Raw genomic sequence first — 285,725 nt, 5'->3', positions numbered from 1 at the left:
GTAGTATTTAGACTGCTAATTAGCAGAAATGATGCAGAATTCATAAATATGTTGTCAATAGTGTCTGTAACTGTGGCCCCGATCCTGTCAGATCTCGGAAGCTAAGTATGGCTGGGCCTGGTTAGTACTTGAATGGTAGACCACCTGGGAAGACCAAGGGACATTAAGCTTAGACACTGAGGTTGCACAAGCCAGTGCGGTTTTAGTGTCATTCCCAAGCCTGGTTAAATGAGGGCTGTATCAGGAAAACTTGCGCCAAATCACTCATGTGGACAAAATTAATCTACTGTGGTGACCCCATGGTGATGGGAGCAGCCGAAAGAAAAGAGGTTTTCAATTGTGTGTAATCACAGAAAATACCAAGTTGCATTTTCCAAATCTTAGACTTAGCCTTTTAAATCTGCATAGGGAGCGGGTCCCCTTTCATGAAGGCAGCCATGTTAGGCTGCTATGTTGTTACAAGCTGTAGACAGCAAATAACATTTTGTTTTGTAAGTGACAACCACTGCACCCTCCCTTATGCCCGCAAATGCACATTTCACCCATTGCACCTTTAAAATGTAGAATGACCTCTTCAAATCGCACTCTTACTTTGCCTAATATCCATACAGAGACGATTCATTCATATATTCATTTGGGTGAAAGGCAGGGGTACACCCTGGACAGGTGACCAGTCCATCGCAAGGCCACATACAATACAAACAACAGAAAAGGCCCCTGCTGGGTTTTGAACCAGGAACCTTCTTGCTGTGAGGCGACAATGCTAATCACCAGCTTTTCTAATGTTGTCTAACGCAGATTATCCTTTATTTTCTTGATCTGGTATTAAACATCAAGGTTATCCAAGCAGGAATTAGAGTACACACAGAAAGGACCTGGACCCAGGGCCTTCTTGCTGTGAGGCAACAGTGTATTTACCTCTATGTGATTAAATCACCATTTAGTACTTATACAAATTATATTTATATATATATATATAATGTTCTGCTATTCTTCTATTGAGCTTTTTATTTGTACGTTTTTTTTCACATGGGCTGCTAACGCATAAATTACCAACCTGAGTTGCATTTATGAACTGGATGCCATGTTCCACTTCAACACAATCATCCCTTCCTGTTTAGACAAATTGGTGCTTGCTGTCTTAACAGCATTAATCATGCATTCATGTCATTTGCTTTTAGCACTACTATCAGGTGCCTCAGGACTAAACCCACTTCTATGTAAAAACGCATCTATAATCAAGGACTCATGAATACGCATAGGGCCTTCTTATTATACCTCTGGAGATGTAAACAAGTATAATTTACGCTGTGATTATCAACTTTAGAGGAATTAATTACTTTTTGATGTGTGAACGTCTCAAGGAGCTCCCCTCAGTTTAAGAGCTTGTTAAGAAACTTGACGAAGCTGCTTCCTGTGTGTGGCGACTGAGCAGCACAGAGCTGTGTGGAGGGTGGATAACGTGTCGAATGGTCGCTCTGCTGGCATGAAACCAAAACGGCAGATGCAGGTAACAAGTCATTAATTATTGAACTGATGCTTTGTCAATAATGGTTTTCATTAAAAATCATAGCGGTCCCTCGCTATCACTGATCGATACTTAAGCGGGTGTCCACAGGGAGGTCATGCAATACAACATAATCAGTTTTAACACAACTATGAATGAATACATATTATTTTGTAGTTTATTTTTTCTATCCTGCACTGATTATTCTTTTCATACATAATAATCTATAGAAAATATAATAATATATAAAATATATAAAATATATGACTCACCTTACAGCACTGCAGGACGAAAAGCCACAGGAGATCCTTTATCCCCATTGCCATCAAGGCTATACAACACCTTAGCCAATGGCAAATGACTATTTAACATGAACTGGACTGTTACAGGACTACTGGACTACTTTTATTACTTATTTACTTACTACATACTACTTTCACAGCAAGACTACCTGAATTTCCCGTCGGAGATTAATGATTATAAAATAAATCATTAATCTCCGACGGGAAATTCAGGTATTCATATATAATCTTTTCTACTCTTATAATATTTTATCTCATCTTTTCTATCCTTATCTTATTTTATCTTATCTAATTTTATTTTATCTTATCTAATCTTTTTTATTCTTGTCTTATCTTCCATCCATTATCTATACCCGCTTATTCCTACTTAGGGTCACAGAGATCTGCTGGAGCCTATCCCAGCTCTGTTTGGGTGAAAGGCAGGGGTACACCCTGGACAGGGCGTTATCTTATCTTATTTTATCTAATCCATTCTACTCTTATCTTATTATATCTTATCTTACCTTATATTATGAATTTCTCAATTCAGTTCCAATCATCACATTTAAAAGATAGCACTCCCATATCCAATTTTCTCTCAGCTCTTTCTTTATGTTTTCAAACTCGTGAAATCATGGAGCTTTTAGATACTGTAAGCAAGAAGAAACTAAAATAAAATAGTGTTTTAACATGCATAAGATAGAAATCATTGTAACAGTCACTGAGATATTTCAATCTGGACAGACTGCATGATATTGCAATACCAGGTGGCCAAGAAATGAAAGTCTTGGAAAAAAATTATAACACCCAACCAATAACTATATAATGTTTTTGTGGTAAAAACACTGTTCATCTATTTTGAACTTTTATCTGACTAATGTAAGATAAAAAACAATCAAGACCTCCATAAGGCAGAGTAGTCTAATTAACGGTCCGCATGTGAGGCTCTCTAAAGTTCTAAGGTTGCAACAAGGTGAAATCCAAGAAGTCAGAACATCACCGATTCAGAATTCAGCAAAAATATTGGCATAAAATATTCTTACACCTTCAAAAACACACTTAGAAGAGTACATGCAGTTTTGTCTGAAGAAAACAATCACTCAAGGAAACCAGTCCCTGGTGAAAAAGATCTACTTTTTGGGGAACAACTCTCTCACTTAATGACAAACTTAAGTGAAAACTCTTGAGGCGTACACATCCAAGGATAAACTTAGTTCTTAGCTGTTTTTGAGCCGTTCAATCACTCCAACGTGAGGGTTTGTTGCAGGAAAACAAAGCTGATTTCATGGTAAAACCTCGAGCGGCTCCTTGAAGGTTACTGCTAATTGGGACTATTTATCAACACACTCCAGCCAATAGTGACAAGTACATGCTCTTTTCCCTGTTTCTCATTACCACTATCTGTAATGAGGAGAGAATGTATCTTTGGATTTACATCCAAGGGCAGCCTGGGAAAGAGGAAACGGGAGAGTTTAAGGAGTCGGCATGTAATGCAATGAATAATTCGGCATTCTTCGCAGAATTTTTCCACGTGGGACTAAGGTGGATTGAGGTGATAGTGAGTCCTGCCAAACAAATCGCTGCTGTCAGGGGGCCGGTCTCTCTAACCCATTAAACCGTGAATCAGGGTGCCCCCTTTAGGTAAAGAAAAAAGAAAATTGTGCCCATTTCAGGGGAGTTTAAACATTTTGGTTAAATAAATACATTAGACATTTTTAAACACATATACATATACAAATATATATTCCATCTCCTACTTATGAGAGAATACTCTTTAAGTTGAATGGTATAGTAAGTGTGTCTCATAAATGTGTGTCTCATAATGTGTATTCTTCTCAATATGGAGCTCTGTTCTTCTTCCTGGAATCTGTTGGAGCCAGTCTCCCATTAGGGTTAGGGTTAGGGGGTTACTGAGCCTCCAAGTGCTCCTACCACCACTGAGACCACTATGGCTTCGGCTTTCCACATTCTTACCCAGTTCCTCTTTCAGGCTTTTGATACTTTTCTGGTTTCTTGGACTTGTTTTTCTTCATGTTGCTGTCACGTAGGAGTGCAACATCAGTGCTGTTTTCTTTTCCTTGTCTACTACCACAATGTCCAGTTGGTTAGCCAGTACCTACCTGTACATCTAGATATGGAAGTCCCACAGAAGACCATGTCACTCTCTTCATCTGAAAGAGGATTCCCATATCTGGACTAGGTAAGGTCCTGTAGACACTTGGTTGTGCCATTCATGTATGCAGTTTCTGCCTGCACACTGCTGGTATTGGAATGCCTCAGGCCTCTCTGCACATGCTGTAGCCGAAGTCCTTTCTGGTGATTAGTAGCTGTTCTTGCAGTGCTATAATAAATGTCTCAGTACTGTTTTTTGTTCCAGCCTCTTTCCCACCTCTGCTATCTGTCGGTGGCACGTCCTGTGCAGGGTCTTGTCTTACCATGGCCATTCCTCTGCCTTATCTTCAGCAGACATTCTCTAAGCATATTGTCTCTGGGTGCCACCTTATTGATGTACTCCTTGATGTTCTGGGTTTCAGTCAGAATACTGGCCTAAAACACTCATCAGACCCGACCCTCTTTCCTGCTGGTATGTAGTCTCTGGATGTTGGACTATTGGCAGCATTGTGAGGAGTTTCTGGTTCTTTACATCAACAGCCGCCATTTCCTCCTCACTATATCGGCAGTGAACTGCCAGGGGATGCATTTTGATGGCTTAGATATTGTTCTATGTGTTGAAGCTCCTCGAGACTTCCTCATTATGGGTCCTATGTGACTGTGGGATAGTTGTAGCTGGTCTGTATATCTATTTTGTGGCCCACTGGAAGTTCTAAAATGGTGAAGCACTGCCCTTTGACCGTTTCTAAAAGCACAGCTTTGATACCATTCAAATGGAACCAATTTAGGTTTATATAAGGCCTGAAAGCTGTGGTGACCCTGCATTACTGTACAATAACAGTCCTGAACAGAGACAGATTGTGAAGCTCTGTACAGAAAACCAATATTCTTATCTGGTAATTATAAGTACAATAGACAGATTTCATTCCATTTCATACTTGCTATCTGAGCTAAAACAAATAAAGGCTACATTTCATCTTGAATCCAAATGTGACATACGGTGTTCACTCCGGGGGAGACACAGAAACAGTCAAACGACGAGCGGGGGGGAATATCTCGGCACAGGATTTACTCCAGCTCTTTTATTCGCTTAGAGATTACCAGTGCCAGGTTGATTTAATCATCCCCATTAATGGAGCTAATTAAAATTTCTGCACCCGTGTTGGTGAGTAGGCTTCGAGAATAGAATTTACCTTGAGATGCCGTTTGTCCTCCAGTCCATTGGTATGCGGAGTCTGCGCCGCCTCTCAGCACGCTTGACAGGTCTTATCTCCAGCAGTCGTCCACAGGTGTTCCCTGTCACAGGCGTGTGATCAAAATGCTGTGCAGCGGCTGGGCTGCAGCCAAATGCCATGTGCCCACTAGATTACAGGCAGGTCACTTGGTCCCTGGAAGGAAAGCATCGCCTTGTATATCTTCACTCTTAATAACAGTAATAGGTACCAGCAGCTACAAGCAACAAACAAGTCAACATTTCAATTTTAAGAGTTCTAAGAGGCTGCGGTGAAATAAAGATCTACTTTGACAAAAACACCTGTAACTTGAATATTAAATGTGTGTTGATGCTTGTTTATGTGTGCAGTACATTACATCTTTTACATTACACAGAGTAGATACAGGCTGTGTGCTAATCAAGGTTAAAATTCTAACGCACTCTCCACAACATACAGCATCTGCCACTATAACAGACCCATCCATCCTTCCATCCATCCATTATCTTATACCCTCTTATTCCTAACCAGGGTCACAGGGATCTGCTGGAGTCTATCCCAGCTCTCTTTGGGTGAAAAGAAAGGGGTTCACCTTGGACAGGTTACCAGTCCATCACAGGACCACTATAACAGACCCATTTGTTACAAAATTTCACAAACAGCAGATTTAACAGAATAAAACTACAAAATAAGACCCATATTGTAGTAAAACAAAATTAGCAATTTTGTAATTTTAATGAATTTTCATCTAAAAGACATCATAATGGCTTCTGAAGAATAAAAGAAGAATATTCTGTATTCTAGCTGAATAGGATATTTGGTCACTCAAGAAGTCAAACAGTAAAATATACTCTATTGACTATCTTCATAATATTGGTTGAAAGACTGGTATTTTCTAAATGGGTTAAACTGCTTCATGTATTATTATAATAACAATATATCAAAAACTGTACAACGCAAATCTTAAGTTTTGGTCAAACCTTTTTTTACGTTGTTCTATATTGTTCAGATATTGATTGGGAATGATCCTTTTAGCCTTAGCTTCACAACATTAAAAGTGGAACACAATCAGATTTTGGTAAACCAGGGCTCCAGACTAGTTTAGACTATGGTGCACAAATTTTTTTTCATTTAGGTGCACTAGCACATAATCAAGTGCACCAAAAACTTTAACATTAATACGTTGTAAGTGGTATCTCTTTGTCATTTCTCATGCACATTGATAGTTCAGTAAGAGGTGAGAGCCCGCCCTTTTTTTCCTTTGATTGGTTCTGACAAGTGTACGTTTCGGGGAAAACACGTGCACATGCAGACAGACAAGCAAAAGAAGTGCAACTAAGAAAAACATTTTGTCACACTCTGGCGCACTGTGAACCATTTGGGTTTAGTGTAGCAGCTTCAGAATGGCCAGTAATAGTCTAACACAGACTCACTGTATTTCGGACACTTGACCTTTTGACATCATTATTTTAAATAATTACTTCCTTTTCACAAATCAAATGCATATGTCTCTTATCCCTTTTCCTCCCTTTTCTCCCCTGATCATATCAGGGATATCAGAGTGATTTTCCAGCATGCACAGGCAGTGACACGAACGTGAAGGGGAAGATTTTGTGACAGGAAGATACAAAATACTCTTTTAAATATGCATTTGATAACAATCAACTTAAACAAATACATGAAACTTACAGTGGATACGGAAAGTATTCAGACCCCTTTAAATTTTTCACTCTTTGTGTCATTGCAGCCATTTGCCAAAATCAAAAAAGTTCATTTTATTTCTCATTAATGTACACTCAGCACCCCATCTTGACAGAAAAAACCAGAAATGTAGAAATTTTTGCAAATTTATTAAAAAAGAAAAACTGAAATATCACATGGTCATAAGTATTCACACCCTGTGCTCAGTATTGAGTAGAAGCACCTTTTGAGCTAGTACAGCCATTAGTCTTCTTGGGAATGATGCAACAAGTGTTTCACACCTGGATTTGGGGATCCTCTGCCATTCTTCCTTGCAGATCCTCCCCAGTTCTGTCAGGTTGGATGGTGAACGTTGGTGGACAGCCATTTTCAGGTCTCTCCAGAGATGCTCAATTGGGTTTAGGTCAGGGCTCTGGCTGGGCCAGTCAAGAACGGTCACAGAGTTGTTCCGAAGCCACTCCGTTGTTATTTTAGCTGTGTGCTCAGGGTCATTGTCCTGTTGAAAGGTGAACCTTCGGCCCAGTCTGAGGTCCTGAACACTCTGGAAGAGGTTTTCTTCCAGGAAATCTCTGTACTTGGCCGCATTCATCTTTCCTTCAATTGCAACCAGTCGTCCTGTCCCTGCAGCTGAAAAACACCCCCACAACATGATGCTCCCACCACCATGTTTCACTGTAGGGATTGGATTGGGCAGGTGATGAGCAGTGCCTGGTTTTCTCCACACATACCGCTTAGAATTAACGCCAGAAAGTTCAATCTTGGTCTCATCAGACCAGAGAATCTTATTTCTCATAGTCTGGGAGTCCTTCATGTGTTTTTTGGCAAACTCTATGCGGGCTTTCATGTGTCTTGCACTGAGGAGAGGCTTCCGTCGGGCCACTCAGCCATAAAGCCCCGACTGGTGGAGGTCTGCAGTGATAGTTGACTTTGTGGAACTTTCTCCCATCTCCCTACTGCATCTCTGGAGCTCAGCCACAGTGATCTTTGGGTTCTTCTTTACCTCTCTCACCAAGGCTCTTCTACCACGATTGCTCAGTTTGGCTGGACGGCCAGGTCTAGGAAGAGTTCTGGTCGTTCCAAACTTTTTCCATTTGAGGATTATGGAGGCCACTGTGCTCTTAGGAACCTTGAGTGCTGCAGAAATTCTTTTGTAACCTTGGCCAGATCTGTGCCTTGCCACAATTCTGTCTCTGAGCTCCTTGGGCAGTTCCTTCGACCTCATGATTCTCATTTGCTCTGACATGCACTGTGAGCTGTAAGGTCTTATATAGACAGGTGTGTGCCTTTCCTAATCAAGTCCAATCAGTTTAATTAAACACAGCTGGACTCCAATGAAGGAGCAGAACCATCTCAAGGAGGATCAGAAGAAATGGACAGCATGTGAGTTAAATATGAGTGTCACTGCAAAGGGTCTGAATACTTATGACCATGTGATATTTCAGTTTTTCTTTCTTAATAAATTTGCAAAAATTTCTACATTTCTGTTTTTTTCTGTCAAGATGGGGTGCTGAGTGTACATTAATGAGAAATAAAATGAACTTTTTTGATTTTGGCAAATGGCTGCAATGACACAAAGAGTGAAAAATTTAAAGGGGTCTGAATACTTTCCGTACCCACTGTATGACTAATTTGTTAAAAAGTGTTTAAGGTTAAAAAAGTGTTTTTAATAAAGTTAAATAACTTAACATACACTTTTCAGGTAGAATAACTATACATATGTGTCTTAAAATAATAACTGCACTATATTCAGTGAGAATTAAAGGAAATTTTTAACTTTTTAAGTGTTAAAAAAAGCCTTGACCGTACCTGTCAGAAACACCATGAGCTGAAAATTATTGTCTGGGAAGTGTTTTCATGTGGTTGGTCCAAAACATGTCAATCAAGCTTGTTTCAGCTAGTAAGACCCTCCCCCAGATGAGGCAAGCAATCATGCTAGTGTGTGCATTTATCAACACAGTATACTGAATTTACTGCTGAGTGTCTGAAATGAGGCTACATTAAAGAATACCAGGCATGCCAAAGACCAAGGCTGTGTACCAATGTCCACCCTAGTCCCTAACCCCACAGTCACTATATAGTGGACCATATAGATCTTGAAACTACATTTATAACTTTCGGGTGTTTCCCCCATTTTTTCATCCATGCAATACATGACAGTCTATTCTGCCCGTCTAATGACCATCACTGCTCGCTATTTTTAACAATGCACTGTGGGAAATTTTGATGGAACTACTTTTCAGTCATAGTACTATATATTACTCACTATATAGGGCTCTATATACTGATTAGGGGGGACATTTGGACACAGCCCAGGACCCTAGCAACACACAGAACACGCTAAGGAAGCAAAATAAAAAATAATGACAAAACGCATAACATCACATTTTTTTAAGGCTTGAATCAAAATACAAATTTTTTACCATTTGCTAGCTTATACGAGAGTGACAAAGCATGAAAACGCTGCACTGCTTTTTGCCCGGAATCTGCTTCCTGTGCTTATTGTGCATTTCATTAATTATCTTCCCACTACAACAAACGAACACGGAATTATAACACACAGAAAAGTTTGTTATCGAATTGACAGCACAAAATAAATATTCACAAATTAAGGATTACTCAAATGCTTTTGAGAATATTCACACAAACAAAAATGTATTAGTAGTAGTAGTAGTGACGATGAAAAGGTATACATGATGGATTATTATTTTTTTCATATTTTTACTTATTTATTCATTTTTACAGTAAACTGACTCAGCTACATTACATTACTGTACATACATTTTTTTTAATTGCGTTGGGTCTAGCAGGGGCAGCACGGTGGTTTGGTGGTTAGCACTGTCACCTCACAGGAAGAAGGTTCCTGATTCAAAAATCCAGCAGGGGACCTTTCTGTGCAGAGTTTGCATGTTCTCCCTGTACTTGCGTGGGTTTTCTCCAGGTACTCCAATTTCCTATCACAGTCCAAAAACATGTATGTCAGGATGATTGGTGATTCTAAATTGCCCATCGGAGTGAGTGTGAGTGTGTGAGGTTGTTTGTCCCTATGTGGCCCTGTGATGGACTGGTGACCTGTCCAGGGTGTACCCCTGCCTTCCAGCTGAAAGAGAGCTGGGATAGGCTCCAGCAGATTCCCATGACCCTGAATATGAATAAACAGGAATAGATGATGGATGGATGGATGGATGGATGGATGGATGGATGGATGGATGGGCCTAGCAGAGTCGCAGCCGTTCCAGCTCTCAAAAAAGACTATAAATGTCAACATGACCATTAGAATTGGTCACTCAAACCACACAACACACTAACAAAAGAGCCAGATAGTGAGAAATAATAATCCCTTTAATGTAGACTTCCCTCAGTGTTTTAAACATCACACCATGGGACGCTTTTCTCAGAATTGTGCTCTGATTCACGCTTTCTCAGACAATAGCGACAATACCAATCAAACCTTGGAACTGCTTTTGGGCATTTTCACTTAAATGTTTTTGGCTCTGTCTTGAGATGAGTTCATAGTGTTAGAAGAACGAGCGTTATTTTCTATAACACCCTTCGGTTATTCCATTTGTCAGGTTTTCAGCTGCGTGCTGGAAATGCTGTCGAGCCCCTGTTTGATCCAGCAGCCAGCTAGCAGTCACTGACAAAGGACTCTTGGAGCTGATTATCTTCAAACTGGCATGTCAAAGCCAGACTCTTCAAGTCAGGGAAAATATATTTCATACTGGAGTACATAAGAATTAGCTGCATGTGTTATAAGGCAGAATAAAACACCTTCAGCTCAGTTGTGTATCTTTAAAGTTGACAGATTAGGGTTTTTGGTTTTTTTTTTTTTTTTTTCTCTTCAATCAAAGGCATATGGCTCCTGGAGGTCCTTTGAGTTTTTATCTCTGATAACAGTATAATAGCCTTCTGGATGACTGTGTGCCAGTGATAGAAAATAAAAGAGAAAACACTTTAATAGACCATTTTTCTTTGCTTTCCTGATGTGTCCTTGTAAAGAGACTATTAAGTTGTCTTCAGAGACAAATTACAATACTGATAAACCGAGCATGTTTGTTGATCTGACTGATCTCACTGAGCCATAAAGGAAGCCATAAGGCGTAAGGTTTCTCTGTAATAGCCAAACAAGAGTCAGATAATATCACATGCTGTCATTAAGGTGAGAAGGATCCATCACAGACTGCGTTCTGGTCCACATTAACACATTGTGTTCCCATGTCAGCGACGCCCTCTAGTGACGATACTTGTAAAACTGGTAAAATGATAAATGGGCCACACTTATTTAGCGCTTTTCTACCTTAATGGATGAAGCGCGCACACAGCAATGTTGGCAGTGCTGCCATGCATCCAATCGCCCCATAAAAAAAAAAAAAAAAAGAAGATCAAGCTGAATATTTCCCACAACCGATTAAAAAGGGCAGAAACAAAATTCAGACGCCCGGAAAACGTGACAGTACTTTAAAAAAGAAATGACAGAAAGAGTCAGCAAGGTCATTAGAAAGTTAAGCCTGACCATTCTTTGACCTGCTTCATTTTCCTGAGAAGCTCTCTTCATTTTCTCCAGGATCATTAATTAGAGCTGATGTTTCATCATCCCTAATTAATACAAAGTGCTCTAGGTCCTTTTTTTCTTATGACTATAACCTGTCCGTAGTGACAGAACTTTTAGCATTACACTGAATTTATGTAACATACAGCCACGGATGGATTAGGACACAACAGGGCTCTGGGTACAGATATGCAAGGGTATTCAGTGTTAATTTTTGCACTAATTGTACATTTTTGTGTCTCTCTTAGACATTATGCATTTTTTTGTAGTCGTTTTGCTTTCTTTGGACTTATTTTCTCTTGTCTCTTTTTAGTTATTTGTTATTTATAGTTGTGTTTTTTTTTTTTTTGTGGTCTTTTAATGTCTTTCCAATAGAAAGATTAACAGTCCCTCCATGGGTCTCTGGTTTCAGGGTCCCTTGACCCCTTTGGGCCTGACAGGCCAATACCTATGGCACACAGCAAATAATTTTGTATAACTCTGGGAGTAAAACAAAAATATGAAGAAGAACCTTTGAGTCCAAGTCAGGACTCAGTAAGGCATCATGTTGGTTTAATTTTGATCTCTACTGCCTCAGAAAACACATTTTAATATCTTTAAATAAGACTTCAAAACAAGATTATATGCAACACAGTAACGTGGGAACACTGGGTTCACATTACTGAGAAAAAACAAATGTGTAAGAAACATAAAGCGTAATTAAGCGTAATTAACGCTTAATTACTTAATTGCAGCGTAATTAACATTAGGATATACAGTATGCTTTTAGGTCTGTCTATGTCCATCTGTAGGCTAATTTGAATTCCAGCACGCCAGTGTTTAACGTTGGAAACCGTCAGTGGTGACAGAGCCCATAGGCAGCCATGCATAAGGGGGCATCTGACTGCTGGATTACTTGTGACATTTTGGGGCTATTGTTTTTACAGCTCATAAGGTACCTAAATCAAGTTACGGCATTTCACACCTGTAGCTGTGGTGAAATGCGTGCTCCTCGCTACGCTGGGTTTGTGAGTACAAGTCACAGAGGATTGCGGTGTGTACTGGAGCAAATAAAAGAGAGATTAAATAACAAATATCAACAACTCTTGTGAACTTTTCTTAAAATGCTGGATCAAAGACTAATGATAATGTGCTTATATTAAAAGTACACACTGTGAAACGTAGCTGGACAACATGCAAGTCAGCTGAAATGGGTAAACAGACTCATCATCATACTATTAATTTCTCGATATTTCAGCCACAAATGTACACTACCATGATCTCCTAAATGCAATATTGATATTTTTTATATCGAATGCTAATTTTTGTTAAAAGCTAAATCTGTCACCTGTCACACCATCTTTTTCCATTTGTAGCAATTGAAGCGGGTACTTCAGTGGTTTGAGACCTACGTTCATACAAGACGTGAAAATTCATAGTGCCACATCTGTGTGTTAAGTATTGATCTAGAGCCAAGACATGATTTGCTTAGCTTAGCTTAGCTTAGCTTAGCTTAGCATAAAGATGGGAAGCTAGGGAGAACATCTAGCATGGCTCTGTCCAAAGAACTAGCAGCGACGCTTTTGTCCAGACCAAAAACTTGGCACCCAAACACACTGCAAAAACTATCAATCCACTCTCGCTCACCACAGATTTCTAACTACTTTGTAATCAACAATATGTCTGAGGAAAAAGCTGTCAAAGTAGGGCAATGGATGCTCACAGATGGCCCATAGCCCACATCACTGAGGTTCACAGAATAACATGTTGTATTTTCTTTGTTTATACTCCACATGAACAGAATTGTGGAAAACTGGATGTTTGTGGATCTAAGCTTTTGGGGATCTTTTTAGGAAATGCCAACAGAGATCCTAAGGTCTTGAATGCTTTGTGCTAGTGATTCCTTGTGACTTGCTAGTTGTTAGCAAGTCCAGCCCACTGGGATGTTTTCGATGGTCACTGTTTAGTTGTTTAGTGGGATTCTCTAAAAAAAGCTAGTGATTAAATCGGGGACCCACTAATTCCAAAGTCCATAATAAGCGTCCATGCTTAACCAGAGACTGTTTATTGTTTTTCTTAATGTTGCAGAACAGTCTTTGCGAATTATGAACATGTCTTTAAAAAAATGGTTCTGTCATGGTAAATGACCTGTCTCAGGTTCCAATCTTGTCCTGATGAAAACCGAGGCTTACTTCTGAGAATTTAATCATCAGCGTAAAAGGGATGATTAAATGCCACACCGACAGGCGCTAACTGAAACCAGCGGTAATGAACCGGATCCCATTTCTAATGAAAGTCTAATATATCAATCTAAACCTTATTTTACATCTTATTCGATTTATGCCAGAGGCAGCAAAATTGGGAGATAAACTTGATAAAGTTGTAAACAAGCACCAGTCCAAGTACTCTTTTGGCACCTGGCTAAATGGGATTGCACTCTGCCACTTAAGGATGGAAATCAGAGTTGAGTCAAGGGGCAAAGAAAAAGCTTTCTGAAAAGACAAAAGCCTGTCATTCTTCACTGCACCAAAATCAACTGAAAGCATCGCTCAATACACGGATGACAGAATGCAAGAAAACACAAGATTGTGCTCAGAGAATAAAAAGGAGGCTGAGGAAATTTGTAACCTCTATAATTTTCTTGCAAAAATGACACACGTCCTGCAGCCTCCATATGGCGGTTCGACATTATTTACGTCTTGTTTTTGGCACGACGTGACCGCCTCATGAGGTTTCACTTTTTGAACTATAGAAAATATTCACAGACTAGTCATATTGCTTGCATGTAATTACCCATGAGAAGATCTGATTTAAACTCAGAAGCTTAGTTGTTATGGGATTTTTACAGCTGCGCAAAAGCAAGGGATTAGATCACATTTAAGTCCTCTCAGCGTAATGATTTGCAAGACCAATCAAAGTGAAAAGCATGCTAGTGAGACCTGTCCATTAAATGTTCAGTGTATAATATTTACAGTAATCTATTAGTAGAAATGGAACATAGTGTTCGTAAATATTTGCTATTTGTGTGTAATCAACAGAAAGTACCAACCACTGAGTTTTCTAAATCTTAGAATGAGCCTTTTAAATCTACATTGGGAGCAGGTCCCCTTTCACGGAGGAAGCCATGTTGGACCACAGTGTTTCTACACAGTGTTTCTACAGTATCATGGATGGAAAAGCAACGAAACACTGGCTCTATGCAGGAAATTGTCTAGAGCCAACTTCACATTCTTGCTTTGAAAGTTGTCAGGCATGCAAAAAGACTTAGGAGTCTCTGAAACTTTAAATTTAAACAAGGTGAAATATTAGCACTGGTGGTTGGCACTGTTGCCTCACAGCAAGAAGGATCTTGGTTTGAAACCCAGCAGGGGCCTTGTGGTAGAAATTTCTTTAAGTTTGAGAGTTGCTAATTCTTGGAAAACAACCACAAGTGTGATGAATCATCTCAGGTTTAATCACGGGCCCGGAGAGGACGTCCTTGCAGAAATCCTCTGACTCTGTGTTACACCACCAGGTTTATATACAGTACTGTGGACTAATCCTGAACAGACCCCCACATTGTTTGTTCAGGTATCTATCTTCAGTCTTTTTACCATCAAAGAAACAAATTGTTGGCAGTTATTTACAACCTTCTACCCTAAAACACTAAACCAATAAACAGACAGAACCACATGCCATCAAAGGGTCAAGCAAACATTCAACCACCACAATCAGTGACCATTTGCTCTATTGTAAAATCCCACATTCCCCCCTTTTGACACAAAGTGTCAACACATTCAAGACAAGACATTAGCAATCAAGGGAGCAAAATGTTACATCATTAGTCAGGGTCTTTCTATATCTAGATCACTGTCATCATATGGGTTTCCTGAGGTCCAATCATTCAACTGTATTTCATCAGTCTTTTTTGATTCAGTTATGAGCTATGTATCCATGTTCTTTAAAGTGTGAAACTGTCCTCTTTGAAGCTGATTCTGCAGAAATTCTTGATTCCTCCTTGTGTTGTTCTGTCAAGATCGCAGGCTCCTTCTGTGAGGTGGTGTAGTTTCCTGCTGGTGAGCAGAGAATTTTATTTTTTTACCTGGTCCATGTCTGACTCCTCTCAGTTCCTTTTTGCTCTGTTGTAAAATCCCACAGCCTTTCTGTGTGGAGTCTGCATGTTCTCCCCATGCTTGCGTGGGTTTTCTCCAGGTACTCTGGTTTCCTCTCACAGTCCAAAAACATGTATGTCAGGTTGATTGATGACTCTAAATTGCCCATAGGAGTGAGTTTTAGTGTGTGAGGTTGTTTGTCTCTATGTGGCCCTGTGATGGACTGGTGACCTGTCCAGGGTATACCCCTGCCTTTCACCCAGAGAGAGCTGGGATAGGCTCCAGCAGATCCCCATGACCTGAATAGGGTTAAGCTGGTATAGATAGTAGGTAGATGGATGGATGTTTAAAGCTGCAACTCATTGATATTTTTAAATTAACTATAACTGTGTGATGAGAATTGTTGTAGTAAGGGATCCACAGAGAAATCATTACAAACTCTGTTCTCCCCCTCTGCTCTAGTGAGCTACATAGCAACTTTGAGACAGCTATAATATATATTTTTATATGTAATATCAATAAATCAAATGACAAGCTAGGAACCACGTGAAACAGTAAAAGGAGTCCTTTTACAGCAGCAGTTATGGACCTACAGGGAATGATCAGCTGTATCTGCAGCTCCCCTCGGTTTTATGGAGGTTAACGGTGAGCTGCAGTTCATTGCTTGGTGTCTGGGCCAAGACTTCACTGTTTTTTGGTTCACTCTCAAAGGCATTTTTGACTTGATTTGAGTATTCGACTCGAATTTCAGAACTGATGACGCTGAAAGCTTGGAAGTTATAAATAATAAATAACCTGCCACAGAAATTCACTTACGACTGTGCTCGAACTATCCAAGCCAGATGTTTTCCTGCCAAATATTAAGTGCGACAGAAAGACAAGGACGGTGGCTGCTCTGTAAACGCAGCACTGTGAGATTCAGGCAAACGGTGCCAAAGGGAGCAGCACATAAATGCAGTTGCCAAATGATAACAACTGGAGAGATGTTCCTGACATGAAAGCAGAGGCTCTGGCATCAGCCAAATTCTGTTATTAAAGGAAGGTCCAGAGCCCCAGCAGTCATTATCAGTCTGTCTCAGTCTTCGGCTACACACAGGTCTTGTCTTTGGTGAGTGTCAGCAGAAATATCTGGTTGAAAACACAGTGTCAACATCACATACTGCAGCTTTGGCAAGGAAAAGTTGGCCGGTAATTACTGCTGTTCTTTGGGAATGGTATGCATCTATTATCGGCAAGTTTTTTTTTTTTTTTTGGTTGGGGGATCCCACATGCTGATATCATCCTGCAGAGAAGGACATAAACAAGTCTAAAGTTCAGCAAATTTCCCGACGCTGTTGGTTTGTCTTTTAACTTCCTGTCAGTGTAGGAAGTGGGGGATGTGCCACATTGATTACACTGCTGCTCATGACTGTAGTTTCTGAAAACTTTTTTAGAATCTGACAGAGCTGGGAGGAAAATCAGTAAAAAGTTTTAATTCGCGCTGATTCCAGACCAACAAAGTACAGGTTGTCTTTGTGGATTATGGCAATGAGGTATCCAGGTTTTTTATTTACGCGTCACATGACCTGTAATATCAGAGGCACTGTTGGTGCACTATGACCGATGATGATGGTGCATGTAGACACGTCCCAACACGACAGCACAGAACATCTCGTTTCACCAAAACAATGAACTGTATCTGCAACAAGGCCCCCCCCCCCCCGAGGCATTGTCATAATGATGCAGCTAAAGAAAATGAAAAATGAAAACCGCCTTTCTTCTCAACGTCGCACACGATTGACTCGCCTGGTCGAATGATTCAGCTCAGACGCCGAAACGCCATGCATATTGCATTTGCATTGCACTGCTACACACTACTGGAAAGGAGTTATTTATTTATTTATTTTTTTTCTTTTCCTCCCCAGAATAGAAGAGATGAGCACCGGCGGCATTTGCCTGTCCTGGAAATGCATCATCCCCTTTGGAAATCCCAAACATGAGACAAACAAACATCCTCCCCACAATACATTAGCTATTCATTCACATTTGCACGGTTATGTCAGATGCTGCCAAGACTTGCTCTCCGTGCAATGCTAATCAATTCCTGCAGCAGCTGGATAAGACCGGTGCACCCTCCCTTTGAGCGAGAGCCAACACTAATATGAATGACTCATTTGCAATGTAAAACAAGATCAATTAGTAATCCAGCATGGAAGGGTGCATGCAAACCACCTCTTAACCTGAAATATAAAAACCTATTTCTTGAAATGACGGGCTCTTGTGGTGTTTTATGTCTAACAGGATTACACAGTTCTGCATGGGCTGCAAAGGAATCTGTTTCCCTGTATGGAAAATAAAAGAAAGCCATTGCACAATTCACTCCAACAATCTTTCAAAGACACCGCAAGCATTTCCTTTTAATGCTTTACTGAGGTCTCTGGAAATGTCTTTAATTCAAATGGGTCTTGCACCCGTCATGACCCTAGCACCCCCAAACAAAGTGAGCCATAATACTGAAGACCTTGTCTGTCATCATTTATCTCTTTCACTCTGCATTTGCACCATTTACCTCTCTTCTATGAGCACCGCCATCGAGTAAGAAGAAAAAAAAAGAATCTAATTGAAAATATCAAACTGGTCCACAATTTTGGGCCAACAGTGGAAAATGCTCAGTGACCTTTTCCTTTTAACTGAAAAATCCATGTAGGTGATGTGTTTTATTTTGTACAGCAACAACAACCAAACAACATGGGTTGTGAGACGACAGGTAGTGGATTTGACAGGTGCATTTCTTGGGGATGCATGTCTGTTTTAAATCACTGCATGTGTGTGTGCTGCTGTTTTATGGGAGAAGCCTGATAAAGAAGCCCGGCGGAGTGGAGTCGAGGCGTGGAGCATCCTAATATGCTCCAACGAGCGTGGGATAGAGCCGTAACAGTCCCCGGACTGCTCAGCTGAACATTAAATGGAAATGCAGTAACCGTGAGGCCAAAGTCCATTTCAAGGGATGGCTGTGCAATCTTTGCATCAGCACTGCAGCACATATGGATTATTAAGTACACACTTTCCTCCAAGCACTGCACACTGACTGTGGAACTATATTCATATGATTTTATCTTCGCTACAGTTAAAAATAGCTCATTTTTCATTGTTATGTCTGCATTCTGGGAGATTATATGTTCACTTAAAGGTGCAACATGTAAAGTGTGAAAGATTTAGTGCTGAGACTGCAGAATGGGGGGACAAGTGAGGATACAGTGGTCATCAGCTTTAAAAAAAAAAAAAAAGATTCCTTGTCTAGAGCCAGTGTTTGGCTCTGTAGAAACATGGCACCCAACATGGCTGCCTCCATGAAAGGGGACCCACTCCCTGTGCAGATTTAAAAGGCTCATTCTAAGATTAAAAAAATGTAACGGTTGGTGTAATGTACTGATTACACACTAATGACAACATATTTATACTAATAGATCCCTCTAAATATTACATATTGTACCATTAAGTCTAACAGGGTGGTGCTCTCACACCCAGTTCTCATTCCCTGTGTGTCAAATATTGATGATTCGTCTAGTACCTTTTGCATCCCATGCAGATTTGGGTACATTTGACTTACTGTCTCTCAGCTATCTTAACCACAGACATGACATAAGAAGGTCACAGTGGACCAAAACATAGCTCGCTAGACCCAAGAGGGCACATTCGGAGACAAAGAAAGAGCCATTTTGCTTTTTTTTATGAATGGAAAAACAGGAAAAGGACTCAGATTTGAGCTCCAGCTGTAACATATTTCAGTATTACAGATTCAAACTGAATATTTCAAACTACTCCGTCTATAACATGTTCAATTATTATCCCAGATTGCTGTTTGATCCTGTTCACTTGGCACATTTCCTTTCACAGAATGCACTAGACCTTCAAGCGAGCAGAGAATCATAGATAAAGAGGAAAAAGGGAATCAGTCCATCCACAGCTTCCCTCACTCCCCCTTTGAGGAGCAGCTTCTGAGCTCTTCTCCCCTGATGAAATATGAGCAGAGGACTCCTGCAGCGAAGCCATCACACAAGTGTCATGCATGGTTGGATGTGAGGTGTCACTGGCAAGTTCAAAAGCTTATATCCGCTCACATCCGGGCCAACTCCGAGGCCACTGTACCCATCTATCCCCATTTAAATACAGTCAAACGTGATAAGCACTGCTTTCATGGCCCCTTTTGATATTTACACTTCAAAAGCCAGAGCAACATGTGTGGCAGGAAGTGGATTTTGTATTACAATCGGCGGTATTAATATATGGAAATGTCCTCGCCACCCAGAGGAGCATTTTGTTTGCATAAACGCTGGTAACTTATCAAAATTCAAAAAGTAGAACCGATTTTCCTCTGTTGTTTCTGCGTAGACCACAATAAGGAAATTAAACCAATTTGGAAACACACTGAATAAATGGCTGCTTATCAGTAGGAAGTGATGAGGCTTAGCTGGGGGCAACATGGAAGCCTTAGCAATAAGAAAGACTAGAAAAACTGGGCAAGGTTTTCACTGTGGACATAGGAGCTTTCTTTTATTTTTCTTTCATATGAACCCGTTTTATCTAATGGCTGAAACCCTGCAATTATCCAGTCACTGTGTTTGAAGTGTATGATCTAGTGTTGATATAGCAAATATGACATCGGCATTAAGTGTGTAGACATTGATTAGGTAGAACAAGGTTGATATTTAACATTCATTTGCCCGAGTTAGCATTAACTCCGCAGCTTTAAGTGAAATATTTAATAATATTTACTGTTTTATAGAGACATATTTTTATTATAATCATTTAATCATCAATAATCATTGGATGTTGTTTTTCTAGAGATCCAAGCACCAACTTCATTGAAATCTGATTTTTTTTTTTTTTTGTTGACCTTGTTTTAGGTCTCATGTATGTCACTTACAGTATATGTGTACAAATATTACTTTATTTATTTTATTTTTAAGACCCAAGCATAGAAACACTCAAGCCAGTGAAGAAATCCTCTCAAGAATGCGATAACTAAGTTATCATGTTTACGAGAATGGGGTTGATGTTAGATTACAATGACCTTGACCTTTGACCACCCTAAATCACGGATGGGCAATTCCGCTTTGGTTCTGTTTGTTTTCCAACCATCGTTGCCCCACCCACTGTCAGTTGTCTGGATCAGTTGTGTTTAGTCAACCAGAAGCTAGAAGATATCACCTTGGATGAGGGTGGAGTGGGGGAACACAGAGTAAAATTGGTATCTTCCAGCTTCTGATTGGCTGAACGTACATGATCCAGGAGTGGAGAGGACAGGTGTAGTTGGTAAACAAATCCACCCCTTAACTAAATTCGTAAAAATGGGATGAATGAACAGACGTGCAAAGGTCATGGTAATGCTTCCGGCGCACGGCTGTGGCCTTGGTGAGGCATAGCAACCGTCCACTCCCTTGGCGGACAGTAGGGTCCACTACCTCCACCAACATTAGTTCACTATAACCACATAGTCTAGTTACTTCACAGACATTAAGACTAAGAATAAAGAAAATGCAAACTTCTGGTAAGTGTGGAAATTGAATTTAAGGCTTCCTGAATCAATACCCTCGAAGAAGTGTTTCAAAGGACTACTAAATCACCAAATGTTTTAATTAATTTCTTTGTCTTTCTTTGTAAGAAGACCAAGCCTAACCAGTTCAGAGAGGCCTGTACTGTGGCGGGACCGGCAGTGTTTGTGCCTGCGTTAATTGTACTACAGTACTGTATCTCCCATTACTCTGTTAGCTCCGCCACCCCTCTCAGCTCTCATCTATAATTCAGTGCGAGTTGCACTCCTTGACACAGTGCAATTAATTAGTCTTTTTGTTCATTAAAGGCATGGCTTTTAGAAGACCATCATGTTTTATTTTTTGTTTTAATTACTTTGCGCTCTGACAGGCTTCTATTTCCAAAGACGTATGGGGAGGCAGGCCCTGACTGCTATCCAATTAGAAGGCGATCTCCTATTTATCCATTCTGATGAGCAGAACTGAAGATCAAGTGTGGCTTTCGAAGTCTGGCAGAAATGTGAGATTAGTTTCACGTGTGATGGAATGAGACTTTAATACCTTTGAAATGATCTTTCTTTATTCCAGGTCAGTTTACCAGATCTTATTTTAAAATATATATACATATATTATAGCAACATGCCAGTTGTCGGACTATCAAAGTCCTACAGCTCCTAGCAGGTCCCTCAAGCCGTGAGTGAGCTGCAGTAGCAGATGTTACAGAATCCCATTTAAAATCAAACCTACCATTTCCTACCTATCCCATCAGGTCCTTTGCTCGCCGTGTTGCTTTATCTTTCCCTGAGCAGCACTTCATGTCAAATGCAGTGTAAACTCAAAGCTTTGCCGGTTCGCCGACACCTCCTGTCCTCATTTTCTGCATCTTTAAGTGATATGAGCTGAGAAACAGCTCAGTTTTCTCTATAAGCGGGTAGGACAGGTGTAGGAGGACTTCGTCATTGATAAACATCTTCTGCTATGTGGCGACCCAGTAGTTGTCTTTGAATGTCCCTGTGGAGCTGGACGAGGTTTGGAGGCACCTGACAATCAATTAAACTCTGTTGGAAACATCTGGATTAATCCCAGTACATCTTCCATGCTTTTATTATATTGAGTTTCTATTACCAAACTTATCACATATCATCCTTTTCTGTATGCATGGAGCACACTCCATGCATACATGGATGGAGTCTAAAGGGACCTCAGATAACCTCAAAAATATCTTTGTTTGCAATCATGTAAAATGTGTGACACTTTTATGGAAAGCAGTTTACACTGGCCACAATGTAGATTATGTTTAAGTTCTGTTAAGCAATTTGAACCGTACCACAGGTTGTTGTGATGTGTTCTGTCACGATCGCAATGCTCACTCAAAATTCTGCCTCCTCCAAACTGCGTGAAACCAGCTAAAGTCTGTGCAAGGCAATTCTGTGACATTCTGCACTATATGTTCTCCACCTCAGTATTGACAAATCTTTTCTGAAAGTCTCCAATGACCAACTCCTGTCCTTTGACTTGGTAACTATGTGTGTAATTCTCTCTGATGATTCCATTCTTTAAGAACATTTAAGGGATCAAGAGCTTCTCCTCGTCCACTGCCCCAATCACCTGTGAAGTACCACAAGGTTCAATTTCAGGCCTTTATTTGCTTTGTATGTGCTCCCCCTGGGGTTCATTTTTCCTAAATATAACGTTTCTTTTCACTGCTACATTGATGATATTCAAATATACCTCCCTATAAACTCTGGAAAAGCTACAGGTAGTGTTTCAATTATTTATTGTCTCAAGGGAATAAAGGGCTGGATGGTGCCAAATTATTTCCGATTGAAGGATAACAAAACTGAAGTGATTTTCTTAGTCCCCTAAAGCCCCACAGTTGATATAACATGTCATTTAGTGCCCTTAGCACCCAATATTCAGACTTGGATAATGGAAATAACTAATCTGAACACATTAAGCTCCAAAACATGACAATGTTGAGTTATTTTAGCCCTGTTTCCCCCATCGGCTGTTTAATATAATTTTGACAAGGTTCTGTCGCCTGAGGATTACACTGAATTTCTCTTGGCCCTGCTCCTTATTACTTTTTTTTCATGGCGTTTGTCTTTGTCCATTTCCAGTTTCCATGTATGCTTTAAAAAGAAACTACTAGTATATTACAAAATACAAAATTTCATACATTTTTAGAATTTTTCAATATATTAAATTCAATGGCTCACCCAGACACTAGTCAGAGCTCTCATCTCATCTGTATGCATAAAGACTGCCTGGTTGTTTGTTTCCCCATCATTGTCTACAGGAAGAAACATTAATTTACCCCCTGCTGTTTTACAAGGTAACATACAGGAAAAAAAGAAACCTCACAGGACATACAGTATACTTTTAATGTCTGTTCAACCTGATATCCTGTGCCTCCACCCATGTGAATCTCTGGATTTGTGCATTTAAAAACCATCCTGTCTCCACATGTGAAACACTGAGTAATTGTCTGATTTCTATGCGTCCCTGCTAATAACTCACGCCTCTCCATTCTCGCCCTCCCTCTACCGACCCCAGAGCTGTCTGCTGATGTATGTTCAGCATTTAAGCTCGGCTCTCTCATCCTGTTTCTGTGCACTGAAGCATCACAGAAAGACTCACCTCTCTGCTTCCCAGGTTTAATTCCTCTAAATCTTGAATAACAGCGTCTAACAGTAAACATATGAGTAATAACTCTCTAATATCTATCATCTATTCGTGATTGATGTTAAACAATCTAATAATGTGCACATATAGTCGGATGTTTGTCTGTTTTGGTTTTCATTCGTTGCCAAGCTCAGAAGTCAGTCCTCCAGAGAATTAAGATATTGATTCTGTGTTTCTGCAGCCAGAGTCCTGACAGGAACTAGCAAGAGAGATCATATTTCTCCTATATTAGCTTCTCTTCATTGGCTCCTTGTAAAATCAGAATAGAATTTAAAATCCTTCTTCTCACATACAAATCCTTTCATGATCAAGCTCCTTCATACCTTAAAGACCTCATAGTACCTTATCATCCCAATAGAGCACTTCACTCTCAGAGTGCAGGCCTACCCGAGGTTCCCAGAGGTTCCAGAAGTAGAATGGCAGGCAGAGCCTTTAGTTATTAGGCTCCTCTCCTGTGGAACCAGCTTTCAGTCTCCAGGTTTCTCTCTCTCTGTAGCTTCTGCAGGTATGTATATGTATATTGCTGCTGCTGATTGCAGATGTACAACCGGGACATTGTTTATTTGTTGTTTATTGTTGTTGTTCTTTTCTCTCTCCTCTATCCACTCATCCCAACCGGTTGAGGCAGACAGTTGCCCAAACTGAGCCCAGTTCTGCTGGTGGTTTCTTCCGTTAAAGGGAGTTTTTCTTCTCCACTGATGTCAAGTGCTTGCCCAAAAGGAATTTGTTAAGTTTTGTTTTTTGTAAAGTGCCTTGAGATGATTGTATTATGATTTGGCACTATACAAATAAAATAAGTTGAACTGAAATTGAATTTCTCCACTATATGTCACATCAAGCCATTAATTTAAAACAGTCCGTATTACTCAAATATTTTCTAATGTACCCTAGTGTAAGGTCTCTGGGTTTTTTTTTTTTGGTTGCTGGGTCATTTTCCGTCTTTTATTTCAAGGCAAATCTTTCTCAAGGCAAGATAAAAGCATACAGGACAACAGGCATGCACAACATGAAAGGAAAGCTTTATGAAAAGGCTCATTATAAAAACGCAAGGGTAAAAGAAGAGGGAAAACCTTGGGTGTTACCAGAAATTAGAGGCAGACTTAGTGATTTGGAAGCCCCAGGGAAAGCCAGTTATACAGCTGGCAATGTGACTAGTTTAAAGAAAGGAACTTTTTTAATTTTCCTTCTTCTTTCCATAAACTGTTAACTCTACCATCTGGTTGCAACACCAAGGGCAGACTCACATGTAGCTGCAGGTAGATCTAGTGTTTTGGTATCTGATCACCCCAAACCCATTTTAGGGACGTACAACAAATCCATTGCCATGGCGATTTCTCACTTGCCTCCTATTTCTCATTGACTAGACATATGTAGGTTCAAACAATGTACAAACATGGGGCAAAAAGAAAAATATGCAACGTTTTTCGAAACTAACAAGACGATGATGACGAATGTGTGCGATGATCTGATGAAAAAAAATCCAAGACGACAAAATACAACGACGCGTATCTTAGTCTTGGATTCACAGCGAATGTGGTAGGAGATGAAGAAAGATCACTCTGTCAAAACTCTGGCAGCGGTGTTGGTTTTTGAAAATATCTAACTTTATTGTTATATGATAATTTGAAGAAGAAATTATTCACAGAAAAGTGAAAAGAACGGTTATAATATTGACGTTTTTTTCAATAAAAGGGAGATTTGACCTATTGTTCTAAAGGGGGGCCCTTTGAGTTTGAGAACCAACTGCTGTAGAGCGTTGTTGGCATAGTCAGTTGCACGCACTTAGTTACAAACAGATAAAGAAAAAGTTGATGGTTGTCCCGTATTACATGGCTGCATCACTTACAACAAGGTTAACTGTGACTTCCTGGTTCTGAGCTCCAGAACTCCTGGAAATGTGGCTTTCTCTTTTCCCCTGGAAGGTACTTCCTTAGCAAGTATGTGCAACAATTAAAACTTATCACCTACTTTCTGGGGGGAACAAAAAAGCGATAAAATCTGTCATATATACACCAATACTGCAGAAAAGACCAACTCGAATAAACTTGGTGGGACAACACATGCCATGTTCGAGACATATTTTTGCATACATAAAGAAACCTCGGTATTGTTTTGTGAAAAATCCCGAACTCTTCCTTTAAGAAAAGAAAACAAAATGGTCATGAGTAGAAACCACTTCCCCTCCCCTCCCCTACTTTTGGTGTCATAATAAACCGAACCAACCATAGACTTCTTCTGAAGTCTATGGTTGAACTATGGTTGAACACTTCTGAACTGCTCTGCTGTCCAGCACTGTGATTTCATCTCTACATCAAAGCAGCTCCACCCAATCAGGGCTAACACTTTTGAAGTTTGGCTTTTCATGCTGTCTGTCTTCTTTCTTCCGTGCCATACCAGGTAATACGTGGCATTAGTCCACTAAAATAGAGTGATGAAAGCGAGACACATCTGGCCAACTGTGAAGTTACCCCTCCCTGAGGACCTCCAGCGAGCGACTCCTCCGGCTGACACTGCTCCTTTTGCCTTTAATTAGACAGGTAGCAGAAATAGTTTGATCCTCAGTGCCTTGCAACATCAAGCTATAGCAATTTAGCATCAATACAAGTCAAACTATGAAGACCACCCTATTAATTTTGACTCTGTGACGCATGGGTGGTGTGGGATTTTTAAATTTATTCCTAAATATTAATCAGACTGGCTCCCTTTCTTGTGCAGGTTTAACTCTTTAACTGAATTATATCATTTCAGGCTTTAAAAAAAAAAAAAAAAAAAAGATTTTCAGATAAAAGCGTCCCATCAGAGAGCTCCGTCTGCTCTCGTTAGTATGCAGTGTGCAAGGGAGACCCAGCCAGCCCGTCCGCCTCGACACAAGGCTGCGGTCGTGCTGAATGATAATCACACTCTCCTGCAGCATGGGGCTTCAATGCAAAGGAGGCACAACAAAGTAAGTGTTAATGCAAACACACATTAGGTTTCACTGGATGTTAAATGCAGGATATAGAAGAGTACAATATGTGCAGGGAAGCTAGAATATTTTAAAAAAGCGATGTAAAAATCTGTCTCGCTAGAAAAGGGCATGCTTTTGCCTAACATTGGCAAAATAAAGTCACTTTATTTGATAAATGTTTGTGATTTTGGCATTTTATTAGCTAGAACTCAATGTTTACAACTTGAACTTACTTGGGAAGGATACTGAGATAACCAATTAGCACCACCGGACCCTTGAAACAAGAGGTTTCCGTACCTGGATCCCGGCAGAACTCGAAGGCCCGTGGCGACGGGGGCACACAAACGTCAGTCTCTTCTCATTAAGTCAGCCTGTGCCGCATTCTGCTGAAGAAGTCCAGAGATACCACAGGGAAGAACTGGAAAACAGCAAATGAGCTGGATTTCTTCCTGGAGACGTGCACCCCAGCTCAATCAATCAGCGTTGTCTGCAACTTTAAGCTCCCACTACTGCAGTTATATCACTAATCCGGAGCTACAAGAGCCACTGCATTAAGATTAATCTGGAGAAAATTGGATATTTGCTGGAGGAGAGAGGGGGAGGGGGGAGGGACAATGCTATCCCTGCTCTGAGGTTAGACCGCTTCTCAACTGCTCCTCATTAGAGGGCTTCACTACCGGACAGACAGGTAATACAATTCTGTTAAGACTCCAGGATCCACGGGGCAGACATTAGGCCGTTCACTGAGCAACAGTCTGAAAACACATTAGCAGCAGGCAGACGTGGAAACCTGGAAGATCTGCTGAGGAACTAAAAGCAGACAAGACATTTTAAAGTAGGAGCAAGGTGCTTGACACCATGTGCAGTTTCCTTTTAAATGCTTTAATAGAGACCAAAATCTACAAAGTAACTTTAAATTCAGTGTAAAACTAGTTCAATCCAAAGTTCTGGCAAGGAATGAAAGACTAAGAAAAAAAAGAACACCATCCAGAATGTTGATTTTTTTCTCCAAATTACATTTTGATATACCACAAAGTGACAATTAAAAGTTACAGCAAACATATAATCACTTTGTAGGTGGGGGGAAATGGATCTCCACCCAACTCACCACCTATTACCACCGAAGTTCACCGAAATCCTCCAGCTTCAAGTTGTTTTATTTTACGTCACCATATCCTTTGTGGAAGTGTGTTACACATTGACACGCCCCTTTATCGTAAATCAGTTTGTGATTGGGCGCTTCAAATTACGCATGAAAGGAAGTTTCATGTGAGTTAAATAATGTACTAGTGAAGGAAAAGTGGAATCCAGTTAGCGGATTTGGTGATTCACCATCAGTTGATGTGAGTGCTACTTCACTGTTTGGCTAGGTGTCGGCCTCCATAAGGGTCATGCCAAAGACCTGGTCATGACTATGGGGTGGCTTGATGCACAAAAACTAGAACAAAAACTACGTGTTCTGATTTAGGGAAAGATTTTTAAAAGACGGATTAAAAATGGAACTGAACACCTGTTGAAGTCCGACACTGTACCACCAAGAGTAGGTTTGGGTCGAACTCAACAGAGCTAACTTTTAGCACATCACAAAACATCAGTACTTGGCACCAGCTGGTCAGGTCCATGTAGATGTTGATGTATGAGTAGATTAGGGTTAGGGTTAGGGGTAAACATAAAATCTACATGACTTTATATTTACAGCCTTTGGACCGGAGCTAAAATGCATCAAACCATATTTTTTCCTTTGTCTTCAACTGTGAACATACCCTATGATCAACCTCCTGAAATTACATGACTGTTATTACAACCATGTGACTTTAATACACTCAATGACGTCTACTTCCAAACGTGTGCTCATGTTTGAGCATCATGTGCTCTTGCCAAGCGTAAACTTGCTGCACTTTTTTTTCCTCTATAATCTCCCCACTCCCCAGAGTGAACGGAATCCCACCGAACACAGCTGGGATTTCACACTGTGTATTAGTGGTGAGTCTTAGCGTGGAAGATTATTTGAATGCTCCACAGAGAGGACAGCGATGTGAAAAGTAGGAAGCGGAAGAGAAAGGGATGACATTGGCTAAAAATCATGAATCGGGTCCCAATCTCTAACAGGATTATATGGTCTGCACTTGAGCTTTCAGATCCGCCAGAGCAGCTAACCGTAGGCTCAAATAACACTGAGGCTTATTGAGTGCCCTTATGAACTTATACTGGATCAGTGATGCTGCTATTAGCCAATTAGCTTTAGCTTTGTTATTGTTGTTGACATTGTTTTAATTGCAGCTGTTATTATTCTTTTCTTAATTCATTAAGATTCCCAGCTGACTTCATTGAGGTAGGCCCTCAGGGAGCATTACATTAGTCATCTTGGGTGAGACCAATAAAAATTGTCCTCTGGCAAAAAAAATACATGTCCATATGTCACATGTCTAAGACAACAATCAGCTGAAATATACTTCCTATGTAGGATGGTTGGGCTCAGCCTTAGAGAGAGGCTGCAGAGCTCTGATGTCCAAAGGGAATCCAGAGCAGAACCACTGCTGCTTTCCATCGCAAAAAAACAGCTGAGCTGGTTCAAGTGTTTGATTAGGATGCCTCCTGGAGGACTTCCTTTGGAGGTTTTCCAAACCGGTGCAACTGTTAGGAGGCCCCAGGGCCACACCCTTAAGATGTTGGAGAGGCTATATATCTCATATGGTCTCGGAATGACTGAGGATCCTCCAGGAAGAGCTGGATATTGTTGCTTTATTTCCTAATTAGGGTCACAGGGATCTGCTGGAGCCTATTCCAGTTCTCTTTGGGTGAAAGGCAGGGGTACACCCTGGACAGGTCACCAGTCCATCACAGGGCCACATAGAGACAAACAACCTCACACACTCACACTCACTCTTGTGGGCAATTTAGAGTCATCAATCAACCTGAGAACATGCAAACTTCACACAGAAAGGCCCCTGACAGGTTGCAAACCCGGGCCCTTCTTGCTGTGAGGCAACAGTGTTAACCATTCAGCCACTGTGGTGTAATAGGCTAACATGCTAACCTAAAATGGAAATGAATAACACTATTTTCTTAAGACCAGTCTTAGGAAACATTAATACATAAACAAAAAACTTCTCTCATGACTTGACAGACATAAACAGTGTATGGTGCATATGGAGGTGGGAGGTTTTGCTAGTTCTGTATTCCTTGTCACACAAAAGCATCAAGGTTTGTAATGTGGTTTCAGACTCGGTTTCAGAATCATTACACCCCTCGACATTGGTACATTAGCACTGTCAAAATGTTAGCATGTTTTCATTAGCATTTAGCTCAAAGCACTATTGTGCCTTGGTACAACATTACAAAACTGCTAATAGTCATGTTTTATTTTTTTCTGTGTATTTTTATTTGCACAATATTTTACTTAGCTTCACAAAGTTCATAGAAACATTTGTTGTATTAACAAAGTTAACACAACCAATTTTATACATACAGTCGATGATCAACCCAAATGGCTTTCCAACGTTAAATGGGCCATGTCTTAACCATTAGTTTATTATTGTAAACATGATGACCTTGGTTGTTTTAACCCAAGCCTAAAGTCTAGAGGAGCCAGCTGAAAACGTCTGGGGAGAGGTAAGTCTGGGCATCTCTGGTTGGGCCACTGACCCCGTGACCTGGGCCTGCTTAAAGTGGAAGAAAAACTAGTTTTTGTACATACACTTCACCAAGTTGTTTCTGAGCCACACCTAATTAGACTATCATGGTTCCATAATCGTAGCTGTTTGCTTGTGGTTATGTGGATGTGAATAAATCCAGTAAAGCAATACATAAGTAGACATTGCCACCACAGCTATTATTTTGGAGTATTTAGTTTTTGCAAAATTATAAAATAAAAAAACAACTTTGTATATTCCTGTACCACAGAATGAATGTGGATTAGAATTAAACAGCGGGTTGAATTTTCAAAATGTTCCATTTGGTATTACACATGATGATATCACACAGGATACAGGAGTAGAGGGAGGGAGCTGTGACAACAGCCTTTCAATGACTAAGGAGGCATTCGAAGTTTTTCTGACTGTTGGGGGCGGGGGTGAAGAAGTCTTTGCACAGCCTTATCTGACGCTCACTATGTAGTGGAATGCTCCAGGAAGTTTTTGGAAGAAAGTAGAGCAGGTAGACTTACAAAGACCCATCACTTTCTTTATATAGTACACAGCCTGGCCAGAATATAGATCAGGTTGCGGCACAGTATCTGCTCCTCGCTGTTCTGTCCTTGAGAGACGGAGGGGAAGGATAGACAGACGGGGAGTATCTCTTCCATGGTGGACTTCTGTAAAAGTTTGTGTCCATATACACAGCGAATACAACTGACAAGATGGTATTGATTGGACGCAGATGGGGTGGGGGGTGGGGGAAACTGAATAGCACTTGGCGAGTAGCTCCTCAGGCAGCAAAAGAATGTCCTTCAAATATTATTTTCTTCCCAACTGTCATTCGATGGGTGCCACTGCACAGATGGACAGACACTTAAGACACGTTTCACATATTCCTTCAGCTGAGATGTGTTTTCTGCCACCCAGTACCAACTGTGTCTAAGCTTTTCTCTAACTAATCCACATATTTTTCTTAGTTGACATTATCACAAAAGCCCACACTCCCACGTTCACCCATTGCATACATCCAAATCACGTTTCGGTTTACTATGCTAACTACAATATGCTCTGCAGAATTTACTATCACATTTTGGCAAATTTGTGATTCATGATGTTGGGCTATATAAATCAAATTTAATTTGACATAGACATAGGTTACATCAAACTGAAGTTGTCACAATGTGGAACTTGATTAGCAGTTAATTAAGAGTCAGAGAGAGTTGATAAGAAATTGACTTTCTCAAATGACCTCAGTGGGGATGTGATTTGATCATTTATGGCCACTTTTTAATCTACCACCACTGGATTTCCCTTTAAAAAAGCGCCTTGAATCCAACTGTGGTTGTACTGCACGGTGTGAACAAGACATTACTGACATAAGGCAGAATCTGAATGCAAGTCTAAACCACTTGGGCGAAGATGTTAAGGGCGTGTCAGACGAGCTTTTTGTAAATTTAGTGAATAACGCTGTTGGTGTAAACAAGGCACAACCAGGTGTACACTGAAGGAGAGGTGGGATGCAGTATTACTGGATGGATGAGGTTAGAGGCTGGCATCAGTAATTTTCAGTCAATTATATTCCTCTGATTGCCTTTGAAAGCACTTGAGGGAAAAGCCTAAAGTCAAACAGATGCCGGTCTGGCCCGTCCTGTGGCGATGAATTCCAGAGCTGCTGACACTTTTACGGACAGTGGGAGAGGGCAGGGACCAACAATAAGTGGACACTATGTTGTACAGAAGGCTAATTTATCACACAAGTACAATAATTATACACAATTATACACTAATTTTAGGTTCAATTGTTCTGCTCACCTACTTCTCATTCCCTCACTGCCCAGGACATTTACCTCATCAGTTCTCCAGTATACAGTATATGCGTTCCTTTGTTTGATTACTCATGTTTGTACACACATTTTGCCTTCTGGACTCTGGTTTTGTTTGGGCCTGCCTGATTATGCCTGTCTTTGCCAAACCCGGTAACTTACCTTAACCAAATCTCCTAGCTTGCTCTCAGTTTGTCGTTTCGGAGTAGCATGACCCACAGTGCGTGCTGCCAGCATGATCATAGTTTTTTTTAAACATCATGTAAAATTGCTTTAATTCATGTGGTCATACAAAAAAAAAACACCCTACCCTTGCCCTATAAATCTTTCAATTATTAAGTTTTTCACTTTGAAAGGTAAAGACTTTCTTTTAGCTGCTCTCTCTGTGTTATGAGGCTAGTTTTCTCTTGGACGGAGATAAAGGAGCATTCCCCATCAGTGATAGCAGAGGTCTCTGAGAGTGCCTGATAACGCCACACCCGTGTTATCTTCCATGTTAAAACCCCTCGTCTTGTTAGTATGTTAAATAATGGATTGTCCTCTTGGAGCATAAGGTGCCTCTGTACCCCTACGGCGCGGAAACCCCTCTGGCGCTCCCCGAAGCCTGATGATATATTACCCGGCCTTTATCTCAGCCAACTGATTATTCTTCCTCTATCATGAAAGCTAAATCTGAGCAAAGGGTGCGCTCACCTTATAATGTGGCCTGAAATAGCTTGATTACGCTCAGGTCCGTTTTTACCTTGTTATCGGCTTGGATTACACCCTTCACATTTCGGCAGCAGTCTGTTTGTCATTACATAGCAGGCCTTGCTGTTTGAAAGATGTATGGCAAAGGCAGGAGATGCACATTCATTACGCTGCATAACCCTAATAGCCGTCACATAGCTGTCCTATTTGAGGTGGATGTTCTGCATAATATATAATCAACTGTGAACATGACAAGAATTAAAACATCTCAAGAGAATAACCAATTCAGATTTGAAGGTACAAATTCACTCAGACTTTATTTATACAGCACCTTTCATACAGGTTAATGCAAATCAAAGACCCAAAATCAGATAAGACAATAAGTAAGAAAAGGGAAATTAGTATTAATTAATGATGTTAGAATAATAAATAGTGTTTTACTGCATAAAATCCTAATTCATCTTGGTGGCTGACCTTCAGCTGTGAATGACAGCCTGACGACATACTCGCCTTCCTGTTGTTCACCACTAAGGTCATTTTTAAAAGCGCTTGGGAATTTAGTCAGTCACAAACAGTCTTCAAAATGTTAAGGGATATTCCAGGAAAGATCTTTTTTTTTTTAATTTATGTTTCCAAAACTGGATCAGGTGACATGTTGCGTATAATTACATAAACACAAAATGTAATTTTGCTAATATTGTGGCATGATGAACAGTGATTACATCAATATAAGTTAAGAGAAGAGAAGATAAAATAAAACAAGATAACCCTTTATTGGTCTCGGGGAAACTTAGAATGTTACAGCAGCAAAGATTACACAAATAAAAAAGAAAAGCAGCAATAAAAACAGAACTAACAAAGTATTTACAAATAAATATAATTAAAATATAATAGATTAGACAGTAAGTGCTACACTCTGGAATTATTTAATATTTACAGTTTTTTAGGTGTGTGAGGTGGGCCTGTGATGGACTGGTGACCTGTTTAGGCTGTACCACTGCCTTTCACCCAGACAGAGCTGCGATAGGCCCCTGCAGACCCCACTGACCCTGGTTAGGAATAAGTGGGTGTCAGGGGCAGTTCTAGGATTTCATCCTTAGGAGGACTTAGCCCTCACTATTGTTGCTGAAAACACTACCTACCTTCTGTAACCACTAACATGTCGCAAGACCTTTCATCGTCTCCCCTCGTCTAAATAAATAATAAAAACTTGGATCTTTTTTTTTTAATCAACATGCCCTGCATTTCTTATTATTTCTTATCTTATTTTCATTTTTATTTTAAAAAGTAAAAATTATACTTTCAATAAATTTTGATAGTTTGATAGTTGATTGTTGTAGGGGGGCTGAAATGACAGATAGGGGAGCTAAAGCCTCCCTAAAAAGGGTCTAAAACCACCCCTGGTATAAACAATGGATAATGGATGGAGGTGTGTGAGATCAGCATTAAAAGTTATAACCACACCCCTACTGAGTAGTACTCTCTAAGTCCTTTTGGACTGGAGGGACTCTTTAGTAGTTCTTAGAACTTTTGGAGGAGCTTCCCCTTTTCTTGCGTGTTCACATGTAAAATTGTTGGAGTGCCACTTTAAGTAGCTGGAAAACTACATTGCTCCACTATTTACTTCAGTAAACAAATCGGACATTCAAATAACATTTTGACAGTAAAAGACATGAAAATACTCAAATACTTTTATCAGAATGTGAAATGATTTGATGCATTAACTTGAAAACAGCATGGACTGCATTTGTCTTATTCTCTTATTCATGAAGTTGTCTTACTTCTGATCAAAATGCATGGTCATAAAAACAAGGGCATGATTCAGAGTTCCTGGAAATCTGTATTTTAAGATTTTTCCTTGACAGAAGTGATATATGAGTCTAATATAGTTGTCAGATATATCGAATGTAGTGGGGTAAAATGTAAAATACTTCCCTCTAAAATGTTGAGGATGAAAAATAGAAATAATCTTTCAAATAAGTGGAGGTACTTGCTCAATCTGGAGCCTGGCCATCAACCCATGTCAAACCATTCTTCCAGGTTGGAGGAAACAGGTTAGAGGAAAAACAAAATGGGCCTTTTGCTGTGTTTTCCATCCATACGCCCACATATCCACGCATGCAACACAGTAAGAAAACAATAATGTGCATGCACTCAGGCTGAGGTATACACAGGTACCAGTGGGAGAATGACTCTGGTTACTGGGGCTTGAGTGAAACTGGAGGCCTGTAGTCTGAGGTGAGTGTACGGCGTGGCACCTCAGCCGCATCATAAGCAGTGTGAAACATAAAGCCATGGCTCTGAATCGCTTAAAACCAAAGTGTGTGTGCGGGGGGGGGGGGGGGCTGGGGATCTATAGAATTATTCATTACTACTGTTTTTGTTTTTTTACCACAGGAAGATGGGCAGCGGCGACAGACACGGGGGCGCCATGGTACATTTTTGAGATGAGAAAATAAACTGAATCCCCACTGTTGATGCCGTGTGGTGGAGATTGATGCTCCGTTGGTGCATATGAAATATGCATGTCTTTCAAAATCCCCCAATTTTTTCTTCCTTTTTTTTTTTTTCAAATGTGTTAGGCCGCGACAAACTTTTAGCTACGCACGCCTCCATCCTCAGTTGTACAGCTAACACCCTGATACCCAGGATAATGTCATTCAAAGATTATCTCACAGTACCTCCCTGAATATCCTGAAAAATGTGAAATGAGTGGATTTCTCCCCATGTTTGTCATGTTTTCCCCACAATTAAGTCTGAGACAAAGAAATGTCATGTCCACTGGTTCCCTTAAAAGTTTAAGAGAGTTTTTAAGGGTTAATTGATTACTTTTAAAGCTATTAATAAACAATTTCTAGAGAAACGTAACAAATAAAAGGGGATTTTTTTTCCCAGATGGTGAAATGACAAGTTTGTACAGTCCAGACTAAGCAGCAACTTTAATTATAACTTAAGTATTTTAAGGAATTTTTTTTTTCAAGTATCAATTTGTGCTTTTTTCCTGTTTACATTTAATTTTTTTTTTTAATTTATTTAAAAAAAATAATTAAAAAACTGGTTCCCTTAAAGTTTTTAAACCATTTTTACCATTACTTTTAAAGGAAATAAGGAAATACCTCTGAGTCTAATCTAAAATGGTAAAAAGGTTTTTTCTCTAGGTAGTGACAAGTTTGAACAAAGAGAAATCTTAAGTATTTTAAGGGTTTTTTAAAACTTGATTCAATTCCTTTGGTTTGTTATGCCTTTGTGGTTTTTACTCGCTGATGCACCCAAGCCACAACCACAACCACAGATCAGTTTGTACTTTTTGAACATTTTCCCTGTTCTACATTTAAAGGTAGAGTAGGCACTTAAAAAATAACCAAAATACTAAGCATTATCATCATTATGATAAAATACTCTGACTTACCACTCAAAACCTTTTGAATTGTTTATGCATAATTTCCACAGGTTCCCTTAAAGATTTAAGAGCATTTTTAAGGGTTGATTAATTACTTTTAAAGCTAATAATGAACTTCCTCTTATTTGATTCAGTTTTTTATTTGTTATGCCTCTGTGGTTTCAAACAATTTTCTGTGGCTTTCTAACAAATCAATTTATGCTTTTTTAATATTTTCCCTGTTCTAGATTTCAAGGCAGGCATTTTCAAGCACTTAAAAAATAATATCAACCAATTTTGTCATCAGGGGAGATTAATTATAAACCTCTCCAGCAAATGGTCTGACGTAACAAACCTTTTAATCGAAAAAAAAAAGCAATTCTGGCAAAACAGTAAGCAGATAAAATTTAACTCAATTGGGCTCAGTTACCTGGGGCTTCATTAGTGAGTGTAGCGCACAGCAACGGTGAAAAAAACATATTTCTGTCCCAGTCAAAAACAGGCCTGCACGCTTCAGTTTGATTGAACAAAACACTGGAGGACAATCTCAGGGTAATTTGAGTGCGATTGTTGAGCGGGGCGATGATAACAACATATATCTGACATTTAAGGGCCCGGGGTCAGTTTAGTTTAATTACCACTCATTGGATGATTGTTGCCAAGCGACGCAAGATTGATCTGAGGCGGAATGACCTTCAACCAACAGGATGGCACTAGGAGGGGGTTTGGGGGACACGAGCAACATTATTATCATCACTCTACTGTCTAGGGATAACAGTGTCCACTTGTACCGCGGTGCCATGGGTGAGCCTGGGTGTCAGTTGAGATTCTCATTTCCTTGTTGTTTGTTTTGGTGCCAGTAATTTTCTGGCTTGTAATAAATAAGGAAAGTTATACAAGTACAATTTTACCAGTGTTACTTTAGCTACTGTCACTAGATGGAAGATGCCTGCCTTATTTTTTGTAAGCCCACTAGTGGTCCATAGGTGGGAAAGAAACCGAGGAAGACGCCTGGGGGGGTGAGAACAGCTTTGGAAATTCCTCGTGACATTTTTGCACCTTTGCCATCGATGCCACGCTGAGAAGTCCACATGATTGTTCGCTTTCTTTAGCAGTGTCAAAAAAAGCTGGCAAAAAACCAGCCATCAACCAGTAAGCAGCCGAGAATACTGCGAACTCAAAGGCTTTATTTAAGCTATGATAGTATACAGAAAACACAAGTATACAGAAAGACTGACATATATTTGGCCTGTACTTGAATTTAAACATAAGTAGAGTTGATTTAAATTGACAAGTATGCAAGTGTATTTTGTAACTGTTGTTGTGATACGTGCCCTGCCTTTTTGTGGTGTACTGAAGTTGTCTTTCTGATTATACTCAGCTTTTTATTGACGAAATAAAACAGGTTTTAAAAGTGTGAAGTTGTCTTAGTTTTCCTGTCCAGGCCAGTCCTTGCTATAGTACAATTGCACTGAAAAATACAGCTTAGAAGTTTTACTAGACTTAAAGTTTAAGTATACTTTTAGAAATTAAAAATGTTATGTCACTAGAAAACCAACAGTATGAGTCTTAAATCTACATAGGGAGCGGGTCCCCTTTCAGAGGGGAAGCCATGTTGGGCCTCCGTGTTTCTTCAGTAGCCCAGAATGGACAAAACCAAACAATGGTTCACTGTGGACAGGTTGCCCGTCCACAGTGTCCTCCCACATAAGATGCAAGAAAAAGATGCTCAAAATATGTGATGGGGGGGGGGTGTTATCAAAGGATCAAAGGAGACTATGCACTAGTGACTATGGAAGTGCCTCATTTATCAGGTGCAGAAATGCAGTCTGGTCAAAACCAGCTAGCGTTAGCGCCAGCAAAGAGGCACACCTTAAAAAAAATTAAAAACTAAGGGGAGATCCTACCCACCCAGATGCAAACACATTTCCTGGACGGCATTCCTTATGTTCCTTATGCTTATGGAGTGTGGAATGCTACTTAAGGGAATCGTGATGCACTCAGTTCATTAAGCATTTATCCTGTTATTCCTTAAGCTGATTAGAGAATTTCTGGGTCTCACCTACTTCTGGTGTTTAGAAAAAGAACGGGGTACTGGCTGTATGGCATAAACTTAGAGTAATAGCCTGCTACACCTACGCATCATATAAACACAGACACAGCACAGAAATGCCTGGATGAGCGGGGAGGCTGCTGAACTGTTAGGGAGTATCGCTTCTGTGTTTATTTGTGTTCCCTGGTCAGGGGTGAGGGGATCGGAGACACTCTGGGGTGGGGTGGGATGGGAAAAGGAGGGGTTAGTAGAGTGGTGGCACTGCTGTGTGAGTTACACATGCAGCAAATTAAGAGCAAGCTGCCAGATGTCCAAGTCCGAGCAGACAGAGGAGTGGGGGGGCAATGGATCAGAGAAATTACTCCATGCTCCGTTTGGGAAGGAAAGACACAGTGAACCACATAAGGCTTTTTAAAGCACCTTCATTAGTGGGTGGCTGCTTCACTGCTACTGCCCAGGAAAGCATTACTGAGCAGGCCCCAGGTCCATCTTGTGGCAAAAAAAAAAAAAAAAAAAAAAATCCAATAACACAGGGTTTTCACTTCTGCTCACTTTACTGGAAACACTTTTGCTGCTCTCAGGCTCCTTGGAGCAAATACCCATGAAAAAACATTACATCCCTCCCCCCCAACTTTGCTCTTAGCCCTGTACACCTCTGAATTCCAGGACAAAACAGAGGTCAGATTTACCACAAGTCGACATCAGCCACAAAGGCCGACTGTTGTATGGCCGAGCTTCACCTTCATCTGGACTAAAAAGTGGCACTTAAACACACAGCACACAAAGACTACAGCTAATGTCCAGATAGCACCTATGTTCTGCACCAGGATTAAGTCCAACACCACTTCCGTTCTTAAAGATGAAGAGAGCGTTCAAAGTGGTCCTTGGAGTCCACCTTGACAACTGACTGGATGCATCTGAGATAGATGATGTTTCTAAGGCAGATGAAGATGTTGAGGATCTAGACCAGGGGTATTCAACTAAAATTTAAAGAGGTCCCAGTTAGAGAAAATTTCTTGAAGCAAAGGTCCGGAAGATCATAATGTCTAACTATCCATCCATCCATCCATCTTCTACCGCTTATCCGGGGCTGGGTTGCGGGGGCAGTAGCCGAATCAGGGATACCCAGACTTCCTTCTCCCTGGACACTTCCTCCAGCTCTTCCGGGGGGACACCGAGGCGTTCCCAGGCCAGCCGGGAGACATAGTCCCTCCAGCGTGTCCTGGGTCTTCCCCGGGGCCTCCTCCCGGTGGGACATGCCCGGAACACCTCCCCAGGAAGGCGCCCAGGAGGCATCCGAAACAGATGCCCAAGCCACCTCAACTGACTCCTCTCGAAGTGGAGGAGCAGCGGCTCTACTCCGAGCTCCTCCCAGGTGACCGAGCTCCTCACCCTATCTCTAAGGGAGCGCCCGGCCACCCTGCGGCGGAAGCTCATTTCAGCCGCTTGTATCCACGATCTCGTTCTTTCGGTCATGACCCAGAGCTCATGACCATAGGTAAGAGTAGGAACGTAGATTGACCGGTAAATCGAGAGCTTCGCCTTCTGGCTCAACTCCTTCTTCACCACAACGGACCGGTACACCGACCACATTAAGGTCTAACTAGTTAGTGTGATATATATTTAAGTAGCCTAGTAGTTTTATCAACATCTGCATGTAATCAATACCTGACTGTCAAATCAAATGAATTCATAATCTTTATGTTGTGTCTCATAATGGCGTTTCACATTGCACTTTTAATAAGTGCCACGGTTTCTGAACATTTGAGACACACTGGTTTAGTGTTCCCAGTGGGAAGTATGAACAGAAATGAGTCTGTCCGGATTAAATGCACTATTTTCGCAGTCCATTTTTTTTTTTTGGAGGGTGCCATTTATTCCTTATTTTTCTCTCTCTTTCTCCATCTCACTCGCCTGTGTCTCTCCCTTTGTTTTCTACATGTATCGCCTTTTTTCTTTTTCTTTGCACCATCTTTTCATGTGTAACTTGCCTCTAGCTCTGTTTACACTGTAGAGTCGTAATGTTTACCGCCTGGAATGCACAGACTTGATTGGCTGAGTGGTATCACGTGGGATGGCTCAACTCACATGCAATTGGTCTGTGTGTTTCCACTATCGTAAATTCTACAAAAGCGGTTCCGGTGAAAATGAAAGCTCCCTGTTATGTTTTGAATCATAACCTTCTGTTTTGGCTGTAGGTCCGGGTCCGTATGAGGCAGCTTTTGGGTCCGCACCCGGACCGCGGTCTGCCTGTTAGTGACCTATGATCTAGACTATATAGGATCCTCTTCTGATCAGTATTGCTGTGGGAGAACAGACCCCCTAGGCCCCGTCATCAACACAACCACGGTGCTCACCAGCTTAAAGTCAAAAAACTGGAATGTTGCTGTTTCTCTTACCAGAGGTAGACTTAACACCTCAAATACCATAACAGTGGTTCCAGGTCTCAATAGGTGTGGCATAAGTTGTACCACGGACATAAGGTGCTTTTGGACTAAACGGTTCTAGGGAATCAGTTCTAGGAACAGTCCCACCCGAGAACTACGGGCCCCAACTTCCTCCAAAGGTTCTAAGAACTTTGAAACAGTTCCTCCAGTCTGAAAGCGCTTATAAAATCTGCCTTTGAGCTTGTGTGAATACTAATCCTTTTTCAGCTAATGAGTGCAGCATATTATTAGATGTGTTTAGGTGTAACCTACAAAAGCTTTAACGGATATTTCCTCCACTGCTAATTGCTGGTCACTGGCTCCCTGGGAGGTGTGTGACTGAGCTGAAGGGACTCTGCTACCTTTCAAGCCCAAGATATCAATCATTTAGCAATGTGTGAACAGCAGAGAGAAAAGAGAGAGTGAGAGGGGGCCTGGGGCTGCAGACACTCTGAGGATTCAGCCTTTTCTTCTGTCAGGACACTGGGTCATTACTGACAGAGATGTCTGAGGAGAATGTAAGAGGGGAAACGCTGCACTCGCTTCAGAAGAAAAAGAAAAAGCAACAGGCTGAAGAGAGGGACTGCATTGTGTAAAGATTTGACAATAGCCCTAAAATACCACCATCACCCGGTGGACTTTGCATGAATAGAAGATAACCCATCCAGCCAACAATATTTTATGGCTTATCCTCGTGCATCCGGGGTCAGGGAAAGGGGCTGGAGCCTGATCCCAGCTGATGTTGAGTGAGAGGCGAGGTACACTCTGGACAGAGGACTGAGACATAGAGAAAGACACAGTCACATTCTCCCCTTCTGAGAAACCTTTACTTAACCTGAAACTGTATGCCTTTGGAATGTGGGAGGAAGCTGGTGCACCTGGAGAGAAGCCACTCAGGAGTACCCAGAGGGAAACCACTCAAGGGTACCCGGAGGGAAACCCACACAGGCACAGGGAGATCATCCAAACAGCACACAGAGAAAGGCCTTAGGTTTAACAGGAATCAAACCCAGAACCTTCTTGCTGTGGGACGACGGTACTAACCCCCCTAGTGAGGACTAGCTGCTTCCCTCCTCTCCCATCCAGAAAAATGGCACCCCCGCCTGCTGGCTGACGATCCACTAATTGACGCCTCTGTGGGCACAAATGAATCTGATGGTTAAAAAATCCAAACATTAGTATGTTAGGAGTAGTGGACTGTAAATGATGCTGTTTAAAAAATAAAAAAAAAGACCCTGTGCGGACTTGAGTGACATTCCCTCATGCGTGGTCCTGCTGAGAAATGATTTTCCAGCTCTATCAGTAGTCGTGCAGAAAAAAACATCATAATCACAAGCCTGCGCTCGGCTGAATGCTAATATGAAGGAAATGCATCCCACTGACTCACAGTTACATTAAAAGTCAAGTGTAAAATCTCAAACCACTTTGCCCTTCTAAAGCAATAGGAGGGATATTCCTGTGTGCATATAACATTCTCTGCATTTTCTGGATGATCAGCACTTTAATTTGTGTTGTAGTGCAATAATTTAAAATCGATACTGTTCTTATTGTCACTATTCCTGCCCCTGGTCCTGTTATCCCATTATTATGGTCCCAGTTAAGCCTTCCCCAACCCTTCGTCAGCCATATTTTCACCTCATCCGGCCTCTGCATACATAAGGAGCTCCTCCCTAAACCCTTCTGCCGTTTTTCAACCAGCCACCAGATGCCCTCAAAGTTTCCCCTCCCCTTCCCATGATGCCGTCATCATCCATCCATCCATCCATCAATCATCTATACCCGCTTATGCCTCATTAGGTTCACAAGGCTCTGCTGTAGCCTATCCCAGCTCTCTTTGGGTGATAGGCAGGGGTACACCCTGGACAGGTCACCAGTCCATCACAGGGCCACATAGAGACAAACAACCACACACACTCACACTCATTCCTATGAGTCATCAATCAGCCTGACATACAAGTCTGCCACAGCACTGATTGCAGCTCAGAATAACAATATTAAATATTTTGAATTATTATAAAATCGTCATGCCAGCCAAGAGTGAACGGTATCACAAAGTGTTTATTTGAAACACAGTGTTGTTTAAAGGTGCTAATCCCTCAGCAGACAGGTGCTGGGTGCACCCAGGGATTCTGTCTTGCTTAGCTGGAAAACTGGGAAAACAACGGCAGCCACTTTTCAGAGCCCTTCTGGTTGATTCGGGAAATGTTGTCTCTCTGTCAGGGTGAAAGTCCCAGCTTGGTTTCTTCAATTTGACTGAGCAGAAGAGATCTGTTTTGCTGCCACAATGTTTCCGCCCATCCGTCCATCCATCCATCCATCATCTACACCCATTTATTCCTCTTTATGGTCTGCTGGAGCCTATCCCTGCTCTCTTTTGAGTGAAAGGCAGGGGTACACCCTGGATAGGTCACCAGTCCATCTCAGGGCATATTTCAGCACCCTGTGGGAATATTCAATCGCCTAATGTTCCCTCCAAATGTGGACCAGATGTGAACCAAAAGAATATATTTATTCCAAGAAGAGACAAATGATCAGATTATTTCATGGTTAATATTTTACTATTGGACTGATTGTTAAATCTTCACACCACGCCACTGAGTCCAAAATTCCTTCCAATCATGGTCCCAAGATATTTACAAGACTGTACCCGCTCAACAGTCTGACCTTCAATCGGCTATTAAACACCTTACTCAAGAACTACTTTTAAACTCGCATGCTAGTAAATGCGTCTTCCTCTGGATCAAAGGAGAACTCCCTCCATCCATCCATCCATCCATCCATCCATCCATCCATCCTTCCATCCATCCATCCATTATCTATACCAGCTTATTCCTAACCAGGGTCAGGGGGATCTGCTGGACAGGTCAAAGAAGAAATATTTGCATATAATATTTCTGGCGAGTTCCGAGCTGTCCCGACTGTGGAGGCTGCTTTTAAACGCACCAAAGAGAGAACAGGGCTAGAAGACGAGCATGTAACTGCGTAATTAAAATGAGGTTATCAAAGTCGGGAGGGATAGCACTTTTGTTATACATTTGCCTTTAAAAAAGCTATAGGCTCCTTCTGCGCTCTGTGCTCCGGGGCCCTTACAGATCTTAATTGGACAACAGTGTCAAGTACTTAGGCGCTATCTAATGTGATTTAATTTATTCGCTTTCTTCTAGACACAAAAAAGAAAAACCCAACCCCTGGCAACACAATGAGAAAATCACTTTTTTTGTGTGTGTGTGTAAGTCCTCCGATTGTCCCAGACAGATTTCTGTATTCAGACGGAAAGTTCCAGCCAAGGTTGATTGGGTTGGTTGAAGGCAATTGTGTTGTGAGGTGCACATGGAAAAACAGTCTGTCCACACTACCTGCCTACCTGCCACGTGGCATCTCCATGGGGTGGGATTTTTGGAATTCCAGCCATTCTGTTTTATCGTATCTGTTGTCATCTTCCAAGATTAACCCTAACCTTTAATAAAAACCTAAACATACTGTACATTCACCCCTAACCTTAGACACTCACAAAACCCTTGATACACCGCAAACTCTAAAAACCCTGACCCTGACTTAATTCAACCCTTAAAAATGTGCTAATCCCAACCTTTCCTGACATACCTAATCCTAGTCTAACCGTAACCCCTTCCTCCTGAGACCTGTGTTGATTGGTTAAACATGATAGGTGTGTTGGTTAAAGGGGTCGCAAGTAAAACGTCTCAAAGGTGCCAAAATAGCCCATGCTTTGCAGAAAACACACTGTCCCTCATGAACTATGAAAGATGCAGCCGCTGTGTTATGTCAAATTTTGAAAAGAAAGAAAAACAGACGTTTCATGAATAGAAGCTCTCGCGCTCGCTCCCCTCCCTCTGCTTCTTGTGTCATCCTCCTGTTTCTCTCCTCTCATTTTCCTCAGTGTTTAATGTTTAATTTAAACCTCCAGTGCAGAGTTGAAAGAGAGAGAGGGAGAGAGTGTGGTATAAAGCAATGGGCATGTGTCACACCTGCAGGCAGGCGAAGTTCCACAGTGCCCCCACATGGATATGAAGGGACTGTCCAGACACCCACCCACCCATTCACCCAACCCACAGTGGCCAGATATGGAAAAGAGACAAGCCTAAGAAGGCGTAAGGTGCGGCAGGCAGGCGGTTCAGCTTTAGCCAGAGGGGCTTTGCTATGTTTAGTCAAGGAAGCCATTATGTAAGTTGTCATTACATATTCCCCCCACCCACCACTGCCAGCTGTCCTATAACAAAGTGCGCGTGTGAGACAGTGTGTGTGTGTGCAAGAAATAACAATAAAAAAAATAATAATCATGAATAATTATAAGGTGATATCTACAGTTGCCTTGGATTTCTCCATGGGTGGGAGTCAGTCAGCACCTGCAGAGTGCTGACTGGTCCCCAAACCCCCTATTCGCTCATCCTACTCGTTTGTTTTTGTTTGACACTAATCAGCCACAGTATGTGTGCCACGAAACAGTTCTAATCCTCTGAAGGTGTTCTCTGGTATCTGACACCAAGACGTTAGTGCCAGATCCTCTAAGTTCTGTTCCAAGGTGGGGCCTCCATGGATCGGACTAGTTTTTCCAGTACATCCCATCTCCTCCCCCACTAAACCATGCACAAGCACCCCACCGTTCAACTTGATGTAGTAAAAGAAGGGATTCTTGAGGCCGCTTTTTTCCCCATTGGTCTAGGGTCCAGTTCTAATGACCTCTGAAGGTGTCCTCTCCCCCGTTGCAGGTGTTCCTGGTGGTGGACAGGTATCAGCATGGGCTGATACACTGTGTATTCAGACACCAGTCTTCTGTGGTATCAGACCAGACACGGGGTAGCATTAACCCCCCTTGGGTTCCTTAGATGCCCATCACCCCGTCACCTGTGGTTATTTCCTTACCTCTGTGGGGGGCACAGCAGAGAGCGAAAGATTAAGTCTGGTGGAGTCACTGTTACTGTACCAGTGGGACTCCATGCTGAGTCCATGGATGGTAGATCGGAGAAACTGATAAGTGGAGAGATGTAGGTAAGCAAGTCCATATGGAGGACCTGTGAAACCAGTGAGAATTTTTGGACTCAAACATGCGACTTTGAATTGAATTAGTTGCTTGCCCCTTATTTTCCTGCAATTTCCTGATGTCAACTAATGCTGTATTTAGAATTTTGTCTTCTTATAACATTATTATTGAACTTAAAATGCTTCTCAGGTACTAACAACGTTGCCGTAATGTGTTTTTTACTAAGGTGTTCCGCAGACAAGCTCCTGATAAGCGGATTTAGAATTAAACATGATCCTCGGCTGTTCTATTGAACAGGCTGAACAGGAGACAGACTCATTCAGCGTGTGTTTTTGGCTGCCTTTGACCTTTGTGCTTCACTCTCATTTTTATCTTCACACACCACAATATGTCTTTCACACCAGTCTGAGTTCTCCTCACCTTATCAGTTAGAGCACAGAATAATGGTTCAAAAAAAAAAAAAAAGCTTTCTGTTTGAGATTGATAAAGGAATGGAGACGGATTTTTTTTCCCCATCAGCCACTTGGGGCTTATCTCAAACGCTCGTCTCGAGAGGTGGTCGGATAGCGGGTTTTGCTCTCAAGAGAAACCACCCCTACCCCTCGCCCAGAATCATCCCAGCTGTTTCAACTCTTGAGCTCTGTCTGGACAAGGTGGATTTAAGTGTAATTGTTAAGTATAACTGTGACAGGGGTGTGACATCTGACATGGGGTAGCAAACAGATGTGCAAATATGCATATAGTGTTATTGCACAGGGGTTATTTCTGCCCCGTTAATTGACCCAGAACCAGTTGCAGGTCCTGGATGGAGGGAAGCTTGGCCTCGATGATCCTCACTGCAGTCCGTTCCTATCTAGTTTTGTGTTCGATCCAATTGGAGTGCAGAGGACAGACTGTATGATGATGGTGTAGAAGATGACTAGCAGCTCCTGCGGCAGGTTAAACTTCCTGAGCTGCCACAGGAAGTACAGTCTCTGAAGGGCCTTCTTCCGAATGTGGTCTATGTGGGATGTCCACTTCGGGTTCCGCGAAATTGTGGGTCCCAGAAACCTGAAGGTATCCACAGTAGACACAGTAGACAGTGCTGAGGATAGAGTGAGAGGAAGGGGTTTGGGAGTTTCTTCTGAAATACTTCTTCACAGTCTTGAGCGGGTTCATCTCCAGATGGTTCTAACTGCACCAGTTGACCAGCTGTTCCACTTCCTGTCTGTATGAGGACTCATCATTGCCCTGGATCAGACCAAATGACTGTGGTGTCATTCACATACTTTAGGGGCTTCACAGAAGGGTGACACCAATGCTGATGGTTCAGGTCCTGGATGTGATGATCCCTAGCCTTACCTGCTGCCTCCTGTAAGTCTATTACAGTGTTTTTTTCCCCTCTGTCACTACCCCTGTCAGTAGTGCAAAGGAACTACAGTAAGTGTATTTACTTAAGTACTGTATAGTACAATTTTGAGATATTTCTGCTGATGGGTCAAATGTTTAAGTGGATACTTGAGTATTTTTATTGCCTGCTACTTCATTCTCTGACTTCACTATATTGGAGTTGCTTCTTACTAGTGTTGTTACTGATACTAGAAAGGTATTGCAATACCCTGCTATTAAAAAACAGTACTATACCACTTTTTATAAATATCAGAGTTAGATTATGAAATTAGGAGCAAATAATTTAACCCTGTCATCAAAATATTTTTGATTTACTTTCTGTTTTATTAAGCTCTGTATTCTGTCATCTATAATCAATTTCTGGTTCTTAACGTTTTGTTATTTACAGTGGTATTGATTCCATATCAGTATCACAATATTAAGTCAGCTATTTGTATCAAAATCATAATTTTGGTATCACCCACAGTATTGCATTTTCGGGTAAACCAGTGGTTCCCAAAGTGGGTGGCACGACCCTTGGGGTGGCATGCTGGTTACTGATAGCATAATACGAGGCACTTCCAGGCCAGAGGAACTTTTTCATAGTTCTTAGAACCTTTGGAGGAAGTTCCCCTTTTTTGTGTAGGAACTATAGTAACTGAGGACCATAAAACACCTTAGAACGCTGTTTTAGGTGACTTTTTTAGTCAACACAACACCGACAACCACCATTTTTAAAAGACCCTAAACCCACCAAACCTTGGTGTAGTACTGTTGCTGTAATTCTGGAAGCACTTTTAAAACTTATTAAGCATTAAGTGATTTTTTCCCATATCAACTGCCTTTTCCTTTTTCAAATAGTAATTTTTTTTCAGTGTAAGGCCCTATGACAGTTTTTTTTTTTAAAATGTAGACTGAAAAACTATGCTTTTTAGTCCTCAGTCCTTGAAAGACTCGAGGCAGAAATAAGAGCTTTGAGACTTCCTTCATCATGGCAGATCGAAATGACTTTCAGGTCAAACGAGGACCGAGGAACAATCAGGTAAGGGAATGGCCCCCTCAATGGAAGATGAGAGCGAGGGAAGCTGAAAACCAAAATAAGGGCGAGACAGGAAGTGTACCAAAATAAGAGCCCAAAACAGAAAACTATATAAAACTGCATCAGTAATATATCTTGAAATACTGATGAATTAAAATGAAAAATGATCTTAAACTACATCTATAATTCAGTTTCTAATGGTATATTTCGTTATCCAAAAGTTATAAACCTGAGGCAAATGAATTCCCTCTGTGTTTGGAGATGTAATAGATTCCTTTTTAATCCTATGTTTTTTTCCCCCTGTAATAATAAAGCTACTGAGTCGGTCTACCCAATGTTATTATTACTAATATGAATTATGACCCAAACTAATTAAAAAATAGAACCAGAGTTAGTAATTCTTTTCGATTCAATCACGTCCCCTATGTCTCGTCTGCTTGTAAAATGGGAGGAAGAGCTACATAAATGTTGTTTATGGACAAACTGAGGCAGATGGATAATGGGACTGGCTGGCTGGGATCCGGCGCTGTCCGTCTGGATCCCTCAGTTTACCAGGACTATTGGATTTTTTCAATTTTGATGATTTTCTCCTACAGTCGGTGAATGGGGTGAATAGTTAAACACAGCGAATAGGACTTTTCGGCCAAATCTTCACCTTTTAAAACCGAAGCACCACCCAGGCCTCATTCCTTGACATTTAACGCTCTAAAGTCAATGTCTGGTTCTCAAGCAAGCATGAAGTCTACCCTGTTTTAAATAACCTCAGTGAGAGCCCTAATGTGAATATTTACCTTACTGCGTTAATTTCTTTTTTAATTTTTTTTTTTTTTTTTTACAGTAGTGGCAGCTAAGTGGGAACTTAAAGAAATCAGTGACCTTGTTCTATAGTCCTGCTTTTTATATTATATATTGTATTTAAAACAAAAGTCATCCTGGAATCCAAACTGAAAACTCATCTGTTGCTCTGCTCCACTTTAGCTTTTCCTTTTGCGGCATCTGAATTGATCTCATCTGGTTTTAATGCGTATTATTTCTATCGCTAATGATTTTCTTTGCCGCTGTAAAGCTCCTTGAATTGCATCTGTGCTTTGCAAATAATGTAAATGGAATTCTGTCATACAGTAGGAATGTCTGAGAAGCCATTAGTGAGCAATAATTAAGCACTCCACTACTTGATGCTGAACTGCTAGCTGTGTGATGCCTCAGTATAGTCCAAAATAAGTGGGTGATTAGCTCATAAGAGCATACATAGAAACTATTTCACCACTGCATTGTAATTATGATCAAAGTGCGGTAATAATGAAATAATCAAACTGCAAATGCAAAAAAGCTGTTATTAATCTAATCCACTCTAACCTCAGGGCACATTTCAACTCAGACTTGAGCACTGTCACATGTAGAACAAGAAATCGACACGAACATATGAACTTTTGTTTGTGTTTAAATTAATAATTTCACCTATGGTCATGAGCTCTGGGTCATGACCAAAAGAACGAGATTGCGGATACAAGCAGCTGAAATGAGCTTCCTCCGCAGGGTGGCCGGGCGCTCCCTTAGAGATAGGGTGAGGAGCTCGGTCACCCGGGAGGAGCTCGGAGTAGAGCCGCTGCTCCTCCACATCGAGAGGAGTCAGTTGAGGTGGCTTGGGCATCTGTTTCGGATGCCTCCTGGGCGCCTTCCTGGGGAGGTGTTCTGGGCATGTCCCACCGGGAGGAGGCCCCGGGGAAGACCCAGGACACGCTGGAGGGACTATGTCTCCCGGCTGGCCTGGGAACGCCTCGGTGTCCCCCCGGAGGAGCTGGAGGAAGTGTCCAGGGAGAAGGAAGTCTGGGTATCCCTGATTCGGCTACTGCCCCTGCGACCCGGCCCCGGATAAGCGGAAGAAGATGGATGGATGGATGGACCTAAAAGATACTTAGAAGTGCAATGTCTAGAGCCAGTGTTTGGTTTTGTCCATTCTGGACAAGGCAACATGGCTACCTCCTAGATAGGAGACCTGCTCCCTTTGTAGATTTAAAGGCTCATTGGTATTTTCTGGTGCTTACACACTAACATATTTATGAACAAAATATTCAATTTCTTCTAATAGATCATTCTAAATATTAGAATATAAATACCTTTAAATTAAGGCAGTACTCAGGGTATGGAATACCCGCATGATAGTAATAAATGTTGGGTACACAGACCTAATCATTGTGTTAGGCAAAACAGGCCAATTTCCCATTGAAAGAAGTTGAAAAGAATAAATGAGCATCTGCTCTTTGAGTTATGTTTTTGTTCGTCATTCAGAAATTCTCCAAAGTCTTCCATCCATAAATGCTCAGAGCCCTGGGGTACATATTTGTTAATTTGAATTAGAAATGAAAACTCTCAATTTAATTATTCTTCTGCCCCCAAAGGCTGTGTGCGCAATCTGGTACTGACACCTTTTTTTTAATTTCAATTCAAACACCAATACCAAACAGGCTGCAGGCCCTAGAGCTGAATGTTGGATTCGAACCCTGAAATGTAGGATTCTTGATTCTAGTGAATGACAAATACTATGGTGAGCAGTGATTTATATAATTTATTCTAATGGTTAATGATTTTATGTCTTATGTATGGATAAAGTCAATTCTGTTTATGAAAGTCACTGAAAAATATGTCACTGTCTGAATTTAAATCATTTAAGTCTTGAATGTGTTGTTGAGGATTTGTGCATTTGCATTTTCTGGTATTTTAGATTCAAAGTCTGAAATCTGCACAGAGCCAGTATCCGAAATTAGCATGCCTAATGCAGTAACATTCTCTTTTTTTACCTAAATGATGAAAATCAAATCAAGAGCAAGTCATCTTATGCAATTTCTTGTATATTTTACATTCCAAGCATGTGGAGCAGTTTCCCCGTAAATTAAGTGCTGAAATTCCTTCTTTTCTTCCGATCGCTGAAGGAATTTTTAATAAACTCGGCCTGTGATAGCAGATCATTAGCTGATATCCCTGAACGCGTTCTTTGTTAATATAATTACTTAAAGTCTCACTCATCGAGATAACTCCTTCAATCACATCAGGTGAATCAGGAGCACTCCACAAAACCTTATCTTTCAGACTAAAATCCCCCTAAAACCCTCTCTGTTTTTTGTGCTTTGTGTGTGACTCACAGTTGCAGAGGAGCTCCAGCGGTCTCAAAGTGGAGCGCCGAATAGGTTCACACTTTGAGGACAGACGGGCGCGAGGGCAAATGTTAGGCTGCTTCTGTCTAAATCAAACGCATCTTTATTCCATTCATGCTGCAGACAGTCTGAAAAAAAAAAGACAAGTTGCAGCATGAATACTAGTGGCTCGATTCTGCATTGGTAATGTGGTCAGAAAACTATGAAACAACTGAACCTGCAAATCAGGAGATTCATTACGTTATCATAAATTTGTGTTCTCATGTTACACATGCTACACTTCTTAAATAGCTCTGATATGACTGCTAAGTTGAAGCCCTAGGGAATATCTAGCTCCGTCTCAAGCAACTTTTAAATTTCTGCTTATACATTCATGTATGAGTAATAATATAACAATTTAACAGTCACAGATAGCTTTTTTCTGAACTGAGTACTTTTACTTTTGAGCCCTTAAGCATATTTTTATGCTTTATTTTTTCACATTTTAAATGCAGGATTTCTAACAGAGTGTTACTGTGGTTTTCCAGTAGCACTACTCGACTCGACTCATTTTTTTTGGGTTTAGTACCTGGTAGCCAGTAGATTTTTAGGACCTCCTCAGCCGAGGTTCCAAGCAAGCTGAGCTGATGCTAAAATGTGACGTCAACAGACTGCGGGCCACTGATTGGCCAGGGTGTGATGTTACTAGAGAAACGGGACATCTATCTGCGTCCAGCACAAGTATTTAACCCACCAATTTTAAAATCCAGCAACAGCGACCATTTGTTTTTCCATTCTCATAGCCTTTAGTGAGGCAAATGGCTAACGCTTCTCACAAAACAATACTGTGGTCCTACAAAGAGGTGCAGACGTTTCTGTGCTTGGTGGCATCACAGCAGTTTCGCGCCACCGTGCTATGATGGCCCCGTGCACGGTGAAGTGGTACTAAATTGTAATAGAAAATGATCAAAACCGAGTCGAATAGTGCTAAAACTGTGAAATAGAAAATATTACTCTCACTTAAAGTTACAATATGTAAAATTACGTAAAACATTTAGTATCTAGTGTTGAGGTTGCAGAGTGCAACTCTCTGAACACTTGCTCACACACCACATGGGGGGAGCCACCTTTAAAACAAAAACGTGATTGGTTTGTCTGTTTTGGGCTACTGAAGGAACATGGCGGGACAACATGGTTGCCTCCATGAAAAGGGACTTAATCTTATAATGAGCCTTTTAAGGAAAAACAAGTTTCTTTTCAGTAATTACACACTAATGACAACATATTTATATATTTATGAATCCTAATTTCCCTTTCTGCTAATAGTGCTCTAAATATCACACATTGCACCTTTAATTTACCTGAATAATTCTCCCCCCAGTGTCATTTTCTATCAATTTTGCATATACCAAAATTCTCGCATTTTGTCCAAAATGTTTAAGGTTCCATAATGCACATATCACTCTAAGATGACTAGAAAATGTCTGAAATATGTTTTTTAGGAGTAACTTTTAATCCATGCTTTAGATAAAATGCCCCTTGCTGATTTTGTAGATTACCATTTAAAATTATTTAACTTATTTAGCCTATTGTTATTACTTTTTCAGCTGTATTCCACACTTGGATTGTTGACATCACCATGCCTGTCCTTATCGTCACACCCTTCCTCACACGTGATTGTTTAATGTTCCGGGAGCGCTTTGCACACTCCCTGTCTTACCAATGTGTCAAGGTAGAAAAAATCAGGGGGAAAAAACATAGGAAGTTGGTGAGTTTAGCCTGAAGCGTTTTTGTAGTTTTTTAAAAATTTTTAATCGACAGCCTTTTTCATTGCAAAGTGAGTACAGATGAAGATCATAGGACCTAAGGGTCGACTCTTGTGACCCCTCTGATCCACTAACTGGGTGTAGAGTGTGTCCTTGCTGAAGGATAAGTGAAGAGTTCATTAACTTCCCAGGAATAGATCAGGGGTGTCCAAACCATGTTGCTCAAGGGCCACTGTCCTGCTTGTTTTCCGACTTGCCAATTCATTTTGTCCTACCCCGCTTCCACCACTCAGCTGCCGACTGGCTGAACACACCGGATCCAGTTGATCAGCAGTGGGCAGGTCAGTGGCCCTCAAGGACCGGAGTTGGACACCCCTAGAACAGATAAAAGGACAGCCTGGTAGATTGAAGACAGGTAGACTGACGACTCAACTTCTAGATCAGTTCCTCTGGTCAACACTTTTTTTTGTTTTATTTTGAAAGTCCGTAACGGAAATGATTTAGACTGATATTGTACCGCTTCCTGGTTGATGTGGCTAGAAGGAAGAACCGTTTTGGTGTGGTGTGTTGTTGTTGTCTTAGCGGAAGGAAATGATGGCTGTGGAACTGTGAGAGAAAACCGGGCGGGACTCGTGGAGCCAGTGAGGTTTTGAAAGTGGCTTTTATTTTGGACTAACAGCCAGTTTTTGTGCGCCTTTTCCCGCTTCTCCTATTAACCGACTATGGGTTGCTAACGTTAGCCGCTAACGCTACACACCAGAGTCCCGGTTTCTAGCCTCCTTTCGCTCCACACATGCCGGTGTCTTCGGGTCTTCCTGTCGTTTAGTTCTCCCGTGCTTGTTACGATAAAAGTCCGCTTCTTTACTTCCGTTCTAAAGGCTGACGTTGACGTTAGATGAAGACAGCGGACTGATGTCTCCATCCAGAGATGTCTAGATGTGAACTCCGCGGAGTTTCACGAACCCAAAACAGTCCCGGCGTGTCCCCGCGAGAAGACATGGCGACGTCCAAAGCAAAGGTCGGAGTCAACAGTGAGGCCAGAGAGAGTAAAAGCAACGGCGGTTGCGGTTCAGCTGGGGAGGCGTCGCCAAACAAGCGGATATACAACCTGGATGACCTGGAGATCATCGCCACAGTCGGTGGGTTACAAGAACGTGTGAAAAACACATGGCGAGGCTGGGTATCTCTACCGATTCCACGAACCGATTCGATTCTGACTCTGGTTTCCTCCCCAAAGTCCAAAAACATGTATGTCAGGTTGATCGGTGACTCTAAATTGCCCATAGCAGTGAGTGTGAGTGTGTGTGGTTGTTTGTCTCCATGTGGCCCCTATGATGGACTGGTGACCTGTCCAAGGTGTACCCCTGCCTTTCACCCAAAGAGAGCTGGGATAGGCTCCAGCAGATCCCTGTGACCCTGATTTGGAATAAGCCCTTTTTGTTTTATTCAGGTATCCTTCATCAGACCAAAAATAGTTACATGCTGCTGCATGATCCACAAACGAGCATCGTTAGCCTTCTGTAGCTCCTGGCTTGTTTTGGTTCTCCCTTGCAGGTGGACTCATCGTGTGCTCATTCTCACTGTGGTCTCATGGACTCGATAAGTCCACAGAGCATGCGAGAAATGGCATATATTTAAAAATCAATCCGAGGATTTTATGAATCGATATCAGATTTTTCAAGTGAAGATTGATTTAAATGGAAAAATCCAGTTCTTTTAAACCAAGCCCTATGCATGACTGAGCTCAGTACTGGACTCTAAAGGGGTCGAGTACTGAGCTCAGTACTGGACTCTAAAGGGGTCCCCTAGCTCCACGACAGGCAGGGGTAGATTATACTTTTCGGAATACAGCACAGAAAGAAGTCCCTTAAAGGGTACTCAATAAAAAACTTTTAAGTGTACAAAATAGGTACAAACCATATTTAACTACAGTCCGACTGATACAGGATTTTTAAGGCTGATACTGATTCTGATATTTGATGATTTTAAAATGTTAAACAATATATTTTTTCCCCAGAAAGTTATACCAGAAACAAAGATTTTGATTTTAGTAACTGAAATTTCCCAGTGGCCTACTGTTGTCGAGACCTTTGACCTTGTGGAAAATATGTACCTTAATGACTAATTATTAGGTGTTACTGTTGTGTGTTTTGTCTGCTATAAATATACCATAGGATGAGGTGAGGTATACATGACATCAGTTCATGTATACAATAATTACATTTTTGCCATGGCCTAAGGAGGTTTTCATTGTGCCAAAGTCCAGATGTTGTGTTTTCAGCCACTTAAAACCCATGCACATATGATTGTATGTATTTGTCATGCTCATTACGTATGGAAAGGTAATTTAAGAGTGAATAAGCCACGTTGTGACTCAGGGTTCTACCAAGCGGTGATTAATTGTTGATGCACTTGAAAGGGTTCAAAGCTCAAAACCGGGAGTTTTAAGTCCAACAACCCATCGAGAACAGTTTTTCACGGGCTATCAAATGGCAGCAACATCTCGAGCCGGCGGCAGTGAACCGGTTCCAACTTTTTCAGACTCTGTGCTTGTAAGATCAGTTTTTAGCCAAATTAGGTTAGTCCCCGTTCAGGCTGTGGCCTGCCCATGGTGGATTTAGACGTTGTTTGATATGTCCACATGGTTAAAGGTTTCAGTCACACCTACATCACTGGGTTTACACAAGCTCTTTCTCAGGAAAGAGCTTTCATGACTCTTTATTAGCGACCAAAGAATCATTTTATCCAAGTTAAAAAACAAACAAACAAGAGTACAACCTTATAAACATTTTAGGATTTCATGAGAGCTCAGTGAAATACATTAAGCTACATGTGAGCAGTAAAACCTGTCAGGGATGTGTGCAGCAGGGAATGGTGTTCGTCCTGTGCTGTCGGTTGCATTAAAAATCCAATTTGCCAAGCCATTTTGTCTGATGAGAGGGATTTGCTGCCTAAAACAAATCAGCTAAAGCTCTTTATCTATCTACCACTGTTGTTTAATTGTCATTGAAATCAGGAGGCGCCGCTAGATTTAGTCACTAGCAGCACCGTCGCAGGAAATATTCCAAACACCATGGTTGTTTTCTTCCATCCCAGAAACAAAAACAGGTGGAAGAGGAGTCGGGGTGACCCACTTTTGCCACAGGGGTAAATATCAGTTACAGTACTTTACTCTCTGAAATCAACTGGCGATTCCTCAGTTCAGTCTCACTCTTTTGGTTTCTGATAACAACCCAAGCTCTGGAAATACCACAGAAGAAGCCCTGTGATGAGAGTGTAGAGAGAGCAGCTTATCTTGTTTTTCTCCTCTCCTTCACATATATATTGGAACGCTCACACAATGCTGGCCTTGTGCAACGTGGGTTGTTGAGCAAGGTGAAATGCTACACCGTTTTCGCACATTGTTATGCAGAGAGGCAGCGGGGTTAGATACCTGTCAGCTCCTTGTATCTCCTCATTAAAAGCGTTGGCTGCCTCTGCTTGCATTCTCTTCCTGGGGTTTGAAAACCCTGTTATCTCTCACATGCCGATACTCTTTTGGGTGGAAATCCTGTCATAGTGTTGACACCCCCATCTACACCCATCTACACATCAACACCCCCCCACCCCCACCCTCCAGGTGAAAGACGTGCGAAAATTTAAGAACATAGACATCCTGATCTGCCGGCAAAGAAGTAGTGAAGGCTGACAGCATTTGCCAGACGGCGCTTTTGTCTGGGCCAGAAAGCAGCACTTGAATGCACCTCACAGACTACAACCGACAGCCAACTAGCATTTTGAGAAGAAATAACTCCATGGCAGCAGGTGGCGGTAGTCTATACTTGTCATTCAAAACTACCTTTGCTCTGGCGCCCATCCAACATTTTGATAAGCTGCCGACTGCGGTCAGACTTTAGACAGTGTGAGAAAACCGTAAAATCTATGGCGACAGACAGCCAACCTTCAGCTTTTGTCAAGGCCTAAGGTGTGGATTAGCACCTCGCTGATTAAAGGATCCTGATTGATTTCCATCTATAGAGGAAGGGAAGGCTGTCTTAGAAAGGTTCAGGTTTGGTGGGGGTGGGATGGGGGTGTTCCACAGCCTTTTGTACAGTTCCTGGTCCTGTAGGACCATCCCTTTTCAGGGTTTTTAAAAAATTGTCATTATTTCTGGACAGTATATGTAATGAAGACCCTGGTTGAAATCTACATCAAACATCTACATCGTGTTTATTTCTGCACTGCAGTTTATTACTGGCAGTGATGGATGTGCAGAAGCAGTGATCTCACAAATGTTTTTTTTAATTTTGCTTGAAAACTTTGACATTACAGAGAGGTGTTCATCCGACAACGATGTACTGCTGGATTTTTTTTGTGTGTGTTGCCATGGCAATGCCAGCAGCCCTGAGAGAAAAATTCATTGTAGGTAAAGCGAAGAAAGTGCTGCAGTTGCATGTGTGACTCAGAACGGTTGTGAGGTCACACATTATCATCAGGGATTTATTGTCTCCCTCGCTGCTCATCAGCACAGGAATAAAAATAAAAAAAAACCTTCAGGAGGAAAACAACACACCTAAGGGTGATATGGGGACCACAGAAAGTGTCCACAATCATTGTGTTTCAGGAGGACTGGTTTTCTTTCTTCAACCTGTCATCCTCTTCCATATTTACTTTTATTTAAAGGCACACTGCCTAATTTCTAGGAATTAGGCAGCACCTCTTACTGCTCTTTGGTCCTAGCTACTAGGCGCTTTCGGACCACAGGAACTTTTTCATATTTCTTTTTTTTACCTTTTGAGTAAATGGGGGGACCATGTGAGGAGTAGGTACTTTTTTTAAAGTTAATTTTAGTAGTGTCAACAACAGTTTTCCAGCTGGAACAAAAACTCACAAATGAACTAAGGTTTGTGGTTCTCTTCCTTGGTGGGGTAGTTCCTAGATCTGGTTCCCTAGAACTGTTTCGTCCAAAAGTGCATAGTGTGAACTACAGAGGTCTGTTTGTACAAAAAGCAGGCTCCAGTCTAAAGCTAGCACTAGTTGACTAACTTTGGTGATGGAGGAGAATGCTCCAGTCCTGCTAATATGTCACAGAGCACTGACTTGGATTAATGTCCAAATTAAAATCATATTAACTCAAACCATGGCTTAGCTTTAGATGCTGATGAATCTAGAAGGAAGAAGGCCACATCTGAATCAAATATGACTTTTTTGGCTTGCTTTTAGCTCTCCAGTTAAAAAAGCCAAACTGATTTCAAGCCTGGGTTTTTGTTCCTTTTTGTGCAAAATGAACACCGCCTCTTTACTGGGGCAGCAACTGTTTTAAACTTTCAGCTGCCAAGAGCTTTTCCATGGCTGGCTGTTTTAAATGACTACTCGTGGTTTGAGTAGCGCTTCTTAGAACTTGGCTAGGTTGCAGGCGGGGCTAATTTATGTACTTTGACAACATGGGATTGAAAAACTGGAATAACTACAGAAGGGCTGTTAGAAACATATCAGAGAGGGGCGTAGTCCAACTTAGAGACACCTTTTAAAAGTAAAGTGAAAGCAAAATGAAATGAAAAAGAAATGGAATGGGGAACTAAAGCTCAAAAAACCCGTTACGAATCATATTCTCGTTTTTATCATAGTTAATGTTGTTTGTCATAGCAGCAGATACAAACCAGATGTGTCAGACATCAGTGTAATGGCTAAGTGTCGTTCAATGTCACACGTAGACGAAAGGCGTTGAAGTGACTACAGGACTCATCCTAAAAGGCAGAGACTAAACTGAAACTAAAGTTTCGTGTGTTGACCTGAAGGCACAGTTTACGGGAAGGCAGCGTTCTTGCGTAAATGGTTCGATAATAACTGCCTGTCATCATTTCATCTCAGCCTGGTTGATGCTGACTGAGAGAATGTGATGACTTGCTCTCTATCTTTCTTTATATCATTGCGGGATCAGAGTAAAACGAACATCACCGGGCTGTGGATTGTCGATTTGAAGATGCCACTTTGGAAAATTGTGCTGATCATTTTTTGTCATGGCACTTAATTGTCATCCCCTCTTCCACTTCCCTCCCTCCCCGCTTTAGGCACGGGAACCTTTGGCCGAGTCTTCCTGGTCCAGGAGAGGCAGAGCAGGGCCTTCTACGCCCTGAAGCAGATGAAGATCCCCGACGTGATCCGACTGAAGCAGGAGCAGCACGTCCACAACGAGAAGGAGGTGCTGACAGAGATCAACCACCCGTTCCTCATCCGACTGTGAGTTCGCCCCACGGTCTTACCCAGTCAGACGTATATGGTGGGGAGAGATATGGTCCATGGTCCACTGAGTGAATATTTCTAATGAACAAGGTCAAAGTTCAGTGTTTGCAGTGAATCCTGACATTCTTATATTTTTGTGGAATTCTGGTGGTTTGATCAGGGCTCAAAAATCAGTACCATTTTCATTAAATTATGCAACGAGCCAGTATTTTAAAGGGTAACTACACCTTAAATTGTTTTCACATAGGATCTTTTTGGACTGTGTGGTCCATCCAGGTGATTCTGCATACTTCAAATTATCTGTTAAAAGTTTAGGCTTTCCTAAAGTCAAAGTCAAACTCACCCCCCCAGTCGCAAACCAATAAGCGAAACTCGGCTCCACAGAGATTAGCATGAGTATGCCACATTCAGTGTTGCTTTTATGGATGTATAGGATTTGTAGAAAATAACCAAAAAAATAGAAAATCCGCAGTCAGTGACAAAACGGTGAGCTGCCCAGGTTAAATCCCAACCTTCACTATCATGTCAGGTGACTTGGGTAATAAAATGAATTCAAGACCTGATCTGGTTTTACAGTAAGTTTCCAGGCTGATCACAATCTAGTATAACTTGAAAAGTTAAGGGGCAGACTTTATGACTGTAAGAGTCACACTGAGCTTAATTTGTTGTCATAAACTACTGCATCCGTATCTCCAAAGCATATTTTCTTTTTTTTTTTTACTCCAGTGGGAAGCAGTTTTGTGTCCGTGAGGTAAAATTTCCCTCTTACTATTACGAATCATTTCCAAACGTCTGTCCCATTTACACTTTGTTTTAATTTCACTGTCAGATTTTAATATATTTTCAATAAAGCAGGTGTAATGGTCTGAGAAACTAGCTTGGATTTCTAAACCCTTTCTAGTTGTAATTTCAACAAATGTTTTTTAAAAAAAGGAAGTTTTAAATATCTGGTTCACTTAAAGTTTGTACTGAACATGATGTTTTCCTCCCAGTTACTCTTGATTTGGTGAGGGTGATGTACTAGTCCGGGTTTAAAACACTATTTTTATGTATTTCTGTTGGGTTTTTTACCCTTTCCCAGAAAAAAAAAATTTTGTGTTCTATCATGCATGCTTTCTACCTCTATGTACTGTGAATTTGGAAATAAACTATAGCTTTAAAAGACAGAAAAAGTCAAAGGAAGTGTGCAGGGAGTCAGTAATTGTTTTTGTGGCCAGCAGCCAGCACTTATGGAAAACACTGGAGCCTCTTCGATCTTCATCTGTGACAGTGCTCTCTTGTTTTTATTCCTCTGAAGTGCCCTTCCAGCTGAAATAGCTGTCGCACACTGCTCCAAACCACACTGGAGTATAAAAGAGTCTGAGACTGATACAGCCTCTGATTTTATCTGATGTCCTCGACTTGTCAGACAGTGGTTTTAACACTTCCACCCTCCAAATGGATCCGTAGGACAGCAGCGGTGGACTGAAGAACTGAACTCTGTTTTTCAGCATTTGCTTTAAAAAAAAAAAAAAAGGGGGCTTGTTTGTAATCCTAACCCGCATGTCTTGTCTGTCGGTTCTCAGGTTCTGGACTCACCACGACGAGCGGTTCCTCTACATGCTGATGGACTACGTGCCGGGCGGCGAGCTGTTCAGCTACCTGCGCAGCCGCGGGCGCTTCAGCAACACCACGGGTCTTTTCTATACCTCGGAGATCGTTTGCGCCATTGAGTACCTCCACTCCAAAGAAATCGTCTACCGTGACCTGAAGCCCGAGAACATCCTTCTGGACAGTGAAGGGCACATCCGCCTGACGGACTTCGGCTTTGCAAAGAAGCTCACTGACAGGTGATAGAAATATCATTTATCAACCAATGTGGAATCAATTGACAGAATTAAATTAGCTAAGTACATTATTTGGTATGGTAAAAAAAGATTTAATAGTTTCAACACAAAATAATTTTAAGGCAACTTGTCAGTTTTTGTTCCCTCAAAAGTAATTCTGGTGAAAGTCCTTGTTTTCATTTTTTTTTTTTTTTTTTACTCTGTAGTGACATGAAACATTCAGGGTCAGGATGGAGAATAGAAGTACTGAATAATGTTTGGACACAGCTTGAAAAATTACAAACTGTCCCTTTAAGGAAAAAAAAATTGAGGTAGAAATGTGCATAACCAGTTCGTGGTGGGTTTGTCAGTCTACAGCAGTCAATCCGATACTTTTTAAATATTTCATAAAGTGTTTTCTTTTTTGGGGGGGGGGGGGTAACTATGCGGCTGCTACAGACTGACAGTTGGGGATAATCTACACTCGGCTCGTGGTGTTTGATGCTTGATTGATTGTCAGCAGAAAGTGAATGTCAAAGCAGATGTCACTCCACAGTCTACATCTAAGCTCATACCGTACATTCCCCCACAGACTGTGCTTTGCGAGCGCCACATAGGTTTGGCGAGGAAACTCTTGATTAAAAACTTGGAATCGAAAAACGTGGAGGTCATCCTGTCCGACAGGAATCATTTCTCCCTCCTTTAAAAGCCCCATGGTGTCCACTTAAGCCTGAGTGGTCGAAGGGAAATATATCTTTTTTTTTTTAACATTTTTATTTTGTGGGGAGCAAATGGGGTTGGTCTAAGTGGTTCACAATCTGGACGTCAGGTAAATCAGAGGGGGCTTATTGTGCTTTGGGGTTATAGCCAATTAGAATATAGCTGCTATAGTTTTTGACAGTAAGGTAATGAAGAACAACTTATGTCCTTTATGTCTACAACGACGTATTGTCCTCTAGGATTTAGAGGGAATCCTCCCAAGTCCTGCTGAAGGACAAACATTCCCCCACCTACCTCGACTGATAGTCTGAATTAGATACACAGTGAGTGAAGCCTCCTGGCCGACCTCGACAGAATTGAAAAGATGCACCGTAGAGGGGAAGAGGCGGCTTTGTATCCGCACTGCAGCCCCACCACTGTAGCATCTCACCCAGCGACTTGAGTCGACCCCCGCCGACATGTAAACATAATAGAGGAAGATTACATTTTCCTCCAGACGGGAAAGGGGGGGGGGGCAAAGCACGTGGGGAGCAGCTACCTCTCTGATGTACAAGTGACCCACTTATATATAAACGGATGGGAGTAGAATTGCCTGGAAACAGAAGACAACTGCCTCATTGCCACTAGCTCCCTTATACTTTCACTGTTCACCATGGTGCCCGTCCTCCCCACAGTGCTGCCACAGTGCCCCCTGCTGGCAGACGCGCTCATCAACACATCTCAACACGACACCCTGAAGAGCAACAACACGTGTCTTATTTCCCTCTGTGGCCCCTGCCATCCAGTACCCCTGGCTGCCCCCCGAAATCATCACTACCCCCCTCCCCAAGTCCTCCGCCAGGACCAACATCATTTCCATACAAATTACCGTCACCATGGCAACTGGCCAAAAGAGGTCATTACCCAGGTGATATCGGTGACAGGCGACGAAGGGCTGGCACCAGGCCAAGTGCTCTTCATCAGAGGACAAGTGGCTTTCAGGGAGAACACCACGCGTGTTTGTTACACATGCACAAGTGTCAATCATCCCGCTCCGTTGGACACGAAGACGGAGAGAGCCGGGAGAAAACAATCAGTCTTAGACTTGGTCTTATTTTTTCACATGCGCGTGTCATCCAACGCTCACATCTGGACTCCTGCCCTCATTACTGGCTTTCATCCTGCGGCTGCCAGGTCTATTTACTGCTGTATGCACACAGAGCTCCCATAGAGACGTTCTCGTAGTACTATAAAAGATGACACAGCTGGGTCAGATGGCACGGCTCACTTTACCTACGGGTGTTGTCTTCGCCCTTACACGCAGTATAGAACATGCAGATTTATAGGGAGCGAGCAGAGGCGATCGCTTATCACTTGTCGCGCAGTAGTGGGCACTCAGCACTCTAAAAATAACCCGACAACGTGGAGGGTGTTTGTGTTTTTGCCTCGGCCAAGCACTCTGGGAAAACGCCTGTCATACCCAGTCATTTTAAAATAATTTCCCATGTTCCTGGTGGTGATTTTCTTTTTGAGGTACGTTCTGAATTTGAGTGTCATCTTAAAATCAAGAAAGAATTACACATTTTACAGCTCAAATTATTAGGTACTTAAGGGGAAATGAATTACCCACATTTTAGCTAGTTCGTTTTTCATGGGAATAGGGCTGAAAAGATGCTCTCAAGATAAATGTGAAGAGTAAAAACTTTTAACCTTTGGTTTTGTTTTTTTTTGTTTGTTTTTTTGTTTTTTCAACCCCAGGACCTGGACTCTGTGTGGAACTCCCGAATATCTGGCCCCCGAAGTCATCCAGAGCAAAGGTCACGGCCGAGCGGTGGACTGGTGGGCCCTGGGCATCCTTATCTTTGAAATGCTGGCAGGGTAGGTTGCAGAAACACACACACATACACACGCCACCACTCCTGCGCATTTTGAACACCGGGGGGCAGCAGTCTCCTCCATCCAGAGCAGAGCAATACGCAAACACTGTTAAAGACACAAACGGTGTCGGGGGAGAGCGACAAGGCTCTGAAAAGTTAACCCCTGTCTGAGAGATCTGAGGGAAGCATCTGCAGCAAGAATTTCTCATGTCTACACACACATAGGTGCAAAAAAAAAAAAATCCCTTCGTGAAGCTCAGACGGCTTTGAACTTCCCTCCACATGACTGGAATAAAGTTGATGATAATCTCTGAAAACAATCGAGTAGAGAAGCCAGGAAGCTAGGGGGGGGGGTGGGGGGGGTGGTGGTGGTGGGATGGACGTCGAACACAAAAACACCTGCACTTTACTGATGCAATCCAACAAAACAGTCCTGCAAGACGAAGAGTGAATGAGAGAAAACAGAGCAGTAGAGGAGCCTGTGTACATGGAACAGAGGAATTATTCTATTAATCATACTGCTGTTATTGTCTCAGTGGTGGGGAAATCTATTCATTTTGTACTTCTTGGATATTGCGGAGCTGCAACAAATTAACCGCAGAATGAGAATCGTTGTTGATGAAGAACAATGATGCTGATCCTCTTTAGAACGGATTCTGGTTTATTCAAGTGACTCCCATCCTCTGCAGTGAATAGAAACGTGTGCGTCTCGTTGGCAAGGTTGAGTCTGATTGAGATTTCAGGGACACACCAGGCTACTCGCATTTTTACATTTGTCTTTTTACATATATGAAATAATAATAAAACTATTCTCTTATTCTCACAACAAAAAAACATTTCTCCCTCAATAAAACTTAAATATATGAAAATTTCAGTTATAGTGTGCTCTATGGATATATGAAGGTTTCTGGGATGAAATGTTACTGTATTTTCCAGACTATAAGTCAGTGTAAGCAACTTTTTTTTATTATTCTGGCTTGTTGTGAGACATATATAGAGAAGCAACATATATATGTTTTTTTTTTCTGTTCAACATGACTGTTTTTGCTAAAAGTGAGTTAACATTCCGCTGCCACTTTTAGTCCAGAAATTACAGTATGTTTTTAGCTATGCCAGGGATGTGGGTCTAGGGATGGCACTGTCCATTTATTGGTCCATCACTATGGTCTGAAGTCACTTGGATTCATCCTGTGGGGGACATAAACATCAGTGCAAAAGGTCACTTTGTGTGAGACCCTCACCTTTGCACATTCTTCTTTTCCATGCCCTGGTAGGAAAGAGGATGCGTGACTTTAAATTTGCGGAAAGAATGTGACCTTTTCCTAGCGTTCGGGCTTTGAAGGGTGGCTGTCCCAGGAGCGAGCAGATGCTGGGCTGCCCCATCAACACATGACCCCAGGGATGGACCTGCCCAGGGAAGGCATGGCTCCTTTAAGTCCCCCCGGCCCTCAGGAAAAAAGGGTTTCTCTCTCATGGAGTACTGAGTTGCTGCTAATCAAAAGTGCTAGCAGTGGTGGATCCTTTCAGAGGTGAAGCACAAGTCGAGAAAACACTGAGTGAACGCTCGGGGATGAAGCCGGGATAGAGAGCAGAAGAAAAAGAATGGGCGTTCTCAAAGTTATCCTTCCTTCAGGGCCAGATTTCTGCTGTTAATGGAAACCAGTGATCCTGTATGTCTATATGTGGTTGTGTATATTATGTCTGACTTCTCTCACACTGAAAATTTGCCTCCTGTATTTATCCTTACCCCACAGACAAAGACAAGCTCCAGTTTGTAGGAAAGCCAGGGAAACATAGTATTTTGGTCAGTCCTGGCACCCTCAGTCACTTTCATGTTATTTGTTGTAATACGTTGCATTAAAAAGCATTTTATTACAAAGACAAACTCCCACTTTGGAATTTTAGTATGAAAGGGTCTTTTTCTGGCTTTCCCGCCACCAATCCTTCCCAGTATCTTTACCTCTCCTTGCTCATCCGCCTGGTACTGGTCCACCTCAGTTCAGTGGAGCGTCAGGTCTGATGATAAGTGGTAGAGATCCTGGAGGAGAAATGTCCTGTTACAGCAGCCTGTCACCCATAAAGTGTCATGGACTAGTTAGGACACACAGTTTACTCCTGGGATTTATTTCCTCTTACATCTGTGGAACCATTAGAAAAAGAAAAAAAACGGAAAGTCTGGTGGCCCTTGGAGACCTCTGTGGTCATTCCACTCCTGACGCAAAAGTGGTTTAATATCTGATACTTTCTTCTTGTTCTTAGGACAAATTGGTACTACTTTAGATCCATTTCTGTTTTTACTAAAAGTGACTTGCTGAAATGGTCTGTTTAAAATATTCCACATTATCTACCACACCCTGACAGCCAGTGTTTTTGGAACGGTCGCACACCTACCGCATACTACATCTAAAACCGGAGAGCTCGGTGGAACGAAAAAAACATGTCACAAGTAGCTTAATTTAGTGTTGGATATCTTGACGTCTTAGACCCCGTTTTGACTGATTGACCCAGATTCCCACAGCAATCACAGGATCAGTTTTGGGTCTGGGGGACATTTCTCACTGGGAAGGCGAGGGGCAGGTGACAAACTGCTCCAATTATGCTGCTCCATGTGTAATGTGCTTTGGAGGCTGGTCTCGTTATGTAATTCGTGGGTAATGACTTGTCCGGGCCAGAGCAGGGGGAAGAAGTGGCCACGAGAGCTGGGAAAAGCATTCAGTAAGGATTGTGGGTGGTAGAAACACACACAAAGACCAAGTCTGCTCTTTTTATCATACTCCCCTATCCTCAGTGTGGCCCTCTCCACATTATACATGTACTATTGTATTTATACAGGTGTGTGCATGTAAGCTGTTACCTGCCTTACCTGATCTTTGCATCATGCCGCATTTTGCAGAGCACAAATTGCGTTTGCACACTGTGACTCTGTGTGTGTACGTACGTCTTTCTATGGTTGTGTGGACAGGTTTTATTCTAATACCATTCTTGTGTGGACATTTTGGTCTTATGAGGTCAAATGGTTTTTTGAGGGTTAAAACTTGGTTTTAGGGTTTGGGTTAGACTTAAGTCTAACCACGCGCACACACAGCTTCAGAGGGACGGGGCTGGAACTGAAAATTACGTCTCTCCACAGGTACCCGCCATTCTTTGATGACAATCCATTTGGAATCTACCAGAAGATCCTGGCAGGAAAACTGGAATTCCCACGGCATTTGGATTTCTATGTCAAGTAAGCTGCAGACACCAGGTCAGGTCAGATTGCAGCTAATGTGTAACGCCCTCCGGCCCAGTAAGGTCAGGTCTCCTTATGGTAAACTGTGATAGTTTTAGGTAATAGTTTTACCACTCACCTTTATTTTCACTACTAAATAATTTTGACAAAGCTGCGGGTTTATTTCAAACCCTCTTCACACTGCCAGTAATTGATATTCTGCTGGAGGTGCATTGAATTATTTATTCTAGATATCCCGAGTCTAAAAATACTAAAAATTCCAACAAACAAACATCAAAGTCTTCACTACAGCCACAGCTCTGGTACAGGGATTCCTGCCTTTAGCCACACGGGTGTTAATTTAAATGCCAGACCTGTTGTGCAGGTTCCTGAGCTGTGACCAGTGACCCCAACCCACCCCCGACCCAAATTACTATTTGTGTAATATTTAAAATGACTGTAGGAGCCGTATTGGCTGTGGATGGGGTCAGTGAGTGCTTTGACACAGTGGGGGTCAATGAGCTCCCTGGTCTTTAAAGAGGCGCTCTCAGGTGGACTTGGTCACTAAATGACACACCCATGTGATTTGGTAGTCTCGCAACAAAACCAACCATCCAACCCACCCACCAGCCCGCCCACTCACACCACCCATTAGACCAGCTGGAGGGCGCAGCAATGTGCAAGATTAGAGGCTGAGCACGCTTTGCACGAGGGTTTGTATGCACCCACTCAATCAGTCCTGACACAGCGACCCGGGAGAGGCCAGACACACACAATCACACACACACTGCTTCCCCTGATAATAGAGTGAACCCACAGCTTCCCACTGTTAAAGCTATCTATCTCGCGGCCAGCAGACAGGAATTTTTAATATTTCCACCGTTTATATCACTCTTCCAGAGTTTCACGCCTCGCACTGCCATCCATCAAGAAGTGAAAGGCCCTTGCAGACACTGCTGTCTCTTCAGCAGCAGCTGCTGCTGAGCATAGACAATAAGACAGGCTGGAGCAGGGTCACACAAGGCTGTACAAGTCATAAAATTAGCTACTACTTAAGTAGTAGTTATGGACATGCTGACACTATGGTGACCTGACCTTAAGTGCTCTGCACAACCCCCGCGTCTTGGCCCGGGAAGCTACGTGCGGTTCTTTAGGGTCACTGATCATCAAAACCCGTGTTATCACTTTAACCTGTGAAATTTTGCTCAACGTTCTGCAGGAACGTTTGGCTTGAAACACAAAAGGACGATCTTGGCCAACAAGTTGGTGATGCAGGTTTAATGGAGGGGATTTATCACGGTGTCCTCAGAAAGGCACCAAACCCTGAGCAGGTGTGAAGTGAATTTTTTCTAAAGAAAAACAAATGCAAATATTTTCCCCCCTGGAGCTGATTAAAATATTTCTTCATGACATATCTGTTCGAAGGCTTGTTTTTAAGCATAGAAAGGATTAAGACAAAAAAAACTGAGAAATAGCTGACATGTCAACATCCAGCTGCTGTATTTATGAGCGTGTCAGGAGCTTACCGTGTGTGAGATACGGCATCTTTATCGAAGGCTCTCCGTTCGTCAGGAGATATAACGTTTTAAGACCTCCGTGAATCATCACACACACAGTCTCAGAAAGTTCCGCCAGAATGTGCTCACTTTCTTCAATTAAAAGAGTGTCAAAGGGACACAACTTCCTTAGCCAGCCCTTTTTCACCTTTTACAGTCTGTCAGGCTACCTCGGATGAGAATGCATTTGTCATTTTGACAGTGCTGGACCTTCTGACAGTTGTCCCCCCACCCTCTGTCAGAGATATACGGTACAGCTGTGGATTCACTGTTACTGTTTTTCCCCCATCCCCAGAGACCTCATCAAGAAGTTCCTGGTCATCGACCGAGCCAGACGGCTAGGCAACATGAAGGTGAGCGGGTTGGACTTTGCTTCTCTCCAAGTCACATGGCAGCTCACCATATTTCATATTTGAGCTCTCTGAATTCAATTGAAACCAAAAAAAAAAAAAACCCAAACAAAAACATACATATTGCAGTAGCTGCTTGTGTTCACTGAATAACTGCTTAAAAATTGGAGAGCAGTCCAGGCAGCTCTCCAAAAAGGACATCGGAAGTCTTCAAATAAACACATAGTAACAAAATGACATTATTAGTCAGTAAAACGCAATACAAACCATGAAATATATGTTGTCAGCGCACACCAACTTACCAAAGCTACAAGTCACAAAATGCCACAAATGCCTAGGGTTGACTCAAACAGATGCTAACGAGCTAGTCTGCTAATAACAAGCATTGTTGTGCAAGTAAGCTGAACTCCGACGCAGCGTTTAAGAACACAGAGCCACCCAAGCGCATGAAAATCGGAAATTCGGCCCATGTATTTGTAGAGGCATATCAGGACAAAGAGTTTGATAGTGGAATGCTCACCTGTTTCTGCTTCAGCTAGAACCCAGCTAGCATCTCAAAATAAGATCAGTTTTGCAGTTGTGTGGTGTCTCAAGCCTCGGTTCAAACTGGTTAAAATGATTTTAAGGGGTGTTTAGATATACTTAAAATACATTAACTTTCATGTTATTTCTGTAATCAGTGGACTTCACATTTTTCAGAAATATCCAATGTCCATGTTTATTAAAGGCTAGTTAAAGTTCCAAATTTAGGAGTGTAGACAAAAGTTTGGGATCAAGCTAGAGTTAAGGAAGTACTTCAGGCTTGAGTAGTGCCTGCTCTCGGTCCACATACACCTCCTCCAATAAAGCAGGACAAACAGCATATAGCCTGAGAGGTAAAACCCAGGGTAAAAAAAAAAGTCCACACATTACACACTGCTGCTCATTGCTGCGAGACACATTTCCTCTTGGTCATCAGAACATCGATTGTGAAAAGATTCATACATTTTAGAAATCTGACCCTGACTTCTCTCAGCTACTGCAAGATCAATAGCCATGACAGGCCAATTAAAAAAAAAAAAAAAACGAAACACATAAATCTACCCCAATCGGCTTGGCTTCAACCACGTCCCCAACAATTTCACTGCAGAACATAAACACACGCAAAACTCAGAAACTTGAGAGGCATTCTTCTATCGATCTTTCAGAAGAATCACAGGGTTGGAAAACAGCATGTACGTTTTAACCGGGAGCCTGACACTTCATCACGTATCAATGGGTGCCGCGTAGATTCCCGTCTCAAACTGGAGGCCTGCAGTGTGTCAATTACCAGTATTGAAGGGAGACTGAGAGTTCCTCTCAGTAAAACAAATACTTCTCTAAACCCAGTGATTAACTCCACCTAATCCCAGACAAGATGATATTGATTTGAGGCTGCCAACATGCCTCTGCAGAGCAGTCACAACGCTCATTAACCCGACACTGATGCTGCTGTGTACTCACGGGCTGTCCTCGTCTTTCCCCACGCATGGAGGCAGAACAGGAAGTGAATCTAAAGAGCTTTTCCCCAAAAGTATTCATTTAAAAACAATAAATAAAAAAATCAACCTGAAAATATGTCTGGGCATTATAGCCAGAAAGCTTTTTAAGCTTGAGTACAAATCATAGTTTTAATGGATTTTCCTTTTTATGTGTTTTAGCTTTCTTGTAGCTTTTAACTTTTAACATTATATATATTAAAAATTCTTATGAGCCTATCACCAGAATAAAAAATAAAAGTATAGAACCATGCTGGCAAAGCTGGCTACACACTAGATGATTTTCGAAAACGTAGAAGACATAAGGACAGTTTCAACCGATTTTTAACGTTATAATCCTCACGCACACTCTAAGTCAATTCGGGCAGACTGGGAGACCGCACACCCGATTCCACAGACACGAGATTTTGCTATTGCTGGTATTCCATCAGAGGCAACCTGATCAGGATTTGTAAATGATAAGCATGTATTTTCATATTTACAATTCTAGAGCATGGAGGAAACACAAGTATCATGTATTTCGACTTTTTTTTTTTTTTAACAGAACGGAGCAGATGATGTGAAAAAGCACCGCTGGTTTAAGACTATTGACTGGGAGGCAGTTCCTCTGAGGAAACTGAAGGTGAGAGCTGTGTTTATGTCCACAGGGTTTCTTTGGGTCCTTAAAAAGTTTATAATCCAGAAATGAATTTCAGACCTTCAAAAATCCAAAAAATGTTAATGCTGTTTTAGGCTAAGTTGATTATTTTTAGGTTATTTTTATAATGTCACTTTGACTTCAGTCGTGCTTTTATGTGTTTTTTGGGGGGGAAATTCTGTCGTGCTTTTATGTGTTTTTTGGGGGGGAAATTCTGTCGTGACAAAGTTTGACAGTCTGTGATATGTTGGGTTCCATGTTGTAGTTTTCTCTCATCAGTTCGTCCTCATCCCGCTATAGTGAAACTACAAAGCTAAGACTAAATGCCTTTACACACCAGAAACAAGGAAAGGAAAGGAAAGGTGCCCGGTGCATGATGAGAAGTCCCACACCAGTGTCACTTCATTGGCACGTGAGCCAGCCTTGTCAAATAAGCTTTGTCAAAAGGGAAAGTTTCAATTCAATTCAATTCAATTTTATTTGTATAGCGCCAAATCACAATACAAATCATCTCAAGGCACTTTACGAAAACTAAAACTAAAAACCCAACAATTCCCTTATGAGCAAGCACTTGGCGACAGTGGAGAGGAAAAAACTCCCTTTAACGGAAGAAAAAACCTCCAGCAGAACTGGGCTCAGTTTGGGCGGCCATCTGCCTCGACCGGTTGGGGTGAGTGGATAGAGCAGAGAGAAAAGAACAGCAACAATAAACAACAAATAGACACTGCAAGTTGGTGGGGCCAGTAACTGCACATCAGCGATAAACAGCTCCAGGACCAGGGACACCTGCAGAAGGTACAGAGAGAGAGAGAGAGAGAGAGAGAGGGAGGGAGAGAGCACAAACTAGGGGAGAGAGAGAGCACAAGGTTAGTAACATTCAATGGTGGAATATACATGAGGTGGGAGAGAAGGGGGGGGGGATTAGGGTAGGGGAGCTCAGTGCACCGATGGTCCTCGGGCAGTCTAGGCCTATAGCAGCATAACTAACTAAGGGATGGTTCAGGGTTGCCTGAAGCCAGCCCTAACTATATGCTTTGTCAAAGAGGAAGGTTTTAAGTCTAGCCTTAAAAGTACAGAGAGTGTCTGCCTCCTGAACCCAGGCTGAGAGCTGGTTCCACAGGAGAGGAGCTTGATAGCTAAAGGCTCTGCCTCCCATTCTGCTTTTGAGAACTCTGGGAACCACAAGTAGGCCTGCACTCTGAGAGCGAAGTGGTCTATTGGGATAATATGGTACTATGAGGTCTTTAAGGTATGAAGGAGCTTGATTATGAAGGGATGAGAGAAGATATGTGAGAAGAAGGATTTTAAATTCTATTCTGTAATTTACAGGGAGCCAATGAAGAGAAGCCAATATAGGAGAAATATGATCTCTCTTGCTAGTTCCTGTCAGGACTCTGGCTGCGGCATTCTGGATTAATTGGAGGCTTTTTATTAAGATATTAGGACATCCAGATAGTAATGAGTTACAGTAATCTAGCCTTGAGGAAACAAATGCATGGACTAGTTTTTCTGCATCATTTTGAGACAGGATGTTCCTAATTTTGGAAATGTTGCGCAGGTGAAAGAATGCAGTTCTAGAAATTTGTTTTATGTGTGAGTTAAAGGACATGTCCTGGTCAAAAATAACTCCAAGGTTTTTTACAGTAGTGCTGGAGGCCAGGGCTATGCCATCTAGAGTAGCTATAATTTTAGAAAAGTTATTTCTGAGATTTTTAGGCCCAAATATAATGACTTCTGAAGTCTAGCCTCAAAAGTAGAGATGGCCTCTACCTCCTGAACCCAGAATATGAGCTGCTTCCACAGAACAGGAGCTTGATAGCTAAAGGCTCTGCCTCCCATTCTATTTTTGGAAACTCTGGGAACCACAAGTAGACCTGCACTCTGAAAGTGAAGTGCTCTATTGGGATGATATGGTACTATGAGGTCTTTAAGGTATGAAGGAGCTTGATCATGAAGGGATTTGTATGTGAGGAGAAGGATTTAAAATTCAATTCTGATTTTACAGGGATCCAATGAAGAGAAGCTAATATAGGAGAAATATGATCACTCTTGCTAGTTCCTGTCAGGAATCCGGCTGCAACAGAAAAAGAATAATCTGAGAACATTTGTAAACTTGGGCATAAACGGTTCTGGATAACAATTAATTAACTGCAACTATTAATCCGGATTAGTATGATTTTTTTTTTATGTTTTTTTTTTTTGTTTTGTTTTGTTTTGTTTTTTAAATCTGAATGATCAGCTTGCTCTACAGCTCCAACTGATCGTACGTGTTCATTCCACTGTCTTCACAGCCTCCTGTTGTTCCAAAAGTTTCCCACGAGGGCGACACCTCCAATTTCGATGTTTACCCGGAGGACGACTGGAAGAAAGACCCCCCTGTGCCTCAGAAGGATTTAGACATCTTCAAGAACTTCTGATCACTCAGTCTGGTTTTATTTATTGTTGGAATATCTGGAGAATAGACGTAACATATTGTAAAGTCACTGTTACAGGTACTATTCATGGAGAAAACACTTATTTATCAAAGCAGGGGCTTCGTTAAGGGGGCTCCCTTAAGACGACCTCCGAATGATTGATGCTGGGTATGTATCATACCACAGATATAATTGGCTTTTTATATTTTGGATTTATCTGACTAAAGTCAGATTTTTTCTTTTTTAAGTTGTTTTTATCAGTTTTTTTTTTTTCCACTGAGCCTACTCGTATGCAAAAAAGAAAGTAGTTCTTTAAAAACCAAAAGACTGTTACTTTCTAGAAAAAGATAATAACCAGATCTTTTTTTTTTTTTAATATGTGTATCATCATATTTTATATTTTTGTTCATATTTAATGTGACTCCACACTGGTGCTGTAACCGTCAGCTGGCCAGAGGTCTTGTTAATACTGTATGTGGTCTTGGAGTCAGACGCATTAATTGGAGAACACGTGACCAGTGACACTTTAAGAAAAAGAAACGGTGCCTTACATCGCAGTTTAATGGGCATGATGTATTACGATTTCGTCCCAGCTGTGTCGCACCCTTACATAAGCTTTATTCAAAGCCAAAAGACCTTGTTGTTACAGTCTAGTCCACATATCAACTACAGACTTTCCCCATCACGTTCTACGCACATTCCTCTCACTCGACACCGCGACCATCGTTATCTTCATCCTTTTAAAGCTAAGTCATGCGAGGTGAAAGGTGCTGGGACGTGAGGTCCTTAATATTTAACCTCCCACTCTGTATAGATACGTCACAGTCAGTTAGTCTTCATTCATCAGAATACCAGTTTCTCATGTAATATATCATTGTGTTGATATCACAACACTAGAGGTGTTAGTTTGTATCCATGCAAACGAAATATCGGGAAAAAAAAACGTAATCATCTTAAAAATGTTTTCCCTATCTGAAGTGTTTGGGTGCTGGTGGGTTTATTTGGTGCGTAACCAACTCGACAATAAATAAAAATAACAGAAAACACTGGAAAGCGTTACCTCAGCTGCACTGCTCTCAGATGCCAATTTGTAAATACAGCTGATTTGTAGCCGTTAACGTCAATCTATCGTCTGTCTGCTGTATTTCGCTAAATATGTCCCTCCTATTCTGGCGGGTGTTGAACATTTTACTTCACGAGACCAGGCGCCTTGTCTGCCAGCCAGTCACTGCGAACACTGTGAGTACAACTTCATATCTCTCCTGAGTACCTTAGTAAATTTTTTTTTTTGAACAGAACCAGATATACTGCCTTCTTTTAGTCCACACATTCTTCTTCCTTGTCAAAATCCAGCGCCTATGTTTCCAACAATGCAATGCAACGTGTTATGCCAACTGATCGGGATTCTATGACACCATTCGGTGACTGTTATCATGTCTATAGTTACGTTTCGGCCTGGGAAAGCTAATACCTACCAGTAGGGACTTTTTGGCACTTTAGGCAACTACTGGCCATAAGCAGTGGAGAAAATTGGGAGATGTAGTATATCGAGTGACAAAGTCCACATTTAGGAGGAGGTTGGATGTATGTCAAGGACATGACATTAAAGAAGTACTAGCCCTAACCAAGTAGTATTAGTGCGTAAACCTGGTGCTCTGTGTTTTTTTATTGTATCTAATTAATTATTGTTTGCCCTATTGACCCATAACTATAGGTGCTTTCGGACTGGAGGAACTTTTTGAGTTCTTAGAACCTTTAGAGGAAGTTCCCCCTTTTATGGTGTGTCCGCAACCTCGGAACTGAGAACTATAATAGTTCTTAGAATGATATTTTGGGGGACTTATTTAGCTCCTACATTGGAGTTGGTAGTTTTCAGTGCAATAGGAACCATGAGTGAAATGTTTACATGATTTGTCAAACACTAACTTAAGTACCATCAACCACAATTTTTAAAAGTTAATTGTAGTAGCGTTAACAACTGCTTTTGACATGGGGCGAAAAAATGCACACAAATAGAGCGATTCCATTGTTAAATGTAGTGCTGATGTGGCCATAGCAACCATCAGCCCGCCCCCTTGATGTTCCTATTAGCGGTGGGGCTACCAACAGGGTAAAAAAAAGGCCCTTAACGTGTGTAGTTCTCAAGTCCATTCCACAGAGGGGTAGTTCCTAGAACCGTTGCGTCTGAAAGCAACTTATAGTCCTGATATGTGATAACAGGCCTGACGAACGTCTATTACTATAGCATTGGTTTAAACAGTACTCACCAATTGATCCTCTGTGTTGATAGGGCATTAAGAAGACAACCATGTAGTCACTTTATTTCAGTAGTATCTTTCACGTCAGTACTTCCTCCCATTTGCAGTGAACATATACAGTATACTACATTTGCATGCGCAGGACATCAGGATGTATTCCCATCAAATTCAGCTGGGTCTCCTGTTTATATGTAGCTTTTATAATGTAAAAAATTCTGAACCATCACTCCACAATGTCTATGATATCACACTCCATATTGTATTTAAAGTTTTTTTTTTTTTTTTTGGTTGCGTAGAGGAGCTGCTCTGCCTTTAGTACGGTGCTCACCCATTTAGAACACTTCTTGTATAATGCATGTGTTGTCTGTACCTACAGCCTAAACTCATGTCTTACCCAGCAGTATGGTTTAAACCTCTGACCATGAAAATGTTTTTGTCAGTGCAATCACACATCATCATTTTCTACCCCAGTACATAAAAAATGCCTTTGATTGTACAGTGGCCGAAGACGAAGAAGAGTCGTCTTTGGAAAAAGTTTCATCTCTGAAAGTGATTAAAAAAAAAAAAAAAGAAACATCCTTTTTTTCTTGGCTTGTCCTTGCCTGGTCATTTCCGGTCCTCCCACCCATTTGGGGAATGTCGTTTTCACCTAAAAGATTCTGAGGTTACGCCGACCTACAGATCCCCGTGAGGCTGCACCTACAGGAAGTGACATCAGAGTCATAAGTATTAAATTCTTGTCTGTTTCATTTGATACCAAGTTGAATGGTCTAGTTTGAAATGACTTTATTTCAACCTATCCAGATGCAAAAAAGCTGCCTTATTTGATGTTTTGCTTTTTTTTTCTTCTGTAAATTAATGTCCTGTTTTTGTAGCTGATCTGACAGACTAAAACTCATTGGAATTAAGATCAGATAGATTTTATTAATCCTGAAGGGAAATTTGGGATCAGTTTCTACACAAAATATAATATGGGAATTTGTGTCCTTTACTGGATGATTGGTTCCAAAGCATGAGAGGTATGGTGGCACCACAGTGCAACACACTGAGGGGGAGAAAAAATAAACAAAACAATCAAATACACAAACACACTGCAAAAAGCATGTTCTATAATTTTTTTAAAATCTTTTTTTCTGTATTTGTGTTTCCATATTTAATTGCATTTTCTGTTTTTGCATCGTTTCCGCATTCACGTTTTATCTTTTTGCACCATGTTTCCGTATTTAGTTGCATTTTCTTTTTTTGCAGCATTTTTTTTTCTAAGCACTGCACCTTTGTTGTCAAATCAGTGAAGCTGTTTTCATAATTTGCTTGTGTTTTATCTATTTGCAAGTATTTTCTTTAGTTGCAGTGTGTTGAGCTCTCAGGGCCACCACAGGGAGGCGAAAGATATATTTACATTAGCGGAGACTAGGCCACCATCAGCTGGCGCCGAAAGAGGTGGGTGAAATATTTTGTAATCTCTCATGATTCATAGTGCAAACTTCATAATTAAGCAAAGTATGCCAGTTTTTCACCTGTGCCCATGATCCCTAAAGAGACTGTTTGACGTTGCCCTCTGCTGCTTGGTTATTTCGGTCCTGTTTGCAGATGGTTGATATTAGGAATGTTTGGAGATAATTAAAGGCGTCAATGGTTTTTCTTTACTTAATAGCCTTATGAGTAAACTAATGTGGCATTTCCATGTTTCCCAGCAAAAGGTGCGACTCTTTTCCCAGTAGATCTTCTCATCTGTATCTTATTAAAGCTTTGAACACACACGCAGGGCTATTATGTTTACAGTGGAAAAGTGAGTCATGCTTTTGGTCTGGAGTCCCTGCTAGTCTCGCCGTAAGTGATGACAGTCAGGAGTTGTAGAGCCACACGGCGCTAACAGTCAGCTAATGAACGCCTCATGAAGTGCTTTGAAGGTGAATTTGGAGGAGCAATGCCAGACCCTGTGGGAGTGGTTCCAAAGGGTCTCTATGACAGGAAATGCTCAAAATCAGGACTAAATGAAAGTCATCTAGCATCAGTTTCATTATGAGTGCATGTATTAAATCTGCAGCACTTACACCAAATTACCATTTTACTGCTTTATTATGCGATTAAGTGAATGCAAAACAAATCTGCAGGCTTCAGTGTTTTTTGTCCAAAACCCAACTCATCTGGTATTTATATTGCTTAGAAAAATGAAAGGAGATAATCCATCATAATGAATGTCATGCCTACTTTTATTGTTCGCAAAGCTATGTGGTAATGCAGCGCGTCTTCACATAATCAATCCCGACTTTCAAATGTGACGAGGAGTAAGTGCAAAAATAAGTTTCAGTTTCTCCAAAAATTAATAGAAGACAGGAGCTGCTCGGAGATAAACCCATCCAATCCTGGAGAGGCAAAACAGAGTGCACACCAAAATAAAGATTATACTCAGTACATCTTGACTTCAGCATCCTCACACAGACCCAGTGAGAAAGGTGGGTCCCAAAGGGCCCGTACACCCCCTCCCCCTAAAACAACAGATTGTAATATTATATATATATATATATATATATATATATATGTGTGTATAAATGTTCTACCTACTGGGCAAATTCCCACATTGTCAAAATAGTGTGGAGAGAGACCAACCGGAGGGCAGAGAAAGGGGGGGAGGGAGAGTAGAGGAGGAAAAGTGAAACTGATGACACAAATGTACCAACCATGCTACAAGGGATATCCTGAGAACTTAAAACCAGAGCTACTTCGACTTAGCAAAGGAGGAATGGCAGCCGGGCACGCTTTTAGGCCGGTTCAAGGGGGGAGATAGAGGTACCTGGGAACGACAACTTGATACCCAGTATCTCTGCAGTTCCCGCCATTGTTGGTGCTGGCTGCATTTTTTGCAATTTGTGTGACATGCACGGGGTCGTCCTACGAGAAGAATGTTTGTCAGAGTAAAGATGGGTCCTTGGTGGTTGGACTGCGGCTGTTGCGTGGTTCAGTTTAAACGGTCCCTGCCAAAAAAATGACACTTTTTCATGATTTCTTGTATCGTCACAGGACAAGACCACGCTGACTGGATGACAGTCTGACATTTAAAGAAATATCTGCACCCTCGATCACCTGACTCTTTCTGCTGAAGAGTCTTTAATGTCATAGCCCCCACCCCCACCTAAGTGAAGCCCCACCTGGCCAAACCACCATGTCTGCTTACATGCCCTGTGATGATGGCTCTAATAACAGGTCACCGCTCAGGGTCACGTCACTGATGCTCATCCCAGATTCCTGTCATCAGCACAGGTTGTGAATGCACCGCGCCCACGCTGGGAAAAGACGGGGTGCCTCAACATATCAGGAAAAACCCTCAACCTGTGCCTGGATGTTTCTATCTGTACTGGAACTCTACAGGCAGACATGTGCTTTCTTCTGTGAAAATATATTTAAGAGGAAGAAAAAACTAACCTTTAAATTCCGAGAAACTAATTTAGAAGCAATAAATTCAGGGCAGAATTCCTATAAATCCAGAGTTTGACAGAGTAATTTCACCTTAATTCCTTAATAAAACTAGCTTTTTCCAGAGCATAAATCCCACTAGAGGCAAGTTTAAAAAAAAACAAACAAAAAAAAACATGCCACTCATTTTGGTGAATCAGCCCTTTAATGAAAAAAAAAAGTGCCTGAAGGGGATGTAGAAAAAATCTTTGTGACCCATAGAACTTTGAAAAGACTCAGAACAACTAGGTGGATTTGGCGTAACACCTGAACCGAGAAAATTGTTCTTTTGGATTGAGCGCTCACAGAAACCTTCTTGAGGACTGGAATTTTCCATTTCCAAATCGGTGTTTCTGACATAACAGGTTGCAGGTTTTGTCCTGTATCGGTAGACGGACATCGACACAGACGCCTGCCTGGTGCGTCCCATCCACGGGCGCAACAGCTCAACAGCTGGATGTGATTGAGGTTCTCCTCTCCCTCCCTTAAGTCCTGCAGTCTAGTCTTGCTGACTGTCTCTTTCCAACTTCCTCTCACATTGAAACCAAATCTCTGGACAAAGCCCATGTTCGAGGACCCCAAATAACCCAGGCTTCTCTCAGATACTTCTAAAGTGTTTTGAATACAATTCACCTTTAACCTTGTTAGCTTACCCCTCCTTCTTCTAGACCCAGCTTAGCTCTTCTACCATGCCTGCTTGCACAGACCCCCACAGGTCCCATGCCAAAATACAGAGGAAAGTGGGCATTTGCCATCGTGCATGGTGTGGGATTGAACGCTACAGCCAAAAGGAAACACTAAACACAGGCTGACGACGAAAGAGGGAGACATGCGGAGATTCATAGTCCTGCTGGCCAGGAACACATCCAGACCCTGTTGCCGAGCTCACTTGGCTCACTGCAAGTCCATGAATCATTCCGGTTCCTGATGATTAATGTGTCTTCTTTACCAAATGTTGAATTCCAGTATTTTTTTTTTTTGCACATTGAAAGCACACACTGGGATATCTAAGAAACTCACTGCCACTCTCATATTGAGCCACTAAATATGAAGCTACAGCTAGCAGCTGGTTAGCTTAGCATAAAGAGCGGAATCATGGGTTACAGCTAGCCTGGCTCTGTCTGACACTCAACAATTGCCCGTTTTGCTTAATACGAACATTGACAACATGAAAACAACTACTACTCACTGCAACTACAACTACAGATATGTTAGCAACAGGTTACAAGCTAATGCTAGTCTGAGGTTGCAAAGTGCATAAAGTCTTTGTCAGAGTTTGGGTCTGATGATAAATTTTGGCGCCCACATAATCCAAACCAGATACCCCAGTATATTATATTATGCATCCATCCATTTTCTATACCCGCTTATTCCTAATTAGGGTCACAGGGATCTACTGGAGCCTATCCCAGCTCTCTTTGGGTGAAAGGCAGGTGTACACCCTGGACAGGTCACCAGTCCATCACAGGGCCACATAGAGACAAACAACCTCACACACTCACACTCACTCCTATGGGCAATTTAGAGTCACCAATCAACCTGACATACATGTTTTTGGACTGTGGGAGGAAACCGGAGTACTGGAGAAAACTCACACATAACAATATAATATATAAACATATATTATATTATATAACATATATATATAGTTTCACAGCAGACTATTTTTATATGCTTTAAATCATTTCTAGACAGAACTCTGTGGTCTCAGTATCATACAGAAGTATGGCATCTACTGCATTATGGATTTTACCTACCTGAGTCGCTGGAGCATTCATTTAACTCCAAGCTCTGAGTCCTTGCTGTTCCATCTGTGTACTCACAAGCATCCCATACTTTTTTAGGATTCACTACCTGTTTCCAGTTATACAAGTCCTGACAGGTGAAAGAGTGTGTGGAACCATCCTTTTCCAAATATGTCTTGGGTTCTGGTCTGTTTCTCTCAGCGAAAGTATCATAAAGTAAGGAATCATCATGTTTAAACAGTGAACTTTATTTTGGCTAGGATCAACTAGTGAGTGCCAGGGCAATAGCAGAAGGCCAAGCTTGGATCTATCAAGCCAAACACGTTTTCTCAGTATGGTCGAATATAAGAGATAGGGTAAAGTCTTAGGGTTAGGGTTTAGGGGTAACGATTAAGGATTAGATTTAGGTTAACTGCAAACTTGCACCTGCAAAGATCAGCATGGGAACTCATCCATTACCTTTAACTCTCACCATCAAATCCAGACTCAACCTGACCTGTTGATACAAGTCCTGAGATTATATTTCTGCAGGGTTTGCACGACAGCTGGTCGTCATTTATGATTGCCCACAAATACTTTGTCCTACATCCTCAGGGCTCCCAAATGTGCAAAACCGGTTTATGGAAAAACGGGGGCCTTAAAATCTGGACCTCTCAGTAATTCAACCACAGGGTTAGATAAGGTAAAGAACTGGGGTGAGGGTCCAGTCATATCAGATTTTATTAGTCAGATATCAAAACCTCCAGTGTGAATGCAGTTCTCATTACATCTGTCCTACAGTAGATGGGTCTTGCTACATTTTACAGCAGCTGTAGTCAGTAAACTATGATTTCATCCTCTCTTCTCTTTCCCTGGAAACTCTCTGCACTGGCAGTCCTCCTGTTTTCTCCAGAAAGCCGATCTTTGTTTTGTTTGACCCAAGATGGCCTCCATCTTTTACTAATGAGGTCCTGCCTTTCATGCCTTTTGTGGAACTGGGAACGGAATTATGCATCAAAATGTGTGTGGTACTTTTGATGTTCAGGTGTGAGTCCCTCACCTCAGCCCTTTGTTGATCCGTGATCATAAAAAAGTTGATCCTCATGACAGAGACAGCTACAGTACGCATAGTTGATGTCATTGTCTCCACTGTGCTTGCAATACATTTAACATTGTTTTCTTGAGATCAGAAATTAGTTACTTCGAGATAATGTTCTCAGATTTCGAAAGGTGAATCTGAGACAGGTATGACACAGGAATTGTATCAAAATAAGAGTCCAAAACAAGAAATCATATGAAATGGTGATAGAAAATGACACAGAACTTAGGAGTTCCAAGAGCAAAATTCATTTACACATTTGTGCGATGGAATGAAGATTTTCTTAACACTTCACTGGAAAAAAAATTGAAATGACTCAATCTCAGTCCTCAAATTTAGTTTAGCTTATATATCAGCTGCTAGTATAATTCTGTTCACTAAAAACAGTACACCTGAAAGTACCATGTTACAAGCTGATATCCATTTTTTTGTTGAAAGGCCAGTATTGGCAAAACGACATGTCAAAGTAACAGCGTTGCTTCCTGCCCACAGCAAGTGCTGCCTTTCAGCAAATCCTCAATCCTTCACTCCAGCTGTAATTGAACTAAAAGCTGGCTGTCAGCGCGTTCCTCAGCAGCTTTTAAAAAACAGCCAGCAGCTCCGCAAAAACCTGTGTTATTTTGCAAACCCGGAGCCGTATGAGGCGTTCTGGATGGCTGAGCATTGCTCTCTGGAGACGGATCCCTCTGCTGAGGGAGACAAATGGGCCTGGCGGAATTCCACTTTCCCCCTGCTCTCCAAAAAAACTGAGCAGCTGCTGGCTCATGCCCAGGGGAGCTGCCGAAGAGGGAGACACTCCAGAGAGAGGAGATTTGCTGAATGAGTGGACATGCCTTAGGTTTGAAATTATCCTCCCTGATACCGATAGCTCCCTGAGGACCATCAGGAGCAGGGATATTGTTATCTCTATCTGCTTGATCTGATTCTGTCTGACTGATGCGTTCAGGTCCACAAGGTCGACTTCTCTATGACACAACAAAATCCATATGTGAACATTTAGCTGTCAAGTCGTCAAGAGCAACTGGGATGAGGTCTGTCAGCGCTGAAAAAAACCAAACATTACAGAATGCACCCCAGTATCCCATTCTAAAACAGGTGGCGGCCAAACAGCTCCATTCTCCCATAAAAATTCTAGCTCACACATCATCATTACTCCCCCTCCCTCCTACATAGCTTTCTCATGATTTGGCCACTTTTACTCATCTTTGAGCGCTGGCAACGCCAGACAAGCGATCATTTACAGCTGATCTGTCACTCCCTGGAGCATAAAGACCTCCCTCTTTGGAACCAGCCACAGTACATGTGTTAGACTTCAACTGATACCAATATATTTGGGTAGAAACGGTTGATGGCTAGGGGTTTTTTGCAATGCTGAGATTAGCATTTTGTAGCTAAAAGCTGGAAGACAAATTAGCTTTTGAAGCACGAAGAGCAACAATAAAGCAGAAGTTCTAACATCAGTAAAGATTTATATAAAAAATTAAAAGCACGCAGAGTGACAGATACAAATGGAAGCACGGATGCTAAACAAGCTAGTATCGTGTTGTGTTATCAGGTACTGAACGTGCACACAGCAACACGTAACTGTGACTGTTCCAAAATAGTTTCATAATCTGGCCTGTTTTAATGCACATGCTCAAGCCCCAGGGCCCAACTGCAGAGGAGGCCCGGGGGCCAGGGCTCGTGCCCACCGGGAAAAAAAAAAAAAATCTACATACGGACACATCTGTCACTCATTTCTGTCATTCTGTGACTGTGCGTGATTGCGTGTTACTTGCTGGGGGTCCTGAGAAGGAGGGGGAGGGAGCATTAATGTCACACGCCATTGTGATTTGCAGCAAAACGTCAGTCTGGCATGATAGACACCAGGTCTGACATCTAGGCTTGCCAATCAGGTGTGTCACATGTCTGCGTTTAACGTCCAATGAATAAATTGTTTTTATTAATTTCCTGGATTCGCCTAAAGTTGAGAGTCAAAATGTTTCAGAAGAAAAGTGGAGCTCAAAAATGAAAACTTACTCTTGAGTCACAGTTGATCAGAAAAATACCCAAGCTAACAGGCACAGGGAGCAGTAGCAGAAGTGTCCCGAGGCCGAAGGAGCAGTGGCAGAAAAGCCAGCAAAGGAAACGACGGGTTAGAACCTGGCTCTGTCACGGCTAATGGAGCTGGACCAGGATACACATAACTAAATAATGACAGGCAGGCTCAAACAAATTGTCAGTGCTGATTAATATTTTGTGTATGTATGTGTATAGTTGTGATGTGGGGTGGGGGAGGGTTCAATGCAAGCCTGTTCATTGTTCATAATCATGTATTTATGACTGTTTCCAATACGACGAGGACCTAGAACCACTGGAGGGGTTCGATTGGATCCTATTCTTAGGAGGGGTGGCATATATTGTTTTTTGGCTTGGAGGACTTTTTTGTCTGTGGTGCAGGGGTTTTTTTTTTTCCGTCCACCGGCCAGTGGACGTGAGGCGTTCTGTAGGGTGTGAGAACAGCTGCAGCGCAGAATTCTGTAAAATGAGGATGCAGGGTCACCAGAATACCAAAACTGTTAGGAAAAATAAATAAAATACTGGCCTTAAACCGAGGAACTGACCTAGAAATCTGCGACTGATAACACCCGACTGCAGAAACATGAGGAGGGAAAATAGCTGCCAGCATTCTCCTCCTCCCGCCGGAGGTTATTGATTGCGTGCGGTCATATTAAAGGATCATTCCACTTTTTTACGACTCTGATGGGAATGTCTGAGCACACTAGAAACCAGTCAGGGGGTGCACGGTTATCTTTGCTAGTATCGCTTTCGGTGACTAGTGTTCAAACTTTAAACTGATGATGGTGTAATCGTATTAATACAGTGGATATCCACTTATATTCTGATGCCTCCTAGGTGCCTCTGAAAACCAGGACAGATACTCTGTTATTCCTACTCCCTCTTTGTGAATGTGTGTTTCTTTTTTTTTCTTTTTTTTTTTCTGGTGGGGGCAGGCGGTTTGGCCAGCTACATCACACAGCATGGAAACCTCTGTGATTTTCAGCTATGGCGAGATCAAGAGCATACTGAGAGCAAGAGGCAAGAGTTTTTTGGGGAGTTTTTTGCCGTTACCTCAACTTTTAAGATTCTAAGTAAATAACATCATCTCATGACTGACCCATCAGGTCAGAGGTTGACGGGGTCATGGAGGATTGGCTGTCTGGCAGTGACTTTCTTTTCCCTGTCCTTTCCTTGAACCGTAAAGCTGTCTTTACTCTCGTAATGACTTCGAGTTCAGTTGAGCGCCTTCCTCCCAATTTCTGCCTTGGCTGTCGGAGGCTGAAATAGAGGGGCTGTACGGCTAAATCTCGAGGGATTCCGCTTCACCTTGCTCTGCCCCTCTTGCCAAAAACGGTAGGGAGAGGGGGGAGGTGGATGAGGCATTAATCCCTTCACCTTCTGCTACCTTCGTCGGCCCTCAGAACGCCGCGGCCCCGACGGGGCGCATCTGCAGATTTTGAGGGTTTCATCTTCTAACTTTCCAGGCTTCCCTTGGTGTTTACGTCATGTCAGAATTACATCCAAGTGCTCTCTGGTCTGGGTTTTGTGGGCTTTTATTTAATTTTTTTTTTTCCCCCCAACATATCGTTACTGCATCGTGGAAATTTATCCTGGTACATACAAAAGCCATATGTCTGACTGAGAGAAATTTACGGTGTGTATAAAAGCAGAACCACTCGTCTCTTCCTGATTTACTGCCTTTTTCTCTAACACACAGCACCCCATTCAGACATTTGTATACCCACATCATAAAAAAGTAGTGCTCCAGCTCCCTCACCTGGCATGCGCCCGACACCACCTTGCTGGTACAGTCCAGGAGCGGTATCCACAGTGGTTCCCCTGCCACAGCCAAGGCCTCGCCATCCAGGAGTGGGATTCATGAGTGCCCCCCTGTCCTCATGGACGGCTGTAAAGTCTGCGGTAAGCCGTGTTGCTCACTCGATTGGTGCAGCTTTAATTTATTAGAAGTACGGTGGCCCCCTAGGGACAAAGCACATGCAAAAGTAAGAAAACAAGCTGCAAATCTAGAATTAGTCGAATTAAAATGCTGCAAATGTGGATTTGCTACACTGGAAGTGCTCGAGGGACACTAGGAGGGAGTGTAGAGCTACATTTGGACTGGCAGTAACAACACAAATACTTCATACATATGAGTTTATGGCTCACTAGTCCATCAGAATATTTAGTGGCCCCCTTCCCACCAGTATGTTTTTTGGATTTGCAGCAGCAAATTCTGTAGTAATTTATCTAAAATTATTCTTCCCACTGTGGGGTTTGATGCACCCATCTGCTCTGTGGGATCTGCTGAATGACTGACAGTTGGACAGCACCCCCACCCTATCCCGTTTCCATATGTGATGGAGTGTATGGTACGTTAAAAAAATACGATTTTCCGGTTCAGAGCCAGTCTCTGCTGTTTTGTTTTGGTTTTTTTGGTTCTGGACTACTGTTGAAAAATAGTAGCACAAGATGGCTGCCTCCATGAAAGGGGACCCACCCCCTATGTAAATTTAAAAGGTTTAAGATTAAGAAATGGCAATGATTGGCATTTTCAGGTGCTTAAACTCATACGTTAGATCCAACACCACTCAACACCCAGCTCCCACTACCAGACAATCTGAGTAATTTACATCAAATACCTCACTAACACGGTTTAAAATCCCCTTTAAATCTGTGATGTCAGTCTTTCACTACTAATGCTCTGGCAAGAATGAGACAGAATGAGTCCCCTGGCTGCTTTTAACATCATATTACTTTCCATCGCTCTGTGGAAGCTGCTCGTTCTGAAATATCCGTGAAGCAGACTGCCTCATCAATCCATCAAACTGCTGCCGCCTTCTGCTTTTCATGAAATTACTCGGAGTGACTAGGAGTTACAGGAACAGGACGCCTGGAAATGGAGAATCATATTGTTTGTGCAGGAACTGGTGGCTTTACTGTAAACGACTTTGCTGTTAGATTATTGGATCCTAATGAGGGGAAGTGGCCAATCAGCAAATGAACAGCTCAGAATTCACCGTCTGTCACGTCCTCTGGCACCTACATTTTCTTCCAGAGGCAAAGATCAGCCCACCAATCAGTTTACGATCTGCCTCGGCTGGTTTAAATGGACAGAGGGACCTTTTAAAGTCCAAGATTTACTCTCTTTCGTCTGTTTTGTTTATCTCTAACATAGACAAAGCGGCCCTAGTAAAGTCCACTGAATGGATTTTAGTACATTTGGGTTTTGTGACGCTCAGAAAAACGCAGTTGCGTTTGGGGGAAAAAAATTCCTTTTGAGTCCCTGCCCTTTTCTGAAGTTAATCAAAACCGCCTCTCTCACCATTAGTCATACACAATGACATGGCAGAAAACAGTAGCAAATGCTAAAGTTCAAGAATTTCCCTTTTTTATTTGCCCTAGACCTGCTATCACACACTGGTATCTTAAAATAATTGTGTTTTGGACTCTTGAGCCCTTCCAAAACACCAGTGACCAGCACTCACTGTGGTCCCTGAACACCCCCAGAGCAGACACAAGGAGAAATTTTATTGACCTATAAAGCTCTGCATGGTGTTACTATTGTCTGTCTATCTGTGTCTGTATCTGTCTGTCTATATCTATCTGTCTCTGTATCTATCTGTCAGTCTGTATTTGTCTATCTGTATCTCTGTCTTTTTGTATCTGTATGTTTATCTGTATCTATGTATCTGGCTGTCTGTCTGTATCTATCAGTCAGTCTGTAATTGTATTTATCTATCTGTATCTATCTGTCAGTCTGTATCTGTCTTTTTGTATCTATGTTTATCTGTATCTATTTTTCTGTCTGTCTATTTATATATGTCTATCTGAGTCTATGTCTCTGTCTGTCCATCCGTCTATCTGTGTCGGTCTGTTTGTAAATGCAAAGCCCTGCAGTCACATCATTATTCAGATTATATCATCAGATACAAATCACATGGGGTCATAATATTATTAAGTATTAAGAGGCTGTAAATAAAACATGGGAAATAGAGGAGGATTTTGAATGGTCTCTCATTTTAACACCATGTGAATGTGTGCAGTCTCTAGCTCTGTCTTCATGGAGGACCCCTCCAGGCCCCCACCCCCCAGGACCTGCCGCAGGGCCGCATATCTTCAGTGACCTCACTTGATGTGGTTTCGGCAGAGGCGTGCTACGGGCCCACAGTGACTCCGTGACGAATTGAGGTCCTCGGCCCCAGCAGCGAGACCACAAGCCCCCCCCCCCCCAAGTGGGCCCATCACACTCTTTTCTTTCACTTTCTCTTCTACTGCTTGAGCCCATCACTTGACCCCCCCCACCACCACCACACACACACACACACACACACACACACGGCACCTGTGACCTCCAGGGATTAAATGCCGTCATGCAGGCAGGACTCGGTACCCCAAACCATGGGTGGATTACTGGATACAAATCCAGGGACCCAAGGCAACATAGGGCCCTAGAGGAGAACCATGAAGTCTACAACCAAAAACAAAATGCAGAAAAATAAAAATGGATTCAAAACAGCTACAAAGAGACACAAAACCACTTAGTGACTAAAAACAGAGGGAAAACAACCCTTAACACTGCAAGGTCAAATCCAAAATATAAAAACTTCAAAAAATAGACACAAGACAAAATGAATATAGATGCAAAATGATAATGAAGAGATTCAAATGGCTAAAAAAACTACAAAAAAAACATAACTACAAAGAGACACAAACCGATGATAAATCACAAGGTTGGGAAGGGGTAATAGGGGTCTTTTAACACATCCATGCTCAGGGGCCCAACTTCTCATGATTCCACCATGCCATAGACACCCCCAAAACACTCACTTCTGGCAACGGCAGCACTTAATGCTCCAATTTCCACTTTTTCGTACTTTTCTCTCAGTTTCTTCCAGTTTTGTGGTTAATCTAGTTTCCTATGGGTTGATTATGACTCATAACGCTCAGGAGCTTAAGAGTGTGTTTGGTTGTGTTACAGCATCATACCCTTCGTTAAGTCCCACTAAAAAAAAAAACCCAAAACACTCCCACACTGAAGCTCTTTTGGAAAAAGAAAAGAAAAAAAAATTTTGTGACTCCTCCTGTTGCGCCCCTGCACAAGAGCGCCTGAGAGACTCGCACTCATTCTTCACGGGTCCGCAGCGCGCGCACACTGGCACCGGGTCAGACTACCACACTCCCCCCATCCAAAAATTTCACTTAAAGTATAAAATATATTTAAAAAAACAAAACAAAACAACTCTGCTCATTTTACTGCACTTTTCCCAGCGTGCAGCGCGAGTTTAACTTCGTTTTATAAAAGCGTCGGATTTTTTTTTTTTTTTTTTTTTTTTTTTTTTTTTTTTTTTTGGGAGTGGGGGGATGGGGTTTTTATCCATCTTGATATGGAATAAGGATCGTTTCCACAGAGGGAGGATTTCAAGGATTTAAGGTAAGATCGTCTACATTTTATTATGACAACGTCAGTTTATAATTGAAAACCCTTCGCGTGATTTACCTGAGTTTAACCAGTCGTCACCCACGAAACTTGAGCTGATCTTTACTGTTTTAAATATTAGTTATTAGAATGTCAGTGGTGTCTGTTTTTACTCTCCCAGCTGCTGTGACCCCCCTTCCCTTCCCTTCACTTCCCGTGGATTAAGATGGACCACCTCACCGTGTGCGCCCTCCACACCCTGTCGGTGCTGATGATCTTGGTCCGGGTTGATTCGGCCCCCTGTCCCAGGTTCTGCTCCTGTCCCCAGCCCACCGAGCTCCACTGCACCTTCCGTTCCCTTGTCGCCATTCCGGCTGATATCCCCAAACAAGTGGAACGCATTAACCTGGGGTCCGTCCTTGGAATTTTGCATGACATCCCTGATATTAAATGATTGTCATTTCAGTCTCAGTGCAGTATAACGATGGGGCTTTTCATTTTAGGGTACATAGCCGCTACCCGCTATTGTTTTTGTTTCTTTCAGGTTTAACAGCATTACTAAAATCACTGACAAATCCCTGGCTGGTCTGAAGAAGCTGGAACTTCTGATGGTACATGGGAACGAGATTAACAGTGTCCCCGATGAGGCGTTCAGGGACCTCACATCACTACAGGTGAAACACGCCTTGAAATATGTGTTAGCTCTGTAGCTTGGGTTTAATTGTCCTGGAGCAAAACAGTGACCCCCAGTGTTGAGTTTTTGCCACATGATCAGTTTCCTCCTTCTCTGCACTTATTGTTTTTATTTATTGATTTATTTTATTTTAATGTTTTTGTTATTTTTTAATTAGATTCTTTAATTAATGTCACTTTAATTTGATCTATTATTTTTAATAATCAGTAGGAATATGGATTTAAGGGCACTGAAAAACACTTAAAAATGTAAAAATCCCCTTAAACACTTCTTTAACACAACAAGCACATAAATACACTACTGTGCAAAAGTTTTAGGCACTAAAAATACACAGGGGATGCTTTGAATATAAATTATATAAACTGTTTATCGTTTCTCAAGTGTACGAAAGGGAAGAAAACCCAAATCTAATCCGTATTCGCAGCACTCCCCTTTTCCCTTAAACTAGCAGCAGTTCTCTTTTTTTAAAATAGAAACACCTTAAATGTGATGTTGACGCAGGGTTTAAGAGGTTTATAATGTCACAATTTTTGCTGATAACTTTCTTTCTGCTGCTTGTGGGTTTAGATGTTGAAGATTAGCTACAACAAGCTGAGGGAGCTCAACAGACACACCCTTCTGGGTCTGTGGTCCTTGGCCAGGTTACATCTGGACCACAACCAGCTAGAGTTCATCCACCCGGACGCCTTCCAGGGCTTGACCTCCCTGCGGCTGCTGCAGCTGGAAGGCAACCGGCTACGGCAGCTGCACCCAGCCACCTTCGCCACCTTCACTCTGCTGGGCCACTTCCACGTCTCGACGCTGAGGCACCTGTACATGTCCGACAATGGGCTGACGTCTCTGCCCTCCGAGGTGGTGGCAGCCATGCCTCAGCTGGAAAATCTGTACCTCCATGGGAACCCGTGGACCTGTGACTGCAACATGAAGTGGCTCTATGGGTGGGATAAAACCTCACCAGGTTAGACTTTAGCATTACACGCAAGAGTAATATTTCCAGACTATGTCATGGTTTTTTTTTTTTTTTTTTTACAGTATTGTTCCTGTTTTCTTTTGCTCCAGGTGTCTTGAAATGTAAAAACGACAGGGCCCTTCCCAGTGGCCAGCTGTGTCCTATGTGTTCCTCTCCCAGGCACCTCGAGCAGAAAGAGCTCCAGGCTGTGGAAAACCTGACCTGCAGCCAACCTGTCATCAGCTCTCCTCACAAGACTCCACCGCTGGAGGATGCCGAAAGTGAGGTCATGACAATAGATGACTTCAAGGAACCGTTTGGAAACATTTCCCTGGGCCTGTCTGATGAACATGGGAATGAGGTGGCTCTGGAGTGTAGTATCGGTGAGCCAAAAGAAATTGCCAAGATCAGCTGGGAGCAGGTCAGCCAGTACCAGCTGGCCTCTAACATATCTTTGGCAGTGGATCTGGAATGTCCTGTTGATAGAGGAAAGTATGAGCAACTGTGGAGGCTTATCGCGTACTACAGCAATGTGCCAGCCCACTTACAAAGGGGCATTATGCTCAGCGGAAAGCCTCATCCAGCTTATGAGTACAGACAGGACTCTGAGAAGTATACACTGTACTACACAGGTGTTAAAGCTAACATCATGGCTCAGCCGGTCTGGCTGATGCCGACATCTGCAGCCATTCAGCTGAACAGACTTCAGTCATCAGCTAAGATGGTGAAATTAATCATGACCACGGACATCTCGGAGATGGTGGAGGCGGAGGTAGCACGGAGGGAGAAAAGGCCGTGGGTCATGATCGAGTCAACCAGCATCACTCATAAAGTGCTGACCGCAATCCTTGGAAGTTCAAGTCAGATGAACTGTAATGTGCGCAGCTCTGGCCAACCGGTTATCCATTGGATGCTGCCAGATGGCTCCAAAGTGGGGGCACCATACAGCAGCCCAGACAACAGGGTGTCTGTGTCCGCTGATGGGCTGCTAGTCATTAGATCTGTCAAACACACAGACACGGGAATTTACTACTGCGTTGCAAAGGTTCAAAGAGACCTTGCTGTCCTGCCATTTCGTCTGACAGTGCAGGAATCCTCCAACCCTCCTCCAGGGGACGAAACCTCCGTTACACTCATTACGGAATTTGCAGGGAATCCTATATCCCTGCCATGCATGGCATCTGGTTCCCCTGATGCTGAAATAACCTGGATTCTACCGAGCAGTGACACAGTTCGATTCCAAGCCAACTCCTCCAGAGCTTCGGTCTATTCCGATGGGACTCTACACATCCCCAAAACACAGTTACTAGACAGTGGTTATTACAAATGTGTTGCCATGAATCAACATGGCGTGGTTACCCTGGCTGCAAAAGTCACCATTGTTAGACAGAAAAGGTTAATAAGGCCTCTGATGAAGCTTTCAGCAAGACCTCAGTCAGCGTCAGGGGTCAACACTTTGATTAAAGTTCCCACAGAGGAGGCGGAGGAAGCATCAGGGGACCTCGACGTTACTCCCGTGAACCGTCTGGACGCTTTAAGGAGGAGAAATCCGGGAGGTGTGCCTCCGGGAAGGAGGGGCGGCAATCCGTCGAGGAATATGTGGCGCAGGCCTCCAGTGGTCCGAAAGCAGATGGGCTCGCAGGTTGAAGACAGGAAGATCATGGTTAAGGGCAGGGGGAGGATTAACATGTCAAAGAGTAAAATAGACCCTGAGAAGTGGGCGGATATTTTAGCTAAGATTAGAGATCGAAATGGTCAGAATACTGTGACGTCGCTGCCTGTGCAGCACCCAGCAGAGAGGAGGCTGACAGGGCAGAAGACACAGCATCAAAAAACTGGAGAGTCGTCACAGAAAGAGGGCCAGGGTGACCTCACAACGCAACACACTGCAGTAACTCAAACACAAATAACAACCTACAAACACTATACACAAGGTACCCATGATACCTATGAATTTAAAAATCAGCACACCACAGAGGAGCTGCACACCCTGCAGACCGCATACAGCTTACAGCCTACTTCAAACAGTGTATTTTTCCTCCCACAGACCACATCTGTTCCTCGACACGCTGTCACTGTCTGGCAGGGTAACACAAACAGTGCGAGCAGAGGCAGTACATTTTCTCTGCAAGAGAACCAAAGCACAAACACAGATGCCGACAGACTCCAAACCGCAGATCAGTCTAAGGCATCAGAGAGGAAAGAGGATGCAGATAGACCTGATGCTGCTGCTGGCTCGAATAATAACAGGGGACTCAACTTAAGTGGGACTGGAATTATCCCATCAGTCAACCTGAATGAAGCAGTGACAAGCCGGGAAGAAAATGGAAAATATCTTGGTGAGACCACAGCAGCAACATCATCACGGTCATATTCTCCTCCAAAGGACACAACAGTTGTAGGTTTGCAATCCCATGCAACGCTCACAACAGCATTTTTGACAACTACAATTGTGCCCGCCACTATAACAACAAAGGCATCTGGAGGGTGGCTTCCCCCGCCCCTCCGACAGCCAGATTCCAGGAGAAGAAACGGGGGTCGGAGGAATAGGCCAAACAGAAGGAAACACAAGCTTAATAAACCCACCCAGTTTATTACCACCACACCTGTAAATGCTCCCCTAATAACAGTCCGGACCACCACCTCCACAGAGCTAAAAATAGAGCCAGTAGAAGTTACAACAGCCAATTTCAATACCACTGTTCCATTCACCAGCAGCCAAGCGGCATCGTCAGGCAGACTGAGTCATAAAGGAAGCCCAGTCTTCAGGCCTGACAAGCAGGCAGCCACTGAACCCTCCCCACTAGCAGTTTCTTCTCCTCCTCCCCAGAAAACAAAAGGCAGCGTTCTTTCCCTGGCCAAACCACTATCCGAAAGCATGTCAGCACCACAGTCCTTTCCAACAACTTCTCCAACAACAGCAACAGCAACAACAACAGCGAGTCATGGAAAGATGAGTTCTCAAACAGAGACCGCTTCTTCTCCAGAGCTCATAACATTTACCGGCACCCCTCCTCCTCCTGCTAAACCCATGGAGGAGATGCAGAGGGCAAGCATCACAGGAGATCTTGTACCTGTCACGCTTTCTGACACTTCATCTGGGGGTTTCCAGGTTGCGACGCAAGCAGGAACAGATGCCGAGTACACCACACCCACTGTAAAGGGTAGAGAGATGCTTTTGGAAGAGACTAGGACTCATTTTCCACTGTTGCCATCCCCATGTGCCTCAGCTGCTTCTTTAATTGAGCATGAATTCAAAACAACTCCTGGATCCACTTCAAGTGTGTTTATTACAACAACACCAAGTATGCTTTTTGAGAGTGATCTGGAGACAGACCTATTTACCACCAAGACACCTCCACTGCCTGAAAAACATTATCATAGTCATAGTCCAAATAAAACCACAAGCAGCAAGTCAGAGGTAGATCAGATGACCAAAATAGGAGTTAGCGATGATGCTCCTATCACAAATTCTTCCTCTACTACATCACCAACACCTGATCCTGTGATCCCATCCAGCAAGGTGCCATATTTCACACCAGACCGGCAAATCACAGCCATTATCACCACAGCAGAACCAGCTCATGATCCTGCAACCCAGCTACCTGTCGACAAACCCGCTTCCCCCCCCTTAAAACCGACCGGTGGGTGGACTGTGGACAGGTTAACCACACCTGCACCGATAATCACAGCAATCCAGACTAATCCATTCAGAGAGGAGCAGCTTCCAACCACTCGGGGTGTGTCCAGAACACTCCAGCCACCTGGGCGAGAATTTATTCCGAGAGGGAAGCCAAGGATAACTAAGAGCAGTTCCCAGACTTTTACTGTGAAAGCAGAAACAGACTCTCAGCTGCCCTGTGAGGCTGAGGGCGAGCCAATGCCCTTCCTGTCATGGACTAACGTAGCTAGTGGTATGTATGACTCAACCCCATAACTTATATATATCATTTTTCACAACTTTTACTATTTTTTGAAATTAGCTGCTCTTATTTTGACAGATCTTAGACTCTATTATTAGCTAAAACTGTTTTTAAAGTTTGCACAGTGTAAACAGTCCAGACTGATAAATAAAAAAAATTAAGTATTTAGAAATTAACTTTTACTACTACAGTTATTATGCAGTACATTTTACACTAAACTATTGAAAATATTTCTTTAGCCTGCTTGTTTCACCTTCCATGTTTGCAGGGGCAAGTATTGCTCAGAACACCAGGGTTCAAAGGTATGAGGTCCATCCGAACGGCACGTTAATCATCAGGAACACGCAGCCCATGGACGAGGGCCAGTACCTGTGCACAGTCCAGAACCAGTACGGCAAGGACAAGATGGAGGTGAATCTCGTGGTCCTCTCTCAGCAGCCACGGATGCTCCAGCCTCAGAACCGAGGCGTGACAGTGCTTCTGGGCGGAACAGTGGATTTGGACTGCAAAGTGGAGGGGCACCCCACGCCTCGAGTCACGTGGGTTCTTCCTAACCGTGTCCATGTGGGTGCTGCTGCTTCGCTCGGCATGCCCTCTCAGCAGCGGTTGGTGGTCTTGAGTAATGGAACCCTCCGGATAAACAAGGCCAGTTACAGAGACAGAGGGATTTATAAGTGCATCGGCAGCAACGCGGCTGGAGTGGACACTGTCTCGGTCAACCTTTATGTCTCAGCACCGCCACCCGCGATTCGGCAGCCACAATTTGAAAACACCACATTCCCAGAGGGCAGTGATGCCTACATTCACTGTGCTGTCACAGGGGCCCCTCAGCCTGTCATCCACTGGACCACACCTCATGGTGATCAGCTCACTGCTTCCCACTTTACCACCTCACGCAACCTTATGGTCTTCCCCAACGGGACCCTCAACATACAGGCACTGGGCCCAGGAGATGCTGGGAGATACGAATGCTCAGCCAGTAATGCAGTGGCATCCAGCAGGAAGATTGTGAACCTGAGCATAAGGAGGACTTCATCGCCCACCAAGGCCAGAATCACCTCATCTTCCCCCCAGAGAACAGATGTGATCTATGGGAGTAAACTGTTGCTTAACTGTGTGGCAGCAGGAGAACCAGAGCCCCGGATTATTTGGAAGACACCCTCTAAAAAACTGGTGGATTCTCAGTACAGGTTAATTAATTCACATGCTAATTAATATTTGTTTACATTGCCAGTTAAATATATAAATTATTTTATTTATTGGCCTCTGAATTATATAATTTCTATCATTTCTGCAGTTTTGACTCCAGGATCAAGGTTTTTCCCAATGGCACATTAACCATTCACTCCATGACCGACAAGGACAGCGGCGACTACCTTTGCGTGGCGCGTAACAAGATGGGTGACGACTATGTCCTGCTGCGGGCCAACGTGCTGACCAAGCCGGCCAAAATCGAACAGAAGCAGTGGCAGTCCAGTCAGGAGGTGGTCTACGGCGGAAACCTGAAGGTGGACTGTGTGGCCTCCGGGCTCCCTGACCCCAAGATCAGCTGGGCACTGCCGGACGGCACCATGGTCAACCTGATCAAACAGAAAGAAAGCGTTGGCGGAGGACGCAGCCGCAGGTATGAGCCTGTATCTGGAAAGGGAGTCCGACTTAGTCAGCCTCACTTTGAACCACCCTGTTACTTAAGGGTAAAAGAAAATCATAAAAAGAAAGGAAGTAAAATTACTTTGCATAGAAATGCACATATCTAGTTTGGGAAGAGGAGGGGAGGGGAGGGGAGAGGGCAGACAGTGGAGAGAGGGGAGGGGTGGAGGAGAGGAGAGAAAAGAAGGGAGAAGGGGGGGAGACAAGAGAGGAGGGGAGGAGAGGGGAGAGGAGAAAAGAGAAAAAGGAAGAGAGGAGAGAAGAAGGAAGGAAGAAGAGGAGAGAGGAGAGGAGAAAGGAGCAGAGGAGAGAAGAGAAGGAGGGAGTGAGGAGAGGGAAGGAGGAGAGGAGAAGGGAATGAGGGGAGGGGAGAAGAGAGAAGTGGGTAAAGGGGAGGGGAGAGGAGAGGGAAGTAGAGTCAAGGAGAAGGGAGGCGGAAAGGAGGGGCGAGGACAGAAAAGGAAGGGTGGAGAGGAGAGAGGAGGGAAGGGGAGGAGAAAGGAGCAGAGGAGAGAAGGGGGGAAGGAGGTGAGGAAAGGAGGAGAGGAGAAGAGAGGAGAGGAGAGGGGAAAGAGGGGAGGGGAGAGGAGAGAAGTGAATGGAGGGAGGAGGGGAGGGGAAAAGAGAGGAAGGAGGATAAAAAGTGGAGCAGAGGGAGGGAGAGAAGAGGAGAGAGGAGCTCAGTGCACCGATGGAGAGTCCTCAGGCAGTCTAGGCCTATAGCAGCCTAACCAAGGGCTGGTCCACGGTCACGTCATCAAAAAGGACAGTTTGAACTTTAACCTTCCCCCTCATGCAGTCAGAATGTTGCAATTTACCAAAACCAATTCACAAGTGTTGAATAAACAGGACGCTTATCATCTGCGGTGACAGGAAGTGAAGGGAAAAAGGGATATAAGTGATTCTCAGTATCGCTGTAAATGTTATTGCATTCACTATGGAGAGCAGCCAGCAGGCAAAGTCACTGCCAAGGCAGGAAAAAATTCCCAGCTGTCTTTGCTGTAAACACCACTGCCTTTACAAGTACATCTCTTGTAGGATGAGGGGCCGTTAGCCACAGCCACAGATGTTGCAGAAGCCAGTGCGGTCTTAGCATCGGTCCCAAGCCCGAGTCGAATGAGGGGGTTCTGTCAGGAAGGGCATTGGGCGGATCAATTGATCTGGGCTGACTTACTTATTCTGATTCTGATTTCTAACAGCTTTCATTTTTATGGCTCCAGTTATCAACATGTAACAGTCCGTTCTCCTTCTTGACCTGTGTGTGTGTCGTAGGTACGTGGTGTTCGACAATGGGACGCTGTATTTCAACGATGTCGGCATACCGGAAGAAGGCGACTACACCTGCTACGCCGAAAACCAGCTCGGCAAAGATGAGATGAAGGTCAGAGTTAAGGTCAAGGTGGCAACCTCCCCACCACAAATCCAGAATAAAGACCAAAAGGTCATGAAGGTTTACTACGGAGAGACTGTTGCACTGAGGTGTAACGCCAAAGGGCGACCGATGCCCGTCACCACATGGATATCCCCTGTAAATAGAGTGATTTCCCCTGCGTTAGACAAATACCAGGTCCTGGATGATGGAGCATTAGTGGTTCAAAAGGTCCAACGTTTTGATGGAGGTAACTACACCTGTATTGTCAGAAACAGTGCAGGGCAGGATCATAAAGTAATCAGGCTTGAGGTCATGGTAACTCCCCCAGTTATCAATGACTTAAGAGAAGGTGCCAGTGCTGTCAAAGTCACCGCGGTCCAGGATCAACGTAAGCTGGTAGATTGTGTAGCGAGGGGAACCCCCACCCCTCGCATTATGTGGGTTCTACCAGGAAATGTGATCCTCCCCGCACCGTACTACAGCAACAGAATAACAGTTCATGAGAATGGTACTTTGGAAATCCGTTCACCCAAGAGGTCAGACTCTGGGCAGCTGGCTTGCATCGCTCGTAATGAAGGAGGGGAGGTCAGGCTTGTGGTTAACCTGGATGTGAAGCAGGCTGTCGAGAGGCCGCAAGTTAGAGGTCTGGCAACAGATAGCTTGTCACTGACTGTGGGGAACTCCATGATTTTGAACTGCTCTGTTGAGGGCTCAGCACTCTCTCATGTCACTTGGATTTTACCCAATGGCACACCTTTGCTTAGCGGTGCCCGATTATTTAAGTTTCTCCACCGCCCTGATGGCTCTTTGATTATTACTAACCCCTCTGTTGGTGAAGCTGGATTGTACCGCTGTCTGGGGCGTAATTCTGAAGGTCTCATGGAACATGCGGTCATGTTGTCCCCCGGGAGAAAACCCAAGATCAACAACAGATACAACTCTCCTGTCAGCATCATGAACGGGGAAGCACTTATGCTCCATTGTCTAACCAGTGGCGAACCCCTCAGGCTAACATGGACCCTACCGAGCGGAGTTGTACTCAACAGGCCACAGAGAGCTGGACGATACGCTGTCCTGCACAATGGGACGCTTTCAATCCAACAAACTTCAGTCTACGATCGGGGATCGTACATTTGCCGGGCTGCAAACGGATACGGCAGCTCAGTGCTTTCTGCATCTGTGACCGTGATCGGACATCCGCCTCGGATTACCAGCGCCCCTCCTCCAGTGACCTATGCCAAACACGGAGTTGCTATTCAGTTGAACTGCGCAGCCACCGGGATCCCTAAAGCGGAGGTGGCATGGGAAACGCCCGACAAAACCCGCCTGGTTGTCAGTGCACAGCCACGCCTTTTCGGAAACAAATACCTCCATCCGCAAGGCTCCCTCGTCATCCAGAACCCAACGCAAAGAGACGCCGGCATCTACCGATGCACAGCCAGGAATGCCATTGGCATAGACTCCAAAGCTACATTTCTCAACGTGTTTTGAAGAACTTTGACTGTTCATTGTGGTCCACTGCCATACTGTATGCCCACACAACTGCCTGCTTAAAAGCAACAAATATTTTTGATGATCCTATTGTAAAAACTGCTGTCATAATAATGGGAGGAGGTGATTAAAAAGTATAGTGGTGCTTTATAGAGGTAAAAAGGTGAGGGCATTTTTTGTTTTTGCGCTATAATTTATGATTTTTTTCTATGATTTTTTTTTTTCACCTTTTGATGTTTGAGGTTTGCAATTTAGCGTAAGGTTGATGTAAAGCTGTATGATCTCTTTGGCCAGTAAAAAAGGGCGATATTATCAAATAATACTAGTGCCTTTGAACTATTAAACTGGAATCTGTTTTCATATTTTCTTCTGCAACTGGACCACAAAAATCAGCCTGCACCTCTTAAAAGCTCCACCGGATGGGTTCCACGATTAAACAACCGTTCCATTTGTATCCCGTGCCTTTTCGTTTACGTCGTTCTTAAGCCTCTCCTGTTTTCCTGAAAGTGCTGATACAAGTTCTGTGTCCCCGTTTGTAAATTGTGACAGACTTTGATGCATGGTAACTTTGACATCTTTTAATAAAAGTTTTCCTTTGATTTCTATTCAGAGACAAAAACAAAGTTAGTGCTGAGTCATGGGGGGAAATGAATAATCCCTTTAAAATAACTTGTTTTGTGATCTTATATAGTTTTTCATGATTGAGTTGGGTTTAGAAAGGAGAACACATAAAAATCTAAGAAAATACTCAATTTAGGATTTTGGATGACGGAAGTAGGTCACAGTTACCCTGAAAGACTAGAAACTTGTGCTCATCACTTTGGGAATACAGCTGCACTCTGGTCTCGCCTTCCAGAAAAAAGAAACATCTGGAGCCATGAGGAAAGTGCCCCCCCCCCCATTAGTTCAGCAGATTTGGCCTGAAAAAGGGGGTCACACTTTTGAGAAATCTCACTATCAATCTGCCAAAAAAGAAAAACAAGACTTGAAACCTGTTGTTCATGACCTAGAATTGAAGTAATTGAACGTTTTGTGGTTTTTAGTTACACTCTGGGCTTAGATGGTTTTCTCAAGAAACTGACATCATAGTTGAAAAAGAACCCCTCTTTTTTCTTTTTTTTTTTTGTAAAGGGATTTGGTGTTTAGTATGATCTATGAATCCCTGGAGGGACAGCATGAGAGGAGCATCAGCTGTGGAGAATTTCCGTCCTACAGTACATGTCAAAAATCAAGGCACTTCATGGTTGAGCAACAGATAAACTGAATTTGAAGAGAAGTTGAAAGGGCCACTACATCAGATGACGCCCAGCTTTTCTTCTTCCACAGCGTTGATGTGGAGATCCTTAAGGAATGAAAACAGGGCCAAACTAGCAGCTGTCGTCCTCTGGCAGGCTGTTGGGTCATTGGTATCATTTTCATCAGGCTCAGATTTTGTGGGTTTGAGCTGACTGGTGCACAGGTGCGATGCATTTGCTTGTTTTTTTGCAGGGTGCTTGAGCTGCCTTCATGAATAATTTGTGCTCACTGTAAAATATATATCACCAAGGGGTGGATCTAAAAGGGGGCAAGAGGGGGGCACCTGCCCTGCAGCTTAGAAGTTTTTTTTTTTTTTTTTTTTAATTAGCTATGTTTGGAGCAATAGTTTGGAGTAGCAGTGGAGCAAAATCCGAATACGGTTTTTAGCGAAGCACAGTAGGGACGTTAGCTTAATCTCTCTTGCCAATCAAACTAGTTCCACTGCGTCTTCCAAATTGACATAGAAACTGTTTAATATTTAGAAATAACACTCTGTCTCTAACTGAGACTTATCTGACCTACTGAGCGAAGGGGTTTACGGGTAAGCGTAAGGTTGTGGATGGTCCCAAGCGGTACGACGCGCACACCTCCTGGATCTCAGCTACGTAGCTGCATGACCTGCACAGCGATTGGTGGATCTGACTTCCTGCCATCTTCTAGGTTTCCTGTACTTTGTTGTTTGAGCGCTCCCCTAGCCAGAATGTCAACATCTGCAAAAGCTATGCAGCTATGCATGTCTCTAAATGTCAAACACACATGTTCCGTTGTGTGGATTTAGTGTCTAGGGGCAGATGTAAACAGCCTGCAGGCCATCATGCTGGGGAATGTTTATTCAGCCTAGGTTAAGGAGGATTTTTAATCTCTAATTAATGTTGTATGATGCCTGGACTGATTCTGGACTCAGTAGCAGGAACACTAACTGAAAAATATATCTCAGCAGGTTAAAAAGGTAAGAAATTGACCTTAAAAGATACTGAAGATGCATCTGTCTGCTGGACTGCAGAAGGGATTCTTGGGTAATTGTGGGAATCTAGCTTGGTTTGTGGCCCAGTTTCAGTTGGCAGGCTGCCACTGTGACGACCAGCTCCACCCAGATCATTTAGAATGTGAAGCGAACGCGATGGCAACCACACACAATGAGCGGAGGAGGCGGTTCGAAAGCGGTTAACCCAAAACACATGGAGGTGCTTAGGATTCTTTGACGGTTATCACATTTCTGTCTTGTCCACACTGCGATAAATCTGGGAATAGAATCCAGATGCTTCTGATACGTTCAAAATACTTATAACTAGGGATCTTCTTAAGTGTTTTTGGCTCCAACCTGAGTAGTAGTACCCTCTAAGGGTTACTGCTTCAGTGTCAAACTAGCTCCCCAAGCTGCCTAAAGAACTTGGCCTACTCTCTTGGAAGTTTCCTTTTAACTTGGATCGGTTTCAACCTTAAAGTCAACAAATTTTCATAATCCAGGTTAATCAGACGCAGCCATATAACTGGCACCTTAAGCTTTTATTTATTGCATTGTAAATTTAATTTGAAATTCATATTGTCATTTTGCCCATCAATCAACATTCAGTAACCTGTGAAGTGAAACATGATGTGTAAATAGGTGCATCCGACTTTCTTGAGCCAGAACCATCAAAATAACCAACGATCTTTACGTCACAAGCCACAGCTCTGCTTTCTCTGCAGTTCTTCTGGCATCTCCTGCAGAATTTAACCAACGTGATTATTTCTCCAGTGCAACAAACCCAACATCCATCATAGCCGTCATCAATTAACTTCAAACAAACGCCAGTACCCTGTGTTGCGTGACATAGCCAGCCTGTGGCTTTAAAATATGATCTAAGTAGCCTTTGATAAAAATCAGTTTCCATCGGACTAATAATTACTGGACACACGCAGTTTTAAATCCATGTAGCACATGGAGTCCACATGCCATCAAGGCTAAATCTTGACCCACAATCCAAACCGTTTTTTATTTTTTGAACCTTAAATGATCTGCAGCCATACCGTATTTTCTGGACTATAAGTGGCACCTGAATATTAGTCGCTTTTAGCAAAAACAGCCTAATTGAACAGAAAAACATATATAAGTCACTTAAGTGTATAAGTCACGTTTCTAATCATACTAATTATAGTCTAAATTAGCCTACAAAGAATGTAGGCTAAGTGAAGTCAGAAAACTAAAAAAAGAGCAATGTATAGTCTGGAAAATACAGTAGTTCTCTGCTCATGTCCCCAGCAAGTTAATGCCCTGAATGGATCATGAGAAATTGGGCCTCTGGGCACAGACATGTAAAAGGCCCTTGTGTTTCCTACACTTGTAGGAGCACCCACAAGATATGTCATCAGTTTGCATCTTCTTGTGGTGTCTCTTTGCAGTTTTGTGTCTTATGTCATTTTGTCTCAGTTTTAACTCATTTCGGATCTTTTTATAGTCATTTTGCACTTGTATTTACTTGTTTTGGGTCTATGTTTTGAGGTTTTTCACACTTTATTTGTCAATTTGCGGCTTTTGGTGTTGTTTTCTCAGTTTTTAGTCACTGCCTGTTTTTAGAATTATACTCCAGGTGTGCAGAAAATAGTAACAACTGCTAATTTAAAATATTTGTACACATTCACAGAGAAAGGAGAACTCACTTCATTTTTATTTGAGAAAATCAAACCTGCAGACTCTTGGGCATCAACAGATCCCCACATGAAGGCCTCAGTGTTGCTTATTTTGCTAGTAAACCTGGGTCACGTTTTAACATTATTTTCAATGATCTCTGCTCCTTTTCAGAGCTTACTCTGTCCAGTCAAAGAGCCACAGCGCCCCCTGGTGTAAAAATTAACTCACATACACTCAGAAGCAGGAATAAGGAGGAGACAGGGTTTAATTTCTGGTGTTTTTTGTTGTGTTAAAACATTCGAAGTCTTCTGCAACTGGATAATACTTGAAGAAATGAATAATCAGCGGAAGAAAGATTAAAACTCCTTATGAGACTGCTGTTTTTGGAATGTTTTTGATCCTGATCCTGTGTTTTATTTTTTTGTTTTTTTTGGTCTAAGGTTTAGGTTCATCGTCTTCCAGGCATGAATGGAATAAACCCATTTTTAACAATGGAATTTTTCATTTTTGGATCTGCTTGACAAAAACCAAAGAACAGCTTTGAAAAAAAAAAAAACACTTTTACTGAAAGCTGAAAGTTTCAGCAAAAACATTACACATTGATTTTGTTTCTGGTATTACATGCTCACAGTCCCCACGAGGAATAAGTGGGAGTGGCACACATCATCCTTAGCACCAGTGTTTTGATACTACAGTGCCACTAGGTGTCAGAAGTCATGTATCTCTAGGTATTATAGTACTAAGGTACAAAAATCATATTGTATACTACCTGTCAAACAGTCAAATCCTGAAACCCCAAACTTGGAATTCAGTTTATTGTCACCAAGCTGAGATTAAACTCTACCCAAAATAAAATAAAAAGCAAGAGACAATCGTTTGGTGAATTAGCACAGATGGTGTTAAGTGCAGTCTTCTAATTCAGGAAGCGATCCAGCATCCTCTGGATGTTTTGGAAGGCGTCTCTGCCCAGGTAGTCGGCCCGTCCGGCCTCCCACAGCCTTCGGTGCTCCAGCCGCTCTCGCTCTCTGTCCGAAGCCGTCTGCCGTGGAGAAATGGGAGAATAAATGACATACGTTAAGGTTATTGTATAGGAAATACATATGCAAAACAATAAGAAGGCACTGATTCCATAAGTGTTTTGTCTGGTCCGAAAATTTATTTTAATAGTTTCCTCAGTGCTCCTTGTTGTAAAAACACGCAGGCTTCTTGAATAATACTACTCTTTTCAGTTATCTGATTGAATGATTTTTTTTTTTTGAGGTATTGTATACCTCAAAAAAACTTCAAGACCCACAAGTGTTGTACCAGAATTGGAATCGGAAACATGTCCTCATGTCTGTGATCTCCCATGTTTTTAAAATCGGTGAAGATTTGAAAATCGCCCAGTGGGTCCACAGCCATAGGAAGCTAACATGTAAACTACGGTAGGATTGAAAATATGCGTGAGAAGAAAAGCACTAAGATCTGCAGCAGCTTGGACCATTAGTGAAGCCACTGTACTACTGGGAAGACTCAGAGCTTTAGATAATGGTTTTATGCCCTTGTCCAGGTATATGACTCACTGCAATTTTATCCCAGAGGTCTACAGAGAGTCCCTTGGGTTCATGGCTTGGTTTTTGTACCAACATGCATAATTACAGCTGTTGTCTTTTAACTTGGGACCAAAATCCGGTGCCATAGTTACTGAATTAATTCAATACTTTGATCATGATGAGATTCAGGTCTGTACAGGACTTAGAGACAAACAGCTTACGTACAGGTTTTGGATCAGCATCTGCAGTGCCATGGTTGCTCTCTGAGCCTTCAGCATGCAACGGTGAGTCCTGGATCTCTTCTATACTCTCAGACGATCTTGACTCTTGCTCAAACGCTGTTTCATCTGTGTGGGAACTCTACACACAACACAGTATGATTACTCATCATTGCTTTAAAAGTACAAGTTGTACACTGATGTAATGTACGGTCAAAGTTTTTTTTTTTTTTAAACCACTGGTCCTTATAGCAGGTATAGGGTGAGTTCAGGGCTGGTCACAGAATCACTAGTGGGAATAACAATGGAAGTTAATGTAGGCCTAAAAAATACTTCTAACCTCAGAGTAGAACTTTAAAGTAACCTACAAACCTTCTATTCTTACTTTCAGCGAGGAGTACGACTACCCCTGGAATAGCATGTGACGTCACCTCTTTTATAATTTGGTGGAGACAGGAGCAATTTCCTGTTTTAAGAATCTGTATGAATGTATGCTTGGCCACTTAGGAGTGACTTCCTACCCTGAAACCCTTAGCAAATACAGGTCCAGGTTTGTATACGACTCTGAAATAAACAGGTTTACGTACAGGTTTTGTATCAGAGTCGGCAAAGCCACAGCTGCCCTCCGACCCTTCTGCACCCAAAGGTGAGTCCTGGATCTCTGTACTCTCAAAGCTTGACTCTTCCTCAAACAGTGTGTCATCTGTATAGGAACACTACACACATCATCAGTGTTTTAATATGTATTGTTAAAGAAATAAATCAAACAAAGACTAGAAATGCAATGAGATACTCAGGGGACTTTGGCAAATAACGGACTCTGTGCCCCTGTTTTTTTTTTCTTGTTTGTTTCTCCTGAGACACCCGAGCTGCCTAATAGACCACTACAATAATCACCATAATATATTTTAAAGACAAGCAGTAATGCTGATAAATGTCTGATTTTAAACATAAATCCGTGTTTAAAGGAGTTCCAGTAGTCCCCCCCTGCTTCCTGTCGGCATTGTGGTGCCTCAATGTACCATCTTTGGTTCCGATGACAGGTGAAACTTCTCGGTCGGGGGCGAAAAATGCGCTAGGAGCGAATTGGAGGTGTCCAGATTTTCTCTAAACGGTATCTTGGTTTGTGGTTCTTGGACCTGCAAAGCAAGAGAGGATGTTAAAAGCATGGTATGTGGATGACTGGTCTTTATGTGGATTCTGAGGAACTTTAAACACATATATCTGCTTCTTGTAATTCTCAAGTCACAAAGAGCTGATTGATTAATTACAACTGAGCAACTGATTGTTGCTTGGGATCAGAAACGACCCTCTTTTAGCCAATTAAAGTCAAGTTAGTACCTGTCGTGGTTTCTCCTCATCTTGATTCGGCTGCTTCCCCGGTCCAGCCGATGTTGTGTGACTGAGGTATTCGTTCCACCACAGACGCACAAACTGTTCCATGGCATGCGAGCTGCTGTGATCCCTCTGGCTGCTGGAGTGCCAGGGTTTCACTGCTCCCAGGAAATGGACTATCTTTGCGTTATGGCCAAACCTGCAAAAATAATTTTAAAAAAATCCAGCACTTTCATTTGAACTTTATCAATTTCATCGTATTTGGTTCGCTGCTGTACTATTTGTTGAGCTTAGGTGACTGCAAAGGTAGCAGAGCATTACATTCCCATTCAGTGACCCCCTTCTGCCCTGTGGACAGAGGCACTGTCCACATAGTACTTTAGATGTGCTGATCTGAGTTCACAGGTGGTGCACTCACTGTTGGAAAGCAGGGAGGTAGCTGTAGATGGAGGTAGCACTGAGATTGTAGACAAATGGCAGGTGTTTACCGATATCATCCACTGACCAGCTACTGAAGAAAGAATTTAACAAGCCCTGGTCCCCTCCTGATAACAAAGGATATACAGTGGCGAGTAAAACATATAAATTGCCATTCTAGTCCTAGAACTAAATTCACTGTTTTTCACATATGTTTTTATATTTTGTCACTACAGAGAAAAGTCATTGTAGATATGAATGGCTTAGTGAATGGACCTACTGGGTACAGGCCCTGGGGCCCAGATGGGTAGGGGGCAAACTGGGAATCCTCTGTAGGAAGTGATGGTTAATAAATCTCATTGGAAAGTCAGTTAAACAAGTAAACCCGGATGCAAAAAAACTACAAAGAGACATAATACAAGGAAACGTAGATGCAAAATGAGTAAATATTGATATAAAACGAACACACAAACACTCAAACTGGGAAACGCAAAAGCAAAACAATTAATAGAGACACAAAAGAACAAAAAGCTACACGAACAAACAACTACAAAGCGATGCTAAACAACTACAAAGTGATGCTAAAAAACTATAAAGCGATGCTAACAACTACAAAGCCATGTTAAAGAACTACAAAGGGATGCTAAAGAACTACAAAGTGATGCTAAAATACAAAGGGATGCTAAAGAACTACAATGGGATGCTAAACAACTGTAAAGGGATACAAAGGGATGCTAAACAACAACAAAGCGATGCTAAACAACTACAAAGGGATGCTAAACAAATACAAAGGGATGCTAAACAACTACAAAGGGATGCTAAGGAACTACAAAGCAATGCTAAACAACTACAAAGCCATGCTAAACAACTACAAAGTGATGCTGAACGACTACAAAGGGATACAAAGGGATGATAAAGAACTACAAAGCGATGCTAAACAACTACAAAGGGATGCTAATAAACTATAAAGCGCTGCTAAACAACTACAAAGCCATGTTAAAGAACTACAAAGGGATGCTAAACAACAGCAACACAATGCGAAATAACTACAAAGGGATGCTAAACAACTACACAGGGATGCTAAAAAACTACAAAGCGATGCTAAACAACTACAAAGCCATGTTAAAGAACTACAAAGGGATGCTAAACAACTACAAAGGGATGCTAAATAACTACAAAGGGGTGCTAAACAACTACAAGGGATCCTAAACAACTACAAAGTGATGCTAAACACTACAAAGGGATGCTAAACAACTACAAAGGGGTGCTAAAGAACTACAAGGCGATGCTAAAGAACCACAAAGGGATGCTAAACAACTACAAAGAGACACAAAACAACTAAAAGAGAAGCAAAATAACTACAGACAAAACTACAGAGCCACAACAGATACAAATCAAGCAAAATTAGATGCAAATAGAAGAAAAGCATGATTAGACACAGAGACACAAAATGACTGTCTTATAAAAAAAGAAATAGGGGCCCCACGCTCAGATGTCTAAGCAATATATATAGATTAGTGAACGAAACAAACAAAGACACTGATTAGATTATAGGTGGTGAAGCTATTTCTTCTTCTTCTTCTTCTCCTTTCGGCTGCTCCCTTCTGGGGTCGCCACAGCGAATCATCTGCCTCCATTTAACCCTATCCTCTGTATCCTCCACACCCACACCTGAACCATACAACATTGCTGGTCTCACCACTGTCTTGTACACCTTTCTTTTCATTCTTGCTGACACTCTTTTGTCACACATCACACCTGACACTTTCCTCCACCCGTTCCAACCTGCTTGCACACGTCTCTTGACTTCTTTTCCACACTCCGTTGCTCTGGACTGTTGACCCTAGGTACTTAAAATCCTCCACCTTCTTCACCTCTACTCCCCGTAATCTCACCGTTCTACTTGAGTCCCTCTCATTTACACACATGTACTCTGTTTTACTGCAGCTAACCTTCATTCCTCTCCTTTCCAGAGCAAACCACCTCTCTAGATTTTCCTCCACCTGCTCCCTGCTTTCACTACAGATGACAATGTCATCTGCAAACATCATGGTCCACGGAGATTCCTGTCTAACCTCATCTGTTAGCCTGTCCATCACCACAGCAAACAAGAAGGGGCTCAAAGCCGATCCTTGGTGTAGTCCCACCTCCACCTTGAACTCCTCTGTCACACCTACAGCACACCTCACCACTGTCTTACAGCTCTAGGTGGTGAAGCTACTGATGATGTTTTTTTACAGTTCTAAAACGACGAGGATGTGCAGGTTACCGTCGAAGCTGCCATGCTGCAGGGCGTGATCCAGGAGCCTGCCGTGGGTGTGGAGGGAAGGCCGGAAGACGAACACACCTGTATTGAAGCAGTCGGGCCAACCGGGATCAGGAGCTGCAGACAGCTCATCCCTCTCAAACAGCTCATCCACGTTACACAGAACCTGAGAGGGAACACATGACGGGAGGTCGAGCAGTTCCACCTGAATGCTAAAACAAGTAAGTACATTAGCTAGCTTTGTGTACTTTTAATTCGCAGGACTTAAAATACTGCTGGGTAGCCTGGGTACCAATAAAGTTTTATGATTGTACTGTATTTTTTAAATCAGATTCTTATAAGATAAGATAAGGTTAGGCTCCAGCAGGCCCCCTTGACCCTAAGTAGGAATAAGCGGGAATAGATAATAGCTGGGTAAGGTAAGGTCAGGCAAGGCAAAGTAAAACTTTATTTACAAAATACAAAAACTTAAAAAAAAAAGTATTTTAAAAAAATCAAGCATAAATACAATAAAATAAATATAGAAAAAATATAAAAGTAACTGTGTCAAATAAATGCAGTAAAAAGTTCTATTGGTCTAAGTGAAGTTAAAGTATTAGGTATTAGCAGAATTAATACACTTCAAAATTGTACTTCAGTACTGTACTTGGCTGCTTTTGCATTCCTGCATATGGACATGTGACTAGTCTATAAAACAACTTTTCTAGTTAAAATTCCAGTATTTACTAAATTTTATAATTTTAGTAATTTTTTTAAGCTTATACTGATATGTAATACAGCAGGAAGTAAGATGGTTTAAGATCCAGTTTAGTGGTGATATTTGGTATGGTTAGTTGAGGCATAATACCACTTATGTGCCCATGTTCATGTACATGTGCAGTAAGTATGACCCCTCACCCCCAACACTCTATGTTCATGTGTTTACCAAGCTTGATCTTCAAACACGCCGGTTGCAGCTAACACAGAAGTGGTTTGCAGGTTAAACAGGGGGAGAAGCAGTGACTGCATGCTCTCTGATAGTAATCTCCACTTTGACCGGTGAGCCAGTGAGCCAGTGAGCCAGTTCACGTGACCTGTGACCATTTGTGCAATATCATATTTGAAATGGGATCACTGTGAACTTACAAGCGTGTCGGCATCCAGAAAAACACACTTTCTGTACTGGATCAGAGTCCAGCAGTGGATCTTAGTGAAGGTGACACCAAGCTCGGGACGTCTCAGCAGGGCCAGGTGGAGGTGGTCCTCGCTGTCCATCACATCCACTACAATGACCTCATCAAACAGGCCCTCAAGGGCGAGCCTGTTGGACAAGTAGGTTTAGGAATTCCTGCTTCTATTGTCTTACATTTGCTATAGTAAATGCTGTGACAGACAACATGGATCCGCAACAAACTAAAGTCCCACCTTGATTGCTGTGAGACGTTTAGTGTAACCATGACAACGAGGCTCCGAGCAGTCCTGTGGCGCCGTAAACTCCTGGCCACCACCGTGGCTCCCATGCAGTAAGAGTCTGTGGTGGCCAGGGTGACAAAGGCCTCTTTACAATCTGCATGGTGGTCACATGACAGGGTTAGGTGTTTATATTTAGTAAACTGCTGCAGATCATAATTATGCAGGGGTTATATTTTAAGGGAAAAAGTAACTTAAGGTAAATGAATTATGACAGCTGATGTAATGGAATTTTAAGGAGTAAATTCATGGGTATTTAAATTAAAAAATGATGACTTCATCCATTAACCCTGATGGAACCGAGCTGTTTTAATTTAATTTTAAGGAGTCATATGACAAGGGCGGTTCTAGGATTTCATCCTTAGGGGGGCTTAGCCCTCACTATTGTTGCTGATAACACTACCAAACTTCTATAACCACCTACGCGTCACAAGACATTTCATCGTCTCCTGCCTCCATCTGACATACAGCACAAGCTGTTGCACTTCCTTAGGAAGGGCTATCACGCATGCGCAGAATAGCAAAGAGAATAAATAATAAATAGATAAATAATAAAAAAAACCCTTTTATTTTAAATCGACATCCTGCATTTCTTAATTATTTTCATTTTCACAAAAAAAAAATTATACTTTTAATAAATTTTGATAATTTAATAGTTGATACTTTTAGGGGGGCTGAAATGACAGACGGGGCTAAAGCCTCCCTAAAAAGGGTCTAGAACCGCACCTGTCATATGATATACAGAATAATCAGATTCAGTGTACCTTAAAAACTAATAATCCTGATACAGTGTAGCTGTTTTTAATGGGAATTTTGTTTTTGAGGTAAATATGTAAGGGATTCCGTTTACCTTAAAAATCCATGAATACAGCAATCACTGTGGATGGAATGGAACTATTCTAATTAAATTTTATGAAGTTAATCGATTTTTAAGATACAAAATGATAGGATTGAGTTTACCTTAAAAAAATATTCATCCTGATGCAACATAGCATTCATTTTGAAGATGCTACTGTAGTTTTAAGGGTCATATAATTTTTTTATGCTAAAAATGAAGGGATTCAGTTTACCTTAAAAATCCATGCAGACTATAAATCAAGTATAATTTTAATGAACTGGGCCTAGCAAGGGTTGGCGATTTTCAAGAAAAAGAATTAAGAGATTCACTTTACCTTAAAAACCCTCGAAACTGCTAATGAATTTTCTCCTTAAAAATGGCTTTAAGGCTTTATCTGAAATAAAGGAGTTGCACGGTGCTTTTTAATGCACTTAGTTTTATTGTGTTTGAACCATAAAGCTGTAACAGAAGTTTCAGAGTATAAAGTGCGTGGACGTGTCAGTTTCATTTTCCTGGCCTAAGCTCAGAATGCAGAGGCATGTAACCTTTTGTCTGCAGCCGTCTCTGGGCTGTGTGTACTGTAGTGTTCCACTGCAACACAGCAGAGCATGCGGAGGAGCAGGGAGTCTATTCCACTTTCAAACTTTGTCACTACAGTCTGTTCTTTATCAGTTAAAAAACAAGAATCACAATTCTGCTCCCACCGTTCAGAGGCAAAAAAACTTTGGGGTAACTTTGGGAACCTTGTATTTTAGTTATAAATGTCAACCAGTAAGCAGTACAGCTCAGTAGTATTATCATTTACATACATTGAAATATAGATAGTTTAAATGAAGAAGAATCACCTACCAGGCATTTTGATGTTTATTTCAGTATTCTCCAAATCCAGTAACTTCACTTATCCACAAAGGGGATCAGGAATTAGCTGCAGTTTCATTCAGAGACTTTGCAAGACTAGTGAATCATGAGGATCCAGATGACAGTGGCATCTTCAAACCAGCTGATACTGGAACCTTTCCTAAATACCGACAGGATTTCATACTACTGTATGAAATTGCATGCCGTTCTGTTTTTAACGGCAGAGCACTGCTCATCTGTTTGCTCAACAGGTCATTCAACCAGTAGAAAAAGTGTTGAGCAACACTAATGTACAATCACAATAAATGAGCCGACTAAACTGAAGTTGACTTTGGTTAATAGTACCTCATACATGCCTTAATACAAGAACAATACATGGGTAAATGCAGTATTTCAATCCTCAGGAGTTCTGAGTTTATGTTTTTGTTCAGGTCCTTCCTTCATAGTTGCAACTGCAATTAAAGGGACTGGCTTAAAAAAATTTTGTAAGATTTTAGCCAATTTAACACTGAGCCAGTAACTCCCACCCAAGCTTCTAGTCTATGAAGCAGCACATCATGATCAACTGTGTCAAATGCAGCACTGAGATCCAGTAGTACTAAAACAGAGGTTTTGGATTCATCATTATTTAAATGTAAATCATTTAAAATTTTAATAAGTGCAGTCTCAGTGCTGTGGTGTGTGCGAAATCCAGACTGAAGTGCATTAAAAAGATTGTTTTGCACCATAAATCTGTGAATTTGTTGAGAAACTACTTTTTCAATTATTTTTCCCAGAAATGGAAGATTTGATATTGGCCTGTAGTTACTTACTGCTGAAGCATCTAGATTAGGCTTTTTAAGAAGAGGTTTTATAACAGCAGTTTTTAAGACCTGGGGAAACTGCCCTGACTGAAGAGAACTATTGACAATCTGCAATACATCTGGAGCTAAGCTGTTAAAAACATTTTTAAAAAAATTTGTTGGTAAAATATCAAGGCAGCATGATGTAGATTTTAATTGTAGAAGCGTTTCTGTCAGAGCTCTGTGATCAAGGAGATCAAAATGTTCTAGATTCGCTGGAGAACAAGGAGGCACAGGTGATATTGTCATGTTCCTTGGACTGCAGCTAGAGATAGTTTGTCTTATCTTTAATATTTTGTCTGTGAAAAAGGCTGCAAAATCATTGCATGACTTTTTGGACAGCAGTTCAGAAGGAAGAGAGGGTGCTGGGTTTGTGAGTCTGTCTACAACAGAAAACAATGCGTGGGCATTATTGCTGTTTCTATTGATAACCTCTGAGAAAAATGATTGCCTTGCATTTTTTAGTTTTTGGTTATAGTGTTGAAGACTCTCTTTGTACAAGTCGAAATGAACCTGGAGTTTGGTTTTTTGCCACCTGCGTTCTGCTTGTCTGCATATTCTTTTCTGAATTTTAACCACTGTGGCTTTTCTCCAAGGTGACTTTGACTTTTTTCTTGCTGACAATACCTTGGTCCTAATTGGGGCAATGGAATCAATAACAGTCATAACTTTGGAACTGAAACTTCTTACAAGTCTTTTTGACTACCTCTGTTTCGCCTGTGTGCAAAAACAGCAGGGGTGGTTGTTTTAAAAAAAACACAGTAATGATCAGAAAGAGCAACATCGGTCACAAATTATTAGATCCAGTGTGTGTCCCTTGATGTGTGTTGGATCTGTTACATGCTGAGAAAGCCCGAAGTTGTCCAGGATGTTTAAGAGTTCATTTGCACTTGCATCATTGAGATTATCAACATGAATGTTAAAGTCACCCACTAAAACAATACAATCAAAATCAATGCATACAATAGATAGTAATTTAGCAAACTCGTCAAAAAAATGTGCATTGTACTTTGGGGGTCTATAAATAGTTACAAATATTGCTCGACAGGAGGATTGGGTATGAATAGCAACATATTCAAAGGAGTCAAACTTTCCATATGATATGTTTTTGCATTTGAGGCTATCACTAAATAAAATAGCAACTCCACCTCCTTTCTTATGTATTCTTGTTTCACTCATAAAACTGAAATTTGGAGGGGTTGATTCAATAAGAACTGCAGCATTATTATCTTGTCCTAACCATGTTTAGGTTAAAAACATAAAATCAAGCTTGTGCTTAATAATAAAATCATTGATTAAAAATGATTTGCCTACCAAAGACCTGACATTTAAAAGAGCTAAATTTAGTGTGTTAAAAACATTGTTTTCCCCATGTTCTGGGACATACTGTGGTTGGCAAGGGATACATAAATTTGCAGAATGCGTTGGGTAAGTCTTATTTCTCTGTAGATTTACCAAACTTTTTCTGTTACCTATCAAAACTGGGATTGAAACAGCTATTTGCATATTGGGCCCCGGCTTTTCCTGGAGAAAGCCATGACTAACAGTATTGCAGCCTGGACCCAGCACATATCAGTTAGAGCTTACTGTGCTGTTATCAGGCTGTGGAGACAAAGAATGGTTTTGGTGACGGCGTGGAGGGGGGGTTGGTGGATGCTGCAATTGTGATGATTGCAGCAGAGCTTGCTGAGGAATTGGTGGGGCATGCCGCTTTGAGGGACTTCTGGGGGTGAAAATGACACTGGGGGAGGAGGTCAGTTTGGGCCCAGTAGTGATGTGCTTCATTAGGTTGGCGAGGTTCTTGGTGATGGGGAATGGGATGCCCCGGGAAGATGGTGAAGTAGGTAGGGTTTGCGGGGTTGTGGGAAATGAATCCTCACAGGCAGTGTCTGCTGGTGGAGGGGGTGTGGCCTCCTCATCTTTGCGCTGACTTCTCTCCATGTTAGAGCATTCGGGGGGGAGTGTTGGCTTTGGATGTTTTGATGTTTCTTCATTTTGTTTAGATTCCCGTATCTTGTCCTTGGCAGATTCCCGTCGTATCTTGTCCTTGGCAGAGGGAAGATTGTGGTGCAGGAAGAAAAATAGGTTGGAGGTGAAAGCTTTTACTCCTAATTTATTTAGAGACAATCCGTCTCCCTTAAAAAGATGCCTGCGATCCCAGAAATGGTTAAAATTATCAATAAAATGTACTGAGTGGACATCACATGCAGTTGACAGCCATGTGTTCAGTGCTAGTAACCTGCTGAATTTCTCAGTTCCTCCTCTGACTGGTGGTAGAGGTCCACTGACAAAAACCTCCGCATTTAGAGACCTTACTGTGTTTAGCAGATTATTAAAGTCCTTTTTGAGGATTTCGGACTGCTGCTTCACAATATCATTTGCCCCTGTGTGTAGTACGAGGTTTTTCACAGTTGGGTTTTCTGCAATAATGCTCAGGATTTTGTCAGTAGTGTCAGAGACCATATCTTTTGGGAAATACAGCACTTTTGTGTTGTTACTGCACATCCGTCTCACATCTTTTATGGCCAAGTCGCCCACAATCAGAGTCTGAGGCCCTGTTAGCTTTCCTCTTAGTTTTCTGTCTTCTGTTGAGTTTTCAGACCTTACCCTCTCTGTGGATGTGGAGGATTGTCCAAGTGATCAGATGAAGATCCAGGGTCCTGCAGTAGTGGAGCGAATCTATTTTGTATGTAAATTTTGTTGCTCCTTTTCCCTTTAGCTGTTATCCATGGCTGTGCTTTCCTCTGCACAGGAGTTGAGGAGGATGGTAACGCTGGCCAGCCTGTCGCATCACAGATTTCTGGGCGCTGAGTTCTGCCTGTTGCTTGTCCTGATTTAGTCTTTGGCTTTGCTCCGAGAGCGTTCCAAGGAGGACTGATACCAGTGGTTTTATTTACCCGGACACAACCCTCCTGTTGCTCGGTCTTGTTAGTGCTAGTTATCTGTATACTAGCATGCTCTTGTCTGCTACTATGGTAGAGTGGTAGAGTAGTGTCCTCTTTCCCAGATAGTCCATTTATCTCCACATACATCTCTAACCTTTGCACTTTAGTTTCCAGCATAGTGATTTTCTGTAGGAGTTTGCTGTGATCGTCCTCAGGGAAGGGAGGCATGGTCATCGGGGGTTGATGAAAAATAAAATTAAAAATAAAATCCTCACTAAAATTCCAAATGCGGTAAAAAAAAAGGTGTAAAATAATGTTTAAAAGTGTATTATAAAATCATCAGGTAAGAATACATGAAGTAAAAAGGAATAAAAGCAAAGTAAAACTGGCAGAAGCAGGAGCAAGCAGAAGTGCGTCTGCACTCTTCAGAAGCAGGAAGCTAGCTTAGCTAACATGGCCTCTCCCTCTCTCTCTCTTTCTTGCTCGGTGTGCCACATGTTTAGTTATTCCTCTGCCTCCTTTAGCGATAATGATACCTGTATTAAGTGTAAGGTTCTGTTAGCCTTGGAGGCGAGGATCCCTGATTTGGAAGCGCGGCTCCGCACCTTCGAACAAAAGCCAGCTAGCCTAGCCCCGTTAGCTGGTGTGAAGCCACCGAGCTCAGGGTCTGTTAGCGGTCCAAGGGCAGCTCCGGAGCAGCCCGGAGAATTAGCCTGAAACGTACTCCTAAGCAGAAGCCCACGGCTCATCACCTGCCTGTTCATGTTTCTAATAGATTTTCCCCGCTCAGCGACACACCCGCTGAGAAACCGACTCTGATAATTGGCGATTCCATAGTCAGGAACGTGAAAATAGAGACACCAGCGACCATAGTCAAATGTATTCCTGGGGCCAGAGCGGGCGACATCGAGTCAAATCTGAAGCTGCTGGCTAAGGCTAATCGTAAATATGGAAAAATAGTTATTCACGTCGGCAGCAATGACACCCGATTACGCCAATCGGAGGTCACTAAAATTAATGTTGAGTCGGTGTGTAACTTTGCTAAATTAATGTCGGACTCCGTAGTTTTCTCTGGACCCCTCCCCAATCTGACCAGCGATGACATGTTTAGCCGCATGTCGTCGTTCCGTCGCTGGCTGTCTAGGTGGTGTCCAGCAAACGATGTGGGCTTCATAGACAATTGGGTCACTTTCTGGGGAAAACCCGGTCTGGTAGTCACAAAAATTATCATGTTCCTCGAAGCACAGGTCGAGGTGGAGGAGTAGCTACAATCTTCCACTCAAACTTATTATTAAACTTTCATCCTCAGAACAGTTATAACTCATTTGAGAGCCTCACTCTTAGTCTCTCTCATCCAAACTGGAAAACACAAAAACCAGTTCTACTTGTCATTGTGTACCATCCACCTGTCCCTTACTCAGAATTTTTAACTGAATTCCCTGACTTTCTGTCTGATTTAGTGGTTAGATCAGATAAAGTCATTATAGTGGGAGATTTTAACATTCATGTAGATGTTGAAAATAACAGCCTCAGCATTGCATTTAATTCTATATTAGATTCAATTGGTTTCATTCAAAACGTTAATAAACCCACCCACTGTTTCAATTACACCCTTGATCTTGTTCTGACCTATGGCATCGAAATTGAACATCTAATAGTTTTTCCCCCAAATCCTGTTTTGTCAGATCATTCTTTAATAACTTTTGAATTTAAAATGATGGATCATGCAGCGTTTGGAAGAAAATTCCACTACAGCAGATGTTTATCCGCCAACGCTGTTAATAAATTTAAGAAAATGATCCCATCTTTATTTATATCTATGCCAAGTATAAACATAGTGGAGGGCAGTTGCTTCAATCCCACTCCCTACCAAATTGATCATGTTGTTGACAGCGCTGTAACCTCACTGCGTGAAACGCTTGATTCTGTAGCCCCTCTGAAAAAGAAGTTAGTGATTCAGAGAAGACTAGCCCATGGTATAATTTACATGTTCGTACCTTAAAGCAGGCATCACGAAGGCTGGAAAGGAAGTGGCGTTCCACAAACTTAGAGGAAATTTTTCTAACCTGGAAAAACAGTCTACTAACATATAAAAAAGCTCTCCGTAAAGCCAGAACTGCATACTATTCATCACTAATAGAGGAAAATAAGAACAATCCCAGGTTTCTTTTCAGCACTGCAGCCAGGCTGACAAAAAGTCACAGCTCTGTTGAGCCCAGTGTTCCCTTAGCTCTCAGCAGTGATGAATTTATGAGTTTCTTTACAAATAAAATCACAACTATTAGAGATAAAATTCAGCAGATGCTTCCTATACCTGCAATAAATGAATCTTCTACTACAGTAGCTCTTGAATCATCTGTAGGACCTCAGTTATGTTTAGACTGCTTCTCTCCTATAGATCTCTCTGAATTTACATCAGTAGTTGCTTCATCGAAATCATCAACGTGTCTCTTAGACCCCATCCCGACTAGACTGCTTAAAGACACCCTGCCATTAATGAACTCATCATTATTAGACTTGGTAAATTTATCTCTAGTATCAGGCAATGTACCACAGGCCTTTAAGACTGCAGTAATCAAACCTTAACTCAAAAAGCCTAGTCTTGATCCAGGAGTCTTGGCTAATTATAGACCAATATCCAACCTGCCATTTATTTCTAAAATCCTAGAAAAAGCTGTTGCTAAGCAGCTATCAGACCACTTACACAGGAATGAACTATTTGAAGGTTTTCAATCAGGATTTAGAGCACATCATAGTACAGAAACAGCACTGTTAAAAGTCACCAATGATCTTCTCTTAGCCTCAGATAATGGACTTGTTTCTATACTTGTCCTCCTAGACCAGAGGTCACTAACAGGCGGACCGCGGTCCAGAAGCTGCCCCATACGGACCCGGACGTACAGCCAAAACAGAAGATTGTGATTTAAAACCTAACGGGGCGCTTCTATTTCCACCGGCGCAGCTTTTTTAGACTTTACAGTAGTGGAAACGCACAGACCAATTGCATGCGAGTTGAGCCATCCCACGTGATACCACTCAGCCAATCAAGTCTGTGCATCCCAGGCGGTAAACATTACGACTCTACAGTGTAAACAGCGCTAGAGACAAGTTACACAGGAAAACAGTGTTGCCAACTTAGCGTTTTGTCGCTATATTTAGCGAGTATTCAGACCCCTGTAGCGACACTTTTTAAAAAAAAAGCGACTAAGGACAAATCTGGCGACTTTTTCTGGTGTTACTTGAGACTTTTGGAGACTCTGATGTGTCTGTACTGCACCATTCTTACACTTCTCAATTTGCCGCAAGACTTAAGACGGCAAATCAGCTGCAGCCGCGAGCCCCTCCCCCGTCCCAAAGTCTTCACAGGCGGCCTAGTCCTCTCGCAGCAGTCCCTCCCTCCCAGCTGCAGTCACAGCAGGAAATGTTCACGCCTCCGAGTCCCGACTGCAAATGAATCGCGCGTGCGACCATGTATGTGTGTGATCTGTACTGATGCATGGCATAATAAAAAATAAATAAATAAAAAAAGGTCAAATGTTCTTTGTCTAAAATAAATCACTGCATTTGACTCAAACAGCCTCAGTCATTTACAGCAAGGCAAATGTATTTAGTTCTGAGAACTTATTAACTGCAGGCCGTCATGCTACATTATATGGCACAGTACAAATATTTTTGTGTCCCATATTCTGTCCCTTATTTCTTATAAAGAATCACAATTGTCTCTTACTTTCCATTTCTGAACTTGGCAAAAGCGTCCATCACAATTACAGCATGTGCCATGAACATTATGCAAATTACACGATGACGTCATTCAGTGACTTCTAGCGACTTTTAGGACAGCCAATAGCTACTGTCCTTACTGACGAGTTGGCAACACTGCATGAAAAGACAGTACAAAGAAAAAGAAAGAGAGCGATACATGTAGAAAACAAAGGGAGAGAAACTGTAAAGTGAGACGGAGAAAGAGAGAGAACTTAGTTAATGAGAGAACATTATACATATCTACAGCCATACACATATGTTCAGTTGTATGTTACATGACAATAAATATTGTCAGAAAGTTTTTGAATTGTACTGAATTCATTTGATTTGACAGGCAGGTATTGATTACATGCAGATGTTGATAAAACTACTAGGCTACTTAAATATATATCACACTAACTAGTTAGACATTATGATCTTCCGGACCTTTGCGTCAAGAAATTTTCTCTAACTGGACCTCTTTAAATTTTAGTTGAATACCCCTGTCCTAGACCTTAGTGCTGCATTTGACACCATTGACCACAACATCTTATTACAGAGACTGGAGCATGTGATTGGTATCAGAGGAACAGCGTTAAAGTGGTTCCAATCCTATTTATCGGACAGATTCCAGTTTGTTCATGTCCATGATGAATCTTCCACACGAACAAAAGTTAGTTATGGAGTTCCACAAGGGTCCGTGCTAGGACTGATTCTGTTCACCCTGTACATGCTTCCTTTAGGTCGGATATGTCATTAGGAAGCACTCTATTAATTACCACTGCTATGCAGATGACACTCAGTTATATCTATCTATTAAACCTGTTAACACAAACCAGTTAACCAGACTTCAAGCCTGTCTAACTGACATCAAGGCCTGGATGACCAGTAACTTCTTACTTTTAAACTCAGAGAAAACAGAAGTCATTATATTTGGGCCAAAAAATCTCAGAAATAACTTTTCTAAAATTATAGCTACTCTAGATGGCATAGCCCTGGTCTCCAGCACTACTGTAAAAAACCTTGGAGTTATTTTTGACCAGGACATGTCCTTTAACTCACACATAAAACAAATTTCTAGAACTGCATTCTTTCACCTGCGCAACATTTCCAAAATTAGGAACATCCTGTTTCAAAATGATGCAGAAAAACTAGTCCATGCATTTGTTACCTCAAGGCTAGATTACTGTAACTCATTACTATCTGGATGTCCCAATATCTCCATAAAAAGCCTCCAATTAATCCAGAATGCCGCAGTACTATATTATCCCAATAGACCACTTCACTCTCAGAGTGCAGGTCTACTTGTGGTTCCCAGAGTTTCCAAAAGCAGAATGGGAGGCAGAGCCTTTAGTTATCAAGCTCCTCTCCTATGGAACCAGCTCTCAGCCTGGGTTCAAGAGGCAGACACTCTCTGTACTTTTAAGGCTAGACTTAAAACCTTCCTCTTTGACAAAGCATATAGTTAGGGCTGGCTTCAGGCAACCCTGAACCATCCCTTAGTTATGCTGTTATAGGCCTAGACTGCCCAAGGACCATCGATGAACTGAGCTCCCCTACCCTAACCCCCCCCCCTCCCTTTCCCTCCCCTCTCTTCTCTCCTCCCACCTCATGTATATTCCACCATTGAATGTCACTAACCTTGTGCTCTCTCTCTCCCCTAGTTTGTGCTCTCTCCCTCTCTCTCTGTTCTCTCTGTACCTTCTGCAGGTGTCCCTGGTCCTGGGGCTGTATATCGCTGATGTGCAGTTACTGGTCCCACCAACCTGCAGTGTTTATTTGTTTATTGTTTCTGTTCTTTTCTCTCTGCTCTATCCACTCACCCCGACCGGTCGAGGCAGATGGCCGCCCAAACTGAGCCCAGTTCTGGTGGAGGTTTTTTCTTCCGTTAAAGAGAGTTTTTCCTCTCCACTGTCGCCAAGTGCTTGCTCATAAGGGAATTGTTGGGTTTTTAGTTTTAGTTTTTGTAAAGTGCCTTGAGATGATTTGTATTGTGATTTGGCGCTATACAAATAAAATTGAATTGAATTGAATTGAAAAAAGAGAAGCATAAATGACAAAAACTGATCACAAACTGTACACCACTTTATTTGAAAAACATGTACACACATGTTAAATCCACTCACAAAAGTAACAGCCATCTACCGAAATAAGACCTATGGACCTATGCTTGTAAAATTCAAAATGGTTGAGTACAACATGCACTTCAGACTCAGATCACGACTGTCGATGTTGAAAACTAAAAGCTGCAAGGAGGTGACTCATTTTAATATTTTTAATACCATAACAATTCTGCAGTTTCTCCTGTTGCAATTTACATGACGTGCTCATGATTGTTCGACTTCCAGGCACACATCGCACACTCAATCAGTTGCTAATATAAAAATAGTAATTAATGCAGCTAGCAATTCCAAATATAGAAACAAGAAAAAATAGCTAATACTTACTGTATTTTACAATTACATATGTGATACATAGATCCTAAGCGACAAGTTGTTTGTGTTTCATTACTGCGTTTTAGATCACACACTCCTTCTGTTGGATTCAGACCCAGCTGGAAATAGTTCACATCCAGAGTAACAGGATCGTATTTTATTTACAGATGTGTTTTATTGCTGTTTGGGACCAAACATTTAATGTTTTAAGTTGCAAAAAAATCTACTCTGAGTCCAAAAAAAAAAAAAAAAAAAAAAACAAGATGCAAACACAAAAGTTTGTTCAATCCTTCTTAGATGTCAGCTTGGGTTGCGGTCCGCGGAACCTAAACCTGGACCCACCAACCTTACCCACCGTGTATAACGCGGTAAACCCCCATCCATGTAGAAACAATGTTAAACTAAATGCATAGATAGAAAACTTGAAATCAAAAACCATATACAAGTGTACAGTAGTTACACACAGCCAAAGCACACACGAACGCACAATCGGTATCTGTTGAAATCATCGCTCAGCTGATCTGACAGCTAGGATTTAGAATTTGTTAAAAAAATAAAAATGACACAGAGTTAAGTCAGGCTTTAGTTGTGATTTATAGTTTAAAACGAATCACCAGAGAGAAAGTCTTCCCTTCTGGACCAAAGATTGGAAGCTGAATGAAGTTCTGTCTTGTAGTTAGGAACCCCAATCACCCCACTCCCACTGAAGTTGTCTTGTGCATCTAGTTCGTCCTGAGCAGATCGCTGAAAACTGGAAATGGAAAAAAAAACAGCAATGAGTGCAAAACTGCTCTTGAGTGCAGATGGTCAGCCTGCCCACTAGGTGGCAGGTTAAGCACAAATTTGCTAATCCAAGATCTTTAACATTCATTCAGAGGTTCTATATCCGTTTTCTCCTATAATCTTTCCTGGTGTACGTTTTGGATGCAGGAATCTTACTTATAAAAAAAGTATATGTACATTGTAGTATTACTACTTTTATCTGGATGTGGCTACTTCTTCCATCATAAACCTGTTATCCAATTGGTAATGCAAAGCAAACCAAAGGAAAAATCAGGGCCAGCCGCCCCACATGACCTCAATTCAGATCAAGAATTCAGGAGGACTTGGAAAAAAAAGGCTTACTATACAAAGAAACATACCTTGAGGTTCAGAATGAGTAATACGTTGGCCTTTACCACTCTCTGGATCCGCACCTGAACAATGAAATCAGTTTGACTTCTTTTGTGATCGATGAATAATATTGATGATTTAATTTAAAAAAAAAACCATACTGACCCCCTTGTAATTTAAAGCAGAGCTTTTTCTTCTGATAGGCAAAATAACTTGATGCTGCTCCAACCAGAGCGACTCCTATGGCGCTGACGATTCCTGCGATCTGTCCGGATCCGGCTTCTGTTGTGAAAAAAAAAAAACCTGACCGTTAAAAAGACGGGCACTTTCAAATAAGAAACACAACCATCAGTCTCTGGGAGGCCTGGTCCAGGATCACACTGTTAACCTGAAGCAATGTGATAGAATTCCAAAGTCAGGTAATTAGGTGGTAGAGTAGTTTTAGCCTACCTCGAAACACACATTTCATAGGATCGATAAGTGCTAATGACACAAATAAAGCTGGTTTTTAGTCCTGAAAACTGTCAGAACCTCAGCTTTCCACAAGGTGGCACTCAATGCCTTTTATTGATAACCTCAACTTGCAATGGTGGGGGGGGAGTGGGGCTGGAAAAATCAGAAAATGAAATGTAAACATGCATTAACAAACAGTATATAAACAACCCAGCTAACAGCACATAGGTAGTAAAACCAGGCCTTGACACGGTAAATAAAAACAGGTCCAGAAACACAGTCCAGAAAACAAACACACCCGAGCTCCAGGGCAGGGCAGGGCACGGAGACAGCATTAACAGACACAGACACACACACACACACACACACACACACAAGCACACAAACACACACAAGCTTCATAAATAATAGATATTCTTTCAACTGGCACGACTTTGAAAAGAACAGCGAGTCATCACAAACGAGGGATGTGTCTTGTGAGGTAGTACTAAAGTCGGGCGTTGCCTGGATGGTAAAAAAATCCATCCAGGGGCTGGGGCTGCTGTTGTTTCCCATGCACACTCATACACCATACACACCTGAAGGGTTTGTTACAGCGTTTCTGCAAGGGCTGGGTTCTACTCCAACTGGGGCTTGAAGCCTGTCCTACCCCCATGTCTGTAATGTGTCTTCTTCTTGAATGTTAAGTTGTCTTTTACACCCACCTTCCCAGCCTCCCAACAGGAAGTCGGAGCAGCCGATCGGCCTGCACCTACTGCTACAAAGAAATATAAAATAACCACTGGATAATTACTTAGTGTTTTTTTCTGTGGCAGGAAAAAGCACAGATCTATAGGGGGGCAAGAGGGGGCAGCTGCCCCTCCTACTGTAGCATTCCCCCCCCACCCCAGATCATCGTGGTGGGTGTAGAGGTGTGTTTAGTGGTCAGTGGTCTAAGCGGTCAGTATCATCGCCTCACATCAAGAAGGCTCTGGGTTCTGCCCTCCGGCCAACCATTAACCTCAGTCAGTTGTCCAGCTTTCTCATTGCATGGATCATGAAATCAAACACACAGCGCCGAACGCTGACTATTCTACAGGTTCATTTTATTCCAGCACTCATGACTCTGCAAGGTTATTCCCACTGCAAGATTACAGAACCCGTCAAGAAAGAAAAGCTTGAGCTACAAAGAACCGTTCAAAAATAAATATGCTGCCAGTTATTAGAGGACATAAAGAAGCATTCATAAGCTGCAAAGCGCCAAAGGGGGGAAAAAGACATCATCTGATCACATATCTAAAAGTTAAATTTTATCCAAAGACAATGAAAGGATCGTAAGTGAGAAGAAAAAAAAACATCTTGTTGGTTTGCAACTCAGCATGTTGAGTTGCATTGGTTATGTTAAGAATGTGTGCAGACTGCTGCCGACTGGAGGATCCAAGCTGTGTTTGGACTGACAGGCAGAAACCAGGCGTGTCCTGGCACGAAAAACAAACACACTCAGCTTTGCTGTAGTAGTCAGTTTCTCAACATGAAGCGGGGTTGCTAAAATATATTTGTTTTGAAGTGCAGCTCGCAGATCAAACAAGTTCCTTAAAAAACGCCTACACGTGAGCTATAAATGACCACGTCTGGGTAATTATCCGATAATTGTCTACTCATCAACTTCCTTTTTTTTTGTCTCATGAGCTTATTTAGATTAAATCAATTACCGAACCAACACAAACCCAAATTAATTTTATTTTACAGATGAAAAAAACTTGTAAAACATAAAACATATAAACTTGTGCTACTTTCCTTGTCCCACGCTTTTAAATAAAGCTTCACACACCACTGTAACACTAATGTCGTGTACTAACAACACATGGATGAGTCATGAACAAAGGTGGAGAGAGAGAAAAAGAATGTAGCTGCACAGGACATCTAGTGAGTCTGAACTCACAGGATACAGTTAAGACTATATTATTGTTTTGCAGTGCTGATGGCTCAATGTTGCAGCACGGTGACTTGGTGGTTAGCACTCTTGCCTCACAGCAAGAAGGTTCCTAATTCAAAACCCATCACGGGCCTTTCTGTGTGGAGTTTGCATTTCCTCCCTGTGCTTGTGTGGGTTTTCTCCAGGTACTCTGGTTTCCTCCCACAGTCCAAAAACATGTATGTCAGGTTGATTGGTGACTCTAAATTGCCCATAGGAGTGAGTGTGAGTGTGTGAGGTTGTTTGTCTCTATGTGGCCCTGTGATGGACTGGTGACCTGTCCAGAGTGGACCCCTGCCTTTCACTCAAAGAGAGCTGGGATAGGCTCCAGCTGATTCCTGTGACCCTAAATAGGAATAAGCAGGTATAGAGGATGGATGGATGGATGGATGGTTTAATGTGTTTCTTCACTTTTATTTAAGTACATACACATCTATGACTGTTAGTTTTACAGGTCAAAGTGCACAGGGAGTGTTCCATTTTTCTTGTTTCTATGTAAACTTGACACCAACTTGCAAATTCTTCTGCCCTTGTGTAAAATGGGGTGCGCAAAATAGCAGAAACCTTTAAAAGCAGATTCCTAATCCTAATGAGCCAAGAGTCTCCCATACAAAGCACTGGGGGCAGACGTATTAGCGCTGTGTTTTTTACAGCTACAGCTAGCGAACTTTGGCATAGAAGGTTCCCACAGCAGCTTTCATTAGCAAACGGAAGACTGCTTAAAACAGCCACAGCTAAAAAGACGTTGGAGGGTGGAAGAACTAAAACCAGAATTAATACGGGTGTGGCATTTCAGTCAGAGAACTCAGAGCCAAAGGGTTCTTCGGTTGTTGTTGTAAGAGGCAAGAGGAAGCTCGATTTTTCGGTTGTCCACAAAAGCAGACAACAAAGGTGGACAACCGAAAAATCGAGCTTCCTCTTGCCTCTTTTTCCAGGACCGATTACCGTAACTTTAAGTCTGAGCAAACTACTCTTTGTGTTAGCATTGATTGAATTTTTTTTTTTTCCCCAAATTCCCACATGAACATATTCAATGACGGACAAGACAGCCGGAAACATACACCACGCTTAGCTTAGCCAATCGTCTGACTACCGAACACCATGGGCAACGTAAACGAGAAGCCAGGACTAAAAGATTCCTCCTTTATCAATAAGTTCACCTGTTTGGGTAACACTATGATTTCCTGTTAAATACAACAAAGGACAAGAAGTGTGCCAATATTGTTCAATGGTGATTCGGTAACATTTTACTAATCATGATTTGTGACAACCACTTATAAACCCATTCTGTCAAACAGTCCGAATGAAGTAGCTGTGTTATTTTGTTCTAATCGTTCATACTCCTATCTCTGTCCAAAACATCTTACCAGAAAAAGTAATCCGACTTTTATCAGTCGAATCAAAATAAATAATAATTTAGGTGTTTATATGTTTACCAAATTAGTTAGCCTACGAGTTTCTGCTATTTTGTCGCCTCTGTAATTGTGGATGAGAACCAGAGCTCAAGTTGTGTATTGTGCCCCACTGAATCCAAAATGCTACGTAGAATTTATAGCTGCAGTTCAATCAAACCAGAAAATATCTTTAAAAAAAAAAAAATCGCAATAAAGATAAATAAAATATCCGTCTTGGCTTCATGTAGAAAAACAGAATTCCTCTCTAATTCCTGACTTTTCAACCACACAAATATGGACTTTTTTTTAATATATTAGTCCATCAAACACCAAACCGAACACCTAGTTGAGTACAACACACCCGAGAGCCAATCAGAACAAAAAGGGGGCCAATGGGTTACTGCACAGCTTGCAGCAGATTCATGAGCGTCTCTACAAGTGGAGTAAACATTTGCTTTAAGTTGGATATCCACATTATGAATTCTTCTGGAATGTTAGCATTTAGTATCTTCACGATTTGGTCCCATGGAAGGTCTGGATCTGCAACGACACACATTCGTAGCAGGGTTTTAGCCAGAGAAACCAGACCAGGGGTACCAATATAAAGAACATACCAGCACGAAACTCACTAAACGCAACCGACCAAATCCCTAAAGCCTTAGCGCTCCAGCGTAAAATTGCTACGTCCAAATAATACAAATAGTCTGATTAAAAAAAAAAAAAAAAAGAGCTAAATTTCAAAGCCAAAAGCATAACAGCACATTACGACCTGTGCACGGGGAATAGATAAAACACCACCACCACAACCATCGGTTTCAGCAAAGAAACAGAAGCAATGGACACATCTTCCTCTACGATGGAAAAATCAAGAAACTTCCCCACAAAACAGCTCAATCAATCAGTTCTGCAGGAAAACATAATGATGCTTATGCTGACACTGACGGTCTATATAAAAAGACAGGAAGGCAGTCCAGGAAGACATAAAACAAGATCAGAGAGGGATTTACCTTGAGGCTGATCAGCACCACCTAGAGAAAATACAAAATGCACATCAATTACTGCAACGTGCTAACATCGGACATATAAATTATACTATGAACACAACTTTTATACTGGACACACTGTATAAAGTCCCAGTAACCTGTTTAGATCTGCATATAGACATGACTTTAAGTATTACCAAAGTACTTACAGGTGACTTTGTAAGAATACAACTGTGACGACATGTGACTTATTTTGTTTTTTTGAACCTTCACCTCATAAAGTTAAGTCTATGCTGCCTCTTTGCTGGTTTTTAGTTAGTTTTTTATGCTAGACACAAGAAAAGAATAAAACCCTACCTTGATCGTAACCGGGGTCCACCGCACGGCCTGGATTCAAAAGAAAAGTGAGATACATAAGGGCATCTCTTTACCCACCCTGAGTAATTTTGTAATAAGCTGCAGTTTAACAACAACTTAGCTGCTGCTTCTTGTACACAATAATGTAGAATCAGAAGTGAAAACCAACCATGTGGTTCAAATTACATGAACAGCCTGTGGGTTTTTTTTTTATTCCTTTTTCTTACAATGGCAGAAAAACATGTTAATTCTTTCCATGCTCTGACTAAACACCATATCACAAAAAAAAAAAACATGATCTTTCAAAACAGCAGGCGACATCTGTGTCTTCACTATGATTCTCTACCACGCATCTGTTATTTATCTTTGTATGCTGTTGGTTATTTTCAGTTCCCTTCAGGCAACACAGATACACTGTCTTGTCAAAAAGTGGCATGTGACCAATATGACTCCCAAAACAGTCAGAATTTGTAACTGTTACCATGACATTAAATAAATGTTGGGTTGACAACAAAACAAAACAATGGACAGGAAGGCCAGAGTAGTCATTGGGGGGATCGCCGATACTACACCCAAAGTAGTCTTGGGTGGGGCAACAAAATCATCTTTTCTGACAAAAGTTTTGTGAAGCACTCTGGCAGGAAAACCACAAAAGAAAAATTCTCTTATATGCGTCAGCATGCCCCGGATCTATAAATTGTTTTAGTTTAACGTCATATTTAAACGTGATGGCCTGCATTAATGTGTTACCACCTCCTGAGCGGCCTCCATCAGGCTTGTAGTCCCCGCCGCTGACATCAAACAAGTCGGAATCGCCAAAAGATCCACCACCTTTAAGTAAAACATATATATTAAAAAACCACAGACAGATTTCTCCGTTTGTAGCATGAACAGTTTTTCATAGAATCAAAAATTGAGCTGAAAACGTTTGAGGACTCACCTCCTCCACTCTTCGGTGGGGTGACAGGTGGTTTATCAGGTTTGGGGTGGGGGTCTGTGGGTTTAAAGACATTATCGGCTTCAGTAAACTCAATAATAGCATTTTGGCTAAAATGTTAGCAAAAGGTCTTTTTAAACACAACCTGTAGAACCATTAGTTAAAGGTTCAATGTGCAACATTTAGAGCGATCTACTATTAGAAATAGAACATAATATTCTTAAAAATGTTGTCATTAGTGTTTTCTCACTGGAAAATACCAACTGTTGCATTTCCTTAATCTTAGATTGAGCCTTTTAAATCTATATAGGGAGCGGGTCCCCTTTCATGGAGGAAGCCCAACATGGCTTCCTCCATGCATGCTATTGTTTCTACAGTAGTCCACAATGGCCTATCTTGTGGCCATATATTCATTATATGGAAGGAGCTTGTATTTGTGGTTTTGGAGGTGACTTGCCATGTACCTTTTAAATCCACTTTGCCTCAGGTTTTAGCAGTGTATCGGTGATATGACCCTTTACATGTTAATATAGTATCAATATGAAGGAAACTGTATTGAAAAAAATGTGTTTTTGATTTGTATTTCCTATTAGCTAACACGGAGGGGGCGGGGTTTAGGAGCTATACTGCAACCATCTTTCAGGGGGCAATCGTCTTACAGTGGCTTCACTTTAACCGTCTTTATATGCAGTCTATGAATCACACATAGAACCATATTCATATCACACAGACTCAACAGAATCAGTCTCCGACAACTGTACCTGGACCTAGAGCATCCTCCAAATCTAATCCAAAGTCACCTATAAGACACAAACACAACAAACTTCAATTATTCCCAAATAATCCTTATTAATCTTTAGCTATTAGTTATATATAGTTAGTTATATAACATTAATTACTGTTTTATTCAAGTCATATCACAAAAACAAAAGTTGCAAAAACAAAGCAGCAGTAACGTGGATTTCTAGCTGTTGTCTTTTTTGGTTAGGTTTCTAGGGTCTGCAAAAACAGCAGCTAGGAAACCACATGTACAACCGCGATCCTCTGCATGACAACATCTGGGTCATGGTGCTATGTCAGGACAGTTCAGTGTGTGCAGATTGTGGGTTTGTTACATGTTGGGGGTCCCTTTCATTTCTAAAGATTCCATCCTCCCACTGACAAGCCGGGGAAGCTGTTTCTTTAAGGTTCCACTCTTTATGCTAAGCTATGCTTACCACCTTTAAGTAAAACATATATATTAAAAAACCACAGACAAATTTCTCTGTTTGTAGCATGAACAGTTTTTTATAGAATCAAAAATTGAGCTGAAAACGTTTGAGGACTCACCTCCTCCACTCTTCGGTGGGATGACAGGTGGTTTATCAGGTTTGGAGTGGGGGTCTGTGGGTTTAAAGACATTATCGGCTTCAGTAAACTCAATAATAGCATTTTGGCTAAAATGTTAGCCCAAACTCTAACACAGTGCAGAATCATGAGCAGGTCTTTTTAAACACAACCTGTAGAACCATTAGTTAAAGGTTCAATGTGCAACATTTAGAGCGATCTACTATCAGAAATAGAACATAATATTCTTAAAAATGTTGTCATTAGTGTTTTCTCACTGGAAAATACCAACTGTTGCATTTCCTTAATCTTAGATTGAGCCCTTTAAATCTATATAGGGAGCGGTTCCCCTTTCATGGAGGAAGCCCAACATGGCTTCCTCCATGCATGCTGTTGTTTCTACAGTAGTCCACAATGGCCTATCTTGTGGCCATATATTCATTATATGGAAGGAGCTTGTATTTGTGGTTTTGGAGGTGGTAAATAGAGAAATACCATTTCTGAGTATCAGAGTACTTGCCATGGACCTTTTAAATCCACTTTGCCTCAGGTTTTAGCAGTGTATTGTTGATATGACCCTTTACATGTTAATATAGTATCAATATGAAGGAAACTGTATTGAAAAAAATTTGTTTTTGATTTGTATTTCCTATCAGCTAACACGGAGGGGGCGGGGTTTAGGAGCTATACTGCAACCATCTTTCAGGGGGCAATCGTCTTACAGTGGCTTCACTTTAACCATCTTTATATGCAGTCTATGAATCACACATAGAACCATTTTCATATCACATAGACTCAACAGAATCAGTCTCCGACAACTGTACCTGGACCTAGAGCATCCTCCAAATCTAATCCAAAGTCACCTATAAAACAAAAACACAACAAACTTCAATTATTCCCAAATAATCCTTATTAATTTTAAGCTATTAGTTATATAGTTATATATAGTTAGTTGGTTATATAACATTAATTACTGTTTGATTCAAGTCATATCACAAAAACAGAAGTTGCAAAAACAAAGCAGCAGTAACGTGGATTTCCATCCTCCCACAGACAAGTCGGGGAAGCTGTTTCTTTAAGGTTCCACTCTTTATGCTAAGCTATGCTTACGATACACTAACCACATCCTGACTCCAGTGTTGTCTCACTGTGAGGCAGAATGTGATTAAATGGTGACACACTCTTTAACTTCAATTTACTTAATCAAAGTTTGTATTTAAAAACTAACTGCAACAAAAGTTTCCATTCTTTTATGTATTTTTTTCTAGATGGGCTTTCAAAGACGCCAAAGGTCGGGGGGACTTGCTAGGCCGACTTCAGTCTTCTTCTCTTCTTAAAAAAAAAACTTCACAGATTTCAGATCCCTGTCATGCTACCCAGGAGATATTTCAAGTGACAGGATACGTACTGTCAGTTTTAGGCTTCTCTGGGGCCTTTGGTTTGTCTTTGGGTTTTGCAGGCGTTGGTGCTAAAGTAACAGAAGGAAACCGGTGTTATCATCTGACGCCAAGAACAATATACAGCATGATTTAATGTGTCTTTAAATATACATTTCATTCTAAAACATGCTACTGCATTGGAAGTCACTCACGTGGGTCCTCGAGGGCGTCAGACAGGTCAAATCCTGTATGAGAAAGACATGAGGTTTAGCATTAAATACAATACTTAATACTTGTGACTCTGCAGCCAGACACTGATATGTGGTGCAGTCTGGGTGTCGCACGGCGTCATACGTTGTGTTTTCCTGTTGCTATGGCTGCGTTGACTCATACACCCGAGCGGGTTTGAAGCGTGAGTCACATCTGAAGCTAGTGAACTGTTTATGCACAGGAAAGCACATGCCGATACTTTTATGCCCAGGAGGCTGTAAAACAAAGAGGACCGGGGAATAATACCGCCCCCCCCCCGCCCAAACTGTACATTGTTTGTTGAATATAACACCTCAACCCAAAATTCCTGTGCTATAGCTGCTGTTGCTTCGTATTGGGTTATTATTAAATATGCCTGTTTCAGCTTTAAACTATTATAAGAAAGCACCAGTTTCCTCCGGATGATTCAAATGATGCCAAATGATTTCCTTGGCATCATTTAGATCTAGTATTATTACTTCCTCTTTCCTTTGGTCTGAGATCTCACTAAAAGTACATCTCTGTTACGGGTTTCCGTGATCTCGCTGTGTCCTAGACTAAAACAAATCTCATTCAATAATCACAAATAATAATTTAGGTAGTATTGTTAAATAGCTCCCCATGACCCTAATTAGGAATAAGCGGGTATAGATAATGGAAGTATGGATGTTAAATAGCTCAGCAAAACATCCTTGAACCAAAGAGCATGTAGTTTAGCTCTCGTGTGCATGTTTGTGGTTTGCTGTGCCAGACCTAACCCTCCTCCTCCCTACAGGAAACAGATGACAGAGACACAGACAATAGAGCAATAGAAAGTATAAGTTAATGGTCATTTACTACAATTTGGACCATTTTGTTGTCAAACGGCAAAATATATATATATATTTTAATAAATGCCCCTACGACTGGAGAAAACAGTGAAAGTGAACATTCCTACAACACCCAGAATCCACCACACCCGATGCATCCTAATGTCAGGTTCTTAGTAGTCAAATTACGCTTGACAATAGACGAGCTCTAAGTATTGCTCGATAAGCCTTTTTTTTTTTTTTTTTTTCTTAAAATCAACGCTACTGATCATTGATGTTTGGTTATACGGTGTCCATGTTGTAGTTCCACCTGAATTTCCGAATTGTCTGCCAAGCAACGAAAATGACGTCTTTGGGAAGCGTTTAGTAAAGTTTTATGTTAATCATGATATAAACACCCCACATTTGAAATCTGCTTGAAAATTAGAGGAGTGTCCTTTTAAATTTAATTTAAACTTGAATTATTTTCTCAAATTATATAATTTACCTTTGCCTCATGAGTGTTCATATCCTCTCTATTACAACAATGAAACAAATGATAAAGCTAGTTATGAGTCTGACTTCATTCTTTGCCTTTATTTCTTTCCATCTATTATCTACACCCGCTTATTCCTTAGCCAGGATCACGGGGATCTGCTGGAGCCTATCCCAGCTCTCTTTGGGTGAAAGGCAGGGGTACACCCTGGACTGGTCACCAGTCCATCACAGGGCCACATAGAGACAAACAACCTCACACACTCACACTCACTCCTGGAGAAAACCCGCGTGAGCACAGGGAGAACATGCAAACTCCACACAGAATGGTCCCTGGGTTTCGGACCAGAAACGGTCTTGCTGTGAGGCAACAGTGCTAACCACTAAACCACCGTGCTGCCCTGTATTTTTATTTCATTTTTTCCATTTTGTATATCATACAAAACCAGGCGATGAGTGCGTTATGACGTCATTCACATGCGTCTGACGTAATGGACCCTGTTTTGAGCAGGGTTTGGCAACTTATCCCTGAAAAACAGTTGCCAACGAGTAAAGTAAATGTAAATTACAGTAAATTATAGTGAAGTACAATCACTGAACTCTTCATTTAGCAGGTCTCAGGTTCTGTCAGAACACTTTGGTTAGCTAGTATCCCCCGGAGCTGTAAACAAGTCTTAAATTAGTCTCCCGCACCACCTTAAAAGGCAAGTAGCGTTAAGTTATACTAAAATCTATCACCTGCCATTATGTAATTATCACACAATTTATAGTTTCGAGTAAAAATTCCAAGAATGTGCTTACCTTCCTGTGTTAAAGTTCCATTAACAAGAAAAACAAGTAACGCAATCCTCAAGCAAAACTTCATGTTGACTTTTTTTTCTTTAGTGTTTTAGCTTAGTTTTAACGTATTTTTTGCATGTGGGTCCTTTTAGCTGGTTGGTATTTAGTGGACGAGGGTTTCCAGTCTGGACTGCACAGCAGCAGTAAAGAAAAAACCTGTGGTGTCCTGTTACACTTTATTCTGCGTCAACTTCGCCCCTTGGAAGAGCAGACTGGGTGTGGCGGCCGCCGTTCATTGGGGCGAGACATGCTTATGTAAATGACTGTTACATTAACCCCTTATGTGTGTTAATGTTTCAATGCAGAGATGCATTTTTAAAAAAATCTAAATTAACCTCACTGTTTAGCTAAACTTCACGTAGTTTAGGTTCCGCCCCCCCCAAAAGCTGCGTTCTTTTCAACCGACGCCGAACTCCGTTAACAAAACCAACGATTTAAAATGTTCTCGCTTGTCAACAACGCTTCGTACCATAAAACGCTTCTTTCGAGTCTGTAAACGTGTTAGCTGCGTTCACTGCTTATTTCGGTATAGATTTGAATCGTACTGGAAAATAGATTTTACTAAAAATAACCCACTCGCAGAATCAAAACATCAGGTTATAACCAGTGGACAACAAAAGGTACATTTTTGTTTAAATAAATCGCTACTTCGTTGATATGGCCAATCCAGTTGAAGCCGAATTCAACAAGATACCATGTTTATTTGTATCATTTGTAAAGTAGGCTATATCCTATAATGCGTGTGTGGTTGCTCAGAAAAAGTTATAATATTTGAATGAAATTTGGCGACATAACTCTCTTAGAACTGGGAGAGAATTAAACAGTTGATCAAAAGGCTATTTTGAATATAATATATAAATGTTGCCTAAATTGCTTCAAGATAACTTTACACCATCTACTTTGATCAGAGCATGAAATTAATAAAGAAACCAATGATGGAAAATAAGGCAAAGAAAAGTTTAGCCTGGCTTCCAGGTGGTACAAGGATGTGGACTACCACCCCTCTGACCCAGTATGAACCACCAGTTTAAAATGACACTTGTGTGCCACCTAGTGTTATGTAGATCCCAATTTCATTTTGACTCATTGTAGAAAGAGTGTTTTAATCAATGTAAATCAATAAAAATAAAAATCAAGGCTAGATCTTAGTTACAATTATGATTATTCAAAAAGACACCAGTCTGCTACCTTTGAAAAGCTACATATGTTATGACTTCACAGTCCTAAATTCAGATAAAACTGAAAATTGAATACCACCAGGAACCGGTTTTATCAAATTTAACAGTAACTTTTGCAACTGTGTGGTTTCTCGTGGTTTGCACAGTCAAGAATCTTAAACACAATCTCTAAATTCACTGCAAATATCCTGCACCCAACCATCTCACCATCTCATCATTTTGCTTGGATGTTCTGGAGACATAGCCTGTTCTTCATATGTATGTGAATGTATATTACTATGTTGATGAACTTAATTCATGATAAAGATGTAAAAAAAAAAAAACACAAACAAACAAAAAAAACACACATCAATATATTTCAGAGATTTTTTTATTTCTCACTAATATAATTAGGAAGTTCAGCAACTGGCTCGTCTTCTCCAGCTCTAAAAACACAAGCAAATTTCAAATTAGTTTTTCTTTTTTATAAGGAAACTATTGTGTTGGGCAAAATCATCCCCTACTTACAAATCTCTTCTTGTATCTCCATAATCATCTCAACACGGGCCTTTTAGAGGAAGCGAGACTGGGGCCGAGCAGTCAACTGCCGCAGCAGGCGGAGCACCTCATTTTGGTTCTCAATGATCGAGTCCAGTTTTTGGATCACGTTTCCCTGGTTGTCTGAGGAGGAAGGGATTTTTTAACAAAAAGCTTAATTACAAAACTACACGTCAAAGTAAAAGCAGAGGTAGAAAATTCAAAATTAGACAAGATAAATAAATCAATAAATAAACTTAAGAAGTATCATGAATAGGGGCATAATGGTTTTGGTGACTCACCTCCTCCACTGGGTTTATTATCAGTCGGATTTGCAGCTGGGGGAGCAAAAGCATAGAATATAACATTACAAGGTGAAGATAAAAAGAAAAATGGTCCCCACCATGTAAATCACTGAATTTTAATATGACTAAGATTAAGGTAAGGTTAGGTCAAGGTCAGGGTTTATGTACTATAAATGGTGGTTAAGGTTGTTAATGAATGAAAGCCAATGTCCCCATTAACAATTAAAACAAGTTTTTTAAAAGACAGTTTTACCTGGACGGAGAGCATCCTCCAGATTTAATCCAGAGTCATCTTGGAACGATAAATATAAATACACAAAGTTTAACTTTATTGTCAACATATAAAATATTAATCAAAACCTAAATTGTCACATATATATTTCAAGAAATTAGCAAGTGGAACTTTTGTAGACTTACTTCCTCCAGCAGGTTTGGAAGGTTTGGGATCTATGGATTGGGAAACAGCAGTTAACTTGAAGAAATTCAGATTCAAAGACACATACAGACTTTATTCACAATAACGTATTATTCTTATATATGTCTTCTTATAAATAACTACTATGCTTGTTGTATCATCACTCCTGGACACTGTTTAGTGTGAAAAATATAATTTACAGATCTGTTGATTTGATTTAAAATATGGATGGATTACTGAATGGGCCTACTGGACACAGGCCCAGAGCCCCCCAGGCTGCCTGCAAATGATCCCAGGCAGTGGTGCAGAAGGACCAAAATTAGACACTGAACAAAAAGAAATGCAAAACAACACAAAAAAGAGAGAAATACAAAACTGCAAAGAAAATCAAAAAGAACCACGAGGAAACCTAAAATGATGACAGAGAGACTCAAAACAATCATGAACAGATACACTGAGACTACAGATGCAAAACTCCAAACAGCTACAAGAAGACAGACTGACTGCAAAAAGAATCAAAAGGTCCACAGTGAGACACACAAAGACAACAAAAAGCCTCCTAACAACAAATACACTCAAAGCAACCACAGACTCAAATCAGTCTCAAAGAGAATGAAAACAACTACGAAGAGACATGAAATTACAACAGAGAGATTCAAAACGACAGTAGACTCAAAACAACCACAAACAGATTCAAAAAAACTCAAAGAAAAACAATTACAAGGAGACACAAAAAGTGACTTAAAACAACCACAAATAGTTTGGAGCCTTAAATTCTTAAATTCCTACTAAAACATTTGAATTTTGTTTGTAGTGTAGACTTACCTCCTCCAATGGACTTGGGTCTCCCAGAGGAGCCTCCTAAAAAATCTCACTTGCCTAGCTTTTTTAGTCATTGTGCATTAAAAGAATAGTTTGACATTTGAACACTGTTCATTCTCTTGCAGGAAAGTAGTAAAGATTAATGTCGGTTTTTGCTTTTGTGCTTCAACTTAAGTAGGATTTTGAATGTTTTTTTTATTGGTACTTTTACTTAGGTAAAGTGATGGTACCTGTTCCATCACTGGCTCTGTTATTATTCATATACATTTTATTTTTGTATTATTTTCTTTTTAGTTGAGTCATAGATAAACACAAATCTGTTGTTTTTTTGTCTAAAATATAGTTTTATTAGCATTAGCATCCCAGCAGCTTACACAGCCTTAAATTTTAACAGAAATATTATCAAATGTTAATATCCACTGAAGTCACTCACCGCTGCCACGAATAGCATCCAACACACTAAATCCTGTATGACAAAAACATGAAAATCCATTACAAAACAATGGTCGTTAAAGCTAAACTCTCTGTACCAGTACTTAGTTTCACAAAGAGATTAAGATGAAAGGGCGTATGGAGATTTGTGGTTGTTTTTGGAATTTAAAATATAATTTTAAACTCATCCTGAGACCACTTAAACATTTCGGTCTGCTGAGGTTCTCTCTTTTTAAAACATTCTTGAACATTAAGGATTCACGTCTATTGATTCTTTTAAAATATAACATCCATCCATTATCTTTACCCTCTTATTCCTAACCAGGGTCACAGGGATCTGCTGGAGCCTATCCCAGCTCTCTTTGAGTGGCAGGGGTACACCCTGGACAGGTCAACAGTCCATCACAGGGCCATATAGAGACGAACAACCATACAATCTGTGCGTACACTGTGCTGGGTTTCAAATCAGGAACCTTCTTGCTGTGAGGCAACAGTGCTAACCACTAAACCACCGTGCTGCCCAGCCTACATCACTTTGAAGCAAATTTAGAGAGGTAGAGCTTTTTCTCGCTTAAAACAACAAACAGGATGTCAAAGTTGTTTTTAGTCGAAGTCCAGTACAGACGACAAACATCTTAACAAACTTATTAGACCACCACCACCCACCCAGACCTAAATGACAAAAACATTTTTAGATTTAAAAAGGTTTTTGACAGGTTTTGACTGGTGGTCTAATAAATTCGTTAAGCATTGTGTAATAATTGGGTGGCGGCAGAAATGGGGCAATGCCGAGATTAGTCCGGACATCTGATCCTCTGTCAATATCCACCTAGAAAAAACAAACACTGCATGACTTTGGTTGATTCCAGAGTAGATACTCCACTAATGTTCTAAAGTGCTTTCAACATTGTTGTGTCCGGCACATCTTACAGCATAATCACAAAAAAAAAAAAAAAAAATCCTATCTTTCTCAAACAGGAGACAGGAGCTCCCCTTGACTTTAGAGATCATTACCTCCTGCATCACCTCGCAAATTTTTGTAAATTTTAACTGCAAAATCCACAGTTTATTAAAATTAAAATACACATCTTTATAAAGTTACGCTTAAATAACTGTGTTTCTAAAAATGTTAGCATTTGTGTTCCAACTGGTTAAATTTGAATGATCTGACTTTAAAGATTAATACTTTATTAAAAATTAATATAAATATGATACAGTGAATTGTGTACTGTTGAAATATAGTCATCTTACCTTTTACTGTTCCAGTTCCAATCACCAGAAGCAGAAAGAAAGCGATTCTCAACCCAAACTCCATGATGACTACACCTTTAAATGCCTCCAAAATTGAAAAATCAGTAGCAGTGCAGCAGTCGTTCTGTAACCGCTCCAGTCCTGGCTCCTTACTTTTAAAGTATGGCGTGGGTGTGCCAGTCTGAGACAGGCTTTATATCAGGTATATTGCAGAAAAAAAAAAAAAAATTGTTTTGAACCTGACAAAAAACAGGTTAGTTTAAAACAAATACTCATGACAGAGTACTTAGTGGTGAGGATGATTCATGGTCCTCAGTAAATATTGCTTCTTGCCATTAACAAAACAAGAAACCTCCCTGTCTGTGTTGTATGGAAATTAATAGCAACAGTTTTGTGTTTGCATTAATTATCCCATCTCCATCATCTATACTCACTTATTCCTAATTAGGGTCACAGGGATCTGCTGGAGCCTATCCCAGCTTTCTTTGGGTGAAAGGCAGGGGTACACCCTGGACAGGTCAACAGTCCATCACAGGGCCACATAGAGACAAACAACCACACAATGCACTGTGCCGGGTTTCAAACCAGGAAGGACCATTTTCACTTAGGGGTGTACTCACGTTTGTTGCCAGCGGTTTAGACATTAATGGCTGTGTGTTGAGTTATTTTGAGGGGACAGCAAATTTATACTGTTATACAAGCTGTACACTCACTACTTTACATTGTAGCAAAGTGTCATTTCTTCAGTGTTGTCACATGAAAAGATATAATAAATTATTTACAAAAATGTGAGGGGTGTACTCACTTCTGTGAGATACTGTAGATGTTAGTTTGTCCACATATCATTGTTCCACATAACAGTTCTCCTTCCCTTGGTCTGATTGAACTCTGGTAGCTGTCCCGTTCCATGCTGACACCTCACTACTTTTGGATCGTTGATGCAGATTCCATATGGTTTGAGTTTATCATATGAATATATGTAGCCATGTACTCAGCCTGAATGCATTATAGATGCATCAGCTTGTATATAAAGGAAAACGGAACTTTTTTTTTTTTATATTCAGAAAAACAACTTGATCTCGTAAAAAACAGATATTTTTCTTTAGACCATAAAAACTGAGATGTTTTTTTTTTTCTCATGTGAAGGCAATATGCTTCTGTAATTTTGAGTAGGAAATTCCAGAAAAATTCCCAACAGCGCTTCAACACTGTATTCATTACAACACGAGGCCACGTCTTAATAACTGTGCAAATTAAAAGGCGTGTGTGAGCCTGTGGATTTTCCCAAAGAGGTTTTCCCTCGACTAGATGAGCATATTTATTAGGCTCTAGCTTTAGCCTCTACAACAGTTACTGTACAAATTTTATTTTATTTTTTTGACATCTTTCTTGAAGTTCCCGGACCCGGACAGATTATCCCGTGCAGGTTCAGACCCGGACGTATTTATTTGAAGCACAGTCGGACGCAGAAGGATGTGGCTGATGTCAGTACTGGTGCCGCTCGTCAGACTGTATTTGTGTGGCATGAAAGTGCTTCTTTATCAGCTGTTCAACAGATCTTTTACGCTACCAGGTCAGGTCGAGTAATATTTCCCATATTTTCCTTCCCACATTTAGTATTTTATATACAAAAACAAATAATTTCAGTGTGATGTGTGCTGTTTGTATGCCGGATTCCGTTGGAAAAAACACCAATTTGTAATAAAACGCAATCTAAAGGGAAAATACAGTAGCAGATAAAAATGTAACATGACACATTTCTAGTGTCAGAGTCTGCCGCTCAGTTCGGCGTACGTGTTAGAATTAAACGGGTGGATTTCACGATGTAGCCCATACACTTCCACCAAAACTAATGACAGGTTATAACGTCAATCTGATCTGAAAAATGCGATCCGGTATCAAACTGAACGACCACTGAAATTAATGGAAAACAAATTAGTCAAGGTAAATAGAAACAATCGAGGTACAGTTAAATAGGGGATATTCTTAATGGAGTTTGGTGAATCTGCCAATATGGGTTCAAGATATGTCACTGATCTATTTATCCAGCTATGATGACAGTTAATGGTGTTATCAGTAACAACATCAGTAAATTGCAGACATGAAAATGGGTAAAAATACTATTACAAAAATAGGCTATTTTCTGATCCTGACATCATGAAACACTGAAAATGTGTTATAGGCTTTAAGCTTATTTTTAGGCTATATTTGTTGACATTTACTCAAATTTTCCCCAGTAAATGTATCCCGAATTAGCCATTACCAGCTCCTGCCTGCGGTGTACTCAATGATGTACAGCACTATAGCCGTGTTGCTTTGATAATGGATGAAAACTTAAAAACATGAAGATTTTCAGGCAAGTTCTGCATTCTCTCTCTATCCCCCCCCCGTTTAATTTATTAAGTGTATTTTCAGATTCTGGGTTGCCGATAAAGGGCATCCTCAAGCTGAAGTATGTCAGTGTCATGCCTGTGCATCCACAACTGACTTAAGATAAATACACCTCAATCTCATCGAACAGCTAAAGCCCTTCATTGCGTTTTGATTCTTCCTGATGTGATTTTTCCCACTTAAATTTAAATCTATATGCCCAAAGAAAAATATGTAAATTAAAGCATGTGACGATAGAGTGAGAAATCCCTAATTAGGAGTAACACTTTTAAAACAAAGGGCTGATTGTTTCTTCGGATGGTGAAATAAATTTGAACCCCTTTAATCTTGCATAGAATGTAGGCTATTCAGCAGGCATTAGGGGGATTTTCTAAAATCTTGTTATTTACATGGACTTTCCTACACCATGACCAAATAAAAGACTGGATATAGCCTGTTATGAATCAGGGACCACATTGATCTGGCATCAAACATTAGAATACATTAGAAAAAGCAGTCTCTAAAAAATATTTTGTCACATGTACCATATAACAATATATATTTATATTATGATATAAATTATTGAAAAGTTTCTAAATCTTATGTTCTACTAATTAATTACTCCTATTATATAATTACTACTGTTTTCATCCATCTTTATAAACATCCTTAAATCTTTATTTCACTGTTCTTGTTAGGTGCTCAGTTAGTGAAGGCATCCAAGTGGATCGCTTTGCAAAGGAGCCAATGGAGGGTAAAAGTTCAGGACCTTCATGCTCTGGTCTCAATCTGGTCGCACACCCGCGAGCCAAGAGCAAAGTCTGGAAGTACTTTGGCTTTGACACCGATGCGGACGGCTGCATATTGCACTGGAAACGGATCTACTGCCGCGTATGTATGAGTCAGATTGCTTACTCTGGAAACACTTCCAATCTGTCGTACCACCTGGAAAAGAACCACCCTGTAGAGTTCAGTGAGTTTGTGAAGAGCAACACAGATCAGATGCGTGAGGCGTTCGCCACAGCGTTCTCCAGGATAAAGACGGAACCTTCGGGTCCTCATTGCGCGCAACACTATCAGGACGCAAACTTAAAGCAAAACTTGGACTATGAAAACAGACGACACAATGACCTGACAGTAGCTATCATCAACTTCATCTTTGAGGGGCTGTACCCTGTATCTATTGTAGAAGAGCCTACCTTTAAGACTTTAATGAGTACTGTCGATCCTGGGTACTCTCCACCCAGCAAAAGCGAGCTGGCGTTTAAAGTGGTACCCCAGATATATTGCCGCACTCGAGACATGGTCTTTAGTGAGCTGGCTGGGGTTGTGAACTGTGGTATTACTACAGATCTCTGGCAAAGCCATACCCAGAAAAGGACATATATTTCACTCTCTGCGCATTCAGTTAACTACAACAGTACAACTGGTTTCTCTATGACCAACAAGTGCCTTAAAACGTTTGAAGTACAAGAGGACAACATGGCTGAAAATATCACCAGAGCGATGTATGAAACGTTTGTTGAATGGGGCATAACTCACAAAATCAGCGGTGCCACCACAAACGGTTCAGTGGATATTGTCAAAGCATGCTCGCTCCTGGACCTGTCAGTGGAAATGCCTTGCCTCGGACACACCATCAATCGCGCGATGGACGAAACCTTCCAGCTGCCACAAGTCGACTGCTTTTTAGAGCGTTGCCGCAAACTCGTCGATCACTTCAGGGAACCTGCGACGTATCTCCTGAGAGAAAAACAGAAACGGCATGGCCTCGCTCAGTGTGCGCTTGTTATAGACAGGGGTAGGTTTTGGTTGGCAACATTGGCGATGTTACAAAGACTGAAAGAGCAACAGGTTGCCGTAACGGCAGCACTTACAGACAGTACCAGCAGCCATCATTTCAGCTTTAATGGCCCTGACTGGACTTTATTGGAGGGTTTGATTGAAGTCCTAAAACCTTTTAAAGATGTGGCAAACATGATTACTTCGTGCAGGTATCCAACAATTAGCATGGTGAGGCCTGTCCTTCATATGTTGTTAAACACCACCCTTAAGGTCAAGGAAGGGGACCTCAAAGAGATAAGCATGACCAAAGAGATCATCTTCAAGGTTTTATCAAGCAGCTACTCGCAGAATTTGCAACTATCACAAGAGATCCCAATGTTCCTCAACATCGCTACATTCCTGGATCCCCGGTACAAGAAGTTGCCTTTCTTGTCCACTCAGGAACGCTCCAAAGTTGAGAGCAACGTCATTGAGGAAGTGAAAGCAATCCTCGAGAAGCAGATTTCAGAGCGATCGGGTCTCAGTGATTTCTCTGTGGTGTCTGATGAGCCACCTAGCAAAAAACAGGCCCCTCTAAGAGAAACCTCAGCAAGCTGTGCAACCCAAGAGAACCCATTGGCTGCAATATTTTACCAGTCCGATGCAGACCAGAGCCAGGAGGAGCTCCATGCTCAGGTGGTCGAGGAGCTGAGCAACTACAAGTCACAGAGAGTTCTGGGGCTGAATGAGGACCCTTTATTGTGGTGGTCGAGTCATGCAGCATTGTTCCCCACCCTCCCCAAGGTGTTGCAGAAGTACTGGTGCGTTCCTGCCACGAGTGTACCTTGTCACCGGCTGTTTAGCTCTTCTGGGACTGTCCTGTGTGGGAAGAGGAACCACATAGCTCCGGCTCTAGTAGATCAGCAGGTCTTCCTGTATGAAAACTTGCGAAACTACTACGAATCGGAACCGTGTGAGGATGATTTGGACAATGTTTGGGAAAGAAACTGTAGTCTGGGTCAGCCTCCTGAATGACTGTGCTAAAACTTGCATACTGGGTCCAGTTTACCGTTGAAGCATCAATAATATAATATCCGCAGTAAATCTATATAAACAGTGTGTCTGTGTGTTGTCTTTTGTTTATTTATTTGTTTTGATTGGAAAATATTTGATTAACATTCTGGGTATTTCAGTATTAGGAGTAAATAAAATTTATAAATGTTTTTCTCTGCAAAAATATGGTACATCTAAAACATAACGTAAAAGAAATTGGTGAAATCAGTTTGTTTTTTATTATATTTTCCAGACTGGTTCGTGATGAGTAATGCAATGTGATTGCAATTCTAGGTCTATCACAGCGGCAACAGATGCAGTTTTATCAATTGAGCCTTTATTGTAGACTAGACTTTCCGGATGTAACATAATCCACAGTCCCATTTTTTTTTTTTGTTCTGGCCATTGTGGCGACAAAGTCCACAACTGATTGCAGAATAGTAGACTCTGAACTGTGTGATTGGATCCATTGAGTTGTTGGGTCAAATATTAATGTGATCTTCTAATCTCTCACCTTCCTGTCTGCATAGTCAGGAACTAGACTCAATGACCTGGCTTCGATGGTACGACTTAGCAATGATAATCTGACACCTGGAAATGAAAGGTTGCTATGTTCTCACGAGGTGCCCTTTCTCCTCCACACAGTCTTACCCCAGCAAAATGGAAAAGTTGCCGTTGTGACGGGGGGTACCAGAGGAATGGGGTTTGAGACGGCGAGACACCTGGCAGGCCTTGGAATGCATGTTGTCATAGGTAGGCTGCTGTCCAATCATGGGCTTGAGACTTTAACCTGCTAATTTGAAATTGATAGAGACGCCAGGTGAGTGTAGGCAGTAGGACTAGAGTGAAAGTGGATTTTCTACCAAGCTTTTGTGATCTCCATCCCCAGCTGGGAACGAGAGAGAGGAAGGCATAGCGGCCATCAGGAAGATCCACGAAGAAGGCAACGGGGGAAAAGGTAATCAGCCTGTCCTCCACTTAGACATGTTCTAGCCAAAACGTAGTAGGAACAATGCCACATAGCTTGATGACTTTTTTTTTAAAGGAATGAAATACAAACTTCTCGCAGATATTTTTGCGATGTGTTTTAATTTCCTTTTTATTCCATTTAAATTGATTGGACTGGCATTTCTGTTCACAGCTGAGTTTCTCTACATGGACCTAACTTCTCTGAAATCGGTGCGACAGTTCGTTCAGACGTTCAAAGATAGGGGTCTTCCTCTCCATGTTCTGGTGAACAACGGTAGGCTGTATTGCATTTTTAAAAAGTCAAACTGTTTGTCCATCACACTGAGTGATTTTGTCGTTCAGCTGGGACCATGCTGGTTCCTGAGAGACAGACCGAAGATGGCTTTGAGTTCCACTTTGGCTTAAACTACCTGAGCCACTTTCTGCTGACTAACCTGCTGCTGGACGTGCTGAAGAAGTCAGGACGACAGGGCTGCTGCTCCAGAATCGTCAACGTGGCCTCAGCTACACACTATGTGGGAGTCCTGGACCTGAAAGACTTAAACAGGAGGTTAGCAGAACAAGGAGAAGCAGAATATGTCCCAGGGAAGGGCCCCAGTCAGGCCTCTTAAACCCATTCCAACCTGCCCAATCTTTTCTCTGTCTCCAGGATCTGCTACAGTTCCCATGGGGCCTACTCCCAAAGCAAACTGGCCCTTGTTCTCTTCACCTACTACCTGCAGGAGCAGCTAACTGGTGGTGGTTTCCCTGTGACCGTCAATGCTGTGGACCCTGGCATGGTGGACACAGCCCTGTATGATAACCTGTGGAGCCTTGCACAGACCCTGAAGAAACCTGTGGCAAAACTGCTGTTCAGGGTACAGTTTTATTAACATGACTTGTTCTGTGGGTTGTTTTTTTTTGGAGGGGGGTCACATTTTTAACAAAAGGTAGAAACAGCTTCACAATAAACAGGCAGGGTAGTAAATATCAGACAAACAGCAGTTATGAAAACCAAGGGGATACAAAGTGTTACTATTAATAGTATTAATTAATTCAACATTGTTGAACCTTCTCTGTGTTGGGGGCCCAGTTCAACGAAACACCATTATTGAGAAGGTGCCCACCTGATCCCTGCAGACTTACCTGCACCCTCACACTTCATTAAGCTCAATAAAAGTCCCTCTTGTCTTTGAACTATGACCTGACAGTCCTTTACTTCTTGTGTGCCCTTTCTTAGACTCCAGCAGAGGGAGCATCCACAACCATCTACGCTGCAGCTTCCTCAGAGATGGAAGGGGCGGGTGGGTTTTACCTGTACAACGGCCAGAAGACGCAGTCCTCCGACTTCTCCTATGACTCTCAGCTGCAAGCCGAGCTGTGGAGCAAGAGCTGCAAGCTTGTGGGCGTTTGAGTGGCCTGGCACTCAAAAATATATGTACCATACCTCAAAATATATGTACCATTGTAACATGACTCTAACACCTTCGGATTACACACAAGAAACCAAAATGCCTTAGTGCCTTTTAAGTCTACAAATGATTTGTATTGATATTTGATATCCTGGCACTGTCTCCATGTATGTTTCTATATTTACATTATCATCTAATGTGATAGATGATAAATTGTATAAATTTTTATATTTCTATGCCAAAAAGAATTCAACACTGACTTTCCTGTCTCTAATTGTATAAAGATTCTATATCTAATTCTAGATCTTACAGATACAGTTTTGAAGAGGTTTCCCATTTGGGTACTGTAAGCTCAGTCATGATTGGTTACATTTATAAATCAACTTAGACCAATCAGCAGCCCCCAAATCTGCTGGATGTGATAAAAAGATTTACCAGTTATCATCAGCCAGATGACCTAGACTGACCTTTGTCCTCTGTAGTATTGACAGTATTGTATTGTACAAAAGTATTACTGTGAATGATGCCTTTCCCCTGTCTTTAATTTATAGCCATGTTTATTTAGTCTGTTTAAGTGTATTAAGAAATCCCACCAATGGCAAAAACATGTCGATCATTAATAAACTGCCTGACTGATATTGACTGACTGATATACGAATCCGACCCCCAAACGTCAACGATTGATGTTTTATTTAATCAGAGAACAAGCATCAAACATACAAACCATTATAATGACCTAGATAACTCTAACCCTGCCCTTAAAAAAAAAACAATTATGTGCAAATACAAGTCAAATAATGGTTTGGTAAAAGTGCAAAAGTGTAATTTAAAAAAAAAAAGGCTCCAAAGTTGAATACAAATTTTTAAAATTTGATACATAGATAATATGACAAGAAGGAATGTTCAGTAAGTTATAGAAATATTCTGTCTTTAAATGTAACACTTTTTATATGAATCCTTTACATTTAATGTAAAAATCAACTTGCTAGCACTCTCTGCTGGACAAACTCTGTAATGGAAACAGTACTTTGACCTCAATCATAGCATAGCTTTAATTTTTATGATTTACATTAAGCAGTGTATGTAAGAAATGTATATATGTACAAATATATTATGGTGTGCCAGGTATGAATTTATTTGTGAGAAAATTGGATGGAAGATTGAGTGGATAAAACTGGAATAAAAGTGTGACTAAATACGTAGAATAAAAATGTAACTATATTGACAAAGTGTGACACTATAGAGTAAAATTTGAATGTGTAGAATAAAGTGAAAATATGGAATAGAAATATGAATTTATGGAATAAAAGTATTACTATATGGAATAATGTCTGAATATGTGAAATGAAGTGAAAATACACTACTCACAAAAGGTTAGGGATATTCGACTTTCAGGTGAAATTTATGGAAAATGTAAAAAGTATTATTAAGTAAGTAGTATTATTAAAAGTATTATTATTATTATTATTATTATTATTATTATTATTAAAGTACTATATCATGAAAGTAGGGCATTGAAATAGAAGTATGCAATGGTAATTTCTTCATCTCAAACAATTTTTTGAAACAAAATCTAACAACAGTGGTGGGTATACCACAACAAAAAATGTCAATGTCTCAATAACTTGTCAATTGTTAGGTGTCGTCTTGGTCTCATGATGTCAAAATGTGAACAGCATGATGAAGAGGACTGTTTAAATATGAACTGTCATTGAACCAGAATATTTAGTGGTCAATGGTCATGGATAAAGTCAAATATCCCTAACTTTTTGTGAGTAGTGTATATGGAATAAAAATGTGACTACGTAAAAAGTGAATATGTGGAATAAAGTGAGAATATATGGAATAAAATGTGACTGTATGGAATAAAAGTGTGACTATATGAAATTAAGTGTCATTATGTGGAATAAAGTGAGACCATCTGGAATAATGTCTGAATATGTAGAATAAAGTGAAGATATGGAATAAAAATGTGAATATATGGAATAAAAGTATATCTACATGGAATAAAGTGTAAATATGTGAAATAAATTAAGACCATGTAGAATAATGTCTGAATATGTGGAATGAAGTGACAATATGTGGAATAAAAATGTGACTATGAAAAAAGTGAATATGTGGAATAAAGTGAGAATATATGGAATAAAATGTGACTGTATGGAATAAAAGTGTCACTATATGGAATAAACTGTAAATATGTGGAATAAAGTGAGACCATGTGGAATGAAGTCAAAATTATATGGAATAAATATGTGACTATATGAAATAAAAGTGACTATGGAATAAAGTCTGAATATGTGAAATGTTTGAAATGTGCAATAAAGTAAAAATCTGTGGAATAAAGTCTAACTGGAATAAATTGAAAGTATATCCTCCTGAGAACCGAGGAAAATAAGTGTCTTCCAAATTATTCTTTTTTGTAATTTCCTACCTATTTTTGGTTTAAAAAATACATGTTACAATTTAGACTTTTTAAATTTTATTTTTATTTTTAATTTTATAGCATGTCCACTGTAGTGGACCATAGGGCCGTTTTTGTGTGAACAAACTGTCCACTACAAGGGACACAAGTCAGTGGGCTGGGTCTCAGGAGGCTAAGGAATACAAATGTGACTATATAAAACAAGTCAAACTATATGGAATAAAAGTATTATATATTATGTGGAATGTATGTATGCATGTATGTATGTATGTATATATGTAATTAAACTGAGTATATCGGATAAAGTGTGAATATGTGGAATAAGTGAGTATATAGAATATAGAACAAAGTGTGAAAAGTGTCCCAGCAACTCCATAAAAAGCCACAATGCTGCAGCCAGAGTACTGACAGGAAGTAGCAAGAGATCATATTTCTCCTATATTAGCTTCTCTTCATTGGCTCCCTGTAAAATACAGAATAGAATTTAAAATTATTCTCCTCACATACAAATCCCTTCATGATCAAGCTCCTTCATACCTTAAAGACCTCATAGTACCATATTATCCCAATAGAGCACTTCGCTCTCAGAGTGCAGGTCTACTTGTGGTTCAGAGTTTCCAAAAGTAGAATGGAAGGCAGAGCCTTTAACGATCAAGCTCCTCTCCTGTGGAACCAGCTCCCAGCCTGGGTTCAGGAGGCAGACATTATCTATACTTTTAAGGCTAGACTTAAAACCTTACCTTTTTGACAAAGCTTATAGTTAGGGCTGGCTCAGGTGACCCCGAACCATCCCTTAGTTATTCTGCTATAGGCATAGATGGCCTGACGGCTCCCCATCATGCACTGCGCTCCCCTCTCCCCTTTAGTCCCAGTAGTATTTCTAACACTAAAATAGAGTTATTGCTATCCATGAATTTTCGAATTGACTGTTTTACAATAAAGGCACAAAAAAAAAAAAAAATCACAAAGCAATTTTTTTTTATTCAAATCCCCAGTTACAGTTATTTACTTAAATTCCTTAATGAAAAAAAGAACTTAAAAGGATGTAAACAAAAGAAGAACATTTTTCCAACAGTACCACTTACCCATTATCACAAAGATATAAATTAATGGAAAAATGTCCCTCAAAGACACCACTGCAACACCTCTCCTAATTGGACTTTCAGTACCACAGTGAAAGGAAGATATATCAAAGGTTTATACAGAATGAAATCAGGTGTCAAAGTGTCAGCTGGATCCACGAAGCTCTCTGTGCTATTTCCACTGCCAGTCAGAGTGGATAGGAGAACCTGGAATGGTCCGGTCCACTCGGGTGTGTGCCAATCAATGATGGGTCTTCCCCTGGACCCACTCTCTAGGTTTCACCAGTGGTTTTCCAGGTGTCCCTGATTCCTGTGGAGGAGAGAGAGATTTGAAAGCATTATTTCGTCTTAGCGTATTTTCTGTTTCTTCATCTGGGCATGTAAAGAGATTCACTGCTGGAATAGTGTACAGGGGTCACCAATTCAGGTGCTCAAGGGCCACTGTCCTGCTTGATTTCCAGATGTCCCTGCTCTAGCCAGTGCTGATTACCTGGATCAGGAGTGTTCAGCCAATCAGAAAATGGAAGGGCAGGGACAGTTGAAAAACCAGGACATTAGCTCTTGAGGACCAGTGTTGCTGACTCCTGGTGTAAAGTATACCAAACACCAAACCTTTACTGCTTTTGAGTATATTCATACCTAAGGTCACTAGAGGGAGACATTTTATCTAATTTTATTGTCTCCCCCATTGGTTTCCCCAGTTTAGACTTTAATGTCCCATAACTTCTTTCAATGGGCCCTGTGGACTGTGGAGGATTTTTCAAAGTGGTTTGCAAGGCCCCATTTTTGTATGATTCACATAGTGTGGACTATTATCTCAGGTATCAAGGAATGGATAGGAAAAGAAGATAGGAAAAGAAGAGCTGGGGCCTGCTAAAAGACTGGAGTCATAAAAACTTCCTCATACTGAACACTTCTAAGACGAAGGAAATGGTAGTGGATTTTGAAAGGTCTGAACCCCCTCCTTATCCAGTTAACACCTGTGTCATAGACATAAAGTGCTTTGGGACCAAACAGTTCTAGGAACAACCCCATTGAGGACCAGAATTTAGAACTAAAGACCTTAAGGGCCTTATTTTCTGTTCTCATTCACACCACCAGCAGGAACGCTGAAGTAACGTAAGTCGGCTGATGGTTGCTATAGCGACGTCACTTCTTCACAACATTTAACAATACTAGCAAAAATTTTTAGGTCTTGTTTTGATCCCCCCATCCTTCTGCGGGTCTCCTCTTACTTTCTGAATTTCAGGCTTTTTTTTAGGCCTTTGTTGATAATATTAAAAAAGGAGAGTACTGACCGCGGCAGTGGTCTCAATGGTCCTTGGATGCCGTCACCCTCGGCCTTCCCTGTCAGCGAAAAACTGGCTTCATAAAACTCAAAACTGGAGACCAACTCTCTCCAGGGCTAAGGGCTTTCAGTCTGGAGTTCCAGACTCCCCCTCCGTGCACAGTTTCAGTTGTAAAGCCTGAAAGGGAAGACAGATGGGATGTTGGCATCCCGGACGAGCCCCAGGATGCTATTTTTTATTTTAAGTCCAATGTGCCCACCCAAATTTGGATACAAAAAAATTCATTAAACTTTTTAGTTTTCATGTTTTTGGCAGGATCCTAATATTTTTGTTTTCTCTTTGGTCTAATAAATTTGTTAAGCATTTTACAAAGGGGCTGGCTAATATAATAACAGAGACCCAGCCGGGCCGGGGTGTGACCTGGCCAGCCACTGATCCAGCTTACACGCCGAAGGTCAAGAGGCTTTAACGTCAGCTGGGCAGATAAAGAAAAAGCAGGACAACCTGTACTGACCTTCCACAGTCCAGTTTGATTTAACCTCTTATCTGCTCCTGCCTGTTCAAGTTAAGGCATTCCTACGCAGTGAAAAAGCACTTCTATCCAACTTTACATTAAAGTTGGTGCTAAATTGTATGTGTGTTTTTTTTTCTTTTGTGTGTGTGTTTTTTTTTCTTAAATTTCACTTCCTTTTACCTTGTATGCCTCAGGCCTGATTGTACCATTAGTGATTTCATACTTCACTCCCTTAATCTTGCTTAAGGATTTTGTTCAAGAAATCTCTATCATTTGTTACCTTAAAAACCCATTACTTCACTCCTTAATATGCCATTATAATAGTTCAATTCCATTACAATTTATGGGAGGATTAATGGATTTTAAGGTAAATTGAATATCTTCATTTGTTACCTTAAAAACCCATTAATATGCCATTAAAATAGTTCAGTAATCAGTCATCCTAGGCTGTGCCCAAATGTCCACCCTAGTCCCTAACCCCTCAGTAACTATATAGTGGACCATATACCCACTACTTTTTTTCGGTCGTCGATTATGATGTAGCATGGGCCGCCAGCACGTGTAGATGTCACTTCCTGTTTCAAACTCTAATTATTTTTATTGTTGTAATAATTTAGTGGTAAAAATTAATTTATCTTATCCTGAATGTTTCCTTAAAAGGTGTAACTTAACCATCTGTTCTTAATTTTCAGCTACAATCTTGAATCTGCATTTATAACTTATCCACCATTTTCTCATCCAAGCAATGAATAACGGTCTATTCTGCCTGTCTAGTGACCTTTTTACAATGCATTGTGGGAAATTTTGAGGGCACTTTGAGGAACCCGCCTCGAGGAGACTTGGAGGAAGATACATGAGACCGCCCTTTGCAGAAGTTTTATGGACCAACACCCCTTTTTTTGGAAATCAGATGTTTAATATGAAGGATCGGGAAAAAAATGAGGTCTTGTATCTTTTACCCTCAATTCCTCTTGGCTCGCATTTTTTTCTTGCATCTCACATGAGCACTACGCTAAGAAAAAGGAAAAATGAGAGAAACAAATTTGCAGTTAAGAGAATCAGGCCTGGCCTTACCCAAAGAAATGTGTTTTGGGTCTGGACTTAAAGGAGCCTCTCCTGGACCCCTCCAGGTCCTCCATCTCACGAAACGACCTGCTGTGGATGATTTGTGACGTCCTCAAGCGAAGACTCTGCAGTTTGGGCTTTAACCTGCTGAGAGAAGGTCTCCTCCTTAAGGGTTTCTCTTGGGGTCGGTCATCCCCGTCCACAGAGTCACATTCACTGGGGTTGCGGGGCTTAAGGGGCTTCAAATTAGACTGGAGAACCTTGGAGAACCTCCAGCGCCGTCCATTCCTGTGATCTGCATTCTCTGACTCAGCCTGCTCGTATGCTCCTATGATGTCCCGTATGTCCATGCTCACATTGTCAGTAAGGTACTGACAGGCCTTCCTCCCACTGTAGTCTCTGATCTCCACATCAGCGTTGAAGGCTCCCACCAGGAGCTTTACAACCTCCATGTGGTTGTGCATGGCAGCTATGTGCAGCGGCGTGTAGCCAGCGCTGGATCGGACGTCCACGCTGATGGGAACGTCGTGCTGCTTGGCGGACTTGAGGATCAGAGCCATGACCTCGGGCTTGCCGTGCTTGGCGGCCCAGTGTAGGCAGGTAAACCCAGTGATGAAATCCTTCCTCAGGATGAGGCTGGGCTCTGTGGTGAGGAGGCGGCACAAGCTGTCCCACTCCCCATCTGAAGCACACATCATCCACTCATGTTCCAAAGGTTCTAGGGTGACCGGGGCCCTGTCTTCATCCAGGGTGGAGGAGAACAGGGAAGCTGAGTCACTGTCGTTCCTGGAGGAGAAGTAAACTGAATTACGCAGCACAATGCTACGCCTCACCTGGGGGGAACTGTCCATCATGACCTGGATGAAGTGTTGGCGGCTGCCTTTAGGACTGCTGCTACCTTCCCCACCATTACATGTGTCAAATTCTCCATTACCTTCTGTAGAGAGAAATCCACCCTGGGATCCTTTAACGCTCCCACACCTGAAGCGAACCCGCTCCTCTTCCTTCAGGCCTCTTTCAGTCTCAACAATTATATTTGCGAGACCGAGTCCAGCAGTCGTTGTATCTACCTGCCCTGTACTACCAGTCTGTACAGATCCAGGCAAGGTGAACGCAGGGAGCGGTGACACATGAATCACTGAAATTTCTGGTATGTCAGGAGCTTTTCCAGCCTGCTTCTTTTTAGAGTCCCTCTTCTCCTTCCAAAAGCTTTCACTGTTTCCCATCTCAGTCCTCTTGTCGTCCACCTTTTCAACTACGTAAACAAACTCATGACAATTACTTCCGTCGTTATGAAAAAGGGGCGCAGGGGTAAACTCGCGCGGAGCTGTCACCTGGCTGTCATTTCCGGGTGCTGTCGGCTCCTCGGTGACAGCGGCGGCACGAGGCTGCGTTTTCCTCACCTGAGTGTCACTCACCTGTGACACCGCGGGGTGATGGGAAATCTTTTTTTTTTCTTCATTTAAACCGCCGAAGCGGAAACTCTTCTTCAGGCACACGTACTTAACTCCACTCTCAGTTTTTACGAAAGCGACGTTGTCCACATAGTTTTTAAATCTCTCCCGCACGGCCGCTTTCTCCTCCGGTTCCTCGGGAAAAACGGTCTTGAAATGCTCGATTAAGTCCGCGTTTTTCACTCGGCCACCTCTTTCCTTCACAAAGTCCAGAACGGCCTCTTGAGTACAGTCCGTGGCCATCTCGAACAGTTCGAAAAAATCAGCTCAAAGAAATACTTTAAATCCTCTCCGGGGGCGGGATAACGGTTAAAGAACCCCCAAAAAAACTGTAAATACTCTGTCCCCGTCCCCGGGCTTAGACTCCCACATCACGGCGTCTCACGGTACAGAAATAAATCGAACAGAACCGCTATGACTCTGTCCAAAAGCCCAGTTTGTGAGTTCGAACTGTTCTCCGTTTAGTATTTCTGTCTTTAGGCATCTCCGCCTCCTAGCAACCGACACCGCGGACTGTACCATAAAGTGTCCGTGTTTAGGGGGAGAGGGGGGGAATTATATGAAAACCACATTTTTTATTGCCAAAAAAAAGAAAAAAGAAAGACAAAACTCCAAAGACTTTTATTTTTTAAAAAGTAACACATCAAAAAAATCGAATTAGTGGTAATTAGTGTTTGAAAAACAATAACGTAATACTTTTTTTGGGGGGGGCCTTTTAAAGTCGTTCTCGTCACACAAGCGGTTTAATACTGCATGTTCGTACTTGAACTTAATTTAGGGTGGATACGGATAATACTTTGAGTAGTATGTCTTTATGTACAGTTATTACTATAATATTCTTTAAAATACAAACTTATTGCAGTTGTATAGTTATTTTTGCAGTAACGTACAGGGTAGTACTGTATGTTGTACACTGATTTACTCAGTAGTAGTAGTATATATATATATATATATATATATATATATATATATATATATACAAAAATTTACCTTCTCACCCCTATATATATATATATTTGTTGTTTCTCTGCTACTGTGACACCACAGACACCACTACCTATCTATCTGTCTGTCTGTCTGTCTGTCTGTGTGTGTGTGTGTGTGTGTGTGTGTTCCCCTATATTTAAGTAACAGCAGGAACCAGTGGCTGGCATTCTATTGGTACCCAGATCATATAAATAAATTACAATCTAAATCTGGACCATGGTCTTATATTGATATGGTTATTGACATATTTTAGTGGGTCCTTACATGACAAAAAACAAGGACTTTGCTGTTGTTATTAGACAGGACTGAACAAGTCACAACACCATCGCCTGAGTTAGGTAATCAAAAATTACACCACAGGTATAGATTCATCATCCTTCTAGAGAAAGGATGCGTCATGTCATGTTCAGTTCAGTTCTTCCTAACCATCCCACTGTTATTCTTTATCATTGCATGGTCATAAGGCTCATTGATTTGAAAATGTGAACGGTACCTATTAAAAAGCCTTCAATTTAAAAATGACTTAATTAGAACATCAGTTACTTTACTTTTTGTATATTTGTGGTCTTTAAATATATATTTAATACCTAATTAAAATAGTCATGAATTTAATGAAGGCTGAAGGAATTTTTAAGGTAAACTGAATCCCTTTGTTACCTTAAAACATATTAATTCACCCCTTAATATGCCAATAAAATAGTTCAATTCATCACAATTTAAAGGAGGGGTAATGGACTTTTAAGGTAAACTGAATCCTTTATCTTAAAAACCAATTATTATGTCATTAAAATAGTTCAATTCCATCACAGTTTATGGGAAGATTAATGGATTTTTAAGGTAAACTGAATCCTTTATCTTAGAAACACATGAATTCACTCGTTAATATGTCATTAAAATAGTTCAATTCCATCACAATTCAAGGGAGGACTAATGGATTTTTAAGGTAAACCAAATGTCTTTATATATTACATTAAAATCCCATTAATTCACTCTTTAAAATAGAATGTAAAACATCTTTATTTCATCATGATTCATGGTTGAATCAGCTGTAGGCAGGTGAACCCAGGTTGTCCCAGTAAGTCCTGCTGGTGGCAACAACAGTCACTAAGGAGTTGATCTCAGCTTTAAGGGTGTGTACCACTTGAGGTGGACCATTAAAAGGACTTCAGTTGCTCAATAGTGGTAGACTACCAACCCAACAATTAAGGCTAATTAGTGCATTGGATTCCAAACAGGTCAATTGTTTTTTTGAAAATATAGTCTGGTGCTTTACCACTAAGTGTATACCAAACATAACATGATAATGAAGTGTTTTTAGGTGGATTAGCAGGATTAGGTCCAAAAAAGCATCTACAAGTGAGCACTTCAAAGGTTCGATTCACCAAAATCCAGTCTTGTCGTGCAGGTGAGCTGAACTTTGTCGTACTAAAAATGTCCCTCTTAATGTCCACAGATCTTCCTTTACCGCTCCCTGTCCCCGCTTTCTCAGTAAGTTGGTTCAGCTAATTGTTTTAGTTCTAATTAGGTTTGATGTGGGTGTAGATAAAATCGTTGTAATTGTTGGAGTCATTCAAAAATTTTAATTAAAAACACATTTTACAAAAAAAAAACCAAACAAACAAAAAAAAATCTCAGCATTCAAGTCAGAGAAGGCAACACATCACTGGGCTGTTTGTTTTAAAGACCGTAGAGCTGGTAGGATGTCATCTGGCCGACCCACTCCTGAAACTCGGAAAAAACACAAAAGTTCATGGAGGTCTCATATTTGATTTTTGTATGACTTTAAAAAGACAGACATTTATAGGTTATACCAAAAGGAGAGAGATGAGATGTGGAGAGAGGACAGAAGGAGACGAAGACTGAGGAGCGGTGGGGAAAGAGGAGAGGAAGAGAAAGAGGAGGAGAGAGGACAAAAGATGAGGAAAGAGAGGAGACAAGGACAGAGTAGACAAGAGGAGGAAAGAGGAGATGATCAGATAAGGGGAGAGGAGATGTGAAAGGACAGAAGAGATGAGGACAGGAGAGAAGATGAGGAGATGAGGGAAGAGGAGGAAAGAGGTGATGATTAGAAGAAAGGAGATAAAGGATGAGGGAAGAGAGAAAGGAGTGAGGCGACAAGGGAAGAAAGGAGAAGAACAAGGAGATAAGGAGAGGGAAGAAAAGAAGAGGAGGGAGAAGATAGAGGAAATGATGAAGAGACAGGAGATAAAAACAAATAGGATAGAAGATGAGGACAAAGTTGAGTCTGAAGGTAAATAGAGCCAGAGTCCAAAACGGAGAAAGCATCCACAGCACACCTCCAGTTCAAAACCTGAGCTAGGATTATAGACTATACCTACTTACCAAGAGTCTGTAAAATCTCTAGTATGAGGGCGTGGAAAGCAGGAAAGAACTCCTCATGCTGCTTCACTTTGATGATGATACTAAAAAAAACAAAAGCAAAAACAGTTTGGACAACCAGCCGCGAGCTGATTGGTCTACGATATTTCTAACACGTGTGTGATTTCCTGTACACGCGTACCTGTCGATGTCAGCGTCTCCCAGCAGGTTCTGGAAGTCCACAGAGTGTTTAGGGGAGGAGACCAGCCTGGCCACGTGGTTCACCACCTCGGAAGGGGAAATCCTGGTGTCTAGACACCAAAAACCACAAACGTCAACTCAAATTTTTTTTACGCTGCTCTTCCAGAGGCAGAGAATAACAAACAGCTGACTGTGTCACTGCGTTGTGAAAAGGCAAATTCCATTTTGAAGGATCAAAAGTTTGCTAGGCGAGAGGAACGGCACTTCCTGATTCAACGGTAGTGACAGGAAGAACTGGTGACGAAAACAGGAAGGCCGTTGTAGACTAGGCCATCTCATTTCATAGCTCGGCCTACCTGGTCGATTCAAGGATGAGGCCCCTGAATTGAGACACAATCTGGCTAATGCTTTTTCCCACCACAACCTCAGTTGTTAGACATTTATGAGAACTTTATGAGAACTGATAAAATGGCTGTCACCAGGACAATCAATAGGCACTTTCAGACTGGAGAAACATCTTCCGAGATCTCAGAACCTTTGAAGTTTCCCTTTTTTGTGTGTCTGCATAACAGGAACAGAGAACTATAATAGGCCTTTCCTCCGATCCTTAACGTGATCCTTACCTAAGTCCAGAACGTCTCGGATATTCCTCATGGCGTTGGTCAACTCTCCTAACCTCCTGTAGACTTCGTTCATACGTGGGTAGACCCCCCTGAGGGAGGTCACGTCAAACAGCTTCTGGAAGTGAGACACCATGGAGCCCAGAGTGTATTGAGTGGGGCTCCTAAGCACCTAGCAGAGCGAACACCAGACAGAGAAAACACATTTTTAAATAAGCAGGTTTCACTGGGGTCGTCCCTGTCCAGGATCCGGGATATATTTCAGCGCAAAAAAAGTGAATTTTGAACCATTTCATGTACTGTATGTGTAAAACTTGTTGAAATGGCACAAAAACGCACGAAAGTGCTACATAATTCTACCTTCTCCTCATCAGTGGATGTGTTTTCCAGCATGGTGTCCACGAGCAACATCAAGTCCTCCACCGTCACAGCTTCTGTAGAACTATGACCACCATCAGACGTCTGCCAGGGCATTAGCCTGGCAGTCAATTTGTTTAAACCTTGTTGCAGCTCCTAAACACACACATCCATAACAACACTTGTCGGTTAATGCTGGTATTTCACAGGTTCGCCAAGCACTAGTGAGTTTTAAAACACAACTTGGACTGCAGCAGAACATGGATGGATTAACGACGAGCTCTTTTGTGTTTCCCATCAGCCACCGCTGTGCTTCATTCATCAGTGTTTACCTTTAGCAGGTGAAGCTGCTGAGCCCAGACCTCAAGTGTGGGGGCCAGACTCTGAAACCCATCCAGCACAGCAAGACCAATGGGGGAGGGCTTTTGTCTGTGCAGACCTAATGGAGCGCCAGGACCGGTCACAACAGTGCTGATGTCAGTCAACAGCTGAAATTTAAAAAAAAAAAAAAAAAAAAATCTGTTAGTGTTAGGGAGAGCAGATTTTGGAAAACTTGATCCTCCAGTCAGCTGACTACACAACAATACAAAAACGTATCTAAGAATATGTAGGAAACCTTGTGGAATGAAACAGTATGCTTACATTGTGGTAGTGTGCACATAAACTGGCTTCTCTGGCTTGGTCGATGTGCTCGCTAGTTGTGTTGTCTTCTTTGGGAAATCTGCAAAGATGGCAGGTACTGGCTCTTAAGTCACATGTTTTAAATAAAAAATTTCTACAGATTAAATAATCAAGACATAGCATTTTAATCAGGAATCTTAAAAGGTGGATTTCGTTACCTTTGATCAGGACCAGGTTAGCTGATTCGGCCTGATTCCAGTCTTTACGTTAAGCTAAGCTAAGCTAACGGCACGTGGCTATAGCTTAGTATTTAACAGGAAGGCATAAGAGTGGATTTAATCTCAATTTAAACCTTTTCTTTTTGATGGGCTGATTTCACATCTTAAAAAAGGGGTTACGAAATAAAAAAATGAAAAATTCCTGTTGGTTTATAAACATTAAGTTTTTCCACACCCTGGGTACTACAATACCTAGACCACACTTCAAAGAGATTCAACTGCGTTTTTTACGACAGAGGTCTTCCAAACTTAAGGTTTTTGCGTCATTTAATCCTTCCAAATGAGTTTGTGTTTTGTGCAGATCTTCACTGTGAGAAAACACAATCGGTACAAGCTGGACGAAAGTACGCACCTCGCTTTCAGCTCCAGCTTCAGGCTCTCAATTTCCTTCTTTAGTTCTTCTACTTGAATTTTGCTTTCCTGTTGCTGTTCCTGATATTCCTTAGAAAAAATACAAAGTTAAAACCTATAATACTGCTTTAGTGCATATTATTTCCGAAAAAGTCTGCCGGGTTACCTTGAGAATGGTTTTGAAAGATGGAGTGAAACTGCTGGACGCTTTGCGATCCGATACTTTGGCAGATCTGGGATGAAAATGGAAAGTTTACTCCTGCACGACAGGAATGGAACTGGAACCAGAGGCCAAGTAACTCAGCAGACATTCTGGGTCCAAAATCTTTTAAGACCCATCCATCCATCCAGTTTCTATACCCGCTTATTCCTAACCAGGGTCACAGGCATCTGCTAGAGCCTATCCCAGCTCTCTTTCGGGTGGAAGGCAGGGGTACACCCCTGGACAGGTCACCAGTCCATCACAGGGCCACATATAGACACACAAAGACAACCACACACACTCACTCCTATGGGCAATTTAGAGTCACCAATGAAACTAACATGCATGTTTTTTTGGACTGTGGGAGGAAACCGGAGTACCCGGAGTAAACTGGGTACGGGAAGAACATGCCAACTCTACACAGAAAGGCCAGGTTGCGAACCCATGACCTTCCACTCAGCCACCATGCTGCCCCTTTTAAGACCCTTATTCCTGGACTTAGGAGCGAGGATTGAGAAGCAGGGTGAGTGCCTGAGTGTTACCTGAGTTCCTCCAGGAGCTGGGCCATTTTCTCTTCATAGAAATCAATCACTTCTAACACTCTGCACACACAGCAACGGAACATCAGCATTTTCTCTTTAACGTTTCAAATTCGATTAAAACTGTTCTTACACTAGTCAAGCTAACCTAGCTTAGCTCAAGACTAATCTAAAAGAATAAGACTAATCTAAAACACTAGAATAATTTTTTAAATGAACCAGTCGTGTTCTTACTGGTGGTTTTCCTGAGAGTTGAGCTGACCGACTCTTTTGCAGATGTTCTGGAAAGTCCGACTACGTTGGGATAATCGACGCTCTTCTTCTTTGATGGTGAAATAAAGTTTCTTCTGAAGCTGAGCCGCTTCCTCCCTCTGGTCCGACAGCTTCTGCTCCAGAACCTCACACAATTTCTAGAATTTGAGTTTTTTTCAGTAATTACACCAAAATAATTTAGAATTTATGTCAACTTGTGTGTAATCTGAGTGACATGTATCAGCTGTAGGTGGCTTGTTGTGTCTTGACCTACTTGTGCTTCTTGTTTTTGCTGCTGCAGTTTTTGAGTGTGATTGTGCTGCCGGACTGCCTTGTCGAGGTAGCGGTCCTCTAGGTCTTGGACTCTGGCCTTCACCCCGTCGAGCAACCCCTCCAGCTGTGTGGCCCTCTGGGACTGCTGGGACGCTCGACTCATGTGCTCCTGAGCCTCCTCTCTGACGACACAAAACACGACAAAAGAGGGTCTGAAGATGAACTGGAAATATGAACACCAGAGGCCCTGGAGACAGTGACTACAATTACAGCCAGATGGTTTCCCTCTCATCATTCCTCAGCTGGCTACAGTCCAGGCTCAGGTTTACACATACCTAGACTAAGCTATAAGGCTCAGGAGGTGTATGTCTGGCATTGAATGACAGGGGGAGGACAGGTGGTCTGCACAACACCGCCTATACATTATTAAACAGATATAGGGTCACAAAACGCTCACAATATGACAAACTGCACACATGTATACACCACAAAAGACCCTGCTATACTTGCTGGTACTGAGTATAATGCTTTTATTGGGATAAAACATCAGGTTTCTAAAGGGAATTACTGGCTGGTTCATTGTCGTACATACTTGAGTTGGCTGTTGGACTTTATAAGCTCCTGGATGAGAGCCTGTCGCCTGTCAGAGTCCGTGAGCATTGTTCTCAGAGTCGCCCTGATCTCTGCAGCTGACCTCTTGTCCAGCAGAACCAAATCTAGAAAACACACAGCAAGTAAAAAAAAAAAAAAAAAACCTCAGGGGAAAAGTCAGTTTTGAGTTTTAAATAATCTTCTTAACATTTGCTATAGGTTTTAAATGGTTCTAAGTTCACCATGACAATAACCAAGACCAAGTTACTTGTTACTTACAAGTTACACCGTTGAATTCTTACCTGAAATGTTCTTATTCTCAACAGGATCTGCAAAGTAGAGTGGTCTAAAACCATGATGCTGCAGGAGTTTATTCACGTCGTCCCATTCCAACTGTTCCTGCTGTAACACAGAGGGGAACAATCAAGGAGAACTGAGACAAGCATTAGAGAACTTGTGAACTTGTGCTCTACCTGGAACTGCCTGGAGGTCCACAGATAAACATACGTCCTATTTCTTGATTGTGAAAAGTAAGTTGCACAGTCCATGCCCACACTGAAACCTAGTTCTTAACTACTTCTAATCATTGCAGGACTCAAGTACCTTTTCACCTGTCAAGCACACAGGTGATCAGGTTTCAACAGTCCTCACAGGCAAGAGCAGCTGCCACTATACTAGGGGTGGGCAATTTCGGTCCTCGAGGGCCACTTGGATCAGGTGTGTTCAGCCAATCAGAAGCTATCAGATTCACACTCATCTTCCAGCTTCTGAATGACTAAATATACCTGTTCCAGGTAATCGGCAGTGGGTAGGGCAGGAATGGCTGGAAAACAAACAGGACAGTGGTCCTCGAGGACTGGAATTGCCCACTCCTGATCCATCACATAAGATAATCCAATGCTGATTAATTTTTGAAACTTACCTGCCCCATCTTGTCACCCCAACTGCAAGAAAGGAAACAAACAAATAAATAAATAAATAAAGGAAATAAATTATTCCAGTGCCGAAAAACACTTCACACCAGGTCCCTGAACTCGACGTAAACATTTACTGCAGTCAGTTTCACGTCAGATATTCAAGGTCAGTCCTCAATAACATTTAAGTGAGGATATCAGCTTTGAAGTTTAGTGCTCCAAAAACCTTGAGAGGCTGTTTCCAGGCTAAAATGAGCTGAAGTTAAGGACTGTCTCTAAATTTAATTAGCATGGCTAATTTTATTTATCGCAATAAAGGATGATTTACTCTATTTTCAACCATATAGACCAGGTCTAGACCCAAAACCATTGCATACAGACTGGAATAGATGATCAAGAACAGTATAAACAGTCTTTAAAATAGATATTTTTTGGTGAAACTTTTATTGTATTGTGGAAATGCTAAAATTAGTAATTTCACAGCCCCCCCCCATACCATGTTGAACCTGGTCTACATAAGGACTAAGATTATCAGTAAGAGTAAACATGCTACTGCAGGTTTGTGGAACTTTACTGTGTAAAGGGGAAAAAAACCCCACACCTGATCCAGGTAATCCGCAGGGATATCTGGGAAAACAAGGACAGTTACGCTCAAGGACCAGGGCTGGTGACCCCCTGAATTATTACATTACATTATTACATTAGACCAGTCCTAGATCCAACAATAGTACAACTTGTCAAATCAGAATCAGATTACAAAGAAAACTATAAACATTATTCACACTGCTTCAGAGTCTTTTTGTGTAACGTTACGCTTACATAAAGGCATTATACTTTAAAAACAATTCTTAAAGTACCTTAATCTTGGACTTAGATACCTTGGTATAATTGTTTAGACCACTCCTTGTTATTTCATGTCTCTTATTAAAAGTAGAAAAGAAAACCCAACCATCGGGATCAACTTCTTAAGATTTAATGATTTTTCTAGAACGTGCTGCAAGAAAACTTAGCTTTGTGTCATAATTTAAATTTCCCTTAATTTCTGAACTCTAACTGCCGAATCAGAAAACGCTTCAGCGTGAAATGCTCAATATATCGTTATTGAGTTCTGTTAGTGTATTTTCATGAACACACAGATTTTCTCGTGAGTCAGAGACCGTTATGGCCGAAGCGCGTTTAAGGGATTTTTTTTTTTAAAAAAAGCGGGAGTAACTCACTCAAAGGTTGTTTCTGTTACCAGCCATGACAGTCAGCAGACCGGATGTTGTTATTGTTCTTCTTCTGTGATTTAGTACTTACGTGCATACCGCCACCTACTGTACTGGCGTGTGTACCTTTTTATGTATTTTTTTGTTTGTTTGTTTTTTTAAATAGATGTTTTAATTTCTTAAACCATCTTAAATGTTATTTTAAATCAATAGATTAGAATATAATTCTTTATTGTCATTATATATACCATGGAATTTCTAGGCACAAGTTGATGACACATCTCTTAAATTAGAAATTTTGTTTAACCTTATCCTTTAATACAGACTAAATTTAATAATTGATAATATTGATATTAGTAATATTAAAACATTTAATAATTGAATAATAATTTTAATTTTTTGCGTTAACTAAAGTATTTTTTCTTGCATTAAGTGTTGAGAGTGTGAAGCACAATATAAAGAACTGGGTTCCCTTGACCAGTTTCCCCCAAACCCCAAAATTGTCAACAGGCTATAACAAAATGAATTTATTACAAACCAACCAACCAACCAAGTGAAGCACAATATTTAAAAGGCCTACCTTCGAAATCTAATGTAATCTAATTCCTAAAGTGAACAATAAGACTTTTTCTGGGCCTAGCTACTCTACCTAACCAAAAACAGAAGAAAACAGTCCAAAAATCAAATGACAATTCACAGTCCAGTCGAAGCCAGCATCAACTCCCTGCTTTAGTGACTACACTTAAAATTTACTAAAATTTACTAACAATAAAGATACTATTTACACACTTTACAATAAGCATAGCAGTAACAGTCAAAAGTACTATTTACACACTATTGCACTGTACCGATGACTTAATTAGTAACCAGATGAATGGGGTCTGGAGGCTGGGGACGTACACCCACGCTGCTGGGATCTGAGCCTCTTTAACGGGACAGGCTGGTGGATGGTCCAGTCTGTAGTAGACTAGTCTTCCCTGGCACCAGCCATTATGGTTTTTTACGTACACTAACCATAAAGTGTTATCACGTTCTCAATATCAAACTACATTACCCATAACCTCCTTAATACTAATTACAACCTCTGCTTTATTACATTCTCTAAGGCATCTGGATCTACCTTTACATGCTCTAAGAATTCCCCTTTGTCTAAATAGCATACAGACCTATAGGTCAGATGGGATGTTATAGATCTATATTTATAGATCCATCATTTCCTGCATTAATTGGGTCTTTCCCAGGTTTACCAAAAAGTAGTATCTAAAAAATCAGCTTTCTCCTTAACGGTAATTCCCTGATATTCTCCATCTCCATGATGAAAAATACTTTCCATACTCTCTTCCTTTGTGAGTAAACCAGATTATTTAAATTCAAATGATTTTCTAGAATTCAAAGAATTCGTTTAGAAATGTCATCCTTCCGCCACACATCATGTTTTCTGCTCACAGAAAGAGAGTCGAGAACATAAGTGTCTTTTAATATTTTCCAGATGGGACCCCTTAACAAGTGATGCGATTTCACTCTGTGGAGTATGTAACAGTTCTATAGCCCCGTATTATTTTGTTAAGTATCAATAAAACCAAACAGTATGCCCCAATAATGCACTAAGCATTCACAACCACAAGAGGGCAGAGGTGTTTGATGTATATATTTAATGCACTGCTATATTTAATGCACTGATGTTAATATATATGCTTTCATATTAACAGTGACAGAACCTTAGGACATTAAGGACTTTCATTCCCTCATTAATGTTCTAAGTTAAGGTAAAACCTATGAATCGTGTGTTAAAGTTATGCACAAACAAAGGTGAAAAGCGTTTTAAAGAGGTGTCTCTTTTATAGTTTCATCTCAGCCTCATGCCTCACATATCAGCCCCAACAGACCGTGTCGTGGTATGGTAAATATTCTAATACCGTTTGTTGTGGATGTGAATGCGGATGCGAGCACAACTGTACTCTCGGAGTGGAAAGGTCACCCTTTTGTATTTAAATGCAAATGCAACTGGGTCTGGGTCCACACAGACAAACTATGGGATGGGCAGGTTCCACCATCACCCCTTATAGATCCGCCCCCTGTTGTTATTCCTTTACAGAATAATTATTTTTATAAACTAGTACACATCATGTGATGAATGTAGAGCAGTTTGACCACTACACCGTGATTGCTTCACAGTCCAGCATTGATTCCAGGGGTTTGCTTGGGGGTAAGCTTGTTCATTTAGACCCCGCCAAATCCACTTGTCCTGCAGCAATCCTGCTTTCTCTGCCACTTCAGTCACCTGACATCTCGCAGCAGTGTGGAGTTTTTATAAAAGGCAGAATCTAATAATTATCGCTGTGGTTCTACATCTCAAAGAAACAGTAAACTATGGCTGGAGCATTTTTCTGCTGAGCACTGCTATACAGTACTACATACACATTAGGTTCATACAGAGGCCCATTAAGTGACTAATGGGGTTTGATTGCCAGGGGTAACGAGCTGTGAGAAATGCAAATGTCCTGATGAATGAACAACTTCTGCCACTAGAGTCAAGAGAGTTTGATTGAAGGGAATGGACTTCAGACTGCACCAAGCTCCTCTTCCTCTGTGCCAAAAAGCTCTGTTGTTACCACTGCTGCCAGCAGGTGTTCATGCACATCCTGCTGCTTCAAATGCACCAAAAGTAGACTAATCTGCAGCTGGAAATATTGTCCAACACTTGATAAAACCAATGGTCAGCTTCAAAGGATGGTACAGCAGACTAGGACGAGGACGAGTTCTGCCTCTTGCTGCTCATGTCCTCGACCTAGCTGAGGGACTACAGATAAACTGGGCAAGGTGAAGAAGCACAAAGAGCTGTTTTCACTAATCCCACTTCACCTTGATCTCCTCTCATTTTCTCATTTGAATTTCCCCTTGGGGATTAATAAAGTACTCTTCTTCTTCTTTCTCCAAAGCTTAAACAGCTCAAATCCCAAACCTTTTAGAAACTTTACTTTCTTACGTAGATAGAGCCAGTCTCCTGCAGAAAAGAAAACCTTAACGAAGTCTATTCCGCTGGCTGTTCCCTAGTGTTGCAGAGGTAGTTCTAGATACCTTAGTGAATGTAGTAAAACAGAGGTTATGGGTAATGTAGTTTAATATTAAGAAACTGGTAACTCTTTATGGTAAGGGTATATGAAAAATCATCGTGGCTGGTTTCAAGGAAGGCTAGTCTGGTACGGACTGGACTATCTGCCAGCCTACCCGGTTAAAAAGGTTCAGCTCTCAGCCTCCGTATCCCATTTGTCTGGTTACTAATTATGTCATTGTTCGATAGTCTGTAAACAGTACTTTTGTATGGAATGAGATCTGAGACAGGAAACACTGAACAGAAATGAGAACATTGAAAGAATATAATTATTTTTTCAGTTTCAAGTTTTAATTTTTCTAATTTTTAGTGTTTTTTCCAGACTATAATAATAAATCTACAAACCTTCACTGATACAACTGACACAATCACTGATACAATCCACTTTCAAATTAAAAAGACCAGACAGCCAAACATGACTGTGGCAACATTTTATTAAATCTGTACCTCAGTGACTTGACTTTCTATTTTCATGCTTCACAGTTAGAGCTCATGCAATAAGCTCTGCTGACTTGTGGAGTGGATACATCGAGCCATGTTTTCCCTTTCATTTCAGTGAAACCCGACTTGGACTCCAAAGTCAGTTGTACAAAAAAACCCCAAAAAAACAAATTGTCTGGAGCCAAGTATGCCAGCAGAGAAGATGTCAAATTACCGTATTTTCCAGACTACAAGTTGCACTTATTTTTTTCTCTGGCTTGTGAGACTAATATAGCGAAGTGACTTATATGTGCTAATTTTCTGTAATTTTGTCGAGTCGTTTCTAGTGTTAGTATTGCATTTTTAGCACTCTTGACTTAATTAAATATAATAATATAATGTTATCCTAGTGTAACACAAGTGAAAATGCAGCCTAAAATAAAGAGCTATACTGCAGTCTTCAAAGCGCAGCTAGTAGAGTATGCAGCTGAAACAAAGTTTGGAGTGACTTTCTGCATTCAGGCAACCTGAGAGAAAAATAGGTGGAGACGCTGCTGTACCTTCTCCATTGGTGCAGTTATTTATCGTTACTTGACATGGCTATATAAATTTGGTAATGCACTTCTGCTTTTTTTATGTAAAGATAATTTAGACTATAATTGGTATAATTAGATACGCAAAGCGACATATATGTTTTTTCTGTTTAACAAGACCATTTTTGCTAAAAAATGACTAATATTCCAGTGCCACTTATAGTCCAGAAAATATGGTAAAATTAGGCGCTTTAGGACCAAACAGTTCTAGGAAACCTGTGCTAGGACCTACCTCACTGAGGAACAGACCTGAAGACTACAGACCTTAAGGGGATTTTTTCTGTTCGCATTCAAACTGCCAGTAGGAAATGTGAATTAAGTTGGCAGACGGTTGCTATAGCGACATCCATTCCGTACGACATTCAATGCAACACCATCAAGTTCTCTCTTAAATTTGTGTGCCACGTAGGCAGCCTGGTAGCCTATTGTAGTGGAAAAGTACCTCCTCTGAAGTAGGAGCTAAAAAAAGTCCTCCAAAACAAAGTTCTAAGAAATATTACAGTTCTCTGCTCCTGCAGAGCGAACACAAAAAAAGAGGAATTTGCTCTAAAAGGTCGAAGAACTATGAAAAGGCTCCTCCAGTCCGAAAGTGCCGTTTGATATCTGTTTATACCCTGATCTGGGAGGATGTCTTGTTTGGTACACTTACAGTAAAATACAACTTCACACATCATCATAAATGTACAGTTGGAACAGTTTGAGATACAAGGGTGATGGTGACAACACTTGAATCTGGGATTTGGATTGGATTTTCTGTAATTACTGGATACGGATGAAGGCAGAATCTCAGATGCTTGTTTGATTGAAAGGGTTGTTAGAATAATTTGATACAACAGGACTCAAAGCTAGGAGAGATGTTTTAGGGTTTGCTGCTACACACCCTCTTATAAATTTAATCTCTGGCGTGTTTGGTTAAGTTTGCTACCGATGTAAAAGCCAAGCACACAAAAAAAAACATGGGTCCAGACCAACCACCAAAGACCCCTACATACAACGTGATTCTGGCCTGTCTGAATCTCAAGTTGACAACCATGAAACCAAAATCTAAAAGGCTTTTTTGTGAGACATGTCCAAACTACCACTAAGAACTTTGGAACAGGAAGTCCATTCTACCTTCAGTGTTCTAACATGAGCAATCCGCTGACATTGGAGATAATGGAAATAAGACGTGTTTGGAATACAGAGGGTACTGAGAGATTGATTGGACCCTTTAACCCATCCTGTGTCATTCTCAAATGGTACCCTCTCAGTTGAGGAGGAATAATTAAAATCGGTTAAATAGGCTGAGAGGAAATAGCATGAGGCTATAAAAAGCAAGGTGGGATGTTAAATCCATGGATTCTGACATCAGGATTTTAAGTAAAACACAATCCTGTTCTTGAAATCCCAGGGGAATATTATTCCACTGCCATAGGTTCAGCACCTGCTCAGGTGGTGAGACCAAACTGGTCCTGCTCGATTGGTTTCTTTACCCAGGATCCCAGTCCGCCTTTGTGGAAAGCTCTGAAGAGGGCCTGCTTGACGGAGTGGTACTCCACCGCTGCCTGCTTGGCCTCATGGTAGGTGTTGGGCCTCACGTTTTGGATCCGCAGGTTGGAGAAGAGCTATCGGACAAGGAGAGGGATGGGTCGGTTAGTCGGTGATCCAGTCCATCATTTACCATTCATGGGGCTCAAACCTAGTCCGGTGGTTCACCCATGAATCCTACCCAAATCCATTTAATTTCCAAAGCATTTTAATCAGTTAGTCATGATAACATTTCTTCTTAAAAAGTCAGAGAGGGTCAAAACCACCTTCATTCAACTTAACTGACCAATGAACAAGCAAGCTAGCTTGCAAATGCATAGAAATGTTAGGCTAATGTTAGCTTAACTCCGCTTTACAATGTCAAATTTGAACTTGGATTTTGCAAATCGTGACATGCTGTGACGTGAAGTTAACGTCTTAGCAGGCTGTTACCTTGTGGTGTAGGAGCGTCCAGCGGCTGTAGAGGGCGTGCTTGCAGAGTCTGGAAGGTCGACCCAGATCGTTTTTTCCTGTGGTGGCGTTGATCACCTCCAGCCTTGGATCTCCCACTGTCCAGTTAACGCTGAAGTTTGGCGCTTTTCCTGGCTGACGAGCCTCAGCGTTAGTTATTCCTATGGGGCATGGGCACATGATGGAAGGCTAAAACCATTTCAAACAACAGACTATCTCTACCTGAAACACACCCTCAAACTTCCATAAAACCTTGCTTTTCAGACTTCTGATGCTCTTGTGCGCTTGAAAATGTATAGTCCTGGTGGAAAGCAGGTGACAGATTAGTGGAAGCATTCTGCCTCTTACCACTGAGCAGTGGTCTGTTCAAGTGGAAGGATTGTGGCAGGTGCTCAATCTCAGTAATCCTCTGGTACATGGCTCTGGACAGGTGGTCAGCATGGTAAAGGCTGCCCAGAATGATGCTGGAGAAGTAGATGGGGTCAGTGAAGTAGCTCATCAGAGAGCCTTGGAAACCCATCACGTTCCACCTGAAGGGGGACATAGTGGAGATTTCATACTAAGGTATTCTAGTCTGCTTTTTTTGCAACAAAGAGACTCGGGGGAGCATTATTGCAGATAGTTCTGAAAATACACATCTAATTCCTAGATCAGGAGGAGTCCAGAGCTGCTAATTGTGTCGTGCCTCCTGGAGATTCATCAAGAAGCCTAATCAAAGCTCCAGCAGCGTTGATGAAACCTGAGATAACTCAACTCAGAAGCTGCTAGATTATTCCTAAGGCCTCCTTGGTGTTATTTCTTAGTTACCCGGATTTTCAGACTGATTCTTTGGTTTTCAACTCATTGTGCCTTTTGGATTATCTCTGGACTCTTGGACAATTTTTTAGGTTTTCATTCAGTCTAAGATTACTAGGACACCAAAAGATGCTTTTGGACCAAACAGTTCTAGGGACTCAGTTCTACCACCACAAGGGCCTTTTTTCTGCTTGCATTCACACTGCCAGAAGGAACGTCAAATTAATGTAAGTTGGCTGATGGTTGCTATAGCAACGTCAATTTTGCATGACATTCAATAACAACGCTAGCAAATATTTTCATATTTCATATTGATTCATCATGATCACTGTGAATTTTCTCCGTTGCATAGGCAGCCTGGACTTTGGTGTCGTCCCATTTTGGCCCAGTTTTTTTTCCATGCCACTACTGCTGCTACTAAAATGAACTTTCTGAAAAGGGCAGTTGCTGGTGCTGCACTGTCTCAGGTCTGTGTTTGACAAATCATCCTAAACGTAAATCACATAAAAGTATCTATTACGGAGTAGGAGCCAAAAAACAGTTCCCTAAAACTAATTCTCAGTTCCTGCGGCGTGGACACACAAAAAAGGGGAAACTTCCTTCAAAGGTTCTAAGAACTACAAAAAGGTTCCTCCTAATGCATACTCTGTCATATCCCTCATCCTTATATTAATTAATAAATTTGATACAGTTGCCATCTTATCATTTTATCTAATTGTGTAGGGTGAATCCACCATTAAGGGTTTTTTGTAGACCCATTTCCACTGTGTCATTTGTTTGAATGTGATGGTTGTGGAGTGTTAGGTGTGTAGATCCTAAATTTGTTGTAGTGTATTACATCATGAAAATGCTTTCTCAAAGTGTGTGTTAATAGTGAATGAAGAGAACATGGACCTGGCCATCTTGTCACTGCAGGACATGGTGAGCAGCCTCTCACCCTGAAGAACCCCATCCCACGTCTGAATTGTGTTACTGGACCGCACTGGGATGGTTCCTTCCCCAGACTCAATTTTAGTGCGGAGCTGCCCGCGGGCCTTCCTGTTCGGGTGTCTGTCTCCCTGATCTGATGTAGGACAAAAATGGATATTATAATACAGTCATATATTCGTAAACTAGAAATCTTTTAGCATTTAAAAAAAAAGCATTTAATAATAATATGATAAAATGATAAGATTAGGTAAGATAAGATGGTAAGAGCCTTTCACCCAAAGAGAGCTGGGATAGGCTCCAACAGATCCCCGTGATAGTGGTTAGAAATAAGTGGGTAGAGAAAATGGATGGATGGAAGATGCAAGGAAAGGCAAGACAAGATGAGGTAAGATAAAATTTGATAAGCTAAAAAAAGATGAGAAGATAAAATAAGATAATCTAAGATCAGGTAAAGCAGTGCGTTAAGATAATAAAATAAGATGAGAAAAACAAGATGCGATAAAATAAGATGAGGTAAGAATAAACAAGATGAGATATGATGAGCTAAGATAAAAGATTATAAGATGAGGTATGATAAGATGATAAAATGATAAGGAGGTAAGATAAGATGAGGTATGATAAGATGATAAAATGACAAGGAGGTAAGATAAGATGAGGTATGATAAGATGATAAAATGACAAGGAGGTAAGATAAGATGAGGTATGGTAAGATGATAAAATCATAAGGAGGTAAGATAAAATGAGGTATGGTAAGATGATAAAATCATAAGGAGGTAAGACAAGATGAGGTATGGTAAGATGATAAAATCATAAGGAGGTAAGATAAGATGAGGTATGGTAAGATGATAAAATGATAAGGAGGTAAGATAAGATGAGGTATGGTAAGATGATAAATGATAAGGAGGTAAGATAAGATGAGGTATGGTAAGATGATAAAATGATAAGGAGGTAAGATAAGATGAGGTATGGTAAGATGATAAAATCAGGTATGATAACATGATAAACAGGTAAGGTAAAAGAAGATAAAATGAGTACAGATGGTAAGATGATAAGATTAGGTAAGATAAGATGATAAGATAAAAGGTATGATAAAATGAGGTTAAGATAAGATGATAAGATAAGATGATAAGGTGAGGTAAGGTAAAAAAAGATAAAATGAGGAAAGAAGATGGTAAAATGATAAGATTAAGTAAGATAGAAGATAAAATGAGGTATGATAAGATAAACTTCATTAATCTTTAGATGAATAATAAGTTCTCTTTGGTTTAAGAACAGCATAAATTACACACCTGTTTGATTGTGGAGAGCAAGAACAACAAACGTTAATTGTCATAATTCCTTTTCAATATTTTCTCTAAAGAACTCTCAAATACTTAAGCCAAGTTCATTTTTAACAGACCCATATTGAACGTCTTTTCTTCAGCTGCTCACCCTCCACCCCAGCTTCGTGAGGAGAGAAGATCCGGGCGTCTCCGCAGGGGGAGGTACTGATGTACAGGTGGAACTGGATGTTCTCCTTCAGGCCAAAGCCTTGCTCACACCTGGTGAAGATGGATTTACGGTGCTCCTCTTCGTTGTTACTTAAGACACAAATGCAGACTGGTAAGCTAGCATGCAACGTGAGAGGATCCAAGAAAGAGGTTTTATAACACAAACAGGATAGATACAGAATATTTAGTAAAGGAAGAGACAAACTAACCATAAGCTTTGTGTCTCACTGTGGCTCACCTGAGGAAATGCTCCAGCTGGGAATACAGGTACCTGATGAGGGACCGGCGAGCTACAATCTCGGCGTGGCAGTCGTTGAGGGCCAAACCTCTGTCGCTCATGTATTCACCGTTAATACACTTAGTCCCCGTGGACACACAGATGACCTGAGCCTCTTTCACATCTGTTCCTGGACAGCAAAGTATAAAAATACTGTATAAGTCTGCAGTGTAGATTTTTGGACAAATTCATTTTTGTTGCTTTATGCATTTGGCCTGTTGCCATTAGAGCCATAACTAAGGAACCGAGTAGTTTAGATCACTAAACACTTGCTACCTTCTCCCGAACACACCCAGACCCTAACCCTATGCAGGTCCTTTGGTATCTGACAAGAAGATATGAGCAGCCATAGAGCTAAGTCCTACAAGTTGCAATGTGGGGCCTCCATGGATCAGGCTTGATTTTCAAGCGCATTTCTGATGCATGCACACCTGACCACACCTGATCCAGTTCCGATGTTATGCTCGTTTTTGGCGCTTTTGGAGACAGACATAGAGCAGCGTGGGTACTCTGACTATCACATCTAGCATTTATGTATTCAGAAATTTGTGCCTCAGGCTAGCCTTTTCTCCCCACATGCATCAGTGAGCCCTGGGGGCGCATGGCCCTATCAGTTCACCAGTTGTCCTTCCTGACCACCGCACAACGGGAACCAAACCCATAAGATTGCCATTTCGGAGATTCTACGACACTGGGATCCTTAAGAATACCCATTTTTCCTGCTTCCAGCATATCAACTTCAAGAACTGATAGTTCCCTTGCCACCAAAACTTTAAAAAACACCACAACCTCAGCTTCATTTAACTAAACTAATCCTCCAGGAAAAGTAATAGATTATGGATAACAGAATATGGAGCTTAATAAAGACAAAACAAATCAAAACTATTTTGGCGACATCAGTGTTGTGTTAGTTATGCAGCTAAAAAGATAAATTAGACAGTTGCCCTTAATTTCCACGGTCAAACTATGATGGTGAAAAATCCTCCCCCTCACCTCCTGCTCTTTAAATTACTTATCTGTCGGTGACATGGTTTGCCAAGTCGGACAAGTTGCCTCGGTTTGAAACATCTTTTACTAACGGGTGTTGTGGGGCCATGGGTTTGCCCTCGCTGATGTCTGCACAGCAATATGGCTCTTATTAAAACTGTCCTTTAAGCACTGATACTTCCATAACAAGGTACTAGAGCACGCTAGTGGAAAAAAGGAATTGACTCTGTAAATACTATAATACACATTTCCAGTTTTCTGTACCCATGACATTTTATGTCTTGTGTTACTGCAGTTTCAATATAACTTATTGGTTGTGAGTGGCATAGGTTATAAAAAAATACCTGTTGTCATGACAACACCTGCCAAGACCTTCCGTCGAGCGTGCGGTGACATGAAGTTGTCCGTCAGTTCACTGAACTTGTCGACCACCAGACGAGAAACAGCATCCGCCAGACTCTGAGATGGAAAATGGGAAAAGAGTTCATTAAGATAGTGTCACCGCCTTCAATCGGATTTTGTCTGGATGGTCATGAGCCAGGAGCAAATCCTGACACTTAACAATATTCATGCCTTTCTGAAGCAATGATAACCTTTGTTTTTGCGATATCACCTACTGGAATTCAATCAGAATCTGGCTTGTTACTATATTTATGGTCACTAGTGCTAATTAGGTGCTTTTGGACGAAACAGAAAGTCAGTTCTAGGAACTACCCCACTGAGGTTTGATTCTTGAGTCACACTGCTACCACTCATCTCCTAATCAGGTCATCTGGGAGATGCATAAAAGCCCTACCTTTAACTACATTCCCCAGGATGCAGTATGTGATGGAAGCCAGTCACAAAAAAAAAAACAGTATGTGGCTGGCAGCAAACAAATCATTTTATTAATACTGCCTCTGCTACTTCAAATATGAATTTTTTAGTCTGAATTTTTCCTTTGTGATTTAGTTGGGGTTTGATGACAAAAGCTGCCACCATCCACGTCACGTGACACCAGCTTCGCCAATGGCAAAATTCAAATGCAGTAGCTGGGTTTCAACCAGTAGAGGACATAACACAACATCTCGAATTAAAAAGTTTAGTTCACTCAACTTCTTCCCTGCTTACCTGTGGCAGGTGAAGCTGCAGCCCCTCTCTGGGTATAGGTTGCTGCGATGGAACCTGATCCAACTGCATGTTGAATAGAGCAGACAGAGCAGCCTGAGCAGCCCGGGCCTTGGCCAACTTCTTGTTTCGCCCTGAACCCTGGAATTCCTCAGCATCTACCATTACTGACATGACAAAGTTCTTGGCATGGCTCTCCCCGCTCTCCGACACGAAGTCATACCTGAGACCCGACCGTAGCTCGTTCAGGATCATGACAGGGTTTTTGCTACTTGTAGGGGAGATGGAAGTGGAGGGGGCAGGAGGCAATGGAGCCTGGACTAGGTCCGGGACAGAAGAGGGTATAAATGGGTACCTTATTCCCAATGAGCTGAGGGAACTGTTACAGTTAGAAGCAAGATTGAAGGAGTCTTCTATAGTGTTGGAGGTCTCAAAGGCATTAAAGAGTACAGCTGGAAAGTCTGCCTGATCCGAGGTGAAGTCCATGGGAACAGACAAAGTCTGACCCTTAGCCACTTGGGTTTCAGATGCATTAGGGAACCGGACAAAGGAGCACAGGGCCCTCTCTGCTGCATTCAGTTTGGCCTTCTTCTTGGTAGGACCTGAACCCTCAAAGAGCTGTCCGTTGACCTCCACGGTCATCACAAAGACAGGGGCGTGGACTGGCCCTGTCTGAGAGAGCACTTTGTACTGCAGACCTGGCTTGATCTCATTCAGCTGCATCAGGGCGTTCTTAGGTGGGATGGGCCCAGCGACTTTCTTACGCTTCTTAGGCCTATACCTGGAATGTGGATGCCCATTATTGCCCTCCTCTAACGGACGTTTCTTCAAAGTCCCAACTCTCTTTTTGGGGAATCGAGCAGCCACAGCTGGGGCACTCTGTTTGGAGAAAAGGTTGTCCAAGTTCCGATTTTCCTTAACATCTGTGCTGCATGAACCTGCAGTGCCCAGAAAGAGTAACTTACAATGCTTTTATCGCAGAATCTTGTAAATGTAAAGTTTTGAGATTCCTTTACCTCTCTGCAACTGAACAAGTGATACTCACAGTCTGTGGAGACATTAGAAAAATACAGTTGCAGTAAAACATACATACAAACTTATAAAATTATTAGAAAAATTAAAAGATCCACAACTAATCCAGGTAAATCCCTACGGGGGACTTTCCGAAACATTTTCACTTTGCACTTTAATTAGCATGAAAACATCTCTTTTGTTTTGCAATTTATTTTTCTGGAAGATCCTTTGTACTTTGGGAACACATATCACCAGGCTCATGTTAACAAAACCCATAGAACTTAATGTAAATTTTTGTTTATACCATCCTCCAGCAAAAGCTTCAGTTCTAAGGTTCCTCCAGTCCCAAAGCACCTATAGAGTAAAGAAGCTGGAATAACAACAGAAGGCCTGTAAGTAAAAGATGATCATTCATTGATCAGACGGTGTCAGTTACTGCACCTGTGTGCATACAGAAGAATCTGGATTTATTTAGTTAATATTTACTGGATAATAAAGTGCACTAGGCCCTGCGATGGACTGGTGACATGTCCACGGTGTACCCCTGCCTTCCATCCAAAAGCGGGCTGGGACAGGCTCCAGCAGATCTCGATAACCCTAATTAGGAATAAACGGGTATACATAATGGATGAATGAATCCATGCTGCTGAGGTTAGAGCTGCCAGGAAGGAGGCCTAGAGGAAGACCAAAGAGGAGGTTCTTGGATGTAGTGAAGGAGGACATGAGGATAGTTGGTGTGGGTGAGGAGGATACAGAGGATAGCGTTGAATGGAGGCGGATGATTCACTGTGACGACCCCTGAAGGGAGCAGCCGAAAACAAAAGAAGAAGAAGATAATGGATGAATGAATAAATGAATGAATGAAAAAAAAAAAAAAGTTAGTTACCGTAATTTCTGGACTATTCCAGCTCTGGAATATTAGTTACTTTTAAGCTGAGTCAAGGGTGCATTCTAACATTTCGCAAAATTACAGTAAATTAACACATATAAGTCTCATTGCTCTATAAGTTGCACAACAAACCAACAAAACTGGAAAAAGTGAGACTTATAGTCCAGAAAATATGGTACATAGGATTTAGATTGTGCGTTTAGGAGTGGATTAAGATTTGATAAAATTCAGCGTAACCCCAGCCCAAGGCATGTTGGTTGTGTTTTATTTTTGCATTCCAGCATGAGCAACTATAAATTGCTTCTCGCTCAACCAGATTGTCCTGGAGAGAGCAGAGTCGACTAGTGTGTGCAGAGTAAATAAGCATGCAAAAGGGGGACAAAACATAAACATGAAGGACATAATAGCAGATAATTTTCTGAGCAGCGAGAAGGGGGGTGGGGGTGATTATAGGTCTCTTGAGGAACAGAGAACAGGCTGTTATTGTATTGTATTTTTCAGTGAAACAGCAAACAAACATATTCACTCGAAGCTGCAATTTGTGTTACAAAATTGCTGAAGAACAGAATCCATTATGGGGGATATAAAACCACAAGGTCAACTCTCTATGCATCTAAAATGTGTTTCAGTGCTTAGAAATCTAAGGAAAATACCGAAGGGGTTGCTTGGGATTGTTTTTTGACTTATTCTATGAAAAAAAAATTTTAGCAACACGTCCTTGAAAAACTCAGACTACTTGCGTCGTTAGCTGGCACCCAACCCTCCCCGCACCGTCGGGTGTAATCCACATGTTCTCCCAACTGGTTTCACACAGAAGAGGGATGGGATTACTGCTGTCCAAAAGCAAATAAGTGTGCAAAGAGGGTCCAGCAGCTAGTGTTGAATAATGGTTTCACGTCTCTGACTCCTTTTCAGTCGCCCCTGGCAAACAGTCACATATATAAACACATATATTTAGTTTCACGCTTCACTTCTAACCTTGCTGTGACCTTATTTCTATGAAGTCTTATTGAGGTTTTATCCAAGGTCAGGCGGTTTTAGACTCAAATAGACCTACAAAACTTTCAAATCCAGAGGTGGCTCTGAAGGGGCTTTAGGGAGCTTTCTTTTTGTTGAGAGCAAGGGGTGCGGAAAAAATTTCACACTGACCCTAGGATTAAGGTCGCACCACACCTCCTGAGCCAGCCAAAAAGGATTTGGGTGGTACTTTTTCAAGTTCACCCATAAAGAAAAGCAGCAGCCCAGAGAAGAAAATTGTTAGAAAAAAAGGAGACTCACTCATGCTTTCAGTTTTGTCCTCCAGTAGGGTCAGTAACCTCTGCTGGTTTCGAGGTCCAACTCGATCTGGAGGAAACACAAAAGTCGACAAAGTCAGAATCAGTTGTCTAGGAACTATAAGATTTGGAAAAAAAAAAAAAAAAAAAAAAAAAGATTCTGCTCTTAGGAACAGTTATAATATTGCACAGGAATCTCAAGCTCCCAGGACTCTGGAATAGGACCTGAGCTTGAAGGAGAAAATGAATCTTCTGTTCCATTTATTACAAGTAGTATACGGACATTGAACTGGATCCACATATACCACTTTTGAGTGCCATCCCATGTAAAAATTTTGAGCTTTAGATACTAGTTTAACCTTTTGAGTGTGTGTCTGTGTAATAATAGTTTTTTAACATTATTGATATATATATATATGTGGGTGAAAACTCCCCAACCAACCAATGACAATCTCCCTTCAAAGAAAATGTAGAGAGCTCAGTCCGAGTTCTTTTCAGTTTTCATAACGTCTGAGATGACCAGCATGAGAGATTCCAGTTTCTTCACCCCACTCAGGTGCTCCCTGACCCCTCCTACACCTCATTCTCCCTGCATGGCTGGTTTCGCACGGCAGATTGCTATCAGTGTTGGTTTCTGTGAAGGCCAGAGTATCCAGTACTCTGCTATCTTCCAGAGAGAGACAGAGAGAGAGAGAGAGAGAGAGGGGAGAAGGATGGGAAGCTTGGGGCTGATGTTGAATTTCATGCCCTGCGGCTTCAGGATTAGCAAGCCCAGGAGCTGACGGACAGGCAGGCGTGGAGCGTGGAAGGTTATGCCTAACAAACAGGGTATGTCTGTGTTCAGTAAGAGCCAGAATGTTAATGAAAAAAAGAGCAATTGGTTATTTGGAGTGGTTATTTATGGACCGAAGACTTTTTCAGCCAAATGTAATCCAAAAAATCCTGAATCATATCACAAATCTAAAGTAAAGTTAGTACTAGACTAGAAAATTACATTTCATTAAAAGGTTTCTATGTTCCAGAGTGCTCAATCACATAAACACACACTCAGTTTTTAATTTTTTATGCAGATGATTACGCTTCATCCGTTAATTAAGATTAGGCAAAAGTTCAATAGGGAAGATTCTGGATGCTTCTTGGTGGGTTACTATAAGCTATTTATTTCTGATCTATTTCCCCCTCTGTCCCTTCTGTGTCCCCTCACTGTCAAATCACCACCTCCCTTTGATTCTGACGTGACCTTTATGCCTGTGTTCCTTGAACCGATAGTTTGCCGGCTATTGCTCTTTAAACAGCGTTGCGACCCTGCCTCAAACCAACTCATCCCAGTCACCACCTCCAGGGGCCACCGTGTTACAGCATCCATCAACCCCCTGCTGGGTTTGCTCCACCACCACCGTCTACCATATTTCCTGTCCTCACGCGGGCCTACGGCTAGTGACAATGCTTCGAATCAGTGGAGTCTAACCAGCAGAAATCCTGTGCTGCTTAACTCACTGTGTAAATTGAAAATGGGATGATCTTCTGTCACAGCCCAACTGATTAAATCTGATACAAGCATGTTTTTAAAAAAACAGACATTACCTTAAATCTGGCTCGGGTTAAAAGTCTGCCCTTCATGCCGCGATGCTGTCTCCTGTCTACCTGTCTAATGGAAGAACAGTTTGGGGGCTGGGGGGTGGAAGATGAGGTTATTTGTGTGGCTGTGTGTCATGGGGTTAGAGGCTAGTTATCAGCAGAGATTCAAGCCAAATCCTCCCCCACATACTCCCCCATCCCTTGCTGCAGGGCAGAGGGGAGAGGGGGTTAGGGTGAGGAGGAGGTGGTTTAAATGGTGTGTTAGAGGATCAGCTCCCTCTGCAGTTTCACAGACAGAGATCTGAGGGCAGGTGTTTGGGTGGTGGAGGTGGGAGCGTTGGTGGATGGGGGAGGGGCCTGCAGTATTTTGGGCAGACAGACACATCCCTCAGTGATGGGAACGGCGTGCCGAACACGCGCCGCGGAGCACGTCGGCTCAGGGCTCGTCTGAAATTCACTTTTTGCTCCCAGTAGATTAAACTCACACTTGGCTTCATCTCGCAATGCCTCGCTGGGCTGGGACACAGAAATAATGGGCTTCTAGCTCACCCCGCATGCAAAGTATGCACAATAACAATCTATACTGTTTACCATACTCTCCACGAACAACAGTTTAAAACTGTGCTGAATATTCCCAAGCGAGATAAAATAAAGATAAAAAAAATAAAATTGAAATCTAAATAAGCGCGAGGATTAGGGGCGCTCGAGTTTTGCAGGGGGTGATCAACATCAGCAGGCGTGGAGCGACCGTGCACGAAAGCCACCGAAGCAGGACGCGAAAATGACTCGAGTAGAGCCAGGGGGCTGGTCAGGGATGCTCCATCAAAGACTAAATACACTACACATGTATCTGATATTTACTGAGTAATGAAATCAACGCAGTTGGAAAAAGCACAAAATCCACTTTCTCATTATTTTAACAAGTGTCACAGTTAACTGATAGAATTCTGAACAGGTACAACAGAAATACATGTTTATAGGATTCACAATAAAGGTGTTAATTCATACTGGAAGAAGGTTCCTGTTCCTGTTTCGAAACCCAGCAGGGGCCTTTCTGTGTGGCGTTTGCATGTTCTCCCCGTACCTACGTGGGTTTTCTCCAGGTACTCTGGTTTCTTCCCACAGTCCAAAAACATGTATGTCAGGTTGATTGGTGACTCTAAATTGCCCATAGGAGTGAGTGTGAATGTGTGAGGTTGTTTGTCTCTATGTGGCCCTGTGTTTGTCTGGGGACCTGTCCAGGGTGTACCCCTGCCTTTCACCCAAAGAGAGTTGAGACAGGCTCCAGCAGATCCCTGTGACCCTAAATAGGAAGTGCAGATGATGGATGGTGGTGTTGCCACAGTAGTGAACAATTTTGTTACACACGGTACAGTTCGTTTACTGAAGTAACGTCACACAACGCTCCAGAGCTTTCATGTTTTCGCTCACTCCCTGTTACTTCGATAAGCTCCAACCGAAACGTACAAAGGAGCTTTGGTGTTTGCACAGACATGTCTGCTCTGGGGGGTGGAATATAAATATATACAAATATAAAACTGAATTAAAATATTGATCCCACCACTCTAGTATCGATCAATACGGATACCAACGTTGGTATCGATACTACCAATATTTGGATCGATCCATCCATGCCCTAGTAAAGTCTGTCTTTTGTTACTCCATGTAGCGAAACACCACTTTTTTCCAGACTGTAATATAAATATAATGATGATTTATTTAATTATCTGGATTTGTGTACTTTCTGTTCACTGTTTGTAGTTTACTTTGATACTTAAAACGTGTTATGTTGTGTTCTCATTTTTTTTTTTTGCCTTTATGGTTTTGATCATCTTTAAGAGGACCTACACTTTTTTGAACATTTTTTAAGGATGTTGGCAGCGTTATGCGTTATTGTTTGGTTTTGTTTTAGTATGACCACTTTTTTTTTTTTTTTAGACTGGACTGTGTTCAAGTTTGACAGGTGTGCCCAACAATCTTATCTTATTAATGCAGTCTAAAGTCCATTCCAAAGTCCTTTTTAAAATATTTATTTATTTATTTAATTTATGTAGAAATTCATGTATAAATTGCCTTTTTTTTGGTTGAAAATACAAATAAGTTAATAAGCAGGGGTGGATCTACAGGGGGGAAAGTCGAGGCAGCTGGCCCCTCTTTTGTAGGGTTTGCCTGCCCCACCCCAGATCATCCCACACTAGTTTTGTTCATCCTGTGTAAGAGTTGTCCTGAATTTGCAGGGGAAAAAAAAAAAAAAAAGGTTCCTATACAGGGATGAATCTACAGTGTGTTAAGAGCGGTCTGTTGCCCGTCCCTGCGGAAGGATTAACCCCCCCCCCCCAAATTCATCCCCCACACTGGTTTTGTTCCTTTTGTTTGAGATTAGGAGTGTTTACTGACAAATGTAAGAATACATTTTATGTAAGTTTTTAACAAGTTTTTGTAGTTTTTTTTTTAAGAATACATTTTATGTAAGTTTTTAACAAGTTTTAGTAGTTTTTTTTTTTGCATCAGATGTGAAACTTTACTTTTAATCAAAAAATGGACTTAAAGCGCTTGTACCCAAGTTGCCCCTTCACCCATTCAACAAACATATTTCAGCAACATGGGGTCTTGCCCAAGGACCAGAGAAGCCACAGCACGAACCAAAAACCTTTCCGGTTACTGGGCCGCCCCTCCTCAGCCGCAACCACCCTGCTTTTCCAAGGATTGTGGGAATTAGATGTGACTTGAGTAAATTGGTTTTTTTAAACAAAAACAAACAACAAAAAAAGAAACCTGAGGTTGGAGTCGGGGGGTCCGAGGGTATGAGTTTAACAAAATTGTGGTAAAGACCTACCAGGACCAATTAGACGCGTTTCAACTAGACCCCTTAGAGAAAGCACAATGTAACAGTAAATCTCAAGTCATTATTTGTTATTCACACACAGGCTGGTTTTGAGGAGACAGCAGAGCTGAAGCAGACCCCCTCTCCCACACACACACACACAGTTCACCCCATTACACATTACAGTACCTTTGCACTCGGACCGTCTCTTTCTCCTCCGTTTGAACCTGCGGCGAATCAGGTGGCGGTAGGGTGCTGTGGCGCGAGGGGTGTTCGGTGGCGGAGGCATGCCTCGGATTCACGGAGGAAAAAAATAAAAACGCAGATCTGTTTCAACCACCCCAACCCCCATCACCACCACCACCGCCACCCCACTCCCCTGCTCGTCGGGTTTTCCCCAGTCTCAGCCCGGTGCTAAGTACAGGCACACAGTGTGTGCTTATACAACTTTTGACAGAGAAGGGAAAGGAGAAGGGGTAAGGGATGGAAGGGGAGGTGAGGGGAGGGGCAGCCAGTTTACCGTGAAGCATGCAGGCACAGAGAGCTGCTGGCACATTTGACTCGCTCGTATTAAAGGTGCTGTGGGAGAAATGGGCTGGGACGGTCTCCGCGGGTCCTGGTCTCCTCATCTGTCAGCCTCTGTCTTTCTACTCCGCCCCCCACTACCACCAACCAGCACAACCTCATTCTTGCCTTGCCATTTACAAACCTCCCCAACTCCAAACTACTTATATACAGTGGAATTTTAAAATAAAATCCTAAAACTTCAACTACAGGTTTCGACTTTTTAGCACTTACCACTGTTTTATTTGGCAACAAAATCTATTAAGACGTTAAGTAAGTAAGTCTATTAAGTAAGTTCCAGAGTTCCTCACAATGTCAGACTGTATTACATAAAACCTGAACCTAAAGGAATTAAACAAACAGAAATTATCTAAAAGTGATCCTTTAAAACTGTGTTTACTTGATTCTCGATCTTTACTCAGAATATTTAGATACTTTCTCAGTATTTTGACTTACTAATTCAAAATATTGAGAAAATATTTTGGAATTTTGAGTAAACTAGTCCAAATATTGAGAAAATGTTTTAGTATTTTGAATAAAGTAGTTCAAACATTGAGAAAGTATCTCGTTATTCTAAGTAAAGTAGTCCAAATATTGAGAAAGTATATTATTATTTTGGGTAAAGTAGCCCAAATATTGAGAAAGTATCTCATTATTCTAAGTAAAGTAGTCCAAATATTGAGCAAGTATCTCAGTATTTTGGGTAAAGTAGTCTAAATATTGAGAAAGCATCTCGTTATTCTAAGTAAAGTAGTCCAAATATTGAGCAAGTATCTCAGTATTTTGTGTAAAGTAGTCCAAATATTGAGGAAGTATCTTGTTATTCTAAGTAAAGTAGTCCAAATATTGAGAAAGTATCTCAGTATTTTGAATAAAGTAGTCCAAATATTGAGAAAGTATCTCAGTATTTTGAGTAAAGTAGTCCAAATATTGAGAAAGTTTCTCGTTATTCTAAGTAAAGTAGTCCAAATATTGAGAAAGTATCTCAGTATTTTGAGTAAAGTAGTCCAAATACTGAGGAAGTATCTCGTTATTCTAAGTAAAGTAGTCCAAATATTGAGAAAGTATCTCGTAATTCTAAGTAAAGTAGTCCAAATATTAAGAACATTTTTCCCTATTTTGAGGTATTAAGTCATTATTTTGAGAATGTATCTTGCTCTTTTAAGTCACTAAGTCAAAATATTGGCTGTTGTACCTTCTTGCAACAGTAAATTACAGCAGAGCAAACTAGTGCAAACTGGTGAATGCAATATTTGTGCCTATAGACTAAAGGAGCATCAGTGAAAAGTGAGATTACAGCGAGCGGCCTGTAGATGGAGCTGCTGCACCTCAAATTCCCCCCACACTCGGCCTTAAACAACACATCCAACCAACCTGTACACTGAGGACTTCATCTACTAATTTTTGTTTAAGTTTCCTGCAAAAGCTCTCTGAGGACTCTGCGATTTGTTGTCCTCATCCCAGACGAGGATGACAGGGGGTACAGAGGATAGATAGAGGACTTTATGGACTGGTGCCTGCAGAAACTGCTTCTGCGGTGGACTTCTGTGGGTGCAGACACCCCTTGCTGACACCACTGAACATCCAGGGAATGGACATTGAGAGAGTGGACTCTTATAAGTACCTTATTGTCCCCACTGGACTCTTCCTGGCCCAGGCTCTACCTAGTGGTCTGCAGAGGACAGGGGCATCTCGACTGAGGACAGGAAGAAAGTGGAAAAACTAATTAGAAGGGGTCAGCTCTGTACTGGGAAGCCTCCCTGGACCCAGTGCAGGTGGTGGGAGACAGGAGGATGTTAGCCAAGCTAGGTACCTTGCTGGAGAATGAGCTACTGTCCTCCAACACTACTATAGACCAGCACTAAGAGGAGGTCTCGACTGTGGACAGGAAGACACTGGAAAAACTAATTAGAAGGGGCCAGCTCTGTACTGGGAAGCCTCCCTGGAGACAGGACGGTGTTAGCCAAGCTAGCAGCCCTGCTGGAGAATGAGCTACTGTCCTCCAACACTACTATAGACCAGCACTAAGCGGAGGTCGACAGTGGTTTGATCGGGATTACTCAAATCAAAGATGGCCTCTTAATAAATCAAGTTTCAGATTTTAATCCAAGAAATTGAGTAGATTTGAGTTTGAACAAGGATATAAAGAACAGCAACAGCACCACGAGCGATCTGCAGGTGGGCAAGAGGGGGCAGTGTTAATTTTCCTAATTTCAGGTTATGTCCATTAACGGCGGGGCCATAACTAAAAGAGGTTTCTGATGATCTAAAGGTTTAAGCAACCTGGATGATTTATCGAATATATTTACTTTTGACTGCTTTAGGCCTTTTTCTGCAGAACACCCCTCTTTTTTTTTGTTATATAAGACTGGCACTAAGTTTAGCTGGGAGCCCTCTCACGTACTAGTCTCTTGACACCACCAGTGGTAAGGCTCTAGAAGTGCTAGAAACTAAAGCAGTGATCTAAGAACTATTAGTTCTCAGTTTCTGCGGTTCCTGTACAAAAAGACGAACTTCCTCCAAAGGTTCTGAGAACTCAAAAAAGGTTCCTCCGGTCCAAAAGTGTCTAGAATTCTGTTTCTTTGATTCCTACACAAAAAAAGGGGAACCTCCTCCAAAGGTTCTAAGAAAAATGAAAAACTTCTGGTCTAGAAGCCCCTCATGTTATGCTCATGCATACTTTATCTTTTCAATTATAGCTGTGACTCCAGAGTGTCTGGGGTGTCTCATAAAGGTATCAAGCATAATCTCTATATCTTTGGATCCTTTTATATGTGTGTGGTTTTTTTCCCTTCATGTAAGGAGCTTTTATCTGTGCAGCCTCTCCACTGAATCAGTCCCCAGTGTGCTGTCGAATTACACCGGCTTGAGAAACCATCTGATTGGCTGTCTCTTGCTGTATTGGTAAATGTCTGTCTTTGGTGGAAGCTGCTGGGACGAAGGGACTCTTAACTGACGAGCTTTGCCACACAAATTGCAAACACGCATGAAAAAGAAAATACACGGTAATCCAGAAAAAGCTCACGCACACACTCGTGACCTATAACTTTATCAGTCCTGTGCCCTTCATCCAAAAATTCTAATCTCTAATCTATACAAAATGAGTAAAAGCAGATCCGAAACAAATAAAGGAGGATGCAAAACAGCCAGGAACACACAAAATAAGTGTAAGTAAATTTTTCAGACAAAAAAAGAGTAAACATAAATTTCAAACAGACACAAAACAAATATAAATCGATTCAAAATAAGTAAAACTGGATGCAAAACAACCAAAACAAGTGAATGTAGATTCAAAATTATTTAAATTAGGCACAAAATAATTGTAGAAGATACAAAATGAATATAACTACATTGAAAACAAAAAAGGACGCATAAAATTAAAAAGAGGTACAAAAAGTAGATCCTAAACAAATAAAGGAAGATGCAAAACAGCAACAAAGATACGAAATAAGTATTAGTAGATCTTATAATGACAAAAAGTGGATGCAAAACAGCTTGAAAGACACAAAACGAGTAAACGCAGATTCAAAACAAGCAAAATTAGAGGCAAAACAACTGCGAAGCGACCCAAAATTGTGTATACGTAGATTCATGACAAGTAAAAGTGGATGCAAAACAACTAAAAAAAAGAGAGATACAAAATGAATGTAAGTATGAGTACAATTAGATACAAAACAACTATGAAGAGACAAAATGACCATAAGCCGATTCAGAAGAAGAAAAACTGCTAAAAAGAGCATGAAGACGTTCAAATCGAGTAAAAAACGAATGAAAAACAAAATAAATAAGTAGATAAGTAGAAGTACATGCAAGGCAAACACAAAAAAAGAGTGACTAGACCAACTGACTATAAAGACACACAATATGGTCTGTACCCGCACTCGCATCCAAGAACATGGATTTTTGTCTCCTGCTCTTTGACTTCTAAAATATATTAATGAAATAAAATAAAATAAATAAAGACCTGGGGCAAGTTGAACCAATGTCTTGTAGAGGCCAGAAATAACGGCAATGGCATTGTAAATGGGAAATAACATAACCCAATAATAATGTTTTGATACTACAATAATCTTTTAATAACATGTATGCCTGTTTCCAAATAAACGGACATTTCTCATATTTGTATTTATAATATATTTACATTTTTGATATTAAATAACAGGGACAATAATAAGAATATCAGAAAAATATACTCCCATGAGGACAAAGTATTATAAAGTCAGTATCATTAGGCCTATTTCCATTGGTTTGTATTTGAAATGATTCTGAATTATTAAAAAGTCATATTAACACTGCCTTATGGCACACTATTGATTTTAACACTGACTTTCCATTAAAGGGCCATTAGGAGCTGCAGCACAGCCTGCAGTGTAAACCAAAATGGATAAAGAGAAATGTGTGCATGTTGCCATATCTTTATGAAAATTTTTTTTAGGATGTTCCTATCACAGCTCTAATATGAAATAAAGTCATAAAAATACACAACATTTGTGTGGGAGTTCGTGGAAGTTGGTAAAGTTAGGCCAAACTGATTAAAAAAGCTTTTAATTTATGAAAACCTTAATTATAGGTACAAAATAATACTTCAGAATTTAATGAAGGAAACTTCTTTTATTTCACTTGACTGGCCCTTCAATTCGGCATAAACATAATAGCTATATGTTCCAATAGTAGGCTACAAATGGTTAACTTGTTGTAGATCCCCGTATTTTTACATAAGTAGACTACAGTTGTAATTTAACGAAAATGTAAAACTTTGTTCGAGGTCATACAGATGCCGTATTAATTAGCGTCATAGACTGGACTGTGTGACCCTTTATGAGCGGTGTGCTTAAGAACATAAAGCCAGCAAATCTTAAATTCACACATTTTTAAACGGAGTTTCGACTTGACAGTGACACTCGCTTTAAACGCGTTACTTACGGTGAGCTTCTATGGAAAAAAAGGGGCTGCGCATTAGAGTAACCCAGCCACTCAACCGGTTGTGGTGGAAGTGATGCTGCAGCGTCCGGTCCCGAACTCCTCTGGACTGGAGGACACAGTGACTGAGGTGTAGCTCTCCGGGCTGACAAAATACGGAACCATTGCCCAAATATGGTCTTTCCATGGCTTTTAAATTGTACACGGAAAGAGGTGTGCGCAGGGAAGTGGGAAAAGAGGCCACGTTAGCGCATTACGCACCAGCAGCCGAGCTGAACGGCCATACGCTGCCTCAGTCATGTATAATTAGGTTTTTCTAGCAATCTAGTTACCGTAATTACTGCAAATCGCACCCACTGTATTTCTTGTGTATTTTATTTGGCACTTTTGTATAGTTCATTTTAATCTTAATTACAAATAGCCCCCCCCTATAAGAACCCAATAAGAGTAGTTACTTGAATTGTCAGAGCATCCACCCCAAAAACATCTGGATCCAGTCGCTCTTATTAACATTCCTCCCTCTTCAGGAACCAGAAATTTGGAGTTTGTGGGAACTTATTAGGATTTAATAGTTCAAGACATTTTATGCCGACATGACTTGACATGGGGGCTTTAATTTGGTATGCTGCAGATAAATAAGATCTATGTAACCATCATGGCTGCTTTATTTAGTTGCTTTTTTTTTTGGTTTTTTTTTGTTTTTGTTAATAGTAGTATGAAAATGAATGGGAAACGTTTACATGTTCTTCCTGTGCTTGTGTGGGGTTTCTCCAGGTACACTGGTTTCCTCCCACAGTCCAAAAACATGTATGTCAGGTTGATTGGTGACTCTAAATTGCCCATAGGAGTGAGTGTGAGTGTGTGAGGTTGTTTGTCTCTATGTGGCCCTGTGATGGACGGGTGACCTGTCCAGGGTGTACCCCTGCCTTTCACACTAAGAGAGTGGGAATAGGCTCCAGCAGATCCCTGTGACCCTAAATCGGAATAAGAGAGTGCAGATGATGGATGGATGGATGGATGGATGGATGGATGGATGGATGGATGTATGGATGGATGGGAAACAGAAACAAACTGGAGCTCCAGGAGACCAGGAATGGTCACACTGTTTTGTCTCAGCACCTACAACTCAGAGTGTATTTATAGTAGAGATCTGAAATTTTGGCGTAAAGTACCCTGGCATGTCTACTGCAAATACCATTGTTTCAATCCTCTCATACTATACCATAAACTTATTTAATGAATGTTCCTTTGTTACAACCGGCCCCCCACCCAATGACTACGAGTGATCTAATAAAAAGTGTGACGAATTAGAAATTGAGACACCACAAATTACACATGAATTCGTCCAAAAATATGTACTAGTGGTAACGGCAAGACCATTCCCTGGAGAGATAGCAAGAAAGATTTTAATTCTCTAACAATGCATGATGGGAAATCTGTGTTTGGACGTTTTTAAAGGTAAATTAATTTTTTTAAAGTGTATTTTTACAAAACGTGAAAAATTTGGTTTAGTGTTTTTCAACTTTTTTTAAGTAGTACGATTTTTGTCGTTTGTCACGTTTTCTAATTCTTTTTTTTTTACTGTTTTATAAAAGAAATACTATTTTCTCATTATTAACAAAATACATAAAATGAGACTTTGAATTATAAATTTAGAGATAATACCTGCAATTTTACAAATGTTTGTATACAATAATAAAAAAAAATTAAAACTACCATAAGATTTTTACAGCAAATAGTACTATAGAAAAGTTTTAGGCGTTAAGAATACAGAGGCAATGCTTTTTATTATTATAAGCGAGGTGAGTGAGCTAATAGCAAAAAGCGGGAAAGCCATTTGCCAAAAAAGGAGGACTTGTGAACCGCAAAGTTTGGACGGAAGCTACACCCAAGGGTATATTTCAGCAGCCATTTCGACATTTTTTAAAAATCTTTGTTAAAAATCCGGAGCTTTCAACGGGGCTTTTGGATGGGACACGTACCTCTGAGGACACTTGTTGCAATCAGGTTCTTTTATTCCCCTGCCTTCCTTCCTTCCTTCCCCTCTTGCTTGTGTTTCCTTTGGGTCGTTCTCTGTCGGTATCAGCTGGTAAACAGGGTCTCTGTCAAGTCTTGATTCCGCCTTCCATTTTCCAATGCGAAAACCCCCCAAATTAAATTTCAGCTAACATAAGCGTCGGAAACAAAGGGGATACGCGCAAACCTGTTCGCTGAATATCACACGACGTCCACTGTTCCATATAATCTTAATATACTGAAGCTCTGATTACTTTAGATTTGATGCCGTGCTCTTCCCATAGCATCCATTATTAATGAGTCCTAATGGGCTGCAGTGGCTCTGAACCTTCTATTGATTAGGCTTTTCTTACCTCGAATCCGATCATAGCAGAAAAAGGGTTTGGGTGAAGGGGGGAGGAGGGGGGTCTGAAAAAAAAATCAGCTGTGTGAAGCTTTCAGTGGTTACACAAGTACAACTTTGAGGTGTAAGTACTGTACTTTACATACACTTTACAGTATTTCTACCTTATTTCACTCATAACTGAATTTACCTCAGGGATTAATAAAGTTTATCTTAATCTATCCTTTATCTTTATTTTATCCTCATCTTTATCTTCTTTTAATCTCTTATTTTATCCTATCACAATCTTAACTTTATCTTAAATATATCCTATCATATCTTAATCTCTTATTTTAAACTTGTTTATCTTCTCTTAACTCTTATCTTAATCGATCCATTTAACTTATTCTATCAAAATCTATTTTCTCTTAATCTATTTTATCTTATCCTACCGTAATCTATCTTGACCTTATTTTATCTTTGTGCAACTTTATTGCTTTACTTCAAATTTAGGAGGAACATATTTTACTACACTACATCGATTATCTCACAGTACTAGTTGCTTTAACAGACTTACCTAAAAACGTTTTATTTTAAACTTACATAGCAGATGGAACCTGTCCAGGGTGTACCCCTGCCTTCCACCCGAGAGAGAGCTGGGATAGGCTCCAGCAGATCCCCGTGACCCTGAACAGGAAAAGCGGGTATAGAAGATGGATGGATGGATGGATGGATAGCAGATGGATCATCCATCCATCTATCATCTATACCCGCTTATTCCTATTTATGGTCACAGGGATCTGCTGGAGCCTATCCCAGCTCTCTTTGGGTGAAAGGCAGGGGTACACCCTGGACAGGTCACCAGTCCATCACAGGGCCACATAGAGACAAACAACCTCACACACTCACACTCACTCCTATGGGCAATTTAGAGTCACCAATCAACCTGGCATACAAGTTTTTGGACTGTGGGAGGAAACAGGAGTACCTGGAGAAAACATGCAAACTCACAAAATCTGTGTATGATGGATTTGTATCAAACTCCAGACATCCTAACCGTATTCAGGTATTTGTGTTGATCGGAAAAAAAGTCATTACAATTTCCTTTCAAAGACTTCATATTTTATTTATACTTTATATTGGATGGATTATCTATTTGTACTAATTCTGTCCTGTTAAGTACTTAAGTATATTGTATGTTTATATATAGTATGTATACACATAAATATCACAATCCAAATCAATCCAAGCCAAACTTAGCTTTTTTAAATGAAATAAAATAAACATTGTTTAAGTTTTAGACTGTTCAGAGTCTACAAGAGACTTCGTTATAATTATAATCATAATAAAAAAAAAAAAAATTCTCATACTAGATCTTGTGAGTTGTCTAATCACCTTATATATTACATTTTTAAAGTATTAATTATGAGAAACTTGTGTTTCTAACAATCTAACATAAGCCCTAATTATGATATGGTGTTTCTAAAGTATTATGTACTATCATGAAGTTAATTTATAACAAACGAAAAAAAATCGTTAAAAAATGAGGAGAAAAACTTAAGGATTGTGGATTTTATTTTCAACCAGCAGAAAATATTCCGATTACACATCATATACACGTTCAACCACTTTTGGTGAGGTGTCGATTCGATTTTACGCTGTTGAATTGTATTGCATTATACTGTCTTTATATCAATAGAACTAGGTGAAATAGAAGAGACCCCTCTGTATACCTGCAATGTCTTCAAATAAGACATATGGATTATAAATAATAAGCATTATGTTTTATTATATTTTAGATGAGTTGTGATTAATTATTGAAAAAAAAAAAAAAAAAATGAACCTGAAGTATATCTGGTATCCAGGTAACTTATAAACCAAAGCGTACGGGGTCAGGTTCCCCAGACAAAGTCAAGTCCAAGCTTGGATACCAGATAGGGAGGGGACTTGATATAGTCCGTGGACTAGGCTCTTGCATGCTCAAGCTGTCGTCAGCTGGCGCCTTGCTCTTCCTCCTGCCTCATCCTCTTCCTCAGCTGCTCGCCGATATCAGCCAAAGGGTTCATTTTAGCGGAGAGGGTCTTTACCGCGTTGTTGAACCGACTGCACTCTGTTTCTCTGCAATATAATTTAAAAAAAACAAAACAAAACAAAACAAAAAAAAAAACATGTCACTGTGAAGAGGTGTGTAATTTTACTGCAGGAATGTTAACTGAACTGAGCCGAGAACGAGAAGGAAAAGTTGCTTACAGGAGTTTGCGTTTCTGTGAACTTTTCATCTGACTGAAGTCTGTTGGCTCAGGCCTCTTTGCTGGTCTGAAGGGAGACAGGAATCTGATTACACAGAGCACTGAGACATGGACAAATGTGGCAAATTGAAGTCACTGGAACCTGGGACTTTAGGGGTTTAAGGTTGAGGACACACTAGACCACAGTCATGAAGGCAGTTTCAACCGATTTTTAATATTAGAATCTTCCGAACACGACACGCTAGATGATCCGACCAGACCGGGAGACCACACACCTGCTGCTTGTAGGAATGACTTCACGTTGGTGATTGTATAATCAGTTGTAACAATGTTTGAATCGTGCCATGCCCCCACGATCGGACATCAAATCGTTGTGTCGCGAGATCTTGCAATATCTGCTCCAAAGACAAAAGAGACTAAAGCCTGACCCTGACGAGATTCATGGTTTCTGTATGGTCAATTCTAAATGCCCCCCTCTGACCATTGTTTGAAAAAAAGAAAAAAAAAAAAAAAAGTCCAGGTTAAGAGAATCCTGGGACATGATACATATTATTGGTTGTCCAAATTTTTAAACTTCATGTTAAACTGTATTTGGTTCATATTTTCTCTCTGGAAGGACAAAAGAAATGTGAGAATTACGAGGGACAGTGCAGTCGGTCACCTTTACGCTTACACTTTGTTTTTCCTGCTCTTGCGGCGGGTGGCAGGGGCCGCGCCAGCTGGGGGGGCGGCGATGAGCTGACACAGCTCCGGGAGGGCGTCAGCCAGCGGCCTGAGGTCCCCCACCACGGGTGTGGCCTGTCTACGGGCCTTCGCCGCCTGCTGCTCTTTGGCTTGTTTGATGGAACTGATCTCTGGGAGGAAGAGATGAAGCAAAATGGTTAATGTCACTGAAGGGTAAAGGATCTCCGTCCGCTACACACAAGACCAAATTATGTAGCCTGCACATGAAAGATGAGTAATACAAACATACCCAAAAAACATGCCCTGCCTACCTTTCATTTTTCTCTTTACATATATAATATAGCCGTGGATACAGATAGAAGTCATATTCACTTCAATGTCGATGATACAGTATACTTTATGGAACTAACTTTATGAAAAGAAAAAAACGTATTACTATATAGATGATTATTTAATTATTTGTGGTCAGACTGGAAGAACATTTTTTATTAACCTCCTATGACTGGAGTTATGCCAACTTCCTCTTGACAAGCTGTCTCCCACCTTGGTCATCGAGTGCTACTGTCCTGCTTTGTCTAGCTTTTCCTGTTTTTAGCCTTCTTAATTACTGCCTGATTATAGTTTCTTGTATTGTGTGTGTAGATAAAAAATTTTATTATTCAGCCTTCATCCGACCTGGTTTTGCTAGCAAAGTCTTTTAAGGTCTTGTGTGTATTTTTCTTGAGCAGTGGATTGCTGGACTAAAAAAAAAAAACAGACCAATGTGCAAAACAAATCCAATCACGTTTCAAGCTTTTAATAACGGTGTACACCTTTCAGAATCCACACTGGTCAAACCTTCCGGTCCCGACCCCATTGGTGCATGATCCGAAAAAGCTCATCTTTCATTCTAATTTTCTTCTAATTCCTGAAAACTGTCAGCCATGGAGCCGGTCTTAGGTTTCAGCAGGACTGAGTCGGCCAGCCATTAGCACCTAATTATATTGTCTGCAGAGGAGACGTCTTGTGTTACTGAGGAATTGATTGGCTCAGCAGAAGGGGTACGGTTACAAGCCTGGTTGCAATTAAGAGAGGTGATGGTCGGTAGAAAGCGGTTGAGGAGAAATTCAGGAAGGAATGGCAGGAAACCGTGCATTTATTAGGGACTATAAAGTGGTGGATTAATCTACATGTTTCTGACCAACACAAACCAAGTGTTGATTTGGAGAAGGTGCTTGAGCCAATTCAGAACTGGATCTGAATTGTGTTGGTGTTGGTCCTGGCTTTAGTGTTGGTCCTGGCTTTGTGAGCCTATATTGGCATCCGATCAATGGCTGCGCTTGGCCCAGTTGGGCACAAAAATCCCCTCCCCCTGCTCCTGACATAGGTGGTTCTTATTTTTAGACCAGAGAGTTGATAGAAGGTTACACCCAGTTATTTGTCTGTCGAAACGCAAAGAACTTGTTCAAAATTAGGCACTGGCTTTGAAATACCTTTTTGACCAAGGCAGCTTCAGGGCTGGTTTGGTGCTAGTGCCTAATTGTGAACCAGTTTTTTGTGTTTTGGGGACAAAAAAAAAACAAAAAACTTGGCAACAACTCTTTGATGGTCTAGAAGTATAAAACGGCTGGGGGGGATTTTAGCCGAATACGAATTGAGTAGTCAGCAAGTCATTAAAATATTTTAACTTAGAAAATGCAGCCGTGTAAGAGTTTAATTCGCAGCTCTGAACCAGCACTTAGTTCATGTTGCTTGCTGTTGAAAAAGGGGTACATTCCTCATTAAATGACGACTGTTGATACTCACTGCTGAGCCACCTCTCCCTCCTCTCCTTCATCTTCTCCTTCTTCGACTTGACTCTCTTCTCTTCTGGGTCTGTGAAAACACACAAACATAAAGTTACATGACCTTACATGACCTTCCTCGACCCCAGCCGGTCGAGGCAGACTGTCGCACGAACTGAGCCCAGTTCCTCTAGAGGTTTCTTCCGTTAAAGGGAGTTTTTCCAAATGTGTGCTCATAAGGGATTTGTTGGGGTTTTGTAAAGTGCCCTGAGATGATTGTATTGTGATTTGGCACTACACAAATAAAGTTGAATGAATGGCAGGAATGACTTGGCAGCAAGTTGCATCAAGCCTACATGAGTCCTGAAAATGAGAAAACTGCATTTGCTGATAAAGACCATGTTGGAAGAGATAGAGGAAGAGATAAATGAACAGGACATGGGTGCCTGAACCAGAAGCCTGGGTTGTCAGCGGATGCTTCAGACACGTCCGTTATCTTGTTATCGCGTTGAGACACCCTGGCAGGCCTTTATCTGCCACCGCGATGCTAAACTACACAAGGATTTCTGCTGCTGTTTGTAGTGAGAGAACAGGCAAGAGATAAGATCTGCTGCTGAGTACAAATGCGGGAGGAAGTGTGTGTGTGTGTGTGTGTGTGTGTGTGTTGGAGGGGTGCTTTACCACTACCCTGCTCCCACTGGGAGCATTGTCTTCCCACTGTTAGATGAAATGGAGAGCTGTGATTACAGCTGGCTGGAGGCTACCCTCATGGTTCCTTGTAATATTCTATTAAGTCATTCTAAATGTCGACATTGTTGGAGTACGGTAGATATTTTTCTTTTTTTTAATTTACACAGAATCATATGGGAAGGCACTGTAAGACACCGTTTGGAAAGGGCAGACGCTTTTAAACAATGACTTGGCAGGTGATTGGGTAAACTATGTGTTAGTCATTTCAACCAATCAGAGCGATGAGTCACACAACCGTGTAACCGTGCTCTGACGACTAAACACAACAAATCGAGGGAAACAGTGGACGCCAACAAGCTACAGTCGCTACCCACCATTATTGGCGTACATGTCAGTTTAGGAATTGTGTTGTTACCAAACGCAAAACACTGCTGTTTCCGCCAAGGTTGTGTGAAACAGCCACTTCCTGCTGTCCTCACCCTTCGTCCTAGTTGATCCTGCATCCTCGCAGGATGCTGATCGATCCGAACCACCGGTGCTTAGGTGGAATTACACACCGTCAAGTCTCGCAATATGGATACTCAGAAGTTCGTGAGCTCACAAATCGCACGAGAATCCAGTGGCTGTGCCAGGTAAACAAGTTTGGTTGCACAGCTAAAAAGGGGGTTGATGGAGGGAAGTTGGTATTTAGAAGTTGGGATGAGGAATAATGAAACTGAGTTCCAAATAAACCACTTGCATCCACATTTCCCTCACTTGCGTATTTTCCTACAGTCTTAGTCCCGCCCAGAGAAAACACAAGGTAACAGGAGCCCGGGAAACATATTCTACGAGACATGAGATGTTCTTTCCGCCAATCCTTAACACGAAGCATCCAATCGCTAACTGGCTTCCAATAAAGGGGCGTGGTAATCTGTAACAGCCATCCCTGAAGGATGCACTCATTTGTCCTCGGTTATAGCTCCTCCAGCCAGCCTTCTCGCCCCTCAGAGCAGAAATAAGAGTTTTGGGACGTCCTTTATCATGGCGGACCGGGACGACTTCTGGGTCGACTGAGGAGCAAGAAGAGGCAATTGAGATTCAACCAAGGACACCGTTGAGCTGCATCAAGCTGCATCTTTAACCGAAAGTGTTTCTCGCACTTGCAGTATTTAGTCCTCATATACCATGAAACGTTTTGTTTTTATGCTCCGATGCACTGATGAAATTAAAATGTCAATTTCGCAGTGCCCTCTATGAACGTGCAGGAGACAAGGGAACAGGAGAAGAGAGGAGGAGAGATGAAAGGGGGAGGGAGGGAGGACAGGAGAGAAGAAAAACAAAGACAAGTTTTTCCATTTTATACCCTCCTGAGACCTAGGAGGAAAAAAAATGTTTTGATATTTTGATTTTTTAAATATAGCTTAAAGTTGATAATTACAGAGCGCTATTGCATTTTGCAGTTTTTCTGGGTACACCTGTTTGGAAGGGATGGACTTCATGCAAACAGAGCTGTTATTCATTAAGACAACTTCAATTTAATTTATCTGGTGAGTCATCAACATAAGAGTGATTGTTACTATAATTGTTCACCTCTACGTATGCCATCAGAGGCATACAGAACTCCATCCCCCATAATTCCCTACCATGACCCCACCCCTGAATTTATGGCTATGGAGCCCCGAATATGACCCCCGCTGGAAATGATCGCTACGCTTACCACAGAACCGCCATGCTGGCCCAAAGGAAAATCCTTCTGGGCTTCATACGAAAAGTACAGGACAGCTGGCTGTTGATGTGGTTTCCTTCCACAGTCCAAAAACATGTATGTGAGGTTGATTGGTGACTCTAAATTGCCCATAGGAGTGAGTGTGAGTGTGTGAGGTTGTTTGTCTCTATGTGGCCCTGTGATGGACTGGTGCTCTGTCCAGGGTGTAGCCTACCCCTGCCTTTCACCAAAAGAGAGCTGGGATAGGTTCCAGCAGATCCCTTTGACCCTGGTTAAGGAATAAGCGGGGTATAGATAATGGAATGATGGAAGTGTTGATGTTTCCTTTTGTGATATAGCATGTGTCATTTGGCAAGTCTTACCTTCCTTGGCAGGTACAGGTCTATCTGGAGTTTCTTCAAACTTCAAGGTTTGGACCAGGGCCTCTGAAGTGATTTTGGTACCAGCGAAGATCCCAGTGGGGAACGCGGTTTGTGCCAAGTCCTGGGAAGTAAAACAAATCAGTCACACCAGCAATAAATATCCTTAAATTTACAGTTTCTAAAGTTGTTTGCCTTTTCCCAGCCAAACTTCAAAATAAAAGCCTTATTATTATTATTTTTTACTGTGTAAATTACCCTTCCAAAGTCAGTCAAGTGCATTATTAAAGGCTATATTACATGGCATATACATGTTTATTTCTTCTTATGGAGACATAAACCTAAATAATTTAACGTTTTAAATTTGCCAACACTGCTAAAAATGATACTTTTGATCAAATTCGGCACATGTTCCTGGTTTATTTCATTGTTAATGTAAATACAGTAGCGTATTAAACATGTGAATAGTTGTTACATGCCTGTTTGTCCCTATTTTCATTTTCTACAGGTTGAGGGACAATGTTTTCTAGGACTAAAGTCGGCGACAACGCAGATCCGGCAGGCGCCCGGTCCAGTTTCACCGCCTCCTGGTGAAGCTTTTGTCGGACGTGTTTTATTTTTCCAACCATCTCAAAATACAGAACCTTATATCCACGTTAGTTAAAGATAATCTGTGGGGTGCCACGGTAGCAGTCGTGTCACGGTTCCCTCAACGGCGTGGACAGCGTGAGGAGGAAGAGTGTCAAGTTAGCTATACTTCCACCGGAAATGCACCAAAAACATAAAATTACCGTCTCACCATTAGCATGAATGCTACAATTGCTTAGTAGCAATTTACTTACACTCGGTAAATTCCGACTTACCTGAACGTTGTTTTCAATTTATGGAGTTTCTTTCCTTAAAACACGCGCAGACGCCACTAATGTATTAGTATAGCTTTTATTGTGAAAGGTAATAACAGACGTCTGTCTTTCTAGTCCAGGTAGCTTGTTGTTGACATGACAAGCGAGAGTGGTGTACCAAGGATAAAGGCTCGGGAGTGAAAACGCCAATGAAGAGAAGTTCCGCATGGCGTTAATCACCAAACTGTTTCACACTGTCCATCCAATAAATTTGTGTTATTTACTAGATATTTTATTATGATGGCGACACGGTGGATTTGGTGGTTAGCACTGTTGCCTCACAGCAAGAAGGGCCCAGGTTCTCAACCCATCAGGGACCTTTCTGTGTGGAGTTTGCATGTTCTCCCTGTGCTTGCGTGGGTTTTCTCTAGGTACTTCTGTTTCCTCCCACAGTCCAAAAACATGTATGTCAGGTTGATTGGTGACTCTAAATTGCCCATAGGAGTGAGTGTGAGTGTGTGAGGTTGTTTGTCTCTATGTGGCCCTGTGATGGACTGGTGACCTGTCCAGGGTGTACCCCTGCCTTTCACCCAAAGAGAGCTGGGATTGGCTCCAGCAGATCCCTGTGACCCTGGTTAAGGAATAAGCGGTTATAGAAAATGGATGGATGGATGGATTTATTATGATTAAAACAGTAATATTTAAATATGTTCTGCTAGTAAGATCGTAATAACTTCTCATAAGATACATCACTTCTCAGATTGTGTACTTTATGGATGGATGGATGGATGGATGGATGGCATAATTTTTTTTTTTGTCAGACCCCTTTGACCCCTTTAGGAACTCAAACAGTAGGTTATGAGGGGGAAGTGTCTCCATGGTAACGTTATTGCTAACTTTACAGAAATACATCAGAATAAAACAGTAATGGTCTATGCAAATGTAGTGAATTATAAGGATAAAATTTAACTCGGAATTTCACAGTTCACTTCTAATAATAGCAATTGTTATGATTTTAATAATTCTTCTTCTTCTTATTGGTGCCAATATATCTACCCAAAAAGCATGAGGAGTATAGAGTAATATAGGTGTAGTATTATTTAAAGTAATAACTCTATAAGAAGACAAGTAACCTTAAAGTAAATACAGGTTAAAATAATTGAAAATCACATTTATTTGCAGCTAGACATGGCAAATGGATATGAGGTATTGTACAAAAAAAAAAAAAAACTAGTAAATAGCCATTATAACACTACAATGTGCGACACTGTACAGTACATAGGACTGTTTTTAGTGGATACAAAAACAAGACATACAAAAATACTTTCCAGTAATGGGTAATGTGTACAAGAGGAAAAAATAATATGAGATGACACAAAACTACTAGTTGTGATTTCAGTCTGTCAGTATATTAATATTTAAAAGGAAATACGGTTATTCACTCTTATCAAGAAAGTGGAACTACATCGACTTATGCTTTTTTTAAAATAAAAGAATTACGTGCAGAATAACTTTGTGTTAATGGAAAAAAGCAGAAAAGCAGCAACGGGTCAAATGTCTTCAACATCTGTGATCTGACTGGGAACACTGGGTGGCATCACTGTGCCGTACACGACACCTGGGTTCAGAAAATATCACATTTGTGTTTAGTAAATCTAAATTTGCATTTCACTAATTTCAATATTTATATGTACATGTATAATAATAAATTTTTAAAAAAACAGGACATTTTAAATTCAGTTGTGCAATTTTCTGAGACGCAAATGAAGATTTAAGAAATAAGCAAAGATTCCACAGATTCAGCTCATCCTACACCCGACCCCAAAATCCACATTGTACACTAAATGCTATCATGTGTACATTATAAACTAATGTAGTTTAGGAAGTGCACAGATGTTTTTTTTTTGTTTGTTTCACAAAGGAAATGAAAATGGTCCAATGAAAACATCACTGCCAATTATGAAACTTTTGGATTATTTTTGTTAGTTGTTTTGTCATGACAGAGTGGGTCCAAGTTTCAGAAGGACAAACAACACTGCAGCCTTCCACCGATCTGGGCTTTATGAGTGGCTAAACGGAAGCTTCTCCTCAGTGCAAAACACATGAAAGCCCACCTGGAGTTTGCAAAAAAGCACCTGAAGGACTCTCGGACTGTGAGGAAGAAGATTTTCTGGATTCTCTGAACTGTTTGGTCTTAATTCTAAACGTTATGTTTGGAGGAAACCAGGCACCTCTCATCAGCTGCCCGGTACCATCCCAACAGCGAAGCATGGTGGTGGCAGCATCATCCTGCGGGGGTGTTTCTCAGCAGCAGGGACTGGGAGACTTGTCATGGTTGAGGGAAAGCTGAATGGAGCAAAGTACCTTGGGATATCCTCAATGAAAACCTGTTCCCCAGCGCTCAAGACCTCAGACTGGGCCCAAGGCTCACTTTCCAACATGACAACGACCCTTAAACACACAGCCAAGACAACAAAGGAGTGGCATTTTTCCATGTCACGTGCTGTGTAGCGCTTGTTTTAGACATGGGCCCCCAAAAAGGTCCACGCGTAATGTGGATACTTTGGAGGAGAAACTGAACATCCTCAAGAGTTATGAAAAAGGCGGGAAAGTGCCAAGAACTACATGACTGAGAAGACCCCATCAGTCAAAAGTGAAAGTGCTAGTTAAAGGGGTAAGATGCTTGTTACGTATGTTATTTTAGTGTGTTTTGGGTTGAATTTATGTTTTCCATTATTTGGTGGTCTGGTTTTTTGGTCTGGTTACGTCAAAAATGGACTTACATCGTGCATTCTAGGAAGCCATTAATGACGTAAGCTAGGGTGCGACTGCATACGTGGGGGAAAAAAACATCAGTTGAATATCTGCATTTAAGCGTCATTAGAAAAAAAGATGTAACCTTTCCTGAAGCAAGTCCAGTCATACGTTGTCTAGCCTTTGTTTCCAGCGCCACGATCCCTGGACTAAATAAAGAAGCTTTCGTTTCCCTGGGAAACTGCCAGGATCTAACCGTTGCGTCCATCTGAACAGGAATGTGACTCGTTCACATCCATATTCACCGTTCAAGTTTTACATGTTGGGCAAAATTAAGTAAAAGACTGTGTCCTAGGAAGAATACTAACAGGAAAGTACACATCCTGATTTAAACATATTGGTGGCACCTTCTCATCTACAACACAAGCACGAAAATGACAAAATTCTAGTCGGTCACAGAAGCTGGGTGTGCACAAACTATAGTGAGCGACACAAAAACATGCATATGTAATATAGCACACATCTCAACCACTAAACGTTTGGCATATTATTCCCCCACATCAAATACACACTGATGATCTTCATTCCAATACTTCCGGTATTGGTTTATTCCAGTCTGGTGATCCTGATGTGTACGAATAAGGAGGAGGGAGGAATACTGGTCCCGTCTTTGGACAGAAGGTGGATATGACGATAACCTGAGAACACAAAACAAGTCCAGAGGGATTAGCCGGATGCTAAAATACTTCATTTTCTTATTTACAAACATCTTCTATACAAATAGTCATCTTTTACAACGCTCCTATATGAAGTCGCATGTACATTTGGGTGACAAGTAAAAAAAAAAAATTGGATCATGTTGAGTGGTTGGAAGGTCCTGTTTCCTTAGATCCCCATACCTAGAACCTCCTAAAGGTTGTTGTTGGACTGAATCAATACTTTGTTTAGAGAAAACTGCAGTTTTCATTGGTTGAGAAAATTTAGGGTCACATGGATCTACTGGAGCCTATCCCAGCTCTCTTTCTGGTGAAAGGCAGGGGTACACCCTGGACAGGTCACCAGTCCATCACAGGGCCACATAGAGACAAACAACCTCACACACTCGCACTCGCACTCACTCCTATGGGCAATTTGGTGTCACCGATCAACCTGGCATACATGTTTTTGGACTGTGGGAAGAAACCGGAGTACCTGGAGAAAACTCATGCAAGCACAGGGAGAACATGCAAACTCCGCAAGAAAAGCCCCTGCCAGATTTCGAGCCAGGAACCCTATTGCTGTGATGCAACAGTGCTAACCACCAAACCATTGTGCTGCGCCCTGTGGTTTCCCACATTCTTAAAACCTGTAAGGATCTAAAAAGCATTTAGTGTGCCCCCAGCTTTTTTGGTCAGATTTGTCTGCCACAGGAACAACAACAAAAAAAAGTCCATGGAGACCGTCTCTTTTACGGGGGTCTTGGTGCTGTTGTCTTGGAGCACCAAGTCCTGGATGCGATTACTGTGTTCACACCAGATGGAACGAACCGCACTAAGAGGGAAAACGACTTAAACGGACTAAAGCCTGTAGTCGTGAAACCACCCTAAGTGAGTGTATTTCAGCAGAAAAATGGATTGACAAATGAGAGCTCTTTTAGAATCGATCCACCTTGTTCAGCCTTACCTTGCTGCATGCAGCTAAGAGGAAGCGTATACTGCCCTACAAAGTCATTTTTAGACGTCTTGTCGTAGTCTTCCACCACGAAGCGCACCACAGCCAGCTCAGGAGTGTGAATGGTGAAGTGCAGAGTGTCATACCACACGGGGTTGAACCCTGCAGAAAGGATAAATCTGTATGTCTCGTTCGGTGTTCGGTCTGCTGAGAAACACGACTTAAATCTGTGTGGAACTAAGCCAGATCTGGCATATCTTTTTCTGGCCCAGGCTCTCTCTTGTACCGTTGTTGTCGATGTATCTGGTCTCCTGTTTGGCCTGATCCATAGGAACTCCATGGATCTCCACTCTGACTAGAGGATCCACTATAGAATCCTCTTTGATGTTGACTTTGGGCAGCTGCTGACCACTGATCACCTTAAAAGAACATAGAAGAAAGCAAAATATGTAATGTTCTTGGGTGGATCCATTTTTCCTAGATTCTTTTTATTTTGTAAGTACCTGTATGTTGAGGATGACAGGTTGGTAGCCATCCTGTTTTTGCGGGCCCTCAGGGTCAAACCTTTTCTCAGCATCTCTCAGGAAACCGGGCTTTAGGACATATCCACAGCGGCCGTTCTGACTGAACAGTCCGTCATTCAGATCCATCCCCTCCCCGGCAGTCTGGAAATTTAATGCAACTGAGGAGAAAAAGGGAAAAGAAGCAAATTAACATGTTCCCCAAACTTTTTTCTCCCTGTTCTTGCCAAGAAATTTTAATTGGCAACAGTCTTCAGGCACTTTTGAGAGAATAAAGACTTGATTAAAACTACACTGGAAACACCTGTGAATTAGGCGCAGCCCTCTGGGCTATCGCTACCCAAGCACACCTGAGCTGGACCCAGTCCAAACCAAGTGCCTTAGTCATATCTGCATCTCCTTCATATATAACGTGGTTTGGGTGGGGATCTTCCGATAAAGAGAAACAGCCTTTTCTTAGCTCAGGGGACCAATGGGGCCTACAGACCAGAGGGCTATGCCCATTTCACAGAATCTTGGGTTACAATATGTAACCAATGTTCTCTTAGCTATCACTACGGGTCAAAACAATAGCAGGAAATTATCTACGCCCCATAAAATCCAAGGCCTGACCCAAGTGCAAAACATCAGGTACTTTTTAGCTAAAGAAAAAAAAGTCGAACGTCCACCCAAATTATCGCATATATGTGGGGAGACATGAATGAGGCACTTGGTTCTGACGGGCAAGGAGGGCTCACCTCAGGTGGTTGTTGAGGATGGGATTGGACTAAACTGATTTTCACAAGATATAGCTTGAGGGTCCCTAGCAAATGCATTAACAAAGAGACAAATGAAACGACAGATCTAGTGAAAGAACGTTGCTTAATGCAATAGTCCAAGTCCAAACTAGTTCAGGAGATTCATCTATGATTTGTATCAGAAAGGGACAAATTGGAGGACTTGTTGTTCTGGTTTAATAGAGATGACAGAATCAGGCAAGGCTGATTTGCTGGTTACATTTTGAGCAATCAACACTGGACTGTTGCAAAAAAAAAAAAAAATAGTGTAGTAGTGACCCAGGAAGAGATTCTTAATCCTCTTCTGCATATTCTGTTACGTGACATCCATGAAAATACGTTTCTGGCTCTGTTTAGGCTTAGGCCCGTGATGCCAGTGGTATGATGACTTGGATGACTAAGGATCTTTGAAATGAACAAAAGTGATTTGTAATTTCCACCTCTAGTTACAGCAAAAACAAAGATCTCGGACTAATAAAGTCGATACAAAGTACGTTTTTTATGACAACTCTTGGCCCAGTGCAGAATTAATGTGTCAGAAAGCAATTTGAAAAAGGAGGTCACATCTATCTTTCAGCTGCAGTCACCAATTTGGCACCCAACGTTCCACATTTCTTGAGGATTGAAATTGGAGGAGTCAGTCCGGAAGCCGCTGGGATAAACCCTGGTCAGTTGTTGCGTGTTGTGGTGCACAAACTCGGCTCCTGGAATAAAGATAACACATCAGACGTAAAGAGAAATTTGTTTTTACTTTGATAACTTCCCCAAATTGTCCCTCCTATTATTTAAAAGCCCCACGTTTTAAAATTGAAAGCAGAGAAGGACGATGGTGCTGGTCTCACCAGTCTCCCTTAGGTGTTTCCGAGCTTTGGATTCCGTGAAAGAGACCACTTCATAGAACTTGGAGTGGACGCGGGAGTGTTTGAAGCTGCTGAAGCGGACGCTTTTGCAGTAGACAACGCAGTCGGACAACTCTTTTGACAGACGCTGCTTTGACTTCTGTGAAAGACAAGACTCATAGATTTAAAATTGAGGGGATGGGGTTACAATAGATGTTTCTTAGACTTAAACTCAGGTCCTCTACCAGAGGCCTGTTAGCCTGAGGGTCCTGTGCAGCATCTTAGCTGTTCCTAGGACTGCGCTCATCTGGACTGAGATCTCAGAGAGAGAAGTGAGAATGAGTTACATGCTCAGATACTTGGGGCTGTGACCCCCAAACTGGGAGAGTGGCTCCCAGGATCCCAGGAACAACATGTGAAATCTCTGTCCTAGAAGAGCAGTTAAGATGCTGTGCAGGACCCTCAGGCTAACAGGCCTCTGGTAGAGTCAAAGTCATATTTATTTATAAACGTGGGTTTCTGCAAAATTTCGTGTCTGTGGGATCGCAAAAGTGAACTTGTTCCTAATAAAGGCATGTGTTTGGTCTTGCAGTCTGGTCCAGCGTGTGCGTTCGGAGGATTTTAACATTAGAAACACGTTGAAACTGACCTCATGTCTGTGGTCTCCCACTTTTTTAAATCAGTGAAGATTTTAAAATCATCTACATCACATATAATCCCTGAGGGAATGATGCGATATCTAAGGACCAACTTGAACCAATCTGATCCAGTTTGAAGATCCTCTGTTTCAGTCTATTTTAAGGCCGATGGCACAACACTGAGGCAAATCAGGAAGTGGATTTTAATGTGTGAATGGAAGATTTAGGATTAAGGATTAAGCCAGCCGACCCAAAAAAATAGCACTCCCTTTGATTGATACAGATTTATTATCATGTTAGTAAATGAGTGGAACTTAGTGGCTGTCAGGCAGATACATTAAAAAAAAAAAAAAAAACACGACAGGATAACAATCAGTGTTAAGTCAGTAAAATTAAGCAAAACCCTTGGTCTTTTAATTTTAATTTCCATAATGTTTCTTGTGGTTCGTCAGGTTTCTGAGCAGTTTCCAGGACAGTTAATGACTCATGTTTCTGTTAACACCAGTGAACCTAACCCCAGCTTGCATGTCTTTGGACTGTGGGAGGAAGCTACGACCACGTCCCTGCGCGTGCATCGAACGCCATTGTGAAGTGTGCGGACGACATCACTGTGGTGGGTTTGATAAGCGGGGTTAACGAGGACGCCTAGTGAAAGGAGGTGGGACATCTGGCTGCTTGGTGTGGAGACAACAACCTCACCCTCAACACCAATAAGACCAAGGAGCTCATTGTGGACTACAGACGATGCAGGGACAGCTCATGCACTCCGCTTAACGGCAGAGGGAGTGAGGTGGAGCGTGTCTCCAGCTTCAAGCTCCTGGGAGTCCACATCACTGATGATCTTACCTGACATACAATCAGCCTAACAAAGAAAGCACTGAAACATTTTGCCATGACATCACGACCTCTTGCACCTGGAAATAGTTGGTTTTGTACTGATCTTACAAGCTTTTAAGTATTTAAGCAACCCTGAACCATCCCTTAGTTAGTTATGCTGCTATAGGCCTAGACTGCCCGAGGACCATCGGTGCACTGAGCTCCCCTACCCTACCCCCCCCCCCCCCCCCCCTTCTCTCCCACCTCATGTATATTCCACCATTGAATGTTACTAACCTTGTGCTCTCTCTCTCCCCTAGTTTGTGCTCTCTCCCTCCCTCTCTCTCTCTCTCTCTCTCTGTACCTTCTGCAGGTGTCCCTGGTCCTGGAGCTGTTTATCGCTGATGTGCAGTTACTGGCCCCACCAACTTGCAGTGTCTATTTGTTGTTTATTTTTGCTGTTCTTTTCTCTCTGCTCTATCCACTCACCCCAACCGGTCGAGGCAGATGGCCGCCCAAACTGAGCCCGGTTCTGCTGGAGGTTTTTTTCTTCCGTTAAAGGGAGTTTTTTCCTCTCCACTGTCGCCAAGTGCTTGCTCATAAGGGAATTGTTGGGTTTTTAGTTTTAGTTTTTGTAAAGTGCCTTGAGATGATTTGTATTGTGATTTGGCGCTATACAAATAAAATTGAATTGAATTGAATTATTATGGCTGGTATATCCCCATTGCAGTAAACTGAGTGCATTCAGCAATCACTGGCCACTTAGAGTCATGTTTATTGATAAGCATCTGAGATGCATGGAACGCCACACTGGACGAGGACTGTCAACACGGTCACCGGAGGTGAGGGCAACATCGAGTCCGGCGGTGATGTGAGCTCGGCAGTAGCCCCTGCTTGATGGTTTAGGTTTCTGGACAGATTACCGTCTGGTAGACAGGTGTGGGGTGGGGGTGTGCATGCATTTGGAGTCACCCTACAGGTCTCAGTGTCATCGTGGTGTTTGGGTTTGCCACCCTTCTGCATTTTATAGTCATGGGATCTACCCTTGGCAGTGCACCTTCTTTTGCTTGGCAGTGGGAGCAAGTATCACTTACACATTCCAGGAGGGGTTGTGGTTGTCTTATGGTTTCAATGTGACAGCCCTGTGCTTTCACCCATGATAGGATTCCTTTGCACCAAAAGGGTTTACCCTATCACGTGTTCCGGATCAGAGCAACAGTCAGATGAAGAACATATGAAGCCTCTCGATATAGGCTACTTCTAGAACCTCTGTGACCTGATATTCTGGTTCCAGACCGTGAAACCCACATTTCCACTTTTTTTTCACCCAATGTCTTTCCCAAGGACATTTCCATATGTCTGGTTGGGGGACAACCCGCCTCCATCCACAGCTGTTCAGGAGTTTTCGGGGCCCCCAAAAAGCACTTCTGGAGAAATTCACCAAATTCAAATATTATGATGCATTTAATTAAAGAGAGTGTCTTTATTTTGGGCTAGTCAGCTTAATTTATTAAGCACCTCATTCACACATGAAAACCCACTTCCTGATTTGCCCCTGTGTTGCGTTCAGCCTACAATGGACTAAAACAGAGGTTTTCCATGTGGATTCGGTCGGTTCGTTAGACCATGTATAATAGGATGTCTGGATCTGAGGCCAAAAGGTTGTACCACAACTTTGCCCTACCTTAATTCTGCGCCGAACACTCTCACGGTGGAGGTTGTCTTCATCTAACTCAGCCACCTCGTCTTCGTCGCTGATCTCCCCGTTCAGCGAGTCCTCGGCAATCTCGTTAAGACTCTCCTCCAGACCGCCGATTTTCTTGGCCTTCAGCAGGATCTTCCCCTTCAGGTCCTGACAGGAAGGTAAAAACAAAATCCCTGAGGGAATCCTTAAAATCAGTTTCAATTAAGGAAGTGACAGGAAATAGTTAGGCAGGTCGCAGACCACACCCATCGATAACACACCCGATCATCAGTCCCTCTAACCTTTTATGTAGAGGCCTTAGGAGGAAGGGTTGCATCAATTTTACTACCTCTTTTTGTGGAATAAAGGACCCCACTTGCAAGCTTGGTACTTTTTTTTTGGGTACCCCAGTAAAAAAGAGATCAGACGGAGAGGCAGGGCCAGGACAACAGACCGCACCACACACCTCAGGAGATGGCAGCCCGATGGGGACCTTTCCGTCCAATGTGCTTTTCAGCAGCTTGTCACCGAGGATGTGGTTGAGGTGCTGGGCCATGACTCTCTGCTGTTCAACACTGCAGTGGTTCTCGATGGACAGGATGACCGGATAGTCAGATACCTGGATGGGGGAGCAGAGAGGAGGAGGGAGTGAGTACACCTTGGACAGGTCACTAGTCCATCACAGGAACACATAGAGACAAACAACCTCACACACTCACACTCACTCCTATGGGCAATTTAGAGTCACCAATCAATCTGACATACATGTTTTTGGACTGTGGGAGGAAACCAGAGTACTTGTTGAAAACCCACGCAAGCACAGGGAGAACATGCAAACTCCACACAGAAAGGGCCCTGACAGGTTGTGCACCTGGGCCCTGCTTGTTGTGAGGCAACAGTGCTAACCACTAATCCACCAAGCTGCTTTACGGAACAATGAAACCAAAAATAGTTTCAATGGGGATTACGTGGTCTATTTGAAAATCTACATTCAGGCTAGTGCAGGGGTAGGCAGCCCTGATCCTCAAGAGCCACAGCCCTGCTTGTATTCCCAACCATCCATGCCCTCCCACCTTCTGATTGGCTGAATACAACTGATCAGCAGTGGGTCGGCCAGGGATAGATAGAAAACAAGCAGGGCTATAGTTCTTGAGGACCAGGGGTGTGACCAAAAGAATCAGATCTTGGATACAAGTGGCTGAAATGAGTTTTCCCTGCAAGGAAGCAGTCCCTGGAGGAGCTGAGTCATTCAGGAGGAGCTCAGGGTAGAGCTGCTGCTCCGCCATATCGAGACGAGCTAGTTGAAGTATGGCATCTGTCTCAGATGCCTCCTGGCCACCTAATTGGGGAGGTTTTCTGGGCCTGTCCCACTGGGAGGAGACCTTGGAGAAAACTCTGGACGCATGTCTGGAGAGATTACATCTGCTGGCTGCCATGGGAACACCTTGGCTTCCCCTTGCAGAAGAACTATTTGAGGTGTCTGGGGAGAGGGAGGTCTGGGCATCTATGCTTAGACTGCTGCCCTCGCAACCCGGCCCGGAGTACGCAAAGAGAATGGATGGATGGATGAATGAATGTAAAATTTTGAATGGAGACTTTTACAGAAGAGTATTACTGTGGTATTTATACTTTTACTTAAGTAAAAGATCTCAGTACTTCTTCCATCACTGTATAATCTGTATAATATAAACAAGTAAATCATGGTATTAAAAACTTGCGATTTACTTGATTCAAATTTTTAATTGAGTTCAATTTTATTGAACGAAACACAAACACGTAAAAACATCTCAATTTTTTAGTTTTTTAGAAAAGCTGCCATGAAATCCACAACCTTTAGTCACAACAATGACAACAATAGCCCACAAAATCTCGGAGGACTGATTATACAAAGTGAAAACAACCAATAATGGTACCGCTACCTTGAAGGCATAGGTTCCCACCGCGCTGACCACATCCTTGAAGAGGATCTTGGAGGTGAAAGTGTGCCCATGGTAGACAATGGGCTCTCCATTGGCACCGTCCCAGCAGTCCACTTCTACACACCGACAGCCTCGGGTTAGGGCCCTTAGCCGCAAAGACAAAGCCAGATTTTCATTTTTATTCATTCGTATTTACTTGGCACAAGAGGGGTCAAACTCAAGACTCAAGTTGCTGTGGGTTTATTTTAAGATGTGGAATGGAATCTGGATCAGTGACACAATTCATATTAAAGTTATGTTAGGTTACAGTGGGTTCATGGTCCAACGCAAACTGTGTACTGTGGTTTTGTGTAAAGTTCAAGGATCGAACCACCGTCCCGGTTAGGTTCTGTTAGGCTGGCTACACAATAGACAATCTTCAAATCTTCAACCAGTTGTAAAAACGTGGGAGACCACAGACGTGAGGACAGTTTGCACCGATTTTTAACGTTATAATCCTCTGAACAGATGTACTAGATAATTCGACCAGACCGCGAGACCACAATTCTGCCGTTTGTTGGAATGATTTCACATTCGTGATTCCAGGCTCAAGATTTCACAAAAACCCGAATGATCGAACGTGACTTCATGACAACAAGCCTTGAATCGGGCCATGCCCCCAACGATCACTGGTGGGGGCCCAAAATTCGGGCATAAAATCGTCTAGTCTGTATCCAGCCTTAGTGGATGACCTGCGTTACCACAGCCACAGTGAATTTTACCGTGCAGCATTTTGTTCCTGGAAAACAGTTACTTTGGTCATTTTATTTATCGCATGTGATCAAACATGACAGAACCTGTGATCCAGTTAATCCACCTGATGTATCCTTCCACGCTGCTCTGTCCCCTGAGCTGGTCTTCCATCAGGTAGGTATTGTGCGAAGAGGAGATGAAGTAATGGCATAGCGGTTGGCTCATGTCCTGGAAGACTCCCCGCTTCTGAGGGTTGAAGATGGAGCCTTCGGCTGAGCCAAGGTACATCAGGAAGCCATCAAATGTCATGGCATTCAGGAGCTTGGCTGGAAACAGAACAGCATGGTGACACAACCTCCTTATACAGTGCTTGGTGCTGTGACCTGAACCAATAGGCACTAGGTGTAACAAGGTGTAACAGCACTGAAGAAAGCTCAGCAAAGACATCAACACAAGACAGGAAACTCCTAGGCTGAACCTCAATTCCCTTATTTTATCACTCCTGGACCTGAAAGTTGATCCAGTCTGCCATGACGTAGGAACTTTTATTTCTGATACACATTTACATCCTTTAATCCTTTATGGAAGTCTATTGTAGTTCGACACACCCCTTTATCGGAAATCAGTTTATGATTGGACGCTTCATATTAAGAATCGGAGGGAAAAGGACTTGTCATATCTCTTAGAACAAGTTTCTTCGTTCCTGTGCCCATGCTTTTTCTTTTCTTGTATCATATGTGGGCGGAACTAAAGAGTTAATTTAATTCAGTCTAAGTTAATCATTTTAATAGATTTTATTTCATTTTTGTAAGTTCAGTTTTTTTTTCAACACTTCATTTTTATCAATTATGATAAAGGGTGTTTACATTAAACTCAGTAACTAATCAAACCCTTTTAATTTAATTTGATTTGAATTGAACATCAATCTGATTTTAGTTTTGTAAGTTTAACTTTAGGCTTTTAGAATGGTTCAAGAGGCACTAAAGGGGGCCAAACCGGTGATCAGGCAATAAGCTTTTCAAAATGGTAAAATAAAATAAAAACAATTTGAAAATATGGGTGATCTCTCAATATCTGTTTATCATCCATAATATCTAGAGAATACGCAAATCATCACTTTAATTCCACCTTTTTTGACAAATATATATGGTACATCTAACATTCCATGTACCTGTGTCTGAGGGCTCATAGCGCTCAATGAGCTGCTTGGCATGCTGCTGGAAGTCCGCCTCTTCCAGCTGTTCCTCTCTCAAGAAGTCTTCCAAATCGCTCTGGGATAGGGTCTGACCATCAACCGAGTACTCCTGGAAAACCCTCAGCACATCCTCCCGCTGAGTCAACATCTTGTAGAAGAGAATAAACTCGTCGTCCTCCAGGGTGCCCGACTGGGATTTGTCAGCCATCTAAGAGAAGCGAACAGAACATACAGGAGGTCTAGGGGAAGGTGCATCAAGGGGTACTATAAAGTTGGGCTCCAGAAAACGGTTATAGATCACAGGGGTGGTTATTGTCTCTCACCGTGAAGAGACGATGAGCGTGGTGCTCGTTCATGTCCACGTTCATCATCTTCAGTAAGTCTCGCACTTCCTTGAAGTTCATCCTGCCATCGTTGTTCTTGTCCGCCTTCTTGAACCAGTCGCCAATCCATCTGGGTACACCACTTCAGGAAGGTGTCACATGAAATTTATGATGGGCAGATGACCCAACACACTAGAGAATACAGTTCTTATGACTTGATGGGTTTTAGTTTCTCTATAAATGCATTGATGCCATTAATGACTGAAATGCTGAGTGAAGGATACTGGTCGAGTTTCTCGCGCTCCCCCATGTTCTCCAGGTTCTCAATCAGCTTCCTCATGCCACTGATCCAGGACTGCGCTTCCTCGGCGGACTCGGCCACCAGGTCCAGGTTACCCCTGCGCCCACGGAAGACCAGCGTGAAGCATCGGTCAGCCGGGAACTCGTCCGCGATGCTGAGCAGCACCTCGGACTGATGCCCCTCTCGTATTGCCTCAACATCGCTCACGGAAACTGGGTTCAAAGACAGACGTGGGATGTTCGATTCGACGTTTGCAATGGACACAATAACTGCGATGATCGTTATTATTCGAAATGAATCGAAGTGTCTTACAAGTGGAGTGGGTGTTGCCAGCCTTCTTAGATTTGTACCAGATGGTCATACAGTCGTCCTGTAGTTTGAAGTAGCGTTGCTTCTTCCAGCTACGAGACTTGATTTTCCTCATCACTGTGCCCACCAGCATGGACTGGAGGTTGTCATCCTCCTGGATGCCTTGTATGCCAAAGGAGAGAGTGAATATAACTAAATATATATATAGTTTGACAGCACATTCACTTAAAAGTACACACATTCAAGTGTAAAAATTAATTTCATGTAATTTCTTTTTTTTTTTTTACAAGTTGGTATGTACTTGTAGCATGAAAAAACTATTAAATTTATGTAAAATTACTGTATTACCATTTTCTTTGGAATTTACATGAATACATTTTTAAAAATCTAAATCTTTGAAGAAATTGAAATGTTATGGTACTTTACATTTACAAAGTGTGTTTTTATATTAGACATGTAAACATCTACTCAGTGCTTCCTGTTTGGGACTTTTGTTTTGTAATGTTTCCTGCGTCCTTGTCCTTGTAGTTAGTGTTCTGTAGCTTTATGTTTTCATTTACCTGTATTGATTTCACCTGTGTCTGGTTGGTTCTTTTGTGCGCTTTGTTCCTTGTTTTCCACTCCCCTTTTCATATTGTACTTCTACCTAAGTTGGTAGTCTCACCATGCTCCCTGTAGTCCCCAGAAGTTTCTGTTTCCCATGTTCCCTCATCTGGAAACCCACCTCAGCCTCTGCAGTTCCTTCTTCTAGTTCCTGTCCTCTTGTTACCCCGTGTTCCTTGATCCATACTATTTACCTGCTTCTCCCTGAGTCCTGGATTCCTGACTCCCAGCTCATACTACTCCTCCCGATGTTTCTGGATCCCTGTCGTGTGTGAAACTCACCTGATCCCTAGCTGCTTCCCAGATCCTTGTTCCCTCTGTAAATCAATCTCTCTTCACTGTAAATAACTTAGCTCGAGTTATCTTCCATTTTGTGTTTCAATAAAAGCTCATTGTCTGCAACTTTGGGTCCAGATCAATATTTCTTTATAAAAATGTGACAGGAGGCAAGAATGGACTTACGGAGGCCACTCCCTATGGAAGCCATTGGTGGTCTTCTCACGCTGCCATCTAAGGAACAGAGCATAAACAGCTGCTGTAGTATAGTTCCAAGCCATTTAGATATTAACTTTAACATTGTCTTCAAGATGGAATATATCTTGTGTCCAGGTGAAGCACAAAATACAGAAAAATCTGAGCATGAAATATACAAAACTATGTCCAAATGTTGAGAAAGTATCTTGTTATTTTTACATAGAAAGTCATTGTTTTGAAAAAGTATCAATATTTTGATGGTCATCACTTTGAAAAAGTACTTAAAGTTAAAATAACATGTTATTTTGAGTTACTAATTCATTATTTTAAGTAATTATTTTTACTTAATATTTTGAGAAAGTATTTTTTACTAAATAGGTTATTATTATAAGAAAGTAAGTCGATATACTCAGAAAATATTTTTAGTTAGTAAGTTATTGTGAGAATGTATCACATTGTTTTTACTTAAGTCATTTTGAGAAAATATTTTTACTTAAGCTTTTTTAGAAAGTATGCCTTTGTTGAGTTACTAAATCAAAATTTTGAGCACTTAGTTATTTTTAATAACTAGGTCCAAATATTAAGAAAGTATAACATATTATTAAGATAGTATCTCATTATTTTGAGAAAGTATCACTAAGTCATTATTTTAAGTAATTATTTTTTACTTAATGTTTTGACCTTAATAGGTCAAAGTATCTAAGTTGAAATATTGAAAACGTTTCTTAGTAAGTATTGTATTGTATCACATTGTTTTTATGTAAGTCATTTTGAGAAAGTATTTTTACTTTAGGCCCTGTGATGGACTGGTGACCTGTCCAGGGTGTACGCCTGCCTTCCAACTGAAAAGAGAGCTGGGATAGGCTCCAGCAGATCCCCGTGATCCTGGTTAAGGAATAAGCGGGTATAGAAAATGGATGGATGGATTTTTACTTATGTCTTGAAGAAAGAGAAAGTATGTCTTTGCTGACTCACTAAGTTAAAAGTTTGAGAAAGTACCTAGTTATTTTAAATTTTAGGTCAAAATATAAAGTAAAGTATAACATATTAGTAAATTAAGATAGTATCTCAATATTTTGATAAAGTATCACTATTTTCCTTAAGTCATCATTTTGAAAAAGTATTAGTTTTACTTAAAGTAAAAGTATCTTGTTATTTTGACTGTTATTATTTTATCTTTTTTTTTAGAAAGTATCTTTTATGAGCTACTAAGTTACTAAGTATTAAGTATTAGTAAATTAAAATTATTTTTGAGTTGCCAAGTCATTATATTTTAAGTCAAAACATTGTGAAAACCTCTAAACGTGTCAATCAGACACAATAACATTTATATTTATATATAGGGAAAAGGTTTGATAATAAAAGTTTGATACCCCCCCCACCCGAAAACTTCAAAAATTGGATATAAACTGTTAGAAATTGTATCATATGAGAAAAAATTACGATGATGAAAATTTCAGCACATCATAAGGACGAATTTGTATTGACAATGTTTGATAGCATATGAGCGTATGAGTATGTATTTTTTTCCCTATTATATCATATTGAGAAAGTATCTTACTTACTTAGTAAAGTCATTTTGAGAGAAACTATGACTATTTTTAAGGCATTATTTTAAGAAAATATCTTATTTTAAGATACTAAGTCAACATATTGATCAAGTAGCTCATTTTTAGAACGTATTCTTTTTGCTTAAGTCATTATTTATGAGTTTAAGTAATTTGATATTTTGAGTTACTAGTTCAAAGTATTAAGAAAGTACATTATATTAGTAAGTACGCACAGTTTACCTCAAACCTTAGGATCTTTTTGGATTTACTTACAACTGTAAACAGACATTCACATGACATATTCTCTGAATACCATACATGGCTTCGGCCTTTACCCCTTTCCAGCGTTACCAGGCAGCTTGCTAAGCTGATCTAGACACTCTTTTGTTGCTCTACTATGTTTTCACTACATTCTGTCTGTCCCGCACTTTTTGTTCTGCCTCTGGGGAAATCTCCCTAAGCCAAAACTAATCTCCCCCAAATCCCTATCACTGGTCATGACAAAATATATAAAAGAGGCAAAAATAAGCAGATTTAAAGCAAAAAAACAAAACAAAAAAGGCTAGTGATGCACACAAACATACTCTAAATATTCACTTTCACAATATAAAATAAATATTCACATATTCCGCACTTTCACTTTAATTTGTTAATTGAGATATCTAAAATTTATTTTAATTTTCATGGCTTGTTTTTTTTTGACACCCCTGGCAGTTTTTCCAATTTAGCTTCATACCATCTAAGGTTTGTCACAGACATGAACTGCTTAAATGTCATTAAAAGTGGGTATATGCTGTCTGACCTGCTGTGGGATCATCCCTGAGTCCACGAGTTGGTGGTAGAACAGATCATATGTCCTGGAGAGCTGCTGCCGTCCCCCTCTGGATGTTACGCTTGCAGTGATGCGAGCCAGCGACAGCTTGAATCCAGAGTCAACCCGCCGTGACGTTCACCTGCCAACACCCCCCCTCCACCCTCGCACATCCCCCTCCCTTCCCTCTGGCTCCTGTTTGTCATGTTGCCTGATCACTGGTTTGGCCCCCTTTAGTGCCCCTTGAACCATTCTAAAGGTAAAAAAAGTGCTTGATTATTTCTAGAAAGAGGCAAGACAGTTATGGAAGATCCATAAATGTGCCTTATTACTGCTCTTGGGAAGGCTGCCTGGAGGAGCTACAAACAACAAGTCCGTTAAAGATCATTAGCCCCTTTACCAATAATCAGTTTGAGACTGGACGCTATTAAGGATTGGAGAAACAAGGGCATCTAATGTCTTTTCTTTGTTTCCTGGTTCCTCTGCCCTTGCTCCTTAGTCCTTTGAGGTTGTCATCAGCTTTTAAATTTAGCTCGACATGGTTTTTAGCCATGCATGACACAATGAAGGTCAATACGTCATTTTAAAAATACATCTTTGAACGAATATCCAGTTTAGTTTACAAAACATAACACCAACGATAAACAAGCTAGGAGCAATAAAACTACAGCATGATGTACAAAGGCCCAAAATGATGCTTTGTCAAAGGTTGAGGCCAGAACAAAAATACTTTTTTTCTGAGCTTCACACCCCACAATTGACTGTCCCTCCCCAAGTCCAAAAACCTTATCTGGTTTTGTGTGGATAGCTTAGATTCCATCATTCTTAGAACTATGTTTATCATGAGCCACTCAAGAAAACTCCAGGAAGTTGTGCTGATCAGAATTTATACCTAAAAATCTTAAGGATTAAAGTTTATCTTGTAAAAGGAGTCAATTACTCTACTAGTGTGAAACCCAATCATTAAAGTACTAAAACTGTGACAGTGACATACTGTACAGACCCATGTTGGCCAGGTTACATTGGTGTTTTCCACAATAGAGTCCGTCAGGTTTCCTGTTGTCATACAAGACAAATAACCGATTTGGTCCAGGACCCCCTGCATTCTGTCATGCCAGGCTGAGGGCCAATGGAGCTCTGCCACTGAGATCCGCTGTGCTCTTGCCCCCGTCTAGCGTTACAAAGTCCCATTCATCAAAATTTCATTAAGCCAATTTAGTTGCAGGCCACATCGGAGAGATGCACCATCACACACATACACAAAAAAATTTTACAGGTTAGCCTTTGGACTCATTACTGACATCACCAAAACATCCAAGAAGTCACACGTATGAGTCTGTAAGTTCAGGATATGAACTTTCGTTTTGTGGCCTTCATTAGTGTTCCCTGCTCAGGTTTTTGAGGCATTAATAATCCATAGACTCAGCTCAGCTTCCTGCCTCCGATTACACCAACTGAGCCAAGACTAAAATGGAAGGGTTTCCTAACAACGACCTTCTCTAAGGAAAGCTATTTAAAAAAAAAAAAAAAAACAAACTACAATACCCAGCAGCAACCTGTACAACAAATATCCTGAAGTTGTTTGCGACAGGGATCATAGTGGTGGTTGGTGAGACCAGAACAAAGGTAGGAAAAACCTAAGATTCTGAAATCGGATTAATGACATAATCTGGTCTTGGGTTTGATCCAGATACAACTTTCAAGATGTGATACATGTAATAGAAGTATTTCCCCTTAAGGAAAACGTAGGACCAGACAGATGTAGACAAGCTGAGAGTATATACGATATCTGCATGGGTTGCAGGACAGCTGGTACAGTACTGCTTCCTGCTTTGCTGGATTAGATGATATAGTCCAGTCTAGGTTTTGATCTGAATCCAACTTTTAGTTTGTCCTGTTCAAAGGTTTTTAGTAGGAATGGGCCGACCTTAACCCCAAAATCCAATTCCAATGTTGTTTTGAAAACCCATTACAAAAGCAAAAAAAATGTAATTTATCTGATTCAGGATGGCAAAACATGGGATTAACAAATCCAGATCATCCTGACCCAGATTGCAATTTTTTTAAATACAACTTGCCTCTGAAGATTAAATAAATAAAGAATCATGGGATTTTTTGGTGTAACTAAATTGAATCTAGACAGCTGAATTCATATATTTTTGGGATATGCAGTTGCAGATCTCCACACAAAATGTGGTGGACTTTGTGCTGCTGTGGACCATCTTTTTATTTTCTTACAAACTGGCCCCTTCAAATATTTAAGGTTAGTCATCGAACTTGGACCACTATAAAATATTTTTTCGAACCAATAACCAGCCAATATATAATTTCACATCAATGACGGAATTAGCAGGAGCACCCACAATTCCTCAAATCGTCCCACAAATATCCCGAAGCAGGTCCGAAAGCGACCATAGATCACCTTCAAGTCGGGTGACCACGCAGTTAAACTTGATGTGGGAATTTTTTTTTTTTTTTTTTTTAATGCGTGACTTTTTAAAACCTGTACTCACACCTGGCGTTTGCTCCCATTGATCCTGGTTTGTAAAGACCTTAAATCTCTGGAATGCCCCTTGAAGTTCGATATACCAACTACTGGTTTAATGGTTTTTAAAAGTGTTTTTCTATACTCCAGAATATTACTGCACATTAACCTTGTATTAAGGATGACTCACACCTTCACAAGGTGTTACACACCAGCAGCATAGTAGCTAAAACATCTGCAGAATTAGTATGTTGTGCAACAAATTTATTGCATCACTGTGAATCAGTCGCAGAAATTCACAAATTTGTTCAGTCTTTCCTTTCTAGGGCTTTCATTTAAAAAAAAAAAAAAAAAAAAAAAAAAATCAAGTCCAGTTGTTGAAAGCTTGTTGTCTGTTGGGCAGTTCCATGCTGGTGATCCTCAAGGGGGTCGGCAAGGAGCAGGTTGCTTGTCACTGCGAGGGTAGAGGGATGCCCCGGGGGTCGGTCACCTGGCCCTCCTGCAGGTTCTTTACGAGCTGGGCCAGCCAGCGTTTGGTTGTGGTGTCGTCCTTCAGGACCTGGGCGAAAGTGGTGTCTTTGAGCTGGTCGGGGAGGCACTGCCGCAGAGCTTCTCTGGCTCTGTGGGGAAAAAAAATGGACACGGGCTGGACATAGATCCACTGGACCTGCTATGCCACACATACGCACAAACAGACTATCATCATTCAGGTTGGTAACGATCCCTTTAATATCTCAGGGGTTATGGGTACTCCAATACAACTCGCAGAGCAGTAGTCACCAAACACTGGGCCACAAACTAATACCAGGATACAGATAGAGAATAAATAACTTCTATTTTTTCCATTTTATTGACTGACATTCTGCAAGATCTTTTATTTTGAAAAATGACCAGATTTCGGCCGAAGCTCTAGGTCAAAATCAGAGCGGAATATCTAGGGATCTCCACAAAAGCAGCAAAAAACCTGTGGTTTTTCCCCTACCATTCATTTGCTGGGGTATTGGAATACCAGGAGTGTTCGAAAAGTCAAACAGTTCCACCAGTGAAAGTGAATCCAGCTTGACTCAAGAAAGACTAGTTCAGAGCAATGGTCAAAACACTGGCTTTAAGGCAGATGGCCCTAACAACTGATCCTGGGACTATTAGGTCCAGTAGAATTGGAAACAGGCTTTAATAGCGTAAGTGAAATAAATATTTTTAATTATGGGGTATTTTAACATTTTTCCATCAAGCTGTTTTATTTATGTTTGAGTTACCAAACTATAGCACTTCTTTATTACCAAAAACAAACTAAGCTGCCTTTAATTGCACTGATTATAGCGCTGCTGAACTTGGTTCCGTTCAAGCATGGAAGGGACTTGGTGCCACCTGCTGGTAGGGTAGAGTAAGGACACTGGCAGGACATGACTAGAGAGGCTTTCTGTTCAGAGATGCTTAACATGTCCCTTTGCGACAAAAGATGACCCAACTTATTGAGCATTAAGTCTGGTGTTGAAAAATGACAAGAAAACAAGGCACTTGGGTGCTTAGCTGGCAGGATGTGCTAGAGGCAGAAAGCAGAGCGTTGTCTGGTAAATGCTATGTTAGCAACTCATACCACAAGGCCAGTGTTCCATCTGTGAGTTGAAGCCAACTTCTTTTCGGAGCTGACGGGTCAGCATGGGCACTCAAGGGACTGGAACCAAATAGTCTAGCCTTGGGCACCCATGACCATGTTGCCACTACACCAACTGCCTTTCTCTCTCTCTCCTTCTCAACTGCAACAATGGGGACCACCCCACAAGACCTGCTGTTCTGGAGATGCTGTCTGTTCAACTGCTGCCTGACATATCCCAGCCTTAGACAAGTGCCCATTAGTCACTTCTCATACCCGTGGTTTTAATCTTGAGGCTGATGGCTGTAAATTACCCCTCATGGTAAAATGCCAAACTATTATGTGTTGTAGTAAAAGTACCTGGAGTTGTCAGACAGGCGTAGGTAACAGCGTACTACATGCTTCAGCAGGCGAGCTGAAGGTTCTTTGGACAGCTGGAGTACCATTTTACCCTGGAATAGAAGGAAAGAGTGTAAAGCCAGAAAGAAGAACTACACACAGATATATTACATTATGGTAATGTAGTATATCTAAATTACTTACAAGAATCATAGCGACGTGGGAAAAGCGCTCATATGTTTGACAGATGTAGGCCAGCCCGGTGTCATCCAGGAGAATCTTCTGTAGTATGAAAGTCGCAACCTGAAAAACAAATTTATTCCTGTGACAATGCTAACAAATATCCTAGCTTCAACGCGAGTGCAGCGCAGGATTGTGCGATATATCGTTTCGACATTGTAATAGTGATGCACGCATCCGCAAAAATGTGCGATGTTAAGTAGGTGTATTACAGACCGAAAAGAACTCTATGTGGAGACGCACGACAATGGCAGGTCCCAACATGTCTCGCTAGTGAACACAGTCAACATGCGCCTAGGGATGGGAATTGATTGTATTTTATTTATACTGACACCAATTACAGTTCTGCTTACTGGTTCGATTCCCATAAAAGCTTTTAGCATTAGTGCAGCTCTTTTCTTCGATTCTCACTGCAGTATTCCACTGAATTCCAGAAAGAATATTTGTGTAGTATTTAATTATTTTTAGTCAAAGAAAAATCTGTTAAGCCTGCTGTGTGGCACTAATGGTGTTAACACAGGACATTTACCCTCTGTAACGGACGGGTTGTTCGGCTGGGAAGTGGTGGCATTCATGCATCTTAAGGTTTGAGGCCATGAAGGACACGCAACTGTCAGAAAAACACGGCGGCATCCCTAAGAGGATCCTTATGCCTCCGATAAGGAGGCATAAGATTGCAAGGGATTGGAAAATTTGGAGCTGGTCCTAAACTGGAACTGGGTCTCGATTCCCATCCCTACGTCAAGCAGGTGCAGGTGATCGAGCGTAAGAAACAACAACAGCGAATGCATTTGCGAACTTGTGTGATCTCTGGATCTCTGGATGTCAGATTTTTGGATATTCTAGGTAAAAACCATAGCTGGACTAAGTACCGTTTTGGAGAGCTCGCTGCCGGACTCCATGATCCGAAGGCACAAAGGGATGATCTCTGTGGTCAACAGGAAGTTAATCACTTCCTGCTCATCTGTTTTCACCAAAGCGCCTAGACAGGTTGGATACATGGAATAAGCATCAAATAAATGTGCAGTAAGACTTTTTTTTTTTTTTTTAAATAATCTGTGGAATTTCTTACCTATGACTCCCAAGCTAGTCAGTCGGAGGTACTCGAACGGTCGTGTTTTACTCACTGTATGTAGGAAGGGATAGAGGAAGAGTGGTATGTGTGCAGCTAGGAAGGCTGACCTGTGAAGAACCAAACAGTCTTAAGTCTTTTTTTAACATTTATTTCACTGATTTGCAGACTTCAACATCCATTAGTACCTAGACCAGCACAAAATCTACCATACATATTTAGCCCCCCCCCCCCCCCCCCGAGGTGTCCCATTAAATATGTCCACGAAGGCACACTCACGATCTAACATGTACTTATAACTGCCAACAAAAATATTTGCTCATAAGGCACAGACCAGAACTGGATGTGAAATGCGGTTACCTTGTTTCCGGATGGGATGCTACACACTGGAGAAGCGCCAGGGCGTTACATACTCTGTTAGACTGGTGGGCTGTCAAGGTTGGGGGGTTGATTGATGGGTAGATGTTTACAATTTCCTAGCAATTACAGAGAAGTTAGTACAGGTGAAAAATGAACTGGCACATTAACTTTAATTTTTTTATACTTTGGACAATACTGCAACAAGAAAAGGTGCTTTCAAACTAGAGGAAGTATTTCGTGGTTCTTAGAACCTTTGGAGAAGTTCCTTTTTTTCTGTGGCCGCACTGCAGGGGCTGAGAAGCATTATAGTCATCGAAATGCTGGTTTGGGGGATTCATTACTTTTTCAGTACAATAAGAACCGCAAGTGACGTGGGTTTATGTTGATTCGTCAAACACCTCCTTAAACACGTGCGGCACCACCAACCACCATTTTCATTGCGTAAACAACAGCTTTTGGCATGGAAAAAAACTCAAATGGACCGATGCCAAAGTCAGGAGACGGAGAAACTTCAGAGCGATCTTAATGGATCAAAGCGAAACGTAAAAATTTTTGTTAGCATTGTTGTTGAATGTTGTGCAGAAGTGATGTTGCTATAGCAACCATCAGCTGGCTTACATTACTACGATGTTCCTACTGATGATGTGAATGCAACTAGAAAAAAAGTCCCTTAAGGTCTGTAGTTATCGGGTCCATTCCTCAGTGGGGTAGTTCATTCACAGCCACATTATAAATCCCTTGCCCACCCTGGCGAGTCCCCTCCAAATATCACTCTGTGAAAAACACTGCTTTTGCTTACCTGCAACAGGGCTGCAATGGTGCCACACGAGTGCCAAAGCATGGGAGCCAAATCCGGTACTGACTCCCTCTTCTTGCTGAGCTCCAGGAGGGCATTCTCCCTGGTCTCTGGACTAGACAACTCATTGATCCACTGATAGATCTTTTCTCTGTCCACTTGTGCCAGTGCTGTAGTTACGGCCTGCAGACAAAACAAAAAAATACAGCATAAGTACAACTTCCTCTAAATGTGTCAGACTGGCCAAACTCTTGAAGAATTCATGCTCGACTTTGGGCCCAGTGTAGGGGTGTGGCCTTATTTGAGACTTGTTGCATCTGACTGTCTAAACAAACCTCATCGTGAATATCAAACAGGTTTGATTCATGATCGGGGAGGCTCCAACAGAATACCCACGATAGTCAATGACAGCAAGATGCGTGGGACACCAAGCAGATGTTGCGTAATTTTACAGCTCACAAACATGGAAGCGCATCACAACGCAACACCAGTATCGTGTAAGGCATACCACAATGAAAAGGTGTGGGTCATGAAGTCACCATTTGATCACAAAAGTTTCTGTGAGATTTTGTGTCTTTGGAATTGCCAACTTTAGATTGTTACTATAAATGGCAGGTATGTGTTCTCGCGGTCTCGTCGAATTGTCTAGTGTGTAGGTTTGGATTATAATAAAAAACGGTGACTTGGTGGTTAGCATAGTTGTCTCGCAGCAAGAAGGTTCCTGGTTTGAAACCAAGCAGGGTGCTTGCGTGGGTTTTCAGCGGTTACTTCAGTTTCCTCGCACAGACCAAAAACATGTATGGCAGGTTCATTGGTGATTCTAAATTGCCCTAAAATTCACCCAGAGAGCTGAAATAGGCTCCAGCATATCCCTGTGGCCCTAAATAGGAGTAAGTGGGTATACATAATGGATGGATAGTTGAAACTGTCCTCATGTCTGTGGTCTCCCATGTTTATTAAATCTGTGAATTTTTAAAAATCATCTAGCATTAGTACAATGCAGCCTGGTTCACATAAGCAACTGCTGTATTTTGCATCTGCTAAACGGCAATATATTCCCAGGAGTCTCCTGTAATTCACGTCCGTGCGCCCCCCCCCCCGTTTTCTTGTTTCTCCCGGTAAACACCCCTGTAATGTGCATAGCCCAAACCTTATTATATGAATAATCACATCAATACATGATTATGAGGTTGTCCAGTTGTCAGATCTTGTATGAAAGACATCATGGATATATACAAACATTTGTGACCTCAACCTGATAACCTGCAACCCAGTTGTGCAGGTAGTAGACAGAAGTTAAATCCAGTATCACTGGTAGAAATGGGAGGAGAAGAACAAACTAAATATCTAAATTTAAAAACAGCTGGACGGAACAATTTATTTTTTATACACTACGGTGCAAAAGTTTTAGGCACTAAAAATACACAGGATATATAAATATAATAAAATAAATATATATAAATTACATAAATTGTGTTTTCATTTATAAATTAACTTCATATCAAATGCAGTGAATGGAACAAAATCTAAACGTAATCAGTAGGAGCCTTTGCAGCAACCCCTTTTACCCTTAAACCAGCAGCAGTTCTCCCTGGTTTGACCTGCACACAGTTTACTTTGGTACTGGTACTTTGCAACACCTTGGAGAAGCTGCTGAAGTTCTTCTGTAGACTCAGGCTGTCCCAGTGTTTCTGTCTCTTCATATGATCCCAGACTGACTCCATACTGCCCAGATCTGCTGCAGGACTCCTGGTTCTTCTTGCCTCTGAAAATAGCTCTTCATGAACTCTAGTGGGTTCTTTATGGACTTGTTGTCCTGCACAATGAACCTGGGATCAATCTGACACCTGATGGTGTTGTGTGATAAGAATCTATAAACTTTTGCACAGTACTTTCAAAGTCAAATAGACAACATCCCAGACTTTCTGTGTGTGGCAGAGATTTTGATATTGGACAAGGTGGAAAAAAATTATATGACACGGCTCATTTAATCGCAACGGCACGGTGGAGCAGCAGGGGCACAGCCGGGCACGATAACCATTTCGACCTTCATCGCTAAAGACCGGACGAAGAAAGAAAGACCCCACCACTCTCAATGGGTCTCCTGGATTTCAGTACGAGAATGTTGCCAGGTATGCCAGGAAGACCCTCGAGAAGAGAGAGAGAGAGCTTGAGGCCCTCTAGAAACCACGTTCTCCTTAGGGGCTGAGCCCCCCCGAAAGTCTGCTAGTACAACCACCCCTGGTATGGTATACATCTACCCCAAACGGGCACCACTGTAAATAAACGTGCAATGCAAAGTGTTACTGTGCGCAATGCTAACGTTAGCATCGCTAAAACGTTAAAAAACGAATGACTTCACGCTCTTAGGCAGCTAAAGAGAAGTCCTCTGACTATTACTAAGGCATTCCTGCCTTAGGTTGCTTTCGTACATTTCTTACGCAAACTGAAAACTGACTTGTATCTTAGCAACAGCAACACCGTTAGCGTTAGCTAACTAGCCAAGCTAACCTTAGGGGATGATTAGCTTAGTTAGCTAACGGCTAGCCAAGCAGCTAATTTTTAAAAGTTATCCGGTTGTGTTTACTTACTGCTCCCGTAGCCAACATTGTACGCAGCGCCTGGACTTAATCCACCAAGACACTCTGGTCGTGTTAGAAACCTTATACTCTTTAAAGTAGCTAAGTGGGACACAAACACTCGGCTACATTAACGTCAATCTTCGAGCAGCCACGAACAACTACAGCTAGTTCGTTTTCTTCTTTGGTGTTTTTTTTTTGCGGTTAGCCAATGGTGCATTACTGCCACCAACTGGAGGAGAACTGTTTCTTCCTAAAACTAATGAACATATGAAAATCGATCAAATCGGGCTATAGCAATTAAATATATACAAACAAATATATTTATATATTATCTATCTAGGTCTCTCTTTCTATATATACAGTATATATATATGTACAGCTCACATATGTATATAAGATAAGAAAACCTTTATTTGTCCCACAATGGGGAAATCGCATTGTTGCAATAGCAAAGTACAAGTACACAGCAGAGTGCCAGAAGTAGCAAAGATGTGAGACAAATAAGAAATTAAAATACTAAGTGGAATAAAACTATGAAGCTACAAAAACTATAAGTGTGTACAAAATGTGCCTATGGGTATGTACCGTATATGGACATCAATGGATAATAAATGAATACCAGGTAACGTGACTACAGTATATTGCACTGATGGTGATTCACCTTATACCTAGTGATGGGCAAATGATACCGAGGCTTCGGAGCTTGTGTCACTCTTCCTGAAGCGGAGTGATTCGAAACACTGAGTCGAGGCTTGTATCAAAACACCAGTGTCACGTGACTGATGCCGTTCGAAGCCTCGCGCTTCATTGCTTCAAAATGTTTCAAAGCTTTTCATTGGCTCATAGTCTTTCAGTGTGTGTCATTGGCTCATGGCGTTTCAATGCATTCTGAGGCAATGACAGCTTGACAGGTTCGACAGATTTGAGTGGTTTGGTGCCATACCAGCTATATAAGATGCATCATTCTGCTTCAGGATTTGGAGAGTGAGAGTGAGAGTATTTTGGCAAGTTTCATGGCGAGTCCCACCAATAAGCGACATTCTAAAGTTTGGGATCATTTTGATCTCAAGAGGTCTGAACTTTTATTGCTGTCATGGGATTGAAACAGTGCCAGTGCTTCAGTTGTGCTCTTTAGAGGTTGCTATGGCTTCAGTTGTCCACCAGATGTCACCGTCACTGAAGTCTCGAAGCGTTGAATTTTTTTCGGCACAATTGTCAGGAAAGCCTCAGTGCTTCATGAGGCTTCACTTGCCCATCACTACTTATACCACACTACTGTACATGATTACAGCGGATGGATGACAAATGTACAGTGTTAGTCGTGTTCATTGTAGACTCTGACAGCAGCAGAAAGGAAAGCTCTGCTGAATCTCTCCTTCACACAGCAAGGGTGGATCAGACTGTTACTGAAACTGCTCTCCAGGGCAGACAGGGCATCCTGCAGGGGGTGAGACTCATGGTCCAACATAGATGTTAGTTTAGCCAGGGCCCTTCTGTCCCCCACCTCCCTCACTGAGTCCAGAGGACAGCCCAGGACAGAGCTGGATTTCCTAAAGACCTTGTCCACCTTCTTCCCCTCCCTCTCTGTGATGTACACAAATTCATTTGTGTACATGCCTGTTACACTGTAACTATAGGTGCTGTGAGGACATTTAGGATGGGTTTATTAATGGGGTTTTTTTTAGTTAACACTTAATAAGTAATAGGGTTCAGGGGCATCACAGTGGTGCATCAGTTAGCACAAAAAGTTTCCAGGTTTGCTTGAACCTGGACATTTCTTATAGGTGTGTGGGTTTTCTCCTGTCGCTTCTCTCACAGTCCTGATTAGGTTGTTTGGTGACTCACAATTGCCTGTAGGTGTGAATGTTCTTTGTGTCAGCCCCATGATTTGTGATCTGTTGCTGTTCTTTTCTCTCTCCTCTATCCACTCACCCCAACTGGTCGAGGCAGATGGCCGCCCAAACTGAGCCCGGTTCTACTGGAGGTTTTTTCTTCCGTTAAAGGGAGTTTTTCCTCTCCACTGTCGCCAAGTGCTTGCTCATAAGGGAATTGTTGGGTTTTTAGTTTTAGTTTTTGTAAAGTGCCTTGAGATGATTTGTATTGTGATTTGGCGCTATACAAATAAAATTGAATTGAATTGAATTGAATTGAATTGATGCTGCTGCTCCAGCAGACCACACCCTGCAGGATGGCTGATGCCACCACAGAGTCATACCAAATGGTCGGGGGTTCGAATCCTGACCAGGGCATCACCAGTGTGGGCCCTTAGGCAAGGTCCTTAATGCTACTAGCCTACCTCAGTACAAATGAGTGATAGAAATACTGGAGTCATACCGGCTCGGACGTCGCCCGGGTCAACAAGGTCCGCGTCAGGTGCTAGGGGACCAGGGCAACCTGATGAGAAATGGGCTACTGGAACAAGACACTCGTGGACGAGGGCTGATAACAGAGAACTGTTGGAGTGCTACTACATGAGTAACCCCAGCGATAGGGGCTACATGAAGAGTATGTGGGACCTATGGAAACTTCGAAACCCACCATCTACACTAGGGCCAAAACATCTAGTAGCTCAGTGTTCCAACATCCACAAACGGCAACTGCTATCACAACTAGAGATTGAAGAAATTCAACACAAATGCTACGGCAAGGGGGAGCCAGGATGCCAGGTCAGGGGGGAAACAACACCACCCCCCCCCCAGGATTGGGTATCAAGCCCCAGTGACAAGCCCCAACACGCTCAACACAAGAGCGGCTGACCTGAGAGTGAAGATCGTGAGCAAGATGGACACCTGGAACCTCCGCAGCCGGTTACCAAGACTAAGTGAAGTACTCTCTGAAAGTCTACTAGAAGATGTGAATGCAGCATTATGAACAATCCCCACTGTGACCATCACAGAGACCAACAAGCTGATATACACCACGGCAACAGTGATCCTTGAGATGCTTGGCCACAAAATACATTCCACCACCAAGGAGCAGTACCCTGCATGGAGAAGGAGATTAGAGGCAAAAATAAGAGCAACATGGAGAGAAGTCAGCCAACTATCAGATCTGCAGAGAAGAGGGATGAAGTTGGGTAAGAAATACAGCAGGCTGTCCATACCAGAGGCCCTGGAGACTGCCAAGCAACGACTCACAGCCCTGGCCACACACCTGAAGAGGTACACCAGAGAAATAGAAGCACGGAGAATAAACAGTATGTTCTCCACCGAATCATCCAAAGTGTACTCTCAGTGGGAGGGCAGTAACACGAGAACAGACCCACCAAGGCTGGAGACTGAACAATACTGGAAAAACATATGGGAGAGGGAGGCATCACATAACACCAATGCCCAGTGGCTGGCAGACCTGAGAGCAGACCACAGCAACCTCCCCGAACAGGAACCAGTAACCATCACAACGGCAGATATCCGAGAAAGGGTCTCAAACATGAAGAACTGGACAGCACCGGGGCCTGACATGATCCACACCCACTGGCTAAAGAAACTAACTGCCCTCCATGAGCACCTGGCAGCTCAAATGAACCAGCTGCTAATGGATGGGACCCACCCAGAGTGGCTAACTGAAGGCAGGACAGTCCTGATCCTGAAGGACCCCCAAAAGGGAGCAGTCCCATCCAACTACCGTCCGATAACCTGCCTCTGCACAACATGGAAGCTCCTGTCGGGCATCATAGCGGCTAAGATGAGTAGGCACATGGCTCAATACATGAGCGGGGCCCAGAAAGGAATGGGTAAGGACACCAGGGGAGCAAAACATCAACTACTGGTGGATAAAGCGGTCACTCCAGACTGTAAGACCAGGCAGACCAACCTGTGCGCCGCCTGGATTGACTACAAGAAAGCCTACGACTCAATGCATCACACATGGATCCTGGAATGCCTGGAGCTGTACAACATCAATAGGACCCTAAGAACCTTCATAAGGAACTCAATGGGACTGTGGAAAACAACCCTAGTAGCCAACCTCAAGCCGATAGCACAAGTCTCCATCAAGTGCGGCATCTACCAAGGAGATGCTCTGTCCCCGCTGCTGTTCTGCATAGGCCTGAACCCCCTCAGCCAGATCATCACTACGACTGGCTTCAGATACCGACTGCGAAATGGGGAAACCATCAGCCACCTCCTGTACATGGATGACATCAAGCTGTATGCCAGGACTGAGCGAGACATTGACTCACTGATCCACACCACCAGGATATACAGCAACGACATTGGAATGTCATTCAGACTGGACAAGTGTGGTCGAATGATAACGAAGAGAGGGAAGGTTGTCAGGACTGAAGGAGTTGAACTCCCAGAAGGCAGCATAGCGGATGTTGAGGGAAGCTACAAGTACCTTGGAATCCCACAGGCACATGGGAACCAAGAAGAAGCCGCAAGGAAAGCAGCCACAGCCAAATACCTACAGAGAGTAAGGCAAGTCCTAAGAAGTCAGCTAAATGGGAAGAACAAGGTCCAAGCCATCAACACCTACGCCCTGCCGGTCATTAGATACCCCGCTGGCATAATAAGCTGGCCAAAAGAGGACATAGAAGCCACTGATGTCAAGACAAGGAAGCTCTTCACAATGCATGGAGGACTTCACCCCAAATCCAGCATCCTGGGACTGTACACTAAGAGGAAGGAAGGAGGCCGGGACTGGTGAGCGTCAGAGCCACCATCCAAGATGAAACAGCCAAGATCCATGAGTACATCAGGAAGATGGCCCCGAGCGATGGAATATTTAGTGAATATCTCAGGCAACAGAAGTCCGATGCAGAGGAAGAAGAGCCAGAACCATCATGGCAGGACAAACCCCTGCACGGCATGTACCACCGACAGATACAAGAAGTGGCTGATATCGAAAAGTCCTACCGGTGGCTGGAAAAAGCTGGACTAAAAGACAGCACAGAGGCACTAATCGTAGCAGCACAAGAACAGGCCCTGAGCACAAGATCGACAGAGGCCGGGGTCTACCACACCAGGCAGGACCCCAGGTGCAGGCTGTGCAAAGATGCCCCTGAGACAATCCAGCACATAACAGCAGGTTGTAAGATGCTAGCAGGCAGAGCGTACATGGAACGCCATAACCAAGTGGCTGGCATAGTGTACAGGAACATCTGTGCCGAGTATGGGCTGGAGGTCCCAAGGTCAAAATGGGACACACCTCCAAAGGTGAGGGAGAATGACCGAGCTAAGATCCTGTGGGACTTCCAGATACAGACCGACAAACAGGTGATGGCTAACCAACCGGACATAGTAGTGGTGGACAAACAACAGAAGAAAGCCGTAGTGGTAGATGTAGCAATCCCAAGTGACAGCAATATCAGAAAGAAGGAGCATGAGAAGCTGGAGAAATACCAAGGGCTTAAAGAAGAGCTAGAAAAGATGTGGAAGGTGGAGGCAACAGTGGTCCCCGTGGTAATCGGCACCCTCGGGGCTGTGACCCCCAAACTGGGAGAGTGGCTCCAACAGATCCCAGGAACAACATCAGAGATCTCAGTCCAGAAGAGCGCAGTGCTAGGAACAGCTAAGATACTGAGAACCCTCAAACTCCCAGGCCTCTGGTAGAGGACCCGAGATTGAGGAAGACACACACACCACCCATAGGGGGTGAGAAGGGATTTTTTTTTTTATATACCTACCCATATATTTATACAGTACATATATATATATATATAGTGATTAGCACTGTTGCCTCACAGCAAGAAGGTCGTGGGTTCGCAACCCAGCCTTTCTGTGTGGAGTTTGCATGTTCTCCCTGTGCTTGCGTGGGTTTACTCCGGGTACTCCGGTTTCCTCCCACAGTCCAAAAACATGCATGTTAGGTTGATTGGTGAATCTAAAATTGCCCGTAGGAGTGAGAGTGAGTGTGAGAGAGGTTGTCTGTCTTTGTGTGTCTCTATGTGGCCCTGTGATGGACTGGTGACCTGTCCAGGGTGTACCCCTGCCTTTCACCCGAGAGAGAGCTGGGATGGGCTCCAGCAGATCCCCGTGACCCTGGCTTTCAGGAAAAGGCGGGTACAGAAGATGGATGGATGGATGGATATATATATATATGTAAGAAAATAGATAGATGAATACAATAATCCTTCTTGATTTTATGCTTTATGAAATGGTGCCACATATACTCATTATATGTCATCAGAAATATTCTAATATGGTGCAAATATAATTTATATTTTTAAAAGTAAATTTTAGTTATATAAACACCAGCTGTTTGCATGAAAAAAACAACAACATACAAATAGACTGACGCCAGAAGTTTGGGTTGCCTACATGATGGAGAAAATTTAGAGAGATTTAGACAGATCAAAACAGAACATGAAGTTCGAATTAATGCGATCTTTCCAGGTTGGTGATGCTCCCTGGACTTCCTGCTCTCCCGATTCAGCAAACTGTCTTTTAACAAAAGTTTGGGGGTGGAACGCACCTTGAATGCAGCTTATATCTACAGTGGGTACGGAAATTATTCAGACCCCTTTAAATATTTCACTCGTTGTCATTGCAGTCATTTGCCAAAATCAAAAAAGTTCATTTTATTTCTCATTAATGTACACTCAGCACCCCATCTTGACAGAAAAAAACAGAAATGTAGAAATTTTTGCAAATTTATTAAAAAAGAAAAACTGAAATATCACATGGTCATAAGTATTCAGACCCTGTGCTCAGTATTGAGTAGAAGCACCCTTTTGAGCTAGTACAGCCATGAGTCTTCTTGGGAATGATGCAACAAGTGTTTCACACCTGGATTTGGGGATCCTCTGCCATTCTTCCTTGCAGATCCTCTCCAGTTCTGTCAGGTTGGATGGTGAACATTGGTGGACAGCCATTTTTAGGTCTCTCCAGAGATGCTCAATTGGGTTTAGGTCAGGGCTCTGGCTGGGCCAGTCAAGAACGGTCACAGAGTTGTTCCGAAGCCACTCCTTTGTTATTTTAGCTGTGTGCTTAGGGTCATTGTACTGTTGAAAGGTGAATCTTCGGCCCAGTCTGAGGTCCTGAGCACTCTGGAAGACGTTTTCTTCCAGGAAATCTCTATACTTGGCCGCATTCATCTTTCCTTCAATTGCAACCAGTCGTCCTGTCCCTGCAGCTGAAAAACACCCCCACAATATGATGGTCCCACCACCATGTTCCACTGTAGGGATTGTATTGGACAGGTGATGAGCAGTGCCTGGTTTTCTCCACACATACCGCTTAGAATTAACGCCAAAAAGCTCAATCTTGGTCTCATCAGACCAGAGAGTCTTATTTCTCATAGTCTGGGAGTCCTTCATGTGTTTTTTGGCAAACTCTATGCGGGCTTTCACGTGTCTTGCACTGAGGAGAGGCTTCCGTCGGGCCACTCTGCCATAAAGCCCCGACTGATGGAGGGCTGCAGTGATAGTTGACTTTGTGGAACTTTCTCCCATCTCCCTACTGCATCTCTGGAGCTCAGCCACAGTGATCTTTGGGTTCTTCTTTACCTCTCTCACCAAGGCTCTTCTCCCATGATTGCTCAAGTTTGGCTGGACGGCCAGGTCTAGGAAGAGTTCTGGTCGTCCCAAACTTTTTCCATTTGAGGATTATGGAGGCCACTGTGTTCTTAGGAACCTTGAGTGCTGCAGAAATTCTTTTGTAACCTTGGCCAGATCTGTGCCTTGCCACAATTCTGTCTCTGAGCTCCTTGGGCAGTTCCTTCGACCTCATGATTCTCATTTGCTCTGACATGCACTATGAGCTGTAAGGTCTTATATAGACAGGTGTGTGCCTTTCCTAATCAAGTCCAATCAGTTTAATTAAACACAGCTGGACTCCAATGAAGGAGCAGAACCATCTCAAGGAGGATCAGCAGAAATGGACAGCATGTGAGTTAAATATGAGTGTCACTGCAAAGGGTCTGAATACTTATGACCATGTGATATTTCAGTTTTTCTTTTTTAATAAATTTGCAAAAATTTCCACATTTCTGTTTTTTTCTGTCAAGATGGGGTGCTGAGTGTACATTAATGAGAAATAAAATGAACTTTTTTGATTTTGGCAAATGGCTGCAATGACACAACGAGTGAAAAATTTAAAGGGGTCTGAATACTTTCCATACCCACTGTATCAATCCATTCATACCTGCTTATTCCTATTTAGGACCATGGGGATCTGCTGGAGCCTATCCCAGCTCTCTTAGGGTGAAAGGCAGGGGTACACCCTGGACAGGTCACCAGTCCATCACAGGGCCACATAGAGACAAACAACCTCACACACTCACACTCATTCCTATGGGCAATTTAGAATCACCAATCAACCTGACATACATGTTTTTGGACTGTGGGAGGAAACCAGAGTACCTGGAGAAAACACACGCAAGCACAGGGAGAACGTGCAAACTCTGCACAGAAAGGTCACTGCCGGGTTTTGAACCAGCAACCTTCTTGCTGTGAGGCAACAGTGCTGTCATAGATACTTCGGTATAATCCTGAAACCCAAACATTTCTCTACCTGGCCGTCAGGAACCCTGTCTATTGGGTTCCAAGTCCCTCCTTGTTCATTTCTTCTGTGGTGCCGTCTTGGCCACTCATTTCTGCTGTCCCCTTTTGTACGGTTCTCCTGTGTGTGTGTTTTTTTTCCTTGGTTGTTCTTGATTGTCAGATTGTGGGTGAATAAACGGAGGTTGGTTCCAAACGGAATTCCCAGATCGGCACAACACAGATGCCCACTGGTTACTTGTGGGCAAATAACAGTAGCACAGTAATCCTAAATGTTAGGTGGCAACCTTCAAGTGTTTTTTTTTTCAAATGAGACCAAAAACCATCCATTTACGTTTTATTTTCAACACCGCTGTTTGTTGAAAAAATGTAAATGTAAATGTTCCTTTGGAGGTTAAAAATAGAGACAGTAAATATATTCTTGTTATATCCGTGACGATATCCATCCATCCAATTTCCATCCAATTTGTCCAGGGCCAGGTCCGGGGGGCCATAGCCCTAAGAACAGATGCCCAGACTTCCCTCTCCCCAGACACTTCCTTCAGCTCTTTTGGGGGCATAGAGAAGTGTTCCTGGGCCAAATGTGAGACATAGTCCCTCCAGCGTGTCTTGGGTCTTCCCCATGGCCTCCTTTCAGAGGGACATGCCTGGAACACCTCCCCAGAGAGGTGTCCAGGGGGCATCCCAAACAGATGCACGAGCCATCTTAGCTGGCCCCTCCCATTGTGGAGGAGCAGTGTCTCTACTCTGAGCTCCTTCGGGGTGACCAAACTCCTCACCTCTAATGGATTGCCCAGCCACCATTGGGAGAAAACTCATTTTGGCTTGTATCCGAGATCTTGCCCTTTCGGTCATGACCCAGAACTCATGACCATAGGTGACAGTAGGAACATTGATTGACCGGTAAATTTGCCTTTCGGATCAGCTCCTTCTTCACCACTATGCACGATACATTTGTGTATCTCACGCTCCCTCCTTCCCTCACTACCCCAAGATACTTAAACTCCTCCACTTGAGGCAGGATCTCTCCTCAAACCCAGAGAGGGCAAGCCAACTTTTTCCAGTTGAGAACCTTGAAAATAATTATTAATAATTACTATTTTATGTAGATTGAAATTTAATGGTAGGCCTACTAGTTTTCTAAACTCTATACAGACAAGTAATAAATGATCAATATGAGGTTACAGGAAATCATCTGAAAATCAAGAGAAAAAAAGCATAAATCAGATAAAACATGGACAGGGTAGAATTACAACAGAAAAATACTGCATATATTCAGAGAATTTAAAACGCAACAATTCAAAAATGAAAGGATATTAGCACAAAATGAAGTTTCTTATAGTCTTCACCCTAGGAGTTTTTCTTTCCACAAAATCTGTTCACAATGATGTGAAACGTATCTTGCATGTGGACAACATATGTGTGCATTTACAGTTGGGTAGTCACTAGTCTTAGATAGCACTCTTGGCGTTGATACAATTTAAGATAATACTATACCACTGGAAAAGTGAAAACGCTCACGTTCATGCTAATCTAGAACTCCTAGTCCAGTAGTCCCTGGTCCTCGAGTGCTACTGTCTTGCTTGTTTCCTAGCTATCCCTGCCCTATCCACTGCTGATTACCTGTATCAGGTCTGTTCAGCCAATCAGAAACTGGAAGGGCAAGGATAGTTGGAAAACCTGCAGGACAGTAGCTCTCGAGGACCTGGGTTTGAGACCCCTGTCGTAGTGTAACACAAGGGATTTACTTTTGTACATTTCGACTATTAGTATCAATAGAAGTGCGATTTATACACCAAAGTGAATTCTACATGTTTTTTTCTGTTCAACAAGGCTGTTTTTGGAGAAGTGACTTATACTCCTGTGCGACTTATAATCTGGAAAATACGGTACCTGTGGACTTGTAGACCCTGAGGATTACATTCCTGGTACATTTTGAAGAACTTTTAGATAATACAATAAGCAAGACTTTATTATTTTATGTTTTAGTTTTTGAATAAATCGTAATAATTAATTTTACAAACTGTTCCACCAAGAGGTTCCTAGATTTCTAATCAGAGTCCTAGTTTTCTGGTATTCGCATCATACGATGAGAGCACAATGGGTCAATTCTTTATTTGGTCCTTTTCCTGTGAGTAACACGGTTTGACTAGTTCGTGTTTCGTCTCGCTTTCTTTTGGGTATTTATATGGCCGACCAGTACGTGCCGTGGATTTTTGGGACAAAAATGTATGGTTGGGTGTTCTCTAAAAACCACCTTATGTATAGTGTTGCCGTTAAATACCCCCTTTCCACCAATACGAACTAGGTGCTAGTTTGGAGCTGGTTCAACTTCTAAGTACCGATTTGCTTTTCCACAGTGTGTAGGTGAGCTAATGCAAATGTTAGTATCTACACTGCATTGTTATTTTCAAATTCCTAGTCCTATGACATTCTTCCTGTCTCCCCAAAATTCAGTCTCATTCAAACCTACTCACCCTGGTCTCCTCATGTCTCGCTCTTGGTTCCTGTTTCCACGCCATACCACTTACCCCTGGACTCCTTGCAACTTCCTTCTGGTTCCCTGTAGCTACGTGACTCAACTTACCCTGGTCTCTTCCTGCCTAACTCCTCCGCCACACCAATCAACTCACCTTAGATTCCACGTGCTCCTCTTCTGGAAAATACTCAACACCATCCACCTGTCTATGTAAAGGCCGGCCTTCACACAGTGCTTGTTTAACTCTAGAGAACCCACTTTTTGTGCTTTGAAAATCCCATTAATGGATTCAGCTCTTGCTGATCACGATAATGCCACCTTCAATTCCTGACATGAGTGGTTCTTACTTCTACATCAGCAGAGAGTTGGTGCCAAGCAAGAACCAGATTTCCCTGGCTCCAGAGCAAGTTTCTTGGATGTAAAACTAGGTCAGAATTAGGAACTGGTTCCGAACCAGCATTAGAACCGCCTTGGTGGAAAAGTTAGATGCACGTGCTGACATGTTGGTCAGCAAATTTAGGATGTGACACTGACAGTGAACACTTTTCAATGAAATCACTGCAGAAAAGGTGGCATCCAGAGACTCACGGTGATCTATAATAAGAGCACAAGGCTGTTTAGAGCTTTTTGGAAGATGCTCCTCCTGCTCTACCTGCACTGAGGAAGTTGAGAATTTCTATGGAATTCAAATGAAATGAAACCTCTAACTAACAGCCTAACTTTAAACAGTGTATCTGTATATTGACTGGATGCAAAAAGTTCCCTCAAGTCAAGAGCATTCCATCAATGTCATTACACACAGTAATCTATTATGGAATGCAATGGATGTATATCAGGACGCTGACAAAAGCAACCTGAAGAAAGGGTTCTTGAGGTCCAGGATGTTTCCAGATCTGAAGCCCGATTGGTCCACTGTGGCTGTGATGTGGATGTCATAGCTCTGCCTGGAATGTGAAAAAGTAAAAAAGGGATGATAAGTTAAATGTAAATTCTTAGACTAACCTGGAATAGATGTGAAGAGATGAAACACTGTAAAAATAACAGGAAGTAGAAAATACATGAGTAAATTTGGATACATTTAAAAACATGGGAAACCACAAACATAAGGACAGTTTCAACCGATTTTTGTCATTATAATCTTCCGAATGCACACATTAGACGATTCGACCGGACCAAAATCGAGCATAAAATCTTCAAGAGTATAGCCACCCAAAAACATCTGGAGGAAACTGTACTTACGCTACATTTTTTATTCTGTCCACAGGCCGTAACTACAGCATTGGCACAAGTGGATCAGTGAGCTGTCTAGTCCAGAGACCAGGGAGAATGCCTTCCTGGAGCTCAGCAAGAAGAGGGAATCTGTACGATGCTTTGGCATTCTTGTGGCAAAATCTGTTGCGACAAGCTTTGAATCGGGTCACGCCCGAATTCAAGGCCCAAATCACCTAGTATGTGACCAGTCTGAAGTTACATCTGGATCCTAAGTCTTGTTCCACCCTCTGTTATGTTTGTGATTCACATTTGGAGGTCAAAGCTTCGGGTAGGCGCAAAAGCTTACCTGTTGTTAGAGGCCAGCAGGACAGTCCCAGACAGAGTTTGTCCCAGCTTAGCGAAGAGTGGTGTCTGAAGCAGACATCTGACCTGATACCAGCGGGTCAGGGGCTCAGTGGGAGCTGTTGAGAGCCACACTGTTGACCTGCAGGGAGGAAGGGGGAATGAAGAATTAACAAGATACCATAATAATACATTATAATTCAAGTGAATATTTGACGTTGAGGGATTCGTGATGAGCTCGAATCACTCAGAAGTAAGCCACTTGGTGTGGAAGTCTCCCTCTTACTTGGATCCCCGATAAGCTACATCAAACCAGAAGGCGAGTCCGTGGACCAGACCGGACTGCAACAGTGTAAACACAAATGGAATTTCCATTCTGGAAAAAAATGCAAAGTCATACAAGGAAGGGGTTCCCTTGTCTCAGAAACGTCAGCGGGATCTAACACTAAAATATGGCACCTCTTTGAAGGAATGCAACCTCAGGTCCTCCTAAAAGATTTTAAAACTTGTTAAGTGACTTGGATAACCTGTGCAAATCCTCTTGTTTAGCCTCCATGAAGTTGATGCAGTGCTTGACAGACCTGGCCATTAGGATGTGCACATCAAACGTGTCCTGAAAAAGACACAAAATAAAGAATCTGAGTTGACAATAGATAGACAGATGTTTGACGAGTTTAGGTGTTTTCAGGCAGAACAGTTCTGGGGACTCAGTTCTAGGAACTATCCTACTTAGGTATGGACCCAAGAACTACAGACCTTAAGGGTCTTCTTTCCTGTTCACATTCACATCAGGAGTAGGAACATTGACTCACTCATGGTTCCTATTGTACCGAAAAAGTCCCTACTCTAAAGTATGAAGTAAAAAAGTCGCTAAAAACAGAACTGTTCTCAGTTCTGCAAACAAACCAAAAGAGTAAATTCTTCTAAACGTTCTAAGAACTTCCAAAAAGTTCCTCTGGTGTGAAAGCACCTATTGGTGCTGTTTACAGGGAGGGAATGAGCAGAGTTTATATTTTGAGGAAGCTCAGATCTTTCAATGTATGCAGCGAGATGGTGGAGATATACCAGTCCGCAGTAGCGAGTGCCACCTGCTATGCTGTAGACTGCTGGGGTAGCGGCATCAGTGCTAGCAGATACTGGCAGGATGAACAAAAGGCACTTTTGGACCGGAGGAACCTTTTTGTAGTTCTTAGAACCTTCGTAGGAAGTTCCCCTTTTTTGTGTGTGCACACCGCAGGAAGTGAGAACTGTAATAGTTCTTAGAATGCTGTTTTTGGAGACTGTGTTTGGAGGTACTTCTCAGGTAGGTACTTTTCAGTACAATCAAAATCACAAGTGGGCATGTGTTTATTTTCAAAAGTTAATTTTTGTAAAGTAAACAACAGCTTTTGGCACGGAAAAAACTCACTGAAATTAACTAGCACCAAAGTCCAGGCTGCCTACACGATGGATAAAATCCAGGAGATTTAGATTAATCAAAACAATACATGAAAATTTTTACTAGCTTTGTTTATAAATGTTGTGCAGAAGTCACGTCACTATAGCAACCATCAGCCGGCTTATGTTACTCCAACGTTACTGGTGGTGTGAACAGAAAAAATTCCCTTAAAGTCTGTAGTTATTGGGTCTGTTCCTCAGTGGGGTAGTTCTCAGAGTCCTTAGAACTGTTTGTTTTAAAAGCATCTAGTGTCGGAACCACAGTCGATGATGTTAATGGGTCTGATTACTGTTTTTGACGTCCTGAAGTTGGAGGTCATTGCTAACCTTTGTGATTTTTACACAACTTAAACATTTAGTTGACTGATTAGATGCCTTCTGATAAAAGTATTATACAGTAAATGCAGTTTTGATACACCTTACCACTATAGGCCTCCTGAAAAACTCATCCACCGCAGCACTGTGAAGAGCACTCAGGTTAACACCATAGAAGTTCCTCTGCTGCCTGAAGAAAGAAAAATAAAGAAGAAATAGTTTATAACACTGTTGACCGTGTAAAGTCATAAGGCGCTTCTAGACCAAACAGTTCTAGGGACTCACTTCTAGGAACTACCCCACTGAGGATCAAGAACTACAGACCTTAATGGCCTTTTTTTCTGTTCACGTTAAGACCACCAGTAGGCACGTTGAATTAAAGTAAGCCAGCTGATGGTTTCAATAGCTACGTCACATTGGAACGCGGTTGGTGGTGCTGCAAGTACCTACTCTAAAGTAGGCGCTAAAAAAGTCCCCCAAAACAGAATTCTAAGAACTATTACAGTTCTCGTTTCCTGTGATATGCACACACCAAAAAGGGGAACTTCATCCGAAGGTTCTAAGAACTAAGAAAAGATTCCTCTGGTCCAAAAGTGACTACTGATACGTTTGGGGAGCAAATGCTAGCCTGTCTGGTCCAATCCTGCAGAAGACCTACAGCAGCACAAACTACCAAACATTTTAATCCTGGCTATGATGGACTGGTGTTAAGAACACAAACCGAATCTGTGCATGGGGCTGTTTGATCAGAGTGCCCATACTGACCTCTATGACGACACCAAAAGCACATAAAACAAACACGCTAGCATCAGAACTGGACCGTGAAGCACTGGAAGAAGGTGACCTGGCCTGGCACGTTGATGCTTACATGTACCGACATCCTTTGTATGCTTTTCTCTTTATTCCAATGGCAGTACATCAGTCTTACTTTTGGGCACATAAAATGAACTACTAAACCCTCAGAACAAACCAAAACCCTTATTACTTGTTGTCTAGCTTTTACTAGCTGGAATTTTACTTGTTGTCATGCCTAGCTTACATTCTTTCCAGGCTAATTTGGACAATAGTTAGTATAATTAGAAATGTGACTTACACACCAAAGTGACTTGTAAATGTTTTTTTTCTGTTGAACAAGACTGTTTTTTAATATTCTGGCACCACTTATATTACAGAAAATACGGTAGTATTATTCCATAAGAATTTGCAGTTTTGTATGAATTGCAATGTTGAAAATAAATTCCATTGGTGTTTGGAAGCAAAAGACGTACGTGTGTGTGTGTGTGTGTGTGAGATGGGGGATGATGCAGACCATAAAACCATTTTTGAAAATCTTGAAATGTAAGTACTTTTATGCAGAAACTACTAGCTTCAAACCAAATGTATCGGCCAACAAAAAGTCCCTATCAGTCAAATTTTTTGTTCAGTATGAGTCAGGATTGGACTGAACCTGAGCGTTTTCCACTCAACAGGAAACATGCCTGACTGAGGTTAAGCAGTGTGAATGCTCGCGTGTGTGTGCGTGTGAGGGAGGTAGAGAGAAAATGGGAGCCAGTGTGTTTGTGTCCTCATGCATGGATTTAGGCCTGTTCGTGCTTGTGTATGTGTGTGTGTGTGTGGGTTTTGAGACCAGAAACTGGCTTGTGTGTAGTGTTCGAAGTAGAGCTGCTCATCAGTGAAGGGAGCCAGATGAATATCACCAAAGGATGGAAACATTAAACCTGGGAAAGAGAGAGAGAATGATAGAGAGACACAGAATGAGTATGAGAAAGACAGACTGTGAATAAAGATTATTAGATGGACATTAACCCTTTAAAAACCTTTTTTGAAACCTTTTGCAGGCTGTGACATTACCATAATTCTGAAAAAAATTTAAATTGCACTTGAAACTGGGCGACCCGAACTTTGCGCCAATATAACATATATTACGGCAAACTTTTGTCTTCCCCCTGAGAATTTCAGTGACGCTGTAAAAAAAAAAAAATATATATATCTGTATTGAGTTGATCGAGGTCAGATCACATTTCCGCTACAAACCTAAGTTTGTTCAGGACCAGACCAAGACCACATCAAGAAAAAAGGACTTGGCTCTAGTTATTTTTGGTCCACACCCGATTGCTGTGTTCAGACATACCCAAACGCATCACACCAAGGGAGTGGGTGGGTGTGGAGGGGACAAAAACAAAAAAGCTGTGAAAAAACCAGTAAAGTCCAGGTGTCGTTTTGGACTCTAAACCCACATTTTGATGCTTATATCTATAAAAACACCACAAAGATAAGACCTGAGTTGTAATAAACTGGACTCATCATTCAGCCTGACGTTTCTCCCTTCCTACCGTTGGGTTTGAGCCATCTGCGAGCATACAGAAAGCTCTCCATGAGTCTCTCATTGAGCAGCATGTAACCTAACGGCTCAGAGACGATGACGTCCACCATGTCGGGGCAGCTGACCTCCTCCACTTCCCCCTCCAGGACCCTGACCCGCTCGGACAAACTGTTGCTCTCGATCAGGGTCTGCACAGGAGAGCGAAAACATTATTTGTGGGAAATTATAAACTGTAAAATTAAAAGGAAACTCATCCAGATAAGATAAGATTTTGGATTTATTATGTATGTTCACTATAAAAGGCAGCTGTAATCCACATATATCGGTCCGACCTCTGTACTGTGTGTATCAGCACCTCCCTACAACCCGTATCCTTACTAGACTGTGGGCCAGATGTTGCCGCAACCCATTAACTCCCCAGAATGCCACGCTCTGCATTTGACGTATGTACTGTATGTGTGTGTGCCTGTGCTGTCTAGTCCAGTGCATTGCTGTGGTTTCTCTTTAGTCTCTAGCGTGCACGTTTCAACTCTAACGCTGTTGGAAAAGGATAATATGAGAAATTTGAGGATGACAGATTCAGATGTACTGACCTGTGTATACTTGGCCATAGGGCTGGACTCCACAGCATACACTTTGTTGGCTCCAGCCTGGACTGCAAAGAAAGACAAAATACCAGACCCACAACACACATCCAGGACCACCTAGAGAGAAGTAAATAGAGAGAAGGGACTAGGTATGGCTGTTTCTATCTTAGCCTAATCCTTTAAATACTGTACATACAAGAATGAGATTTTGTTATAATGTCAAATTCAAATTTTAAAAAGTAGGAAATCGCTCCTAAATGGCCAAAAATTCTCAGTAACGCAATTTTGGTCGTACTTTTAGGAGTAGGAATAAAAGTAACTTATCAGGATTCTTAAAACAGAAACCTGCTCTCAACCAAAATATAGGAGAGTTCTGGAGGAGTTGCCAGGAGTTGGCATTCAGGCAAAGACATGCATTGAGAGACGTTTCCGTTTCCGTTCCATTTGTTGGTTTCGAATTGTTGGTTTCCATGGAATTCTTGGCGCCATCAATGGCACATGCGTTAAAACTGTCCCCCCAACCACTGACGAGGAACCAAACACCTTCTGACTGTTAAGCTGAAAAGTGCCCCAGATTTTGCCATTTAAGTTTTCCAGTCGCAAACAGATGTCAACCTCTAAAAAACTACAGCATATACCACTATATAGTCTGGAATTGTTGCTCTTTGTGTCAGCTGATTTCATTTCCAATTAACATTCACACCTTGCTGGACCCCGGCGTCAGAGTAATTACATATTTTTCGCATTTGCAAATTTCTGTGTTTTCCTTGCCCAGACTTGCTCTAAGATTGGTCCTTAATCACTCTTAAGCCAAGACTCCAGGCTTAAAGTTCTTAAGCTAAGTTAGGGGCTCCCTAAGAGGATTCCTTTTTCCATATTTATGAATATGGCCCGTTGTTTACTTTGCATTTGCATCACAACATATATGACACCATTAGTCTACTGAGCAGATTTTAAATTCCAACCATATAAGTCTTGTTTTTGAAGTTCTGCCCACTGTATTTGTGGGTTATAATAACACACTATAGCCACTTAGGTACGGTGGCCCCTAAGGTCAAACCAGGTACCATGAAAGTAAAAACCACAAACATTAAGGAAATGCACTGCAAATCCAAAATATCACATAAAAGTCAAAGCTCAGGATTGGAATTTAGAACTATTCCAGGTTAGAACCACAGCCATGTTTTTCTGAGATCTGGTTCCAACCTCTGAGGTTATCAGTTCCTTTTGTTGATGCTTATTATGCTTATGCTGATGCATCTTATGCATTTCAAAAAGTAATATGTCATGACCTCACACTCTGCATCTACACTGCTGGAAAAGCGGTGTGGCGTAGTTCTCTGATGAAGGCCACAAGCCGAAACACGTTTGTGCAGAACTACAATTGAACTACAATTGTTGATGGAGATTTTACCTCTTGAAGTCTCGAGTGAGTTCTCACCTTGTCTCTGAAGTCAGTCTCGTTGACTAAAATGGCTCTCTGATAGGTGGCAGTCCTGAGGTAGTCCTGAAGCAGGCTTTGCTGTTCGGTCAGACAGCTGTGGAACTTCACACACACAACATTCAACTGTTTGGTTTCTAGTTCTCTTCAAACAGTGAAAAATACTGAGTGTCTTACCTTGAAGCCTTGTGCAAGGGGGTTTTCGGTAATATCAGGATATCTTCGAGTTGGTCTTTGGCTGCCTGCGTCCTCACTTCCTCTGTTATTTTTGTCCGTGCAACCTTTAGGAGTCTCTTTGTCGTTCCCTTTCTTCAGTAACTGCTGAAAGGTCTTCATATCTGGAGGACCAAAGGTACACAAGAGGACACACATGCGTGAGCTCCAGACAAACTAACCAATCTTCCTGAGGATGAGTGGATAGCACGTTCCCATGTACTGTACAAACCGGTTGGAGTTTTGAAATGCAGCAGAAGGCTCTGCATGCCAACCGAAACCACGAAGGACTGAAGTCCAACCTGGCAGTAGTCCATCTCTTTGGAAACTGGAAACTGAAAGACTGATGCTCTCTTTCCTAAAAAACAACAACAAAAAAAACATATAAACCAGACAAGTCTAAGATATTCATCTGTCCAACACTTTCGTTTATCACCAAACCCTGCTCACCATCCTGTACAGTGAGCTGCTGAGCCTCCAGCTCCGTGGTGAGAAGCACAGTGAACTCCTGCTCGGCTCTCCATCTGCACACGCTGACATGCTGCTCTCTGCTCGTATCCTCCTGGACCAGGACCTCCTCCAGAACCCAACCAGACAAACAACAAGGTTTTGTATTAAATCAGAGTTTGCCAGACTTTTGAACCCGTAAAGCCTGATTCCAATAATTGCATCCCCGTTTCCATCACTTGCGTCTTTTCACAGAAAATTCCTTTACTATTGTGAGATTGTAATATTTTGGGACTTTACAGTATTTTACTGGCAATCTATCTGTATGAATATTATTATTATTATTATTTTTATAGTGTACTAAAACCACTAGAGCAGCATTTTAAAAACCAGATTACAGTGAGAAAGCAAGGTAGAAAACTGAATTTGCAGTACTGTGTAAACATTTAATCCTTTTCTAACAATCAGGGATCAGGTTTCTCCCTTACCAGTCATGTTTAATCAATATTTTTATTAACATGAATTTGTATCAGAGTCGGGTTCTCCTGCTGAAATCCGGAGTTGGCTGCTGGAAAGAATTTGTGTTCCTGCCAAATTCAACTTGGGACAGTTCAGTACAGCATAAAGGAGATGAAACGTAAGCGTGAGCGCGCCCCCTGCAGCCTCCAGCATTACCTCCTCCTCCACGCGTGTCTCCAAGTGCTCCCCCTCATCCCTCACCGCCTCCTCCTCCTCCTGCAGAGTGAAGATGGTGACGGGGAAAGCCGATGGCTCCTCGCTCCTCTCCTCCATTCTGCTCCTCGTCGTGCGACGGCAAGCTGCTCTTTTGGGGAGGAAGGGTGGAAGGAGGAGGATAGAACCTGGGGGGTGGGGTTGGGGGTTGAGGAAAAAGGGGAGGAGAATTGGAGAAAGGAATGGGGGGACAAGGGTGGGACAAAAGTAGTGCTAAATCCAGAACATCTGGCTAAGGTTTGAAAGGGTTACACAGATAAATTTATTGGACCAGGTAAATTGGAACAGCATAGATTATCTAGTGTATATGAATTATGTACTGTAGGTATAAACAATATACAAAATAAACATATATATATATATATATATATACTATATATAGTACAGTAGTACAGTACAGTACAGTAGTACTATATATATATATAGTATATATATATATATGAATCAATATATGTATATATATATATATATATATATATATATATATATATATATATATTGTTGTTCTTATGTCACTGACCTGTAAAACCTTACAGCTGCACCAGAAACTGACAAAATATGGCTGGCAAAGTACTTTGGTTAACGTTCTTGTTCTGGTTCGCTCGTTTGTAAGATATTTACCAAAGCAACAGGAACCCCAGGTCAGAGGTTAACAGCAGGTTCTGACTGAAATAAAGCATCGATTTTTTTTAAACTATCAAACTCAAACAAGCAGGTTACACACCAAGATTCACAGGTTACACACCAAGATTCACAGGAAATGTCCACAGATCACTAAACACAAACTGAGTTTCAGCAGGGTATTGGGTCGGACAGTATTACTAGTCTAGTACACTGTTAAGGGTACTATTTTAAGACAAGTAATTTCTACTGCTCATTGGTACTAATCATATGCTTCTAGCCGAGCCTTTAAGTATTATTTAAGTATACTTCTTTTGATGTAAGACTTGTAAGTACTGGCCTGGACAGGAAACTATGACAACTGCATACTGCGTAAGTATGTTAAAACTGTTAACTGTTAACTTTAACTTTTAAGCCAAGCATACTTAATTATGAGTACAGAGCGAATATGCTACATTTTTCTGTATACTTGTCAATATAAGCCAAGTATACTTGATTAAAAGTACAAGTACAGGGGGGTGAAAATGCTTTAACTTTTATATATACTTTTCGATATGAGGCAAGTATACTTTATTATGAGTACAGGGTGAATATACTGCATTTTTTCTGTATACTTGTGAACATAAGCCAAGAATACTTGATTATGAGTATATATACAGGGTGAATATACTTTGAATTTTCTGTATACTTGTCAATACAAGCTAAGTATAGATGATAAAAAGTACAAGTACAGGGTGAATATACTTTAACCTTTATATATATACTTTTCAATATATATTCACGTTTTGGACATAGCAGTTGGTGGTGTTGTGTAAGATATGGTCTTGTTGTGAAATTTTCTTCCTGTTGCAGCCATTCCTGCCTCCACCTAGACCAGAAACAGGACAGGTAGGAACAACTACAAACATCGTACACCCGGTTGAAGTGATGAACATGGGCTCCTTACACATCACAGTCCGTCTGTCGCCTCCCCGCCATGTTCAAAACTGATCAATCAGAGCAGAATATTCATGTGTTTTCACTGAAGAGGGTAAACAGATTTCCCTTCACAATAAAAGCATTCTCTGTGTTTAATAGGAAACAGCAACAGATGTTAAAAGGAAAGTGGAACACAGAAACAGGTGGAAACAGGAACATGACATGAACGTGTCTGAACAATGCAAATTCATCCTGAGGCATTTTGGGACCAGAGGAAAAGTCAGTGACATAAATGATGTGCTTTCATGTCTTGAGCACTCAGGTTAACCCGTTTTGTGTGTTTAATGACACTAATGACATTTTCAGTCAAACTGAGTCAATGTGAGTCACAGAGTGAAGGTTCCTGCAGCATCCTGTGTGCTGCTGCTTCATGGATCCATCTAGTGGCCTGACGGTAGAGGTGCAGCAGCTGTTGGCAGCTTCCTGTGCCTCACACTGCTGTCTGACTGGACTCAGTCCCTCTAATGACAGCAAATAAATCAAAAATAACAGCGGTGCAAGAATGGAGTCTTGAGGAACCCCATACATAAAAGGTGCAGTGGATGAATGTTTTTCCCCTGGTTATAGAAAAAGATCCTTCCATCCATTATCTATACCCGCATATTCCTAAGCAGGGTCACGGGGATCTCCTGGAGCCTATTCCAGCTCTCTTTGGGTGAAAGGCAGGGTACACCCTGGACAGGTTACAGAAAAAAGATCTGTTCAGCAAATAAGAACAAACTCACACAAGGTCTCAATTACAAAAACCAACAGTCTGAGCACTGCCTATTTAAAAATAACTGTAACACCAAGGGTCTGACAGTGTTTAAAAGCTTGCACAGTGTCCAGCAAACAGAATTAAGCTTTCACGTCCTTTACCACATCGGTTAGGGCAGAAAGGGTCACATGAAGAAACTGTTTCATAAAAGTCCCACATTCCAAAGATACCAACACGGGGGAAGCAGAGTCCATGGACGTATGTAGTCCGTGTCTAGCAGATGTAACCATACGGACAAGGTGTGCAACAAATTCCTCAAGTTTCCAGAAAGAACAGGGACACCTGGGTTAAAAACAGCAGCTAGTTAATCATTTTCAAGAGGACCTTAGGGCCGCGACCACTGGATGAGATAATCCTTGATAAGTACTGAGACTTAAATCTTTAAAGTGCCTTAGATGCTGTATTTATTCTAATACGATCAGCAACAAAGTCCAGGGTCAGAATTGACAAACTGTGGCTTGAAAAAGGGAACGTGAATGTTGGACTCATTGACCTCCTCACAAAAGCATGTTTTTATCAGAGTAACTCTTGAAGTGTTCTGAAGGCCAAAAAACAGCTTTCTGGTTCTCTGTCTAATACACAGGAAAAGCCCCAGAAGGTCAGGAGTCATCTCAGGTATGTGGAGGGGAGGTGTGAGGAAAACCACACAACAGTCACATGAAGAAACCACACAGCTGAACATCCAAACCCACCCAGACACAGGGCTGGAAGCATCTGACACCAGGTCCTCATCCTATAGCCAGGTACGTGAGCTCCAACAGGTCTAACCAGTTATCAGTTATGAATTATCAGTTTTTCATCAAACAGAAGGGTCATTCCAGGTGTTTTTGCGAGATTTCATTTGAAGATTAGTTATATGCATGGTCATATGTGGTCAACCTTCACATCTTTAGACATGTATGATATGATATGAGATATGATTTCTGTCTAATATCTGACTCGTCAGTTTGACAGCTGGTGCAGGTAGTGCAGGTCTCCAGCTCTAAACAGGGTCTCAAGTCCAGTCAAACACAGTAGGAATGACTAAATGACGGAGTCAGTGTCTGTGTGGTGTCTTCAGATGAATCATGATGAAGCTGCTGAGTGTCTTCGTCCTGCTGAGTGTCCTCATGCTGCTGCTGCTTCCTGCAGGTCAGATGTTGATCACATTAACACGTGTTCTTTTGCTGCTGTGTCTGCTCAGTCTCCTGATGCACAGATTAAAACTGAATTAAAACACTTAGACACCTGAAACATTTTAATTTTTAAACTGTTTATTGGTGGAAAATCTGGAAAAGAAACCAAAAACTGCACCTGTCGGGTAAATGTGGTTCAGAGTTAATGTACTTCTGTTGATCAGTAATCAGATTTATTCATTTAAACTGATGCATCACAGAAAACAGTTGAGGTTTTCTCCTTGACTTTTGGAAACGGTTTTCTTCTGAAGCAGAGAGAAAAAGATTCCATGTTTAAATTCTGCTGCAGATGTTGAACCCTGAGGTTACTCTGATTCGTGTGTTTGCAGGACTGCCTGAAAGACAAGGGAAGCAGTCACTTTAGGTTTCACTGAGTTCACATAAGGTGGATCCAGATATTTCTCAGGAAAACATTTACAATCTTCCTACAGAAAATGCTGAAGCAGCGTAAAAACAAACAGAGCAAGTCTCTGCTTCACGTTTCTCTGACCAAAACCTTCGCAGACCAGAGAGTGTGTGAGCAGAGCAAGGTCTCACTCTGTCTCAGTTCCCACATCACCATTTCTCTTCAGTTGTATCATTTGAGATTTTAAATTTGGTGAATCGCATATAGAAAGTTTCCTTTGGAGTTTTTGACCTAGATTTGCTTGAGTTTCAGCCTCCATCCACACTGAAACAGAGCTTCTTTAAAACTGTGTGTTCCCGGAAACAGTCTTTATTAAACGTTGTTGAAAGCTCCTTGGTGAAATCAGTCCATTAAGGGTTGATGTCGTATTCTTACCGAAGTTTTCTGATGACGTGTTTCAGGTGCAGAGGAGGGCGGAGTCAACACAGGTGAAGGTGAGTGTCTGACCCTAGCTTAAGGGAAACAGAGTTTTAAAGGATCACACAGTATTTCTCTAAAAGTTCCAAGTAAAGCAGGAATATCAGGGATCAAAGTTCTGTGCAAACAAAAATCATTTATAAAATACATTAACAGTGACCGTCAGGAACCTGTGAAACGTTTAGATGACACACTTTTCACATCCACTACATAAACCTTTCCCTTTAAACCCACTTCAGTCCACTTTAGCTCACTTTAGTCCAATTTAGCCCACTTCAATTCCCTTGTCTACTTCAGATCACTTCGGCTCATTTCAGCTTACGTTAGACTAATTCAGCCCACTTCAGTCCACTTGAGCTCAATTTAGTCCAATTCAGACCACTTCAGTCCACTCCAGCCTACTTTAGCCCACTTCAGCTCACATCAACCCACTTCATGTCTTTGCAGAGGGAAGGCAGAAACGCAATGTCCCAAACTGGGCAATGACCTCCTCCGACTTCTTTGGCTGGGTGGAGGAGCTAAGGAGACACGCCGGCTATGACCAAATCCAGGACCTGGCCAGAACCTTCTGGGCTCATTTTCCATCCGCAGACCGACTCGGGTACGGAGGACACGAAGCAGACGAGTAGAAACACAGACAGGAAGCTGAGTGTCAGAGTTTTTCAAATCCACTTCCACACAGAAATTTGTGGCATTTTGAGGTTTTACCTGAGATTTGTGTAGCCAACATTTGCTCCAAGGTCCCAGGTTTGAAGCGACAGTCTTCTCCACCCAGCAGCTGTGAAGTGGATGCTGATTGATTCAAGCATAAAACAGTGACAGTAAATTCAGTTGTCAATGTGAATTGGAAAAAGGAAAGTGAATAAACCGCAACTTTGTTTTGCTCACGACAATTTCTGGCTGATTGTCTTTTATTCACTTCATTTCCCATCAGACTTTTCAGTGAATAAATTAACACTGATCTAACAGCGATTACAGTGCTCTGTTTTTTTTGTTTGTTTTTTTAGCTCCTCTGGCCTGAGTGAACAACTGAAGCCGAGTCCAGTTTTACTCAGGTCGGATTTGGGGCTGGATCTGGTTAGTCAGGTGTAGGTTTATTCAGGTCTTACCTGCTGACAGACATGAAGTGGACACTGGTACAAACTGGTCAAGCGTGTCCAGCTCTCACCTTACATCCGTGTTCAGAACCGTCGCATCTGCAGGAACATGAATCTGGATGTGGAATAAAGTCAGATGGAGCAGAAACAGATGAACAGATGTGAGTGAACAGCGCCGTCCAGCGGTCACAGTGAGGAACTGCAGCTCTCTCCATATTAATACACATATTAATAATAATACACACACTGACATGGACTTGGAATATTATTCAAACTATTACTGATCCTCAGCTGTCTCCATCACTGATCAATACTGATGACTGACTTAGTTTCAGTTACTGACATTTGGACCCTGGATTTTTCGTATCGATAAACCCATTTTAGTTGTGCACAGTTGCCATGGTTACAGTTGTGGTGACACACGTGTAGCAGCATCTGGATTTACTCACGGGTCTGGTAAAATCCCGTTCCCTGGGCTCAACTGGAGAATCTAGAGGGAGATCGAGACACAAAAGGCACTAATTTCTGAAAGAAACAAAAATTTAATCCGGGTCCACAGCAGCGAACTACAGATATACCAGAAATGTGGTCGTGCTGCTGAAAATCTATCAACAGACCCCCCCCCCCGACATCCTGGTTCCTGGTTAGTTTCACTTTGTGGGAAAGTCGTGGCGCAGCTTGTTTCACCATATTAAGGTAATGTCCGCACATTTTCACAGTTTTCCTCTTTACTTTGCTCTTTTGTCGTGTTGAAACAGCGCAGGAAGAGAGTCGGTATACGGCCTCTGTATGGACTCTCAGTCGTTGTTAGGAGGCGGGGAGGATCCGCTGTCTGAGACACTAAAAGCGGCCTGAGCTCGGCCGGAGCGCCGCTGGAGAACAGGTCAGATATGGTGGACTCAGGGTGGAGTCAGAGACCGACTTGGGCCTCCGTCACTTTTACATGATCGGGTGTTAGATCAACAGGCAGCGGTATTTTTTTTTTTTTTACAGCGCGTTGAAAATCAGTGAATCTTATTCCTGTCACAGAGTCAAGGTCGCTGCAGCTTCATGGAAAAAGCATTTTTAATGATTTCTTATTTTTACTTTTTATTATTTCTCACTGAATTCTTGATTTTTACTTGTATTCACTGGATTTTCATTTACAGAGTTCACCAAGTTCAGAGTTACAGAGTTCATAAATGTCTTGTTTTTCCTGAACCTTTATAGTCTGGCACTAGGCACTAAGGGACACAGTTGTTCTCAAGGATGTCATGAGGAGTATCTGGGAGAAAGGTTTCCTAGGACACCTAGGTGTGAGGAAGGGACAAGTATAAGAGAGCACACTCAGGATGGAGGGTTAACTATCAAATTAGGGTTTTGGATAGTGGTTAGCACTGTTGCCTTAGGTTCGAAACCCAGCAGGGGCCTTTCTGTGTGGAGTTTGCATGTTCTCCATGTGCTGGGGGGGTTTTCTCTGGGTACTCCGGTTTCCTCCCACAGTCCAAAAATATATATGTCAGATTGATTGGTGTAGAGCCCAACTGATATGGGTTTCTTGGGGCTGATGCCGATACCGATATTATGAAGTAAAAAAAATCTGATATCGACATATCAGCCGATATTATTTATGTGTATATTATAGTACAGTACCAGTCAAAAGTTTGGATACACATGCACAGGCAATGGCATTTCAATTCGTGTGTCCAAACCTTTGACTGGTACTGTATATAGAATACAGTATGCATAAACATAAATAGAATATATATATTGTTAGGTAAATTCTTTAACAAATAGACTCAGAGGACGAACTTTGGTAAGATTATATAGAAATTTTACTTGCAAGGAGCAACAGCATGAGGTACAGCATGCGGGTCACTGGCTGCTTGCAGCCCAACACATCAGTTTTCATGGTAACACAAAAAGGGAGGTGATTTCTCACTGGGCCCTTATCAAGGTTAAAAAACAGTAAAATCATAACTATGATTAAACAAACAAACAAGATCACAATCACAAATCTAAGATGATTAGCATGCTAAAATATAACTTGTAGAAGTGAGAAATAAATGTCATAACTTTCTGTCTTTATGGACAAACAGTCATCACATCACTTTCTGTAGGAATTTTCAATATGGATCCAAGGTGGATCAGGTCACAGGAGGGTAAACATTTTAATTTCTCTAACACATATATATACAGTGGGTACGGAAAGTATTCAGACCCCTTTAAATTTTTAAGTCTTTGTGTCATTGCAGCCATTTGCCAAAATCAAAAAAGTTCATTTTATTTCTCATTAATGTACACTCAGCACCCCATCTTGACAGAAAAAAACAGATATGTAGAAATTTTTGCAAATTTATTAAAAAAGAAAAACTGAACTATCACATGGTCATAAGTATTCAGACCCTGTGCTCAGTATTGAGTAGAAGCACCCTTTTGAGCTAGTACAGCCATGAGACTTCTTGGGAATGATGCAACAAGTGTTTCACACCTGGATTTGGGGATCCTCTGCCATTCTTCCTTGCAGATCCTCTCCAGTTCTGTCAGGTTGGATGGTTAACGTTGGTGGACAGCCATTTTCAGGTCTCTCCAGAGATGCTCAATTGGGTTTAGGTCAGGGCTCTGGCTGGGCCAGTCAAGAACGGTCACAGAGTTGTTCCGAAGACACTCCTTTGTTATTTTAGCTGTGTGCTTAGGGTCATTGTCCTGTTGAAAGGCGAACCTTCGGCCCAGTCTGAGGTCCTGAGCACTCGGGAAGACGTTTTCTTCCAGGATATCGCTGTACTTGGCCGCATTCATCTTTCCTTCAATTGCAACCAATCATCCTGTCCCTGCAGCTGAAAAACACCCCCACAACATGATGCTCCCACCACCATGTTTCACTGTAGGGATTGTATTGGGCAGGTGATGAGCAGTGCCTGGTTTTCTCCACACATCCCTCTTAGAATTAACGCCAAAAAGTTCAATCTTGGTCTCATCAGACCAGAGAATCTTATTTCTCATAGTCTGGGAGTCCTTCATGTGTTTTTTGGCAAACTCTATGTGGGCTTTCATGTGTCTTGCACTGAGGAGAGGCTTCCATCGGGCCACTCTGCCATAAAGCCCCGACTGGTGGAGGGCTGCAGTGATAGTTGACTTTGTGGAACTTTCTCCCATCTCCCTACTGCATCTCTGGAGCTCAGCCACAGTGATCTTTGGGTTCTTCTTTACCTCTCTCACCAAGGCTCTTCTCCCACGATTGCTCAGTTTGGCTGGACGGCCAGGTCTAGGAAGAGTTCTGGTTGTCCCAAACTTTTTCCATTTGAGGATTATGGAGGCCACTGTGCTCTTAGGAACCTTGAGTGCTGCAGAAATTCTTTTGTAACCTTGGCCAGATCTGTGCCTTGCCACAATTCTGTCTCTGAGCTCCTTGGGCAGTTCCTTCGACCTCATGATTCTCATTTGCTCTGACATGCACTGTGAGCTGTAAGGTCTTATATAGACAGGTGTGTGCCTTTCCTAATCAAGTCCAGTCAGTTTAATTAAACACAGCTGGACTCCAATGAAGGAGCAGAACCATCTCAAGGAGGATCAGAAGAAATGGACAGCATGTGAGTTAAATATGTCACTGCAAAGGGTCTGAATACTTATGACCATGTGATAGTTCAGTTTTTCTTTTTTAATAAATTTGCAAAAATTTCTACATTTCTGTTTTTTTCTGTCAAGATGGGGTGCTGAGTGTACATTAAAGAGAAATAAAATGAACTTTTTTGATTTTGGCAAATGGCTGCAATGACACAAAGACTGAAAAATTTAAAGGGGTCTGAATACTTTCCGTACCCACTGTATATATATTATATATATATATATATATATATATATATATAAAAAATTTCCCGTCTCACCCCTATGGGTGGTGTGTGTCTTCCTCAATCTCGGGTCCTCTACCAGAGGCCTGGGAGTTTGAGGGTTCTTCGCAGTATCTTAGCTGTTCCTAGCACTGCGCTCTTCTGGACTGAGATCTCTGATGTTGTTCCTGGGATCTGTTGGAGCCACTCTCCCAGTTTGGGGGTCACAGCCCCGAGGGTGCCGATTACCACGGGGACCACTGTTGCCTTCACCTTCCACATCTTTTCTAGCTCTTCTTTAAGCCCTTGGTATTTCTCCAGCTTCTCATGTTCCTTCTTTCTGATGTTGCTGTCACTTGGGATCGCTACATCTACCACTATGGCCTTCTTCTGCTGTTTGTCCACCACTACTATGTCCGGTTGGTTAGCCATCACCTGTTTGTCGGTCTGTATCTGGAAGTCCCACAGGATCTTAGCTCGGTCATTCTCCACCACCTTTGGAGGTGTGTCCCATTTTGACCTTGGGACCTCCAGCCCATACTCGGCACAGATGTTCCTGTACACTATGCCGGCCACTTGGTTATGGCGTTCCATGTACGCTCTGCCTGCTAGCATCTTACAACCTGCTGTTATGTGCTGGATTGTCTCAGGGGCATCTTTGCACAGCCTGCACCTGGGGTCCTGCCTGGTGTGGTAGACCCTGGCCTCTATCGATCTTGTGCTCAGGGCCTGTTCTTGTGCCGCTACGATCAGTGCCTCTGTGCTGTCTTTCAGTCCAGCTTTTTCCAGCCACCGGTAGGACTTTTCGATATCAGCCACTTCTTGTATCTGTCGGTGGTACATGCCGTGCAGGGGTTTGTCCTGCCATGATGGTTCTTGCTCCTCTTCCTCTGCATCGGGCTTCTGTTGCCTGAGATATTCACTAAGTATTCCATCGCTCGGGGCCATCTTCCTGATGTACTCATGGATCTTGGTTGTTTCATCTTGGATGGTGGCTCTGACGCTCACCAGTCCCGGCCTCCTTCCTTCCTCTTAGTGTACAGTCTCAGGATGCTGGATTTGGGGTGAAGTCCTCCATGCATTGTGAAGAGCTTCCTTGTCTTGACATCAGTGGCTTCTATGTCCTCTTTTGGCCAGCTTATTATGCCAGCGGGGTATCTGATGACCGGCAGGGCGTAGGTGTTGATGGCTTGGACCTTGTTCTTCCCATTTAGCTGACTTCTTAGGACTTGCCTTACTCTCTGTAGGTATTTGGCTGTGGCTGCTTTCCTTGCGGCTTCTTCCTGGTTCCCATGTGCCTGTGGGATTCCAAGGTACTTGTAGCTGCCCTCAACATCCGCTATGCTGCCTTCTGGGAGTTCAACTCCTTCAGTCCTGACAACCTTCCCTCTCTTCGTTATCATTCGACCACACTTGTCCAGTCCGAATGACATTCCAATGTCGTTGCTGTATATCCTGGTGGTGTGGATCAGTGAGTCGATGTCTCGCTCAGTCCTGGCATACAGCTTGATGTCATCCATGTACAGGAGGTGGCTGATGGTTGCCCCATTTTGCAGTCGGTATCCGAAGCCAGTCGTAGTGATGATCTGGCTGAGGGGGTTCAGGCCTATGCAGAACAGCAGCGGGGACAGAGCATCTCCTTGGTAGATGCCGCACTTGATGGAGACTTGTGCTATCGGCTTGAGGTTGGCTACTAGGGTTGTTTTCCACAGTCCCATTGAGTTCCTTATGAAGGTTCTTAGGGTCCTATTGATGTTGTACAGTTCCAGGCATTCCAGGATCCATGTGTGAGGCATTGAGTCGTAGGCTTTCTTGTAGTCAATCCACAGGTTGCACAGGTTGGTCTGCCTGGTCTTACAGTCTCGAGCGACCGCTTGATCCACCAGTAGTTGGTGTTTTGCTCCCCTGGTGTCCTTACCCATTTCTTTCTGGGCCCCGCTCATGTATTGAGCCATGTGCCTACTCATCTTAGCCGCTATGATGCCCGACAGGAGCTTCCATGTTGTGCAGAGGCAGGTTATCGGACGGTAGTTGGATGGGACTGCTCCCTTTTGGGGGTTCTTCAGGATCAGGACTGTCCTGCCTTCAGTTAGCCACACTGGGTGGGTCCCATCCATTAGCAGCTGGTTCATTTGAGCTGCCAGGCGCTCATGGAGGGCAGTTAGCTTCTTTAGCCAGTAGGTGTGGATCATGTCAGGCCCCGGTGCTGTCCAGCTCTTCATGTTTGAGACCAAGTCTCAAAGTCTCCAGCCTTGGTGGCTCGGCCCTCGTGTTACTGCCCTCCCACTGAGAGTACACCTTGGATGGTTCGGTGGAGAACATCCTGTTTATTCTCCGTGCTTCTATTTCTCTGGTGTACCTCTTCAGGCGTGTGGCCAGGGCTGTGAGTCGTTGTTTGGCAGTCTCCAGGGCCTCAGGTATGGACAGCCTGCTGTATTTCTTACCCAACTTCATCCCCCTTCTCTGCAGTTCTGACAGTTGGCTGACGTCTCTCCGTGTTGCCCTTATTTTTGCCTCTAACCTCCTTCTCCATGGTGGCTCCATATATATATATATATATATATATATATATGTGTGTGTGTGTGTGTGTGCATTTGTCTCTATGTGGCCCTGTGATGGACTGGTGACCTGTCCAGGGTGTACCCCTGCCTTTCACCCAAAGAGAGCTGGGATAGGCTCCAGCAGATCCCTGTGACCCTGGTTGGGAATAAGCAGGTCTAGATAATGGATGGATGTACTTTGTAGTAGAATTGGGTAATTTTTCACTCTTAAGTTGGCCATAACTTGGGCAAACTCACTACCCTTTCATTATGTTCGGGATGAAAACATCCACTAAAATAAACTGCTGTAAACATATATCAGATATATTTTTTTTCACATTTTTTTTACATAAATCTGTTTATCAACTTCAGTTCTGATCAAAACTATTAAATGTTAAAAAAAAAAATCCAGGGTTTAAAAAAAAAAGTTAAAGGGTTGTTTTTGCCACAACACTCCATCTAGTGGCCTGACAGTAGAAGGTTGTAGGTCAGAGCCGAGCAGCTGCTGATGGTTTTAAAGGAGAAATGCTATAAAGCAGCATCTGAATGATTTGTGTCTTCTCTCCAGGTGAAGGGACAAAGTGTGTGTGAGCTGATGTGGATTCAGCAGCATGGATCAGTGTGAGGACAGACAGGAGGGAGTCCGTCCCTCTAAACCCAGTCTGTGTGGGGACCATGAGAGCCACACCAAAGCTCAGAGGTGAGACAAGGATCTGTGAGACTCTAGGACTCTTCTCCATGTCAGAACTTATGTGTTGCTTAAAAGACTGAAAATATTCTTCGTCAGTTTTTATCCAACATGCACATTTATCACCTCTGTCTTTGTTTCAGGATCCACCAGAAGAGACCACACACTCCTGGATCTGGACCTGACCCCAGCTGTGTGTCCGTGATGAGCGATGAATCCATAGAACCTCCTCTGCAATTCAGACAATCTGCTGATGGAAGGTAACGATTTAAAATTGACCAAAGGTTGTTCCAGACAGACAAAATGTTAGTTTGTGTGTTAATTAAAAGACTGAACATATTGTCATCAGTTTTTATCCATCATGCACATTTATCAGCTCTTGTCTTTGTTTCAGGATCCAGCATAAGAGACCAGACTTTCCTGGACCTGGATCCAGCTGTGTGTCCATGATGAGTGATGAATCCATGGAGCCTCCTCTGCAATTCAGACAATCTGCTTATGGAAGGTCTTCGTCTTTTCCTTTTGGCTGCTCCCTTCAGGGGTCGCCACAGCGAATCATCTGCTTCTATTTAACCCTATCCTCTGTATCCTCCTCACCCACACCAACTATCCTCATGTCTTCCTTCACTACATACCTACTTACATACATACTACATACATACAGTACATGCTGATGGAAGGTAAGGATTTAAAATTGACCAAAGATTGGTTCAGCCAGACACGTCTGAGATCCAAAGTGTTTCTGTCATAAATGTCATCAGGACAGAAATCATGTGAAGAATGAATTAAGCAGCTGAGAGAGAAGTTCCAGTTCTGTTTGTTCTGATCTTTCATACTGGGAGCTGCCCAGTACAACCAGTCTGACACAAGCAGACACTGGCTGTAGGTGTCTTGTTCCAGGACTCTGCAGCAGTGTTCAGTGAGGGAGGGAGAGATCTATGTTGGAGCTGTTGGGACTGAACCAAACAAATAGCTGCAGATTGAGCTGCTGATTCTCAGTGGGATCAGCAGGACTAGTAAAGTTTTACCACTACAGGGACTCATCTGATTCACTGTTCACATCCAAATCTCACATCCTGGACCTTTACCTTGTGTTGGTCTCTGTGTGGACAGACATCATGTAAGCTCATTCTTCATGATTCTTCCACAGAGTGGACCAGGAGAGCTCAGAGGTTCCCAGTGCTCAGTCTGCCCAGCAGCATCGAACACAGCCGGACTCCATATTTATGGTCTGTACATGTCATGTACATTCTTAGACCAGGGCCCAACATGGACCTGATGTTTAGGGGCCATCATTTTAGTTGGTATTCATACAGTTCTCTGTTCCAGCTGCTGGAGAACCACATTGTCACTTATGTGAAGAACGAGCTGAAGAAGATGCAGAAGGTTCTGACTTCAGGTTCCCCAGAGAGTCAGAGGGAGGATGAGGAGGTGTTGGACGGTCAGGATGAAGAGCAGAGGAGGAGCAGCAGAGAAGCATTTCTGAAGATCACACTGAACTTCCTGAGGGGAATGAAGCAGGAGCAGCTGGCCGACTGTCTGCAGAGCAGTAAGAGGATTTCTATAAAGGTTCAACATGATGGATAAAGGCCATATGTGACATTTCCAAAGTGATGGAGATGTTTCTCTGTGGGGAATCAATCTGTATCTTCATTCTTTAAGGAAATGTTTCTTTGCCTGTTCTTTCAGAATCTCCTTCCATGTGTCGAAGTCAACTCAAATCCAACCTGCAGAAGAAGTTCCAGTGTGTGTTTGAGGGTGTCGCTAAAACAGGAAGCCCAACACTCCTGAACCAGATCTACACAGAGCTTTACATCACAGAGGGAGGGGCTGCAGAGGTCAATAAGGAGCATGAGGTCAGACAGATTGATCCAGCATCCAGGAAACTAGACAGACCAGAAATAACTATCAGACAGGAAGACATCTTTAAAGCCTCACCTGGAAGACATGGACCAATCAGAACAGTAATGACAAAGGGAGTGGCTGGCATTGGGAAAACTTTCTTAACACAGAAGTTCACTCTGGACTGGGCTGAAGACAAAACCAACCAGGACATCCAGTTTACATTTCCCTTCACTTTCAGAGAGCTGAATGTGCTGAAAGAGAAAAAGTTCAGCTTGGTGGAACTGGTTCATCACTTCTTCACTGAAACCAAAGGAATCTGCAGGTTTGAAGACTTCCAGGTTCTCTTCATCTTTGACGGTCTGGATGAGTGTCGCCTTCCTCTGGACTTCCACAACACTATGGTCCTGACTGATGCTACAGGGTCCAACTCAGTGGATGTGCTGCTGACAAACCTCATCAGAGGGAAACTGCTTCCCTCCGCTCGCCTCTGGATAACCACACGACCTGCAGCAGCCAATCAGATCCCTCCTGAGTGTGTCGACATGGTGACAGAGGTTAGAGGGTTCACTGACCCACAGAAGGAGCAGTACTTCAGGAAGCGGTTCACAGATAAGGAGAAGGCCAGTACAATTATCTCCCACATCAAGACCTCACGAAGCCTCCACATCATGTGCCACATCCCGGTCTTCTGCTGGATCACTGCTACAGTTCTGGAGGATCTGTTGGAAACTGAAGAGACAGAACAGCTGCCGAAGACCCTGACTGAGATGTATATCCACTTTTTGGTGGTTCAGACCAAAGTGAAGAACATCAAATATGATGGAAGAACTGGGACAGATCCACACTGGAGTCCAGAAAACAGGAAGATGATTGAGTGTCTGGGAAAACTGGCTTTTGAGCAGCTGCAGAAAGGCAATGTGATTTTCTATGAATCCGACCTGACAGAGTGTGGCATCGATCTCAAAGCAGCCTCAGTTTACTCAGGAGTGTTCACACAGATCTTTATACAGGAGAAAGGACTGTACCAGGACCAGGTTTTCTGCTTCATCCATCTGAGTGTTCAGGAGTTTCTGGCTGCTCTTCATGTCCATGTGACCTTCATCAACTCTGGAGTCAATCTGCTGTCAGAGGAACTAACAACCTCTCAGACGTCTGAAACAACAAGAGACCAACCTGCAGAGAAACTCCTCTACCAGAGTGCTGTGGACAAGGCCTTACAGAGTTCAAATGGACACCTGGACCTGTTCCTGCGCTTCCTCCTGGGCCTTTCACTCCAGAACAATCAGAGTCTCCTACATGGCCTGATGACACACACAGGAAGTGGCTCTCAGACCAATCAGGAAACAGTCCAGTATATCAAAACCAAATTAAGTGAGAATCTGTCTCCAGAGAGAAGCATCAACCTGTTCCACTGTCTGAATGAACTGAAGGATCGTTCTCTAGTGGAGGAGATCCAACAGTTCCTGAGATCAGGAAAACGCTCCAAGGAAGAACTGTCTCCTGCTCATTTGTCAGCTCTGGTCTTCATCTTACTGTCATCAGAACAAGACCTGGATGTGTTTGACCTGAAGAAATACTCTGCTTCAGAGGAGGCTCTTCTGAGGCTGCTGCCAGTGGTCAGTCTCTCCAAGAAAGTTCTGTAAGTGTGTAGACAGTTGAATTCATTCATCGTTACAAAAAGACCCTGAGATGGCCTGAGAAAGAGAACTAAATCCAGATTTGCCTTTTCTCTGTTATTTCCTCTGCAGGCTGAGCGGCTGTAACCTGTCAGAGAGAAGCTGTGAAGCTCTGGCCTCAGTTCTCAGCTCCCAGTCCTCCACTCTGAGAGAGCTGGACCTGAGTAACAATGACCTGCAGGACTCAGGAGTGAAGCTGGTCTCTGATGGACTCAGGAGCCCACACTGTAAATTGCAGAGTCTCAGGTCAGGATACAATTTGTCACATGACCTTTTACTAAACTTTAGTAGAACTTTATAAACTTTTCCATCATTTTGTTTGTCACTGAATTATCAAATATCACAGATGATTTTGAACTTATATTATCAAATTAACACAAAAACAACAAAGAAAAACAGTTGCTTGACCAGAGTCATTGCTGACAGTTTCATCTTGTATGTGACTTCAGACAGGAGCATCATCCAAGGATCTTCCATGTGTGTTGTTTTGTGTTTCACAGGCTGTCAGGCTGTCTGGTCACAAAGAAAGGCTTTGCCTCTCTGGCCTCGGCTCTGACCTACAACCCCTCCCATCTGAGAGAGCTGGACCTGAGCTACAACCATCCAGGAGAGTCAGGACTGAAGTTCCTGTCTGCTGAAGTGAAGGGTCCACACAGGAGACTGGACAATCTCAGGTATGGAAAGGTCTGCTGCTAACAGTGATAAAGAATATTGTGTTTATGGATCAAATGTCCTAGTGGAAGCATGTAAACAGAAAACTATAAGGGGCCAAGGTTAAAGCCTTGGGGAATACCAAGACTGGGCACTCTCAGATATGGAGAGGTCTGACAAACATCATAAACATCTACAAGCATCTTCTCTGTCCTTTGGCTTCATGTTGGATTTGAATCTTATATGAACAATAGCACATGTAGTAAACACTGGTTTGTGCTGACCTGACCTCCCTCGGCCTTTCAGTGTGGAGCCTGGTGGAGTCCAATGGTTGAGACCAGGTCTGAAGAAATGTAAGTGTGTTTTTAATGAGGTTCATGACAACACAGCAGCTCACACTCAACCGGGTGACAGATGAGTAACTGCAGCTGTTCTCTCCATCAGATTCCTGTGAACTCACAATCGACCCAAACACAGTGAGCGGAAAACTACGACTGTCTGACAACAACAGGAAGGCGACTCATGTGGAGGAGGTTCAGTCATATCCCGATGATCCACACAGATTTGACCCATGGCCTCAGCTGCTGTGTAGTAATGGTCTGACTGGTCGCTGTTATTGGGAGATGGAGTGGGAAGGAGTAGTTGATTTATCAGTGAGTTACAGAGGAATCAGGAGAAAAGGAGCCAGTGACGACTGTGAGTTTGGAATGAATGATCAGTCCTGGAGTGTGAGGTGCTCTGAGGGTGGTGGTTACTCTGTTTGGCATGATAACGATCAAATATCTGTCTCCCCCTCCTGTTCTTCCTTTGGTAGATTTGCAATGTACTTGGACTGGCCTTCTGGCATTCTGTCCTTCTACACAGTCTCCTCTGACACACTGATCCACATCCACACCTTCAACACCACATTCACTGAGCCTCTGTATCCTGGGTTTGCAGCCTGGTTTACTGGAACCTCAGTGTCTCTGTGCCCAGAGTAGCAGACAGAGTCTCCTCCTGTTACAGAAACTTTCTGACTGTTGCACAGAAAGTTCAGTCTGTCAAAGTTCACTCACGCACGCATCAAAATATTAATTGTAATAATACAATAACTTTAAATAATTGTTTCATATTTCAAGTCAAAAGAAGAAGAAACCAATGTGGGATTTAAAACAACAAATATCAGTTGAACTCAGGTTCCCATTTTGGATATTTTCAGTGTATCCCCTTTTTTAAAATTATGTACGTTGCTTCTCTTGGTTGTTAAATACATGTAATTTTACTACAGATACTTCAAATACGTTTACTTCTAATGTAGATTGAGTATCAGCAGTAGAAACAATCTAGAAGGAGAAGTTGCTCATAAGCAATATTTTCCAAGTACTAGTGGGTGACCCTGAGGTGCTCCTAGGCTAGTTCAGGTGTAATGTCTCTAGAACATATTCTGGATCTGTCCCAGACCTTCATTCCAGGTGTCTTTACCCAGAAAACCTCAAGTGGAAGGTCCTCAGAAGGCAGCCTGATGAGAGACCTGAACCACCTCAGCTGGTTCCTTTCAACATGATGGACCAGTGACTCCACTCTGAGCTCACTCCAGATGTTTTGGACTGCATAAACATCTGTGATGGGCAATATTTGCACACAGTGAGAACTGAAACACAGCTGTATGAGCCCTACACAGTCACCAGCATTGTTCATGGTTTATTTTGCTCAGACTCTAATAAAATGTGAGAAAGAGTGACCACCAGCACCAGCACTAAAGCTGACACTTACACACATGGACAAAATTGTTGGTATGATTTCATTAAAGAAAAAAAAACCCCAAATGGTTACTGAAATAACTTGAAACTAACAAAAAAAATAAAGTAATGAAAAAGTAATAATAAAATTATTTATTTTTACTGTGAACAGGTGCTGACGTCTTATTGAGATTGCCTCAAAAGGTTGTGCAACAAAATATTAAGTTAAGGCTACCATAATTTTTGTTCCAGCCCCGTTTCATTACATTGTTTTTCTTTTTAAATAATAAAAAAAAAAAACCAACAAACCAAAATTCAAAAGCAATGTCAGTCGGTTTTCAATTGTTAATTTACAGTAAATTTTTACTGTTTATTACTTTTGTTACATGTAATAAAAACATCCATTGGAAAAGTTTTCATCTTTTTCTGTACATTATTACGGTGGCCGAGAAGGGCAAACGTGCTGCAAAACAAAAACGCTGCAAAAGAGAAACGCTGCAAAACAGAAACGCTGCAAAACAGCTATTGGTCTTTTGCAGCGTTTTTGTTTTGCAGCGTTTCTGTTTTGCAGCGTTTCTGTTTTGCAGCGTTTCTCTTTTGCAGCGTTTCTGTTTTGCAGCGTTTCTCTTTTGCAGCGTTTCTCTTTTGCAGCGTTTCTCTTTTGCAGCGTTTCTGTTTTGCAGCGTTTCTGTTTTGCAGCGTTTCTGTTTTGCAGCGTTTCTGTTTTGCAGCGCGTTTGCCCTTGTCGGCCACCGTACATTATGGATGATTATGGAATTACACATCTTTAAACTCATGTTTGCATTATTCTACAATTAAACATAAAACATAGAAATACAACTTCATTTGTTTTTTATTTTTGTGTGTAACAAACATCTAAACACCTCTGACATCAGCTGTACGCAAACTGCATTTGGAAATATAAAAAGATACAATTAATCGGCCAATCACATTCAGCTGTTTGAGTTTGATGTGGACCTCTGTCACTTACATTACATCTTGTCTGGCTTTGACCACAGAACTTCATGTGGACACAAACATGGTTGTTTACAGCTTTTTCTCAGCAAACAACACAAACGCATTAGTTTATTTTTCCTGAATGTACTTGGCCTAATATCGTACACAGTGAGCATGTTCTGGCCACTGCAGTATCTCTGCAGCATGACCCTGGGAACTCAGCCGGCCCTCCAAGCCTGTCCCACTTTGTCTCCACATTACATCAAAGTTGACAATGAGCAGCTTTCTGTTATAAACAATGATAGAACTGAATTCACAAACAAGGCAGCAGACTAAGCTGTCCTGAATTTCTGGATCCAATATTTCCCATAATGCAAGCTCCTTCATTCCTATTCAGTCAGGGCCCATGTCTCTGAAACCCATTTTGCTCTGGTCTGTAACACAGGCTTAAGGTAAGCATGTCCCAGGTAAAATGATCTTTATGAAATGAAACCTGATTGTTGTTCTGCTGCTTTTCTCTGGAGCTGCTGGGCACTGGTGCATCCTGTTACTTCAAAGGTCAAAGTTCAGCCAGTCAGTTTGCATGAGGTAAGAGGCAGTGCCATGACCAAATGTGGGTGGGACTGTGGCACTGAGGCCTGTTCACAGCAGCAGTTGTTTAAAAAGAAAACTTCCTGGTGAATCAGTTGTACCCTGATCAAGTTTCTGGTTCACTTATACTCTTATCACTGTCTGAGGGTGGGAAGACTGTGGTCGATAAGAAATGAATCTGGGCAGTGTTCCCACATGTCCCTGCCTTTTTTTGTTCCTGTAGGAGCTGTCAGCAGCTGCAACAGGAACAAAACTGCAACTATAACAGTAAAAAGGTAGAGGAGCTGCTGGGTTCAGGTCACATATTTAAACCATTACTACATAAAAAATTAGTTTTTTAAAGTGGCTCCAGTCGGACCAAGTTTTAGTCTAAACTACATAATTACTCAAACTTGTCCAATGTATTTTGTGTCATTTACAAAACAAGTGAAGGCAGCATTGATAGCTGGGACAACATCACATAACAAGGCACCTCAACTCCATAAAACTTATGCTCATCACTTGCATATTGTTTATTTCTTAATTTACTTGCCATAATTGTCAGGATCCTGGTTTCTGGACTTGATGCCCCAGACTTTTATTTTTCTTTCTTCTTCTCCCACTGATGTACTGATTACATAGTTTAGCTGCTAAACTTTCCACTGTCAGACTCAATGAAACATTTTAACGCACCCTGCTGGTCCCAACACTGTACCCTCACTTCTGCTGGTCACTAAAGTCCTGGGGGCGACAGAGTCCAGATACTGCAGATGTGAACTTCGATTAACCCTTAAATCAGCCATATTCTCACAGAGAATAATAAACTTATGCCAAAAGGAGGAATAAAGTACAATTCGGCTTAAATAAAATAACACATAATTAGCTCGCCGCACATTTACATAGTCATGTGTCCTTCCCATGGACTTGGTTGGCAAAGCAATTAACACAATTAAAACAAAACAAAAAAAAAATGCATACCTCATTGGCCGCATTAACTCAAGAGGAATAAACCTGAGGCAATATATGGCTTCCACCCTCTAGAATTTGCATGTTTACAGGTCTTGTACAAGGGTCACCAACCCCGGTCCTCAAGGCCCCATGTCTTGCTGGTTTTCCAACTATTTCTGCCCTTCCAGTTTCTGATTGGCTGAACACACCTGATCCATGTAATCAGTAATGGACAAGCAGGACAGGGGGCTTCAAGGACCAGGGTTGGTGACCCCTGTTCTACAGCAGCTTGTGTGGCTCCGTTAGGTGTAGTGCACCAGTATAACAACACCAATAGCAACAATATTTAAAATGTACTTCTTATTTATTAACAGAAAAACATTACTATTTCATCAAATTATTATTTTAAATGTTTTATCTATTCTTTACCTTTTTTGACTGAAACTATATTATGAACTGAAAATATGAGAATTGGCTTTAAGGGAAATATCCAACAGAGTTTTAAAGGATCACACAGTATTTCTCTAAAAGTTCAGAATGAAGCAGTAATGTCAGGGATCAAAATTCTGTGCAAACAGAAATCTAAGGTATTAATACAAATCTACTACAGTAGCTCTCAAATCATCTGTAAGACCTCAGTTATGTTTAGACTGCTTCTCTCCCATAGATCTCTCTGAATTCACATCAGTAGTTGCTTCATCGAAATCATCAACGTGTCTCTTAGACCCCATCCCAACTAGGCTGCTTAAAGACACTCTGCCATTAATTAACTCATCTTTATTAGACTTGGTAAATTTATCTCTAGTATCAAGCTACGTACCACAGGCCTTTAAGACTGCAGTAATCAAACCCTTACTCAAAAAGCCTAGTCTTGATCCAGGAGTCTTGGCTAATTATAGACCAATATCCAACCTGCCATTTATTTCTAAAATCCTAGAAAAAGCTGTTGCTAAGCAGCTATCAGACCACTTACACAGGAATGAACTATTTGAAGATTTTCAATCAGGATTTAGAGCACATCATAGTACAGAAACAGCACTGTTAAAAGTTACCAACGATCTTCTCTTAGCCTCAGATAATGGACTTGTTTCTATACTTGTCCTCTGAGACCTTAGTGCTGGATTTGACACTATTGACCACAACGTCTTATTACAGAGACTGGAGCATGTGACTGGTATCAGAGGAACAGCATTAAAATGGTTCCAATACTATTTATCGGACAGATTCCAGGTTGTTCATGTCCATGATGAACCTTCCACATGCACAAAAGTTAGTTATGGAGTTCCGCAAGGCTTTGTGCTAGGACCTATTCTGTTCACCCTGTACATACTTCCTCTAGGCAATGTCATTAAAAAGCACTCTATTAATTACCACTGCTATGCAGATGACACTCAGCTGTATCTATCTATGAAACCTGTTAACGCAAACCAGTTAACCAGAGCATGTCAAGGCCTGGATGACCAGTAACTTTCTACTTTTAAATTCAGAGAAAACAGAAGTTTTCTCTGAAAACATCACAGCTGATGTTTCAACACCGACAAGATGGCGACCAACACAACCAGCGAGGCACCTACAACGCCACCAACACCAAGAACAACAACAACAACAACGCCAACACTACCTGACAATACCAACTCGGACAATGCCAATCTACTACTCCGTCTAGCAAACAATGAAATCACCAAATTAAAGCAAGAAATACGTCGCCTCTCTCACGATCTCCAACAGAAAGACTCCATACTGACTAGCTTCAGGGACATTGCCCTCGAGCAGTCGAGGAAGATCTCCACACTCACCTTCACTCTCCAGGACACTGCCCCATGGGATCCGTCAACCTGTCCACGACCCTCCTCCTCTTCTACACCATGTCTTCGGTCCTCCTGGACCGAGATTGCGGTCCGTGGGCGGAAAAAATACCACCACGGGTCTCCGCGTCCCTCCCTAGACCTCTCCAATCGATTTGCACCTCTGTCTTCTGCCACTCCGGACCTACACACTGTCTCATCCGTCAATCACGTACCGGAGCGGAACGATCCGGTATCCCAACAACACCCGTCACCCGCCAATGTCGTTCGGCGCCGTCACCTGCTCTCGCTCCCCTCTGACGACACCCGCTGCCCCCGCCTTAGTCCAAGTGCTCCTCGCGGAGCCCGTTGCCCCGGCGGAAAACAGTCTCCATCCCGCTCAGCTACTACATCAGTGTGCCGTAGGATCCTTCGCGAGGCCGTGCTCAGGCACACTCACGGGCTCCCTAGCTACGGACCAACCGAACTGCCGCCTCCATCTTCCACCTCAGCACCTGATGTCACCGCCCCGCCTCCCCGCCAGTCAGCAAGACGACACGACTCAAACGGCCAACTACTGGCGTCTTCTCCACGCCCCCTTTTCCCCCCAACCACGTTAATCATCGGAGACTCAATTATAAGGAATGTACGCTTTTTCAACGCCACTACTCACTGTTTCCCTGGAGCTACGACCTCAGACATCTTGGCCATGCTTCCTGGATTACTGCCAACACTTCCGTCTTCCATCATTAGAATGATTGTTCATATTGGAACTTGTGACACGTCACTCCACCAGTCTGAACTAACTAAAAAGGATTTTCTCTCTCTCCTCCACCTCCTAAGCAACTGTGGTAAGACTATTTTCATGTCTGGTACCATCCCCACGTTTGGAAGAGGCTCTGGCCGCTTCAGCAGAATCCTCAGTCTCAACACCTGGCTCAAGTCTGTCTCCCTGTCCTACAATCTCCAATTCATCGACAACTTCAACCTCTTCTGGAACCGACCTGCCTTCTTTGCAGGAGATGGTCTGCATCCTAACCGCCTGGGCTCCCATATACTTTCCACCAACATTCAACATGCAGTTCACTGTACCCCACACGCTAACACTGGACAACCTGTCCATTCTGTCCCACAAGCCTGACTATCTGACTCCATACTACCAATCCCCTCCATCTGGTCATCCTCCCGACCTCAGCCGAGGAAACCAGGTATACGCCTGATCAACCACTCTGTTCTAGCTAACATCCCCAGATACATGGACTCTACACCTTTCCATAACACTCATTTTGGACTACTTAACGTTCGCTCCCTCTCTCAAAAAGCATCCCTCATCTTTGACATTATTCTAAAACACAATCTCGACATCCTGTGCTTAACTGAAACCTGGCAGCAGCCCAACGACTTCACTGAACTTAATCAATCTATTCCTCCTGGTTTCACATATCTCACCCATCCACGCCTCTCGGGACGCGGTGGTGGCCTCGCCATACTGTTCAACCTTAAATACAAAATATCCATCCACCCCACTGTCACCTTTCAGTCCTTTGAAGCTCTCATAGCACGTATTCACGGTCACACACCAACCTTCTTGGCCACTATCTACCGCCCACCAAAACCTAACCCGACCTTCCTGGATGAACTGTCTGACCTCTTAGCTAACCTCATCTCTCTGTCAGCCAACATAATTCTTCTTGGTGATTTTAACATCCACTTCGACAATCCCAACAACACCACAACAAAAGACTTAATTTCCTGTCTGGACAGCTTTGGGCTCCAACAATACATCACCTCCCCAACACATTCTCTAGGCCACACCCTCGACTTAGTCTGCTGCTCTGGCGTCACAGCTCAGTCATGTTCTACCCTCGACACCTACTTCTCCGACCACAAACTAGTCTGCTTTAACTCCAAACTACCTATCTTCAAAACCCACCTCTCCCGCACCATCACCTTCCGTAACTTAAAGAACATCGACCTCCCCTCCTTCACTGCTGCTCTCAACAAACTTTCATGTACTAATTATACACCGTCCCTCTCCAACATGTTATCCAATTTCAACCGTGAGCTACGAAATCTACTCGACACCTTCGCCCCACTCAAAACTAGATCTGTATCCTTTACGCACTCTGCTCCATGGTACACCCCCGAACTCCGCCTCCTCAAAACCCAAGCCCGTCGCCTTGAACGTCTCTTCAAAAAAACAGGTTCATCCACCCACAAGGACTTATACCTAAACCACATACTGAAGTACAAGCAAACCATTACTCAAACAAAATCTGACTTCTATGCCTCTCTTATTGTATCCGCCTCTGGCTCCACGCGTCCCCTGTTCTCCACTGTCAAAAATTTATTGGGCCCTCCCGATACTCCTCTCTTCCCCTCACTCTCCACCACCTTGTGCAATAACTTCCTGGATTTCTTCTCATCAAAAATCGAAAATATACACCAGCAATTTCCCCCCATCTGTGACACTGCGAACTGCCTCCACTGTACCTTACCCTGTCTATCAGTATCCTCCCTGCTTTCGAGTTTTATCATTCCACCCACCACGGTTATCTCTTCCCTGATCCTCAAATCCAAACCCTCAACCTGCAAACTTGACCCCCTACCAACCAACCTCGTCAAGCTCTGTCTCCCCTCTCTCCTTCCTCATGTTACCCACATTATTCACACTTCCCTTCCCTCAGTTCTGGTATCGTACCCCCATCACTCAAGACAGCCATCATCACACCAATCCTAAAAAAACCTGGTCTCGATCCTGCGAACCGTAACAACTTCCGCCCTATCTCCAATCTCCCGTTCCTCTCTAAAATTCTTGAAAAAGTTGTCCACCACCAGGTCCATACCCACCTTGCCGCCAATAGCCTATACGAACACTTTCAATCTGGTTTCCGCCATCTTCACAGCACTGAAACTGCCCTGGTCAAAATCACCAACGACCTCCTAGTAGCCGCAGACTCTGGCCTTGTCTCCATCCTCATCCTCCTTGACCTAACTGCAGCTTTTGACACCATCTCGCACAATATTCTCCTCCATCGCCTTGCTTCCATCGGCATAGCCGGCTCGGTCCTCTCATGGTTCACCTCCTACCTCTCTGACCGCACCCAGTCCGTCCATCTCCAGAACTTCCACTCCCAGCCCTCTACTGTCAGTTGTGGCGTGCCCCAGGGCTCTGTCCTGGGGCCCCTCCTCTTCATTATTTATCTCCTTCCTCTCGGACATATCTTTAGGCAACATAACATCAATTTCCACTGTTATGCAGACGACACCCAGCTCTACCTCTCTGCTGCTCCATCTTCTGCCCTCCCCCCTCCCTCCCTCCTTACCTGCTTACATAATTTCAAATCCTGGTTCACCCATAACTTTTTGAAACTCAACCCCGACAAAACTGAAATTCTCCTCGTGGGCACCAAATCCACCCTTTCTAAAACCAGCACCTTCTCCATTCTAATTGACAACAATACTGTCCTCCCCTCCCCCCAAGTTAAAAGCCTGGGTGTCATCCTAGACAGTACTCTCTCCTTCACTCAGCATATCAATACCACTACCCGGTCGGCCTACTCCCATCTCCGTAACATAAACCGCATCCGTTCTTCACTCACCATCGATAGCACGGCCATACTCGTTAATGCCTTTGTCACCTCTCGTTTGGATTACTGTAACTCACTCCTCACTGGTCTACCTCTCAAATCACTTCATAAACTACAACTTGTCCAGAACTCTGCTGCCCGAATCATCACCAGAACTCCATTCTCACATCATATTACCCCTGTCCTTAAACAACTTCACTGGCTCCCTGTGTCCTTCCGTATAAACTATAAAATCCTCCTTCTCACCTACAAAGCCCTCCACTCTATTGCCCCACCATACATCACTGATCTACTTCATATCTATTCTCCGCCTCGTACTCTCCGCTCCTCCAGTTCCACTCTCCTCTGCACCCCTACAGTGCGCCTGGCCACCATGGGCGCTAGATCCTTCAGCCACACTGCGCCCCGCCTTTGGAACATTCTCCCTGATCGCATCCGGTCGTCTCCGGACTTATCAACTTTTAAATCATCACTCAAAACGTATCTGTTCCGTATAGCGTTTTCCACCTAACTCTCTTAACTTCCCAAAGCAGCCCGTGATGTTCTACCACCCTCCGCCTATTTCATATTGTCTCATATTGTTTCATATTTGTTGTTCTGTCATCTGGGTTTTTGTGTTTCAATTTGCTTTTGCTGTACATCGCCCACTTCCTGGATGCTTTGCACTTTTGCCTTTACATTCTGGCCCTCTGTTTATGCATTGTTGTTATTGTTGTTTTAATGCACTGTGTATTTCATGCTGTATGCTTCCTTTTTCTCTCTGTAAGGTGACCTTGAGAGTTTGAAAGGCGCCATGAAATAAAATTTATTATTATTATTATTATTATTATTGTATTTGGGCCTAATAACTACTAACTAGCTACTTTAACATAGCCCTGGCCTCCAGCACTACTGTGAAAAACCTTTGAGTTATTTTTGACCAGGACATGTTCTTTAACTCTCACATAAAACAAATCCCTCGAGCTGCCTTCTTTCACCTGTGCAACATTGCCAATATTAGGAACATCCTGTCTCAAAATGACGCAGAAAAACTAATCCATGCATTTGTTACCTCAAGGCTAGATTACCGTAACTCATTACTATCTGGATGTCCCAGTATCTCCATAAAAGCCTCCATTTAATCCAGAATGCTGCAGCCAGAGTCCTGACAGGAACTAGCAAGAGAGCTCATATTTCTCTTATATTAGCTTCTCGTCATTGGCTCCTTGTAAAATCAGAACAGAATTTAAAATCCTTTTTCTCACATACAAATCGCTTCATGATCAAGCTCCTTCACACTCTCTCCCCCCTACTTTGTGCTCTCTCCCTCTCTCTCTGTTCTCTCTCTGTGCCTTCTGCAGGTGTCCCCGGTCCCGGAGCTCTATATCACTGATGTGCAGTTACTGGCCCCACCAATCTGCAGTGTCTATTTGTTGTTTATGGTTGCTGTTCTTTTCTCTCTCCTCTATCCACTCACCCCAACCGATCGAGGCAGATGGCCACCCAAACTGAGCCCGGTTCTGCTGGAGGTTTTTTCTTCCGTTAAAGGAAGTTTTTCCTCTCCACTGTCGCCAAGTGCTTGCTCATAAGGGATTTGTTGGGTTTTTTGTTTTTGTAAAGTGCCTTGAAATGATTTGTATTGTGATTTGGTGCTATACAAATAAAATTGAATTGAAAAAAACTGAATATATAAAATACAAGAATGTGACTGAACCTGTGAAACATTTAGATGACACTCTTTTCACATCTACTACAAAAACTGTTGCCTTTAATCCCAATTCAGACCACTCTAGCTCACTTCAGCCCATTTCATTTCACTTCAGTCCAATTCAGACCACTTCATGTCTTTGCAGAGGAAAGGCAGAAGCGCATGGTCTCAAACTGGGAGATGACCTCTCCAAAACAGAGGAACAGACATGAGCACCCTCCAGTGGTGACAGTGAGGAACTGCAGCTCTCTCCTTATTAATACACAATACTGACTCACACTGACATGGACTTGGAATATTATTCAAAGGCTGCTGTCTCCATCGTTGTGTACAGTTGCCATGGTTACAGGTGTGGTGACACACCTATGCCCTGCAGCTGCTGGATTCACTCACATTTAGGGGAAAATCCTTTTTGTTTGAGCAAACAGATAAAGTTGAGTGTGACAAAACCGGTTCAACTCCCTGCAACTCTCTGTTTCCATTTCAGGTGGAGCTCTGACTAATTCTATAAACCAGCTCACCTGTGTCAGACTGTTGTCAGTCGGCGTTGAGCGAGGAGTGTTGGACTGAACAAACTGTGAGTTTACCTTCACTTTGTCTTTACTAACATAACTTTGCCTTTTGTTGGACAGTCTTTGTCTCCATGTTGCTGGATTATTGATTATTGATTCAGTGGAATCAAATAATCTGATCAACAGCTGTTGTTTATATCCTGTCAGTATCTGTTTATTTATGGCCACAGAGGTGACAAAGGGGGAGGGGTGGGGAGTTTGGACATTTCCAAGGGCCCAGACCTACAACCTTATGTAGGCGTGTCTGAATTAGATTCTTTCATGGGCCCAGAATCTCTGACAGCGCCCCAGTTTATGGGTAGAAAACTTTTGTCTACACCAGAGTAAAGTCAGATCCATCACTATACCGGTGTTTCCTGTCGAGCCTTTCAAAATAAAACTTACAGATCAAATTGAATCAAAGCTGCTTCCTGTTATTGTTGTACTGCTGTGTAATGAGGCTGTGGAGGAGTCTCTATAGAACATCTTCATATTGACAGTACAGCAGTGATGTCAGCCATAGGCACTTTTTCAAGTTATGTTTCACGTTTCAGCCTGGACTTGTCCAAATGTTCCCATTAAAAGGAGCTGAATGACCTGAGATCAGCTCCTGTTTGCAGTAGGCAGACTGATGGACAGAAAACTTACTGGATTATTGTGATGCTGAAGAAAACTTCAAAACATGGTGAATGGAGATGTTGCAGCAGTGTCATGGCTCTATCTAGTGGCCTGACAGTAGAAGTGCAGCAGCTGATGGATTTAAAGGAGAAATGATTCAAAGCAGCATCTGAATGATTTGTGTCTCCTCTCCAGGTGAAGGGACAAAGTGTGTGTGAACTGATGTGGATTCAGCAGCATGGATCAGTGTGAGGACAGACAGGAGGGAATCCGTCCTTCTAAACCCAGTCTGTGTGGGGACCATGAGAGCCACACCAAAGCTCAGAGGTGAGATGAGGATCTGTGAGAGGCCAGGACTCTTTTCCATGTCAGAGCTTATGTGTTGCTTAAAAGACTGAAAATATTCTTCGCCAGTTTTTATCCAACATGCACATTTATCACCTCTGTCTTTGTTTCAGGATCCACCAGAAGAGACCACACTCTCCTGGATCTGGACCTGACCCAAGCTGTGTGTCCGTGTTGAGCGATGAATCCATGGAACCTCCACTGCAATTCAGACAATCTGCTGATGGAAGGTAACGATTTAAAGTTGACCAAAAGTTCTTCCAGACAGACAAAATGTTAGTTTGTGTGTTAGTTAAAAGACTGAATATATTGTCATCAGTTTTATCCAACATGCACATTTATCAGCTCTTGTCTTTGTTTCAGGATCCAGCAGAAGAGACCAGACTTTGCTGTACCTGGACCTGGACCCAGGTCCAAGATGAGTGATGAATCTATGGAGCCTTCTCTGCAATTCAGAAAATCTGCTGATGGAAGGTAAGAATTTAAAATTGACCAAAGATGGGTTCAGCCAGCAACGTCTGAGATTCAAAATGTTTCTGTCATAAATGTCATCAGGACAGAAATCATGTGAAGAATGAAAAAGCAACTGAGAGAGAAGTTCCAGCTCTGTTTGTTCTGATCTTTCATACTGGGAGCTGCCCAGTACAACCAGTCTGACACAAGCAGACACTGGCTGTAGGTGCCTTGTTCCAGGACTCTGCAGCAGTGTTCAGTGAGGGAGGGAGAGATCTATGTTGGAGCCGTTGGGACTGAACCAACCTCAGCTGAAAGCTGCAAATTGCTGCAAACTGGATGCTGATTCTCAGTGGGATCAGCAGGACTAGTAAAGTTTTACCACTACAGAGACTCATCTGATTCACTGTTCACATCCAAGTCTCACTTCCTGGACCTTTACCTTGTGTTGGTCTCTGTGTGGACAGACATCATGTCAGCTCATTCTTCATGATTCCTCCACAGAGTGGACCAGGAGAGCTCAGAGGTTCCCAGTGCTCAGTCAGCCCAGCAGCATCTGACACACCCGGACTCAGTATTTATGGTCTGTACATGTACAACTACTGCTCTGACATCTGTTCTGTTCACAGTCATGTCCATGCTGCACTTCTTAGACCAGGGTCCAACATGGACCTGATGTTTGGGGGTCCTCATTTTAGTTGGTATTCATACAGTTCTCTGTTCCAGCTGCTGGAGAACCACATTCTCACTTTTGTGAAGAACGAGCTGAAGAAGATGCAGAAGGTTCTGACTTCAGGTTCCCCAGAGAGTCAGAGAGAGGATGAGGAGGTGTTGGACGGTCAGGATGAAGAGCAGAGGAGGAGCAGCAGAGAAGCATTTCTGAAGATCACACTGAACTTCCTGAGGGGAATGAAGCAGGAGCAGCTGGCCGACTGTCTGCAGAGCAGTAAGAGGATTTCTATAAAGGTTTAACATGATGGTTAAAGGTCATATGTGACATTTCCAAAGTGATGGAGATGTTTCTCTCTGTGGGGAATGAATCTGTATCTTCATTCTTTAAGGAAATGTTTCTTTGCCTATTCTTTCAGAATCTCCTTCCATGTGTCGACGTCAACTCAAGTCCAACCTGCAGAAGAAGTTCCAGTGTGTGTTTGAGGGGGTCGCTAAAGCAGGAAGCTCAACACTCCTGAACCAGATCTACACAGAGCTCTACATCACAGAAGGAGGGGCTGCAGAGGTCAATGAGGAACATGAGGTCAGACAGATTGATCCAGCATCCAGGAAACTAGACAGACCAGAAATAACTATCAGACAGGAAGACATCTTTAAAGCCTCACCTGGAAGACATGGACCAATCAGAACAGTGATGACAAAGGGAGTGGCTGGCATTGGGAAAACTTTCTTAACACAGAAGTTCACTCTGGACTGGGCTGAAGACAAAACCAACAAGGACATCCATTTCATATTTCCCTTCACTTTCAGAGAGCTGAATGTGCTGAAAGAGAAAAAGTTCAGCTTGGTGGAACTGGTTCATCACTTCTTCACTGAAACCAAAGGAATCTGCAGGTTTGAAGACTTCCAGGTTCTCTTCATCTTTGACGGTCTGGATGAGTGTCGCCTTCCTCTGGACTTCCACAACAATGAGATCCTGAGTGATGCTACAGAGTCCACCTCAGTGTATGTGCTGCTGACAAACCTCATCAGAGGGAAACTGCTTCCTTCCGCTCGCCTCTGGATAACCACACGACCTGCAGCAGGCAATCAGATCCCTCCTGAGTGTGTCGACATGGTGACAGAGGTCAGAGGGTTCACAGACCCACAGAAGGAGCAGTACTTCAGGAAGAGGTTCACAGAAAAGGAGAAGACCAGTACAATCATCTCCCATATCAAGATCTCACGAAGCCTCCACATCATGTGCCACATCCCGGTCTTCTGCTGGATCACTTCTACAGTTCTGGAGGATCTGTTGAAAACCAAAGAGCGAGCACAGCTGCCAAAGACCCTGACTGAGATGTACATCCACTTTTTGGTGGTTCAGACCAAAGTCAAGAACATCAAGTATGATGGCGCAGCTGGGACAGATCCACACTGGAGTCCAGAGAACAGGAAGATGGTTGAGTCTCTGGGAAAACTGGCTTTTGAGCAGCTGCAGAAAGGCAATGTGATCTTCTATGAATCCGACCTGACAGAGTGTGGCATCGATCTCAAAGCAGCCTCAGTTTACTCAGGAGTATTCACGCAGATCTTTAAAGAGGAGAGAGGACTGTACCAGGACCAGGTGTTCTGCTTCATACATCTGAGTATTCAGGAGTTTCTGGCTGCTCTTCATGTCCATGTGACCTTCATCAACTCTGGAGTCAATCTGCTGTCAGAGAAACTAACAACCTCCCAGACGCCTGAAACAACAAGAGACCAATCTGCAGAGAAACTCTTCTACCAGAGTGCTGTGGACAAGGCCTTGCAGAGTTCAAATGGACACCTGGACCTGTTCCTGCGCTTCCTCCTGGGCCTCTCACTCCAGACCAATCAGAATCTACTACATGGCCTGCTGACACAAACACGAAGTGGCGCTCAGACCAATCTGAAAACAGTCCAGTACATCAAAACCAAATTCATTGCGAATCTGTCTCCAGAGAGAAGCATCAACCTGTTCCACTGTCTGAATGAACTGAAAGATCGTTCTCTAGTGGAGGAGATCCAACAGTTCCTGAGTTCAGGGAAACATTCCAAAGAAGAACTGTCTCCTGCTCATTTGTCAGCTCTGGTCTTCATCTTACTGTCATCAGAACAAGACCTGGATGTGTTTGACCTGACGAAATACTCTGCTTCAGAGGAGGCTCTTCTGAGGCTGCTACCAGTGGTCAGTCTCTCCAAGAAAGTCCTGTAAGTGTGTAGAGAGTTGGATTCATTCATCGTTACAATAAGACCCTGAGATGGACTCAACTTGAGAGAAAAAGAAATAAGTCCAGATTTGTCTTTTCCTTATATTTATTTCCTCTGCAGGCTGAGCGGCTGTAACCTGTCAGAGAGAAGCTGTGAAGCTCTGGTCTCAGTTCTCAGCTCCCAGTCCTCCAATCTGAGAGAGCTGGACCTGAGTAACAACGACCTGCAGGACTCAGGAGTGAAGCTGATCTCTGATGGACTCAGGAGTCCACACTGTAAACTGCAGATTCTCAGGTCAGGATTTATCAAGCTGTTTGACTGATGCCCAATTAGAATCTGATTGACATCAGTGGATAAACAACTGTAATCTGTGTGAGACTGTGTCTGCTGATAGAATTTGTCACATGACCTTTTACTAAACTTTAGTAGAATTGTCTAAACTCTGAGAATTTTCCATCTTTTAATGTTTGTCGCTGAATTATCAAATATCACAGATGATTTTGAAATCAATTTAGCACAAAATAACAAAGAAAAACAGAGAGGGTTTCACAACCAGAGTACTGAGTCATTGCTGACAGTTTCATCTTGTATGTGACTTCAGACAGGAACATCATCGAAGGATTTTCTATGTGTGTTGTTTTGTGTTTCACAGGCTGTCAGGCTGTCTGATCACAGAGAAAGGCTGTGCTTCTCTGGCTTCAGCTCTGAGCTCCAACCCCTCCCATCTGAGAGAGCTGGACCTGAGCTACAACCATCCAGGAAATACCAGACTACAGCTCCTGTCTGCTGGATCGAAGGATCCACACTCTAGCCTGGACACTCTCAGGTATGGAGAGGTCTGCTGCTAACAGTTAACAGTGCAGTTACTGGCCCCACCAACTTGCAGTGTCTATTTGTTGTTTATTGTTGCTGTTCTTTTCTCTTTGCTCTATCCACTCACCCCAACCGGTCGAGGCAGATGGCCGCCCAAACTGAGCCCGGTTCTGCTGGAGGTTTTTTTTCTTCCGTTAAAGGGAGTTTTTTCCTCTCCACTGTCGCCAAGTGCTTGCTCATAAGGGAATTGTTGGGTTTTTAGTTTTAGTTTTTGTAAAGTGCCTTGAGATGATTTGTATTGTGATTTGGCGCTATACAAATAAAATTGAATTGAATTGAATTGAACAGTGATAAAGAATATTGTGTTTATGGATCAAATGTCCTAGTGTCAGCATGTAAACAGAAAGCACTAAGGTGCCAAGAATGAAGCCTTGGGGAACACCAACACTGGATACTCTCAGGTATGGAGAGGTCCAGAGGTGGGAAGTAACGAAGTGCAACTGTACTTTCTACTCCTTACATTTTTAAAATGGGCTTGTTACTTTTTTAATCTCCGTGGATGACGACACGATGTAAAAGACGTCACTAACTAGAGAGGAAAATTGAGTTGGTGTACAGGTTATGATAGAGAGAAAACTTGCAGTGCGACATGGAGGAAGAAAGGGATCCAGGGAGTGTTGCTGAGTCCAAAAACGATGCAACAGATTTGGGAAAGCAAGATATTCCCCATCCAAGGCCGTGTTTAAAACTGTTTGATGTTGTCGGCTTCAAGAATGATTCATGCGGAATGTGTTGTGTTTTGTTTCCTGTATCAGCACTGTACAGGTTGTTAATAAGAAGAATTTCCTGTTTTTTGTGTTGAACTTTTTTGTTTTGCAGTTATCAAAAGATGCATTGTGTATCATTGATGGCAAAAAAACATTTTTACTTTTTTACTTACCAGACTCTGTACTTTCTTACTCCTTGAGTAAGAAAGTAAGTCGCAGCCTCAGTCTTTCCACCTCTGGAAAGGACTGTCCTTTGGCTTCATGCTGGTTTTGAGTCTTATGTGAACAATAACACACGTAGGAAACATGCGTTTGTGCTGACATGACCTCCCTCGTCCTTTCAGGTTGGAGCCTCATGGAGTGCAGTGGTTGAGACCAGGTCTGAAGAAGTGTAAGTGTGTTTTTATTGAGGTTCATGACAACACAGCAGCTCACACTCAACCAGGTGACAGATGAGTAACTGCAGCTGTTATTGTGTCTTGTTCTCTTCATCAGATTCCTGTGAACTCACTATCGACAGAAACACAGTGAACGGAAAACTACGACTGTCTGACAACAACAGGAAGGCGATTTGTGTAGATGAGGATCAGTTGTATCCTGATCATCCAGACCGATTTGACCACTGGCCTCAGCTGCTGTGTACTAATGGTCTGTCTGGTCGATGTTACTGGGAGGTGGAGTGGGAAGGAAATGTGTTTGTACTAGTGAGTTACAGAGGAACCAAAAGGAAAGGAACAAGTGACGACTCTCAGTTTGGAATGAATGATCAGTCCTGGTGTCTGAAATGCTCAGATCGTGGATCCTGTGTCTTGCATGATAACAAACAAACTGTTGTTTCCTCCTCCTGCTCTGGTAGAATAGCAGTGTATGTGGACTGGCATGCTGGCACTCTGTCCTTCTACAAAGTCTCCTCTAACACCCTGATACACATTTACACCTTTAACACCACATTCACAGATCCTTTGTACGCTGGGTTTTCAATCTGGTATTCTGGTTCCTCAGTGACTCTGTGTTCAGACTAGCAGACAGAGTCTCCTGTTACAGAATCATCTAGTCCTTTCCTTGAAAGATGGAAGTTACGCTTATTACAGGATTAAGTTATTGACTTGGTATTTTCTTCTGAAAACAAACTTATTGGAGAAGTGAGAAGAAAGAATGTGGGACTTGAATCAGAATATTTCAAGTACAGTATACATAAACATCAGGTTCCCATCTTGGATATTTTCACTTTATCCCCATTTTTAAATTATCTCTGTAGTTCTACTGTTGATACTTTAGCTCAATCTGCAGTAGAAGTAAAAGTAGTTCAAATATATGTAGTTGACTGGTTGCTGGTTATCCAGAGTTGGGTCCTAATTCCTGACATCTACCTCCTAAGTGATATTTTCCAGGTGCTAGTGGGGGACCCTGAGGTGACCCTAGGCTTGATCAAGTGTATTGTCTCTCCAACGTATTCTGGATCTGTCCCAGACCTTCATTCCAGGTGTCCATACCCAGAAAACTTCAAGTGGAAGGTCCTCAGAGGGCAGCCTGATTAGATGCCTGAACAACCTCAACTGCTTTCTTTCAACATGATGGACCAGTGACTCCGCTCTGAGCTCCCTCCAGATGTTTGGACTGCATCCACATCTGTGATGGGCAATATTTGCACATAGAAAGAAATGAAACACAGCTATATGAGCCCTATAGAGTCAGCAACATTGTTCATGGTTTCATTTGTTCAGGCTCCAATAAAATGTGAGAAAGATTCTGTGTGAATGAGGCGGTTTTGTTCAGCAGCAAATCCACAAGTGAAGATGCAGAAAAAGCAAAGCAGCTCATAGAAGGCTGCAGAATGAAGGGAGTTTACGTGGAAGATTGCTGTCCTGAGGAGATGTGTTTGAAATGAGGATTACCTTCTCTGTGCCCAACGGTTAAATCCTGCTGCAGCTTTGATGCACTGGAACCTAAATTTTGGATTGTAACATCCAAACTTCTGCACAGCAAACCAGGGACACACAGGTTTATTTAGACCACCTGAAGTCAACTAACAACCCCATGACGCTGCATGTGGCTGCGTAATGACATAATCGATGGCAGGACAGGTGTTAGTGCGCTTCGGACCAATCAGTGGTGACACCTGGTGGCGGACGCAGGTTCTGTAACATCAACTTCAACAGCTACTGTTGATGTGTGTCCGGTGTATTGGAGTGTTTGTCCCATAGCAGTGTGTATGGTAAGTGTAGGAATAGGCGGGTATAGATAATGGATGGATGGATTATTTATGAGACTGGACAGGCCAAACACTCAGAATCAGGAATTTTGAGCATTAATTGACTATAAAGATGCAGCTTGATTTACTGAATCATGGCAGTTCCAGTTTAAGGTGCAGCTGTGAAGGCATTCAAAGCTCTGGAATAAACCATCATCTTTTCTTCAGTGAGCCAGGGTTAATGGAGTTGACTACAGCAGGGGCATCATGGGCGCCATGGACGGCAGAGACCACCTGAGGGTTTCTGCTGGGAGGATGAGATGGTTGAGGGAGGAGGAGGAGGAGGATGGAGAACTGGTGAAGATGCTGCTCCAAGGCAAAGCGGCCTGGGGCTTCACCCTGAAAAGGAGGCAGGGAGCAGAGAGAGCCTCTCACCAACACAAAGGTGACAGATATTTATAAAAAGAACTAAAAACACTCACATGGTTCTTTCTCACCCACAATGCCCACAATGGGAGGTGTGTTTTTCCAAAAAGCAGCTCCAGCAGCTGAGAACACTTTGTACAGTATCTGAAGAAACAAAGAGTCCACTGGTCTCTGCTCTGGTTCCACTGCTCCTCCAGCTTCTCTTTGCCCACAGCAATATCTGGAACTGTTTTTTGGAAAAAGACAGGCCTCCAAATGTCGGTGAGGAAGAGCCATGTGAGCCAGTGCAGCAGTATGGCTCCCTGCTGTGTTTTTAATAGAACTCTGGACAACAATGAAGGTCTACGGCCCAGACCAATAAGCTAAATAAGGTTCTGGATTTACACACGTATGTTGTTGTCAGTCTCTGGATAGGATTTGGGTGCATAACACACAGTTCGTTCCTCCTCTAAAGTCGAGCAGGATGCGACACATTGCAAAACACCGGCAGCTTCGGTCGGTTCAAAGGCTAATTGTATGAAACTTGGCCAGGATTTGTTTTTTTATTATTATTTTTTAAATTCCATTACTCCCTCTATTACAAGGTGTATAGAATAGGAGATTTACATATACAGTCTTAAAGTTACTTTTATTCAACCAGCAAGTTTTTTCTTGATTAGAAAGGACACAGGCGTCTCCATCCATCCATCCATCTTCTTCCGCTTATCAAGGGCCGGATCGCGGGGGCAGTAGCCGAATCAGGGATACCAAGACTTCCTTCTCCCTGGACACTTCCTCCAGCTCTTCCGGGGGACACCGAGGCATTCCCAGGCCAGCCGGGAGACCTAGTCCCTTCAGCGTGTCCTGGGTCTTCCCCGAGGCCTCCTCCCGGTGGGACATGCCCGGAACACCTCCCCAGGAAGGCGTCGAGGAGGCATCCGAAACAGATGCCCGAGCCACCTCAACTGACTCCTCTCGATGTGGAGGAGCAGCGGCTCTACTCCGAGCTCCTCCCGGGTGACCAAGCTCCTCACCCTATCTCCTAGGGAGTGCACGGCCACCCTGCGGAGGAAGCTCATTTCAGCCGCTTGTATCCGCGATCTTGTTCTTTTGGTCATGACCCAGAGCTCATGACCATAGGTGAGAGTAGGAACGTAGATTGACCGGTAAATCGAGACCACAACGGACCGGTACCCCGACCGCATTACTGCTGCCGATTCCCGGATCCATATGTCAATCTCGCGTTCCGTCCTTCCCTCACTCGTGAACAAGACCCCGAGATACTTAAACTCCTCCACTTGAGGCAGGATCTCTCCCCTGGCCTGGAGATGGCAAGCCACCTTTTTCCGGTTGAGTACCATGGCCTCGGACTTGGAGGTGCTGATTCTCATCCCAGCCGCTTCACACTCGGTTGCAAACCGCCTCAGCGCACGCTGGAGATCCTGGCTCGATGGAGCCAATAGGACAACATCATCTGCAAAAAGCAGAGATGAAATCCTGTGGTCCCCGAACTGGACTCCCTCCGGCCCCTGGCTGCACCTAGAAATTCTGTCCATAAAAGTAATGAACAGAACCGGTGACAAAGGGCAGCCCTGCCGGAGTCCAACGTGCACTGGGAACAGATCTGACTTACTACCGACAATGCGAACCAAGCTCCTGCTCCGTTTGTACAGAGACCGGATAGCCCTCAGCAAAGGGCCCCGGACCCCATACTCCTGGAGCACCTCCCACAGGATGTCACGAGGGACCCGGTCAAATGCCTTCTCCAAGTCCACAAAACACATGTGGACTGGTTGGGCAAACTCCCATGAACCTTCGAGCACCCTTGAGAGTGTGTAGAG

General features: G+C 42.1%; 15 protein-coding genes, 1 long non-coding RNA gene and 1 pseudogene across 33 annotated transcripts; 7 read left to right on the top strand and 10 right to left on the bottom strand.

Moving 5' to 3' along the window:
* The first annotated feature begins 53,400 nt into the window (after positions 1-53,400).
* On the top strand, positions 53,401-75,992 carry prkx (protein kinase X-linked). The gene is made up of 8 exons (XM_026301731.2): positions 53,401-54,021; positions 58,933-59,101; positions 60,670-60,933; positions 63,367-63,486; positions 66,616-66,711; positions 68,545-68,602; positions 70,661-70,738; positions 73,045-75,992. The coding sequence occupies exons 1-8, from the start codon at positions 53,811-53,813 to the stop codon at positions 73,168-73,170; spliced, it is 1,122 nt and encodes a 373-aa protein (XP_026157516.1). The 5' UTR covers positions 53,401-53,810; the 3' UTR covers positions 73,171-75,992.
* Positions 75,993-89,087: 13,095 nt separating this feature from the next.
* Positions 89,088-99,841, top strand: mxra5a (matrix-remodelling associated 5a). The gene is made up of 8 exons (XM_026301992.1): positions 89,088-89,172; positions 89,339-89,568; positions 89,702-89,831; positions 90,419-90,809; positions 90,911-94,714; positions 94,992-95,913; positions 96,021-96,347; positions 97,646-99,841. The coding sequence occupies exons 2-8, from the start codon at positions 89,384-89,386 to the stop codon at positions 99,234-99,236; spliced, it is 7,350 nt and encodes a 2,449-aa protein (XP_026157777.1). The 5' UTR covers positions 89,088-89,172; positions 89,339-89,383; the 3' UTR covers positions 99,237-99,841.
* Positions 99,842-103,390: 3,549 nt separating this feature from the next.
* Positions 103,391-112,171, bottom strand: gyg2 (glycogenin 2). 3 transcript variants are annotated; one of them, XM_026301743.1, is made up of 10 exons: positions 112,048-112,171; positions 110,316-110,457; positions 110,037-110,211; positions 108,915-109,077; positions 106,647-106,773; positions 106,235-106,427; positions 105,916-106,032; positions 105,481-105,609; positions 104,901-105,035; positions 103,391-104,182 (listed from the first exon to the last, which is right to left on the bottom strand). In XM_026301743.1, the coding sequence occupies exons 1-10, from the start codon at positions 112,052-112,054 to the stop codon at positions 104,057-104,059; spliced, it is 1,314 nt and encodes a 437-aa protein (XP_026157528.1). In that variant the 5' UTR covers positions 112,055-112,171; the 3' UTR covers positions 103,391-104,056. The 3 variants fall into 3 exon arrangements, with proteins under 3 accessions (XP_026157528.1, XP_026157529.1, XP_026157530.1); XM_026301744.1 differs by having other exon boundaries at positions 110,316-110,421; positions 112,048-112,144; XM_026301745.1 differs by lacking the exon at positions 105,481-105,609.
* Positions 112,172-121,771: 9,600 nt separating this feature from the next.
* On the bottom strand, positions 121,772-134,447 carry cd99 (CD99 molecule). 4 transcript variants are annotated; one of them, XM_026301686.2, is made up of 13 exons: positions 134,189-134,445; positions 132,068-132,100; positions 131,885-131,944; positions 131,301-131,339; positions 130,480-130,533; positions 129,912-129,950; positions 129,154-129,207; positions 128,967-129,044; positions 128,214-128,243; positions 127,881-127,901; positions 123,238-123,354; positions 123,102-123,155; positions 121,772-122,710 (listed from the first exon to the last, which is right to left on the bottom strand). In XM_026301686.2, the coding sequence occupies exons 1-13, from the start codon at positions 134,250-134,252 to the stop codon at positions 122,682-122,684; spliced, it is 672 nt and encodes a 223-aa protein (XP_026157471.1). In that variant the 5' UTR covers positions 134,253-134,445; the 3' UTR covers positions 121,772-122,681. The 4 variants fall into 4 exon arrangements, with proteins under 4 accessions (XP_026157471.1, XP_026157473.1, XP_026157475.1 ...); XM_026301688.2 differs by lacking the exons at positions 129,154-129,207; positions 129,912-129,950 and having other exon boundaries at positions 134,189-134,446; XM_026301690.2 differs by lacking the exons at positions 129,912-129,950; positions 130,480-130,533 and having other exon boundaries at positions 134,189-134,446.
* A 247-nt stretch (positions 134,448-134,694) lies between these two features.
* On the top strand, positions 134,695-144,399 carry LOC113127439 (zinc finger BED domain-containing protein 1-like). Its single transcript, XM_026302012.1, has 2 exons — positions 134,695-134,847; positions 142,215-144,399. Exon 2 carries the CDS (start codon positions 142,264-142,266, stop codon positions 144,313-144,315), a length of 2,052 nt encoding a protein of 683 aa, XP_026157797.1. The 5' UTR covers positions 134,695-134,847; positions 142,215-142,263; the 3' UTR covers positions 144,316-144,399.
* Positions 140,538-147,331, top strand: dhrsx (dehydrogenase/reductase (SDR family) X-linked). 3 transcript variants are annotated; one of them, XM_026302013.1, is made up of 7 exons: positions 140,538-140,719; positions 144,979-145,086; positions 145,223-145,291; positions 145,475-145,576; positions 145,645-145,852; positions 145,952-146,159; positions 146,522-147,331. In XM_026302013.1, exons 1-7 carry the CDS (start codon positions 140,620-140,622, stop codon positions 146,693-146,695), a joined length of 969 nt encoding a protein of 322 aa, XP_026157798.1. In that variant the 5' UTR covers positions 140,538-140,619; the 3' UTR covers positions 146,696-147,331. The 3 variants fall into 3 exon arrangements, with proteins under 3 accessions (XP_026157798.1, XP_026157799.1, XP_026157800.1); XM_026302014.1 differs by lacking the exon at positions 140,538-140,719 and adding an exon at positions 142,286-142,407; XM_026302015.1 differs by lacking the exon at positions 140,538-140,719 and adding an exon at positions 144,804-144,896.
* Positions 147,332-150,076: 2,745 nt separating this feature from the next.
* LOC113127122 (ankyrin repeat domain-containing protein SOWAHC-like) lies at positions 150,077-155,000 on the bottom strand. The gene is made up of 2 exons (XM_026301391.1): positions 153,075-155,000; positions 150,077-150,507 (listed from the first exon to the last, which is right to left on the bottom strand). The coding sequence occupies exons 1-2, from the start codon at positions 154,760-154,762 to the stop codon at positions 150,477-150,479; spliced, it is 1,719 nt and encodes a 572-aa protein (XP_026157176.1). The 5' UTR covers positions 154,763-155,000; the 3' UTR covers positions 150,077-150,476.
* Positions 155,001-157,088: 2,088 nt separating this feature from the next.
* On the bottom strand, positions 157,089-164,306 carry cep70 (centrosomal protein 70). 8 transcript variants are annotated; one of them, XM_026301737.1, is made up of 16 exons: positions 164,242-164,306; positions 163,033-163,054; positions 162,413-162,512; positions 162,112-162,235; positions 161,521-161,701; positions 161,229-161,404; positions 160,998-161,057; positions 160,420-160,486; positions 160,255-160,343; positions 159,646-159,724; positions 159,336-159,491; positions 159,007-159,159; positions 158,650-158,818; positions 158,028-158,136; positions 157,850-157,929; positions 157,089-157,234 (listed from the first exon to the last, which is right to left on the bottom strand). In XM_026301737.1, the coding sequence occupies exons 2-16, from the start codon at positions 163,039-163,041 to the stop codon at positions 157,167-157,169; spliced, it is 1,620 nt and encodes a 539-aa protein (XP_026157522.1). In that variant the 5' UTR covers positions 163,042-163,054; positions 164,242-164,306; the 3' UTR covers positions 157,089-157,166. The 8 variants fall into 8 exon arrangements, with proteins under 8 accessions (XP_026157522.1, XP_026157523.1, XP_026157524.1 ...); XM_026301738.1 differs by lacking the exon at positions 164,242-164,306 and adding an exon at positions 163,882-164,181; XM_026301739.1 differs by lacking the exon at positions 164,242-164,306 and adding an exon at positions 163,903-164,181.
* A 5,478-nt stretch (positions 164,307-169,784) lies between these two features.
* LOC113127578 (double-stranded RNA-specific editase 1-like) lies at positions 169,785-183,788 on the bottom strand. Its single transcript, XM_026302278.1, has 10 exons — positions 183,689-183,788; positions 179,102-179,167; positions 175,924-176,858; positions 175,158-175,272; positions 173,788-173,956; positions 173,491-173,639; positions 172,024-172,192; positions 170,683-170,864; positions 170,317-170,495; positions 169,785-169,961 (listed from the first exon to the last, which is right to left on the bottom strand). Exons 1-10 carry the CDS (start codon positions 183,786-183,788, stop codon positions 169,785-169,787), a joined length of 2,241 nt encoding a protein of 746 aa, XP_026158063.1.
* A 9,090-nt stretch (positions 183,789-192,878) lies between these two features.
* Positions 192,879-199,502, bottom strand: slx9 (SLX9 ribosome biogenesis factor). Its single transcript, XM_026301377.1, has 6 exons — positions 199,254-199,502; positions 198,778-198,898; positions 196,040-196,108; positions 194,244-194,424; positions 193,572-193,637; positions 192,879-193,439 (listed from the first exon to the last, which is right to left on the bottom strand). The coding sequence occupies exons 1-6, from the start codon at positions 199,401-199,403 to the stop codon at positions 193,313-193,315; spliced, it is 714 nt and encodes a 237-aa protein (XP_026157162.1). The 5' UTR covers positions 199,404-199,502; the 3' UTR covers positions 192,879-193,312.
* Positions 199,503-201,995: 2,493 nt separating this feature from the next.
* plcd4a (phospholipase C, delta 4a) lies at positions 201,996-214,706 on the bottom strand. The gene is made up of 15 exons (XM_026301699.1): positions 214,634-214,706; positions 214,077-214,235; positions 213,748-213,976; positions 213,464-213,593; positions 213,117-213,348; positions 212,070-212,271; positions 211,214-211,358; positions 209,761-209,913; positions 209,295-209,462; positions 206,160-206,316; positions 205,905-206,021; positions 204,524-204,702; positions 204,307-204,439; positions 204,033-204,182; positions 201,996-203,068 (listed from the first exon to the last, which is right to left on the bottom strand). The coding sequence occupies exons 1-15, from the start codon at positions 214,704-214,706 to the stop codon at positions 202,977-202,979; spliced, it is 2,319 nt and encodes a 772-aa protein (XP_026157484.1). The 3' UTR covers positions 201,996-202,976.
* Positions 214,707-219,962: 5,256 nt separating this feature from the next.
* On the bottom strand, positions 219,963-227,150 carry cnot9 (CCR4-NOT transcription complex subunit 9). Of its 2 annotated transcripts, XM_026302233.1 has the most exons (8): positions 226,989-227,150; positions 224,401-224,580; positions 223,602-223,717; positions 223,242-223,351; positions 223,042-223,151; positions 222,134-222,232; positions 221,951-222,042; positions 219,963-220,616 (listed from the first exon to the last, which is right to left on the bottom strand). In XM_026302233.1, exons 1-8 carry the CDS (start codon positions 227,004-227,006, stop codon positions 220,448-220,450), a joined length of 894 nt encoding a protein of 297 aa, XP_026158018.1. In that variant the 5' UTR covers positions 227,007-227,150; the 3' UTR covers positions 219,963-220,447. The 2 variants fall into 2 exon arrangements, with proteins under 2 accessions (XP_026158018.1, XP_026158017.1); XM_026302232.2 differs by having other exon boundaries at positions 223,042-223,351.
* An 11,580-nt stretch (positions 227,151-238,730) lies between these two features.
* Positions 238,731-247,007, bottom strand: carm1l (coactivator-associated arginine methyltransferase 1, like). The gene is made up of 13 exons (XM_026301927.1): positions 246,891-247,007; positions 246,219-246,345; positions 246,001-246,126; positions 245,741-245,893; positions 245,556-245,698; positions 244,121-244,231; positions 243,538-243,715; positions 242,832-242,922; positions 241,313-241,394; positions 239,980-240,065; positions 239,739-239,828; positions 239,457-239,594; positions 238,731-238,842 (listed from the first exon to the last, which is right to left on the bottom strand). Exons 1-13 carry the CDS (start codon positions 247,005-247,007, stop codon positions 238,731-238,733), a joined length of 1,554 nt encoding a protein of 517 aa, XP_026157712.1.
* A 2,932-nt stretch (positions 247,008-249,939) lies between these two features.
* otos2 (otospiralin 2) lies at positions 249,940-251,940 on the top strand. Its single transcript, XM_026301564.2, has 4 exons — positions 249,940-250,046; positions 250,364-250,434; positions 251,286-251,318; positions 251,749-251,940. Exons 2-4 carry the CDS (start codon positions 250,371-250,373, stop codon positions 251,928-251,930), a joined length of 279 nt encoding a protein of 92 aa, XP_026157349.1. The 5' UTR covers positions 249,940-250,046; positions 250,364-250,370; the 3' UTR covers positions 251,931-251,940.
* LOC113127194 (uncharacterized) lies at positions 250,036-252,974 on the bottom strand. Of its 2 annotated transcripts, XR_003295396.2 has the most exons (5): positions 252,848-252,974; positions 252,411-252,513; positions 251,260-252,093; positions 250,597-250,813; positions 250,036-250,490 (listed from the first exon to the last, which is right to left on the bottom strand). It is a non-coding gene; the product is annotated as an uncharacterized LOC113127194 (long non-coding RNA). The 2 variants fall into 2 exon arrangements; XR_003295395.2 differs by having other exon boundaries at positions 250,597-252,093.
* Positions 252,975-253,016: 42 nt separating this feature from the next.
* Positions 253,017-265,382, top strand: LOC113127189 (NLR family CARD domain-containing protein 3-like). 2 transcript variants are annotated; one of them, XM_026301559.2, is made up of 11 exons: positions 253,017-253,094; positions 259,313-259,444; positions 259,576-259,692; positions 259,827-259,937; positions 260,583-260,661; positions 260,762-260,981; positions 261,122-262,916; positions 263,026-263,199; positions 263,454-263,627; positions 263,911-263,957; positions 264,049-265,382. In XM_026301559.2, exons 2-11 carry the CDS (start codon positions 259,356-259,358, stop codon positions 264,582-264,584), a joined length of 3,342 nt encoding a protein of 1,113 aa, XP_026157344.1. In that variant the 5' UTR covers positions 253,017-253,094; positions 259,313-259,355; the 3' UTR covers positions 264,585-265,382. The 2 variants fall into 2 exon arrangements, with proteins under 2 accessions (XP_026157344.1, XP_026157345.1); XM_026301560.1 differs by lacking the exon at positions 259,827-259,937.
* A 9,906-nt stretch (positions 265,383-275,288) lies between these two features.
* Positions 275,289-283,035, top strand: LOC113127188 (NLR family CARD domain-containing protein 3-like; annotated as a pseudogene).
* The last annotated feature ends 2,690 nt before the right edge of the window (positions 283,036-285,725 follow it).

The sequence above is a fragment of the Mastacembelus armatus genome, chromosome 2, assembly GCF_900324485.2.
Source record: "Mastacembelus armatus chromosome 2, fMasArm1.2, whole genome shotgun sequence".
Lineage (NCBI taxonomy): Eukaryota > Metazoa > Chordata > Actinopteri > Synbranchiformes > Mastacembelidae > Mastacembelus > Mastacembelus armatus.
Note: the sequence above shows the minus strand (reverse complement) of the source record. Positions and strands in the feature narration are given on the sequence as shown.

What these genes read in the sequence shown, in the direction of transcription:
- prkx (XM_026301731.2), top strand. Translation starts at nt 53,811, where the DNA reads ATGTCTAGATGTGAACTCCGCGGAGTTTCACGAACCCAAAACAGTCCC. An exon ending in GGAGATCATCGCCACAGTCG is followed by an intron (nt 54,022 to 58,932) that starts GTGGGTTACAAG and finishes TCCCCGCTTTAG; the next exon opens with GCACGGGAACCTTTGGCCGA. An exon ending in CATTTGGATTTCTATGTCAA is followed by an intron (nt 66,712 to 68,544) that starts GTAAGCTGCAGA and finishes CCCCATCCCCAG; the next exon opens with AGACCTCATCAAGAAGTTCC.
- mxra5a (XM_026301992.1), top strand. Translation starts at nt 89,384, where the DNA reads ATGGACCACCTCACCGTGTGCGCCCTCCACACCCTGTCGGTGCTGATG. An exon ending in GGGACCTCACATCACTACAG is followed by an intron (nt 89,832 to 90,418) that starts GTGAAACACGCC and finishes TTGTGGGTTTAG; the next exon opens with ATGTTGAAGATTAGCTACAA. An exon ending in CTGGTGGATTCTCAGTACAG is followed by an intron (nt 95,914 to 96,020) that starts GTTAATTAATTC and finishes TCATTTCTGCAG; the next exon opens with TTTTGACTCCAGGATCAAGG.
- gyg2 (XM_026301743.1), bottom strand. An exon ending in TTCTGGATGCCGACACGCTT is followed by an intron (nt 109,078 to 110,036) that starts GTAAGTTCACAG and finishes GTTCCCTCTCAG; the next exon opens with GTTCTGTGTAACGTGGATGA. An exon ending in TACCTCCCTGCTTTCCAACA is followed by an intron (nt 106,428 to 106,646) that starts GTGAGTGCACCA and finishes TTATTTTTGCAG; the next exon opens with GTTTGGCCATAACGCAAAGA.
- cd99 (XM_026301686.2), bottom strand. Translation starts at nt 134,252, where the DNA reads ATGAAGTTTTGCTTGAGGATTGCGTTACTTGTTTTTCTTGTTAATGGA. An exon ending in AGAGAAGCCTAAAACTGACA is followed by an intron (nt 131,340 to 131,884) that starts GTACGTATCCTG and finishes TTTGTTTTATAG; the next exon opens with GTGACTTTGGATTAGATTTG. An exon ending in TACTCATTCTGAACCTCAAG is followed by an intron (nt 122,711 to 123,101) that starts GTATGTTTCTTT and finishes TTCCATTTCCAG; the next exon opens with TTTTCAGCGATCTGCTCAGG.
- dhrsx (XM_026302013.1), top strand. Translation starts at nt 140,620, where the DNA reads ATGTGGCTGATGTCAGTACTGGTGCCGCTCGTCAGACTGTATTTGTGT. An exon ending in CAGATCTTTTACGCTACCAG is followed by an intron (nt 140,720 to 144,978) that starts GTCAGGTCGAGT and finishes TCCTCCACACAG; the next exon opens with TCTTACCCCAGCAAAATGGA. An exon ending in TGGCAAAACTGCTGTTCAGG is followed by an intron (nt 146,160 to 146,521) that starts GTACAGTTTTAT and finishes GCCCTTTCTTAG; the next exon opens with ACTCCAGCAGAGGGAGCATC.
- LOC113127439 (XM_026302012.1), top strand. Translation starts at nt 142,264, where the DNA reads ATGGAGGGTAAAAGTTCAGGACCTTCATGCTCTGGTCTCAATCTGGTC.
- LOC113127122 (XM_026301391.1), bottom strand. Translation starts at nt 154,762, where the DNA reads ATGGCCACGGACTGTACTCAAGAGGCCGTTCTGGACTTTGTGAAGGAA. An exon ending in CCCAAAACACATTTCTTTGG is followed by an intron (nt 150,508 to 153,074) that starts GTAAGGCCAGGC and finishes TCTCCTCCACAG; the next exon opens with GAATCAGGGACACCTGGAAA.
- cep70 (XM_026301732.1), bottom strand. Translation starts at nt 162,658, where the DNA reads ATGGACTGTGCAACTTACTTTTCACAATCAAGAAATAGGACGTATGTT. An exon ending in AAGTCCAACAGCCAACTCAA is followed by an intron (nt 161,702 to 162,111) that starts GTATGTACGACA and finishes TTGTGTCGTCAG; the next exon opens with AGAGGAGGCTCAGGAGCACA. An exon ending in AGCAGCTTCACCTGCTAAAG is followed by an intron (nt 159,160 to 159,335) that starts GTAAACACTGAT and finishes GTGTGTGTTTAG; the next exon opens with GAGCTGCAACAAGGTTTAAA.
- LOC113127578 (XM_026302278.1), bottom strand. Translation starts at nt 183,788, where the DNA reads ATGCCTCCGCCACCGAACACCCCTCGCGCCACAGCACCCTACCGCCAC. An exon ending in AGGTGTTGTCATGACAACAG is followed by an intron (nt 173,957 to 175,157) that starts GTATTTTTTTAT and finishes TTTGCTGTCCAG; the next exon opens with GAACAGATGTGAAAGAGGCT. An exon ending in GAACAGACCACTGCTCAGTG is followed by an intron (nt 170,496 to 170,682) that starts GTAAGAGGCAGA and finishes CATGCCCCATAG; the next exon opens with GAATAACTAACGCTGAGGCT.
- slx9 (XM_026301377.1), bottom strand. Translation starts at nt 199,403, where the DNA reads ATGGTTGGAAAAATAAAACACGTCCGACAAAAGCTTCACCAGGAGGCG. An exon ending in GAGGGAGAGGTGGCTCAGCA is followed by an intron (nt 194,425 to 196,039) that starts GTGAGTATCAAC and finishes TCTTCCTCCCAG; the next exon opens with AGATCAGTTCCATCAAACAA. An exon ending in TCACAGAAACGCAAACTCCT is followed by an intron (nt 193,440 to 193,571) that starts GTAAGCAACTTT and finishes ATTATATTGCAG; the next exon opens with AGAAACAGAGTGCAGTCGGT.
- plcd4a (XM_026301699.1), bottom strand. Translation starts at nt 214,706, where the DNA reads ATGAAAAGGGGAGTGGAAAACAAGGAACAAAGCGCACAAAAGAACCAA. An exon ending in GAAACACCTAAGGGAGACTG is followed by an intron (nt 206,022 to 206,159) that starts GTGAGACCAGCA and finishes TCTTTATTCCAG; the next exon opens with GAGCCGAGTTTGTGCACCAC. An exon ending in TCTTAGCTGCATGCAGCAAG is followed by an intron (nt 203,069 to 204,032) that starts GTAAGGCTGAAC and finishes TTGTGTTCTCAG; the next exon opens with GTTATCGTCATATCCACCTT.
- cnot9 (XM_026302232.2), bottom strand. An exon ending in GCATCCCATCCGGAAACAAG is followed by an intron (nt 223,352 to 223,601) that starts GTAACCGCATTT and finishes GGTTCTTCACAG; the next exon opens with GTCAGCCTTCCTAGCTGCAC. An exon ending in CGCCTGTCTGACAACTCCAG is followed by an intron (nt 220,617 to 221,950) that starts GTACTTTTACTA and finishes TTTTCCCCACAG; the next exon opens with AGCCAGAGAAGCTCTGCGGC.
- carm1l (XM_026301927.1), bottom strand. Translation starts at nt 247,007, where the DNA reads ATGGAGGAGAGGAGCGAGGAGCCATCGGCTTTCCCCGTCACCATCTTC. An exon ending in CTATGGCCAAGTATACACAG is followed by an intron (nt 243,716 to 244,120) that starts GTCAGTACATCT and finishes TCTCCTGTGCAG; the next exon opens with ACCCTGATCGAGAGCAACAG. An exon ending in GTAGCTTATCGGGGATCCAA is followed by an intron (nt 239,595 to 239,738) that starts GTAAGAGGGAGA and finishes TCCTCCCTGCAG; the next exon opens with GTCAACAGTGTGGCTCTCAA.
- otos2 (XM_026301564.2), top strand. Translation starts at nt 250,371, where the DNA reads ATGATGAAGCTGCTGAGTGTCTTCGTCCTGCTGAGTGTCCTCATGCTG. An exon ending in GCTGCTGCTGCTTCCTGCAG is followed by an intron (nt 250,435 to 251,285) that starts GTCAGATGTTGA and finishes GACGTGTTTCAG; the next exon opens with GTGCAGAGGAGGGCGGAGTC. An exon ending in CGGAGTCAACACAGGTGAAG is followed by an intron (nt 251,319 to 251,748) that starts GTGAGTGTCTGA and finishes ATGTCTTTGCAG; the next exon opens with AGGGAAGGCAGAAACGCAAT.
- LOC113127189 (XM_026301559.2), top strand. Translation starts at nt 259,356, where the DNA reads ATGGATCAGTGTGAGGACAGACAGGAGGGAGTCCGTCCCTCTAAACCC. An exon ending in GGCCGACTGTCTGCAGAGCA is followed by an intron (nt 260,982 to 261,121) that starts GTAAGAGGATTT and finishes CTGTTCTTTCAG; the next exon opens with AATCTCCTTCCATGTGTCGA. An exon ending in GAGACCAGGTCTGAAGAAAT is followed by an intron (nt 263,958 to 264,048) that starts GTAAGTGTGTTT and finishes TCTCTCCATCAG; the next exon opens with ATTCCTGTGAACTCACAATC.